The sequence below is a fragment of the Acanthopagrus latus genome, chromosome 14 (genome assembly GCF_904848185.1).
Source record: "Acanthopagrus latus isolate v.2019 chromosome 14, fAcaLat1.1, whole genome shotgun sequence".
In the NCBI taxonomy this organism is placed as follows: domain Eukaryota; kingdom Metazoa; phylum Chordata; class Actinopteri; order Spariformes; family Sparidae; genus Acanthopagrus; species Acanthopagrus latus.
Window position 1 is genome coordinate 11,999,126 of NC_051052.1, and position 288,358 is coordinate 12,287,483.

Consider the following 288,358-nt stretch of genomic DNA (forward strand, 5'->3'; position numbering starts at 1 on the left):
TATTTCCAAAGCTAGTTTGGAGGAATTGCAAAACTTTGACCGTTCCGGCGGCTTTTTCGACCCCCTCCGCTGGCAGCCATTATCAGTTCAGATTGGTAAATGAAAGTAATGCGGCCATTACAAAGTGTAACAGCGGCACGTTCTCCGCTCGGATGTAAACTGACACCTTTAACGAAATGGAATTCTTAAATACCTCGGCCAATCCTCGGCGGACTAATAACGCCTCCTTCCCCGGAGACGCAGCGGAACCTAAATTATAGGAAGCAGCCCAGACAGACAGAAGTGACGCGGGACGGCATGCAAAATGAGCTTATTATCCCTGTTACTGTCAGTGCAGCACGGCCAAGCTGTCAGTGATCACAACAGACATGTTATATGCGACAGCGGTATTACAGGCGCCGCGCCTGATAAGAGGAATGATCCACGGCAGTGATGAAAGCAGACAGGTGGGATGGAGAGAGAAGAAGAAGAAGTAGGGGGGGTGAACGAATGAATGGATGGAGGGGTTTGGAGGGGCAGTGGGGTGAAGGGAGGATATGAGGATGGACAAAGAAAATAAACAGGGAAAGCTGGAAGAAAAAAAGGAGAATGAGCGGATGTAAAAACAGCAAAGACGACGGGAGGGGAAGGGGGTGGATGGATGGAGGGAGGGAGAGTGGGATGGAGGAGGGAGAGATGGAGTGATGGAGGGGCGAGGGCGCTTGGCTATTATCCTGCATCGATTTACTCCAGTCAGGGATGGCTGGACGCGTAATGAAGTGTGGGATCTAGGGGTGTCCGTGTGCGCTTGTCTGCGCCTTATAGCTTTTTGGATGTATTATGGGTTGACGTGCCACCTGCGTGTATGTGTGTGTGTGTGTGTGTTACATGCAGATAATAAGGTTTTATCTGCTGTGGTGAAACACAAAAATCAGGTCGTTGTCTCCGGGACGCTTTGCTTTAATGCATAATTGATTGACTGTAAGGAAAACATTCACACCCCTTCCTACAGATGCATTACAGCATTTACTCCCCCTGTAACCTGGGGATGATGTTGAAGAAGATGTTCACAACACTTAGTGATAATTGCAACCTGGTTTTGTATCTAAACTTCAAAGCGTGAAAGTTAAAAAAAAAAAAAAAAAAAAATCTATTTTAAGTCCTGTTTGAAACTCAGATCAAACACTTCGGCATTAGGGTGCGTATTAGCCCCAAAAATCCCTCAAGGTCAACATTAAAAGGAATCCCTGAATATTTAATGACCATCTATCTGTTCACAACTGAATTACATCAGTTTTTTTAGTCAGGGAAAGAGTTGGATAAGCTCAAGCAGCTTAACAGGAAATGAATCACCACATATTTTGGTAATCAATTAATCATTATACCTTTTTTAAAGCCAAAATTCACTGGCTACACCATGTGTTTTTGTTCTAAATGTGAAAATTTGTGAGATTTCTTAATTTTCTGTAATTACAAACTGATTATTTTCAGGTGTTGGACCTAAACAAGACCCCATCTTTGGTTTTTAAGGGTGCATTTAGTGCAAATGCCAAACCTTCCATTCTTGTTCCAAAAGTAAATATTTGTTGGTTTTGCAGCATTTTCTTGGATAAGATAAATAGCTTTGGTTCTTTTCTTTTTTTTTTTTGGATCAAACAATTGTTTGAATAACAGTGAAAATAATTAGTTGCAGCCCTAAATGTGAAGTTGGGAAGCACCTTTTAGAAAACTACAGTAAAATATTCTTGTTTCTGTTGAATATTTTGGTATAATGAGCCCGAAAACAAGACCCGAGCAGACATTCCAGGCGAGAACAGAGAAACCATCCAAATGCCGCTTGACAAAAGGTGAGAAAGTTTCCCTCAAACCTGCTTTTGTGCAGTTCAGAACATCTTCTTCCTTCGCACAATGTCAAAAAGAGCCATCCTCTTGTGGTGCACAAATCAAAACAAGCGGCGTCCACTGCAGACGACTGCGTTTGAAAGAAGAACACCACTTTTCCTCCTGGGGGTTTTGTATGTAACATGTACAGGTTTAGTAAAAAAAAAAAGTGTACAAAGAACACTATAGTTGTCTCTGTGTCCCCCTCCTTTAACTCCCTTGTTAGATTCTTACATCTCCCACGTTCCCTTTCCTCCCGCATCCCCTTCCCTCCCCCCCCGAAGCCCCGCACTTCCTCTCCCGGTCTAATCCGCTCCTCGACATGCTCTCCTCTTTGTTCTGCGACCCTGACAAGTCGTCTCGTTCTCCCGCTCCGAAGGACAGCCCCGGTGTGTTCTGGGATAATGGAATGAATGCTGGAATGATAAACCCCCGAGGATGCCGGGAGAAAACACAGGAGTGTGTCAAGCAGGGTGATAACACTCTATTCTCCCGCGCATCTGTCGGAGGAGCAGGGATTATGGTTTTTACAGGCGGGCTTTGCCGATTTGCAGCCCCTTTTTTCTGTGGGCTGGGCTGTTTACACTGGAGGGTGTCATGGGTGTCGGGCAGGATGGGGGGGGGGACACCGGAGGAATATTCTCACATCCGTCTCGCACAAAGGTCTTCATTAGTTTGGAGCATTGCTCCTGGTTGTGCAATCATGTCTTAGCGGACAGGTAATTTTAAAGCTATCAAAAGGTTACTGCAGTCCTTGGATACTTAAACTCCTGGAGAAATGCCACCGGATTCAAACGTGGAGCACTAACTTGTTTGTCCGTGGACTCAGAGATGTTGTACAGCTACTACAGCCGTAATTAGACACACTTTAATCTGCAAATCCAATACCGCGACTCCGGCGTGCGTCAGTGATGTCTGTGCCGTGACATTTAAAGGATAAGACTGGCACTGTATTTTTCTTATTGGCCACTAATCTCATGAAAAGACACCAACAATGAGGGTTATCCAGCTAGTATTGATGTAGCTTGCTGCTCTCTGCCATAGAGCGCCATCGGTGTCCGAAAAACAAATTAAACAAATTAATGAGCCTCACTGTCGTGGCTCCATGCAGTAAAAAAGTCGAAAACCAACAATGTGTAAGTCCGTTTCATGTTTCTCTGACTCAGGCCCAAGCATATTAATTCTTATTGAGAGTATTTACAGCTTTTGATACACAGGAAATAGTTGTTAGAAGCATAAAATCACTGTTGGTTGCTTATGTAACCAGATATATCCTTTGTCAGACAAGCATTGACTACATGAACAATTAAATGCATCAGTGAGCTGCACAGCTGTGGCTCTGAGCTGTAAAAACTCATTGTAGTGCCAAATCTGTATTCATCCGCGGTTGAAAATAGTCCCAGACAAATTCACTCTTCACACCTTTTTGAGAAACGTTTAATGAAGACTACAGTGCCCAGCTGTTTTCAGAAATGGTTTGGCCTTTTTTTTTAAACTTGAAATTATACATTCATGACACGTTTTTTTAAAGATCTCCAGTAGCAACACATGATTGGGCCTTAGTGCCGCCGGGTTTTTTGCCAAAATGTACATGACAACTAGGGTATGAAAAAGGTTAGGAGAGATTGTCATGATGGCTCACAAACTACGATTACACTATGATTAGGGTTAGGCAATTAAAATACATGGTTGATGTCAGGGAAAGGTCGCTGATTTCATTAATAAAGAGACAAGTGTTAATTGCAGTGTCCAATTGCGACACACCCAGTCCCGTACTTTCTGCCTCGCTGCATATGGGGCACTTTGGATGTAAATTGTGAGGTGCAAAGTTTTTATATAGCCTTTATTTAATCAGGTAAAACCTCTTAGAGATCAATGATCTCTCTTCAAAGGGCAACATCCAAATGCTCAGACAACCTGGAGTCAATGGATTTCGCCATTCACTTTAATATCGTTCGGTGGTATAACATTTTGAAGAGCTGTCTGGAGTTTGTTCCGTGCTGAAACCTTAAAGCTTTCTTGCCCATTTCCGTCTGGACTTTGGGGACAACAAATCATAAAATATCCAGAGACATAAAGAATTATAATTTGTATATTACCCAAACAGAAGGCACATAGGCAGAGGCTTAAATAACAAAGATGAAGAACAAAATCCAAACAACAAAAAGGCAGGGGAGAGAAAAAAAAAAAAGCTGGCAACAACAAGGCAACAAAATCCAAAAACCGAGGACAAACCATAAAGCCATGGGGAAAAAATCAGGAACACAGGGAACATATGAGAACCAGGAACAGACACAGGAACATAAGAGACACAAAGAGTAAAGGAAAAGCACAGACTTGAACACACAAGGGCTAATGAACAAATGAAACACAGGTGTACACAGAAAAGAGGTGGGAAAAAGACAAAGACAGGATGTGGAAAGTAACAACTGATACATGAGGATCGACCAAAATAAAGCAAACAACAACAATCAAAAAACAAAACCTGATGAGGTGGCATGCATTTACAGCAGACCAACTCACTTTTGAATATAATTCACAATGTGACACAGCCTATCCAGCATGTGAAGACAATGAGCAGAGGCGTTTGTCTGATGTAGACATAATTCTAAGGGACAGTAGGCTGGTAACACCGAGCTGCAGTTAAGCTGAAATACTGTCTTTGTTGTTGAAGCTTGTGCATGTAAAAAGCACCTTTTTTCAAATGAGATTTTGAATGGTATATAATCAAGTCAATCTAGCCTGGTCGAATGTTCAATGTTCAGTATGGAGTTACAGCAGGGATTTCATGTTTTTTGATGATTTTATTCTAATACCGCTATTGCCTCAGATTGACTTCCACTTCAGTTAGCACTTTCAGCTCCTCACTTTTTAATAGTTAAACATATTCACGCCTCAGATCTGCCCGCTGCAGCCGCTTTTCGCTTGCCTCTGGTCAACTCCTCTGTCCCGATTACCCTGACAGTAATTGTTGGTGAAGAGTAGAGCAGTTAAAATACTCGCTCTCCGTGCTGCAAATTCTGATTGGGATGAAGTATATTTTATGTCATATCTCAGCCCCTGCAGAGAGATTATTGGCACTGTGGCAGACACTCTCGTCTGGTCGACCTGGTCATTATCAGACATGAAATAGGATTCAGAGGATGTCCAGGCTTTGAGTTTTTTTTTTCTTTTCTTTTTTTTGATGCAGTGAGACAGTGAGGCGAGGAATCAATAAAAACTGATTGGTAAGCCTGTTTTGTCGCTGCAAAACAATTATCAGACTTTGTGGCTCTTACAAAGTTCAAGAGATGAAACTTGGCCATTTGCTACCAAACACTCTGTCTTGTGCTATTACACTGCAGTCCACCTACTCTTGACCCCAATCTCCCAGATATCCACACAGGAAAGGAAGGTGGACAGTTCTCTCCCTCCTCGATCTAACCCGCCGAGATCAACCTTGGCCCATCTGACAATCGAACAATCTTTAAACTGACCTTGACCACGCATAAAAAGGAAAAAAGAAAAATCGAAGGCGTGGGGGGAGGGGGTAGGAGGAGGAAGGCTCATAAGAAAACCTCCCACCCTAAAAATAGAAAAGGTGGCAATTAAGTGCCAATCTAATCATCCCTCTGGTAAACGAGCCCTGAAGATTCCGCCCTCGTATCCCCAAGGCTTTCTTTTTTCTTTTTTTTTTTTTTTCCACACCACTTCCTCATCATCGCTGGCTATCGGCTTAATTACGCCCCCGCCATCCCCAGATAAGAGAGTGATAGCCTTATCACCACGGCTCATTTCCAAATCCATGAAATTAATAAAGTCTACCTCCCGTCTCGCGTTCTGGGGCCAAACTTATATGAGCTGTCACGTACGAGAACTCGGTGAAGTAATACTTTGCCCGGTCTTAGAGTTGGCAGAGAAAACACTACAGGAAATCATCCTCGAGGAGATTAAAGACAACGAGGGGAAGGCTATTTTGTGTTTCACGCAAATTATCAGCTGCTGTTTTCTTTTTTTTTTCTTTACCCTGATGAGGGTTATGTCTGCGTGTGAGTTTTTATGATTCCTGCAGCTTCATTTATCATTCACACAGTCGCAGGATTGGCACAGTTAACCACTTCATTTTCTTAATCTCCACCTTGGGAGCACGGCTAAATTGCACAGTTTTGTTCCCTGCTGCAGTGGACTTTGCAAGACTTTGCATGTCTGCGTGAAATATCAATTAGTGGGGAGCATGTTGGAGTAAAAAACGCTACCTGCAGGCAGTCCATAAAACTCCCAGCTTGTTATAAGTGATAGTTTCTTTATCCGGAGATCATCAATAAACCTCTAATCAAATAAAGTGGAGCTGCTTTCCAGTCGGATCCACCTCGAGTCTATGAGTTCTCCAGCTCCCCCGTGTTGGCTGCTGTAATCAGTGGGGAGACAGCTGGTTTCACCACGCTGTTCCACCTGCCCGCTCCCCTGAGTAAAGGGCTGTGCTTCACCGACCAAATCCACTCCAAGTCTCTCTCCGAGGCACACTCCAGCATGACTGGCAGGGGTCTCACACATAGATTTCAGGGAAAAAGGGAAGGTTGGGCGGACCCGTCACCGCACCGACGCTGGCAGTGGAATGAGACGGGCTCCCACTAGGTTTGGGCCTGTCATTTATTTCTAAACGACGGCAGATGGTGGGTTTGGCGCTTGCACCATCCTCTCAATCTCCCAAGGTGCACTTCTGTGATGGATGTGGCGAATGGGAGCGCCGCGGAGAGGGCTGAGGCACATCTGCGCGGGCCGATAACGGGGGGCAAAGTATGTCTGGGCTTTCTTGCCGCCGACTCGCTTTCACGTATTACTCATTCCCTCACAGACCTCTTGAGGACTCGCATCTTTCAGGGTTTATTTGCCTCTCACTTTCATAGCTTTGCTTTTTGCTGCGCTTATCAGCAGGACACCTTTCTGTTTACCATGCGGGTGCACCTTTAAGTTTGACATTGCTACCTGCCTGGAAAAATCTATGGAAACTTTCCCTCCAGGCTGCGATATGTACCCCATTTGGAAAAAAAAAGAAAAAAGACTGCTGGCACAATAGTTAATCATCACAGAATTATATTAACTGTAGCTATCATGAGGCCTTTAAGCAGCTCTTCACTCACGGAGAAACTTTCTCAGTTATCAAGGACTGGCCTATAACTTTTAACAAAGTGACATTACAGCCAAGGAATATAACTGTACTTAATTGGCTTTCATTTCTTTTGTTATCCTTATTAGTGCCTGTCGTTTTGAATGCCTGTTGGGTCTTTCATAGCAGTGCTGAAGTCAGTAAAAATACTGTCGTTAAACCGCTCTGATTAAGCTTTTGTCAAAGTTTCATTCATTTGTGTGGACAACTGTGGCTTTTTACAGAGGCGGGGAGAACTGTAAGTAATTGCTATTGTGTTATAGCTATTTTTACGTGTACTTGAGCTCTCTGTGTTGGTCAGAAATGTGCTTTTTAACACATCACAACTACTCACATCCTAAACCCATGGCACACAAGAAAAGAGAAAATAAGGAGCATGCTAGCAGCCAGGAAGAAGACACACTTAGCTAGCAACTACTGACAAAGGAGAAAAAAAATACTTAAATCAAATACATTTTGATTTAAGTGATTGAATGTCATCTGTAAGAACCCAGACATAGCGTACTTTTTAAAAGCCATTACATCGCTGCCAGTTTAGCTACCTAGCAAGCAGCCTAGGCTAGCTTGCAAAACGGACAATTCAGCTATTGACACGTAGGTACACCTAACTTGTCTGCAATAATATTAACTTCTTTATTTGAGTCAACAATGTATGTTGCAAATGTTACGTTGATGTTAGCACATGTTAACTAAGTGAGGCTTCATATATAGCCCAATATAACTTTGTCATGTTTGCATTTAATCAGAAAATCTTTTACCAACATCCATCCCCATCACAGTTTAATAAGTGGCCTAGCTGTAACTTAACTGTAGGATATAGTGCTTTCAAATATTAATGTAGCTATTTCTAGACCCACTTTTTTTTTAGCAAAAAAAGAATCCAGCTACATGGAGTATCATGAAAGTAGGCCTGGGATCCTCATTCGGATACAAATAAATAGGCTCCCCAAAGAAAACTACTCAGGTTAGGTTCAGGAAAACATCATGGTTTGGGTTAAAATGCCTACGTTACTTCTATAATTACTTTTCCAACCAGCCTACGTTTCCTAAGTGACTTGCTTTATGCTGTTACTTCACTACATTAGTGAGTCAAAAGAGCTCAGTATTTACTTCTGGTTTCACACTGGTTATACACAGTTTGTACAGCTGCATTTTCTTGATTTTGTGATATCGTTATGTTCATGTATCCTTTGTGGTTAAAGAATGACAAATATATAGTACGTTTAAATTAGGAAAAACATAGTATCCTGGCTTGGCTAAATGCCCTAACCCCTAACATAAAATATAATGTTTCTTAACAAATGTAAATAGCCAGAAAACCATGTGAGAAATAAGCTATAAAGGACACGAGGGGCCGCTCTCATAGTGAGAGAGGAGCTGCATGGTATCTGTATCCACAGGCCCATTTGTGCAGAATTTACACCGTGTAGTTACACCGCCCGTTTACCGCTGGGGTGAAAAATGTTGGTCCTCTTTCTGCCCTCTTTTTCAAGATCCTCGGAGTCCAGCTTTCACCGGAGCAGTTGACAAACACACATCCACGCCCTACATGCCGCCTGACACAGCCGATCCAAACACACATTAAAGTGAGCAATCACCGCCTAACAACACCCTTGCAAAGGTCACGTCAGCTTCATCACCCTAATCATGGAGCCCCATCGCCTTCCATGATTTAGGGGTTGCAGTAAAAGCATCATAACCCGCCCAACAGCATCCCTGCCCATAAACATCTCCATGGCAACAGGGACGTCGGGCTGCCCTCCGACGATGCTTCTTTGGGATTCTCGGCGCGTCGCTGTGGGGTGACAAGTCAGGCGTAAAGAGTCGATTTAGCTGCGGCATTGGGGAGGCTCGCACATTAGCGGAAAGGAAATAGGAGCCAGCAAATACTTAGTGGGTGATTGGCTCCGCAATAACAGAACACCCCCTTTGGCAGCTCGTCAAGCAGTGCTATACGGATGCCATTACAAACAGGGGGCCATTAGCAGGCAAGGAGGCTTTGTGAGGCATGTCGCTGCTGCACGTCCTTAACCTCCGAGGGCATGTTTGAAGACGTGTATGATCATGGATAGATAGATAGATAGATAGATAGATAGATAGATAGATAGATAGATAGATAGATAGATAGATAGATAGATAGATGTCGAGGATCGCTGGCATTCAGGAAACATGAGGTTTTTCCTGCAACATCCAGCACTTTAAGAAAATACCGTGTAACAGGGTAAAACATCTAGTACACATCCCTCCAAAGGCCTAGTTACATCAATCCCCTTTTGCAAAAAAAAGAAGCAATTTGGGTCAAAACATGGCACACTGTGTATACACAGCGCCCCAGAGGATCAGACCCAGATCTGACTCAGAAACAAAACCTTTTTCTGTCAGCCTGAGCATTTCCTGCCTGCTCCCCTCTTTCAATTCCATACAGAGGCCGTGTTGTTCATATTATACTTTTATAACACTTAATAGCAGCTATTTAGTGCGTTTTTTTCCCCGCGCCGGCTACGATTTTTAAACAGACACAAACACACACACGCGCTCGCACACACACACACACACACACAACTTAAAAGCTTCAGTTTGCTGTAGGCAGCACGGGAGACCAGAGCTGCATTATAATGACTTCCTCACTGTAGGAAAATGTGCTTTGTGATTTTCATGCCTCATGCAGCGATGAGGAACGGTACACACTGAATGTGAGTAGCAAGATCTGCACAGAAGCGCTATTAATATGCAGTTAAAAAAAAAAAAAAAAAAAAGGCTAACTTAACCAGTGGCGGGATGAATATTTTATCAGCGCGGCGCGCACTGATGTTTCCTCCATATCTCTTTTTATTGTGGCTGTCAAAGGCAATCCGGATTGTGAGGATTTTTCTTAAAGTGGACGGAGAAAGCCTGTTGATGCCGCCAACAAATAATTTCATTTTTCTCACAGTTGTACTTATCACCTCTGCTCCACTTGTATTTAATTATAAAAGACTAAAATCGCTCTTGATAACTGAAATAATGAGCAGCATCCGTTCACAGATAGCTTGGCTGCGAATGAAATGACTAATCGGACAATAAGTAGAAGCACCCGCCTGGACTAATGCTGAGACTTTTTTTTTTTTTTTAGCTGAATACAGTGTGCAGCAGAAACAGGATCTGATTGTGAATTCAAATCAGGAAGAGGAGGGCACTGAAACACATTTCTTTCCTGCTGCTCAGCTCTGGTTTTGCGCTTCACTGCATCATCAAATTGAAGGAGAGAGAAATCCCTCTCAGCTTCGGTTTTCATCTGCACACATTTGAAACACTATATTTAACATGCTGAGTCCGTGCCTTTGTGGAGGCAAGTGAATATACGAAAGACCCCCCTGAAGCTTCTCGCCACAGCCGGTCCACACTGACGCTCCTCTACACTGATATTATACGAAAAACTAAAAAAAGGTTGCACGTTTTTTTTATTTTAGTGCACTATGACTATAATAAAGACGTGATATGATGTACTTTGTATCAAATTCGATAAAAATTTGAAAATGTACGTTCTTTATTAGCATATAAACAAACATTGTAATACCCTGAGTAACCAAATTTTAAGACTGAGATTAAACAGTTTGACCTAAAGTTGGAGAACTTGGTATTAAACTCTGCATGAACGAGTGCAGTATAGTTTTTTGGTTGAAAACTTTCAAAACGTCGCAAAAAATGTCAACAGAATGTGAAGTAATAGCAGTTTTGACGGTATGACATCCATGTATTGTGTTACAAGGCACGACGGAGAAGTTAACTACAACTCCCAAAGTGCTTTTCAGCAAGAACCATCCAATCCCAAAGCTTAAAAACGGGTCTCTCTGCCACTAATGGTGGATGGAAGCTAGCTGTTGTGAAAAGATATTGTACTATTTTACTTTTGGAGTTTGTCCACAAATTCAATAACAAAGTTATCTGAATTGAGCTCTTGCTCGTGGTTACGACATGAAATTGCCTGAAAAGTATGAGGCCGTTTGGGAATGTCAACATTTACCTAAGAGAAAAAATGTCGTTGAAAAACTCTACGCAGCTAAAATTACAGTTTATTAACTCACCTTCTCATTAACACTGTTAAGCCCAACCCTATTTGAAGGCAGCGTCTAGCTAGCTTCTTCTGCGTAACAACAGTAGCAGAGCCTCATGGGTATTGGAGTATTAGGAGTCGTCCCACGTGCTGAGCCGATGCAAAAAACACAATTTCTGGGGGAAAACCCAGCAGTAACTCTATTGGATGTTTTCTCTGAGTACACCTGCTGCATCTACTCTTATTCTGACCATTCAGTGGATACCTGAGTCCCCCCCTCCATCCTGTGTAGCTGAAGAGAGTGCTGGCAGTACATTACCTTCTGTGGCTGCCCATGCTAAAAATGCATGCATTCACGGTAGAGTGCCACAATTTAGATGAAAACGTCCGTTAAATAGAGTGTGTTATGTAGAATTAGCCGCCCGCCCTGCCCGGCCCGGCTGTGTGCACTTCAATGGTCTCCTCTACCACCCATGATCTGGTGCGCGGACACCCCCGGAGTGTTTTTTTTTTTTTTTTTTTTTTCACTTTCACAGTCCCGCAGGCACCCTCACTGACTGGCATCTCATTAGGAGAGCGGGGCGCCGCGCTTGTGTGTTCGCCGCCAGACAGGCCACACCACAGGCTGCATGCTAATTGCGGAGGCGTAGCCAGCATGAGACGACCTTGTATGGTAAAAGAGGAAGGAGGCAGAGAAGTGGTTTTTTTTTTTTTTTTGTTTAGCGTCTGGTGGGCAGGGGGGGGCTCTCGTCCGCAAAAAAAGAAAAAAAAAAAAACGCTTTTTGTCCTGACCTTGGGCGGGGAAAGTCAGCCAAGTCTGACCGCTCATTAAAAAAATGTAAAGCAACACGGCGTTTTTAATATACTGTAGGTGGTAAGCACTTTACTTATCCCACAGTGTTCTACAACAGCATGTAATGAGTAAAGCATCTTAGTGAGTGACATTAATTTGCTGCTTTTCATAACTTTACTACAGTTTTCACAGCCTGTTCTATTGCTTGACAACTCATTAGGTTCAAGGCTTCAATTGAAAGTCACATTCAAAAAACACATTCTGACAGTAATTTAGCACATCTTGGCAGTTTTATTTATATATATATATATATATATATATATATATATATATATATATATATATATATATATATATATATATATATATATATATATATATATATATATATATATATACATATATACATATATATATATATATATATATATATATATATATATATATATACATATATACATATACTTTCACCTCTTATGACATTAATTTACAACATGTCTGAGCTGTGTTGTAGTCTCCAGAGTCAGGTCATCCTTACAATGGGCGTGCAATTTTTCTTGAGTATGAAGCAGCGTTATAAACTTCAGAATATCAATAGAGACGACACAGGACGCTCTGTTTCTCATCTCGTGGACTCCTCATGACTTGTGTATTTCAAAAAAACGCTGTGAACCCTGCCTGACTCTATCTGTAATTTCATCATAACCTCTCCAGTCCAATAACACAACCTTTTGGCAGCCCACTCCATCCCCGGCGCTCACTTCTGACAGGTTTTTTTTCTCAAGCCGCAAAAGCGAAAAAGTCCTCAGATTAAATTCCAATCAATGACAAAACGCGTAAACACTTTGAACTGAGAGGACGGACTGAATGGAGTCTGGAGTGTGTGTCCCAAAAGAGGTCAAATGCAGCTAGGTTTCTTAGTGATAGGTGGTCTGTCAAGGGGAGTAATGGTTTTATGTCTTTCTTACGCTCGAGTCTTGGCAAAACTTCAGTTAAAACTAAGTGTTGTGTGCGAGAGAGAGACATAGAGACGCACTGAGAGAGAGAGAGAGAGAGAGAGAGAGAGAGAGAGAGACCACAGCAGCCTGTCTGTTTTAGTGCCATTAGTTCCTCCCTGCCACTCATTGATAAAGAGGCGCTGCCATCAGCCAAACCAGCCATCTCCTTCAGTCCTCATTAAAATGTCGTCATATTAAAAAATAATTTCAGGCCTTTGCTGATGAGCGTTTTATTGCCTTCATGAAAATGTTCGCTCTTTGGAGTCGACAGGAGAGAGAAAACCCTCAATGAGTGATGAAAGCGGGGCTGGAGGGGGGGAGCGAGGACGGGGCAGATAAGGGTGATTTGTTGCATACTTGGGAGGACGGTTTCGATATTTAGACAATTAATAATTTCTTTCTTTAGCTGCCCTACGTAAACAGCCTCTCTTTACTGTACAAGTACGTACGTCGGCAAAGCAGAAGTGAGAGTTCATCTCGCTCAGTGACCCGAACGGTTTGTGTCATACAGTACTGAGAAACTAGTTACTGAGTGCAGCCATGAACACACTGTTAGGCTAAAATTAGGTCACGACTAGTTTGTCGGTCTATCAGTACCACATGCTTTTTTAAATGTACTTATTCAGTGGCGAAGAAGTACTAGTAACGCTGTGATCCTACCCTCTCAATGAAGTGACGGGGGGTGGGGTTGCATAATGTTGCTTTAAATGTGAGCAGCGATAACAAAATGGAGAAAGACTCTGTCACAGACACCTGCGTTCAAATGACTAACTTGCAACTGCAGGTTATCAAATGAATGTGGAGGAGTGAAAGAAGTCTTAAATTTCCTTCTGAGATGTAAAAGAGTGGCAGAAAATGAGAGTACAAGTACCTCGAAATGGTACTCAGGTACAGCACTTGAGTGTACTCGGTCACTGAGGGAGGCTCATTTTCGACAGCGATAGCAGCTCAATCCAACACCTTCATTCTCAATCGAGCGAATCTTGATGAACAAACCATCTGGCCTCGTTAACGACACCTTTCCACCTTCTTCAGGCCGGTCAGATGTTTTGCACCTGAGCAGGGGGAGTGTGGACTTAATCATCCGCTCGCCCCCTGCAAAAAAAAAAAAAAAAATGCCTCCACCAGCACTTTTCTACTGCGGAGACGCGCGAAATGGAAAAAGCAATCTGCTCACAGCCCTGTAGTGGAACGACGGCGGCGGCAGGAACTTTAGAAAGCACTAAACAATAAACCTATTGAGGGGCCCCTCTTCTGTTAATGGCACTCACACCTTCAGCTGCTGCCGTACAGTGTGTTGAGCAGCTCAGTCAAGCCTGAGGAAGCAGGTCGTCTGATCAAAGTCTTTGTGGCTGAAACATCAAATGCACAGTAACGGTTTAGGGTTTAAATGGGCAACAGTCTCACACTTATTCATCCCTCCTGAGGTAGCACTCCTGCTCTCGTTGTGTGCACTCGTTTCCAGTCTCGTCTTCAACTCCTCAGCACTTCCATTCTGCTGATTTGTCGCTCAGATAATGGAGGAAAAAAAACAAATCCTGGAAACATCTGAGCTGCTGGGTTGAAGTGGAGACGCTCCCCGCTGCACATCACTCCCTGATGTAAATTTAATGCCACCATATGCTGATGTTTCCAGGCACCAGTCTTGATTAAATGATTCAGCTGTATCTGATGAAGACGTAAAAAAAAAGTTCTCTCATCATTTGTTATTGTGCGGCCGCGCCGTCTCTCTCCCCCCCCGTCCTGATAATCACATTTCTATTCAAAGTGGAGCAAAAAATAAATAAAAAATAACGGCATTAGCCGAGCGGCGCGTCGGTATTCTTTTCCCTGAGCTGTGTGTTTTCTTTATGAGATATTTTTTAATTGTAAATAGAAAAACACGAGCGCACCAGAATCACATCTATTAATGTGGGAAAACCATGAATTATGGGAGGAAATTAAACCACTTCCACACAAACAACAAAACACACCGAGGCGCACAAACGCACGCGTCGCAGGAGTACATTAACGTCCCAGCAGAATAAACGCATAACTACTTGATTGGCCCCAAGGGATGTAATATCTACGCTTTAATTTCAGATAGCAAGCGAGCATATCCTGTTACAAGCCATTACAAGAGTTTAATGCCAGGCGCTGTGTTTGTTATGCTCCCATTTTATATCCCTGCTTCTCAGGATTTAGCCGTGTTGGAGATGAGATGAAAAGATTTTTCTTCTATGTGGGTTACAGTTGGAGTTTCCCCTTGACTTGCAAAATGTACTCACATAATTAAAAATATTCCATTAAAAAAAAAACAACCAAACAAACAAAATAATCACTTCCCTTCTTATTTCTCCTCCGTTCCAGAGACGTAAAGTAGATGTAACTAATTGCCCTTCCTCCTCTGGGTCTGGAGCGTAACACACTTTATTCGAGGGTGTGATTGTCTTTAGGATGCACACGCCGCCGTGGCTGCCGGACAGAAACATTTCATTTCTTGCCCTGGCACCGGGGCCCGTGTTCCTGCTCTCGCCAGTCAGAGACTTGCTTGTGGCTCCGGTTTTCTGGTTGTAATACAGACAGAAGATGCCAAACCAGCGTTAGGTCATTACTCATCCCACAGCCTGCTGAGAATAAATAGCAACCGAAGCCGAAATGTGCCAATGGAGGAGAAGCCAGAGGTGGAAGAAGTACTCAGACCCCCTGCTTCAGCAGAAGCACCAAAATATATGGACTAAGTTGGTCTTGTTTTAGACTCCCTGCCTGTGTTGAGTTGATAATTCTGAGGTCACTGGTTTGCAGACTTTTTTAAAGTCAACTTTTAAAATTCACAGAGTATGACTACATGTATGAGCCTTGTCAAATAAGTTCATATAAATACTAAATAAAACATACTGGACGTTCTTTTTAGATATATCTCCAATCTTTGCTTTTTTCATGTCATTTAATCCTGACTTTCACCTCTTTTTTCACCTCAAACTGTTTAATGAAGTGGAAACATCTGTGAGGTTTAGCGGTGGCATCACCCAATAAGGATATAATCTGATGCTGCAGTAAAAGTCCCAAAATTACATAAGCTTGGTTTTAATCGATGAAGCCCTCAAACCTGAAGTAATTCTGATGAAGGGAAAAGGAGGAAGTTGAGCTATGTTATCACGGAGCGACAAAATCAGAGTAAAACACCGTAGAGGGCCACGATCAAGTGTTTGTTATAGTGACCTGGTCGTTTTCACCCAAACCATGATGTTTTCTCGAAAACCAAACCAAACTAACCAGATAGTGTCAAAGTGTTTTATGTCATTTAACCGTAAAATGATAATTAGACCAACTGGATTCAAACTAATACCAGAAAGTACTTTACGTCCCTTTAATTGCAGTGAAGTAGAAGTGTAAAATAGCATAAGATGGAGATAGTGTGTGTGTTTTTGAGAAGCACTAGTATTTCAGAAGGACAAAAAAAGGGGCGAACATGGCCTGTCACCTGCTCGAAAACGTGTTTTTGGGCGTAATATCGGCTGATAAATACTGCGTTCCGGTGGGATGCTGTTCATTTGTGACATCCTCGTTTCATGTTCTCGCCAGTTGGGCATGCCTCAGTTTTGAGGTGTAATATAGGCCCTGCCAAATCAGCAGTAGCCCCATTACTCATCCCCCTCTGTGCTGTCTCCTGGCTTGTGCTCCGGCGCTAATGCAGATTACAGGGATATATGAGGGCTATTTTGTTCGCTGCAGGGTGGAAACGATCACAGGCAACCCCATCCCTCTCTGATGCACGACTCTACATCTGTTCCCCCCCCACCCGCCCGCCCCACCGAAAGCCTATCTGGAGGATCCATCAGAGCCAAACCTCTTATCAGATCGGAGGCTGCGACATCCATTGCACATCAATTATAGATGCTATGTGTAAAAAAAAATTGGGTCACTATATCAACACGCGCTCGCGATCCTCTGAGACGTTGTTTGGTTAAGTGATTAGTGGCTTAACTTTAGATACAGTTTGTGTGCGTTATATGTGTTAAATGGTCCATTTATGATACATGAGCGTGCGGAAACAAGGGCCTCCACTGAGGGGGAATAATGGGGAACTAATAATGGTTTTCGCCATAATGATAATGTGGCTCAACTTTTTTTTTTCCCCTGCACACAAAGAAATCGCTTCTAAGCAGAGGGGATTAATCACAAGTCGCCACACTTTTGTTCGAGATCTTTGAGGAGAACTGGCGGCTGGTGTAGAAATCCACACAGGTGTGAAGCCTCGCAATCGATAAACCCATCCCCCACCCCCCCGCTGCAAGACAATCAGGGGTGATAAACGCGCCGCGCCGCATTATTCGCGGTCGAAAATCACTCGCAACTTGAATTCATTTCCAGCTTGCTCCCCGACGGAGAACACAGACGTATTATTCAAATTTCCAATCTATTCCCGTGACCAGGACACGTCCCAAAAAGGAAAAAAAAAAAACCTGCACGTTTAATCTCTATGCAAGTCTCTCCTCATCTGTTGGGTAAATAGACCATTCATCATATTATTGGGCTTTTTACAGCTTGACTGTTTGAGTGATCTGTCTCTCAAACAGCCCCTCTCCCTGGCAGCCAAATCAATCATTTTTCAATGAAGATGTCACAGCTCATTGTGCGGGAGCGCCGTCCCCAAACAGTTCCTAGAGCCTCTTAGATGATAAATTAAAAGCTAAACTTTTTATTTTTGTTGATGAGGACGGTCGGGTCCTCACTCCAAAAATATGTAGGTTCGATATTTTTAACAGGCGGCATACGGAGAATCCACCGACTGTCAACAGTTTTTACCTCAGCGGAGACGTTCGCAGGTGCAGGAATGAGCTCGCTATTAACTTTTCATTAGGCATTGTAAACTGCACCAGTCATCAAGAAGTACTGCTCGATAAGGGACATAATTGGTTTGCGGTTCAGGACTAAGTTGTGGCTGTTTCTGTAAAAGCCCCAGCGTGAGTTCTCGCATAACGGAGGGGGAAAGTTTTTCAGACTGACAGCTCGAACTATACCCCGACATCTCTTCGAGGATGTTCTTGGTATTGGGAGTGCTCGGCAAACACAAGATAAAGACCCTTAATTCAATAGCGAAGCCCTCAGATTGACTCATTAAATAACCAAACAGCCGCAGTGGAGTAATAAGGTTTTCAGTCTTCGGGTTGAATTATTATTCTTCTGTGAACACACCTCACGTCTCCTCTCTCCCCTCTTTTTTTTTTTTTTTTTTCTCTGTTTGCCGCAGGATCCTTCTCCGGGGGTCGATGCAGAGACACCGGGAGCCTGAACGCCTCGCCGCCTGACACGAGGACGTGTTTCAGATAACACAGTGTGCAGACATCGAGAGTCACACATGATCCCTCACAAAGGCTAACACCAACCCTGGCTCATCGTACTTCTTTCTTTTTCGAGCAAACTTGCAAAAGTCCATCCATCTTCAAGTAGACGGAAGAACTTCCGAGTCTAGTTGTTTGAGTTTTAGTTTGAAACTTAACCAAAATCATCATCACAATGTGAAGAAATGCTAAGATAAGGAGATATCTACTGACATTAGCTACCAATGTGCTAGCCCCAAGCTCTCGTGCTAGTGGTGTAAGCGCCAACGCTCCTCCCGGTGCTCCATGCTTAGCCCGCGGATGGCTAGCTGAGCTAACTAGCCAACGACAGCTACAGTTAGCAGCGATTAGCGGTTACCCCGGTGATATGCTGCTGTCTATTTGTGATGAGTCTGAAATCAGCAGGGGCACAATGCTTACATTGTGTGTTTTAAAGTGCTTTACAGGAGCAACACGAAATTAAAAGAACATTGAATTTGCATTAAAAACAGTCAGAAGAAGACAAAAACAGGAAAATGAACAGTTAGAGATTACAAAGACATTATGTATCTCATTTATTTGAAAGCCACAGTAAGGAGTGATGTATTAGCAGACCTGCAGGCCGCTCCAAGTAGAAGTACTCATTATGCAGGATTACTCCTCTCTGCATTATGTATTACTGGATTACGAGCAGTGATGCATTAACATTAAGCGGCATTTTAATGCTAGAGGTTAATTTGCACTTCTTTATATTCTGAGTAGCTCAATCTGTAGTAATTCTTCATGATTCAACATACTGCAGTGGTGAAGTCTTTTACTTAAAGGTCCACATGAAAAAAGTTGATTTATGAGCCTCATTCCCAACTCTTCAAATACTGACGCGTTAGAGCGGGCGACCGACCCGACCTACAATCCCAGAGTATATGATGAGCTGGGTATAAAACTTAAAAATCGACTTTCTCCTTCAGTCCATCTTCAGCTGAAAGTAGCAATACTAGAAATACTCAAGAAAAAGCGTGTATTGTCAGCAAAATGTACTTGAAGTACAAAATGATGTGCTTGCTGATGCATACGTGTGTGCAGCATTATAATGTTGCACCTGGTTAAAGTGAGCGACTACTACTAAACTCTTATATAAGAAAGCATTATATTTTATTATGAAAAAGTACAGCACAGTGCTCAAATAAAATGTACTTAGTGACTCTCCATTACTGATTTTTTACACTCTTTTGGCTCTAATCTGTTCCTGTGGTTAATTTTAGCTTCGTTTTCCCGCTAAAATCCAGCAACCATACATGAATAATGCATGAAATACCCATTTCCTGTGTTCGAATACACAACAAAATGGCTGATTTTATTAATAGCAACAGCAACCTTCACGCTCACGAAACTGAGCGCACAGAAATCAGACTCCTTCCAGCCTAATTAGCAAGATTAAATGTAATCTGTTACCTCATTTCTCACACCTCGTCTCATGAGGCCTAACAGAGGATTTGTGAGGATGTGCGGGTCCATTCTTCAGCCCCACCACCTCCACCTCCGACTCCACCTCCACCTCCACCTCCCCTACCCACAGTGCACCACAGTTGCGTTATTAAACTTGTATAAGATCATTAGCATACAAAGCAAGAAACCCACACCGCGGTGGAGTCATACATATTTATCTGGACGTGCCTGACTTGTGCGTGCCAGCACTCGTACTGTAACCCCTCTACACGCAGGTGCGACTGGCTTTCTACTGCTGCGAACGGGGGAACATGAAGGGGACGTTACCAGGAGCACGACACATTTTAAGAGGGGAGAGATATTTATTTGCGCAGCATCTGAAGGGAAAACGAGTGTTTGCATGCGCCTGTAAAAAAAAAAAAATGTGAAGACAGAGCAGATGGAGTTTGGTTAGGTTCATCAGAGCAGTTTGCTCCGAGCATATCAAATATAGTTTACACACACAGAGGAATTTCACAGAGGGAGCAATGCCCGCAATACATATTCATCCGCTGCACACAGAAGCACATGATCAAACAGAAGGGAAACAAACACAGAGCGTGGTCTTGTAAATATCACCTGTGGGTTACCTCTGCCTTTTGAATGACTGTGAAATCAGCTCCCTTTTCTCTCTCCTTCCCCTGTTCCCTCCCTCTTCAAATCCACTTTTTCCTCCTCAACCATTCCATCCCCGGCTCCCTGCCCCCCTTCTTCTGAGACCACTTTCCACACTTCTTTCCTCCTTCCAGAGCACGACCTCCCCCCGTCCCCCTTTCCTTTCTTTTGGCGGCGCGGAGTTAATATTTCCTTCCTCCTTCCTTCTCTTTCCTCCCTCCTGTGAGATTGCTGTTGTGTCTTATGGCTTTTTATTCCTACGTGATTGGTAGATGGGTTCATGTAGGAGTAGAAGCCACTAAACACGCGGTGAGTGCTCAACGCGCTGGCCAACACACACAGCGAGCTTCCTGTGGATATGACAGCTGCCATGTTCACATCAGTGTCCTGCCCATTATCCAGAGTGCGCACGCAGTAAAAAATAGAATCGGGTAATAACTGCAGAGAGGGGCTAATCTTTTCAGACCAGGTCTGGAATGTGAAGAAATCTTTTGAAATGACTTGATTAAACTGTTATTATAGTTAACTGAACAATTGGCCTAAGGACAATGGACCTAAATGTTCTGTAAGTTCAGGCTGACGAATCAATCTGAGAAAAGTTGTGTGAACAGACCTACTTTTCATGAAGATTTCCCACCTGCACGCCGGCTGCACATGCACTGAATTTTTAAACCCCTTCTTGTGTTCCTCTGCCGCCGAGTCGGCGTACAAAACTGGAGCTGCTGTTCAGAGTCGGGGCTCAGTGTTCAGAGTCGGGGCTCAGTGTTCAGAGGTAGGTCATCGATGTTGTTTATCAATGTGAAGGATCTCTACCAAAGACGCACGCTCACATGTTACAGGACGCTGTATTACACGTGAGTGCAAGTGGTTCAAACATCAGTTTCACCTGCTGTCACGAGCTAAGAAATACCTTTCAGCTTCAACACGTAATGTTTTATAAAATCCATGGATTTTATTGGGGTTTAATTGTCATGAAGCTGAAAAACAACTCTGGCATAATACAATATAATCATCATTATATGTTTATACTTGTTGTTGCAGTTATGGGGCGACACTGGCATTAATTGAAATGTTTCTGTCGACAGTAGCATTGCAAGTTTGAGATGATGTCACCTTTTATCTCTGTTTTTGGTCTCCACCAACTCTTTCTTTAGCTGCTTAATGCTCCTTTATGTTCAATATGATTGGGTGCTGGCCAGGTACAGGTAGTAGTTTTGTAGCACTTGAGATTGTTGGTCTCAAGAACACTTTTATTGAGGTCTTGTCTCGGTCTCAGACAAAGAGAACTGTAGGAAGTCAAGACCATGACTTCAGCAATATTGCGTTACTTCATACTTAGAAATGGTTTCTATGGGAAGACAAGAGTGTATTTTTGCGAGACATTCCTAACAGTACACTTAGAAGTACAGATAATAAATGAATGAGGAGGAATTTCCATTTCTGTCCTCTGTGGGTGTTTTTACGCCCCGCCGTGGTCTTGGTCTTGACTTGGTATCAACCCTTTGTCTCAGTCTCAATTCACTTAGCTCATGCTCTTTGTAGGGGCGCTCCGCTCTGAAGCCCACGATCCCTAAGGGGTCTCCAAAGTTACTACAGCGGGCCACCAAATAAATGTTAGATACGAGTTTAAAATACACATTAACATGAATTCAAACATATCACGAGCACACATATCACGACACATTACAACTTTAACACAACATTGGCAACCGTCTACAAGTGATCAGGCGAGCAAGCAAACCTAGACGCACTTTAACATCGAACAATTCAGATAACTTGATACTATTGAAACATTTCTGAGAAGCCACCAGAGACATTGCAGCGGTTGATGCGAACACGTCTAATTAGCCGCGCTACAACTCCTGCCGGCTTGTTTATACAACTGATGGTTTTTATGCTGTATACTCTTTCCATCAGCTGAGGGGTCCTTTGGCCTGAAAAGCACTGAGCACTCCTACTCTAAAGCTTTTAGCACCAGTCTCGAAACTTCAGCTTAGTGAAAAGCCCTTAAATTCCCGTCCACTCACAAATTGGGTCCAGGACATTTTGGCCGGCTCAAAAACGGCTAATAATGGTAACTTTCCGCCTGAAGTGAACTCAGTGTCAACCAATTAAGCGAGAAATTCAAATTATCCCGTTCCTGTTGGGTCCAGTTGGGCGCCGTTGGGGGTTTGGGTTAAATGTCAACCTTCTGTTTGTATTTTCTGTAAAATGAGCTGCCCGCCCCGCCCGCCCTCACGCCCGGAACAGAATCTGAATGAAGCCTAAATGGGTTGTTGTCTGAAAAACCCAAAAAACTGAATTATAAACCCCTAGGATGTTACGATAATTTGACACATGCTCGCAATTGTGTGACATTGCTTCTGCGCCCTGATAGGAAGTGGATAATGAATCAAGATGAAATTGCAAGAGATATGGTCCGCTGAGGTTTAATGATTTATTCAAGGCTGTAAGTTGTTGTGATCTAATATTCAGTGGGCGGGATGGGAAGTTTCTTTAGCTTGCATTATCGGTTTAATTTATTTTTCAGGTTCCCACTCCTACGTAGAGTTTTTTTTTTTTTTTCTCCTTCTCCTCTCCATCTTTATAGAGACATGAAAAGGTCTGAGAGAATAGCAGAGCAGCAGCGGAGGCTGAGGGAGGATTCGATCCTCGGCCAGCGGGGGTCCATGGGAATCCAAAGGTGGGAATCAACCACCCTGGCATCTATGGGAAAGTGCTTGCATTATTTAAAAAACAGCCCTGGCGTAGGAAGGGGGGGGCCGGCTGTGTTTGAATGGATCGCTGCCATCCTGCGTTTTCGCCAGAGGGGCGTGAACGCGCTTTTTGTCGATGTTCCTCGGTTACGACTGAGCTGTGCACCTCACATTTTTTTCAAAATGTCAAGATATTCGGCTCAAATAACGCAGCCTCATTTCCTCTTTTTTAAAATTTTTAATCAAGCACAAGTTCTCAGGTTGGGAAACTTCCCCCGTTCAAGGTCACATAATCCCCCCCAAGGTCAGGTAAAAACACGAAAATCATCACAGTCGGGGTAATGGGATTTTTTTCCCCGTCTGACAGCAGCAGCGATAACGGCGGCCTGTTTGTGTACAGTAACGTATGAGTGTTGTGCTACTGTATCCGCCCTCCCTCGGGCTACACTTTTTTATTTTTCCCCCTGTAATAAATAATGCTCTTTTGTGTTCTGTGCTTCATTTGTTCCCTGTTGTAACGTCAGCGCTGCTCAATAAATTATGGATCACGCCTGTTCAACCTGCCGCATATCTCTTGTTTCATTTGTCTGTCAAACTCCTTCTTTTCTTTCGTGTGTGTTTGTTTTTGTGCCACACACGAGCTCAACCCACACACACACACACACACACACACACCTGAGGTTTCCAGTTTTACAAGGGGGGGATCTTTTCTTGTAAGTTAGGATGTTTCACTCAGATCTCTCGCTGGGTTTTTTATGAAATTAAGTCGACACAACAGCGCGAGAGCAGCAGGCTAACATGTAAAATCATTAGGAGGAGCAACAGTAAAAAGCTTCGGTGGATGGTAATTAGACACGAGGTATTTAAAGGACTGATCTGATAAGTGTAATTCAAACTGCCAATCACTGACACAAGTGCTCATGTTAAATCGGCCAAGTAAGCCACAAAAAAATTGCCATACATAACGCCACAATTGCATCGGCTTCATTAATGAATAAAGACGTCGTCCTCCAGCCGCGCTCCGTGTTATCCCGCAAAATAGCCTAGCAGCAGGCGAGCTGGGGGATTGTTTAGGGGTGAGTCTGATGCAGAGGATGAATTGCAGAGGCACAGCATGATTCTTTCACTTTCTTTTCTCAGAGATTTTTTTTTTTTCTTTTTCTTTTTTTTTTTTGGGCAGCGAGGCTCGCCTACACACGCCAGCTGGCTGTTGTCTGGGGGAATCGCCTCAGCCATCTTTTTTCTGATGAAATCAGAGGAAATCCACAAGCAGCCCAAAGGCAGACCACATATCCTTCTCTCTATCTCTCTCTCTCTCTCCCTCTCTTTTTTTTTTAACTCTTCTTCTCTATTCAATAATTCTCAGTGATAGGCCTCTCCTTTGAGCGCTGGCACTACTCCTCATTCCAATTAGTGAAAGGCAAAGAGGCCCCCTTGTTTGTCGGCACGCAGGCAGTAATTGGATAATCCCTGAAATTTCAGCGAGCGCACAAAAGGGAATCTGTAATTAAACCAGAGAGCCTGTCAAATATTGACACAGATGAGTCCTGCAAAGTATAGATACAGAGGATGAGTCAACAAAACAGGGCTTTTTTTTTTTTCGAATTTTCCAAAAAGTTTGATGCACAAGGGGGAAATCACGATGTTTACGCCCTAAAGTTGAGCTTCTGTGATGAGAAAAAAATCGAATCCACACTAATATTAATATGAATTTGCATAACTCCTCCGGTTTAATTAGCTTTAAATCCACCTTTGACTTGTCTCCTCGTGTTCATTTCATCTCCCTGTGTGATGAGAGTGGATTTACCAGGTGACCTCGGCGAGGGAGGCTCAGCTTTCACACAGGCTCACCAGGTCGATGTGTTTCATGAAAAAAGCAGTTGTTTCGGTGTGTGTCACTGTCTGCGACATCTGCAGACGACGAACTTTATAACAAAGGTGGACAGCTGCTCCTAGAAAACAGACATCAGCCTCAAAGTAAACGATCTAATGAGAGTCTACAGCCATGCTAGTAATATTGCAGTGGCGTGTAAAGCTCAATGCCAACATCAGCACGACAACTGTGATGCTTCACTGGTAGTTTAACACAGTCACCATTTTAGTTTAAAGCGTTACCTTTGCAAAAATGGGCTAATAAGCAACAAATATACAAAATAAAGCAGAGGCTTTGGTCACAAACAAAAGTGCTGATAAAATGATTTATCTGATGATGAGACGTGTTGTTCAGATGTTAAGTTCAAATCCACAAATGTCAATTTCATGGCAATCCACTGAATGTTTAACAAGACACAAGACATTAAAACCAAACATGTTAGCCCTCTCTGTTAGTGGTAATAGAGCACTGAGGGGTATTTCTGTACGCATCAACCTGGTGCCCTCGCAGAAAAGCCTGCTGGTTTTTACATTGGATTCTGGATCTTTGCAGGGAATACGCTCCAGTGGTTACAGTTCTTACACATTTTGTTCAGCATGATGATCACAGACCATGTTGTGACTTTTGAAGCGTGAATGAAAGTAAAGCACTAACGTTAAGCTATATACCACAACGTCACCGTCACTTACCTTCCTTGTACACTTCTACACACAATTTACTATAACTTGATAAATCTGCAGGTTGGAAAGTTTGAATTTGAATAGCTTGTGACTACAGTCGGCCTGTAAAGACGGACTAGCGATAAAATGAGTCTCCATGTTCGGCGAGATGGCAGGTTATGTCCCCGACAACTTGTTTACTCTTATTTAGCCACTCGATAGCAACTGCTTTCTTTAAGACTTCAAACTTCAGGACGGGGTGCTGGTGATCAAAACATGAAAATCTCTTATGCACAAATACTGATCCTAATAAATGATCACAGCTAATGTTGCTAACCACTGATATGAACACACGTGTACCTGTCATACGTACCATGCTGACGTTTCTGCAGGACTTATATCACGGTCACATCACATGTTAATGACCTAGCTGCGTTATCAGGAGGGTGAAGGGATGGTGATAATGCCGTGACCACAGATGGAGCCTGTGTTTCAGCATTTCTTAGCGTGAAACCAGCAGATATTTTTGAGACCTTAGGACAAATTCAGCCATTTTTGGTGGCAGCAAAACAGGTTGTTAAGGGATCATCAGGGACAGTAGGGTTCCTCCTCCCAGCATCACAAATGTACGTTCATGTTTGCCGTCCTCGGAGCTACGCCGCTTGCGAGGCTAAAAAAACCTGTTAACCTGAGTCCTTGTTTTTGCAACCTCTGAGTGATGAAATTCAGCTCCAACGCGAGCCTGCCTGGCAGTTTTTTGGAACCGATCTCCGCTCACAGTGTGACCTGTGGACGTCCCGTTGTGACGGCAGAGTGCTGAGTTACACAAATTTTTTCCTCAACATCTCACTAAAACCCATCACAACGAGACGTCTCCCCTCTCCGAGTCCACTTAATGAGAGTGTAGCGTCAGCGTTCTGGCTGCAATTACGGTGCTCAGGACTCTTTAATGATATGTTAATGGCTTGGCTGTATTACCTCTCAGCTGCCCAAACAACATTAAATACCCCGCGGCTGATTAATCCGGCATCCACAAAAACACCCAATTAGAGGGAAAATGTTTGAATCGAGTTCTGCCAACAACTTAAGAGCAGAATAGACACGCAATGAAAAAAAGAGACGCCCACAGATATTTTCCACAAAAATGAGGTAAATATAGAGATGATAGCCGGAGCCTGTGGATCAATTTGCTCATGTTCAACACTGGAAAAACAGAAGACTATTTGTGATATTCCACACGGTGCTCTGCCGCAGCATGACTTCGGAGAACTTGGGGTTACTTTGCTCAAGGGCACAGTGCCAAAACACACAGCTGTTGGGGAGTCACGAGGGTCAAGCCGGTGACCTCCCGGTTACATAACACTCTGTCTAAGCAGCAGGCCGCCCTGCCTACTCACTGCTGCATCAAAGTGAGAAACAAACTCACTGAAGCTGTTCAGACCGTCTCGCTCGCACTCATTAAACCACTTTTTTGTTCCGCTCAGAGTCACGAAAAAGGGCCGCAACATGATCAAATCGTCAAGCCGAGGAAAACTTAAAAAGAAAACATCATCAAAGCAGCGACGTCCTCCACGTTTTTCTGAAAAGGAATGACCCGAAATTCAAGGCATCGATTTAAAAAAAAAAACACACACACATCCTTCACTCCTCGCCATCGTGTCAGACGCGATTAATCGCCGACACGTTTTCCGACAACTCCCAGCGCAGCATCACTCCCGTCGACGCGTGATTTGACGTCGACGCAGAAGTCGCAGGGAAATGGCGATTATTAATGAGCAGCAGCTGAAGTCGAGCTCACGAGGCGGCTGGGTGGGGGGCGGGGAGGGGGGGGTCGTTCATTTTGGTACGCCGAGCTGTGACAAAGCACCGTCGAGTCGGCAGAGGAGAGGACATCCCATCCCGTCTAGAAAACACACAGGGTACGAAGCGAGCGAGCGGAGCAGGGAGATGAAGGGGAGAAACAATCGTCAGGTGGTGATAAGCACATTTCGTCCTGTGCTCGGCTCAATCACAGCTCTGAGCCGCTCACACTTGGGTACGCCGCTCGGGTATTTTATGTTCCAGTAAGTACAGATGGGCGATAAATGAAAGGGGGGAAAAAAACCATCATAAAGTGTCTCTGCGAGGGCTTCAAAGTCTCTCAAAATTTGGTGGTGGAAAGACATTCAGTGCTGGAGAACCGTGTGGGCCCGAAATCTCCATCTCACCGCGGTCGAGATCCGGTAACTACAAAGGCCGTGAGTCACACGGGGCCGGATCACAGCGTTTATTTGCACAGCTGCTTCTAGTCGACTCTTTCAGAAACTTCCGTGCTATCTTCAGTAACCACCTCATCTTCTACCGGCTTTATTCTGGACAACTCTATTGTCCACTGGTGTTTTTTCCTACTCAGAAAAACCTTCAACAAATCAGGGCCTTTTTATCCCTCAACTTATAAACAATAATTAATGCTTTCATTTGAGACCAGGGCGACTGTGGTAGATTGATCGGCTACCAATCAGAGACTTACCCGTGGCCCCTGCAGACTATATTAGTGGTTATAATGCTGCATCTAACTAATTACGTGCACCAGTGATGATTAAGCTGTCCTATTAAAGAGGGAGAATCGTTTGTATCAAATTCTTGTAAATAATTTAGATCCTGTGGGAGAGATATCAGTGTTCTTTGTTTCAAAAAAGCCACACTTCATCTACTTTGACTCAACATTGCATAACAGTAAAACATGAACACTTTAAAGGGGGGGTTTCATACACTGCCTCTAAAACGCAGCACACTGTGGAGCGTTCAAGACCCAAAACTAAACGGTGTTTCTGTCCTGGAATACGACTCGGCCCTGGGAAAGTCAGTGTGCCGTAATATTATGAAACACACATTTAATCAGGAAACCACTCATTAAAATAACAGTGGCACAACTACATTTTGACTAGAGATCCCTTTAACAACATCACAAGTCAGTAAATGGGTCATATTTTACTTTAACGATGCAAATTCCCCAACAAAAAGTAACAAAGATCAAATTAGTGGAAGTGGCAGACACACAGTGAAACCTGTGGCTTTTAAGGGAAGTTGCCAGCCTTGTTCATCCGACCTCAGATTCACACCATTTTCATGATCATTTAACCATTCAGTGACCCACAAAATCCTCGGAATAGGAACACGGTCACCTTGACAGAGACTGTGTCACTCACCTCACCTGTATACATACAGTATGTGTGTACTCCACACATGAGTCCTGAGGCTGCAGTTGGCAGCGATTTTTGTAGAATCAAGTAAAAACATACAATAAACTCAGAAGATAGTACTAATTATGCTTCTTAATTACAGGACGTTACTCTTAATTTGCCTGTGTTTGGTCTCTGTGGCGGAGCTGTCAATCACATCTAATGATCATCATCAGCGGCGTTCGCCCAGTTTTTCCTGGGACTGCTGGTTTTCAACTGTGAAAACACTTCCAACACCATCAACATCTCCGCATCTGCGACAGATGTGGCAGCCCAGAACATCCTCAATTGTTGGTCTCGCTGCATTTTTGTCAATGAGAGACTTGAGTGAAGGCAGACGTTGTAGTGTATTATTGGTAGTTGTGGCAGAGGTACCGGCGGTAATAGTCCTAGCTCTGATAAAAGTGACAATTTAAATGCAATCACGTCTTGGACTAATAATATTACAACCTGCATGGCTCTCGCGACTTGTAATAACGCTAACAATCATCATTTTCTCCACCATGAAAGCCTCTTTCACAGTGTCAGGCGGGTCTGCGCTTTTAGCTCCATCTCGCTTGTCTGTTATCACCTCTCATCAGCAGGGGAGGAGGACGAGGTTGGAGGATGGGGGATGGGGGGCGGGGGCTGCTCATCCGAGGCAAAGAGGAGAGCAAAAAGGAGGCAGCATCCTTATCAAAGGCCTGGGTGCTGAGCCTCGGATAAAAATAGAAACCGAGGGAGATTGGCATCGATTTCTGCAGGCGTTGACGGCCCGATTGACAGCAGCACCGCGGCGTCGGGCTGTTGAGCCATCGAGGGAATCCGCCAGACTGCCTATGATGAGATGAGATGGGAAGATAACTTCTGACAAGCCCTCCACCCGCCACCCAGCTCTAATCACCCCCGTCTGCACACACACACACACACACACACACACACACACACAAACATGCACACACACAGAGAAAAAGTAATTACCACATGCAAGCACGCGCACACACTCCGAGACACACACACACACACACACATTGCCTGCCCCCTGAGCAAGTAATGGGACTTTGGCTGGCTGAGCATCCACCTGTCCGGTGTCTCCTGCCAAGCCAAAGCTCATGTGCTTGCACACATACAAAATACCTCTGGATGTCCCTCCGCAGCCACCAGCCGCCGTCCTGAAGGGTTAGCTCACTGAATCATCCTCCATCAGTAAATAGAGCCTAATATCCATGAGACGTCCCGCGCGGGGGGTGTCAGTGACCTTTATTTTACTGCTGTAAATGAACTCCACTAAGTGATTACTGTTATTACACTGCCTGCTTTACTGCACTTGGATGTTATTCATCTCCAGGAGGTTTTGGCAGTAATTCAGTCGAGCACGCCGGACAGGCTGATATCAGTGTGTCGGAGGTGTCTGCGTGAAAACAAGCCGTCTATAGGCGATCTTACTCCCGGCATCTTTGAGGGTATTTGTCAAGACTTTCTCTACAGAGAGATGGTTCACTTAGATTGGCATTAAAATACCGCAGAGATTTAGCTGAGCATCACCTCTAAAGCTCAATCAACATGTTGCATTTCCATTGTTTCATATAAGAAAAAGTGCGGGATCTGTTTCCCCACCGCTTCCCTCGTTTGTGCTAAGCTAAGCTAACCGCCCAGCTTCTGGAACAGACAAAAATGACAGTGGAATAAACTTTGAGCAAAAGGTAACACGCACGCTCTCTGTTTTATCTGTTGTTTTTTTTGTTTTTTTGTGGTGCAGGGAATCAAATCCCCTTAAAGAGTGCACTCTAATCACAACAGTACATTCCCGTGTGCATGTCTCACCTCCGCATCGACAGATTTATTTAAAAAGGTCGACGTCTCTGTCACAAAGATGCATCTTGTGAGAGTGTGTGCAAGATTGTACAGTTTTTGCTGGAATGGTATCAATCTCATCTAACTCTAGGCAAGTGAGCGGATGAGCCTTATTCCCAAAATGTCAAACTTCTTCCTCTAACGTGAGATGCATACTCAGATGTGAAGCATTTTACAGTCGACTCAGGGAGTCAGCAACTTCCCAGCTAAGTCAGCTAACTACAGCAGCCATCTAAAGGTCCAGTGGGTACGATTAAGGGGGGATTTAGGGGGATCTATAGGCAGGAATTACATTTTATATAAATATATATATCTTTGTGTTTTCATCACCTTAGAGTGAGCCTTTTATATCTGCAGAAAAGGCAGGTCCTCTTTAGCTGGAGTCGGCCATGTTGAACTGGCGTGTTCCAACATTATCCCACAGCGGAGACGCCAAACACTGACTCTAGAGAGGGGCCTTTCACATTTTTCACATTTTTTTGTGGCCACTCTAAAAGCTGTAAAAACCCCAGATCGCCAGAAGAAACGCAGAGGACATGGCCTCAGTGTCCTCGGTGTCGGCTGCACACGGCCTTGTTTGCACTTTCCAAGAGACTGCAACCTCTGAGGAATGCAAGTCTTTCTCTTGCACTGCTTTATTTTGGACATGTGTATTTACTCATTGCACATTAATTTCACAAAATGACTCTATAATGTAGTATATCTAGGAATAGTAGTATATCCAAGCCATCAATTATACTTTAAAGGTGCAATATCTAAATATTTAGATGTTATACCGAAGACGTCTGTGCCTCGTGTTGCAGATCTCCATTAAACTGAGCATGCTAACCAGCTAGCCTCGACCCGCCCTGTCTCATAATGCCACTCAGAATGAGATAGCCAGTCACTACTGAATCCACTAGCTACACTGCTAACAGAGCTTACAGCGGCTATAAGGTGTTAGCAGTCACTCTGGTGATACGCTGCCCCCCAATTGTTTGGAGTATGAGATCAACAGATGGCAAATTCTTGCATATGGCACCTTCAACCAGACATTTTACAGGCGACAGATCTTTTTATAGACTTCGCAAGAGGGCAGAGCTGCAAACCTGATGTGTCAAAAAAAAGAAAAAAACTGAAGGATAGAGATCAAGCACAGATGAAAATGTCATATTCATGAGTGGGACATTTGTCACGCATCGTCCTCGCTCACCCTCCTTTCTCCGTCGATCGTGAAATTATCCAATAAAGCCAAAATAATCATCATTAAAAGCCCCAAAGTTTGACTTTTGCTCATAATTAGGTGATTTGCAGCAATCTGCCACAAGGACTCTGTCAATCTGTCAGCGTGATCCTCCTCCTGTTAGAACCGCCTCAGAGACAATTACTCCGGGCTCCTCCTAATTAGAAACTCATTGAAATTTATGAGTGCCTGTTATGAATTATTGAGCTCTGTTTCCTGGGAGGGATGCCATCAGGGAAGTTCAAGCAAGTGGTTTTCTTGCAGGTCCCTTCACCGGCGCGTTTTTGTCCGTGTTCGGCGGGAATATGACAAAGGTGTGTGTCTCCCTCTGGTGGTGGACAGGAGACATCTGGGACGTTTGAAGCAGAAGATGTAGTTAAAGGGTGACATCTGTCAGGATGTGTGACAAAATACAAACACCCAAAAAATAAAAGAGAGAGGCTGTTTTCATAGCCTGTTGTGATTTTTAAGTGGCCGGGATGGATGTCACGTACAACAGGAGCGACGCTCTCCGCTCTCACCTGCCACCGCGACTTCTTCAGAGCGGAGGCATTAAGTGAGCGGTGACAGCACCCTCTCCTGCAGCCGAGAAACGGATGGTGCAGTTTTATTGGAGGTGTCGTCACTCTCTCCATCATCGTCCTCGCAGCTGTCTTCTACAGTGCGGCTGTTTCCTCCCTTCAGAGTCCACTGTTCTTTATTTCTCTGCAGTTTTTTTTCTCTCCTGGGTTTGCTCTTAGCTTTCATACCGTTCATTTCATCTTGACAATCTGCTGAGGGTTCGCTTACATGCAAGTGTGGGCATGATGGTGTCAGACATGGACAATCGCACTGGTGTAGCAAAGAACAAATCAGTAAAGTCGATTTCTTCGATAAGCCTGGGAGGAATCTCAGAAAGCAGAAAAGATATAATTATTCTAGAATCATAACTCAAATGTTGAGTGTTTAATAATGGTTAATAATGGTTGTAGGCGGGAGGAAAGAAAACAGTCATGTTATAGTCATTTATACAGACATTCACATTTATAAAGTCCGCAGACACCACAGAAGCAATTTCACAGATCTATAAACTTTGTCAGAACAGGTACTTCTCACGCAGCTTTTCCTCAGAATGTCAGTTGATGGATATTTGCGTCCCCAAAAGATAAAATGCTCAAGCCACATCTCAAAATTCACCTTCTGACATGTTTTATTGTCACACAGTGCCTGTGCACCAAAGAAATAGAGGAATCCAAAGTCATCCATGCTACATAATACACACACACACACACACACACACACACACACACATTATACTTAATCCTCTTCCTTTATCTTAACTTTATTTATGACACTAAGGGGCATCATAAGGCCTTAAACGGAATTTGACTCAAAAAATGGACAGCCAATGTAAGCAGTGAGACAGCAGCTGAATACAGGGATTTCTTCCTTACCCATTATTGTGCGACTCTATAAACCACATGTTAAAATCCAGCGCTCTGGTCGTATTGCTGCTGCAGCTATCTCAAAAAAGGTTTCATTTTTGGGACTTGATGAGTCCTGCAATTTGTGGCACAAAAAGAAATGCTAATGATAATCCAAAACTCAAGGTGTTAATCATAGGTAGTTATGTGTACAGACCTCAAAATGTATAAATCAGTTTGGCCTTTTAAAATAAAGGGTATTGAGAAAATATTCAATTTAGGCGTTGACTGAGAAGAAAGTACGATAACAGTGGAGATGATCAGTGTCCAATCATCACTCTGTGGATGTTTTCGCTGCTCTAGTCTTTGCGTGAATACGCATATGTGACTTTACGTGATGAATTCAACCAGTTTGCCGTACTGGTCCACATTTCGCTCCTGGACCACCTGCCACATACAGGCTGACATCAGCCACAGTGGAGAGACCATGAGGTGTACGGATGACATGGGGAGGTAAGGATCTGACAGGTGATGCAAGCAAGGAAAAGTTTTAAAAAAAAAACTTAAGTCACGACAGCACATTTTTAATCTAATGTCTTCTATACATAGCTTTTACTGACATTTCAACAATGTATTGATTATGAACAACTAGCAACACGACAATACACAATATCAAGCACTATATAACCTGTACGTAGCCTTTGAATGGCCAACAGGACAGGCTGTTTGGTTGGGAACAGCCTACTGAGGTGTTAGCTAACATCTTGAGGGCTAACACCTCAGCAGGCCTGTAGCAGAAGTAGTGAAAATACCGGCTGTTTAATAAGTAACGTGATAAAGCTGTTTACATTAATGTCACATTAGAGAAAGCACAGAGAGTCAAATACAGACCTCGATATCTGGCCATGCTAGCAGCGCTGATAGTTAGCATTGACAAGCTAATTTAACTACTGCAGCTGTATGTAGCTACCGCAATTTGCAGGGTTTGAAGTTCCCTCCTAATAGTTTTATTGTGGGTGCTAATGTGTTGGTAGAATATGTGTTATACTTTTCCTAGTGCAGACATTGTTGGAGGAAAGTGTAGCCTAGCTAACTGATCCAAAACAACCATGGTCAGCAACCACGGTGACACTTCCGAACACCGGTCTTCAAAATAAAAGTGCCCTCTTAACAAAATTTGAATTAGGCATGAAAAATCACCTGTCAAAATTCTCCTCCTGGTCTGTACCAGCCCTCTATAGCATAGAGTTGTTCTGTGATTTCATATGTGACCACTACATTACTGTTGTTTTTTTTTAAAAAAAAACATTAGTCGAATTGCCCTCTTTTTATTCTGAAGGCGGGAGAGGTTTAACGGAAGTCCTGGTTTCCAGTTCCAAAACTTCAGCTCAAAAAGCTCAAATCAAAGTGTAAACATGCATTAATTCAGTCTTTCTGCAAGACAGTAACATTTATAAGGTGTGTTGGACTCACAGTAGCCCCACTTCAACATATGGGACATAAAGAACATGAATAATAGCCTATTTGTGTTGCATGAGAGTACAAATAATTTACTGCCACTGTTATAAGGTAAAACAAATAAGAAGTCTTCTAATCACCATCTTAATATTTCAATACAATCACTGATATTTACCCCCTGAACTATGGCCTGACCAATACACTGAGCAGGCCAAGGGACAGAGGGGTTGTTAGGTTTAATGTTACTCCACAAGACTCTGAAAACAATAGATCCAAAAAAGACACCGCGTGCATGTCAGCCAATAAATTGATGCACATTCAACAGTTTGTCCACCAGAGAGCAGAGGCGGGTTTATCTCCACTGTTACAGGTCCTGCCCAGTACATGTCATGGTCACAATTACCAACAAAAACAAATTAAATGACCTCATCCTTAAATTTAAGGAACCATAACAAAATATTCACGTTCATACTTTTCATATTGCGCAATTTATCATGATAGATTTATTTTAACTCACACAGAGAACATCACAGTACACATGCCTATGAACCTGTCTTTAAAAAACAGTATGTTAGACACGTTTGTGGACTCAGAGATGTATCTTCATGTTGGATTTCTGAGAAAAGGTCTTGTGACATGTCAAACACTTGTGAGGTTTCTCACCTGTGTGTGTCCTCATGTGTTTATTAAGTCCTGAGCCACAGTGGAACGATTTGGCACATTCAGAGCACGAGTACGGCCTCTCTCCTGTGTGGAATCTACGATGTACGGTCAACTGTACGGCGGTGGTGAAACCCTTATCACAGGAATCACAGTAATAAGGCCGCTCCCCCGTGTGAGCCCGTGAGTGCACCAGCAGGGCCCCGGAGCTACTAAAGGACATTCCACATGTGCTGCACAGGTAAGGTTTCTCTTTCATGTGCATCCTGAGGTGCACAGTGCGTGAGTGTATAACTGTGTGAATGTCTTGTCGCAAAAAGTACAGGCATATGGGCGCTCGCTGGTGTGAATGCATACATGGGACTTCAAGACTGCATGTGTCAGGACACTCAGAACAAGCAGGCATACGGCCTCTCCCCACTGATGTCTCAGATGAACTGCAAGCAAAGCCTGAGAACTAAATCTGTTGTCACAAAGGTTGCACGCAAAAGACAGGACTTTGGGTTTAGAGTGAATAAGGAAATGTTGATTCAGGTCTTTTTGACTTTTGTAGGACTTGACGCACTGATTTTTTTCAGGGAGGAGCAAGATGCGAAAGCCTTGATGCACTCCAGGCAGATGTTTTCATGGGGTCTTTTGGGGTTTTTCACTTAATTGAAGAGAGCTGGTTCTGTTTTCTGAAGCCTCTTTGTTTCTACCAAGATCCAGATGTTCCTTCATTCCTTCCAATGAGCTTTGCGAGCATCTGGGTGGCTGGAAGGTGGATCCAACAGCTGTTTCTGCCAACAGGAGATAGAAGAGAATAAGTGAAGAATTCACTCAACAGAATCAACGTGCCGAGTGAAGATATTGTTCCAGTTTGAAGATATTGTTCTTGAGTGAATTAGAAGCCAAGTAACCAAGCTTTAAACACAGAACAATTTTAAGTTATTCATACACAATAAATAATCAATCTTTCCCACATAACATGGACACTGGGAGAAATAAGATGCCAAATGCTAACAGAATTTTACTTTTGTTATCTTATGTCACTCCCGCTGGTGCAGGAAAAGAACCTGGAAAAGAAGAGTGGGTGGATTTTAAACATACATCACCTTGAAATAATTCCAAAGCCAGTATTTGGGGCTCAAGTGAAGAGGGGCTGAGATGGTGTTGGGTTGTTTCCACCAATAACCACTTTTTAGTAAAATACATAAAAGAAATAGAGAAAGGAAAAGACTAGTACTTTGCTACAACATAGTATGCATATTTAACTTTAACATTTTAATTTACATAATTTTAGTTTGAAATTGGGCCATTCTGTATAACAACTACTTGCTATTTTGAGTGATTGGCTGTTTATGTAATTTTACTTTAATCCAGAACCATTGCTCACTTGTCATAGAGTATTAAATTACAGTATTCTTAATTTACTTGCTTTAAGTAAAATGTCTGAATTGTACTTTCACCACAGTATAGATGTCTGTACACACAAACCAGTGCTTGAACTGGTCACACCTTTACAACATAGATGACCAACTGTGCCATCTAGTGTTGTAAAATCTGAATTGCTGCGTTGTTTCAGTCTCCATCAGCCAACCAGGAAAAAGTGTTTACTGTGATCTGGACTGAGGATAAAAAATGAAACATAGTTTACTGCTAGATGCTGGCAAGCCCTGTTCATGAAATGTACTTGCAGTTATTGTCTGAGTTGCGTCAGACATGGACCTACTGAGAATACAGTGGCGCCCAAGTTAGAAGTCTTGTCGATTTTTTTTATTTAATACAAGGGGCAGGAATACAATCTACTATGTGGGCATTACCAAACAAGAGTAGTGTGTTCGCCATAAGCATTTCAAATGAAATACTTACTCCAAGTGTTCATGATTCTGTCTTTCATATTTGTGGATTATGAAATCAGCTGAACATTATCTGCAGATATAACAAGCACTCAAGTCTGTTAATAATAATAATAATAATAATAACAATAATAATTAGACACACAATTAAGAAAACCCCACATGTTTAATGGACCGTCCCTCCCTTCCCAATAAAGCCAATAAACACAGGATGGAAGACAGTCATTCATGACAACTAACAATGATTATTATGTTAATACATTGTATATCACACTATACGTAGTCCTTTAACTCACGCTGAAAAATTACAACAAAACTATTAGAAAAGAATGTGTTAATGCAGTAAGTATTTATACAGAATTTTTTATCAAACAGTTTACCACTAGAGTTTGTCAAAACAGGCGAGTTTTATTGGAGACCTGAAGAGATGAACAATGCTAATCACTATCCAAAATGTGGACTTGTCAATACTGTGGCTGATCTGTGAATACATGTCTGTGATTCATCATTTACGTGCCAAACCAAGAGGAGCAACCATTACTTTTTGTGGACTCTGAGATGTATTTTCATATTGGATTTCTCAGCAAACGTCTTGTGGCATGTTAAACACTTGAAGGGTTTCTCCCCCGTGTGTGTCCGAATGTGTTTCTTCAGCCCTGAGCCACAGTGGAACGATTTGGCACACTCAGAGCAAGAGTACGGCCTCTCTCCAGTGTGGAATCTCCGGTGTCTTCTCATTCTTTCGCATGTGGTGAAACGATTCCCACAGACGTCGCACTGATAAGGCCGCTCCCCAGTGTGAGTCCTTGAATGCACCAGCAAGGCCCCTGAGCTTGGATAGGACATACCACATGTGCTGCACAGGTATGGTTTCTCTTTCTTATGCACCCTGAGGTGCACAGTGTATGTATATGACTGTATGAATGTCCTGTTGCAAAAAGAACACACATATGGGCGCTCACCGGTGTGAATGCGCTCGTGGGACCTCAGGACAGAACTCGTCATGAACCTCTTGTCGCAGTACGTGCAGGCATACGGCCTCTCTCCGCTGTGACTTCGCATGTGATTTTTGACTATAGTCCGAGAACTGAATTTCTTATCACAAACTTTGCAAGTGAAGGGCATGATTTTAACGCTAGAGTGAACACGGTAATGCCGCTTCAGGTCATTTCGCCTTTTAAATGGCCTCTGGCACTGAGTGCACTTGAACAGCCGCACAGGGGAGTGAGCATCGTGATGGTTTTTCAGGAGGGAGGAACGAGATGCAGAAGTCTTTTCACTTTCCAGCGCCGTCTTTACGGTGACATCAGCTCTGCCTCCTGACTGGTTCACGCTCTTTTCCGATGCCTCCTCGTTTCGACTCAGATCCAGATGCTCCTTCGCTCCTTCAACTGAGCTTCGTGAGCGCCTGTGGGGCTGGAAGGCGGCCTCACCAGCTGTTTCTGCAAACAGCAAACAACAGAAATAAGTGAATGCACTCAACAGAACCTTTGTGACAAGCGAATATTTGGTCCCAGCACGACTTCACAGACAAGTGCATGCCTGAATCCAGCTCGAGTGAATCGGATGCAGAGTAAGTGAGCTCACCTCCAGGTTATATTCAGACCAAATCCTACAGTGCTGCATAAAACGCAGGTCTTCACATTCATTTTGTTTGGTCTGAATGTACCCCTCACATCTACACACTTGATTAAACACTTGCATTAGATTGAGAACATTGGATTTTTTCCAGCTGACTCAGATATTGTGTGAAATATAAGGGACACTCACCATCATCACCTGCAGCATCGGCATCAGCATCATCGTAACATGACGAGGACGTGAGAGGCGACAGCCCGTACTCGTTCAGCCGAGAGTTTGGATTGGCTTCAGTCGAGCTGTCGTCGGTCTCTTCGTCATCCTCACAAGTGTTTTCACCGCTACAGCTGTCTTCTTGCTTCACAGTCTTCTGTCCCAACTTAATCTGGATGATTTTTTGATCAGCAAAATCTTCAGATATCACCGAAGTCTGTTTAGATGCAAGCGCGGAAAGGATGGTGTCCGACATTAAGGTGAATTCACCTGAGGAAACAGAGAAGATTCATGTTAGAGGTGATATGCTATGTTAAATGCAGTAAAGTGGGGCTGGTTGTCAAGCAGGAATACAGTTTATTACAAGTTGGTAATAAGATGGTGAGCAGAGATTGTATTAGTGAACAACATGTGTTTCAGTGGAAGGTTACTGCAAGAAATACATCTGAAAATAATCTCACTTTTAGCCAGCTTATGCCGCTCCTGTTGGTGCTGGAAGATCCTCTTCAGGTCTTCAGGGTCGTAGGCGAACTGCTCAAACTCTTGTTCAATGGATGAAATGTCAAACATGGAGGAGACCTGGAAAAGCAGGCAGAATTTAAACACAAGACGTCTCACGAATTTGCAAAGACTCTAAACTCTGCCTTCTTCTTTCATTTTAGTGCCGGTTCTGTGATAGCAGCCATTACAATACATAGGAAAAAACAGCAATAGCTAATTACCTAGAGATAATTCATCAGCCAGCATTTGGGGATCAAGTGGATGCTGTATACCTGTGAAAAGCTCGGTACTGGGAGGAACTCTTCCAGTCGGCTGAAGAATTCCCACACCAGGATCTGCAGCGATGTATCGAAGCGGGCTCCATACTGCACTGAGAAGACCTCCTTTGACAAGAAAAATGATAAATATATAAATCAGTTCACGGACAGACATACAAGGTAAATGCGTACATAAATGGCAACCCTTGCGTTGGGGTATAATTCACCTTGAAATATTTGTTTTTCTCAGATTCGTTCGTCAGCAACGTCTGAACCAGCTCCATAAAGGCTGACTTTGAAAACTCCACTTCTCCATCTCGATCCTGTCATGAAGGCCGGGAGAAGTTTGTTTACATGCACTAATCTTCAGTTTTCCATACAAATGTCTCTCATACTTGGGGGGGAAAAAAACAGTTTAAGAATTTCTGCAACTGCATCTGGTGGTAATGTAAAAGTGACAGCATTTAATATGGACATCAAAATGATCTCTTCCTCTGGCAGACAGCAGATAGATAGAAGACACCCTGACATTACCATTGCTCACCTCCTCATTTATGTCTTTTGTTGTCCACTCTTGGAAACTATCAAAGTGATCCTGGATGGTCTTATAATCCACCTTGTCATTCCTCTTTAAGTCTTCAAGAATGAGCTGAAGAACACAAAGTGGACCCTTTATGCTGTCTCTCCATGGACGAAACATCGGAAAAACATAAAAAAAACAAATGGCTGAGAAGTGCCCACATTCACTTACCCGAGCTCTGAGTCCCAGGATCAGCTGAATCTTCTGTTTGTAGTTCAGAAGCTCTGGGACGCTGTCCGTCACCATCACGACAAACTCTGCCAGTCTGCCATAGTGGTCCACATTTCGCTCCTTGGCCACCTGCCACATACAGGCCGACATCAGCCGCAGCGGAGGAACCACGAGGTGTAGGGATGACCGAGGGACACGAACCTCTAACGGGAGAGCAGTGAGACGAATGAGAATGAAGTTATGGATTGCACAACAGACAAATAGTCTGAAAACGTAGAATCAAGAGTGCACAACAATATCTTCATCAGGCAGGAGCTACTTAACAGTCACGTTGAATGTTGTCAACACTTGAGCTACACCCTGCTCGAGAGCAAGGGCCATGGGTTATAACAACTATATGTTGGGCAGCAATTAGTAATAAGGAGCTTGCTGAGCAGTGCCTGCTGTATAACTGTATTTAATTAGATTATACAGGACTAACTGACAGTGTTTGGTTTCTGGTTGACTCTCAGAAGCCTCAGCTGGTAGTTATGACACAATTATGAATCTTTCCAGGCCAACAGGAGGCGCTGTACGCAAGAAGAACAACTACTAACCATCCATCATCACTAAATGTACAATATAACCTCTCTACAAACCTTGTGAGGACTTTGGTTCGTCCTGGTTGGAGATTTCCTGTGATGCCCTGTGGACTTTAGTGCGCACCACTCCGTCATCCTTGAATCGGATAAAGAAAACTGTTGTTACAAATAGACTCTGCTGTGTAGTGATAAAGTAACTGCTGTGGATCCAAGACAAACACACCGACCAAATACAAACGGAAATCATGTCGTAATGCATCTTTGTTACCACTTCCGGTCATTCTTGTTTACTTCGTTTTGCACGTCAGGACGTGGAGAGAGTTGTCACCTAGTTACTTTGCAGTTTGGTTGCTGACTATGATACGTCAATGAGTAAAAGACAGCACGTGTGCTCCAGTATAGAAGTAAACACCGCATCTGTGTACTTTAATGACTGTCGGGCACCTCGTAGTCGAAACGGTCCGTCTCTCGATGCCTGGTGAACTGGGCCAGCCACCCCAGCTCCAGCAGGATCGGAGGGGCCACACCACCCAGGACGCTGCACTTCATGTGGCTCCTTTTTTTCGCTTTCACGTAGCGATCCCGGATGTTTTTCCACAGCCTCCGACAAAACGCCTCCTCCTCTCCCAGGTTGTCGGCTATCTCCCTCCACGAGTTCGCGATCGTCTCGCTGTCCTTGTGCTCTCTCATCGATGAGTCGTACAGATGTTTGTGCAGGCGGACCTGCGCGGCGACTTTTCTCTGCACCGAGTCCATGTTGAAACTCCGCTGCGCGTGCTAGAGAGCCAGGAGTGCGTCGCGGCAGCTCGCGGAGCCCTCGCGCCGGACGCGTGATTGGACGCAGAAGACGTGAAAGACTTTTTGGTATGCTCACTCTCGCGGGTCACAGCATACAGGTATCACTCACACAGGAGTGCATATATGACGTACATATGTGTATGAACAAATTAACTCAGTAGTACCGAGTGCGGCCCGCGTGCAGGCGGATCTGTGCGCTCTGACCACGCCCCCGTCCAGCACGCTATCCAAGCTGCGTTCAGGGCAAGTGGGAACTTGTCATGCTTAGCAGTACCAGTGTACGAGTAGTACCGGTGTAGTATCGAGCTCTGTTTCCTCGTCGAGATGTGTTTCCCCTGGTCCCGCACCCATCCGAAATGGTCCGAAGGGCGAAGGAAGCGCGCGTTCACAAAAAGCTCGCCCTGTTGTGCTCGGCGGCTGTGTTTATCTCTTCCAGTGTAACCCAAGTCTCTGAGATCCCAAAATAATCTGAGACATAGATTGATTGACACTTTTTAAAAATATAAAATCTTCACTGTATAGTTGCTTAGATATGAGCATTTGGACAAGTGTAATAATACCATCCTTTTATATTTTAAAACAAGTCCCTCTCTACTTAAATTGTCGGTGAATCCCGCTGCGCTGTTTCGCTGTGCAGCTCTAGAAAAGTTTTACATAAAGTCCAAACTTTCCATCAGCGTGAGGCAGAGGACATTTTCATAATTTCTTTTTAAAAACAACAGCAATATAAAACAGTTGAAGGCTCGATCTCCTCCAGCAACAACATGAATGAATCAGCAACCATAAAACCGATCATATTACCTTTTTTTTTTTTTTTTTTTTTTTACTTTATTGACAAATTAAGAAGTGCTTTAACTGCTTATGTAGTTGCACTTGAGTTGGATTAATGTAATGCAGCAAAAGATTTTAATGTCCTTCACCACAGTGTAGAAATCCACAGGCAGCCTGGTAAGTGAAGGCACAGTGGCGCCACCTGGTGTCGTGAAACCGGAACTGTCCGGTTGATCCGGTCTTCGTCAGCCAACCAGGAAAGAGGGCTTGACGTGATCTGGACTGAGGCGGATGGGACCAGAAACCTTTGTTCTGTCCCTGCTCCCGATGCGAGAATTTTAAAATAAAGGGGGCAAAAAAAGAAAACAGGAGCCGGTTCATGCCTCCTTCAGCACCGCGCTTGCATCGTGAGGGCAGGCGATCGCCGATGGACGCTTTATTAATCAGAAAATAGCGGTATTTATTTATTCGGCTCTCTCGATCGGTTCCCTGGTCGCTACAGCCCGAGGGGGGGAGACATCTGGACGGTGCTTTTTTTTCCCCCCTCTCTCTCTGTCAGCTGCTAAATGGAAATAAAATACGGGATTGAAAGCGGAAGCAGTCGAGGTGCGTGTGCTCTAATGAAAAGAAAAAAAGAGAGAAATCAGTATCGATCAGGATTATTATATGTTTTCACCTGCAAGCTTTTGCTGTGTAGCCACACTGTCACATCATTCAATAGGCTGCTCGGTTGTAAAGGCGAGTTTGTTGTGAGTTTGATGGATGCTGCTGGCTGTCAGTGCACCTGAGAGCAGCAGCAGCAGCACCGTCGTTGTTCATCTCAGCCCGGCACTTTGTCTCCACTAATCAAGTTGAGCCGGTGCCGTGTCAGGTTGATGTTGTTGGGTCGCGGGGCAAGCTCTGATAAATCATGTAGGTAAAGTGTTCCGGTTAAGTGCCCGCTGAAGTGAGCCAATTTGGGAGCGTTTGTTCCAAACTACAAACCACCCTGTCTCCTCCTCATGTCAGTACTGAGGTGGAGAAGCCTTTCAGATTGAGCCCACACACACACACACACACACACACACACAGCAGAACATCTAGAGATTAATAGTGGGAATAATGGTAATCTGGGCTAATTGCTGCACAATGAATGAAAAAAAAAAGGATAAACAAGACACGTTTTAAACCAGATCCACCTGGCAACTTCCCTCAACTCATCGTCTCATGTTAGCCTGGTTAAACTCATCTGTCAGACTTTTATTTTGCTCTATGATTATATATTGTGATTTGGACACATTTCATTGGTTTGTGGAAGACTTATTTTAAAACATACTGCCGTTTGATATCATTTTGGACCAGTGATATTACCGTGTGTGCGTGCAAAAAGTTGGAAAAGCAGATGAGAAACACCCCAAAAGCTTCATGGTAACACATGCTAAGTAAGTCCACGGAGGACTTTGGTGCTCTCCGTGCTGACTTTACATCATTCCAGTCCCAAAATAGCTCAGCTGCAGCGCCTAACCCTTCGAACTGACTGGAAAACCACACTGGATTGTTAAACTGGTTGCACTAGTGCATCTTAACTTTTTCATGTACGTGCCCCAGCACACAGTTTAGGTGCCCACTATGATACATTTTGATTAAACTTCTTATTACGTTATTTCAGTGATTGTAAATTGGACTAAAGGTTCAAATCAATGTTGTTCTTTGCTTTATGTTAGAATTAGCCACCTGCCAAATGATTGTACTCCAAACAACATGGCTGTGAACTGTAGCTGCTGGTAGTTGGTGAGCTGAGTTGACCGTGCAGCTGGCGAGCGATCCTTTTGGCTAACTTTGCTCTGACAGGGAGCTCAGAACACCAGGGGACTGTTGGTGATGTTTACTTTTGGACTGTCATAGCTGTGGCTGGCTGGTTAGCGTGCACATTTCAGTAGATATCTCTGCAACCAAATACATTCATGTCTTTGACATCACGTCAGAATTCACTTCTTCACATTCTGTTCATGATTTTAGTTTATTTTCTAAAATGTTTTTAATGCAAATTCTTACATGTTGCGTCTTTAAGATGACAGCACATGCAACGACAAATTGAAATGATCTCATCTGTTAAGAAATGAATGATAGAAGACCAGTCAAATCAACCTCAAATCTTAATGGGTGGTTGTAAAAAGCATTCCTTAATGTTAAAGGTTACAATTTAATCTACAGAAAATATGTCAATAGGCTGACATTAGTTTAAAGGTTACTGTACACACATACAAACTCAATTGGAATATGTTAAAAAAAACATTACTACATTTTGTAATCGGGGCTGCTGAACATCAGGCGCAGCGGTGCGACCAATGCAAATGTTGAGTCACACTTTAGAGAGTTTTGGTTGCATGTGTGACCAAAATAGTCACAGCCTGGAGCCCTGGAAAAACCCTGGTATGTTTCTGTAAAACTGAATGAGAAACTGTCTGACGTTTGAGCTTATCACGCAGTCTTCCTCAGCAGATGGAGTTTAATGGATGAGCAGTGTGAAAAATGCTTTATGCAGACTTTAAATGAACCAGGGGCTCATGTCTGGTTTTTGTTTGCCTGCCTTTTCCCTGACAAAAGCTTGCCATCACACTCAAACTACACTGAAATCCAATATTTGCGGTCCTGCGTACTGATTTGCATTAATTGTCTTCAAAGGTCAAAGTCAACCAGAGATATTGAAAGGATTGCTATAAATTGTGCTGCCTAATCAATAGCAAATATGTAAATATATCATCATATTCTCAGACTCTAAAGGGAAAAGACTTCCCGATGCAATGATACATGAAGATGTGTGCAGGTGTTTTGTGTTACCTGCCTTCAGTTGTTAACTCCTGCCTTTGTTATTTCTATCAGATTGTTTGTGACTTGAAATAAAGTTGCCTGCTGGTCATCAGTAATTCTCTCCAGGATGAATAAGAAAACATTTAGAAAAACCTATTTAACTGTCACGTACATGAAATAATAAAACATTTTTTTTTGTCTTCAGGTAATGATCTTCCAGTCCGCTATCTGCGCCTCCTGGCCCCGCCCTTGCAGCTCTTATCAGCTGCAGTGTGGCAAGTAGTGCAGCAGGGACTCGTGGACCACTATGGGATGCTGGAGGAGTTTGTTACCATGGTGACAGAGCTGGTCCCAGAGCTGATGAGCTACAGTCAGAGGGCTCAGCTCATCCTGGGACTCAGGGCCCGGGTGAGTAATAAACGCTGCTCGAGGTCGCGCCTCTGCTTATTTTCTGGGTTTAAGTTAAAGAGGCAATCAATAAGCAATCTTTTGTAGCTTACGAGTTGACGATAACCACTGTGAATTCAGTGTTACCTTTGCAGTGCTGTTTTTAGGTTCATGATCTGAGTGTTTTCTGAGTGTAAATCAGGTGTGCAGAGTAACAACAGATCGTTTAATTTACAATCCAGCGCTGGACAGAAAGGTTCGTCTACCAGGGCTCTTGTGTTTTACATTTGCCGTGATATGATTGATTGCACGTGTGTTCACATTCAGCTGGTTCTGGAGATGTGTCGAGGCGAGCACCCAGCGGACATGCAGACCATTCAGCCACATCTGGACAGAATTAAAGCCCCTGTCAGCACTGCCAAGGATCACCACGTGAGTAACCTCGTCTCCGTGTTTCTCTCTGGAGGGAAAGTTTGCTATTTCATCTAATAATGATTGATTGAGTCACAGTACGGTTGGGTTCTTTACAGTTGTTTACAGTGCATGCAGTCAGGAATGTTGTCATTTTGTGTTCACATTGTGTATGTGTGTGACAGGTGACCATCGACCAGGTGGAGGAATCTGAGGTGAACTTTGTGGAGTTGGTGCATTCTTTGCTGGAGGATCCGTCTGAAAGAAAATACTTCTTCCAGGTGAGATGGCTCTCTCTCTTTAATGTGTTGATTTACTTGTCTCTGAGCTCAGTTGGGTCCAACAGATATTTCCTAATGCAACAAAAACAAGTTGTTTTGGATGAATATGGTCTAAATATGGTGAATACTACCAAAGGCACTCTTTATACTTGGTATTAACACAAGTACTGAGGGATCCAATGAGGAGTGGACGGCTCTAAGCGCACGTATGAATGAACCCTAGACACAGTGAGGGCACAATCACACATTCAGAGTTTGTCCAGGACGCATGTGACAAAGTTCTCTTAGCAGTGTGTACATGATTGTGTCATGGGCCACATTGAAGCACCGCCTACTCGAGTGCCTCCCTCCACAAAACCACAAATAGAGACGGAACTGATTTCACACTGTCTGATGTCCATGTGGTTCACTGTAATGCAAATACTGTGTTTGGCCTCTCTTGCCTGCCTAGATAAGCAGCAGATGTTTGTGAGCGCACCGTCTGTTTTAACTCATTTCACATCTGAACTAGTGACTGCAATATCCCCAGACTCCCTCAGAAAAATCCAGCAATCTTGTGGAGCAGTCGAAAGAGGAGAAACTTGAATCACTTTGCAAAACAGCCACGGTATATTCAGAATCATTTGAGCCTTTTTGTAAACTCTGCAGTGAGTGCAACACTTTAAGTTGTTTCTTTCCATGTCTGACGAAGCATCGCTATGTCCTACCAGCCCGCCGGCCGCTTCGTGTCTAAAGTGCATCTAACCTGCATAACCTTCATAGCAGTTGTTTGAATCCACTGTTTCAACTGATTGGAGAAATTACACAACATCCTTGAATGAAGACAACATTTTATTGACGGTGTATATCAAATTTTACACCAGACCAGGCTCCCATTAAAAATCAAGCATTTTTGTAAGTTGTTGAGTTTGGAGAAACTTGACAAACTTTGTGAAATGCTTTACAAATTCATAATTACTTGTGCCTTCTTGTGTTTTCGGCAATAAATCTTATACTTTAAGTTACTTCTTTGTTTGTGTAAAAAGCCCCATTTGTCTGAGCGATGTACGTGTTTATTTATTTATAAAGCAGGAAAGTGAGATCGGTTCACAAGCGGTAGCTCCAGCAGCATGTGGAGGTACTCTAATGCCAGTACATTTTTATATCTGTTTAAATCCATCAGTGCTCAGACTGAACTGACTGCAACATAAACTCTATCATATATTGTACCATCAGTATAAAACGGCGCAGGACATTTCAGTATTCGGCCAAAAAGATTTCCCTTGTCTGACTATCTCCCTAGGTGAAGCCAGTTTTCATGATCTGACTTTGGTCGGGTGTTCTCCGTCTGACACAGAGGGGCTGATGTTCGATTAGAGGACAAAGTGCAAAAACATTGTTCTGAGTAATTGGTGTAGTTACAATTCTAACGGGGATGATTGCAACTGAACAGGCCTGTCGCTCTTAACCATTGTACCTTTTGCAAGAGATGGCGGTTTAATGGAATGCAGGTGTGACAGAATTACAGCCGCAGTAACAAACATCCTCAGGCGGTTGGACCATTTCCGAAGTTCAATGTTCTTGAAGCGTTTGTGCCAAACACAACATCTGAGACACATACTGGTACATCTCTTAATCTGTCTGTCTGTCTCTCCCTCTCTCTCCCATTTGCAGGAAATCTTCCCTGTGTACTTTGGCTCAAAGTACGATGCAGCGCTTGAGATGCTGGTGTGGGAGTTCATATCAAGGCTGGAGGAGCTGCTGCCAGTTCCAGACTTCACACAGGTGCCATGTTTCTTTGAACTCTAGCCTTGGTAGTGATTGGATTTCTGGCACGGCATCACCTGCTCCCAAGGTGCACAGAGAAAAGGAAGAAGTCTGAAGAGGTCGAAACTTCAGCAACGCTGACAGTGTAGAGAACAACTCTGGCTTGTGGCTCACGGAGGCCGGAACGCGTTGGTCTGACAATAGATGTGTTTCCATCAACGCATTTATCGGAAGTATCGCTTGAGAAAAGATTGATTGAAATTTCACAACGTTTTTTTATGCTCGACTGAGGTGTTTAACATTTAACTTGCATGAGTGATCAGCTATTTCCACTCAGAGATAAGTAGAGGAAAGGAATGTTCCAGCTGTCTTCTTTTTCTTCTTCTGTCTTCCTCCTCCTCCTCCTCCTCTTTGTCTTCTTATTCTTCCTCCTCATCTTCATCTTATTCTTGATCATATTGGTCTTCTTCGTCTTTGTCTCACCCCTCTTTGTCTTCTTCTTCTTCTTCCTCTTCTTCCTCCCCCTCTTCCTTGTCTCTTCTTCTTCTACTTATTGTTCCTCCTCTTCTTCCTCCTCTTCTTTTCTTCATCTTCTTACATAATACCTGTTTATGTGTTTTAAATGTCATCAACATCTCTGATAAGCTGTCGGCTGAATGGGCCCGAATTAAGTTGTGTATATTTTAACCCACAACTCATATCAGTGACCCTGTGAGCTTTCTCTGCTGCTGCTGCTGCTGCTGCTGCTGCTCTCAAGGCATTCTCAAATGACAGCCACACTGCTTCTCTCTGCCATGCTTATGTAACAGGTCATACTCCGACCACTGTTCCTTCCTTATTTTGTTACCTACCCACTGCAGTGTTGATGTGAACTGAAACTGCCTCCTGGGGAGGTTAACAGGCCCTGTGGGAGGTCTGAACTACTTGTTTTGCCTCTGCCTTGTGTCTCACCATCAGCGTAGACCAAATGCAACACAGACAAGCGTATCGCCGGGAGATAGCCGTGGCGTTATTCCAGAGTGATTCACTTTTTCCTGGCTGACTTTGGACCGTAGGCTCAGTGCAGGGGCTCATCTGTCTGTGCTACTGACCCAGGGGCAGATATGGAGGAGGGTTAACTGGGCACAGGTGCAACACAGTGTCCCAGTGGGCTGCCTCCTCATCCCCCTCCTTTCTGGACCAAGCTGTGGCAGAAAAACAAAATCAGATTATCATGTAGTATAAAAATGACAAATGTTCAGTAGGACGGAAAGATTTCATTTTCATACGCAGCTGTAGTTTTACACTTGGGGGTCAGCGAGCCTGACCACTCGCCACTCATATTTAATGGCAGTAACAAAGAGTAACGAGCATGACCCCTCATCGAATTGACTTACTTGTCATTTGAATTCACTCACTAAAGCCAGTAACCTGATCTCTCTTCACAGTTGGCAGCTTTGCTCGGAGACGCTCCGTCATTCCTGGACGACTGTTTACAATCATTTTTCCCCCCAGAGGACATGAAGGCTGTACTTGAACACCACAGAAACCTCGGACACTTTGAGGAGAAAGGTACACTAGCACACGGGCAAATATTTTGGTATTTATAATGTTTTTATTTTGTCTTTTCCCCTTGAATTCCCATTTTTTTCAAATGAAAGATTGATTAATTGTTTGAAATCTTTGTTTCTTTTTTTTTCATAAACAAACAAAACAAACGAAAAGGAGTGGGAACTTATCTAATCCCACCTCCTCTCCATTAATCTTATGAATCTTATGAACAAACAAACAAACAAACAAATAAATAAATAAATAAATAAATAGGTAGGTAATATAGGTAATATATTTACACATATATATAAATATGTATAATTATTAGGACCTATATAATTAATTAGAGGAATAGTATATGTTTATAGAAGTGAAAAGAAATCAACATGTAAAATGTAACACATAAAAGATTTATTATATTTTTTATGACATATATATATAATTTAAAACCAGATATGTCCTAAAAAATATAATGTATCTTTTGAACTATTATCTTATTTGCTATATGTAGGTTATTTCATCACACAGAACAGGTGAATAAAAAGGCTTTTTTCTCGTATAACGTTTCAAAGAGAGAGACATATTTTCGTCTTTACAGTTCACTTAATTTAAGTACTAAATTACTAGATAATCCAGTGTGTAATTAAGCATCTTTTTTCTCATCTGTAGATCCTCGATTATTACCAATGGATGACTGCATCCTCTCCTCCCTGTCTCTACCTCCTGGCACCAAACCCGTCATGAATGCCACCTCCTGCTCACCTGCAGGCGAACGCGTCGATGCTTCCTTCAACACGAGTAGGAGGAGCTCAGAGGCAGCGGGACAAAGACTGAAGGAGACGAGAGACTCCTGGCAGCTGCAGGTTAGAGGTGGGAACATTTCTCAGGAGAGGAAAGCACCAAGCGCTATTAGTGCACGGCCATGTGATGAAACCATAGACCTCACTGCATCTAATGAGACTGCGGACACAGATTCAACAGCTGATGACAACAGCCAAAGTGTGACTGGAGTGCGGGTTCTCAGGAAGAGGAAGCTGAGCGGCGGTGTGGAGGTTCCCTCTAAACAGCCTGCGGAGGCCGCACCTTTCTTGTAAGATCTCAAAAACATCTATCACTAATGGTCCGTTTGCTTTTTATCCATATTAGCAGCGTGGTCTTTGAGATATTACTGTCAGTCTTTTGATTCACCACCTCAGTCTTGATGGATTTGCACAAACTTTTGTACAGACGTTCATTGTTCCTGGGCAATTAAACCTGATGTACTCTAGAGCTACCATGAGGCTAACATTTCTGGTTCTGATTGAAATGTCTTGATAGCTGTTTGATGGATTGTCATGACATTTGTACCCACATTCACATTTCTTAAAGATGAACTGCTGATTGATGACATTAGTGCTCCCTTAACTTGTTATTTGGCCCATCAGCAGGTTAAAATAAAAGGGCAGGTGCGTAGGATTTAATAGTTAGTACAAATTAAATACCCGTCATCTCACCTTCCCCATATGGTGGCTACTAAAAACTTGAAAAATGCAGAATACCCTCTCTGGAGTCAGTCGTTTATGTGTCTATTCTGGGCTGCAGTGGAAACAGTTGACAGTAACAAACAGTAATACAAAACTTTTGATTTGGCTCCGTAAAAGGTGTGTGAGCATATCTGTTTTATTCATCGTGAGTTTTTCCACCTTTGTAGGGATTCATCAGTGGACGGTGAGAATTCAGGTGAATCTCCTCTAATCTCGATATGGGGAGAATATACAGGTCTGTACAGTTCACTTACAGATCAGCTGATACTTGAGTGTATCAGTCAAAGCTCTGAATAACTCTGATAACTCTTCGGTTTATTTCAGACTCTCAGGAACGCTCTTTCCCAGCTGTAACGGACACAAAAGTTCCCTGGTCGGACGAGGAGACGCTCAATCTGCTCGACATATGGGGGAAGGACTCGGTGCAGCGGGCTTTGAAGGGCTGCTTGAAGAACCGTCACATATTCACGCAGATTGCACAGAAGATGGCAGAGAGAGGCTACATGAGAACAGTGGAACAGTGCCAGACCAGGATCAAACGACTGAAGAAGTGCTTCCGCCAGAACATCAGGTGGGTATCAAATGATGTCCTTTCTGCTTGTCTTTCTGTCTAAATCTGCAATCTGTCTGAGAACTAGTATCTCCCTCAGACCGATGATGTCATAGCTGTAGAGGAAAAAAGGAACTGAAACAGAATACCTGTTGCCTTTTCCCTGTCTGACGCCAGAGGGAACTCCAGGATGGAGTGTAAATTCTACGAGCAGCTGCAGCGAGTACTCGGCTCCTCGGCTTCCTCAGTCCTTCCTGAGATCACCTATGATGTTGAAGAGATCATCGATGAGGACGAGTCCCAAGACGGAGACGAGGACTTGCAGTTTGTCGGCCAAACGAGCCGACTGGAAATCGGTACAGTGTCTTGTGGTGTTCTGTATCGGAGGTGTTTTAGAAATTGGTGTTGTATCTCCAAATAAACCAAACGATGTGTTTGTATTTTCACTTAAGGAACTAAAAGTGTTCCATGGACAGACTTTGAGACGTTGGCCCTCATCAACACGTGGGGAGAAGACAAGATGCAGCATGAGGTACGAGGCGTGCACAGAACCGGACACGTTTTCTCCACCATATCCAGCAAGATGGCCGCCCAGGGCTTCTCCCGAACACCAGAGCAGTGCCAAACAAGGCTGAAAAGGGTGAAATCGAGTTTCAGGCAATGCTACGAGAACAAGTACGTGTGCTTACAGCGAGAAAAAGGTTAATGGGAGAGTTCAGGACGGTGTGTGTTTACAGTGTTTGTCTGCTGTCTTCTTACTAGCATGAAGGGACTGGAGCAAGTTGAGTGCAAGTTTTACAATGAACTGGGAAGAATTCTGGTGAAGGACTTCCCTTCAGTGTCGCAGCTGGATGAACCACCAGGAGATCCTGAAGACAGCGACTTCACTTCCTTCTCCCATCAGGATATGGGTACCCTGACACCTAATCATCGTCTAAACATCAAATGGAAATACGTAGAACAAACAAAAGATATAGTCTTAATGAAATAGCTGGATTTAAACAGGGATAGGAGGCATAGGAGCCCTAGATGCAGCTGATAAGGAAATGTCAATTTAACACAAACAACACAGCTTTAGATTACCCAGAATGCACTCCCTTGGACCTGTACTTTAAGCTTTTACTCTCATGGAGGCACTATAGCACCCCAAAATGTGCCCGTCAAAAGCAGTTGCATGTAAAGTCTTCTTACACCAGATGAAATAGTCAAACGTAACATCATCCACAGTAAAATTAACATATGTCAACTATACTGTGCTGATTCCGGCATCATCTATTTATTGGCGTTTTTCTCTTTTCTATTTGTATCTCTTCAGAGTCTGCTGCGGGCGTTCAGGAGGAGAGGAAGAAAGTTCCCTGGTCGGACAAAGAGACCATCATCCTCCTGGAGATCTGGGGAGACCCGCAGGTAAAGACCTTTAAAAATATGATGTGTAACATTTCTGCATTAAAATGTACAAAAACTATCTATAATTTTGTTTATTTACATGATCCTAAATGTCAGTCCAAGAGGCTTCTTCAATTCTAACTAACTAGACGACCCTTCAGTTTGTCAGAACTGAAGAATCCTCTTGGATGAGAGGTGAAACACGTCCAGCTGCCTACAACACAGCACTTAGAATTACCATGATGGATGACTGAGAACCTTCACCGACATGTACAGATCAGTTAAAGAGGAAAATCTCATGTGCAGGAATGATGCCATCGTTAGTCTGATTGTTTAAAGAAATTTCAAATATATACACTGTTTATTTTTACTAAGAATTTCTGCTGCGTTTAGGTCCAGCATGGTATGAGGCGTTACCCACACAACGGTCACATTTTCACAGAAATATCAGAAAAGCTCAGTGCCAACGGCTTCTCCCGCAGCCCCGATCAGTGCCACACCAGGATCAAACGGCTGAAAGCCAGCTATCGGCAGTGTCAGGAAAACATGAGGTAGGAGCCTCTCATGAATATTCAGTTTGTATACTGTGCTGTTGGCAGGGTGTGTGTGTGTGTGTGTGTGTGTGTGAGATAAGACAGATGCCTTTACTGTCTGTAGCTCCTCTGGGACTGACAGAGTGGACTTTAAATTCTACGACCTGCTGGAACAAATCCTGGACAAGCAGCCGTCAACGTCCTCCACCGTGGTGACGGACTCCATCGAGATATCAGAAGACTCCAATGGTGAATCAGTGCCTGAAACAGGTAAACCTCACCTCAATTCACCGATTGTAGTTACAGTCATGCGGTTTTGCATTGTTGAAATTGACATGTGCAGTGTTTGAAATTTGTTTAATGAGCAGCCAAAACTATGAAAGCATTCCCTGTCAAGATGGAACCAGTAGTGGATAATATGGACAGTGACAGGTGTTGTGTTTCTGCTGCTAGATGGAGAAGTCGGCATGACGACAGAAAAAACGGGGCCGAGCTCATGGTCAGATGAGGAGACCTTCGCGCTCATCGAGATTTGGGGCGACGAAGACGTCCAGAGGGCGCTGAGGGGTTTCGTCCACAACGGACACGTTTACGCAGAGATTTCGGAGAGAATGCAAGACCTCGGCTACTCGAAAACCTCGGAGCAGTGCCGCTGGAAGGTCAAGTCGCTGAGGAACAACTTTCGACAGTGCTACGACAAGAAGAAGTGAGATCAGGCTTAGTATCAGTCTGCCTGTTGTTTGTTTGGGTGATGGTGATGTTTTAATCTGCGTCTTTTTGCGCCTTCTAGATGTGGAAGAAGAGTAGATTATAGATTCTACAAGCAGCTGGAACAAATACTTGGACATGAGGCAGTTTCTGTTGATGAGTATGATGAAAAAGATGAACAGGCAGACCCAGATCCAGGTACGGTGATTTATTTATTTTTTTTTTATCCATTCACACAGCGGTAAAAGAAATACACTCAGCAGTCTTTACAGCGTCTTCATCCGTCTGAAATAGGTGCAGAGGGTGTGAACGCAGCATGGACGGAGCAGGAGACGGTGGCTCTCGTTGAGGTGTGGGCGGCAGACGACATGCAGCACAGCCTGAAAACCTGCATCCGCAACAGCCACATATTCGCCGAGATATCGGAGAAGATGGCCTCCATTGGATACCTGAGGACGGCGGAGCAGTGCCACAACCGGATCAAAAGGCTGAAGAAGACTTACAGGCGTTACTGCAACAACCGGAGGTGACTAACGTGGCTGAGCAATGAATTTGCAAATGCTGAAATTTTTCCACCCCCAGCAGACACATTTCCCAGCATGCCTTTGATTTATGTTTTCCAGAAGCGGAGGGCGGACCGCGGTGTACAGATACTTCGACCTCCTGGCTCCGGTGCTCGGTGACAATTCCGCGTACCCTGATGTGGACATTAGTGCTGCAGAGGCCACCGTGCAACCTCTCATGGGCAATGATCCTGACATGTGTAGGTTTGAATGTATTGATATGATTGCATACAGTTGTTGTTGTTGTGCTGCTATCAAGTAAATCCCTCAGATTTAAAACCCAGCAATATATTTGTTGTTCCTCCACTCAGACGAGCAGCCCTCAGCCAGCCACCTCCTGGCTGAAATGAGCAGAAAGATGCCCTGGTCAGACCAGGAGACTCGCACCCTGCTGGAGGTCTGGGGGGAGGACAGCGTCCAGCTCAGCCTGAGGGGCTGCCTGAAGAACCGCCACGTGTTTGAGTACATCTCTGAGAAGATGAATGACCGAGGGTTCATAAGGACCACGGAGCAGTGCTACTCCCGCATCAAGCGCCTTAAATACGGCTTCCTCCACGAAAAGTCAGTGATGACAAAACTGTGACTCTTCTTTTCTTCTAAACACATTTATTATTTATCATCACAAAGACATTTTGGTTTGTCAGCTGTCAAAAAAGACTTTCAGTAAATTCAGCAGTGTTGACCTTTTATTACTGTGAAAAGGTATTTAAGTGGGATTAGCATTTCCAGCTAATTACAGGCTACACGTCCGTAAGTGTGGCTGTATGTCTGGAGGTAACTTGTCATTTCTTCTCCTTTGAATTCAGGGAGGATTTTAAATTTTACAGCGAGATGGATGAAATCTTCAGGAAGGAGCTGAAAGCTGACAAACCCACCCCGGACACGTCGGTTACCGATGAGCCTGATGACTACACACTAGTGCCTGCTCAAAACAAAGGTGAAACTGAAAACTGAACTGACTATTGGAATTATATCACAATATGACCTTCATTATGTAATCTAAGATGTCCACTCTTTTAGTTGCTTCAGGTACGCAGTGGGCGGCTGACAGCACTAAGCAGACCTGGGGCGACGGGGAGACAGAGGCCCTCTTGGCCATATGGGGGAGCGAGGAGATCCAGGAGAACTTAAAGAGCTGCACCAAGAACAGACACATCTACATCCAGATCTCTGAGGTCATGGCCAACCAGGGCTACCTGCGCACTCCTGAACAGTGTCAGACCAGGATAAAGAGGCTGAGGGCCAACTTCCGACACTTCCTCGAGGGCAGAAAGTAAATACCTCTGTTTAAGTTGAGGGAATGATCGGGCTGTAGGTCCTAACATTCACAGCTTTATTATCACAGCGTGTTATCTCTCTGAAAACAAGATCTGATATTCTGTTTCCCATTTCCAGAGGAGACAAACAGGAATGCAAGTTCTTCGACCAGTTGGTGCAAGTATTTGGCAGCAAGTATGTGATAAACTCGGACCCCCTGGCTGACGATGTAGCCGATGGCCTAGGTAAGAAGTCGCACTGTGGTCAATCATATCAGCTTCATCAACTGGATAATGACTGATTTATGACTGATGATGATGATGATTTACTTTTCTGCTTTTAGTTTCTTACAAGATGTATCCATTATCTCCAATCTGATTCCAGCTTCACAAGTGGCAAGTTAGAAGTCGTATCAAAGCTGCATTGAAGAGGGAAATTCTGTCTTGTAAATCTTTACATACATCGGCGTTAGCAGAGCAACAAGGTTGACATTCTGGGGAATAAGACAGAATCGATACTACTCTTTTTTTCTGTAAGATATGAAGCAACTCATAAGCTGATCTTAGTTTAGCATAAAGACTATAAACTGTGGGAAACAGCGAGCTGGCACAGATTAAACAACGATATATATTTTGTGAGTTAGTGCGCTTTAGAGATGCTGTTCGGTGGATTTCGTTACTTTTGATAGAGCTAACCAGCTGCCAAACCAACTCATTTCAATTCAATTTCAATCATATTTGTGTGTTATTTTCACAGTTTCATATAAAAAAAAATATCCTTTTTCTGATTCAGAGACCTGAAACTGTCCATCATCTCCAGAGTGAAGTCACGAGGACACAGCAGCTGCAGACCGATGGAGGAACGTCCACAAGTCGATGTAACTGTTACATTAGCAGCGGTGGAGCGCAGTAACTTACAGCTGACAGAAGAGGACCTCTCCAGGCTCGCTCAAATCTTTGCCTCTGTACATACTTCAAATACTTCTACATTCTTCATATACGCAGACCGAATTGGCGGCTGTAGTGGTGTGTGTGTGGGTGTGTGTATGTGTGTGTTTCATCCCTCCACCAGAGTGTCTTTGTGATTATTTACAATAGAGCCATGAGACTAAAAACCAGGACGCTCAGGGCCCGAAGGACAAACATGGATCTCTGATCTTGACCTGGTGGGAGTCGCACAAAACACTGTTCTCCTCCAGGAAACATGGGTTTTTTTAACGTGTATTTAATTATTTTCTACTTGAACTAAAACAGCGATTCAAAGCACATGCAAAAAAAAAAAAAAAAAAGAGAAATACACGCAAGGCCTCTATTACTGTAACCACAGCACACGTTTGCTTTTTTCGTCTTAACTCTCGCTTGTTAAAGCTTTCTGGTTGTATGCTCGTTTGAGACGTATGAAATCTGAGTTGTGAACATTCTACTGAAAAGGATTATTCTTATTTTTTACACTGAATGATTGGATCTCTTCCGGAATTCTATTTATTTAAGTTATTGTTTACACATGTATTTAACAATTTGCTTTAAAAGCACATTTTTTTTCCCCCACAAAGATGTTGAGGACTTGTCACACCCATTAAAAGAAACTTGATATGTGCGATTCATAATTAATTTGGTTTTCTGTGTTTATTTATTTGTGTACTTGCCTGAGTAGTGTTCAAGCCTGTGAAGTGTGCACTAAAGCCACAATAAAATCAAAACACCAGTAAAAGTTAATAACACGTTCGGCGTGTTCACTACAAAGATCAGTACATTCAGTTATGTATGAGACCACAGAAGCAGAGAAATGTGCCATATGAACATCCCGGCAAGACATCCTTACAAAGATCCAAAAAATAAAAATATTGAATATCTATGAGATAATATTGATTATACATTGATTCTAGAAACTATCATTTATAACTTCTACTAAATAGAAGCAACTGATGCCAAAATAGTAGGATAATACAGTGTAAAGCCATGAAAACAGCAAATTGACTCTATAATATCTAATATCGTCCTCAACTTTGCCAACATTAGCTAACATTAGCAACTTGAAGCTACAGATGCCATCGGACCAAGTGTGGCTGTAGCAGCAAATGACCGAATGACTGCAATGACTGAATTCTCATTCTTGGGAGAACCGTTCCTTTAAAACAATATTCACTTCATTTTAGCTGCGTTTTTGGTCTCCACCAACTCCTGAGCTGCGAAACGCTTCACTGTGTGTAGTAGTTAATCTCTGTTTCTTCGAATCTGCTATTTGGGACTGAGCAGGTAGTGTGGTACAATATAATAAGAGTACAGCTTACATTTCGTTGATGCACGAGGCCCCATCATCATTCTGATACTGTATTAGGCACTGAAGGGGCGAGGTACAATTTATGGCTTCACGGTCTCGGTGCAGGGATGGCGGAGCTGCGCTGGAAAAAGAAAAGAAATGTCCCGTCTGCGCAGAGAGTCTCGACGGGACTGTCTCTTTGTCTTCCCAACTACTTTGAAATTTGATAGTACAGACAGAGGATGAAGGCTTGTGGTCGTGCACTGGTCCGCCTACCTGAGCGAGCAAATCAGAGGGATTTCTACACACTCAGTCAGACAAAAAGCCACCGACAAAAACTGTCTGGTCCAGCAATGACGATTTGAATAGAACACGCAAAATGCAAATTATAAGGCGCAAGAAAAGCAAGCAGGCAAAATGATCTGCCTTATTATAATGATTTGATCTGATCTGATCCAGTTGGAGTCAGTAGGAGGCATCATTTCACTGCTTACTTATTTTCTTGGATTGACTTGAAGATTACATTTTTTTTTCTTTCGAGCACACTGGGTCTTCCATACAATCAGGGACATGTGACTCTTTATGTGCGTCCTCATATGGTCAAATATTGCTTTCTAGGCCACCACTACCAAGACAAAAGGGAACTGTCGCCATCGTTTTATACTGTAACGTACAGAATGCATAATGTCATGATCCTTAAATATGCATGCAACAAATTTGGCAGCTGAAATTACAATCAGTGAAAAGCCTGTAAAGTTCTACCTCCTTGCTGCTCATGCATCCAAGTCTCTGACTGTTCAGAAAGTGTCCTGATGCTGTTAAGCTGAGCAACAGCAAACACCAGACCTGAAAATGCAACAGAGAATATGGAAACTTGAGTCTTTATTAAGATCAAACGTGGTGCAAAGTAACAAAAGGGCATTATATTACAAGTGCAGGACTACTTTGGGATGTTTGCGCTCATATGCGTGCTATACGTGAGAGTTGAATTCTGGAGGAAGTGTCCGGGGAGAGGGAAGTCTGGGTGTCCCTGCTCAGGCAGCTGCCCCAGCGACCCGGTCGGATAAGCGGATGAAAATGGATGGATGGACATTTATTTCTCTGAGATGGACATCGTTTGTTACTTTTAACCACACAGAAGTAGCATTATTAGAAAGTGGGCACATTGAATTCATAATCACTAGACTGATAAAGATGCTAAAATGCAAAGCAAATATAAATACCTACATATGAACACTGGTAATGTTCTAGTCCATGGGAACTTGGCCTTATAAACATGTGGCACCACCACTTCCTCACAGCTCCACTTCTCCATCTTCTTTGTTGGGGAAAAGGACCAGAGACTGACCCTCGACAGACATTGAAATACTTGTTTAAAAAAATGTTTTCATTGAAAATGTCATTCAAGTTTAATACTGTAGTCAGCTAAATGAATGACCGTAGACCATATTCACATGGTGGTCATTTTCCCCATGACAACACTCTCAGGGTGGGAAGCTCAACTGTTACACTGCTGTGTTTCAGGTTGCAATAATAAATGCAGGAAATATGAAAAAATGTTATCATTTTACTGCTTGCTGATTGATAGACTGACTGCTAGATAGTGAAAATCTGGGGCATACTTTAAGGTACAGCTGTATATTTAATAACAGGCCATATTCCGTTAGACAACAGCTAGCATTAGCAGCTTCCTCGCAAACGTTGCCATCTGGTACATGTGGTGGTTGAACGCTAACATCAGCTAGTGGGTTGTAAAAGATGTTGCCGTTCACAGTGATGTTTGGTGCTGATGTGGCAAAGTTCAAAGGCAAAGATGATATGAGCAAGTTTGATGTCATAAATGCTCAAATCATTCCTTGTGCTTCATGTCGAGTTCGGGGATCGTCAGGAAATTCGTGGCATCCCGCTGGAGCTGCTGGAGCTGGACCGGGTCACGCTCTAAGCCGGGGGCAGACGTGCGGACCCTCCTCAGAGCCGTGCCCGGAGGCTGAGGCTCAGCTTCTCCACATGCTGCTTGCCAGCGCCTTTCATGGGTGTTGCGTGGAGGTGGGTTGAGGCCATTTCGCTGCGACTTGGACACTGATGTGTTATACAGTATACAACTCTTCAACTCTTCAATTATGGATTTGTTTTCGCAGGCTCACCGTTATGCTGCCTGCTTTCTGGTTTCATCAGCCGGGCCAGAGTCTGGCAGGGTGCATCCGTTTGCCTCAGGCTTGGACATGTGTGATGTCAGGAGGTCGTGGACGTCTCCTGTTTGAACCAGGTTTAAATCAGTTCCCTCCCCCGCTTTCCTCCAGTCTGAGGCAGCTGCCCGGTGAGGGAGTTCAGAAAAGCTCACGTGTGTTACTGTCATAATGGAGGATTGTTAAGACCTTGTGCATTAGTCACTGAATTTCTTACCTTTGTTTTCAGTCTGACTTTACTTAGCAATCACACTTTCCCTGCACATGGTGGAGGCTGTTGCCTATCTATGGTGTAAGGTCTTGTGTTTAATTTGCTCGTATTTAATTTGCAAAATCAGCAGCAAAGAATTCTTTTTTCCGAATTTTTAATGTGAACATTTCTTGGTGCAAGCTATATTTTAGGACATTCAAGTTTGCATTGGAACTTGCAAATGATGCCCACTTGGTGGCGCCAGTGGATAATCAGTCACTCCACAGTGACTATGATGGTCTGCTGCTGAAGTCCTAATTTTAGAAAGAGGCACTCTTGAATGAATGTGTGTTGAATGATTGAATACTTTTAAAAACTGCTCCTGTGTAGTCTAAAGTGTTGTCTCTCTGGAGGTCGTGAACTGTCTCTTCAGGCTGTGCATCAGATCCTGTTGTCCATTTGCTATAATGCGTCAATGTGCAAGCAGGGAAACTGCAGCAGTGTCACTGACATAAACACACTCCATGTAAAACACACACATATAGAGCGCCCAAATAGACGGACACAGAGTCACACACATACACAGCTCTCACAAGCTAGGACAGTAATTATGTGTCTAAATCTGACAGAGCGTCCAACCGCCAATGTCTGGCTGCCTGCCAGTGTGTGTGTGTGTGTGTGTGTGTGTGTGTGTGTGTGTGTGTGTGTGTGTGTGTGTGTGTGTGTGTGTGACATTGGTGAAGACAGAGACAGGCTGGCTGGAATCTGTTGAGGGAAGGGTTAGCAAGGGTGTTGCTGCACTCAAGAAGTCACACACAGGAAGGCCGAGCAGTGCCACATCACCCACCTCACCACTCAGTCCACTTTAGACACGCACACACTCTATATCATATCACGCCATGATAAGGCTGAGCTTCTCTGATACAGTAACTCCAGTTATGTCGACTCTTTTGCTTGTATGTTTTGCTTACATTGTGAAATGAAGGGCTGTCTAAAGAAATAACTAAAAAATCAAGAAAGAAGATACATGATGTAACAAACATTACTGAATAAGGTTGGTTAGAAAATTTACACACACATATATTATGAATATTTACACACCTACAATTTATAAGATATTTGTATGTTATTGCGTATAGTTCAACTTCAGTACATACATCTCATGACAAAAATGTCTCAGTTCAACACTGATGCGTCTCTATGTCTATATATATATCTATATCTATATTCATAAGTGAGAAGACTGCCTGTTTCTATATAGTTATCATAGCCATTCTTAAGGCCTGTCACCGTATCAGATCCAGACTTATCCGGTTTGACAAAGTCATAAAATTTAAACTGTTTTTTTTTTTTTTTTTATGGTGAGGTACTGAGAAAGAGTTTGAGGAGTCTGATGGCCTGAGGGGAGGAAAGAAGCTGCTCTTCAGTCTGGTGGTATGCTGCAGGGCTCAAACATAGTTTGCTCTGTTCAGCTTTTGACCACAGGGGGCGCCAGAATCAACACAACTGAAAGTTCCTTGTAGCGGCTTTAAGTAAGAGACCAATACCCTGTGGTGCATTTATATTTTGATGTGTGTACAAAAGTAGACATAGTTATACAAATCAGCACATTTCAGAATAATGCATATTCAATTATTCAACTATGGTTAACAATGCATTAATGTTTTCGTCACTTTCAGGTTGCAGCTGGTGGTTTGAATGCTTTATAGTTTATATGCTGGCTTAGCTTTTGGTTTTGCCCCCCTGGGATCAATAATGTTTTATCTTAATCTGAATTATTACATTTTCATTATTTGTTGATGCCATTTTCTATTACTCATCTTAATCTTCAAAAGGAGTAGTTTAAAGTTGCAGAAAATGGAAATATGCCTTAAAACTGCACTCAACACCAACTTTACACATTAAAGTGTATTTGCAGGTCTCTGGGAGTACGATCGCATATGTGAAAAACGTATAGTCGTACAAAGCCTTTTGTGACTCCGGAGGAAGCTGCAGGTATCTGATAAATTGCCTCCAGGGATGTCACTCGGTGGCTGGATGGCATTGTGGGTATTGTACTGTAGTTGCCAGGTTTTGAAAAGGAAGGGTTAGGGATAGGATGTGTCGAATAAAAAAGGCTATATCTCTGAACCAGCAGTGTCAGAGGAGTGGACCGCTTTTCAGAACCTGGCACCTACATTACTGACAGTGCAACTTAGCCACTGAAGAACATCGCTGGAGGCAGTTTATCAGAGCTGCAGCCTTCTCTGGAGCCACAGGAGGCTTTTGTACCAATGTTTACTTTAAGTTACCCTTTAAGTTGCAGGGCTTTGGTAATTGTACTCAGTTGCTTTCCACCACCTGAGTTGACGTCGACACTTTTTGAGCTCCAGACTGAAACATTGCCTGGTGATATTTCTCATCGAGTTCGAGATACACATAGTGCAGGTGACACATTAAAGGAACAAGCTGCACAAATTGTCGTAAGAGGACACAGCAGTAGTTCGCCAAGCCTGCTGGAGGGGGGAACACCATTCTTTCTGAAGACGTTCCCTTAGTAGGTGTTGTGAAGGTGGCCGTGGAAGACTCATCTGACCCAACAGGGTCTCGCAAATCTCCCACAGGAGTCCAATTAGCTCAATATCTGATCAATGACCCTTTAATGGCCTGAAGATGGGGGCCGTCACATGATGGGACGCTAATGTCACATGTTCTGGTTAGACGACTCCTTTATTCTCCTCCTCTTCCTCTGAGATAATGACTGAATTCTGAAGCTTATAACACATGGAGGCATGGCAGGGTTGTGTAACATACCACTTAGTCATTCCTCTAGCTCGAGGGCAGACATTTTCACCCTGCTTCATTACTGCAACAGGCAGGCTCATGTTCTATCTCTGTGTGTGTGTGTGTGTGTGTGTGTGTGTGTGTGTGTGTGTGTGTGTGTGTGTGTGTGTGTGGACTCATCCTGCTATGTTCTCAAACATGCAGCTTCATGCTCTTCCCTCCACTGCAGGCGCACACGTGTGAGAGTCAGAACATGAAGGAGAGGAAGGAGGGAGTTTAGCAGTGAGGAGGAAATTCGGCAAACAACGTCATGGAGGAGAATGATGGTGTATGTGTGCCTCATGTGTGTGTGTGTGTGTGTGTGTGTGTGTGTGTGTGTGTGTGTGTGTGTGTGTGTGTGTAGGGAGCCTCCCTCCCTTGGGGTTGTGTATGGGCTTGTTACAGCAACATTCCTCCACTCAGCTGCTTCTGAGCAGCACATTCCAGAAAGAGAGGGACAGAAAGAGAAAAGAGAGCGAGCTGGAGGTTGGAGAGAAGAAGAGAGCGAGATAAAAGGGGGGGAGAGAAAAGCGAGGGAGTCATGGAGGGAGACAGAGCCCACGCGAGGCAGGAGAGGAGGCAAAAAGGACAATAAGGGGGGACAGTAGAGGACGGGTTGTTATGGTGAAAAGGGGAATATTAATAAGATGTGTAATTGATCCCTGTGGTGTTCAGTGGACCTCCCTGTCTTCTCCACAGAGAGGTCAAAGGTCAGGGTCAGATACAGTGCAGAGAAACCAGAACCAGCGCTGAGAAAAGGAAGTGACGGAGAGATGGGGGTGGAAAGGCCGTTCTCAAAATATTATTCCCCATACAGCCATAACACACACACACACACACACACACACACACACACACACACACACACACACACAGACTGAAGTGGACTACTCTTTGGTGTGTGTTCATCTCTTCAGTCTGCTTGACCTGTTTCCACTGAACTGTGGAAGAAAAGAAACAAACCTCCACCACAAACACAGACACACATAATGATTCAGCCACGATTACACCCTGCACTGGCACGGCCGCCGCACAGTGAACCCGGTAATCACTTCATTAAAGGGGAAAATATTAACATCATGTCCCTGATCTGTCTGCACTGACTTAAGTATTTTAATAACATGTTGAATTTCAGCTAATTCTCTTATGTAACACCAACGTAAACAGTCACGTTAAATGCAGTTTTCAGCCGTGTGAATAAATGAACTAACTAGATGTGTGTTTTATCACAGCAGACAGAACAAGCAACTGAAAATGCATAACTTCTGTGTATCAAACTTGAATAATTAACATTTCAACCTCACATGATCTCCATGTAGAAGTTCGTAACACTTCATTTTATAGGTCTGGAAATGTTCTCAATAAGTTAGTGGCAATAACCAAGAAAATATTTGACATTTGTACGAAATTACACCTTAATTACCAGGATTATTCCCTCAACATGGTCCAACAACCCACTTGCTAGTTTCATGGAAATGTATTTAAGCTTAAATGCTTTTTGGAAACAGAAAAAAAAGGCAGAATATCATAATTAAATAGTGCTGGGGTCATTTTCGATACATTTTTAGATATGTATGTATATATATGGATAGAGGCAATAAAACAAGCAATGAAAACACAAATATTAAGCGCTGTAAAAAACAACTTAACAATAGAGATAAATGATAAAGGAAACAAGACATGTTGGCAATAAGAGGATGTGCTGGATGTCAACTTGGACTGAAATTGTGGCGGACATTTTAAAGACGTTTGATAGTCCAAATAATGTATCTGTTAGTTGAAAAAAAAAAAGAATAAACAAACAGAAGAATGGATGAAATGAACATTGTGGTTAAAGGGAGTTGCTGCCCTAATGTACTGCACACAAGCCTGCATCCCATTCAGGACACAGTTAAAGGGAGGAGAGGAGAGGAGAGGAGAGGAGAGGAGAGGAGAGGAGAGGAGAGGAGGGGAGAGGAGAGGAGAGGAGGGGAGAGGAGAGGAGAGGAGAGGAGAGGAGAGGAGAGGAGAGGAGAGGAGAGGAGAGGAGGGGAGAGGAGAGGAGAAAAACAGTGACATATGTAGGGCTCCGTTATCTGACATGAAAATCAACTGTGTCTCTCATGTCTACTAAATAAAGGTGAAGACCAATGCAGAGAGAGAATGTGGGGGGGGGGGGCATGGAAAGCAGAGATAACATTGAATATTTACTGAGGATAACAAGCAAATAAGTTTAAAGACTGGAGCAACAAAAAGCTCTGTGTGTGTGTGTGTGTGTGTGTGTGTGTGTGTGTGTGTGTGTGTGTGTGTGTGTGTGTGTGTGTGTGTGTGTGTGTGTGTGAGAGCTCTTGTTGGCCCGTTGACAGCATCCCTGCTCCTTCTCCCTCTGCCTGACGCTGAATGGACGGGCTTATTTGTTGTCTCTGGTAGAACGAAAGGAAAACAAAGTCACTCGATTCCCCCTTCTCTCCGTGTCTGTGTGTGTGCTTATCGGAAGACAGTTAATCATGCATAAGTGTCTATTGAGTCCCCCGCCAACTCACTCCAGCATACCAATTTACCATTTGTTCTTTCCCTCCATTTCCTTTACCCCTCTATCTCCATCTCACCAGATCGTCTGCTACATTAAAATTAAATGAACTGGGTGCTGGAGAAAGAGCATTATTTAACAAAAATGGTGTAACACTCATTTATTCTAGCCAGTCCTGCTACAAAGCACTGATGCTGTTTCTAGCGTGGAAGCAGAATGTGTGAAGTGGGGACGTTTCATGGTAAATTTGTTTGTTTCTATTCCTGGTTGCGTCCTAATCCAGATTATGTATATGACCCATTAATCTGTTGGCTGTTAGATGCTTCTTCACTCTGGGTTTTACAGCTCTTCTCTCTCTCTCTCTCTCTCTCTCTCTCTCTCTCTCTCTCTCTCTCTCTCTCTCTCTCTCTCTATCTATCTATCTATCTATCTATCTATCTATCTATCTATCTAGATTAAATTATGGCGTTATGACCGCATGATGGGATTATTACAGCTATACTGATTTGGATTCATGGAGCAGATTACTGTAACCTGTTCTCTCCTGTATACCCTCATATGTGTACACAGTGGACACACATGTTGGTATATAGTAGAGAAGGTCAGCGGCCTCCTTAAGGGATTGTATATATGCGAGAGCCACGACCAGGAGAACAGTTGGAGGAATTAGTCAAGCGCGCCACCTGGACCTCTTACATAACAGAAATATGAGTGCATCAGTGATTTAGCTGAAAGGGACCACCATTATTAAGCCCGCTCAGCCCAAGCGTATCTCAAACTCGCAGGCATTTATTTTGAACTACTGTCCATGTGCTATGCTAAAAGATTGGTACATTTGAATGAATGGTGCAAAAATATCTAGAATCTTAGCCATATACATGTATCATATTTCACTAAAATATTTGAGGGAATATAGCTGTATTTCGCACACTGAAGTATATATGCAACATTTCAAACTCATTTCCTGACAAACAAAGCAACAAGATGCAGTTCAGTCCAGTGAGAGGCAGGCGGACCCCGCCATTTGTGAAACCATGCACATTCACAAAAGACAACAGAAGTGACACTTTTATTATTAAAGCCTACCACTTGTGTCGTTAAGTGGTCATGTTAGCTTAATGTTGATACACTGGCACAATGTGGCGCTTACTGGAGGTTACATGCACATTTTATTCATAAATCTAAATCAGTTAATTGGATTAGTAAAGATGTGCAGTTGATTATGTAAAAAACATAAAATATACATATAAACACAACAAATAACAACAAGGCTGAAGATATATATGCTCAAGCTATACACTTAAAATCACAAAATGTAAGAAAAACACCTGTAGAAAGAAATTACTGTTATTATGTTAGTATTAGTGTACCAAAATATCTAATTAAGCAGTAATATACTTTTTGTAATAATATGGTGTGATAAAAAATGTACACTTAAATCACGGCTCTAAATGGGAAAGAATCATAAAGTACATTTTATTTATTTATTTATTTATTTTTAAGTTGGTCATTCATGATGATACCAGCGATGACTGACCGCGTCAAAACGACGGACACACATTCAATCCAATCAGAGCTGGCTCTTTGGCAGAGCGACATGCGCGTTATCCAATAAGATTCCAGCATCTTGTCTGAGCTATCCAATCATAGGCAGCTGTGTCGTGGAAGGGGAGGGCCGTGCTGTCCCTTGGCTTAGCCCAGTCCGGATGTTCCCCAGTAGCGTATAACGAGCAGCAGTGTGTGAATGTGGCAACCGAGGTAGACAGGGAGGGGTAGATAGACTGACCAGACTAGGCTTTTTTTTGTTGTCTTTTGTCTTTATTTTTATTTTCTTACAGAACCAAGTGTTTACAGTCTATGTTCCGCCCCGGTGGTGAACTTGTTCGTAGCGCAGTAAAACCCGGCCGCCGCTGCTTTTCTTTGGGACTAACCGTTATCGTTGTGAAAACAGCCCAGAAGAAAGAAGGAAAGGGAGAAACAACATGGGGCGATAATAAAAAAAAGAAGGTGCTGTGAACCGACGATGACTCTCTGGGAGGATCCGTGAAGCTTATTTATTTTTTATTTATTCCCCCCTCCCTTTCCCGTGTGTCCCTTTTTGGGGGGGTTTTATTTCTACATTTTTCTACCCTCCTTGCTACTTTGGGAGGTTGTTGGGTTTTTTTTTTTTTCAATAAGGAAAAGGCAACGGGATACGTTACAAGAGGACTGGAAGATGGACCAAGCCGGCATCCTGAGAAAGTTTATCCAGGGGGTGAAGGCCATGAGCGAGGGGGACGAGGAGAGGGGAGAGGACAACTTCGGCAGCGACTTTATGGTGGGTCAGACATTTACCTAGCCTCCTTTGCCTCACATCTGTCTCTTCCCCTTCGCAATGTCCACCTTTCTCTCCGTACTGACCCTCCATATTCCCACCCCCCCTTCTTCCCTCCTTCCCTCCCCGTCTCCTGCTTCCCTGTATCCCCCAGGAGGTGAGGCAGGGGCGGCCACACTGCCCTCTTCCTTTTCCTCCCATTTCCAGGCTTTACATGGCGGCCTAGCATTGTCTCCCAAACCAGCAGAAGCACCACCGTGCTCCTGCTTCTTTAAAATTAAGATGAGACAACAATAAAACAAGGCACATTCACGTCACTTTTCCAGCCTTGGGCTTTTTTTTTCTTACACGGCGCTGCTGGGATAGCTTAGCTTGTAGGTAAAGGCTGGGCTAAAGTGCAGTGTTATGGTGGCTCCATGCCTGATTGTGAGGATACAGTGCTATGATTCATTGTCCTCTCTGTTACTCAGCAAGCAGTGGAGACCCACCAAGGGGAAGTAGCTTAATTGTGTGTAATATTTCATGTGATTTGCATAGTGTCGTTATAGTCTATTGTTAGAAATCTCTTTGAAATATTTATAGGATGACTGTAGTTACTTATTTACTAGAAGTCCACGGGAGGATGTATTCTGTAGTGGATGTTAAATCCACCTAAAGACAGTTAAACCAGTACCTTTATTTGCAAATAACAGTTTTCTAACAAAATTCAGGATTGTTCACCCTTATTGATATAAATAAGGTGGACAAAATTATACAGATAAAGCCTAACCCATACTGATCGATATTAGAGAGGAAGAAATTCAGACCGATATCTCAAACGTTACACACTGTGATCAGTCGTGACCAGAGGTAGGATATTCAACAATTTAACAATAAACTTTACTGTCCAAAATTATGGCAGGTAACAGCAACGCCTCAAGCTCCTGCATAATAAACTCTAAAAGATAAAGCTATCATTAACGTTGATAATGGGACAACATATACGTTGATACCAATATATGTGGGATCGGCCAAGTTATTTAATTAGAGTGACAGTATAATGCAGTGGCATTCAACAAGACCACAAACTACAGCATTCATAGTTACCACGAAGTGGAATCAAAACAGTTTAAACTATGTTACGTGTACCTAATAAACGGGCAACTGAGTGTAGATCTTGACCAGTTTTACAGTATTTTGATTCTTTCATGTGGAAAGGGTGCTCTGAGTTGTAAAAATGAAAATAAAAAAAGAAGACACATTTTAATAACATATTTTGTTTGCCGTATGATTACTGCCGCCCTGTAGTCTTAGGTTTGCCCACACTGCATCACTGGATGTTATTGTGTTGCAACTGTGGACTCAAAATAGGACATGTCCCAGGCTTGTGAAATAGCTGAAATAGCCACAGCAGGAATGGCACTTCTTTAATAACGCTTGTGTCATTACGTGGTCATTTTAGTTTAATAGCTGTGATTAAGATGCATTGAGAAATGTAGCACCAACTGGGAGTATGCATACACATTTCATTTCTAAGTTTAATTTAATGTAATGTATGAGCGAAGCCACTTAAATGATCCAGAGGAAACACGCCTCCGTTAGGGTTTGACTTGTTGTAGCAGCAGAAGCTTGGTTCGGGTTTCCTTTATGATTCACATTATGTTTCAGGGAAGTTAAGTGTTTTGTCTAATTGTACAGAGGTTAATCGGCATCAGAGCGGTTAACTTTTTCTCCTTTTGCCCACAGTTACAAACACACAAACACACAGACACACACACACACTTCTGTCTCCTTACTTCCCTACTTCATGCAAGCTGCTTGCTGGAGCTTGCAACATTCTTTCTGGCCCATTTCATAACACTTTGTCCTGGCTTTAAAGCTGCAGCTTTATCAACTCCTGGGTGTACTTTGGATAAAAGCTACACAATTTGAAAGGCCTCCCTCGACGGAATAACAAATTCTCAATTAAGGACAACTCTGTGTATGTGTCCACTTGTGTGTTGACGACCTGGCCTGTCCTGTCCTTCGAGCGTGTGTTTCACAAAACAAGGAGGTGGCGGATATTGCGCAAAATCCAGTCTACAAGGGGCGTTGGGCTGTGTTAGAGGCATTTAGGAAGTGCTTTTTGGATGAGAGAGCCAAAGGAGCCAGGACTACTCTGTTTTTGTCTTATTAAGAGGCCATTCATTTCATAATGCATGTGATCAGAAAAAAAAGTGTCGGACTTACTGTCAAGTATTATCTCTGCATTTTAAAAAAATATATATTTAAGAGCTTCTGTTCCTCCTAACCTTAGATTCTCTATGTAGAGTAGACTAAATATAGGTTCTTCTTTTAGCACCACCACACTTCTCATTCATAACTTTACACACGTCCACGCCTTGTTAAACTGCCTACTACAACCACTGTCCGCTGCTGCTTCACATTGGGAGGATCTGTGGGCGAGCTGGTCTCAAAGTGTGTTGTTGAGGTAAAAGAGTGTTCCTTTTACTGATTTTCTTGAAGAACCATCCCTCCATAAATGCAGAAATCCCCTCTTCAGACTTTCATGACTCTACTTCTTGCTCGTTGTGCATAAATTCTTGATTCTTCATGTGTCAGATTAACCTAATTGGCATGAAAGACCAGCTTGTCTCTACTGTGGAATACATTTCCTGTTAGCCTTTTGGCTATCATGCCTCTCTCCAGACAGTAACTTGACTATTAACCAGCTCACATAAGCGTCAGAGTTCTTGTGTTTGATTTCTTAAACCCGGTTACTCACAATAATCACGCAGACTTGCTGAATATCTGCTTTGTGGCATTTGTGTAAATGAGGCATCAAGCTAAATTTGCTGGCAACATCCAGACAGTGAATTAAGAGTTTCATCTAAATTATTCAGCAGACACACCAGCTTGCAGACCAGAAAACTTGCTCAGATTGAGCACAGGTGGGCTGCGTGCCAGTGTACCAACCAAGCACAATTAAGACTCATCAGCCACAGCTAACATAAGTAAATGCTTCAGCTGGTTGCTGCTGGTCTTCAGTCACACCGGTTCCGAGCCTCTCATGAAGCTTTCAATTGCTAGAGTCAAACCACAAACGCATGGGGTGTGCTCCTTTGCACTCTGAGTCACCAGGACACCCTGACATAACCCCCACTTTAACTGCCTATTGTTGTTTATATATAGAATGTGTTTCATAAGCGTAATTACAGTGCTCTGGCAGGACAACGAGTCAGCGATTATATGCCTTGTTTAGTTCTCCTTTTCAGCTTTTTGATGGAGTGGGAGCATCTGAAATATTCCCACATGTGAGAAATGTCTTGTTCTTGTCAGGTCTGAACCCATGAGAAACATTCTGTGACCCTTTTAGCTATCAGAATAAGTAAAAGGCACTGATAATTTAATTTAGTGCCACTCGTATGGAAACACAGCAACAACTGATCCAATTACATGGCACAAGCTGGTGCATGTGGTGTGAGTACATCAAGGTCTTCCATGAACTGCAAGGAGACAGACCAAACATTTCCCAGTCTGGAGTTAAACGTGTAAATTGGGAGAATTTTTATTATAATCTCAGTGCTATAGTAATCTGAGAGCTAGATTTTATATATATTATATATATATATATATATATATATATATATATATATATATATATATATATATATATATATATATATATATATATATATATATATATATATATATATATATATATACTCCTACAACACACAGAGTTGTAGCCAGTATATGCCTATAATTTGTGTCTTGACTCTCTGCTTTCTTATAAGAAAGAGTATGTTTAAGAGTTGAATTTAACAGCTTTGTGTGTTGGTGGATCAAAACAGCAGTGGGAACTTTGAAGATCATCAGTAAAAATGTGCACAGTATGATCACTTTAACCAATCTGGTGTGTTGATAGCTTAATTCAGATGGATACAATTGGGATGAAAGGTAAAATATGTCCTGTTGGATCCTTGGGTCTGCCATATGATGCAGGATCTGCAAAATTGGGTCGTCTGTGCCGTCACTGGTTCCACAAAAAACAAACAATGGCAATCTTACTTTTTTCACAAGGGTGGTTATCAACTGGCTCTGTCAACCCACGACTTTCCAAACCAACTATTAGAGTGCTTATGTAAGAGAGTCAGGGTTATTTAACAAATAGCCAGTTACAGGGGCGACAATATGGACACATCCAGAGAAGATTTTAGAGAAGACAAAACTAGAATATGAAGACCAGAAATGCTGGATTCTCAACTAAATTTGGTGTTTGATCTACACACTCATTAATGTACACCAAAAACATTGGAATATATCGACTACAACAATCCTGTCTCCATATTGGTTTGTTTTCTCAAAATGAGCAAGAATTAAATCATCAAAATCAAAACATACAATCAAACTTAGAGAAGGACAGCTTGTAAAATAAAGTGACAATTAACTTTGATTGTTTTGGGAATCAAAGAACTCTGGTAACTAACAATATACATTTCAAGATCAGGAAATTGTTGGTATAGGTACAATGAAAGTGATGACATTTTTTCTTTTGAAAAGCTGTGTGAACACTGCGATATGGATTGGCATATTGACCAAAAAAAGCACATATAACAACCCACAGTGACATCTGTAGAGTCCTGCATCATGACTGACTACAAACCACCCAGCAAGCCACTGGCTGCTGTTAGAAAAGAAATCAGCTGAAGGGATCGCTTCTTTCATATTAGATTCTACAGTGTGACAGTGTGAATTTGCTCGTGTGAAGTTTGTCAAGTTGAGCTAGAGGTAGAAGCTCAGCGTGGGCGGCATTTCCTGCCATAATTGAATTGTCTGATCTTGACAATTATATTAAAAATAACTGGACGAGGTGCAAATACGTACCTTTTTTGGGGATTGGGGGGGTTGATCAGACCTATCCAAAGTTAATCTGCTGACTCACAAATCTGGCATTGCATTTTATGGGCGGAGCACTGACTGCCTGCTGTCTCGGACCGTGACAGCATTTGGCACTTCAGATGTGATGTGTCACTTCCTGTGGGCAGAGACAGGGTCTGTGTTCGACAAAGACTTTCATTTGGGCAAAGAGAGAGAAGAGTGCAGAGTTTGTAGGGAGACGCTTCGTCTTTGGGCTGACTCACCTTCTCGATTTGTTTAGGACTTTTAGCGAATTTTACATGCAAAGCTTATATGGTAGTATTTGGGTGACAGTTGTACTCGGCGTAAATTGAGGAAGGTGTTGAGTTTAGCTCAAGGTCAGGTTGATTGAATACACAGCTGTTGATAGACACACAAGCTTCAGGGATTGATCTTATGACCTCTGCGTAACGAGAAACCTTCTGTAACTACTGTGCTGCACAGCTCGGTAGAAACAAGCTATTACAGAAGACCTAAACCCAAAATGCCTCATCGTGTTACACACATGTGAATTTAACTTATGCACAATATAATTTGTTGGAACTGGGAACAGATTTCTTAAAGCACATTGCAATTTTGGCGTCTGTTAACATGCCAGGTGCCCCAATATGGCGAATGAACAGACGTCTGTATATGAACAGATGCCTGGATATATTTCGGACCATGTATGAGATGGGATGAGACGCTTAAGGTGTGTTTTATAGAGGTGTAAAAATCATTTCACAGGTTCAGCAAAATTTAGCTACAAAGTATTTTGAGCTAGAAATTAGGGGAGGTGTAGAAGAAGCACGGTGTGAAGACAGGAAAAATACCACACGGCTGGAAACAAGAAGAACGATGTGTGTGATCAGTTACATTACCTGTGTCATCACACCAACCTTCAAACTGTTTCCCTATCTGCTTTTGGGAACACCGGACTCAGCATTGTAGTCTAGACAGGGTTTTAGACATGGGAGATCAGCTTCTGTGTGTGTGATGTGTGTGTCTGTGTGAGCGAGCTCTTGCCCCACCTTTGCAAGCAGATTACTCCCGAACTACACATCAAAGAAAGCGAAAAAGTGCAAACACACACGCTTCTCTAAACACGTGTCCTGTCAGGCAGACATAAAACACTCATGGGGAGGCAAGAAAATGAGATGTGACAATGGCCAACATGCTAGTGTGTGTGTGTGTGTGCATATTTATGTTCTTGTGAGTTTGTGTTTGTTTGCGGTAACAGTTTCCACTGACACCAGGGGGCTTCCCCTTCTCCTTTTTGAGTTTTTTGTGTGTCTATGTGTGCATATTGTAAGTGCCTGCACACACACATCCGAGCCTGCAGCGCATGATCTGGAAGCCTTTATGCCCCATGTATTACAAGCCCACACACACACACACACACACACACACACACACTAACACACACTAACACCTCACTGGTCACCGATGCAAGGACCCCATTTGTGCCTAACAGCATGACAGGCTGGTGCCGGCACATAGTGTGTTTTCAAGAGGAGGTTGGACTTGTCAGAAATTGTTCTGAGCTGTCTCAGATTAACTCGGCTGAGACAGTCATGATGACTGAAGGGCGGGGAAATTGTGACCAGATAAATTGTGTGCATAATTGTAAAAATGATGAAAGGACAGTCCAGGTTTTAAGACAGTATACTGATGTACACAGAGTGATGTGTATTTTCTGAACAGCCAGTGAAGCCACATTGTTAAAATGTGTTTTTAAAAAAAGATTAAAGATTCCCTCTCTGGTGATCAGTGTGGAAGTGAGCACTTTATGGTGTCTCTTGTTACATATTTTTTTTTACAACTCACCATCCGTCAGTCAGTGTTTTGGAGAATAGCTTGAGGGGCTCGGAGAAGCTCAGCCCAGACCATTTATTTGGCAGACTCTGAAGTCTGGGGCTTTAGGTTTCAGGAAATGTATCTAAGAAAATGATGCGCTTAATCATTTGAGCATCAACAGAGGGGAGTGATTCGTACAGTCTGTCCTTTTTTGTGTTGTCATTTGACCATACTACTGACACATACTGGCTGTAAGGCTTGCTGTTGTAGTTACTATTACTGATGTTATCCCACGGTGTTGGGCAACCATGATTACATTACCTGCCCCAACTGCCATTTTGCCCTTTTTTTCTTTCAAAAATCAAAACCTTGTTGGACGACAGAGGCTTTGAAGGACGCTTTATTTTCCTATAAAGAAGAGCTGACTGACAAGACGATGGATTTGTGGTCAAAGCAAAAAGAAAAAAAGGGCAACATTTCGGATTTAATCCAAATGCGATGTTAACCAATATTATTCCAGTAATCCAGTAATTGCTGATATGAAAACTGCTTTTTACAAAACCTAATGAAGAAAAACAGGCTAAATGTAATTCATAATTATTGAATTCCAAGTTCAATGTTTTGTTTTGCTGAACTGATGTCATTTTGGACAATAAAGTTTATTGTTTAACTGTGAAATATCATGCCTTCCTTCCTGATATGTCAACATCTGAATTTATTTACTAAAAAGTGTCACTATCAGCCCCAAAATCTGGTGTCACCCACCTGATAAAGAATGTGTTAATGTTAATGAAGGGGAGTAGCGGTGGACACTTTAGCGGAGAAGTTGGAGGTGGTCAGCCTGTCGCCTGTTGCTGCTCATATAACAGCTTAACAGAGGTTGCTCCTACTGGCTGCATTACTCTCCTGAACCCTGTGCCGCTGTATTAAGGACAAGGCCTCTGTACATGGGAAGCGCCCTAATTTTCTGTCGACAAACTTTTAAGGAATAATTTTGGCAAGCGCTCACTCACAAACACGGTACTTCCGATGACTATTTTGTGATAACTGCCAGCATGTGTTTCAGAGGCTGAATGCTTTTGATTTGAACATGCAGCAGTAGGTACCGGCAGTACCACTCATTGAGTTGATAGATGGTAAGATCTGCCTCGATGGTTTCCTTCTCCGCCATCTTCCATCCCTGGCCAAAAAAACCCCCAAGAAGCCTGATGTGTGTTTGTGTGGCTGTGTGTTTTTATTAGCTTGTTTGTGTTCGTGGGTGCGGGGGGGGACATGGCAGGGGTCGGCTGCTGTTTTTGCGAGTGTGTGTGTGGCAACCACTGTGCGCCCGTCTCATGTTACTGTAACAAGACTTCCCAATTTCTTTTGGTGTCACAGGCCTCCTTCTTTCTCACCCGCCCCCCACAGCTTAACCCAGAAAGCAGCCTCCTGCCCCTAAGCTGGGTATTTCTCAGAAGAGAAGCAACATAATATTTCCGCTCGAAGTTTATGTGTGGGTGTGGGTGTGTGTGTGTATAGACTTGAAATGATGAAAGCTAGTTGACATACCAACAAGGCTGAATAACTTTATCGATCAAGATAAGGAGACCACACGTTCAAACACTCAGGAAATTATGCAGTAATGCCCCTGTGTGTGTAATACACGACTTACACACGACTTGAGAGGAAATGGCTACATGGAGGAGTCATTTTGGCCTTGGCAGCTCACACACACACACATCAACATAAACACACACACACACACACACACACACACACACACACACACACACACACACACACACACACAGAGCATCCACCTGGCTGAAGTGTCCTTGAGGTGGACAGGACACCTGTAGTGTATTCAATTATTATATCAGTAAACAAACACAAAAATGTCATACTGGGGATCGAGTTAGAGTGTATAACACCACAAAGGTCACCGGTTTGACCCTACATACGAGCTGTGAATATCTGAGCAGGGAAGTTATTAGTTTCCAGGCACACACTACTGCTAAACACACACTGAGCTCCTGTCCCCCAGTGATTGGAATTATATGCCGTTATTGTCCACATCTGCTTCCTGCAGCAGGCCTCCATCCAGAGCGGGAAATTACCACCAGGCAAATACCGGTAAATGTTAACTATGTTTGCTTAGTACAACAAGTCAACAATTTTAAAAAAACATTCAAACAAGTCAAAGCTCTTCATCCGTGTGTCTGGGCTCCAGAAGTGCGCCCAACTCTCAGTGCTTTCGGTAAAGATGTCCCTATTGATGACGAACGTAGAGTTTTTGAACTTATGCAGTAAATTCAAGAGGTTGTTTGTTATTTGAAGCTTATTTCAATGATGCAAATGATAAACATGAAAAAGGGGAAGTCATGCTGTGAAAAATGATGTCATTTCAGACTTCACAGGGAGAGTCACATTGTGGTCAGCTGCAGAATAGCACTACTGAGGTTCAGTGCCTCAAGGAAACCTTAGCTACGCAGCTGTCAAACCCTGAGTGAAAATAAAACAACTAATGGCTTAATATACTGTAATTGCGTCTTCGTACCTATTTTTGTATCATCAACTAATCAATTGTCAGTTTCTCATCTAAAAATGTGGCGTGAGGGTCAGAAGTTTCAACTCAGATTTATATTGGATAAATGCGGATATAAGGCTTAACGCGGTCCTCTGGTTATGGTCTATTTTTGGCCAAATCTCAGAGTTCGACTCAATGCTCATCTGTTTTCTCTTACTATCCCTCAATCTCTTTCCCCACTACATCCTCTCTCCTGCTTTTATTTGTCTCTGTCCGCTTTGTTTTGTCTGCTGAGAAAGGGCAATCACTGACTCACTGTTAAAGGAAGCTGCATGAGTAGCTTCTCCTGTGTGTGTCAGCATACGGTATGGCTCTGCTTACTGTACATGCAAGGCTGAGTTTTTTTTTTTTTTTGGGGGTGACAAAGGAAGTGGGAACCCAGAATTGACGGTGGTTTAAAAAAGTTGGTTGAAGCGGGTGCTCTCAGCCCAGGCCAGGTGTTTCCTGGGGTCAGTGTGACCGCATCAGCCACCACATACACGAATAGATGCGTGTGTCGCCACAAAGACAAAGACGCAGATTTTTTTTTAACACATTTCTGCAGTTGTAGTTGAATTTAAAAAAAAAGTCTTTCTAGGATTCTAGTGCGTCATTGTTCATCATTAGGTCGTTTTAGTTTCTTTCGGGGATTCCTATTTTAAACATCACGTTCTGCTTTGAACTGCTTGCATGTGTGACTTGCGTAACAGAATAAGTGTTTCAGATGGTTAGAGGATCGACAATGAAAGAGTGACAGACAAAGAGAAGCCTGATGGCTAATAACAGGAAAGCACATTCTGCTTAGTGCCAGTGAATGATGTGCTGTTACACCCCTACATGTGTGTAGTGAGTGAGCCTTCATGCCACTCATGCTATCAGTGCTCCACTGACCTATATTAGCCAGTAGCCATAAAGTGGAAATGACTGCACAATGTGTGTACATGTTTGCATGAACGTATACAGCCTGGCGAATGATCGTCGGACGTTATCTTCGTCAGGATCTTGGGCTAATGAGGAGGTGACACACACATGCACACACACACACACCAGTCCGGACCCCTGACTCATGCTAGCAGTCAGGGTGGGGTTTCACATAATTTCCTTAGCGACCAGGCTTCATTAGCTAGCTCTTATAAACTAAACAGGATACACCTGACAGGCTGATGCATTCCCCTAAAAACGCTGATATTTTTTCTCAACGAAACAATCAATGGAAAAGTGTGACATTTTGAGAATTATGCTTATTTGTGCTCTTGTAGAGGGTTGGATGGGGAGATAGTGTCTGTACAGGTTTTGCATCGCTAAAAAAAATGGCCCCAGTATTGATGCTTTGACTTTGATAACAGTTGCTGAACAATACTTATTTCGTTACCAGTATTATGAAAAGTGTTTTAACATTAAAGCCCCCCTCTCTGGGTGTAATCCAGTGTTTTTTTCCATGTGTGCCTCAAGACAGCCAATCATCAGCACTATTAGAACTTGGCACAGCGAACATGCTGCATGCTTATTGGATCACTGACACTGATGAGATTTAGTCCTTAAGTATTGAAACTTGGTAGTACTGAGACATTTTTAGATACTAAATGGTATCGAGGCAATTCGGTGGGTGCAATAAATGTCACAGTTGGACAGCCAGCCCTACATTTCTGTACATTAAATATGAAGCTAATGCCAGAAGCTGCTGAGCAAATCTCGTTTATTTGATTTTTACAAAAGGAAGTATAAAAACGTCAGTCCTAGTTGTCCTGTTGGTCAACTGCCAGACTATCTCCTGCCAACTTCCTGTAGTCTCTGTTGGTTTAATCTTTATTCTAAACTAAGCCGATCGGCAAGTTGGCTTCACCAAAATATTATGGGCGTAGACGTGAAAGAGGTATCAATATTCACATTTAACTCTTTGGAAAAGGCAAATAAGTGCATTAAACAATCTTTAAATTATTAATTTTATTCTGCTGTTTATATCATAACCCCTTCCACTCACAACTTCACAGTTCTTCATTCAGTGAATCAATGATGCATTCAAAACGCTTGGTGCTGGAACAAAACATGACTTTGCAGCTTTTTTTTTTTGCTGATTTGGGACTCGAATGGCCCACAGAGAGAAATGAAGGCGGAGAGAACATCAATCAGCCTTATTGAATCGAGAATCAGAGGCAAAGCGACACACTCCCACAGACCCTTTTAGTCGCTGTGCTGTAGCAGCGCATCTTTTCTCCCCGCGTGCTCGCAGCGCGGGACATGGATTTTTTTTTTGAGAGCATTGTACGAGGTGACCTATTTTAGCTTGTGTGTGTCTGCATGGAAGGTGACCGTCAGTACAGCCTCTCTGCCACTAGCTCTCGACACCCATCACACTTCCTGGCCACATACACGTTAACCTTTTTTCGCCCACCGCTTCTGCAGGAAGAGCATATTTTTTTCCAATCACTTCTCACTGCTGAGTTCAAGAAAGAGAATGTGTTTCTGTGTGTGTGTGTGTGTGTGTGTGTGTGTGTGTGTGTGTGTGTGTGTTTGTGTGTGTGAATTATTTAGCGGGCCAGGGAAGTACAGCGATGCTGACTTATTCAGCCAGGAGACAGAAAGTAGGTTAGACCCACTAACAAATACATCCCTCTCTACCCACATCTACCTCTCCGGTGCTTTTTCTACCTCCGCTGGCATTTTTAATCTCTTTTCTTCTCCCTTTCTAATCTTTTTCATTGTCTCTCCATCTGTCTCTCTCTCCCCCTGCCCAGTAACTGCCCTGGCATCCTCGAGTCATTTTAGGCCAAGTCAAGTCATTGTGAAGAAATGTGTCTGGGAGCGCACATGACTTGGTTGCACCCTGAAGGGGGTCTGTGAAGTCGGCACTGGGCTTTTTGGGGGCAACGCCCTGTGTGTGTGTGTGTGTGTGTGGCAGTGGAAGTCGAGCGTTCACAGGAAACTGGCCAGCTCAGTCATGCTGTTTTACTCTTCTGACTGATAGGAAGTCAGAAACCGAAGGGAATAGAGAGGTAGAAAGAGAATGGAAGGAGTGGGAGCAGTAATTATTTGTGTATGCAATTCTGAGGGCAAAAGAGTTTAAAGCTCTGGAGTGTGGTACTGTAAACTGGCATTTGTAATACATCAACAATAGATAAAACCGAGTGAAATCAATAAAACCAGTGTGGGTCGATGTCTGAGCTTGGTGTATGAAAACGCTACAACTAAATCTGTCCGCAAAGTTGAAACTAGTTGACCCTTTGACAGAAGTTCAAGTGAGCATCATGAGTATCAAATACATGGCATTCCTGAAATGTTAGCCCATGTTCTGGAGACAGATGTTTCAGCATACTGCTGGTGTTTGCACCCGTACTTAAAATGATCATTTTAGAACCATCACAACTATCGCTGTTGTCATCTTTTTCATAAAATTAAGCTCTGGACTGTTTTTTCCTCTCTGCCATGACTGGTTCTTATCATAAGAACATTCTAGTTTAATGTGACGCACTACTGACAGAAAAATATGTTGCCATTGATAAAATGTATTGGTAAGCTCAGAGGCACGCGATTCTGAAGGATTGGACCGCTTGGAACCGGTTCTCTTCTCGATTCCCATCCTGTGCTTGACACGTTTTGCAGACGTGACCACAACAGTGCTGCGTAGGTGGTTTCAGTGAGTTCTTGTCTTCAAATGTGTGAAAACCCAAAGAAAACCTTCTGAGAGTTTTCTAGTGTTCATATAGTCACTTCCCTTTCCTGTGAAGAGGAGTGTTTCCTGTGGTGTTCTGTACCTGAACTTCTTCGTGTAACATACTTCGAAAGGTATAAATGAAAGAGATGAAAAATCAGATGACCTGATTAGAAACAACTTTTTTCATTGTAATGGAATTTGATTGGATGAAAGTATTTATAAAAAATCCCTGTCAATCTTTCAGTGCTTAAGGTTATGTATTTAGATAGCTTGTTATATGCGACTATCTCAGGCAGTTTATTGTCACACATGATGAAGGAAAAATATCAAAACCACATATCAATATATCACCAAATGTTATCAGTTTTGCTTGGAAAATGTGACTTAAATGTTGAATTAGCATGAAAATGATTCATCCACTTAAATATTGATACACCACTGACTGTTGTGTACCAAATAAGAATTGAATAGAGGAATATACACTCGAGCGGTGATAGAAACAAGCATGTTTGCTTTTCTTTGCCCTCTTTCCTCCTCCATTAAGGACAGAAGCTAGTGCGAAGCGACAGAGTGTGTAAAAGGAGCGTGTGAATGAACGACAGAAACAAGGAATAAAAGAACCCATTAGCTTAGTTACCAAGAGCCTCTTAAAAGCCTTGGCTCTCCCTCTTTCCTGAACTCCCCCTTTCTCTCTCCCTCTCCCCCGAGTTCACCTCCCCTTTTGCTTTTTTCCCCTCTTTCTCCAAACACCCACATCTCCTGTCTTCCTCCTCTTTTTTCCTTGTTTTCTCTTTACACTGCACCTCTCCTGATGTTTTGTTTAGGAGAGCAGGCGAGGACTCTCTCCCTCTGCTTTCTTGCTTTTGCATCCTCCAGGCTCAACCCGGCGTTTGTGAGAGTGCAGACACATGCTTGTATGCGTCTTTGTGCGTGTGTGTCTTTGTGTGTTTTACGTAACAGGGGAAGTAAGAGTAATTAGAAACAGGGTCTGTCTCTGGAACAATGGAAAGTAAAGAGAAAAGGGGGTGACGCAGACAGTAGCTCGGTCTCCATCCAAGATTTTTTTGTATTTGTAACGAGGTGTCAAACTATAAAAACTACAAATTTTGAATACAATAACAGCTTGTATTGTATTTTTATCAGCCTGCTGAGTGATTGAATTTGACTATAAATGGTAGTTCAGGAGTGTTTATGGACATTTTAAACTGCTGTCTGTAAAACATCTGTTCGCTACAGCCTCTCAGAAGTGTTACATCCACATTTCTACTATTACAGTGTATGACAGACCTCCCGACCTAAATTCAGCCTCACTGAGGGAAACATACACCCAATCCACATTTAAGTATCCAGTGCCTTAAATGGAAAGCTTAAAATGTTTGCACACAGCTCACTTGGATGGAAATTGATCATTTGGAAAATAGTACGACAGCGTCGCTTTTAAACTTTACTCGAGGGTTGTACTGCTGCATTTATTGACACTAAACTGTTGTCAGCTGAAATAATATGCATTTTTGCACGAGTACAAATGTAAGTATAAAACACACCAAGATTTTCACAATTTTTGTTTTTTTGATTAGTCATTGTATTCCACATCTATTGTTCATTTTGACCGTTAGGCACCTTATATGAGCATAATGGTTTTGTTTAAAGTGTCAATGTCACACTAAAAAGAAAAATACAACCAGAAATCAAGATTGTCTTTTTTTACCAAACCATGGCAAGCTTAATTCCATTGTAACTTCTTTAATGTTGAATTAAAACATACCAAAACAGTCTTAGTTTGTCTTTCCATGATCCCCAGTGGTCTCTGCTCTCTCCTGCTCCTCTGCCGCATACTTCCTGTCTGCTGTAAATCACCTCTGTACTGTATCTCCTTGTCTTAAACACAGTCTCAGTCCTAGCTTGGCCGTTAGCTGAATTACTTGCTAACAGCAGTTAATCACTACAGCAAAGATTATAGTTAGCAGAAGGTCTTTATTTATGTATTTATTTATTTTTTACCTTTACCTCTGCAAATGTTTTAATTGAGACAGAGTGGAATAAACTTGGAATTAAAAGTGCTTAAATGTCTTTTAGCAAGACTTATTTTTTTACATTTTTTTTCTTCAGCTAATCTCTTGCAACTTGACCTGATAATTATACAAGCTGTGCTCTTGTAAAAATGTTAAATCTTTCCCTAACCGGCAGCTGACATAGTCACTTGTGTAGATTAAAACCAGTGATGGAGGGACGAAACAAATAATTGATTAAGTGCTACAAAATCCATAGGCTTTATTGGAAGAATCTGAAAGTCTTTACTTCCCCACTTTGCTGTAAATGAGCTGAAACGGGATACGAAGAGACAAAACGTATCCTCATTACAGTGTTAGAGGGCACAGTTGTGTGCATGTTTGTCTCCACATAATGTGTTTTGTGGGTTGGGGGAATCGCAAACCATCACAAATCACTATTCCCTGCCTCCTCTGCTCATTGTGTGTCTAAGTGTGTGTATATGTGTTTGTGTTTGTGTGCGTGTGTGTTTGTCTTCCTGGGCTCGGGCCCAGCACAGAAGCAGACCTCTGTTGGAAATGTAATTCACATGAGGCCAGAGGAGCTCTAATGCTATTACCACACGCACACACAGACAGACACAAATGAACACACACAAGCACAGCTGTGTTGCCGCCCACAGTCTCTGCATGTACCTCCTTTTTTTCTCCCTTGTTTCCTCTCCCCCGGTTTCTGTCTCGTTGTGGTTTACAAAGATCAGTGATGCAAAATGAAAGGTGAAAAACCCCATTATGTCTTTTAGGGTGCATCTGTGAGCTAGTCTAAACTGTTTATGTGTGCGTGTCCGTTGTCTATTCAGCGTGTACAGCTGGCAGCTCATCGGTTTGTTAAACTACCGGAGGCCTGCATCAAATAGACACCTTTCGGTCGTTGTAAATGTCGCCACCGTAGCACAGAAGTGATGTTATGACAAGAGTGAAAAGAGGAACAGGTACAGGAAGAAAAGTCTGGAGGTTTGAGTGTCTCAGGAAATCAGGATGTACAGTATGTGTCCTTGTCACAGCAGCATGAGGAAAGCCTGCAGTCAGTGCCAGAGAGAAGAGGTGGGACCATTTTTCACACGAGGCTCCAGCAGCCTGAACGCCCACGCTGACTTTCTCAGAGTCAGTGAGAGAGAGAGAGTGTAAGGGGGGAGTGAGTGAGGAGAGGCAGAAAAAGTGGAGTGATGCCTAATTTCCTCACAGTCTCGGAAAGAGAGAGGAAAGTGATTGAACCAATTGAGAGAATAAAAAAAAAAAGAGGCACTCGAGAGCGATATCATGTGAGTGCTATCAGAGTCGAGCAGCAGGAGTTTTTTATGGTACAAAAGTCTGGCTGTGCTTTTGAAGTTTCCTCAAAAGTTTCACTGTGAATCTCAAGGCCACAGTGAAGTCGAGAACGAAAAGGATGAAATTCACAGGAAGTTTCAGAAAGCCCCTGAATTTTTTTTTTTTTTTTTTGTAGTTGCCCGCCTACTCTCACACCAATCAGTGTCTTTTAGTTGTTGAAACTTACCTTTTATTTTGGTAGAAAGTCAACACACTTTTGTTTTTAAAACCAAACACACAAGAAGCCTATAGGAGTGTGTAGCAGAGAACCAGGGGTTCTTACTGATGCTCGTTTACTTGAAATCTGGTTTATATGAGTGGATAAACTCAGTCATACTTTCCAACATTTATCTATTTTGTCTGACACTAGTCTCAAAGCAAAAGTATGTTTTTCCATCACAAAAAATGTCATGGCCAGGGTCCTGCGATTTAGAAGAAGCAGGTATCCTGCTGCACAACTTTTTTTTAAAAAGCTGTGATCAGTGGCTGTTTCTGATGAATGCTTGTGAAGTTGAAATGAAACCAATGACTTTCATTGAATAATTTGAACCCAATTGAGAGTAAATACAACATAAATCTGAAGCACACAAACAACTGCTCAATTTTTTTTATAAACACAAAATGAACACAAACAAAATCTAAAAGAAAAGGAGTTGCTGATCTCTAGAAACTACTCCTTTAACTCTCACATTAGAATAACAGTCATTGAGTCCTGTAACTGATGTCAGAGATCCCTCGAACATTTGACGGGAATGTTTGTGTTTCCTGGTACATTTTTTAGCCTGTGTGGAAAAGTACTTCCTTTCTGGGCCAAAGTGTCTGAGATAACGTTAGCCTGCTATCAAACAAGACGAGATGAAATCGTTCCCTTCCCATTAACTGAATGTGTGTTCATCAGTGTCAGCTGCTATTAGATTTAGCCACTCTTAACTTCTAGCACTGTCACACACAGAGGAACAGTCAGCGGACAGGGCGTAGTGGTGTGAATTTCTAAGGATGGGTAATGTGCGCCCAGACACAAGAGTTTACATCACTGTTATCTGTGTGTATGCAAGTCCCTTTTGAAAAATTAGACGATAAAAAGGCTGATTATCATCATCTGTCCTGTGTCCAGCTGCTGAAAGTTAAAAAAAACTTAATGAATGTTACCCATGTTGCTTTTACTCTGATAGTAGTTCCTTTTATATTCACAAAACCTCCTGCTGTCTTGTTGTTTATTCCAGAGGTTACGGCGGTTATCAACGAAATACCGGACAGAGAAGATCTACCCCACCAACGTAGGAGAGAGGGAGGAGAATGTCAAGAAGAACAGATATAAAGATATACTGCCGTGTAAGTCCTCCTGGCACGCAAGTGACATCTACGGTCCCATTGTACAGGTGCACTGTTTCCTCATAGCAGACATTTTGATCTGCCAAACACAGGTATATCCAGTATCTTTAATGAGGGCTGCACCGTCATCAGCGTTGCACATGCTCAGTTATACCCAGAATTTCTTTAGACAGCATGGTTATATGAAGGAAAATGGAAAAAGAAGAGCTTAAAAAAGGGAGGATGTTGGGTAGAGATGGACATAAAGTATGCACACACATGCTTAGAACAAATACAGATATCCAGTATGTTGTAAAAGGACATATAATGGTTTCTGTCTCACATACACACACACTGATGCTGCACTTAATGATCTCCAGGGGAGCTCCCATGACCCAACATCTGTCCTACTTTTTTTTTATACCTTTATCCTCTTTTTCTCTTCCGTCCACCCATGCATTCATTCATTCATTAAGGCTTTTAGTGAATGAGCTGCTGATAAGGCAAAGGAGGGACCTTTTCATCCGTAACAGATGTGCACTCACACACACATGTACTACAGGAGGAGGATACAGCTGTGTGTCCATTAACCTCTTTACATGCCATTTCCCCGTAGTTTGTCCCCACTTGCCCTCTCATTGTCTTTCCATCCACTGTTTTAATTTTGTCTTTCTCCGTCTCTTTTATTTATATTTGTGAAACAATACAATACAATCCCTTATTTTTTTCTCCCCAGTTGATCACACCAGGGTGAAGCTGGCGTTAAAAACGACCAATCAGGACACAGACTACGTCAATGCTAACTTCATTAAGGTAAAAAGCCGCTGAAATTCCCTTGCTTTGTTCTCTGACATTATGTGGTTTGATTACATTTACTTTGATAAGTGAACTTCATACAACATCTTTATGTATTTGCAACATTTATTAAATTTGGAATGTTAGATTTCGTTAAGAGAAACCTCATCTCAAAAGTAAATGACACTCTTTGTGTTGGTGCTCGACGAAAGTCTAATGTTGCTTCGAGTACTTTGCCAGTATTTGTTTTACAGACGTCTTAAACCTAAAAATGGTTAAAAAGTCTTAAATTGAATTTGTTGAAACCTCGAGAACCTTGAGATTACCTGTTTTAGTGAAAACTTAACATGGTAAAAACTGTTGTATGAATCACAGTGACATCCATTGTGGGGACTGTGGAAGTGCCTTTGCAGAGCACATATTTGGATGTGGATTTGTAATATTGCTTATTCTCTCTTTCTACCCAATCTCTTTTTTCAGGGTATGGATGGCCCAGAGGCCTATATTGCAACTCAGGGCCCACTGCCGAACACTGTCATCGACTTCTGGAGGATGAACTGGGAGTACAACGTAGCTGTGAGTACCAACAGCTCGTTGGATGTTGTAAAATAAGGAGAGATTGATAGATAGAGGGAGAGGAGTAAAAGAGACAGACTGCAGCTTCCCTTTATGTCAACTTGGATGTTTTCTGAATATTAACAGAGAGCTGGTACTTACTGCATGTTTTTTTTTTTTCTTAACGAAAGTGGATGCAATAATTAACGTAATTGTAATAAATATTTAATATGGTTTTGATGAATTACGAGGCAGATGGGGAGTGCTTATGCTTGAACCAGATGGACAGATATGAAGGGAGGGGGAGAGTCGGAGCTGCGATTAGGTTTAACTAGCACTCTGAAAAGCTGGGGGTTGCAGATTTGATTATTACTCCTGTAGGATCTCATAGAATGATGTGAGGTATCAATGCAAGACTGAAATGTGTTAGCACAAATTATCTTAGCCATTTTCAACTCAGGTTTTTGGTAGTCTGCTGTGTCTCCAGACCTCACTTTGTTAACTGAAGTGTTACAAAAATAGAGCATAATATAGGAATTAATCTATTTACAATTTCAGATTTAGCTATGAGTAAATATTGCAATGTAAATATTGATTATAATCCTTCCTGTTTGTGTCTCTGCAGGTTATTGTAATGGCTTGTCGAGAGTTTGAGATGGGAAGGGTAAGGCCGAGATATTTAATCCCCTCTTATAAATGTGTGTGTCTGTTGCAGTGAATGCGTGCCACAGTGTACATATGTGTATGTTCACACATCTGTGTTGTATTATCCCCGCCAAGGCTACAGCATGTTCTCAGGACCATCAGCCTGCTTGTGTGGCTTTATCTCTTTAGTTCTGTCAACTAAAAGAGTAGAAGTAAATAATTTGTTTCCAATGTTATGTTAACATAATGTTTTCGAGGTTTTTAGATGTAGTCCACACAAAACTAAATGATAATTTACTATCTATTTAACAAACTTCACCTATCTTGACTTGACAAATAAAAAAAATTTAATTGATAAATGTCGTATGTGTAGTTCATGGACAGCCATGCTAGCAGCTTCATGAGGCTTTTCAACATAATCTGGGGTTCCACATACACAAGAAATTATTTAAACCAGAAATCTTTTGCTATTTGAAACTAAAGGATCCTGTTGTCAAAATTTCAAGCCAGAAAGTGTGTGTGTGTGCAGGAAGCTGTGGTATTTGTCTGGTATTTTGTTCTCAGCCAAAGCTAACTCCTCTTCTTCTCCACGTAGAAAAAGTGTGAGCGGTATTTCCCGCTACTTGGGGAGGATCCCATGAGTTTTGGCCCTTTCAGAATCTCCTGTGTAAGTAGACAAATCTGTAATACCACAGCTGTGTGTGTAAGGAGTATGTCGGGGGGGGTCTTGTTTTTCGGACTCCTGCGTTTCTCACATTCTGTTCTAATGACCGTTTTAGTCAAGGATAGTGTAAATGTTCTGCCTGTGTGTTTTCTAGGAATCCGAGCAGGCCAGAACAGACTACTTTATCAGGGCTTTGACGGTGGAGTACGAGAATGTAAGTCCTCCGATTTATTTTGACAAGAAAGGCAGTGTTCATATGTTTGTCTTAATATATCAAAGCATCAAAAATCAACAGTGCAAAATTAGTAGTGGTATTTTTCTGACATCGATAAATCTCATGCAATGGCTTTTCCACCATGTGTCTCCCTGCAGGAAACTCGGAGGATAACACAGTTCCATTATATGAACTGGCCGGATCACGACGTGCCCTCATCGTTTGACTCCATACTGGATATGATCGGACTAATGAGAGAGTACCAAGAGAATGACGACGTGCCCATATGCGTGCACTGCAGGTAGGTACAGTATAGAGACTTTGCACAGATACCATTACAAAACTGCCTGCGTATACACATACAGTAACCAAGGCAACACTTGAAAAAAAGGTTGAAGAGAAGAAGATTAGGTCATGAAAGCGTATAGACAGTTCATGCATATGAATCAGATCTTTTTTAGTTAGGTCTCGAAGGAGACATGCAAGTGCCAGCGGTTTTCTGTGAGGAGGCAGTAAGAATGTGCAACAGGTGGCCAGCATGGGTTTGTGTGTTTTGAAATCAAGTTTCAACAGCACAGTGAAATGTTGCAGCAGTAGCTAAACATACCCATACATAACTATTCTTGGTATAAGCTCGATTTTTTTGCTTTAGATCCATCTTCTATAAACTGTAGGTGTGTTTTATTTGACATTTCCTCATTTCACTTGACAAGAAAAAACAGGTTAATTAACTGCCTAAGACATGGCCATGTGAGCCGGCCACATCTGTTGTATGAACATTTTTTTAAACCACCGCCACCAATCAGACAAACAGACTAAGACAGAGCCGCTGTATAACAGAGCACTGCAGAAGTGAAGTCATTTTTGAAGGTCAAACCAGAAGCGAGCATCGCCACAAAAAGTAAATGGTATTTTTCTATTGAATTTGGATTCTTACTGAAAATAATCTCTGCAGCAAGCTAAAGTTTATGACAGTGTGGAGAAATGAACAACAATGTCATGATTTTTTTAAGTGTAAATGCGATCACCAGAAGATAAAGCTGATGGTTGGCTACAAAAGAACTACACTATGGTCGGATGACTTCATTGTCAACTACACAATACTGTAAACTTGGGATGGTGCAATGAAAGATTTTAAAGCAGATTGCAATGACAAACAAACAAACAATGTGTGTAAATCCTACAGATTCCAAACTAAAAACTAGCAGTGAGACAAGGTTACCAGCATTTATTCATCCTTTAATTGTGCAGCAAGACCTAATGATTTATGATTATTTATTTAAGATTTCTTGGTTGATTCATTTTGTCCTCGCTGTGGTGCAATAAAAATATTTGTTTCCTCACAAAATGTACAGTTAAATTAATTGTCATACAGTTTTAAGAATGATTGTATGTATATTGAGATAACTGTGACATGAACTCTTCATATTGCCTACCATACACACTTAACTCTAAACTGATAGATCTGCAATTCAAAAGGGTTGAGTTACAATAGTTGCAAGTAAAGTGAGTAGATGAGTTTCTGCATCGTAATGATGTAGTTTGACTTCCCATACAACCTCTGTATTCTGTGTTAACCACACACCTTATTTCAGACTTCTAATTGAAAGCGTTTTAAAAAAAACAACTGACTTGAAAAACACAGAACCAGAAGTGCAGAAATTGTACTCAATTCTTGGTTTTAGGATTCCTGTAGCACTCTGTATACATAACACACGTTATTACAGCTGTAGTGATTAGATAAGATTGCCACAGACTGACAGTCTAAAACGCATTTGTCTCAGAGATGAGTGCACCTTTCCTCCAAGAAATAAGGCTTAAAATTCAGAAGTAGTTAACCAAAAAGCAAACAACGTACTGATTGACGAGGCTCTAGATTCAGTTCCTCTGCTGTACACATGCGTGGGTATACAAACAACACACACACACACACACACACACACACACACACACATACACACACACGCACGCTGTCTCCATGTGTGTGTAATCAAGTATAATGAGCAGCCGGAGGACATTTCCTGGTTCCTCTGTTACACAGCAGGACTTAAAGCTGCGTCTCTGCATCTGTAAGGATGCCTTGTGTGGGTTGTGAGCACTGTGCTCTATGTGTGTGGAGGAACTGTGCTTGTTAGAGCAGCAGAGGCTCTGAGACAGCATGAGACAAAGTTTTATGATTTGATGCATCAGACGTGATGCCACATAATCTCAGCGTATGCGCAGCTACTGTCTCCATCCTGTCTGGAGGAGGCGAACAAATGTTTGCCCTCTCAGGAATTGTTACTCGCGAGGTGTGTGTTTTTGTTTGTGATGAAATGTGCTTTTTTCAACATGCGTGCTCCTGTTGAATCGAATATGTATGACTGTGACTGTACAGTGCAGGCTGTGGGAGGACGGGTGCTATCTGTGCTATCGACTACACATGGAACCTCCTCAAAGCTGGGGTATGTGAACACACACACTCCCACACATGCCTGAAACGTACCTGTGCTAATACACACACTTTTTATACACTGAATGTTAAGATTTGACTGAGAGTTAACACCTTTGTTGTGTTTTGTTGCTTTTAAAGAAAATACCAGAAGATTTTAATGTTTTTCGGTTGATCCAAGAGATGAGGACGCAACGACACTCTGCCGTTCAGACCAAGGTTTGTTTTCAGTTTTAATTTTAACATCCGTACTGCCCACTACTCTTAGGCCTGTTTAAGCTAAATGAAATAGAATATTTAATGCGAAGCTTCTGGACTAATATACAGATGATGGGAAAATTGCTAATCAATCATCATAAGGAGCCTCAGAGCTGAGGTCAGCATAGATATATTTGTCTGGTTGTCGGATGAAAAGACTTCCACAAGCTGGAAGTTTCTCAACTGTTTGTTTTTTTCAAAATGGTAAAAAAAAGAGCAGTACATTCCTCCCCCAGAGGTTGCAGATCTGGTTATGGAAATTAAGTAAGTAGGTTTAAGCAATACCATAGCTGGAGGGACGTTTCATGCAAACGCATGGAAGGCATTTTTGCAAGTAGCTGCATTGTGCAGAACAAGTCATCTATTATTTCAGTCATTCACAGCTTTTAAAAACATTCATAGTGTTTTGGATTATGCTGTGTAGCATTGTGACACCTGTAGTTCAGGTTGATTTGGTCCAAATGATGTAGTGTAACCAAACCAATCAGGTCAGGTGTGAAAGCGCCCTACTGATTTACTTGCTTTTTGGGTGTAAATTAGCAGGTGAGGTTGCTTGGAAAAAAGGTAACCCAGTAAGGTTTTAATTCAGAATTTGTTGAAAGTCATTCTGCTGTAGCAGCGTTTTGTCTCTCACGCAGCCTCTTCATTCTTTTCTTTGTTTCTTTCCACACACCTGGTTTGAAAATGGATCGCAACCTGTTAAGCAGAGGTTGACACATTCCCGCTGTTATTTGTAAGTGGTTGAGGTTGTTTTGCCACAGTTTTGTGATGGGTGTGTGCTTGCATGTTTCTTGCGGAGTTCCCCGTAGTAGGCAGAAGATTCGCAGCGGGATACGACAACAAAATATGTTTCTTTAAGTGGCATAGATTCAATATAACGAAAGCTTTCTGAGGCGCCCGGCGTGCTGTGTCATTTTGCACCTTATTCACGGTGTTCTTTCCCTTACACGTCTTGGCATTCAGGGTGAAAATGAGCCTCGTTATATAAACTATAACATAGCCTTGATCCAAATGGACACAGGTTAGAATTTAACGTCTCACACCAGATTTCTGCTGGAAGTGAGTAACTGTAATGTCATTCCTGAAAATGTGGTGCATTACATTTGCTGCCTTACTGGGAAGGTAAAGAGTTTAAATTAGTGTGCGTTGGTCAAGGTCCTTTTATTTTCTTCCAACAGGTTGTAAATGGATGTTTTTGAGAGAAGAAATTGGAGTATTTTGTTTTTCTCACCTCCCTGTCTTTGTGTCCCTCTCCTTAGGAGCAGTATGAGTTGGTTCATAAAGCAATCGCTCAGCTCTTTGAGAAACAACTACAGCTACTGGAGAGCCCCACCAACACGCAGATACACGATGGCATGGTTTGTCGCTCACACACACACACATTGCGCATGCAGTCTGGTGTTAAAGAAAGACAGGATGTCGCTGAGTAACACAGTGGGGGAAAAAAATAACACAAATAATTAGTCACAGGGGAGGGAGTTGGTAAGAGTGGAGGAGAGGGGAAGAGAGGCCTTCAGAGAGCCCTGCTCTTTACACCGACAGCTACAGAGATTGAGCCAAAAAAAGAGAGATCTCTTGTCTACAGGGTCGTCTCAGAGGACTGCACACAGTTAGACCTATTTAAGAGGGCTAGAGAAAAAGCTTTACTCTGTCAGTCACCACTGTCCTCATTCTTATTTACTCCACACTGTCCTCCATTGCCCCCAAACACTCACACACCAACAAACACACCATTAGGCGTCCTTAATTGTCCCCGTTCCTCCCTCCATTGAACTAGAAGTTCAACAAAACCAAAAAGTTTCCTAATGACAGATATCACATATTAAGAAAAGAAAAGTGAGTGCTGTGCTTCCCTGGGTGAACACATCCAATGTCTGACGTTGGAACATCACAGTGTGAGCTCTAATCACTAATCCATACCTTCCATGCAGCATCCCACATCATTATTCTTGTGTCAGGATTAAGACATAGTTGGAGAATCAATCAATTATGTAGCAGTCTTAGTGAAGCTACTCTGAGCAAAATGTCAGTAAAATCATCGCTTTTTAATCCTAAAGAAAAAATGAAATAGCACAGTGAAGCATTTGGTTCCAATACCTGGTTATTTAGGAAACAAATAAATCAGTTTATACTGGGAGGGTTACATGATTTAAAAAAGGAGCTTTCATAATGCGCTCCAACTGGAAAATATAGTTTCAGAAAGTTACCAGGACTGTGCTGAATGTCTGCAAATGTCAAACCATTATGGTTTCAGTGGGAAAAGAAAATCATGATGCAAAAAGGATGAAAAAAAAAGGAGAACAATGTTTTCACAGTAATCATAGGAATCATATCGAAATCACAGTATCCTCAACATAACCACAATAAGATTTTTTTTTTTTTTTTTTACCATATCATGCAACCCTACCCAGCCACAACTGGAATCTAATTCTACAGATTGTATACTAATAACACCAGTGTAGCCTAATCTGAATCTGTAACTCTGAAGAAATACCAGGTTTGAACAGAAACAGCTGTGCAGCATTTGATTTGAATGTTGATTTACATTTCGGATGTCAACGTTATTAATGAAGCTTCAAACTATTCAGTACAGACCTTGAACTTACTCCCCACAGCTGTTATGTGGATATGTGAAGACAAAAAGAAATAATGTTAGAAGAAATGGGGATCAGTGAGACAGTGTGCAACACTGGCAAGACCTCAAGACACAGAGGACACAGAGAGACGATGAGAGAGTGCTTTGGCAGCGATCCAGGAGTCGACTTCCTGCTTAGGAAGCTCTGGTGACATCACCCCCTCTCCCATAATGTACTTTGAGGCTCAGAATAGACATCCGTTGGGAAAGGGAGACCCTTGCGAGAGACGGTCACTTGAACACATGCAACCATGTTTATATTGGAAAAGACTGACACATTTTCTAAACTGTTAACACAAATCCTAATCTCCAGTATCTGAGTGGGAACACTCTAGTCAACTGTGCATTACTTTACTTTACTACACTTCAAGAAACTTTGAGCCATTTATCATTTATTAAGTGTAGGCGTGGCGTTCACGGAGGAAGACGACAACTCCAGCACAAGTTTGTTGCTACTGAATATCTGCTAAAGTTACAAGTCCAAGAGTGCACTGCACTCACACTGACACACTTGTCAGCGAAACATTATCAGTGTGCTGTACTGACTCAGTCCATACACATTGACTCATGTCCAGTCAGCCATTGTTAGTGACTAAAACACCCACATAGGTGCTTTCAATGGCATTACGAACAATAAGCCTACACATGCACACATCCCACACACGTTTTTCTGCTTGCACGCTGGCGCCACACTGAGCAGGAAGTTTTTCTACTCAGCTGATTCTCGCAGCACATATGAACACATATGCAGCCCAAAAGAGATGAAATTAGAAAACCCTTTGGCTTCACTGTATGAACATCTAATGCGCTCAAGTTCAGGGCTGAAGTGACCTGATTTGTCCCCCGTCACTGAGTTTATGGCGGCTGAATTCGTCCCGTCATCTTCTCGTTATCAGAGTTGAGAGGGAGTCAAATTAGTGAGTCACGGGGGAAGAGAGGAGAGGAGCGGGAAGACGAGAGCTGAGAGGAAGACGGAGACAGTAGTCGGGAGGAGGAGAGCTCCTTTCAGAAATGGTTTTGATCCTTCAGTGAGGCAATTTTGTAGCAACTGTCTACGTCTGTTACAAAAACATGTAGGAGAGAAAAGAGTAAGTGGAGGGTAGTTAGAGGGAGCAAGGTGCTTTACATTTCTACTGTTTTTATAAAAGTGCTGAAATTGGCTTGAGGGTAATGCAGTCTCATGAAACAATCTAACTCAACTAAATATGTACAGTGAAGTGATTTAGATAGAGACACATAAAGTATGATTTCTGTGCAGGCTGTATATGGGAAAAAAAAATCACATTTAAAAAGCTGTTAGACTGAATGTACTCCAGCAGAAGTGTCTTTGTTTAAGATATCTGTGCTTAATGGACGTGGTTCTGAGGCTGAGTAGGAGCTGGCTAAATAAAACATCCTTAAAACAACAACAAATAAACATCAAATTAAGTAGTAAGTATTGTTTTATGCAATACTAGTACCTCTCTTCTGTGTCCCATCTGCTGACAGTGAGCAACAGAAGCTAATATGGAGTCCGCTAACATACTTCCAGCACAACGCAGAAGTTCCACGGAGCCCTGTGGAATTCCTATTTCTCAGCAGATGAAACTTAACAAAGATAGTGATTTAAAACTATTTTTTTTTAATTTATTTTAAACTATACTAAATTATAAATTGGCAAAGCCTGTTATATTTATTATTTAGGCATTTCAAATTCACTCTTGTTTCTAGTTGTTTCCCTGCATTGTGTGATTTGTTGTACGGTATCATTTATTTTACTGGGAATTATATTAAATGTAACTTTATGATGGGGAAACCTTCTGGAATATGTAAAATCGAGTTTTAAAATAGAACTTTTCTCACTAAATAATAAAACAACAACTTGTTTTTCTTGTGTGCGTGTGTGTGTTAACTGTGCAGGATGAAAGAAGTCCAGATAAAGCAGGCCACCAGTCAGATGATGAGAGATGGGACACACCACCTCCAAAACCTCCCCGCATACGCAGGTAAGACATGTTTTGTGTTTGGATACTTTGATCTTTTTCAGATTTTTTTTATTATTTTTTTTTTTTTAGCTCATCTGCGAATACGGTCATCTGTTCTCGGCCGCTTTAATTAAGGTTCGCCAAATGCTCGCAATGTGAATGTGGCTGAAGAAGAAGGGAGAAAAAAAAAAACCCAACCTCCACATGGATGAATGAACATGCTCACGCAGAAGTGAGCAGTAGGTGTGAAGTGGCCCATCACTGAACACAGTGGGTGTTGTGTTTTGTAGGAGGGACGCCAGAATTATTATTCTTTTTTTTAAATCCCAGCACAACAGTTTGTGTGAAGCGCACAATGAAAACATATTAAACTGACCAAACAGGAGCAGCAGGCGTCGCTTTCACCTCGAACAAACTGCAGCGTTCTGACACATTAGCTCCCCGTCGGCCCACAGATGCGCCCGGCCTCCGCTTTGCTGAAGTTAACTTCTGTTTGGCTGTTAACAACTGCCGTGGCCTGAGGAGGAGCTGTATTTATAGATCATTTTGCAACACTTACCAATACTCTGCAACACTGCGCCACGTTGCATGTGCCGCAACCCTTGGGCGAGTTTAAGTAGAACAGCTATATCTTTCATCTCCCCCTTCTTTGAGAACAAATACCAGCTTTTTCACACTTGCAGGCATTTGGTTTCAAACGCACACACTGCGTCATGTGCAATACTGTAAGTACACCCTCTCTTTACCTTTTCTTGGGCAATTTTTCATTCCGTTCTCAACCCTCATCTTCTTCCCTCTGCTCCCTCTCCTCTCATTTTGGAGTTTGCTGCCCAGCAGGGATTGTGTTCCACTTTGTCTCAGCCAGTTTATCTTCAGTCCCTCGTCTTCTGATTTATCCACAGAAGGCTGTTAGCGCGGCGATACATACAACCTTTTAAACAAGCCAACAACATAGAGGCGCAGAGAGTTTCCTCAGCGCTGTTGCTTTAATGTCAGAGGACGCCTTGTTGCCAGGAGACTGTTTCACTTAATTACCTGTTGCTAGAAGCATTGTCTAATAACATCCCGTTTAACAGCATTCTGTGCGTCTGTGTGAATCATTTGCTCTGTGCTAATCCATGTGATTTAATTCAAACATTTTAATTCTTCGCTCTGAACCCATCTTCAAATTCTTGCCACTGGAAAGAAAATCCAGCGTGACCTTTGTTTAGTTCTCTCCCTGCTCAAATTATCATGCTCTTCTTGCTGTGCTTAAATTGTCGACTGCACCAGCTGGTTTGATGGGAAAGCAAACATTTTTTCAGAGTGCCTAATTTTGGGATGTAGCTGCAAATGATCTGTTTACTGAAAAGTTTCTTTCCTCTTAAGTAAAACATCCAAATTTGATTAAATGCCAAAATAGGAAGCTTTCCTGGAAGTAGCACAGAGCGCGGCTGTCAGGAATACGTGTGCTTCTCTCTCTGCTTGACTCCTAAATCTTACACTCAGTATGTGTCTCTCTCTCTCTCTTTGTGTCATCCCTCGGTTTCCTAATGATAAAAATGTCGAGGTCTAGTTTAAGCTTGAGAGTATTCTAGCAATGGTGGAAGCTATTTTTACCAACATAGTCCACATTCTGCCGGCCACACTCCCCCTGGGTCACTTCAGGAGTGTCAGTGTGCATATGGGAAATTTTTGTCATGTGTGTATGTGTTAGAAAGAGAAAAACACTGCAGGAACTCTGAGGCTGTCATCAAGGTCCCACATACTGAGTCATGGCTTTTAAATACCTTACATACACCGGTATTCACAGCCACGCCCTGAAAGACTCATATGCATCAGTAGCACCAAAAGGTGGCATTTGATTATTAGATTTTAAGTCTTGTGTAGTTATTTGTTTATCGAATCATTCCTTTTTAAATAATGACGGTACTGATTTTCACCTTTACTTCTTTTATTTTACCTTGAATTAAACACTTTGTATTCATTACTGTTGATATTCAGGCCCACTAAGATGAATTTTGGGTTAAAGGTGCTGTTAAATTCATACCTCAAACAAATAGGAGGCAGAAAATCACCTGGGTAATCTCTAACTGTTGATCTGTATCTGCCAAGTTAGTCAGCTCAGAGCTCAGAGCATCGTGGGGATGTTGGCATTGTTTGCTATTGCCTCTTGAAGTACAAGGTGTTATTATGAGACAAGATGGGCTGCGGCTAGCTGGTTAGCTCATATAAACTGATATTTCTTCACTCTTTGGTTTAGACACACCTATCTCTACCCTCCAACATATACTAATCAAGGATATCAAGGTCTGTCTTCATCTATGGCACCAATTCAGGCAAATCCGTCCTGATTTTTCCGTCCAGAAAACCCAAGGTTGATTTTATTTATCTAAAACAAAAAATCATGGAAGTTACAGCGCTCCCATCTTAATCAACCAACATGTATTATAGAACATGAATGAAATAAATACACGCAAAAAAGAAAACCACACTTGACAACAAGAAAATTAACAATAAAATCATGTTGGAAACATCACAATGAAAACTACTAAAATTACAGTATCCTTACAAATGTCTGTGACTGGATTTGCTTACAGTAAGTCAATCTATACTAGCCCAATGCAGTAACCTCTGTAATCCTACAAAATGTCTTAGAGCTCAGAAGTACTTTTTTTGAGGAATTCTGTGCTGAGGAGATTAAACACTCCAAAAGAGCCACCTCAGGACTTGGAACTGGCACATGTCTCCTCCTGCTTGTTAGCATTTCAGGTCGCTAGTTCTTATCACTTGCAAACAGTCAAATTGATGATCATCTAATCTGGAATGCTGACACACACATTTGTTTTTTAATCGGTGATCTAAATGTGTGTGGTCTGAGTGTGTGTCTCTGTGTGTGTGTGTGTGTGTGTGTGGTTAGCGACTTTTCCTGATCGACTGTATGCGTCTCTCCTCTGAACAACCTGAAACAGGAAGTGCCTCTTCAAGCTTTATCACTTTCTGGCACATCCCGCCGCTGTGAGCCAACACTCTGATTAAAAATGCAGCATCTTCCCTCTGGAGTACAGACGTGTGGAGGGCACAGTGCGCTCGCTGTGCGTCTGTGTTTGTGCATGCATTTGAGTGTGGGTGGTGTTAGCGCATAAATCTCAAGTTCTTGTGAGGAGCGTGCATCTGTGTGCATTCGTGTGTGTGTACATGATGTTTGTGTGGCCAAGGTTAGCATTGTACGCTGTCCCCAGAATGCTAAAGCAGTATGGATGATTATGGTGTTTTTATGCTTCAGGGCAAACGTGGAAGAATTCGCAGCGCATGGTTAGTTGTGCATGATGCCTTTTGAAGCTTGTTTAAAAGTCTCAAAGTAGTTGCAGAGATTCTGCAGAAGCTTTTCACAAATTTCAGAATAAATCAGACTCAAACCGCAGAAATATTGGGTAACTTTGTTTATACACCCATCTATCTTTATTTACAGTAGAGCTGCAGTGATTCGCTGATGAATCTGTTCGGGATTGAAAAACAGTTAGTTATAACCATTTTCGTTTTTCAAGCAAAAATGTGCAACTTTTGCTGCTTCCATCCTCTTAAATGTAAGAATTTGTTGCTTGGTGTGATTGTTTGGTTTTTGGACTTACTGATGAATCCGCAGCTTAATCAGTACTGTCAATAACTGTTAGTTGCATCCCTATGAATGATATATTCATAGACAGGTAATAATAATAATAATGACATCGTTATTATTATTTCCACTGTTGTTCACTATATTGATATTCCTTTACTGTTTATACAGCAGCCTCCACTATTGGCGCCCACAGGACTTGTTAAAGTTGTTTACAAATACATTAATAAACACAAACATCTGCTTACAATTACAGCAGAAAGTGCAGAAAGAAAAAGTTCACCTCCGGCGAAGCAATACATACAAACATTGTACAGCTGTAAAATAGAAGTGACTAACACATTTATTTATTTTTTTAGAACATCTGTTCACGCATAAAAGTCGAGGGAATCCGTTCCAAAATGTCAACATGATTCTAATGAGGCGGGTTACCTTGTTGAAGAGGTAGAGGGTGTTTTGGTGAAAGCCACACTAGCACTATTCAACTAGATGGAAAATAAAGAAAAGTTAGCTATAAAAGAAGATCAACTATGAACATCCAGTTCTTGGTTCAGTGGTTGTGTTGCAGGCTTGCTGACGTTTTGTAGTAAAATTAAAAGAAAGTTGAACGCAAAATGGTGTTTGTCAGTTGGGGCCACTGATGCACATATGTAGACAAAATGATTTTACAGATTATCTGCACAACATTCACTGAAGTGTCATATTTTTTCTGCAGATAAACAGATTTATTTTGATGTAAACTAAAGCTCTACTGCTTCTTTTATCCATTTGATGTAAACCCACATAATATTTCGATTCATACTCCCATTTTTCACGGATATCCTCGATTTCATTCATCCCGTTGCTTCTGCTTATTTGTTTTCCTGTAATAGCTCTGCTCCCCCTCAGGGATCATTTATCTCATCTTAGAGGGAGACAGTCGCCACCGGTGGGAATCGTCATCCGTGTAATTATTAAAAACAGTATTTTTTATGCTCGCTCAGGCAACAAAGATAATATAGAAGGAGAAAAATCTCAAAGATAATTTATGTTTTCATTAAAGGAAGCTCCAAAGGAATAATGGTGTTCATGGAGGCAAATATGACCATTATCTGACCCAGAAGAGACAATTTTACATCGTCAGCCGATGATCGCGACGCTGAGGCTTTACGAGGAGGCCTTTAACCGTTCGACTGCAGCTCAGAAGTTGATGAAGGAAAGGAAATCCCCCTGTTCCTCTAGCCTGCAGCTTCTCTTTGTGTCCTCACAGCATCATGTGCGGTCCTATGTCAGCTCTTGCTTCAGTCATGTGCTCTTCATTTAGCATGTCACCACATCCTCTCACTGTTCTCGCTGTGTATATATTTGTATGCATATGTAAATTATATGTTCTGTAGAGTGGAACAAAATCATAATAGTATACTTTCCGTTGCTGTGTGGCCTCGCTTTACCACAACCTCAGCACCCTGTATATTATTCACACACCTACGCTGTTTTTTATCTATGTGTCTTAATAAGACGCACACGACCACACTGCTCTCTACATTGGGGCACAATAGTAACGATACAATAGAAGACAGTGGCAGTTAGATGACGTCTTGTACGCTTTTAGAGAGCAGAATTGAGAATTGAATACGTCTTTTATATATAAACACTTCCTTTTTGCTATGGACCATGTTGATAAGCTGCTGCACAGGAAATAATGGATACAGTGGAAGTGAAATGAGTATAATACTTAAATATCACCTTGGGAAATTCGTTATGTACTCAGTGGTGATTCATTCTGTTTTCAGTTTAACACCAACACATCATGTCCACCTTAAAATCTGCAAACTATGGGCCACAGCTGTCAGACAGTTACTTCTGAGGACATGTAATTTGTCTCACACATACGATCAGCGTATCATTAGATCTCTTTAAAATTCTGCCACCTAGTGGTAAAATTCTGAGCTACACAACATGAACCCAGGCTCCCTTTTAGTTTTGCCCAAGAGCGGTACAAATTTAGTATAAGTCAGTTTCATCATCTCACTCTCATCAGTTCTTCTAAGACAGAGAATAATTTAAACATGGATGTCCTAATGTCTGGAAGTAGTCTGCCCGATATGATGCAATTCTTGCCTTTTCATCGTTTAAACCAAACTTTAAGGGTACGTCTTTTTTAATCTAAAGTGAATAGTTTTGTGCTTCAAGCAACTCGTATTATAGCGTAGAAGATAGCCAGATATGTTGGCGTGTGAATGAGAGGTTTCCCTAACAGTCTGTCTCTCACTGTATGTCTCTGGCTTTGAGTTTGGTGTTTTAATTATAGCATCTCTGTAACATTTTGGTCTCTCCGGGACAGAAATGTCTTATTAAAGAACATTAAAGATTCCGTCTCTCAACGTGTGATATCAAGATGGCTCTTTCTTGCTGTTAGCTGACCTCACTTTCTCTCCCTGTCTCTGTCTGTCTTTAGTTCCCAGGCAGAAGGTGATGTAAAGGAGGAGATACTTCAGCCCCCGGAGCCTCACCCTGTACCTCCTATTCTGACCCCGTCTCCCCCTTCAGCCTTCCCCACTGTCACCAACGTACGGCAGGACAACGACCGCTACCACCCCAGACCTGTCATACATGTAATGGCAACCACACAGGCGCAGGTGAGTAACATAAATCTTCTGTCAGGGACGCCATTAAAATATTTTTTTTCGCATTATTTGTGAACAAAGAGTGAAAATATTGTGTGAAAATGTTTTGTATGAGGCTAAATTCTGTGAATTTTAGCATTTATATGTTTTGAAGAAACAGATGGATGATATCTCCTGTTTTTTTATGATGACTCTTCATATTTTCTTTCCCTTTTTCCTGTCAGAATAAAGACGCGGACAAGCATCAGAACAAGTCAGAACCCAGTCCAAACAAGCAAAGGAGTCCCTCAGAGCATAAAGACCAAGATCTACAAACTCAGAAGCAGCAGACTCAGGTGTCAAATCTGGATCTCAACGAGAACTACAACAACAAATTGTCTTCAACGTCGACAAAGACAGAATCAGGCCAAGGCCAGACTCCATCGTCGCCCCTCTCCCCTTCTGTTGAATGTTCTGGTGTTCCTCGGATCGAGAGGAAGCTGAGCATTGAGATAAAAAAGGTGCCGCTACAGGAAGGACCTCGTAGTTTTGACACTTCCTCCTCCATGGGAGTAGCCGGCACAGTCAGCAGCGGTTCAGCCAATAGCGCGGGAGTGCTGCAAAGAAGCCACGCCTTCAAAGCCAGAGCTGGCCAATCCCTGCTGACATCTAGCTCCTCGCTGTCAGAGGACTCAGGCACTGAAGGAGGAGGAGGAGCAGGCGGATGTGGGGAGAGTCCAGCAGATGGAGGTGGAGTTCTCACCCGACCGAACCACCTCCCTGTGAAGAGCGAGAAGGGGGAGACGCTGGGAGGGGAGAGAGCGGAGATGAAGGCTGGTCACGCAGCGTGGGCTCAGGCCTGCAACAGCCCAGATAAACAGTTCCCCAAAACCTCTTCCTCCTCTTCCTCCTCAGAGCGTGTCGCACCTTCCTCCTCATCCTCCTCCCACCTCTCCTCTTCCTCGTCCTCCTCGTCCTCCACTCCCGTTAGGACTGCCCTGAGTTTCACCAACCCCCTGCACTCCGACAACTCGGACGAGGAGGGGGACGGAGAGATGTCCGGAGGAAGGGAGGGTTGTCGTACTAATGTTTCCACGGCGACGGCCATGGTAACTGCATCCCCTCAGCACGGAGACCAGCAGCCGGTCCGGAAGGTGTTGCCCATGTCGATCGCAGGGCGAAGCTCTCCGTCACCCTCTGCAAACACAGCAAGTATGTCAATCAGCTGCTTTTAGTGAGTGAATCTAATTCCTTTTAACTAACTGGCTGCTCTCTTGACACAAGCAATTAACAACAATTAAGGAAGTCAGATAAATGGACATCTGGATGAGATAAGGAGTCAGGCCAGACATTACTTAATTAACTCAATTAAACACTCAGGGTCCATTCAGTTCATGTCTGAGGAGTTAAAGTTCCCATGAAATCAAAACAGATTTTTAAGCTTTTTTTCCACACATGATTGCTTGCCATATTCCAGTATCTGGATTAACAATGACAGAAGGTTGTTTTGTAAGTATTTTACAGTTTGTTATGTCCTGGAAAAAATGCGGATAATTGATTTGGACAAAAATGCTTTTGCATCCAATAAAACACTTTTTATGATGGCAGTGGAGTGAAATGTTTTCTTGTACAAAGGAAACTAACTTTATTCACTGATTTGGTTGAAACTGGATTAAATCTGCAAGGATTAATTGATAAATTGAATAATTGGTTAGTTGTCAACCACTTAAATAATTGCCAACTGTTTTGAGAATTGACTAAGCAGTTGGAGAATTTTTTTTTTTTGTTTTTAATGAAATAAAAAAAAATTCTGACATTTTATAACACAAACAACTAATCAACTAATCCACAAATATAATCAATAGTTGTTGCCCTAACTTTCATTTTAGGGCTTTCCTTTTAAATGTCCTCTGCCTCAACTCTTGAAAGATTGTTTTACTTGTTGCTCACACCTGCTAATTGTAATTGCCATTTGCTAGTTAGATCCTTAGCCGTGCAGCTAACAGTCATTGTAGCTTATTCTGCCCCATGTTGGCAAGAGCCAACCCTGGCAAGAAAGTCACGTTGGTGTATTCCCCCGTCATTAAGCAGGCAATCAATATGTGCAGCATTCCCTCCCTAGCTTCCTGTTTTTATAGGAATAACATAAACAGACAGAATCAAACAGCAGTCTGCCAGCAGTTTTCATGGGAAATTTAATTTCTTCTCACTGAAATGCATGGAAACGCAGAGAGTAACTCTGACAATCTGCTGTAAAAACAGTGGCAGAGAGAGAAAAACAGAAGACACAAAGAAAGAAAGGAAGAACAAGAAGAAACCAGACAGAGTGAGATAGCTCCAGTCTCATATGAAGCATGGCTGTATGACTAATTGGTTGGTTTGCAAGGAATGCTGCAAATGTTAACAGGCAAACATCTGTCAAAACAACTCCACTCTTTTTTCTTGCAGCTTGTGTGTGTTTGTATAAGTGAGTGAATTCAGGAACGGGTGGGAGAGCAAAATAAGTTTTTGTGTGTTTTTATGTGTGTGTGTGTGTGCAGAGAGCTCTGTGTGCATGATGGATGGTGAAGGATCCACACTGCATGTTGCTGATAAATACACATTCGCCAACTCTGTGTGCACGTTGGGTTGAAGAGAGCAGTGTCACACTGTCTGTGCATCGGTATGGCCTCACTGTCCTGACTGCAGCAATTTAGATGTGGTTTGATTCTCCTGGGGACCGAGATCGCTCCTTTCTCCGTGTTGATTTCAAAATCATTTAGATTCTGAAATCTGATTCTTGCTCTGGTTGGCGCTGACATGGAATGTGGAATGGTTTGGCGTGGACTTTGATTTGGAATGGTTTGATCTTGAATGGGCTCAAAGCTTGATTAAAATAAGAGTGAACTGCATTTTTATTGAATATTTGGAATTACCTGTGAGGAGGCATGACATCAATCAAAAGAGACAGGAGCTAAACCAGAGCATTTCAGACAGAGGAGTACAGTGCTGAAGGCACTGAACAGTAGAGATAACTGATATGTTGTTTTACATTAAAACATGTAAACCTGTTCTCGTAGTAACACAGAATAAAATCATGAACCTGATAATGAGCACAATACAGTTTACAGTTGAAAAACTGTGTTTTACATTAACAAAACATGCCTTTGCTAACCCAGATATATTCATATGTTATGTCAGGTATCATGCATCATGCACTCCTCATGTATTTCCAATATTTTAAACTAAATGCAGAGATATTTGCCTCACAGTCCTGAAGTGGACTGTTTATGGTCTGCTTGGCTTTCTGGCTCATTGTTATAAATTTGGGCTGCGGTAGCGCTTTGTGATCGGATATAAAACGCTGATGGCTGCTGTTTGATTGGTTGCAAGAATCTAACGACTGCTTGTTGATAACTTTCACTCAGCAAATTGCTGCTTTTTTGGTTGGTTACGAGGAAGCTGGTGGCTGCTTTGTTTCCCCCTTCCCGACAAATTAGTCAAATTTTATATTTATTGTACATTTCATATAGGTCCAAGCAATAAAAACAGTTGGGATGGGTAACCAATGCATGGAAAGGTTTAATCAAATATGTAAAACATTATAAATATACAAAGATTGCAAGTCAAATTTGAAGCTGAACACTGAAAATGTAATAACGAGAAGGTAAGAATACAAATTAAACACAACAATGAAATAGACACTGAAAATTTCAATTAAAGGATAGAGTTAGCCATCAGTCTAATTCATATTTTGATAGTCAGTATTCAGTAAAATTATAACAAAAGCAGGTGAACTCCATTTCAACAGTTACTGACTCCCTCTGTTGGGAGCAGCAGCACTAAGTGATGATCTTATTCTGCTATCTTTGCCTTTGAAGCTAGAGTTTGTAATTGCACTGTTAACAGCACTCAAGTTAAATGAGGAAAGGCAGTCAAGTCGTCCTCACTGGCTCCTGCTCTCATCGCTTACAGTGACATTAACCTCCCGTACAATCACCTAATGTCCTCCTAAAAATGGTGCAAAGCTAGATGAGCCATGGTCTAACTCTGGCCTTCATTAGGACTAATTTTACACTAATCTGGGCTGATTTATGGGCTTTTCCTTGGGCAGTCTTAAATGCAGCAGGAAGTACTCTCAGCTTCAAATGATTAATTCCCAGCAGTCTTCTTTAGTCATGGAGTTAAAAATGGTCTTATTAAAAAGGGGGCAGACAGTGCAGTAGAAAATGGCTAAATCTTTAGAAATATGAGTTGGTAGTTCAGTTAAAACCATAAAACATGTTCAAGTTCTTTATTTGTCACTCTTATAAGACACAACTGGCGACATACGTACACTGGCAAACAAGACGCCATAAATTAAAGTCACTAAAAGAAAATGTAAATAGTCTCTAGTCTTGTATTAAAAAAATGACATGTTAAAACAATTATGAGTAATACAAAATAATCAACAGTAATAAGCTAGACACAGTGATGGAAGGATGAAGCCGAGTCAAACATTGATGATATACAAGCTGTTGCCAGTTTATTAGGTACACTTCACCAAGCTAATGGATTTTAATACAACAGTCCTGCAATAAATTGTACACGAAGACCATAATGTTCTGTTTTTATTGAAACCTTTTAAGAGGTATTCATTCAACATTAATTATCACTTTAGGCTGCTGTTTGTGGTGCTGTGTAACCTCATTTATATCACTGAATGGCGGTTACATAACACAAACACATCTCTGTGTAAAGCACCATAAACTGACCATTACAACCCTGTGAATGGTGGGATTAGTTGTAGCTAGGTGTAGCTAATAAACAGTTAGCTGAATTGAAGTATTCTGCAGTATTTTTATCACTGAATATGATGCAGCCATCACAGCTAGAACGACTGACAGGAGATCATAAAATCAGCCAGTCAGGGTCCATCAGCAGCGTATCTCTGTCAAACAAGGCTAATAGTTTGGAGAAAAGACATTTGCAAAACAACAAACCAAAACAAAAATCCAAAGAGACTGCTCTATAATAAGGTTATTCATACAGAACGACTTTTTTGATACTGTCCTAGAATTAAAAAGACCCATATTTATTTTATTTGGACGATAAGTAACTTTTCATCAGGGAGATCAGGCACCTGCAAGATTCTGGTGTCAGTGCTGTGTTGGGCAGCGACAAATAAAAGCAGTCATTGAATCCTTTCAGGTGAATTAGTCAATTTCCTCATATTCCCGTTGCATAATTATAGTCTGAGGTTGTTTAAATAACACTCAATTTGAAGAGAGTAAGATCAAGAGAACCCAAGGAAATATAATCACAACTCCAGAGCATGTCACTGATTTTAAGCTGCAACTTAACTGTACTGACAGCCTGCGCATTTATCTCCAAACTCCAGAAAACAAAGCCAAAGTTGTATTGGCACTGCTTGGGGAGCGTGTGAGGCACTGCTGCCCAAAGTGAATGACTAGCGATTTCCTCTCACAGCGGTAACATGTCAGATATAGTCCTGAAACCAACCCGACGTAAACCACTGCGATTTGTGGCATCAGCATTAGCGTCGGTTACAGACACCATGCCTGATATTTTAAGTGCATGTGGTTACGAGGGTGTAATGAACTTTTTTCCACTGCGAAAGACGTACTGCATCTGCGACTCCACGCACAATCACTTAAAGCATGCCTTGTAGACGAGTGCTTGTAAAATTCGGACTCAAAGGGCTGCCATAGCAATGAATACTGACCTTAGCTTGGAATTTATTCAAAACTTTGTTAATGGATAAAAAGAGGCTAAATATCAGTGTATGAATGTCATATTTAACAAGTCCTAAAACTGAAGAAGACTTAACTGCGTCGCATTGAGTTTTGTGCCTGTGACTCACCAGAAATAACAACAAAAGTAGTAATAAGAAGAAGGCAACAAGGAAATAAGTAAATAGATAATATATTTTCAGCAAGAAGACATAAGAATGCAACATACTCTTTAATTATTTAATACTAACAGATTTATTTATAAAGTAAGTACTCCAATTAGTACCACCATGCATTGGCTAATCCAGTTAATGATGTGCTCTTCACCTGGATGCATCCTAATATAAAGTCATCGTAGGTGACAGAATACAGTCAGATGTCTCTCCAGTTGTTAACGTTGCTTCTCATTTGACCTCTGACCTTTTTAACCCAGACTGCTGGGACAGCGATGACTCCCCTCCCCCCCTCCCTGCGAGAACCCCCGAGTCCTTCATACTGGCCACAGGTGCGTTTGCATTGGTCAAGATTCACAGGTGTGTTTCCAGTTGCTGGATCACCTCCGGGATACATCCTCTGGTGTGTTTTTTTATGGCTGGTCAAGAAGGTGGATGGAACAGTGAATATGAGCGATGGTGATGGGTAGCTGTGTGACTGAGACCAGCAGCTGTTTGCTACACTCACAGTCTCTGATACGAAAAGGGAGGAACTGGATTTTCTACCCCTATTTTACCTGGTACCTTACATTGTATGAACAGGTAGGGCCTCAGTCTCTCACCCTCACTTCAAACAGACAGATGGAGTCACATATTGCAGGTATCAGGCCCCCTTTTCACTGGATGGTCTCTGAAACAACTTGGCCACCCTGCCGCCTTCTGCCGCTTCCCTTTCTTCCTGTGCAGCGCCCTGATATAAGAGGAGGAGTGCTTTAAAATAGACTAAATTAGAGCACAGGCTATGAAGAGGAAAAGCACATTTGGTGTTCTGTCAGGAGAGGTTTTATCAGTGCTACAACACTAGGGGGCATCGTTGATAGTATATCAGACATGCAGTGCTCTTTGAAAGAGAGGAGGGTCAGTCACAAGCTGTCTCCTGCACCATACTGCACACATAGAATCCACAGAATGAAATAAAACAACCATTATGCATGCCCAGAGCAAAAGCTCCAGTTCAGAGTTTCATTGATGGATACTACTCTCCCACAATGCACAGAAAACACCAGTCACATCAGCTTTATTTATACAGCACAAAATCACAAATCACATTGCCACAGCGGGTCATTAAATGACATCCTCTGTCCTATGACCTTCTGTTTGGGCAAGGAAAAAAAGAAAGAAACCTCAGAAAAAGAGCCACAGAGGATGGATCCCACACCCAGGGAACTGAGCTGCTCACAGCAAACAAAAAGAAGAAAAAACCCTCAGAAACACATTTTTAGAGCTACAACAATGTTAACATTTGCTGTTTCAACCTTGTAAAGAGGATTTACTGCCTTTCTTTGTTTTATACGCTAGTAAATAAAGAGTTGTGAGTTTTGGACTGTTGTTTGGAGAGAACAAGCAGTTGGAAGACGTCACTTGGATTTGTTGCCATTCTTTGACATTATTGGTATTACATGAAGAGGCTTTGCACCTCAGGCTCTTCAGGCATTTTTCAAAATGTTATGACATCTTACACAGATTAAGAAATTAATTGATTAATTGTGAAACTATTCAACAGATTACTCGACAATGAAAACAGCTGTTAGTTGCAGCTCTAGTTTTTTTCCTGCATTGTCAGTGAAAGTGAGAGTCCAGAGTCGTCGTTGCACGAATTGCATCATTTCGTAGTTTCACAGTTGTTGTGTAGTGTGGAATTGGGACACAGCATTGGTTTTTGCTCTTGTAGTGGTTTAAAAACTGATGCACACAGATCATGAAATATATTAAGGGCACGGCGACACAGCAGGAGGTGAGAGTGGTGTCTTGAGGTTTTTCATTGTCAGCATCTGCTGCTCATGATCAAAGAAGGATCTAGCTCTCACTCGTGAGGTGAGCAGAAGGCCTCAGTGCACCTTTTGTCCTGAGTGTCTCCACTGTGAGGCTGAAGTATGGAAGGAAAGGGTGGTTTAATGAAGGCGAGTGCCTGAGGAAGAAAAATGGAGGGATATTGTGAAGGATAATGAGTTTGTAAGGGTGTGAATGTGAGTGGATTTATGCTGAATGTCTGAAGGATTTTCTTGATTTACAATCAGTCGTCGCTTCTTTCGTCAACTCACTTTTGCCCACTCTCTCTCTCTCTGTCAGACCCTCTGGAGGTGAAATCGCCGGCCTCAGCTGAGTGGAGTGGTTCACATAAAGGTATGAACACACACATCCTTATGGCCTGTTTCTGTTTATCAGCCTGCAGAGGACTCTCTGTCCGTCCCCCCCCCCCGTGTCTGTGTTTATGGCTCCTCGCAGTCGTTAGTCAGCAGAGCAGAGCAGGAAACAGACCTTCAGTGTTTTACAAATTAGCCCGTGCACGATAAGACTGACAGCATTTGTCAAAAGGGCAGCTTGGAGAGCGAGTAATAACGAGAAAGTAAGATACAGAAAGAGAGAGAAAGGGGGGAAAAACAGATAAAAATGTGTCTGTAGAGAGGTGAAATGAAAAATGTGAGCGTGTGCTGATCCGTGCTGAGTGATGATGGTTACTGCCAATTTAATGCTTCAGCAGTTTCAGTGCGAGAGTGTGTGTGCGTGTGTGTGTGTGTGAGAGAATCGAAAGGGAATAGCTGTTTAGCCTGAATTCTTTAATGATTTTTTGCTTGCTATGAATATAACTCAACAGGAGCTTTACAAGGAGTGAAAAGGCTGGGGTTGTATTTAAGTTCCTGCTGATAGACAGCCTTTAAATGTCATGAACGATGAACATGCAAGTGAAAGTTCAGTGGCAGGAGTTCACACATATTAATGTGTATATTCCTCTTACATGTGGGTGTCACGTGGCTGGTATAGCCTGAGGGCTACATGCGTTATAGTTTTTCTCAGTTGCCTTCATGAAAAAACTGAAACTGTGCACACAAGTCTGACAACTAGAAGCTCACGCATCATAAACAATACTCCAGAACTTTAAAGTATTTCGGCTGTTTTCACACAAAGAGACAAACGGTCAGAGTATAAAAAAGGCCTTCAGGCGCAGAAGTTTACAGTCTTACTAATGGAAGTTCAGTTGTGAGTTTAGCCCAATTTAAGCTCAAGATAGACAAATGTGCACTGTATCTGTTCTAATACAATTATTGTGTCAATGCAATATTTATATTATATATTCACAGTGTTGTACGACAGAACTGTACTGTACAATATGGCAACCATCTTTATACTGTATGTGTCTTTAAATTGCAGCATATGGGACAAAATAAGAAACTAAATCTTCCCATAAAAAGGAGAAAAAGTAAAAGATTTATTCTACATAGTTTTCTACAGCTAAATATGTGGTTTGGCCTCATGAAGCCAAAAGTATTTTGATGCAAGTCTTTTTGATCTATCACCACGTGATTATTAATGGATTTGTGTGTGGAAAAATATTTGATCTTGCATTTAGTAGACACAATATATATATGTCTGTGTTTTAAATCTCAATTTAAGAGGCAATTCATAATTGCTAGGACTGGTTCGTTCAGAAAATGACATCACTTTACTGCAGTGCAGCCTTTAAAACCAGGAAAAGACAACACTTAAGCCATAACATGATGTAAAGATCATACAGTCTAATATCATGATAACGATACATTAATCATATATTGCCCAGCCTCAATATTTAGTATTATTAGTACAAACTAGATTGAAGTCAAATACTAATTATACATTTCTTGGTAATAATTGCAATTTTTAACTTACTTTAGTAAACCTACCGCAGTTTAAAAAGGTCTTACATCACTGAAACCATTATACAACACCACTGATATCCACACAACGCTTCCACCCCATAATCTTTGTGTGTGTGTTTGCCTGTGTGTAGATGTGTCAGAGTGCGTTAAGAAGACATCTCCAGCTGACCCTGCATCTGCTGGCACCACGGCAACAGACAGCAAGGCAGACCTGGGTGGGTAAGTCTGCTGCCGTCCTCACTCTCAAACATGTTTCTGTGGCCAGAGGCTGTCTGTCCGTCTTCAACCAGACAACAAATACCATTCACATGAGTAATGATTTTTCTTTCTTTCTCTCTCTCTTTTTTTTTTTTTGGTGTTTGTGCAAAAAAACTTTGCTGACAAACACAGATTCTATTCATGTCATCATTTTTGGGAAGTGTGTGGCAGTGTTTTCGCTGATTGGAAAGCTAGCTTTGGGCTACATGAGCAGAAAATGTTGGATGGTTTCAAAATGGGCAGGTGGAAGACGTTGCCTGCTGTGTTTTAAACCAAAGCAGCTAAGAACTTCTTTTTCCTCCTCTTCTGCCAGGGTTCGGTAACCGCTGCATTCAGCCCAAAGGCCCCCGGGAACCCCCCCTGGAGTGGACATGATGGAACGGTCCATATGCCATTCCACCAACAGTGATGCCAGGAGATGGACTCTAACGATTTCACCAGACTGGTCCAGAAAAAAACACAAACAAACAAAAGAAAACAACACAAGTTGACAGATGCTACACAGACTGACAACAGCACAATTTTACACAGAAACACTTTCTGTGTAAAATTGTGCCAACACCCTCTCCAGACTGAGCCCCTCCTCCTCATCCTCCTCCTCCTGCTCCTCAGTCCTTCCTTCAAAGTGCCACTGTGCAAAAGCAGACGAACACTCGCCCGTCAAGTGGCTTGTCCATTTTAGAACAAAGCCCGCATTTTTCCTGCTCAGCTTGCTGATGTTGGAGGTTTTGACTTCTCTAGACGCTGACCTGGGATCAGTCTGGTTATTTCCTGTTCATGGTTAAAGGATAATTCCTGTTTTTCTTCCTCTTGTTAGTGACTTGAGAGTTTTTTCTCTCTGAGCTGTAGACACATCATGGATATATTTATCCATTCTAAGACTAAACAAAGAGGGATGTAGGTGTACATGTTCATTAAAAAGTGTTAAATTAACAGGAAGTTTTCTTTCAAACCAAATGAGAAAGTTTTTCGTCACAAATCAGGAATTATCTTTAATCAAAAAAAAGCTACTGTGGGAAGCCACTTCCTGAGGTTTAACTCAACTCCCAGAAGGTGTCCGCTTCCTCCTACTGAATGAACAACAATCTTCAAAGCTAGATAATCTGTTACCCATGATGCAACCTTTTCTGTTGGGTATGTACAGGTTGCCAGGGTGCTCTCTCTCTCTCTCTCTCTCTCTCTCTCTCTCTCTCTCTCTCTCTCTCTCTTTTCCTCTCTCTATGTGCTGGTGCTACATTACAAAGGATCAATGTAGAAACAGAAGGACTCGAGCTGACTGTTAGCTGCACTATCGTCCGCTCTAGTGCTCCATGTTTCTACACTGACCTCCCTGTTTACCAGAGTCATAGGTTTGTATAGTTTGGTCATTGCAGTGGTCAGGGAGAGTCCTGCTCTGTGGACGATACAGAGCGTATTGTTTGACACTTTTGGAGATGAGCTTATCCACTTTCCTGCTGACAGTTAAATGAGAAGTTTAATATCACTTCAACGTCTGCGCCATAAGTATGTAGCTAGAGCCAGAAGCTGCTAATGCCGAGTTCATACTACAAGATTGTAGTGCTGAGGCAAATTGGCTCTCTGTCGCTGTGTTTTAACTGTTCAAAGATGTGATCCCAGGGCTTGCCGATGCCTTGCATGCGTCCTAAAGAATATCAGTCTGGCTAAATATCTTGTTGTGTCGGGACCAGTGACAGCACACATGAGAAGGACAGACAAAGGAGTCCATATTCTTTTCTTTTTCCTATTTGTATTTTACCAGCAAAACATCCTCAAACAACCACTCGTTTCTGTTGACATATGTTATGGAAGAAAAAAAAACATCATATCGCATCATTTCCATGTCACCTCTCGGGCGTGTTTTTAAGGCAAAGTGTAGTTGCGAGACCAGATCAGACTCGTGAGTTATTCTGAAGTGATCTGACAACTTTGAAAGTCTTGCAGTGTGACCAAGGCGGCTTTATCTTAGCTCAGCGTAAGGAAATGTAACAGAATTGCTCCAGAGCATATGTAATGCTAGTTTCATTGTATTTATTTAAACTGCACAACTACTGAAAGAGTATGGCAAGTTTTGGTTTGACGTCGGACTGCTGGACTATTTCTTGAGAGGGTGCAGTTACTACCTCCAGAAATTAGATTGGAACATAACTCCACTCAGATTTTTTATTTTTTTACACTTCTGTTTATGGACCGATCAAACAAATGAGATGTAAATTGCTAATTAGCCAGTTGTAGAGAAGAGGGAAGGGGGACTTTATTAGCTTATAACACAGCTGGCCTAGCTGTTTCCCTCTGGTTCCAGTCTTTATGCTAAGCTAAGCTAAATGCACTGCTTGCAGTACCATCACATCTACTGTACATACTTGAGAGTGGTATTGAATTTTCCGACAAAACTCTCAGCAAGAAATTAAACAAGACTATTTTCTGAAATGTCAGAGCATTCCTGTAAATATCGGGTCATTCTGTGGCACTGGACATTAAATAGCCATTCTGACATCTTAGTGTGGCAATTGAAAGTAAAGCTGAATGCATAGATAATTAAAATCACTCACTTTTTTTTGGGGGGGGGGGGCGTTCAGACACAAAGCCGCTTAAAACACAATCCCAAAAGGTAAGTCATTGTGACATTGCACAGTTTGCATATGTCTTATTGGCCCAAAGAGCGATGTTACCTTCTCAAGTGTTTCGCAATAAAAGCAAAGAGAAAAAAAAGCAGACAATTTGTCTGACACCTGTTTAAAGCCAGATGGGTTAAATGACCTGAAAACACATCAGTCTGTCAGTAATGACCAAACTGATCATCTCTGTGACTCTGGTGGCTCTCACTGCTGGGACCATGAGTCTGCCTTAGTCTGCCTCTCAGAGAAGACAGCCAATGACAGTCCTCCATAATCTGGCTTCTCTCTTCAGTAAATCTCTCTCTCTCTCTCTCTCTCTCTCTCTCTCTCTCTCTCTCTCTCTCTCTCTCCATCTCTCTGTGTATTTGGCTTCTCTTGATTTTTACTTGGGACTCAAATCCACAGTTTATTTCTGATTTCTTTTTGTATTTTTTCTGTTGTTGTTGTTTCTGTAGTCATTCTCCTCCTTCTGAGGCCCTGAGATGTCCGACCACGCAAGTCAGTTTACTCACAATGAACCTCAGTGTTACGCATCACCTGAAACTCTTACAGGATGTCACAGACTACAACACCCCCTCTCTCTGCAATTCAGACTTGCGTGGTTTCTCATCTGACGGCCGTGTTTAACAGTCACCTGCTTCTGTCTGTGTGAGACAAAGATCCAGTAAGACCACAGCAGCTAGGGACCCAGGACTACTGTTTTTCTCCTGATTTGTATTGTTCTCTGCTAACTCCTCCTCCATTAGCTACCATAACTATACAGTATATGCATTGTTTTATAAAGATAAAGAACTGTACAGGGCAGTTTAGGTATATAGTATTTCAGATTTTTTCTTTTTGTTATCTCTTAAATATTCTTATTAACAGAAGATGTAAGAAAGTCAGTGCATGATGATGATGATGACGACGATGATTCCTCCCCCTCCACCATGTTTCCCCTACAAACTGTAAATTATTCTGCTGCCCTTTTGTTTTTGCTTCGGGCAAATATTTCAGGGTTTTTATTTTTATGTTGGAATTATATGCTTAAAAAGATTTTTCTCTTTTTGTTTTGTTTTAATTGATCAGCAGAGGAAACGGATCGATCGAACCAAGCCCCCCACCCCTCCCCCCACCCCTTTGCAGATAGCTACAACGGGCTTCGAAATAAGATTGTAATAATAATATTAATGATGATGATGATGATGATAATAATAATAATGGTCGTTTTTTTTGTAAATGGTATTTTAAAGTTATTTTTGTATACGCGGTTGTTTGTTGCGTCACAAGTCCACTGCTCCCCCCACTTCTCTCTCCTCTTTTCATCCATTCTTCTTTACACTTTTAGATTTCTTCCTGTCTCTCAGCTCGCTCCTTGTAATGTAAAACATGCAGCTGAGATGGATCTCCTGCTCTGGACAAGGAGCATCTCATTATTTTTCTCTTCTCTTGCTTCCTCCGTACTTCCCCTGCTGTTTTTCTCTCTTTTATCCCCCTCCCTCCCTCCCTCCTTCCCTGCCACCCTCCTTCCCTCGCCTCTGCCTTTTTTTTTTAAAAAAACCCTGTCCTTCTCAACACGTCTGTCTGACAGCAGAGCGGACCACTTTAGCGAAGCATCTTGAACTTGTCAGTGGTTCAGAGCAGCAAAATTCGGACTCTTGGACGTGTTCAGAAGCAGTCTTTTAAACTTTCTTATCAATTTTCTTTCTGTTTCTCCAGCACATCTACTTGCCTATCCCCCCTTCACGTGCACACAAGCCTCGATCTCAGAAAACGAGCCCACCTGTGCCTTTAAGTGAGAGCCCGCCCTCCCCCTGCCTCCCTCCCCCCTCTTTCTCCTCCAATCATCATTAGCGGCGTGAGCGTAAGCGATGTGATTCGCTGCTGCTTGCTCATTGCCTCCTGTGGGCCTCTCGTTCAGCGCCTCCCCCTCATCACAGACCGTAAACACACACACAGACACACACACACCCCAAAATGTTTGTATGTTGCAGAAATCAATCAGTAAAAATGAACATTACGTAAAGACACGACTTGTTGTTTTTATTCCTTTAAGATGATGTCATGAGAAAGTGTGCGCGTTGGTTGTGTTTGATGCTTTAACTTGCACTACGGAGCAGTTAAGTGGTTAATAAATCACTTTGACTTGTCTCAAAAAATACAGTAATTTAATTGGGTCTCCTACCAGCTCTGCACATATAATCCAATCATGTCAGTCATCCTGTGTGTGTGTGTGTGTGTGTGTGTGTGTGTGTGTGTGTGTGTGTGTGTGTGTGTGTGTGTGTGTCAGTCACAGCAGGAGATCCCCTCTCACACCTGGAAGATCTGCCTGAGACGAATGTACACACACACACGAACTAATATAGCAATTAATTAATCACGGCAGGTGGCATAAACACAGGCGCTTGCCGCCTTACACGGAGACCTTGAGGGTTTCACATTTGTATTCACCTTACACACACACACACACGTGCGCAGCAGGTGGGAAGACATACTGTGATTATTTGCTTCTGCTCACATGTATCCAAAGCTCATTTCAGATTAATTATACAGCTCATCACAGTATGATATATCTGTAAAAGTAACTAATATAAGCACCTGTTGCAGGAAATGGCATCTTCTGACCTGGGGGGGGGGGTCACTTGGAGCCTTGATGGAATAGCACATTTAAATTTCCATGGATTTCATTTTGGAAAATGTTAAATCATTTCAGGGTTGCAGGACTAAACATTGTTACAAGAAGTTGTGAAGGAGGCAAGAGGATCAGTCGACTTTTATATCGGTCAAAAAAACAGGAAGAGGTTTCATCCTCTCAATCAGGCCCTGTGCTGCAGTGAGGCCTAAAAACAGAAGAACCAAAATACTCTGTAAGTCTGCTTTATAATACTCGTATAAATAAATCAATGAATATAAATAACTGTCACTAAAAATACATATATTGCATCATAAGGCAGGATCCAGTACATTCATTACGCAGGCCGTCAGCACCACCTCGTCTTTATGTTACTCCTTGCCTTTTCTGAATTTCCCACCTGATAATTTCACACACTCTCTGTTGTATAAATTAAGCCAGGTTGCTATCTTAACTGGGTCATCTCAGTTTTCCCATGGAGCAGTTTAACATGTTATGTAATGGCTTATAAATACAGCCAATCAGTGTTCAGTGTATGTGAGCAGTAGCAGCAGGCAGCGCTGCCGTCTGAAGAAAGTGAAAACTGTGTCGGGGCTGTTTTTAAAGGCCCGGAGTACGTACGGCATAATGTATTCGACCTGATTATTTTTAGGCACGTTAGTCACATACAGTAGCAGCAAGAAGAACCTGGCTGGCTCACACTCTCCTCATGGTGGGCTGTTTGTATGGAGCATCGAAAGTGCCAAAAGCAAAAAATAAATACATCAATGAATCGTTAAAATCGCATTATTTTTTAATGTAATATAAATTGATGTTTTAATTTTCTTTTGTATTTATTTACATTTGTATCAATTCCTTTATTTTACTGTTTAATTTTACTTCCATTTTACTTATTAAATTTTAAGCATATTTATTTATGTATTTTTTTCTTGTAGACTTGAGGCTCTCTTCGATGCCACAGGTGTGGGAGCAATAGTTGGTCTACACATATTAATGCCGATCAACCAACAGGAGAAAAAGTTGACCCATACCACGCTTTTAATAACGGCCTGTTCAACTGCATGATGAAGCAGAGATAGACATGAATTTACAAGGAACAAGAATGAAAAAAAGAGGAAATAAATTAATTTAGGGAAGATGCAAAGGGGTAAATAAATAAATGTATGTATGTATTTTTTTGTTTTGGCAGTTTCGATCTTCCACAGTAAGGCCACATGCAGACTTCAGATTTGTGCTTCTGCCTTGCATCATACGATAATCTTGTCGCAATGTTTATGGCCAGTTGTAACTTTACAACCCGCCTCGTGCAGCCACTAATCATGTTTAGTATTCACGCTTGGCTGTCACAGGCTGACAGGTCTCGTACTGAGAGCCCCGCCAATCAGCCTGAGTGAAGAAAATGTTTTCATCTCAATAAATCAAAGTGTAAACAGCGCCGGAGGATCCACGGCACTCTGTAATGATGTGTTCTGTGAGTGATAAACTCATCTAGTTGTGGAGATTAGACGAGAGAGGGCAAGTTTATTCCCTTTGATGAGAACATTTACATTTGAACAAACACTCTTACACACATCACTTCCTTTCTTTGCACGCTCTGTCAATCAGTTGAGGGCAGCGTGCTGTTGCTTAGGTGTCGTGTTCTGGAGAGAGAAATGCCAGAGCAGATTAAAGAAACAGGTGAAAGTGGAAGTCCCGTTAGACTGGACACCCTGGAGGAAAACAACAGTGGGGAGGACAAGAACTCATGTGTGATGTCCACCCCTGTACACCACCTCTCACCATGTGAGGTTAATGCACTTCAAGACCATTTGCAGCCTCATCTGAGGCCCTGCAGGCACTCTTTGGACTGCACAGCACGGGTGTCAAGTCTCAGATGTAAAACTGCATAATTTCTTCAGTATTTTGCAACAGGATAGAAATCACTATTACTGTGGGTGTCATCAGCTCAAATTTGATAGATGATATTGGCAAATCACAAAGATTTGTCATACATAACTAAAAAAAGAAATCAATGATGTGCTTTTTTACAGGTTTTTATCTTAAGTTTTATGTTTTTAATTCAGCCCCAGAGTCTGTGAGTGTCTACACTTACAGATGACTATGATTGATTGACATGCCTAGGTAATAACTCAATAGACACAAAGTCATAATCTCAATTAATCTGTTTCGTATGTTGAGTTTGAGAATGTTATCACACATTCATAGATATTAAAAATGATATTTAGTTGCATTACTAAAGAGAGACCATTGTGTATGAATATAGTGGCATCTAGCGGTGAAGATGCAGATTCTAACCAACTGAACACCCCTCGTCTCAGAAAGAATTACTCCGCCGTTTTAAAGTTGCGTCTTTCACAATGTCTTTTAGATGGTTATACACCAAGGGAAACATGTTTATCTTACATTTCTGCCTCTAAATCCTGCACACTAGATCTTCAAGGCAGCATTTGTACTGGCTGGTATTAGTAAGTGACGAGTGGATGGTTTGTCAGTGACTTCGCTCTTTATTATTATTTTTACATAATGATACATAAACAGTACAGTCACAGCAGCTAAGCCCCGCCTCTAGCTTGTCCCTCGCTGCCTGTCAATCAAGCACTGCGCCCGCCCCCTCCGGCCTGCCTGTCAATCACATCACTGCCCCGCCCCTTCACTGCCTGCCTGCACGTCGCGCAAAAAAACAGCAGCGGCGGCCGTTGGGGAAAGAGAGTAAATAGAGGGAGAAGCCTCAAGATGGCTGACTCGCTGGGCTCCGCTCACCTCACCGGAGCTGCCGCCGCCGCCGCTGCTGCTGCTACTACGGTAGCCCCGGCGGTCGCCTCCGTCAAAAGCCCGCTCGTCAAGCCGAGCGAGGGGAAGGGAGCTCCAGACAACCGCTCTCAGTCTTCCCGGGATTTCAACCCGCCGCCGCCGCCCAAGAAGGTCCGAGTCGAGGAGAGGAGCGTTAAACCCAAGAAACTCAGCAGGGAAGGGGGAGTGGGAGGCAACATTAGCGGCAAAGAGAAACTCCAGCAGCCGACGAAGCAGCAGAGTTATGGCAGCAGCGCGGCTCTGTGGAGCCTCAGCCCGGCCAAGACGAGCGGCAGCAACCCTCCGGTGCCTGCTACCGGTGGAGCCCAACCACCGACAAACACACACAAAGTCTTCAAACAGAGCGACTTCTTCCTCCACAAAGCGCCTTCCTGCTCCAGACCCAAGAAACCGAATAAAGATAAACAGCGGGAGAAGGAGAAGGAAAAGGGGAAAGGAGGCGGAGAGGAGAAAAAGAAACATAAACTGTCGGTGACCTCGTCCGGACCCGGGAGTGCTGTTAGCAACAGTAACAACAACGATATCAGCAGGTTTAATAACTCTTCTGCGGCGAAGAGAGAAAACGGGGAGGTCATGTTGCTGCCCAAAGGTAGGCCATCAGAATGTGCATTTTGTTTTTCATATGGTTAAATTCTACATGGAGCGATTTAATGAAGTTTTACTTGTGTTTATTAGAAGTAGGCTGGAGTTCTGTCCTTTTTATAGTGACTTGGTTCAGCCACTCGGGACGTGTAACGTTACATGTGGCCCAGGGTGTGCAGTTGTCCGCCTCCTAATTTGTCTGGACGGTCCCGTTTTCGGACCGAGCGGCGCCGCTGAAAGTCGCACAGGAGCCCGCAGAACACTCGACTGTTACCCATATTTACAACTGAACGTTGTGAAAAATGTGTTTACATCCGAGTTGAGTGGCCGTGAAGCCCGCGGTCGGCTGATGATCCTGCGGGCTATGGCTGCCAGCTCTCGTCGCTCGTGTTGTTCACCAGCTCGTGAACCCTCGAGCTCCACAGCGGCGTTCCGGGGCAGCAGTCGCGCGACCTGGTCGTTACATCGTAACCAGCTGCTCTCGTGCTGCTGCGGTGGAATTGTTACGCACTTACGTCGTATTTACAGAATAAACGTGTTTTATTTACGTTAAACAGTCGCACAGTGGAGTCGGTTTGAGACGTTATTTAAACGCGCTGTAATCTCCTTCTCATCAGCGTGAAGATTAAGATGAATTGTTAGATCTTCTGTAACAACAACTCGCGTTAAATATTATTTATTTGTTTGATTGGAAGGATTCGTGTATATAAAACTACACGCTGCTGTCATAACAATATGACAGCCGCCCGCCATTATAGGGTAAGTGTTGTTTTGGTGGAGCACCACGCCCCCCTCTGTAACCTCGGGCTGTATGGGAAACAGACTCGCAGCTCCACAGCTTGTTGTTACTCCATATTCTACAGTTGTATAAGCAGAGCACGATGCATTCATTCCACCACTCCATTCACCTGTTTTGCGACGGAAACCTTTATTATTGCACTATATATATATATATATATATATATATATATATATATATATATATATATATATATATATATATATATATATATATATATGTATGTATGTATGTATGTATGTATGTATGTATGTATGTATGTATGTATGTATGTATGTATGTATGTATGTATGTATGTATATATATATATATATATATATATATATATGTATATATATATATATATATATATGTATGTATATATATGTGTATGTATGTATATATTTATATATATGTATGTATATGTATGTATATGTATGTATATGTATATATGTATATATATATATATGTATGTATATATATGTATGTGTCTAGAAAAGGGACAATGCACATTCATTAACAGCAGCACCCAAGTCTATCATATAAATGTGCCAGATTTAGCCATAAAGGCTACTTTTGAACTGCAGTTCCTGGCAGGATGGTAGTATTATATACCATATCTGACATCAAATACAACACATGAGCACAATCAAGTAAAATAGGACAACCACTACTCCAGACTACGACAGCTGTCCCTGGAAGGCAAATGAAAATATAAAACACATATGAGGGCAATTCATCACATAACATATAAGCACAAACAAAGCGCATCAGAACTTCACGTTAAAACACATACGCAATTGAACACAGACAAAAGCACCAAGCACATTAGCACAGACAGAACAGTGTAAGTGCAGACAAAAGCATGTGGACACAGGACATTAGTCAAGACAAAGGCATAACCACATTATCCCCTTTATGACAGCATATTTAATTTTCTAATAACCACTGTTTTATAGATTTGGAGAAAGAGTTAAGAGATGTGATATTCCTTAGTTCTGTAGGTATGGTATTCCAGGCACTTGCTACTTTATGGGAAAAGGCTTACTGCCCATAATTATGTTTTCTACATGATGTTTTACAATATGTAATATATCTGCAAATATTATCACATTTTTCCCAGATTAAAAAAAACAAACATATTTAGTTAATATATTTAGCTTTGAGTGTGACTGCAGGTGTTGCATGTTGGAGGGGGAAATCCAGAGTAATTTTACTGGAGAAGGCGAGTCGGTTAAATAAATGATGAGCAGTTGATGTCAGGTTGCTGTAATGTACCCTTTAATGCCAGAATAAATAACAATAGACAAATAGATAAATGACATTTATCAGTGGTTTGATTAAAAATCACTTTTACAGTATAACAATAACACCATCATGGGTTGAGATGTTCACAGTTGGTATATGGTATAATACAATAAATATAATTGTTGTTATCCATGATAATGACTCTTAACAGAATGATGAAAACGGTATTTTGGTTGAAAAAATGCTATGTTCTATTTTCTCAAACTATTTGTTTGATGAACTTGATATATACTTGAAATAGAATATTGTTTGCTGTTTATTATCAACATATATGTTGCAGTATTTTTCCTCATAGACAAAATTGATATTAGCTAATTGATTAATAAAACTACAAATATGTTCTAAGAATTCATATTATTTAGAAAAAAAAAGATTGATTTGTACCGTGGCAGAGACTGATACGGTTACAGTGTAGAATCCACCAAATTCTTTTTGTCCTTGTCTCATTAGTGAACATTGTTTTTCTTGGTGTTTTGTCATTGTCACATCAGAGCATCTCAAAATCCCCTCATGCCTGCATTTGTGTGTTCTAGTGCATGTAAATGTTATTTGAGTGCGAGTGTTTAGACACCAGTGCGAGGGCTGAGTGGACACATGCAAGTGTGCATGTCAGTGCATGATGTCACCCCTTTCCAGTTGGGTAGTTTAAGAGGTCATGACATGCTCTGAACAGCCACTGCAGTCAGTGTGAATACCAGGACGAGACGTGGTGTCGGCCTGTAGCCCTCACAGAAACACAGTCTTGTAAACAAGCTGTGGTGAATGTTTTCGCATGCTTTATTCCAGAAGAGATAGAAGCTGGTGTTACTGATTACATGGATCAGAACACAAAAGAGGGATTACTCCATAATTAACATTGAGCAATCATTAAGTCAGTGTAGTTTAATAAGTAGTTTAAGAGGTACACTTTTATATGTTAATCTTAATGCTGGATGCAGCCATGCAAACACTGCAGCGCTTCTTATTCTGGCTACAACGTTTTCATTTCTGGACGTGAGAGGGAACATTTAAATGCAGCCATAAATAATAATACTCCTTCAACAATCTCACTGAGGTACTCTTGAGCAAAGTATTTTATTCTTCTTGCTGTAGTGAGCTGGTCAGTGGCCAGCTGTAGGGGACTGTAATTATTTTGAGTAGCTTCAAACTTAAAGATGAGGAAGGGTATGAAAGCTGAGCAGAGTGTTGCTGGAAAACATTAATCCTGAGCAAAACGTTTCAGGGATTAAAATGCTCCGTTCTGAGCTGCACCTTCCTGTAAAAACTGGTAATAGTGTGTCAGCCTTCTCCCCCGACTCCATGACACAGCTGCAGTTGGCACAGTCTTAAGATGGCACTGAAATAACAGATTTTGAACCATGTTTTGTGAGTATCTGCTTAGTGTAGTGCCTGTTCAATGGTTTGACTGTGTATTGGTCAAAGTGAGGATGGGAGATTGATGTACACTGGTATTTCATAAAAGATACCTGGTCAGATGAGCATATTTTTACCGTTTCATCTCACACCCGAAAACGCATATCACATGACCATTGACATACACTGAGCATGTGTGTAGCAGTGTGAATAGTAGGCAGTACTGTGGTTGGTTACTTAGTTGTGAAAAATATTATGAATGTTATTACTTTTACGTACTCTTACTACTTACTTAATTTTACTTGTAGTTTCTGTCATATCTGTCACAGGTATCAGGGCTGGTTATGGGCTTCAGCGATATCCAAAATTCACTTTTGAATAAATAAGCGACATCAATATCATCTATCATGATATTTGTGTGGGACAGTATGTTTGTCCCACACAAATGTCATGATAGATGATGTTGATGATTTTGTGTCGTTTGCTTGCCCACTCCAGCCAATATAACTGTTCCGCGTGATGGACCCTGATGTGAGACAGCAAACTTGCGGCCCTGTTTAGTCAACACCTGCCCACAACAGAGACAAAATATAGCCTAATTCAATTTGCTAGGCTCACCACGTTCTCAAGCTAGTGTTTTTCTTAGTCGTCCATGTATGCATGTTGAAGCGCTGTGTTCATGCGAATTTGATTATAGGAACAGCACCACTTGCATTTTCTTTTCAAAATATAATCCCTAAGATGTAATTACAGCTGTTCAATATGCAATTTTGTGAAAAATCTCGCACAATATAATCGGCCCAAGTATAGCTGCTACTGAGCCAACAGGTAATTTTTCTTGAAAACGGGACAAACATGATAAGACAGGAAAAATGGGACTGCTCTTCACAGAATCCTCCCAGATAACACTATTTCCATTCTTATATCTTTCCAAATATAGACTGTATTACATCCATTCTGGCAATGTACAAACTCAAATACTCTACAGCATCATATCACATACACTGGGTTCGCATTTTCCAATGATGCTACAATCACTGATAAGACCTGGGTGAACCTGAGTGTTGGTGTCATCATTTCCCAAAAACTTCTGCCTGTCAAGATATAAACACTGAAAACAGAGTATTTTAATATCTTCAGCCTGGAAAGCATTGACCTACAATGCTGTTTACGTGGGGAGGAAAAAAAATAAGGAAAAAGATTTGTTTTAAGAAATTTGTGTGAGCATGAAGACAGGGCCTGAGTCCTCAAGCCATAGAGTGAGTCTTGCCAGCTTCAGGAGCACCGCTCTGAGGCTGACTGCACCCTGACCTTCCTGGAAGGGAAGAATCTTCTTACAGGGATCAAAAGACTATCACATCATCACAGTAATGTTATTAGTGGTGGGTTTGCAGTTGGAGAGAGAACTGAAGACAAGTGCCAGGGAGCAGTGACTCCTGGTTACATGTGGTATTTAAATAAGAGACATGATTCTGACTAAAAGCAGTAAACGGAAGGAAACCATGCTGCAACGGGCAGGCTGATCTAGTGCAAACAAAATCGTTGTTTAACTCAAAGGTCAGTTAATCCTCATGGAGACCAGCTGTAGTATTCAGCAGTGTGACCCGATGTTGACACCCAGTGCGTTTACACACAGTCTGATATGATAATTCTAACCAGATGCAGTTTGGCTGAAGATTATTCTCACATTTGGGTTAAGTCAGACAAATCATAATTGTGTAAAATGATGAAATACAGTCACAGATTAATGCTGAGGCGAAAAAACTTGTTTTTGAAAAAGAGTAATAAGGTTAGTGGTGGATTTTCTGATTTCTGCTTTCAAATCTTCTGTGTTTATAACTCAAATGACAAGTTATTGGATCTTTCTTGAAGGCAAACCAGCGAGCACCAATGAAATCCATCTTTTCCTGATTATTCAGTCATGTAAACCTGTGTTATTGGGGAGTCTGCTTGTTGTGAATCATGTAAATGTCTGATTTTGTGCGTGTGTGTGTGTAAATGCACCGTGCTGACTGAATCTCTAACTATGCCTGGGACGACTCGTGTGTGGCCACGTACAGCGAGGGCGAGACAAAATGAAGCTTAACTGCAATCAGCACCCAATTAAGTTACTGTCGGCTGGGTCATTTGTTCAGTCCCCAAAATTACAAGACACTAAACTCTGCACGTTCAATAGCAATTAAATATAATGAATGGCTGTCTGAAGATTATTGCTAAATTATTTTGAGACGTGCTTGAATGGTGACGCATGGATTTGCCACAGTGGCAGGGGTGGACTGACCATCTGGAGGAGCAGGATTTTCCTGGAGGGCAGGTTTACCTGTACTTTTACAGTCCAACACCGCTGACCCAGAAACTATCATGTGCTCATGTTTGGCCAGCTTCAGTTTAGTGTTGATTAATGTTCTCAGTCATCCAGGTCATGTTAATTCCAAGTGCTATATCGTAGGCAACTGGACGTTTCAGTTTCTTTAGTTCAAAGAAATCATAATAGAAAGATGTCCAGATACAGGAAGAAAAAAATATCAGATTCTCTTAATGCAAAAATGAACATTAAATGGAAGTAAACAAGACCTTGACATAAACATGACCTTGGACTTTGGGAAACTGGGACAGACATTTTCCACTATTTTATGACAATTTATTGACCATACGTTTAATCGACTCATCTAGAAAATAAATCGATTATGAAGCTGATCAATGGTTGGAGCCCGATCCTGGTCCAGCTGCAAATCTAAAAGCAGTGCTAACACACATTCATACCTGGCCGAGCTACAATGTTGAACAATGTGCTGCAGGTTAATGCAAGTTAGAAGTTGTACGTTAAAGTTCATTTTAAGGACAGGTCATTGAAGAACCTTGTAATTTACATTTAACAAAAAAAGTAGATAACCCATTGACTCTCTGAATTCATGTTTCTGCTCTCCAACTCCATAGAGTTAGATCGTGGGTATCAGTGTAGCAATAGTTACAAACAGCTGCTTCTGGCTTTCTATCTTTCAAAGCGCTGTCTCTCCTGTGATCATCCAAACAGTGAAAACCACCTGCTGTGTTCGCCTTCAAAACTGTCCGCTGCAAGACAGTCCGAAACAAAATGAGAGGGAAAAAAAAGCAGATAGGAAGTTTCAGTCTGATGGATCTAATGAATTTCTTATTCATTTACACCTAAGGTTTTGTGCTGTGTTCCTGATAAACATTGTTCAACATTTAAGTTATGAGCCTGCTTGAACTTGATGACCCTCTCTGTGTTTTAAGAGGAAGCCCCTTCTTTCAAACTTTCCAGTATGTTAAAGGTCCCGTCAGCCACCCGAGCCAATTTATCTCCCGTTGCCTGTAAACTTGAAGTTTGTAAATGTTACTGCTCTGGCATGGTCTGACTTGTTTCTATACATCTGGCAGTAGGTATGAGTGAGACCTCCCTTTGTAGGCAGCTTCCTGTGGAGCTCAATTGATGTTTTGAAACGTGCTGGGGTTTTCTTACAGTGTCAGATAATTTCACAGCATTTATTGTCTTAAAATGGTTTGTTAACATTCTTGGCATTCCTCCTATTAACCACAGGGTATAAGGGGGACGACTACCTGCATGTTGAGTAACAAAGAACAACAACCAACTGAACTTGAAAGATGCCATGGTATTTATTTAAAACAATCATTAAAAAGGAGTGTATCAATGTACCTCTAATTCTCCTCCTGCGCCTTTAAGCCTTTTTTACTTTCAAAGCATTTTTATTCTTTGATCCCACAAACAGTGAGTCAGACCCCACTGTGTTCACTTTCCCACTCCCCACGTCCACAGGAGAGTGAACAGTTTGAAAACACTGCTTCCTTTTAAAGACGGATCTGACTGAGTTCAAAGAAAAAAGTTCCTTGCGAAGGAAAAGAAAGAATCAGCAAACGAAAAGTGAAAAAAATAAAGGAGGGCATGTGTTTTTTTTTTCTTATTATTTCATTATGAAAGGAAGTAAAGAATCAAAGGAGGAGTGGTATAAAAGATTTGGTAAAACAAAATAATTTCAAGAAAGGTGAGGTTTTGTTGGCTGTTACGGAGGACGGAAACTACCAAAATCAGAAAGAAAGAAAGAATCTAATAAATAGCTCTATATATATATATATCAATATATCCTTACGTGCAAGAAATGTAGCCATTAATTGATTTTTAAAAAGTGACATTTCTTTTTAAATTTGTTTCTTTTTTATGTACCTTTTGTAGTAATTCCTGAATTTGTGTATTTTTTGATCATTTTATGTATGTATTTCTGTATTATCTCACAAAATCTGAAGGAAAAACATCTTGAAAATGAATAAATTAAATAGAAAATTAAATTGGGAAAGTAATTACATTTTGGGAATATATACAAAGGTTAAAACAGTTCAAGTGAAAAACTCAATCTGTGTCACATTTTATGAATTGATTAATGCCCACATTTATTTTAAGCTATATTTTCCGTGCAGTATATCAACAGTATATAATGTATTTATCTTGCCATAGATTTTTTATTTCATTTTTTAATTTTGGCAGTTCCAGTCCTACATAAGCTCATCTGAAGGTGAGGGATGCTAAGTTACACCCATCTGCACTTAGACATGCTTTGCCTTTCTGCCTTTGCCTTTGCCACTCCTCACAACTAAAGAGGTGTGTGTAATGGTTGCAGTATTTACATTTTAAACTGTTCCTCTCATCCAGAGCCGTTTCAATGAGTGTGCTCCAATTCCTCGATCTGTAATATTACTTGAAAACTTATGTGATTCTGTCAGAAGAAGAAGCGCTGGAAGAGGAAATAAAATCCTAACGCAGTGGAGGATTTTAGGAGTTTTGAGATCATGTTGAAGCTAGTAGATGCTGGGTTTGGGGGAAGAAATGTGAGTTATATCATGATGAGATGTAGCTTTCGGGTTATGATCGAAGTTGCAGAGCGGCTGGTGCAGCCTAAGGAATCGAAGGTAATTACTTTGCTGAGGAAACATGAGCGATAAGGGTAGAGGTTTGGTAGAGAGATGAAACTGCTGCAGCAGAGAAGTAGAAACCCTACATTTTGTGGGAGGAAGACGAAAAAGATAAAAGAAAAGTTAAGCGTGACTGTTAGGGTGAAGCACTTGCAAGAGTTCAGTTAAGGCGTTGGGAAAAAAATCGAAGTGTGTGTGTGTGTGTGTGTGTGTGTGTGTGTGTGTGTGTGTGTGTGAGAGAGTAAATCCGAGTGCTCATAATAATGTGTTCTGTACCATCAAGACTGAAAACCTTCCTCTCTGCTTCCATAGAGCACTCCAACAAGGACAAGGCAAAAGAGAGAGACAGAGAGGAGAGGGAGAAGAAGGTCAAAGACAGAGAGAGGGAAAAGGAGAAGAAAAAGCACAAAGTGGTGAATGAGATTAAGAGAGAGAACGGCGACGTCAAGCTGCCAATTAAAGGTTGGTGGAAACACACACTCATACATGCAGACTAAGTGATTCATTAAAGTGTGAATGTATTTATTGAGTCACTTTTTCGTATAACAAAACAGCCCAAAGCAGTCTCCATTAAGATGAAACTTACATTTATAAAATGCACATTCTTAAATGTGAAAAGCTAAAATGAGTGAATATTGAGTTTTTTTGCCACCAGACAGACATGAACTTTTATTTTGATTATTCAGTCTTGATCTTAACAAAAGAATCCCAAGTTCACTGACTTGATTATATGTCATTGTCTTCCTCTATGGAATTGCTTATGTGTTGCATATCTTATTAGATTTGGTATGGTCCAATTTGAATGAAATTTCAGTTAGATCAAGAGGAGTGTTGTAAATGTTTATTAGAGCCCAAGCAAAATATGAGGGCCTAACAACCATGTAACGCTTAAGCCACTATTTTCTCTCTTAGGTGACATTGCTTCCAGGGGAGGGACAGAGACATGGCAGTAGCTAAACAGAACTAGTCTATGGCCAATATAGCTCAAGACTCAAAACAAGTTGCTCAAACAAGTGTTCCACCAACAGTCATGAGAAGCAGTGAAGCAAAACAAATTCCTGACTGTCTTAAGTCTTGAGTTTCATTCACAAAAATCTTGAGTATTTTCCCTTTTCTGCCATTAGAAACTATCAGCTGTATAATGTTTTTATATGCGGTTTCACATCTATAAACTAAAAGTGGAATTGTGACAGTTGGTTGTATGTGCAGAGGGGTGTTCAGTCCTTTCCTTCAGCTCCCTGTAATGCACTGTTACAACTACAAGGTACAGTGACAAGGAAACTCAACTCATGAAAGGCAAATCTGCTTTTTGTTTTGTTTCATGACAGTAAAAGAAACAAAACAATGCCATGATTACAGTACTAAATAATAAAATGTGTTCAGTGGAATGTAAGTGAGTCAGATCTCTCAGAAACCAGACATTACTGGAACTTCCCCAGCATTTGGCACCACTTTCAGCGGTGCAGTACAGAATGTCATCATTATGTTTGTAACATATAAGCAGGAGATGCACTCAGCTGCACCCAGTAGGTGGTGAATAAATGCTAATACTGTGGGGTCATCACACAAGGCTCTGTATTGCACCGTGCCACAGTGGTTGTAGCTGCTCCCTGGCATTAGGTTGACCTTTGCACTTAGTTGCTCCTCACATGGACATTTTGTTCTTAGGGTTTTTTTAGTCTGACCTGAGGTAGCTTGGATTGTAATGGGAGAAGCTGGGAGACAAGCCAGGGCAAAGTAGCTTTGCCATGTGTCTAGTTTCTCTCTGACTTTCTCTATGACATCACCTTTGGGTCTGAGAAATTACAACAGGCTTTTTCTCACATTTTTCTGGAATTAGATATAATGAATGGATAAATATTTATAATCATCAAGAAAATAAACAACACATTCTGTAAACAACTGTTACTCGCAGCCTTAAGAATGGTAGTCTTATACATTTCTGCTGTATGACTAACATGTGATTTTTGAGATCAATATCAGCTTAAAAAGAGGTTGATATGAGGCTTTACATGGATATTTTTGGCAATGAACCTCTTCAACTGTATTAAAGGATTGTGACAAACATGCAGGATGTAGAGGCAGGATATTTACAATTTAACTTAACAGCATTGTAAAACATAATGGTACATTTAGAATAGTAAACCCCATTGTAAGTTAAATCATGGATAAGTACAAGATTTTTAAACCCTGACTTACGTCACAAACATACAAAAAAAAGACAAAGCATTACACTTTACCTTCGAGAACTGCCAACTTTTACACCAACGCAAATAAATACACAAAAAACTGCCCCGAAACTGTATCAGTCTGTGTTCACTTCATGAATGCAGGAGCGAGTTTCATTGTTGACCTTTTGACTGAATTATCTGCAGAGTGCAGTGACGTAATGTCCGTCTCTTTCAGTGCTCTTGACGCGACCTTTTTTAGACAGACTTTTATTCTGATTGATTTGCCCAAAAGCTGTGGTCAGACGCGCAGTGTCTCCGTGCTGGTATGCCACGACCACACTGTGACATTTGAAGGTCTCACCGAGGCTTTGGCCACATACCATAGCCAGCGGCTGCAGCTGAAAATCACAGATGGATAATTTAGCTCAACCTTTTAATCTTTTTGCTGTGTGTGGAATGGACAGATGCCTTCGTCATGTTGGTTCATCTTCTTAGCATGAGTGTAGCGTTAGCAAGAGTTGTAAAGGTGAAAACAGAGAGAGAGAGCGAGGGACAGGCTGATAAAGAGTCTCCAGTCTGCCGTGCTAGGAGAGCCTGGTATTTACTCATGTGTGTTTACGATAATAGAGACACACCGGGACACAGGGTGCAATACTGAATCTGAGCAGAGAGAGAAATGAGGAGGAGGCTCAACCCACCAGAGAGTAGGTTGTCGGTAGTAGTATTTAATCAGTGAGTGTTAAGTTTGCAAATGTTGGGAGTGACAGAGGGGGAAGTTAGAAATTTAATCAATGAGAGAGTGATATGTTTACAATTGAAAAGGGCGACAGAGAGAGAGGGGGCCAGCCAGAGGAAGCATTTATAGGAAATCAATAAGCAGCAAACAGCTAGTCTGACAGTAAGGCTGCTTTACTACCACTGATGGTGTGTGTGCGTGTGCACGCGTGTGTGCGTGTGTGTGTTTATTATTTAAACGGAAAACTTATCTGACCTTAAACTGATCGTGATCATCGAACCTGTCTCTTCCTTTATGAATGTATGTGTTTGTGTGTAAAGCAAAGAGGCTGAGGTCTTAAGACGTCATAGGAATAACATCTATATTTTTGGACAGTTTTTGAATAAGCAGAAACGTAATGGTGCAAATCTTTGTGTTTAAAAAAATCTTCTTTTTTTTGTTTTAGAGGAGCTGACAGTGAGTGATCTGGTATGGATTTACTGCAAGGGGTCCTACAGCAGGTCATATGGCTCCTGATCAGAGCAGAAATAATGAGTCAATTAGTCAGTTAGGGGCAGCAGTAGGGAACTTGGCTTGGAAACCAAAGGGTAGAGTTCATATGTTGCGCTGCATGATAATTGAAGTAGTACTATTTTGTGCTGATACCCCTACAATTTTCATTAAAGAGCGCTAAAAGGAGCATCATTTTCATCAAGTATAGTTTTTGAATACTTGTCAAGTTGAAAGTTCTGGTATCATCTTGACAACCTAATTTATTTCTCCAAGCAAGATGGATAAATTGCAAATTTAAATTTTAATTAATTAATCAATCGACCAAACATTTTGATAATCTATTAGTCATTTAAATCAATTTTAAAGTAAGAATGCCAAAAAAAGCTGGTTTACAACTGTCAGGATTTGTCTCTTTCCCTCCAAAATATGAATAAAGAAAATATAAAGAGTGAAAGAAAGAATTTTTATTAAAAGACACATGCTTTTTTGATTTTTTTTCTTTCTTTTTTTTCATCACAACTATATTCCAACCATACCAACCAACCTTCCAACCAGCCTCATAAATAATACGCAGAGTGCACCTGAAATTTAAAGGCGTGCCTATCTTTTTTTTTAATCCTTGGGGGAATTTTGTCCTGTAGTCAAATGGAGCACATGAATAGATAATAAAATGTGTGGTTTTGACAGCAAACTTGAGTCTGGACACAATAAACCATGGTGGAAATGATTATGAAGCTGCAGGCACACCAAACACCTACAAATATTTGAAATACACACTAAGTGATTAGTTGTATTTCATCTGAATCTCTATTTGCACATTAGTGGTGCTTTTTAATCCAGAACAGAATATTTAAAGTTTGAAATTATCTTTTGATATTAATAAAGAAACTAACATTAAACCAACATTAATGTTGAATATTTCTATTTGCAGTTCGCACAAGCATAACACAGTGAAATTACCTCCTTAGGTCTGTTTATTGCATTTCGTATCACCATTACAATATCGGACAGAGAAATATGTCACACTTGACATATTTTCTCTGCATCGCTGCTCTTCCATGGATTGATGAAGGTTAGGGGTTGTGAGTAAACATGTGTGTCTGTGTACAGAGAGAATTAGGGGAGGGGTGGCTTGTGGGTTAAAGAGCTTTTGGATTAGTAGCTTGGGTATTGTACTGCAAATACCTTCTTGCTGTTGCTCTCACACACATTATGTTACGCTCTCTCTCACTCCGCTGTTTGTCATTCTGTCTCATTCCCGCCTTATCTCTTGTTGAATGTGTGGGGTACAAACTGGACTGAGAGTTTGTTGGTTTATGTGTTTGTGAATGTGATGGCAGCTGATATTTAAATTATGCTGAGATGGCAGCACTCTATCGGAGTAACTCACACATGCACAGTGAGCGTACATACACGTCCAGTTTCACGCACATCCACGGGGAGGGAATGAAGCGTCCAGCAGCACATTTGCAGATAGATGTGAACAGCTCAGACACACACACACGAACAAACACACAGGCCCACACTCAGACACAAATACATACAGTACCACTGTGCATAAATTTGCATGTGCCACTTTGTCTTGCCTCAGGCTCTCAAGAGAAAGTCTACCATGTACAGTATTATCTCTGTTCAGATATGCTACTCGAGAGCTTGTTTCCTGGCTTAGTCATATCTGCTTCTCTCAAGGGATTCCAATTCAGGCCCCTTCAATTTATTTTATGTTTGCGCCCCGGGAGATGCGCACCATCTGGGAAACGCAATGAGTCATCTGTCTACACTTGCTTAGATTAGTTAGCACTGATTAGTTTTCTGTTTTATTGTTTTTTAAATAGGGAATTAATCAGGTATCAGATTGTTTTGATGATTAGAATAAACAATCTGGGTGAAAAACTTACTGAATATATGCTGCTATCTTTTTAACTCATTTGACAGACTGTCAAGTGTTTTTCCCTGCATTTTTCTCGTCACCGTACATCACTAGGGGGTTTTTCTGAGCTTTTGTTATTGCGAGAGTAGCTGATTCACTGTAAAGTGAAAAGTGTCTTCTTACAGCAGGGGAATGAAAAAGGGCAGAGGATTGGTTTGTTGATCCATCACACATCAGACAGCAGACTTGAATAGATTTTTTTTTCTTCCAAAGCCCACATGAATGATGTGTCTCCCTGCTAGCTTCAAACATCAAAATGCGATTTTTTTCCTCATACTTTGGCGGGGCTCTTTTATGCACGTCTTGTCCCATGAAACATGTCTTCCTTCTAAGTAATAAGACGCTTCCCCCTCTTGCTCTCTCTCGTTCTCCCTCTTTCTCTGTCACTCTGTCCAGATGAAAAAGAGAAAGCTAAGATCAGCTTGGAGGAGCTGCAAATCAAAAAAGTGAAGAAGAAAAAGAAGAAGAAACACAAAGAGGGCGAGAAGCACAAACGAGTGAAGATGTACCACCGCTCCTGCCAAACTATATGTGCTGGCCTCCTTCTCCTCCCTCCATCTTCTCCACCCTCCAACCCCCCTCACAACTCCTCCCTGTCTCCATTTAAGTCCCCTCTACCAGTTTTCCCACCGCCTAACAACAAAACTGCACACCTCATGCCTTCCTCCCTTCCCGTTGCCTCCAAGCCTCTCTTTAACTCCTCAATCCACAACTCCATCAAGATGCCACAATCCCCTTCGATCAGACACCAGCAATGCAGCTACCCTGGCATGGCGGGCCTAGAGTTTGCCCCGTACATCCACATAGAGAACCAGCCGAACGGAGGGGCCCTGGTGGCCCATGCCTACGCGTCCCAGCTTTCGTCTCTCTCCGCGGGCCAGAGGCAGAGATTCGCCCAGGAGTTTGTCACCTTGGCTTTCAGGGAAGACTCATCGCAGGTACAACATAGATTTTGATCAGATTCTATAATTGCTTTTTTTGAATTCTAAAGAAACTAGTTAAAGAAATAGAACAACAGGTAAGCAGAAAAATTGTACATTATGTATTTTGAGGTGAACTGTCGCTTTTTAATTCCGATATTTGATTTTTATTTCAATTGTCTTCTAGGCAGCACACTACGTCATGGGGATTATCCACGGGGAAGCCGGCTACCTACCTGACTTCTTGGACTACTTCTCAACCAAGTTCCCCTCAGCTCCTGTCAAAATGGAAATACTGGGAAAGAAAGACATCGAAACAACCACTATGACTAATTTCTACTCTCAGGTCAGTCGGATCACAATCACACACACGCACGCATACACACACACACACACACACAAAGGAGGATAAGTGTCATGCTGCAGTTAAAGTCATGCATCTAAGAAAATGGATTTACAGTTTTTGTCTATTCAGATTTGGAGCTGTGGATGCAGAGAGCACAGAGCAGATGGTGAGCTTTCAGACATTAAAAGTAATAATAAAAAAAAAGTGGTCTGAAGGGCCAACTGCTTCCAAGCCTCTTATTTTCGGTCCTCTGTGTATTATCTAGTTGACTGATTATAAGGCTGAGTGTCGTAAGAGTCTGTGAAACCGAACCCGTTGATCTGTTGTGACTAGTAGGGATTGATGTAATAGAGTTCTTCTGATGAGAAAGTGATAAAGGCGTGTCTGGTTCTGACACTGTAGGTGGAGTGTGTAGCAGGAAAAGGTGACAGCACAGTACATTTATAAGTGTCCACACAACAGTTTTCAAACTGTCAAACATACCTGAGCACAGACGTACATAGGAAGTGATGACTTACCAAAAACCATTACGTCTTAAGTCATCTTCATTTGAACAGACAGGTATACACACACAGTTTCTGTTTCAAAAATGTGTCATGCTCTTGGCTCCGGTTTGGTGCCAGGAAAAAATATTTGGCTGGAAGCTCTGTAATTCTGCATCTGTTGTGTGCTTTGATGGGTTTTACTTGTTCTGTGTGGTAATTGAGCATCTGTGTCTGTCTGTGACTTTTGTGCAAATACTGTGTGTTCACAAAGATTTATAACAAGATGGTTTGTGATTTCTCTATTGTTCATCATGTGAAAAGACAGATTGTTAAGTTAAAGAGTGGCTTGATGTGAGCAAAGTTCAAGAAAACATTAGACGAGTACAGGAAGTGTATGGTACCTAGTTGAATCTTTGGATGACACAGTTTACAATTTCTGCCGCTACAGTCTCTCAATCAAAACAAACTAAATGTGTAACCGGCATGTTTGTCTTCATTGTCGAACAACCACTGTTATGAGTGAAAATCTAAAACAAATCTAATCTGAATCTACATGACTCATTTAATTTCTTAATGAGGCTTTTATTGTGAAGCAGCCGCAGAAACGTTTTGTTGAAAAGTTATTGACTTGCGAGATTCATGTACTTGACTACTTGAACTGTCGCTTCTGTAATCTGTTCTCCAGTTTCACTCAGCTGAAGTCTTATATTAATTATCATTTTGATGTTAAACTTGAGCAGAAGAAGACAGCTAGTGGCAAATTTAGTATTACTGGTCCGATCTGGTATTAGACCTTCATTGATCTAACCCTACATTATATTTAGTCTTGTTCGCTATTGTCCTTCCTCACTCTCTGCTTCCTTCCTGGAAGTTATGGTGACAGGAGACCAAATTAAACACACCATTACCTTGAACAAAATTACAGATTTCTCAGGGTTTCAACACAGTTAGGAACATTTGGGAGAATGCAAATACAAACCCATCAAAATATATAACAGACACCTAGTCATTGGTCTACATTTTAAGGGAGAAATGTTACATTTTATATCTTCTTGAAGCATTCTTGTGAACTACTTTGTGTATGTCTGCATACATATATAGCAGAGAGTGAGAATATGTGTATGTAAAAAGCTTGCTAGTGGCCATCAGCACATATATATCGTTACATCTTCTGCCCTAGTAACCAGCACTTAACAAGCTAAGATTCATGGAGAAGGAAGGCTGCTGGAAAGGCTATGATAAGGAAAAAAGAGGAGAGAAGAAACACAGGAGATGAAAGGAGAGAGATGTAGAGATGGACGGCAGGGAGCATTTAGTAACAGTAATAGAGACACATCGATTGAAGGAAAAAGAGCAGACGACTGCTGTGTGTGGAAGGTGTATTGTTCAGAATTTAACCATCTGGTTGAAGCATCTGGCTGTAGCGTAAAACAGCTTTTGGTATTTATAATGATGTCTGATTTCTCAGACTAGATAGTAACATTAACATGTTGGGGATAGCTGTCTTTAGTGAGAATGGAAAGCAAGAAGATGTCGTATGTAGAGATTGAAAAGAGACAGGGGTACAAGGGGTGATGGCAAAGAGTGAAAGGTGGAGGGTGAAAGATGAAAAAAGAAGGTGGATATATGAATAGAAAAGTGACAGAAAAGGAAGCAGGAAGTCAAATTATAGACTGTTAGAGATGACTGCTGTCAGAAAGGCTCGAAAAGTTTTTATCTTCGTTTTCCTTTTCAAAAAGAACAAGTATAGCTGGACACAACCTTTTGAGGACAAGTGGAAAAACAAGAAGCGTGTGTTTGTCAGTGTGTGGTGCTGATAGTGTCTGTCTGGATTGTCTCCTGTGAGCTCTGCGGCACAGCTAGACCTCTTCATTTCCAGTTGTCCCATGTCTATAGTTCACTAATGAAAAGCCTTTTGTTGCCTCAAACCTCCTGAGTGGCTTTGTATAGAGATACTGCCTGCTCTTTTTCAATGTGAGTGCAGGCAGGACCAGCTACCACACTGTGTGTGTGTGTGTGTGTGTGTGTGTGTGTGTGTGTGTGTGTGTGTGTGTGTGTGTGTGTGTGTGTGTGTGTGTGTGTGTGTGTGTGGTACTACAGGGGGTAGAGCAGTTTATGTTCTCTATCGCTCTCCTTCTGGCTATTTCTTCCTCTTATGAAATATTCATAATGTTATTCCGTGTGTTTGTTTCAGTTTCGGCCAGTTCTGCTTCGACAAACAAATCCTTGATCTCAGCACGTCTCTGAATAAATTCAATCCAGATTAGGAATTAATTAAACATCTAAATTGTCCATTGTCTAAATTGAGTTTTCCCTGCAATAACCCGTGTCCCGAGCTGTCCCTTTAAGAGTACTGTTCCTTGCAGAGCTAACGTCATTGTCCACTGGTCTTGTTAATTTTTTTCCCTCTCTAGCTCTCAGCAGTGACCTTGGGAAGTAGACATACAGTCCACACACACAGATGTGAGCATGCACACTGATATATACGCAGCACAGGTACACACACACACACACACACACACACACACACACACACACACACACACACACAGATTAATGATTTCTCTTTACACATTTTCTCTCTCTTCAGCTCTCCCTCTGCCTCCCTTTTTCATGTCCCCCTCCCTCTGTGTTAGTCTGTCATTCTCCCTCTTTCATCCCTCCACTCTTTATGTTTCTGCTCTGTTGTTTGGTTCCAGTTACAAATGACTGGATGGCTGCTTCTTTAGTTTGTGTGTGTGTGTTTGTGTGTGTGTGTGTGTGTGTGTGTGTGTGTGTGCGTGCGTGTGAGAGAGAGAGGGGGGAAGAGAAGGCGAGAATTTGCAACAGCTTGCAATGATTTTGGTGTTTGTTTGACCTGCATGTAAATTTGTTTCTCAGCACTGGCGTATGAGACACAATCACCCATGCACTTCTCCATGTCCAACTTGCATATCTTATAATTGAGAGTCGTGTGAGTTGTTCAGACTGCAGGTATCAAAGTTGCTTTGCTGCTGCACAGGCTGCTGCCTGTGAGTGTTTGGTATTCAGTACCTGACTGAAGGCATTTTCAGCGGTGCTGAGGATTATAGAAGATTACAGCACTCCATTTTCTCAGGGCAAGTACAGCCTGACAGTCAATACACGAGGTGCTTCGACAGTGAGGTAATTTGGACTTTCCTGTTGAGTCACAGAGTATGATGATGTCAGAAAATTAATACAAAGCAAAGCTGCTTTTTAATGATATATTAATCTGAGCTCACATTGTGCTCACATGCTCATAGCTGTGAGAGCATTCACAACACATGATAAACCAGCCAATAGCTTGCATGTTGAATTGTATGACTGGACAAAGGCATATGACTCGTTTTATGGATATATTTTTACGATATGGAAAATTTGGTGGAAAATTTAATGTTGTTTGTTCTGTTCGATGTGTCAGTAAAGTCATCTCTATTGCACTTATAACACTGATTGGACATATTTAAAATTTAATCAGATCTAAGACCAGTCAGTGGTAGAGATATTAAGGCACTGATACATTTCCGATTCGTACAGAGTCTTGAAACTTTACATATTTAAAATGAAACAACCCTGTTGTCACAATAGTTTGTTTTATAGCCCGACCAATATTCGATTATTTAAGTCGATCCCAATGTGAATATTAGGAATTAAAAAATGGCAATATCGATATATTGGCCAATGTACACAGTTTTCGCAATGTCCCTTGAAATGCGGTTATCAAATACGCATCCAATTCCTGCATAATAACACCAATGGAGTCAAGATAATGAGGCTGTACACACATTTCTTTAGTATGTAGTATGTAAGTAAAAAGGTGCCTGATACAGTGGTAGAATTTATGAAGAAGAAAACTGTGGACTTTGATGAGTGAACGTCTTCATAGATGTAACAGCTATACTCAAAATTAACAAATGGAAGAATAAACTAGATCTACTAGCTGATTTCATCAAGCGTGGCCATGTCAGGCTATACAAAGAATGAAACATGACTAAATCTAGCACCATTACTGGCTCTATATCTGTGGGGAAATCCCTTTTGAATTTCCAGTACTGGCCGTTTGACAACACATAAGTTTCGTTCGTATATTGGCTGACGGTTCACAGTTTCAGGGTTAAACATCAGCACAGCTTCCTTCAGCTTATCTGACATCATCACTGCAGGCATCCTGCTCTTACACTTCTCATATACTCTGACCTTGAAGTAACACTGTAGCTCTCCAAACTGTGTCAAACACATTGTTAACAGAACAGGTAAAGACGTTGGTGCTACATTATCTCACTGCAGTGTTTAAAAAGGTAAGCTTTGAAAAGTCCTGTTGTCAGCTTGGACTTAAATCAAGGTGGACAGCAACCATTTTATTTATTCAAAGCGTGTGAATAAGCGGAGGGAGAGATTATGTACAAAAAGTTTTGAAGAGCGATTGTGCATGAGGCACCGGTCAGCAGCCAGAAGCTCTGTTGTGACGCAGGCACAGTAATGAACTAATAGACTTAGTACTCTACAGACCGACTGGACAGAATGGTTTCAAAAGAGTGACATGGATAGCTGGTGAGAGAGAGGAAGGCAGGCTTACAAAGGTCGGGAAGAGGGCAGATAGAGTCGTGCCATGACATGAACTCAGCCAGAATGAAAGGATGTGTTGAGGAGAGGAAGGAAAGTTGTTACAGAATTAACAAGTGGTTACAGCGACTGAACCAAAAACCAGGAAGAAGAGAGAGGCTTGATTTAATAGACTTCCCACCGGGGACGTGGGTATTATGAGAGGAAGAGATAGAGGAGGAGATGGAGAGGCTGACAGAGACGAGAGAAAAATAGATAATTTGAGTAAAACGGCATGAGGAGGAAAGTAGAGAGGGAGTGATCTATTAGACTTAAAGATGCCCTGCTTTTAGCCAAAGAAAGTGATGGCAGTGGGGGCTTGGCAGTGATGATAATTATATATAATAACACTTTTTAATGTTGTGAAATGCGGATCTTGAATACCAAATGAGATGCAGTAAATGTAGATAATGTTCTAGGAGGGAGTGAAAAAAATCAGTTTTATTCTTTTGTGCCCAGAATTCTTTCAAATTACTTTATTAGTGCCCAGAGGTAGATTTTGTTTGCAGTAATAGAGTCCTCATACACACATATGTCACAGAAGTAACTGCGATAAGCAATATTATTGTCATTCTAAAGAAGTTCTATGTAATAATTTTAGTTTAAAACATTAAAAAAATAAATAAAATTATCAGCAAAATGAAAAGAATGGATGAACAGTTTTCAGCCTCATGTTGGAGAAGCTAACATTGCCAAAGCAACAGCAATCCAAATCAATGGATCATTACACTCCTAATCATAATGCAAGTACATCCCTTCAAAGAGCTATGTAGTTTTAAGTTTTAATATTCAAACATTAGAATAGGAATATTGAAAAAAAAAATGTTCTAAATAAATGTATTTATTGTGCAGGTTTTGTGGTTTTCTTTTATTTATCAATGTTTAAAAATGCTACAGTGCTGCACCCAAGACTTTTGATAATTGGAAGATACCTGCTTGTTATGCTCTCATGTAAACACAATGGGCAACATCGAGGTTATGTACATACATCCATAAGTCGATAACATGATTATTGTGACAGGCCTATCTGCTGGTAATTATTATTGTCTTGTGTTTTAGTGCAGCTGTATCTCCCCTTTTGAATAGGCTTATTAAGTTCAGCAGTTAAAGAAACACATTTTTATTTACTAATTTTAGTTAACGAAACACATATGATATTGGTAATTTTCAGCCATCGAGTGTGTCAGTGTGCACGTACACTTGAACCACTTGGAGGAAGTCTGTCACATTTCCTGTTTCCTTCTGTTTGCCTTCACTTATTATAGGCAAGTTGTTTGTGTTTGAGTGAATCACTGACTGTTAAATTTATTCGTGGCAGAGGAAGTGTTTCCTAATACTCCTCCTGTGATAGTGAGGAGCTGTTCTCTTTGTTGACAACGTGGGGGTTATTCTGCTGTTAAATTATGCATTGTGTAAACACACACACACACACACACACACACACACACACACACACACACACACACACACACACACACACACACACAGTAGACACTTATAAGCTCCCACAATTATAAGTATGCAGGAGGATGAATGCATGCACAAACACACTGGCTGAGAGAATCAAATGCCTTCATGCTTACAAGCGTTTGTGTGCCTCCACAAACACACTTCAGTCCCTCTCAGTATCTAGGTCATTGACTCAGTGAGACTATTTAAAGTTGCGATCTGTTTGTGTGTGTGTTTGTGAGTATGTGTGTGTGGACGAGTATTTCAATCTTGTAGTCATCATCATCTTATGAGGATTTCACACAGTGTCGGGCTACAGATGCAGTGAAATGAAATGAACAAACACCACCACGTGGCTCGGCCCATCCACGCATGATTAACTGATTTATTTTGTTAATTCATTATAGATTAAGTGAACTCCAGTAGGCAGTTATTTCAAGCATGTAATTAGACCAATTTGCTAGTGAACGTGCAGTGCAGCTTCCAGAAAGGGGGATTATGTGTCGAAACAAAACATATTACTGATAAGAACAGCAGCACACTGAATGACCAGAATTTAGTCAATAACAATTTTGATAGTCTGTCAGTCTTTTAAGTCATGTGCTTATTTCTCTGTTTTTTGTCATTTATGTCTATTTTCATTGTTATTCATTGTTGATTGCATTTTAGTTGTTTGGTCTATAAAATGTCTGAAAAAGGTGAAAAATGTAAATCGTTGTATCCCAAAGTTGGAGATAACATTTCGCCCACAACCCAAAGATATTCGGTTTACCGTCATAGAGGAGTTAAAAAAAACACACACAAAAATTTTTTTTAAATTGTTTTACAAAACAATTAGTTTTTTTATGCTCTAAAATGTCTCATCGAATCTGTGTCAAACTTTTTAAAATTACATTATGGTAATTTATTGTTAAAAAAGCAACATACATTGGCCTTAGATATCCAGTATTGGTCGAGTTATAGATTCAACAAATCTTTAAATATTTAAATGATTGCTAAACATTACAAAGACTAAAGCTGATTGTGAAGACCGGTAATAAGCTGCAGGTTTTATGGCCAATCATAATCTCACTAATTATCCAGCCTGCACAAATTACCTGGATCAACAACTTTTCCTTATTCAGAGCAACACCCTGCAGGGAACTGCTAACACACACACAAACACCTGAGCTGCCCTAATCTACATATCTTGCTCAATTGGCCTCTGAGCAGCTGTTTTAGGGATTTAGTGCCTTGCTCAAGGACACAACTGGGAGCTGCCAAACACCTTCCTCCTCAGTCTTTTTCCAATTCATTGTTTCCATCTTCATTACCTCACCTCCCTCTTCCAGTTCTCTCTAACCTGCAATCACCTTCTCCGTCTTTCCACCTCTCTCCGTTTTTTAATGTCTTTATCATCTTTTACTTAATCTTATCTGCTATTTCTTACCCCATTGTCCCCCTTCTCCTTCACCTTTTTCCTGTCCTTTCTGTCTTTTACCATCATCTTATCTTCATTTTCACTTACCTACCCTCCGCCTTCATGACTCCCCTCGAAGTTACTTCCATCCTCCCCACCATTCCTTTCTCTATTCTTTGTCTCTACCACATTTGTTTTGTCTCTTTGACAGCTTGTCTTCCTAAACTTTCTCTCACTCTCCTTCCTCTCACCACTTCTCTCCATCTGTCTCTCTTCCCTTCATTCTTTCTCTCCAGTGAATCCTCGCTCACCCCTCCCTCTGGTCCTTCTCTCCTCGCCTCTCTCTCTTTATCTCTGCCTTGTTGTCAAGTGGTGACTCACTGGAGGCGAGCAGCCAAGGATCTGGTCCACACACGCACACACACACACACACACACACCCTGATCAGCCAAGAGTACAGCATGCAGGCCACATGCTGCACGTACTGCACACACAGTGCACGCACACGCTCACACACACACGCACACATACAAAGACACTGTTGAGGGCCAAGGGTATGGGAGTTGGGTTAGAAACATGACACACACAGACACAGACACACACACACACACCATGCTCTGTCAGCCAAGTGAAGAGCAGCAAACAGTCTGTTGAGTCACACCGGTGGAGCAGAAACATCAAGTGAAACCGCCAACACACAGACGCACACACACACACACACACACAGTTCAGTGTCTGTTTTGACACCCGGTAGTGATTAACTGCTTCCATGTCAGTCTCTAGTTTAGTGTTCTCCTCTTGTATTGTAGTCAAACGATATTAAACGCTGACATACTGTATAAACATTTACGCTTCAACCTGTTAGTCGAGTCTGTAAAGGTTAAATGTGTAATGTAAGCAGGTGTTTGTTTGTATGTTAAAGGTTTATTGACAAAATATTAGATGTAATGTTTGTATGGTATGGAAATCCAACTGCATGTGTTAATCCTGGAAGAAATTGTTATGCATTATTGATAACCCTCATTAACATTGTCATGTAGATTAAATGAGTCCTCCTTACAGAAATTTTAAGGGATTAAAAGGAAGGAGTAGCATGCCAATAAATTGAATTTAGAGAAATGTCATGCATTGTGGATTATACATATTATTTATATGGCATTAAATGCACCCAAATAATTGTTTTTCTACAAATAATTCAATCTTCATTGATAGATAAAAATCACAAAATAAATAGATATGACATTAAATGCATTAAGCTAAAAAAATGATATGAAGATTCAAGGTATATTTCTTTATTAAAAAGAATGGACAACCATAACTCAAAATGTTTTTAAAATCTCTGAGTGATGGTATATATTTTCAACTATAATTGGTGTTTAGGAAAGGAACATGGGTTCCTATCACAATGTCTACATTGTTGTGTAATAGTAACTTGATCCTTTATAAGGCAAGGTTGACAATTGATTGACAAACCTGTATTCAAGTATTTTGTGTTGTCATTTAGGGCGTGAGCTTCTCATTTAAGAAAGTCTGTGTTTGTATTCTCTCAACTCTTGTATGCTCTCTTGTGAATGATTATATCTGTGTTTTATTCACCTGCACCCTATATTTTTGCTAAGAACTGGGCATAGTAACTGATCTCACCCAGCTGCTGTAGCGTTAAGATGTCTATTTAATGTGATTATCTAATGTTGTGTACCATCTGTTCTTGCTGCAGGTGAAGAAGACGTACAGTAACGGTACATACAGAGCCGGGGCCATGAGACAGATCAGCCTGGTTGGTGCCGTTGATGAGGAGGTCGGGGATTATTTCCCAGAATTCCTTGGCATGCTGGAAGAGTCGCCCTTCCTGAAGGTGAGTGTGGACGGGATGAATGGCAGTAATGCTAATCAGCAACAGAATGGATATATGGGATAGGATAGTGAATGGAATAGTGACCGGATTTTGCATTGCATGGAAGAACAAGTGGCAATAAATGAGCATGTTCAAGCTCATTTATGCCTCCTTTACGTACGTTCTGCAGCAGAGCCTTTAAGTTGTTGCACTCAACCTATAAATAAACTGTTTTTGTTTATTGTTAACAAATCCAGTGAAAAGTCCAAAATCAACATTTTGATTTCTTGTCTGTATCTGTCAGACGCAAGTCCATTTGTTTCTACTGACGATGTCCTCAGCGCTAGTTTTATCATACAGGAGTAAATAGTTAATTTGGTAAGAGCTATTTTCAGCCCCGGATTTATACCCATTCTGTGGCCTAGTGAGTATTGAAGGCAGCAGGATGGTCCATGTGGGACTGCCTAAAAAAACAAATAGAGTAATCATGTTCATGGTAATGAAGAAACAAAGCATCCAGGTCAACATTGTGGGTCATTGTTTTGTTTTTAATGGTTATTGGAGAGTGAGGAGCTATATACAATACTTTGGTAGTTATTTATACTTTGGTATACTAATGGGATGAAACTGTGTGACTGTTCTTTTTGGAGGATTAGTCTCAAAAAGTCTGCCATTTTAATTGCTGTGTTTTCAAGGTTAGGACTATGCTTGACTTCAAATATACTCCTTGAAAAATGATGTACATTTCAACATAATCTGTTGTTTCATCTTCACAATCACTCTTGCAAGCCAAAAATCGTTTAATGTAAAAAATGGATCAGTCCTGGGGTCGTATTTGTTTGTGGACTCCTGAAATTAGCAAGAATTACATAATCGCGACCAAAACATACAGTCAGAGCATATACGGACAGCTGATTAAAATAAACAAAGTGACAATATGCATTGGTCACTGTCGGTATTAACATTTTTTTTATATACAGAACAGTTTTTGGAATTGCATTTATTATAACAATTTAGGTGTGATGATAGGCTTTGAGACTCTTAAGATTATTGGTTTAGGTACCTTGAAAGTGCTTGAATTTTGCCATCTAAAATCTGTTCCACCCCATATTTATTATGTCATTGTCCTTCATGTGTGAGGCAAATTAATGTTTTTACATCTCCTCAGTGCTGTGAGGAAGACGTACTGACCACCTCCTGCTTCTCTGTTCATTCTTTCAACAGTTAGACACACAGTTCCTCTTAATTCAAAACATTCAGCTTCATCGTGTTCCAATATTCTACTCAAGGAATCTAAACAACTCAGCTGCGTTTCTTCTCTGATTGTTAAAGTCACGGATTAGTCTAGAGTAGAGAGTGTTCATACACTGTCACACAACACACAACACTGAAATAGAAAGAAGTCGTTAGTTACTTTGGTCACAGTTTACTTGGTTGTACCTCATAAAATGTCAATTTATTCTAAATGTCTGCTAATGCAGCTATAAAGTAGGTGTGCACCAACATTTTGATGCACTGATTATTTGGAAACGCCACAAGGATGGAAAAGACACCGCGAGACACAAACAACACACCTAATATTCTCAGTGGTGGCTGGCGAAGAAAAGCTGTTAAGCAGTGTGTCAAAGTGATTAGTCGCAGCTTCCGGCTTCAATTCATACCGGCTTTCTTTTTAAAATGTCAGCACGGGAACAGACCACCAAATGCAGTGTTTACTGCTGCCCCTGAAATGCACAAGTGATGAGCTTTTCTTCTGTTTGCCATTCTGCGTCGACACTTCAAATCTCCTGCATGCCAGCGTGGAGGAGTGCTGTCGTACACTGAATATGAAAAGACGCACATCCTCCGGCGCTTCCTATCTGTCGAGGGCTCTGATTCTGCACCCTCTGAGGCAGCCAGTGACAAGTTGTGCGACGGGGTGGCAATTTCTCATGCATGAGCATTTTTAGGGGGGAATCTCTAAAAAAGATGAACTACTTGACGAATTGTTTAGCAGCTGAAAAAGTGAAAGGGGATGTGCTAACACACTGCTTTGATTATTTTCCCTAAAGCTCTCTCTTTTGTCTGTCTGGCTGCAGCGGACTCTTCCTTGGGGAACGTTCTCCAGTCTGAGGCTGATGAATCCCACAGAGAGCGACGATGGTCCTATTATGTGGGTCAGACCAGGAGAACAGATGATACCTGTAGCTGATATACCAAAGTCCCCTTTCAAAAGGAAACGGTGAGTCAAACAGCACAGTACATAAATACACACAGGAATGACATCAGCCAATATTTTGGATCTTCTTTGAGCACTGCGATGAGACAGAGACAGAATTAGCAGGGATTTTTGTCTCATGAATGTTGTTTGCACGGACTACAAGTCTCAGTACTGTGTGTCTATTTGTGTGTGAACCACATCGACCCAGCTGTACAGCCCACGAGGGCCGATTATGGGGGAAAAACAGCATCAAAACACACTTCCATTTGAAGCAGCAGCCGTGGTAGCAGCAGGACGCTTTGTTGTAGCCGAGCAGTGCCGGATGAGGCAATTACACCCTCTCTGTTTGTCTCTGTCACAGTGTCATTGCTGCTTACACATAAGCTCTGTCTCACACTCACACACATGATATCAGTGAAGGGAGACTATGAGTGAGAACTGTGTTTGTGTGTGGTATGTGGCTCACCACTCAGATGAGATCATCGTTATGTTAATGGAGTCGACATCAGACGCTACTTCACATGGCAGCCGGCCAAGCACACACACACCGCACACATTCCGCCCCTGCATTAGTTAGCTCTCTCTTCTTGTTAATTTTTATTTTTCAAATCTATTGTCTGATTTTGGAGCTGAAACTGTTATTAGATCAACAGACAAATATCCTGCAACTATTTTGTTAATCAAAGTAAGTCATTTTTCAAGTAAAAATACTAAAGAATTGTACTCGGTTTTGCTGATTTTCTCTGTTATGTACCAATATAACCTGAGTATCTTCAGGGGGTTGGACTGTTTATTGAGAAAAGAGGTGTTTTGAAATGACAAGTTCAGGTTACTTTATTTGTATGTACCATACCCATGGCTAGATTTGGTTTGCAGTAGAAGAAGAGGGCATCTGCCTTGACACACATTTTACAACAACTCTAACAATAGTCAAACATAATAAAACATGATCATGAGTTAATTCTCACTTTATCATTGGCGTCCACGCCAGACTTCAGTATGTAAATATGTATGTTTTGTTGTACATGTAACGCATCAGCTGGTGCAGGTGGTCTTTGAAGGCAATGGTTCTCATGAAACTGTGTGAACGTTTGTGTGTGTGCTGTCAGTAACACTCGTGTAACAGCTGGGGCTGAGAGAATCTGTTTTATAGAGACACAGATGGATGGATAGATGGAGGATAGAGGGTGGTTAAACTGTTCCCTTCGTTCGTGTCCTGTCTCATCCCATCACTTGATACTAACAAATGAGGAGTGACATCTACTTTTCTCATGCTTTCCCCCTTTTGGCTTCCACTTCTCGCCTCAATCTCTCATTCCTCTCCTCCCCCAAACTCTTCATCCCCTTTCTTCCCTCAGCTCTCCCCACTTCTGCCTCAGTTCTCTGTCCTTGTTCTCCTGCCACCTCGTAATATCCGCCCTGTCTTTCCTCCTACATTTCTCTTCTTCTGTTTCCTCCTCCTGACCTTTCTTTCCTGCTTTAAATTGATTTATTGTAGAGTTTGTGTGCTGTTATTTCTGGAGCTGTAAGAAAGCACATATATTAAATGTGCCACAGCAGTGTGAGTGTTTTTGTTTATGTCTGTCTGTGTGTATAAAGAAACAGACATAAAAACAGTGAGAGAGAAGAGAGACAGATGTGATCTTATTTGCAGAGAGACCTTGTCTGCAGTTTAGGGGAGGAAGTGTGCTCATGCACAGGGAACATCTCTTTGCTGAGTCCAGCTTCTCGTTCTTGGTGGTTTCAATGAAAAGGTCAAGCTGTAACACATTTCTGACAGCAATGAGACTGTCTGTCTGAGAATTCAGCGTGATTATAGTGGTGAAAATAAACCAAAATATTTCAGCTTTTAGTCAAAGAGCACCATGCTTGCAGAGATTTACAATAATTGCATAGTAACAGCAGCAACATCAGCCTGCAGCAGTCGCCAACAGGACAGTGGTCTGACGCAGAACATGCTGTTCCTGTTTAGATACAAATTGCAAGACGGATGACAGCCGAGCGTGTCTGCTCAGTCTCAAGTACAGTGGAAAGGATTAACCAACAGAAATTGATAAGGAGCTATTTTGTTAGGCATTTAATCATTTCTGTTGCTTTTTGAACAAACACTCCACAGGCATTTTTTGGTTCCAGCAAAGGCCGCAACTAAAGACTACTTGTATGTATTATTTATTGATAAATCTGCCAGATATTTTCTTGATCAATAGATCAATTATTTGGTCCATAGAATTTCAGTAAATTGTGAAAAATTGTCCATCCCAGCTGCTTAAAGTCTGACGTGATTTCTTTAAATGTCTTGTTTGGTCAGTCCAAAAGATTGGAAAGACAGGGATAGGCACAATTATGGCAGTTTATCTTGTTTGACGTACAGCCAACAGCTTCTTATTTTGTTGTTTCTTTTAGTGGCCTTCTTTCTGTGGGTTTTGTCTGCTGAATGTTGTTGCTGAGGTGAATAATATTTCACTCACATGTCTGCCAAGTGTGTCATATAAGAGTGACAACTGACAAGAACTTGAACTTTGTCTTCGGTTTAATATGTTGTGAAAAAAATAGACAGAAAGCAGAAATTCACCTTATTTAGGAGGATAAAAAGTGCATTTTCTGCCATTACTAATGAAAAATTACTTCATCAGCTTTGACTAATTGTTGCCGCTTTGGCTGCAGCTTCTCCACTGGGAGGGTCTTCAGCATTACTATATATTAAATAACTGCAATTAAGTATATTTGGGGTTTTGGATTGTTGGTCTGACAGAATAAGATATGTGACCCCCCCTTTAGTCTAGAATGCATTTTGATTAACATTCATCCACTGACGAGTGAACATTAACCTGTGCTCACTGAGTTTAAGATGAAAGGAACATTACAGATGTGAGTTTGTTGTCGCACAAATGCCGGTTTTGTTGATGTGTAAACTTGAATCGACTCCAGTGAGCTTTAAATTAGATAGTTCAACCTTATTGTGAAAAACCTATGACAAATGGAAATTCTTAGTTGAAGCAGAGTATTTGTCCACAGGCGGATGTTTTAAATGCAGAGAATGTAATGTTTGCCACTAGGGGTCTTGCAATCAAAACAACTGCCCTCGTCATAAATGCATTATCTTAACATGTGAAAGGTAAACACGATGTACCACCTGCAGCTTAAATATTATCAGTGTTTATCATCAGAGACCGTCTCTCTCTCTCTCTCTCTCTGTCTCTCTCTCTCCTTTTTGTTACCACCTCACCCCTCTCTTCCTGTGTCCTTCCTTTATCTCCTCTCTTCTTCTCCCTCCCTCTTTATTTGCCCATAAATGCACAGGAATCTGTCCTGGTGACTTGGTGCAGCATACACACTCGCACGCTGCATACTGGCATACATGGGAGTCACATATGGAGGGTAGTTGAAGATGGTCGACTTCAAACATCACAGATGTGCACGTTCAGCACTCCTCCCTCTACACTCTCTTCTTTTCAGTGTTTCACTTACCAGCTTTCCTGGTTTTACATTCATTACTGTCAGCCTGCAGTCAGCTCAGACATGCTGAGCTGTGTGTGTGTGTGTGTGTGTGTGTGTGTGTGTGTGTGTGTGTGTGTGTGTGTGTGTGTGTGTGTGTGTGTGTGTGTGTGTGTGTGTGTGTGTGTGTGTTTGTTTTCAATTCCCCCTGTACTATTCTCCTCTGCTACTTTCTTCCTCTTCCACCAGCTCCTGCCTCCCTCCTCTTATCTCCAAATGAATGAATGCACAATTAAGTGTTGAGCACGGGTAGTCTCGCTGTTGTGCTGCCAGTGTGGGTGGGTGGGTGTGTGGGAGGGTGTGTGTGTGTGTGTGTGTGTGTGTGTGTGTGTGTGTGTGTGACACTCTCAAAGGAATCTCTCGCAGACTCTGTATCTGTGTGTTTATACTTTTTTTGAATCCGACTGCAGCTCCAGTGTGAGTCACTGATCCAGTAGTGAGCTGACTGCAGTACTTCTATTGTTTGGCAACACGGCTTCATGCACACAGACTGAGAAGCTGACGAGTAAAAAACATAGAAATAAGCCACTTGTGTGCTTGCACATATCTGTTTACTCCATTTTTACATTTTATTATTTATGCAATTTAGCTTCTTTTACACAAAGCAGGGAAATGTATAAAACAGGATATTACTGATTTTATATTTCTCATTTTTATTTTCCTGCCATCAGTATTTTGTGCTTTGAATTTAAATAGAGGCTATATTCATCATGTCAAGAATGTCATTTTTGCCACCAGCAAACATGGAAACCCAAAATAATTTGCAGCGGGTTGGAATGAAAATGTCTAAAGTAGGGCTGAACGATTTGGGGAAAAAAGTGTGATTTGTCTGTTTCCTGATTTTTGTAGTTTAAAAAAATATATAATTTAAGTGTATGTCTTTTGGTTTTGGGATGTAAATCAGACAGAAACAGTTATTTGAAATGTTAACTTGGGCCAACACCATCAATACCAGACCACTGATAATCTGAATTATAGTCAGTAGTAGCCGCCAGGGATCAAAATTAGCCCCAGCCACTTGCTAAATATTTGTAAAATATGCATGTGGCAGGTAGATTTTCTTCACTCACCTGCCACAAAACAAAAACAATAGTAGTCTGAGTGGCTGGTGAAATTTGAACATTCACTTTCCATTTGTCCGGCAGAAAAAAAGTCAGTTTTGCTCCCTAGTTGCAGCCCAACTGAAACCACTACCTGAATACACAAGAAGAATATGTTATTATCTCCGCTGTAATGCAGGGTTTCATCCTCTCTAACATCCTCTCTGCTCCTCATGTAGCACTTGGGTGTCTGGATCACATCAATGTTAGCCAAGATGACAACAATACCACCAGATAATGCCCATGTGGTGCTTTTATTTTGTCACAGCAGTCAGGAAACAAAGCAACAAACAAAGCTGAGAAGTGAGCTGCCCACTCACCTTTTGTTATTTCTTCTTCATTTAGACACCAGGCAAGCAGATACAGAGCACAGGTCTTTTAGTGGATACATGTTGTGTGTCTCCTCTTTCACTATACTGTTTTTCTGAAGTCACATCATTCATATCTGTCCTGTCGTAGCTCCACCAACGAGGTTAAGAACCTACTGCAGTCGCTGCCCAGGACCAGCGAGCCCAGAGAGATGCTGTTTGAGGATCGGACACGGGCCCACGCCGATCATATCGGTCAGGGCTTTGAACGTCAGACCACAGCGGCAGTGGGGGTGCTGAAAGCTGTACGGGCAGGAGAAAGGTGGGCAGCACAGCAACATGTGATATTCAGTGTTTAGACACACACTTGCCATCAGATAACATGTAATCCGTCTTACTCTGTCTGTCCGTCCTCCCTCACTTTCAGCTCGGATCCTCCTCGTGTAACCAAAGATGTCGTGTGTTTCCATGCTGGCGATTTCCCTCATGTAGTTCAGAGGCTGCAGTTGGACCTTCACGAACCTCCTCTGTCTCAGGTTTTATATTACTCACATGCACACCTCAGTAAAGTTGTCTTTATTATGTCCAAAATTAGAGTTATTCCCAATTTAACACTTGTGTAGAGTTAATGAGATCTAGTGTCGGCTGCTGCCACCTGGTGGAGAATTGTGGCCAGTTGCAGAATTTGTCTGGTGCAAAGACCTCTGCTGCATCCACCGCAATTGGGAAGTCGATAGTTTAGAATTGCCATTCCTCACTTTCATTCTAAATCCCAGTGCATTTGCTCAGACGAAGAACCTGCCCAGACAAAATGATGTGTGTATGGCAAGTGTCTGAACTACTGACGACCTTGAGTAGCATACTTTAAAGAGACAGGCAGAGCAGGCAACTACTGTATGCTTGCAGAGACTATCAAGCACAAATCAACTGAATAGTGCCACGCGTGTTACAACACAAACACCACATACTTTTTAGATTAGACTACAGATAGTGAGGTTCTGGAATCACTGTTTTCCACATGACTGGCCATGACAATAAGAGTCCTGGATGTACCAGCATGCACTGCATTTATGCTTATAAGACAGAGCTAAAATTCCCTTAGACATTAGTCTGCAGCAAATCTGTGAATTTACTAGATTTAATAGAATACATGTTTCATTGTTTACTTTATTTGATATGAAGCAGAAACAGATAACTTTTCAGATCCACCTCTTTCCACGTTTCTCTGTGCTATTATTCTTTACTCACGGCTGTCACAATGACAGCGTTAGCAACATGGCTACTGTCCAAACCAGTGAACAACCGTAAGAATCCGATTTTGACCTAGAAACCCCGATCTCAGTGCTATGAAAAGCCAGAGTAAAATACCCAGTTGTATTAATAAGTGGGCAGGTTTTGTTACTTACTGATCTTGCAGAAATAATGCCAGTTTTGAAACACCTTAACTCCTGCTGGTAAGGGGAACCACAAATCAGCGGTGGAACAGATTTTGACCCCCGATACACATCTAACGCTGGCATTTAATCGAGTGAATGCTTTTGTTGTACCTCGGTTTCTATTACTCTCCCTCTTTGACTTCTTTGCCTCCTTCATCAGCAGAGTTCTTATTCTTTAGAGTCTCCCCAGTTATTCCAGTTGTTTCACTATTACCTGTGGGTAGCAACCAGGGAAAACAGCTTCCTGACAACAAACAGATCAGTTCATGAAACACTCGATTAACTTGGTTGATCAAGTGCACTGCTGATCCCAGCAGTCATTATAATACTGCATATGGCTTTTGAACACTGCAAGACGTCCAGTAGATGTGGGTTCAACCTCTTCAAAGTAAAGTACTACATGGATTAAAATGTTGTCAAATATTTAGTGTGCACTCTCCTCTAAATTAATGCTTAAGGCATTCACCCCAGTTGATCACTGGTAATAAAGACAAATGTAGAAATGAAGTGACACAAATCCAGACGGTTCACCGTTTTTATCATCTTGATGTGATTTGTTTAAGCTGTGGAGCTCTTCTCTGTTCAGTTAAAAGAGATGTTTAGTGAACAGAAATTACCACAGAGTAGCTCCGCCTGCCCTGGAACAAATCTAAAGGAATTTCCTTCATATTCCAAACATTATGTTTTACAAAAAATGTTCTCAGCAATAAATAGATAAATGCAAAGTAAGTGATAGTAGAAAGTGTTTGTATGGCAAAATTGTGATTTTTGCATATATGTCATTTTACATTAAGCCAAAAGTTTGAAGAGATACGATTAATTGCATGTTACAATACGTTTTTCTTCTAGTTATATTTTCTTCTAGTCTATATATTTCAAAAGGTGGAGGTTTTATTTAAGAGTTCGCCTCCTCATTTCCACCCCTCCTCTGTCTTCACAGTGTGTGCAGTGGGTGGATGATGCCAAACTAAACCAGCTGCGTCGGGAGGGCATCCGCTACGCTCGCATCCGTCTCTGCCATGACGACATCTACTTCATCCCCCGCAACGTGGTCCATCAGTTCAAGACCGTGTCGTCCGTCTGCAGCCTGGCCTGGCATGTCCGCTTAAAACAGTATCATCAAGGAGAGGGAGGAGAGGAGGAGGAGGAGGAGGAGGAGGAGGAGGAGGTGAAGGAAGAAGAAGAAGAAGAAGAGGTGAAGGAAGAAGAAGAAGAGGTGAAGGAAGAAGAAGAGGAGGAGGTTGAGTTGCAGGAAAAAGAGATGGAAGAAGTGGAGGAAAAAGGGGAGGAGAGGAGAGAAAAGAAGGGTGAGAAAGAAGTGAAGGAGAGGATAAAGGAGGAGGAGGAGGTGGCAGGAAACAGGACGTTGTCGGTTGTTAAAAAGGAGGAGCAGCATCCACCTCTCTCCTCTCAGCCTGTGCACTCAGCGGACTTGAACGTGAGCAGCGCTGGAGACAAAGAGGAAGAGGTGGAGAGGGTTAAAGCTGGGGAGAAACCTAAGCAGCAGGTTTCACCTCCTGCAAAGGTGAAAGCAGAATTTCCTGCTCCTCCTCCTTGTAGGAATAAATCCTCTTCACCTCGCCCTCCCCATCAGAACACAAAACCCAAATCATCAAAGCACCATCATCACCACCACCACCACCATCACTCAGACAGCAGGATGACGTCTTCCAGTACAACTTCCTCCTCCTCCTCTTCTTCTTCTTCAGTTCCTAAGTCTTCCTCTTCTTTATCGCCTTCTCGACGCTCCTCTCTAGCTGCCTCCACTCCTCCATCCTCTACCTCTACCCCAACCTCCACTGTATATTCCCTGATGAGTTCCAAGCCTGCAGTGGAGTCTTCCTCCACAGTCCCTCCTCCAGCCGTGTCTTCAACGTCTAAGCTGCCTTCCTCCTCTAAGTCAGACAAGCAGAAGGACAAAGACTTTATTCGCGTCCCTTCAGCACAGGCGGAGGTTCGGGCGCCACACGGGTCATCTTCTGTTGACATACAAGCCGACACGCGGACACACATGGTAGCTCGAACGCCGCCAGACTCGTGGACGCTCCAAGAGAAATGGACTCGCGGCACAGACTCCAGAACGTCTGCGAATCAGATACATCCGCTACCTGACTCCGGGAGACAAGGAATTTACATGCAGCAATACACCCCCCAGCATCTCCCCCCTCCTCACCTCCCTCACATGCTTCCCCCCTCTTTCCCCCCTCTCCTGCCACACTCTCATCTCCCTCACCAGCCTCCGCTTCTCCCCCCGACTACCTCTCTCCCTTCACAAACTATGAACTCTTTCCTCAGTCAGAAACCGCCGCCCCATTCACTTCACCTGCACCAACCGAGCATCACCACACAGTCTCAGTCGTACTACCAGCCTCCCCCCAGCACCTCCCAGTCTCTCCCTTCTCACCTGTCTCACCATCACCCCTACATCTTCCCCCCTCAGCATCCCCACTTCCCCTCTCACCATCCCTTCCTCCCTCCCCAGTCTTTCCTCTCACAGCCGCCACCCAGCTCGTACCCAATGCCATACCAAACGTCAGCGCCGCCTTTCCCTCACCCGCCGCCTCCCCCTTCCTCCTCGCCACCTCCCCCTCCTCCTTCTCTACCACCGCCTCCTCCCCCTCAGCCTTCCCCTTCTGTCCTCTCGCCTCCCCCGAAGCATGAAGAGGAGCAGATTTTATAGTAGTTTTTGTACATAGGATGCTGTTTTTAAACGACTGTACATGTACAAGGTTTTATTTTGGTTGTGTTGTTGTGAAATAAGGAGGATGGTGGGGGAGTGTTTGAAGACAGTAGTTTATAAAGCAGAGTTTATTTACTCCAGACCTCTTGACCGGACTGGTTTAGATTGTACTGGTTGTGCTTGGGTTAAAAAATATTGAGAACTAATTGCATTTATTGGTAGTTTGAGGAAAACTGCTGGCTGGTTCTGTTGTTTGAAGTGAGCATAACCCTCAAATATCAGAATATCTGTGAGCCGTCACAGTAAAGAAGGAAAAAACAGTTTCTTCAGACTTTGTGTCACGTATTTATATAAAAAAGGTCTTGATGACGACCTTTTTGTGAAACTTGCAGCTAATGCTTCCATTTTTGTGGCTTTTTTCTAGCGTATTCTTTGTGCCCAAGACTGTTTCTGAAATAATGATGGGTCAATTCAGATTTTACACAGTACACTGATGTATTGACGTGATGTCGCTACATTTCCTCCATTATATTGTATCGATACATCTTTATCAATACAATATATCGTGGTACCTTTCCCTTATATTGTATTTTGAGCAATAATGCTCTGCAATAATCTGCTGAGTTTAAATATAATTGTTTTTCCCCATTATTAATATGGTGACGAGAAGTATCAGTATTTTTACTCTGATTTCAAAGCTTTTAAAAAGCCGCTAATGTCCGATTAATTCATTGAGGAATGCTCAAATGTAATTAACAAGTGACTTTTCTAAAGAGTTCCAGTGTTATGTTGTCCAAGAAGAATATTAGTGCCACTAAACAAAAGGAAACCCCCATGTCAATTATAAATCAGTATGATAAGCTACACTACAATGTAAAATTAAAGAGAGTCACAATTTAAAGCAATAGTTTGACATTTTGGGAAAAGCAGTTTATTTGCAGTCTGCCCTAGAGGTAGACATGAAGATTGATGTCACATACATCTCTGTATAGTAAATGTAAAGCTCCAGCTAGCAGCTGCTGTGCTTAGCTTAGCTTAGCATAAAAAACTGGAAACACTGATGTCCACTGTAAATTCACAAAACAAATGTTTGACAATAATTCAATAACTCCTTCTCTAATTACAGTGTAATAACACATAGGATATGATAAACCTACATTTTATATCCAAAAGAGCAAAACTCAACTTTGCTATGATATCATATAAAACACCTTTCTGGCCAATATTTAATGCCAGATTGTGATGAAATTTCACATTTGGTCAGATCCTGAATTATTGACTCTAATCTGGCCTTGAAACTGTGGAGACTGTATAGACTGTCTGTGCTCCGTAGTTGAAGATGTTTGTAAAGCATCTACAATTTGCAATTTGCAGCTTTTTCACGTTCTGTTGGAATCAGCTTTATTGGCCAAGCATGTGAACACATACAACAAATTTGACATTAATAGACATACAGCAGTAGTCCAACACAAGCTCATTACTTTCGCTGACATATATTACATGACTCTGGACAGACATGGATTCTTGCAATTCTTGTTGTTTTTGTTTTTGCTAAGCTAGGCTAGCCTGAAAGGTAACAATATGTTCCCCAAGTGTCGAACTACTCCTTTAAAGCTTTGCGAATATTTTGCACCCGTAGCCCTCAACCCCTGTGGCAGAGCTCTAATTGTAATTCAGCTGTGATTTTCCAGTGTCTGGTTGATGTGTACCGGGGGTCTCCTAATGTTGGAAACCGAGCACTTGCTGGTCAGCCAAGGAAGAACTTGATCCAGCCAAGGCTGCTACACATGCAGGCCTTCAGAGTCTCAGGAAAAAAAAACACATTCAGGACACATCCACTAAAATATTGGTCTCATTATAACAAGAAAATCCTAAATTTTAGTTACCTTGTCGACTTTTAGGTAACGATTCAGGTTCACTGAAATATTCTTCATCCAGTAGCTTTGCAGCTACATTAAGAGCTTGCCATGAGTTAGGTCTCACAGCGTCTGGCTAAGAATGACAGAGCAATATCAGACAGATGCAGGTGCATAGACTTCCCAAATGTGACTCATTACAGCACTTTGTGACATGGATACAGTCAATACTGTTGAAGATACTTAATGAATCCCAGATTATGTTATTTTGTTAACAATTTCAGGTTCTTCCAGTTCTATTCCATTCATCATTCAGGCCTCAGCACTTCAATGATACACTTTTTTTTAAAAATTATTATTATTCTTATTGTGCTTCGAGACAAACAGAAGGTACACTGTTGAGAGTTCATTCCCAAAGCACTATTTATCTATTTACCTGAAGTCCAGTTTCTCTACAGTGTGGAGCATCATGTTTTATTAAATGTTTTATTTATCGACCAGGGACTGGAGTGAGCTCTTGTGTTTTAAAAGTACAATAAATTATTAACTATGAAGAGTATATGTTTCTCTAAAACGGTGAATATCTGATTTTAGAGTTGACCCACAGTTGTGGGGCTTTGATGTTGACAAGAAAATTGATGTCTTTGGTTTTAATATCAATATTGGAGAACAAGCCCACTTGCTAATGTAGCCCACAACGTTTCCCCAGTGCCTGTCTTTAACTGTGAACTACTAAATGGTCCCGAGCCATGTAGATGAAGAGTTCTGTCCTTTTTTATGGGTGGTTTAGGAGTCCCATTTTAAATTTTTACTGGAAAATTAAAGCAAATATCTGCGGTGAGATTTAGAATTCCAGTCCAGCCTGGAATAGCTTTGAAAAAATGAAACGTGAAAAGCCTTCAGCTCTCTTCAGGACTTCATTTCAGAGATGGAACTCTTCACTTCATGGCTTTGGGGAGAGCGATGTGATAATGAAGCACTTGATGCCGGTTGCAAGGCGCTCTGCAGCTCTTTTTATGCTTTTGGGTTTCAGATGTTACAAAAAGAAAACTGACAGGAACTTATATATTTTTTGTACAAATGTGACAGAATTATGGTCGAAAACAAAATGAGTCTTCAGGGGCTGCTGTTGTTTTCACAGAGTTTATTTATCTCAAGGTTTTTGGTTTGTTTTGTTTTGATGGTTTTTTTTTTCTATTTTGTTTCTGTTTTTAACTGTCAGCACTGTAGTGTACATAAGAAGTTTTGTAAAGAGGAAAAAAACTTGTAGTGTGGTTTCTACTTTAAATATGAGCCTAGCTAATAAAAGGTTCAATGTATGAAAAGTATTGAATCAGAAGTTGTTGGGTTTTTTTTCCTGGTCAGGTGGCAAAAAAAAAAAAAGGGAAAAAAAGAAGATGAAAATACTCGCAATCCCATGGTCACCAAGCTCCCAGTCCGAACTGTTAGCTCCATGGCTAACTAAGCTAACTAGCTACAGTAGTTACAGCTACAGCGGTTACTCCTGTGCAGTTTACTAATGAGTTTATGGTATCAAACTGTAGTACTGTCGAGCTCGAGGCCTCCGAACGGTAGTCCACAAATCAATGGGTGACTTCACGGTGGGTTTACACGTGATGTAAACATAAGTTTTGTTTGTTAGAGGAAAACTCCACAGGGCAAACAGATGTGGGCAGCTGAAACAAACTGTGAACACAACACTGACATATTTATACATACATAGAGACTGTGGACTGAAAAACAGCAGCCTGGTGCGGCTGAAAAAAACTACCCAGCATTCACCAACTTTCTGCCAACCTTACGAGGACCTTTGAAACTTTGAAAGATGTCCCTCTGTGTTTGGAAACTATACCTCCACCTTCATCTAACACATGCCTTTGCGTTCTCTCTGTGTATTGCCCTTATGCAAGCCACCCACTCACTGCAGTCTGCAGCACTGAGCGTGGCAGCTACCAGGCCAGATTGGAGCAGACAGCTCATACACACCACAGTGCAGTAGCCTCATAATTCAGGCCTGTAGTTTGTCAGGTCAAACGCTCTGTTTTCATCCGTTTGTGCACGCACACACGCACACACACACACACACACACACACACACAGCAGGAATGCCAGAGAAGCTCAGCTGACCTTTTACAGTGAGTGGGTGTGAGGCAGGAAGTTGGAGCCGAGACAGAGAAAGGGTTTTTGGAGGGAATACTCGGAAAAACCTCATTGAGGGCGTGTGAGTGCGTTCCCACAGACTGCACTGTCTTTCAGTCAAAGGTCGAAGAGCCATCACACTAAATAACAGCACTTGTGATTTGGTAACTTTTTAATTTAATGTGAGCTACTACTCTACTAAACTTAATACTTTTTATCCTTCTTAAACAAATGTTTTAATTGATGTCATATAGAGCACTGTTTGTGGCTAGAAAGGTGGCAGGGTCCGCCAAGGGTTTACTTAAAAAAATTCATCTGCCAAGTGGCCATTGAACTGTCAAAGTCCAAGTATAAATCTACTCAAATCAAGTAAAGTAAACCACAAATTCCAGATAAAGGATGGGTTCATCCAAAAATGAAAATTCAATTACGATACTCTCACGGCCAGTAGTTTCCTAGTCCACAAAACGTTTGTAGAGCTTCACATCAAAACAGCGTTCTCCTAAACAACTGACTCAGATGGGGACTTGAAAATGGCTCCAGCCAGCTGGTCTGCTGTATTTCAAGCAAACAAGTCCCCATCTGCTTCAGTTAAGAGGTGCTGTTCTTTTGTGAGGTGCCAGAAATGTTTTGTGGACAACAAACTTTCACCAGACTTTCCATCAGTGTGAGGCTCAGTATGACTGATACTTCATTTTTGGGTTTGCGTCTCCTTTGAGATGAGTACTGCCTAACCTGATTTTACAATAGCACTTAGCATGCTGGCATGTTAAGGAATAATGCGTAATAAGCTCTCCCGTTCCACCCATCCTCTGTCGGTCCCTCCTCTTCCTGCACATCCATGTAAGCTTACTCACCTCAATCTCTGATGATGGCCAGTGTTAAAGGTGTGGTGTCTGACGCAAGTGTTTCCACTGTGGAAACTGCCTTCAGGCTACATTAACCTCCTGGAAGAGTGTCCACTGCCGCACTTTTGTAAATCATTTCTGTCCATACTTTCAGTTCCTCTCGGTGAGGAAACTGTCGGGACAGCTGGACCCGTGTTGACAGGAAGTTTGCAAACTGGAAACGTTGATCTCACGCGGTTATATGTCTGAATATTAAGAATTAGTCATACAAATATACCACAATATTTTAAGACAAATGAGAGTGACAGACAAAGACTTCAGTGTCTGAGAGGGCACGCACACACACGCACACACACACACACTGCTGCTGCTGCTGCTGGCTCTGTGGTTTCACAGTTCATTCCAGGTCATGTCCCCGCAGGATTTTTCCCCCTGACCACAGTACTTTGTTTTGCAGAGTCTGTAACTAAAGCACTCAAGCTTGATTTTGCGTTATGATGGCTATTTGAGACAAAGATGTACAGCGGATATTTTATTTTTTAACAAGACATGCATCAATTATCAAATACTTTTTCCATCTCAAAACACTCATACCGTCTCATTTCTACATGGTGCAAAATAACGCAAAAAGTGTCTTTTATAATACTTATAAACAATCACATGGCACAAAACATGCACAGTGTCAGCCGTACCGTAGAGTTGGAATATAAAGTAAGCTGATGAGCTGCGAGGCATCAATTTAGATTTCACATATTCATAGTCATAATCATTTTGGTCATGCCGAGTTCTTTCTCTTAATGGACTTTGTACCTATTAACGGTGCACTGTTTTTCATGGGCCACATGATGACAAAAGAGACCTTGTACAAAGCAGAGGAGGTAGCCTGGGGTGGGAGGGGGCACACAAAGTTCTCCAAAGATGTTTTCTATGTCCCAAATGATTTCTGTATCTATCGCCTCCCTATGTGCTTGCAGCCAAAACAAAGCCATTTGTCGTGAATACCTCTGAAGTTAATGTATAACTTATGAAGTAATACTTGGCTGCCTCCTCGCCGCAGCTCAGGAATGAGAAGAAAAAGTGTCGCACAATATCTAAAATACATTTAAGAAAATGTACACTTACACTCATAATTCTGGTACCAGGTGTATGGAAGCCCACTTCTGCCAGTTAAATACACAAAAAAAAGAGCAAACTTAAATTAATGAAACTATACGCCTATTGTGAATCAGAATTATGATTAAAAAAAAACTTTTGTATCTCTTAATTAAATCTTAACATGGGAAGATATATATAATTGTTAATCAAGGCTAAGTTCTTGTCATTTTCTTTCTTAAACAGGCAAAAAATTGACTTCCATACAAAAGTCAAAATTCACCAAATATCATTCGGATCATCCAGTTTTTTTTTTGTTTTGTTTTGTTTTTAGAAAAGCAGCTTTGCTATCTTATATACACTAGAAAACAATCCTCAACATCTTGAGTTCAAAACAAAAGCAAACATTAAAGGACGTTAATGTTTCCAGTGTCAGCTTCACAGTAGTCTCATACATGTATAGTTGTTCCCCTTATGGCATTTTCTGTCTTTATAAAGAAAATGGAGCCGCTTCCAAGCTAAATTGATTAAGTAAATTAATGGATTGTGATGGATTTAATAGCAGCTGCCCTGTTGAAGCCCTTACAGCAGACTCCAGTGAGGTCTGACTACACAATGATTCAATTCTATGTCTGAGATTTGATTCAATCTGGAGCCTCCGTCAGACCAAAACAAAAGCTCCAGTTTCACAAAGTCATGGTCATAAAAGCATCTTTCCTCAACAGTTAAAGTGTAATGATTCATGTTGAAGTCAATAAACCAAGTGTTCAGGCTTCTCTCCTCTCAGGGAAGATATTCAGCCCCAGCTCCACCAGCGCCCCCAGTAACATTGTCCACAGCGGTATGCACACAAATGTCAGCTTTACATCCGCCAGCTTCTCCAGCTTGGCGCACAGCGTCAGGCAGAAGCCCAGCTTAAGCAGCATGGCCGTCAGGTACCAGGCACGCAGACGCAGGTCCGGGGAGCCGTTGCGTGGGTCGTAACCAGGCTTGCAACGGCCTGCCATCTTGATGGCGAGCATGAGGATGAGGATGCCATCAAAGACCCAGACCGGGAGGAAGATGAGGAACCAGTTCCACTGCACCTGGAGGAAGAAGATTATAGTTACATAATCAAGACTTTACCCATGGTTTCTGTCCTCTTTCAGGGTTATGGGTCATTATTTTAGCTCGGGTGAGAAGAGGATGAGCTGTATGAATCCTGATAGTAAAATCGAAATAATCACACCCTCATGCTTTGCAGTAAATTGACTACTAGGCTGTCTTAATTGACCTGGATTTACCAAAGTTAACTGTGAACAATACTTCTTACTGACAGCATGACATATTTTCAGGGTGCAGGAGCTAAGAGAAAGGGGTGACTCAAAAGATGAGAATGACAAGTATTATGAGGAAAAAACCGCTACCTTCCCATCCAGTTTGAGTACTAGCATGATGAGGAAGACCAGGGTGAAGACCCAGGTCAACAAAACCCTCTGAGCCAGAGACATCTTACTGTCTGGAGACAGATCAGAGGAGGAAACAGAGCCTGGACAGAAGAGAGAGGAGAGGTCAGAAACAATCAGACTCTCGTGTTTACGTTTAGTTAGCTATAGAGTAACGTTTCACTGACAAGAAACTCAACATGTAAGCTAGACAGCGACGTTAAAATAGCTGCTAATGACTATTAAACATGTTATCATTAACTACATCGAACAACATGTCACTTACACTGGCTGGAGTAATTAGCTAATATCACAGTGACAGCTAGCTAGCTATCTTTTACAGACCAATAGCATTAAAGCTAGCTGAGGCTAACAGGTTTTATTGAAGGCAAAGTCCGACTTACTGACTCTCACTGTATTTCTAGACCGGGTGCCAGCAGCATGTTCTTGTCCCCTTATGACTTACACCAAAACCTTTAATATCTCTTATAATAAGTCACATTATTATCTACAGACGCGTCCGTTAATGATAACTGGGGATTTTGGGTCCCGTTATCTCTGTCCCGACCCGCCCGTCTTGGAAGCTGATTGGTCCTGGTCCTGCTACGTCACGTTCCTTTAACGTCTATCATTCTGGTCCAACCGTAAAGCTTAGTAAAAAAGCGAACATTGGCTGTAAACGTTTCCTGTAGCGAGTTTGAACGTCCACTAGAGGTAAGTAACGCTCTTTCTATTTGTATCTGTGCTCGTGTTTATATGCAATTCAACACGCCACTGCATAATACAGCGATATTTTCCGTGTAGTTTGTCGCTTTTCGGTTAATTCGATCGTTTAAGTGATTAGTGAGTGCAGTCAGCTCTCCTTTCCTCTTCACTGGCCGTCAGCGACGTTTCTTGGCTTAAAATAAAGGCACGGCGCGTTCATACGTCACTTTACGGTAGAAGGCTGAAGTTGTATTTTCACAGCGAGAGACAGAGAAGAGAGAGCCACTGCTTCAAACAGCGCCGTGCAGACACTCAGCATCTCCTTCAGACAAGCGACGAGGTCGGCTTGCTCGGGACAGCGTAAAAAATAAAAAATAAAAAAAATTGGAAAGCACAGCTCAGGTCTGCGTGGGGACTCGGAGCAGCCGTCGCTGTCAGGGAGGTAAGCTCCGTATTGCATGGCATGTTTGGCCAGCAGTAATCAGGGTCAGCTGTGCGGGCTCTTCTTTGTGCCTGCTGCCGGTGGTAGCCTAGCTAACCATGTAGCATGATAGGAGCTAGCAGGAGGAAGGAGGTGGAGGAAGGCAGAATGTGTGGAGTGAACCCCGAGGACTGTCTGAAAACACGCCGTGGCTGCATCTACATGGAGGCTAGCTACAGGATTAGCTGCTTTTTTGGGGACTGATTTATGGCGCTTAACGGGTCGCGTCCTTTTATGGAGTGAAAACACAGTAACGTTTCGGCTGTAGTGTAATAGCGTCTGTAACGTTACTACGTTACTTCAAACCACTGTGTGTGTGTTACCTTGTCGTCCCCCCAACTGTTCTTTGTCATTCTCTTCAAAACAGTTGAATGCCTCCACTTAAATTGCTGCATCTGGCCATAATTTCAATCACAGGTGTTATACAGACTAGAGTCATCAGGAGAATAACAATTTTAATACCCAAACCCCGAATTAAAGGTGCAGAGAAGCTATTGCAGACAGCAAATGCAGTCTTGATAGAGCTGAAACAGTTTCCAACTGCTGTTTATCAACTTATCAGTTGTTTCAATGCTCGATTAATCTGATTGAGTCATTTTTTAAAGATAAAAAGTCAAAATCTTAATATTCCAGCTCTTTAAATGTGAATATTTTCAGTCTTTACTCCTCTATGACAGTGAACTGTATATCTTTGGGTTGTGCACAAAGCAAGACATTTGCGGACATCACAACACAGATCAACGTTTTCTAAGACTGAACAGTTAGTTGACCGATCAACAACATAATCAGCAGGTTAACTGATGATGATGATGGTGATGGTTGTTTATCAGTTGCAAAACAAGTACACCTCCTTTTAGCTTTTCTTAGTAATGGTCTGAGGTGGCTGTCCAGAAATGATTGGAAACATTGCGTGTCTGGAAGATGTCTTCCACCCATCAAAGTGCTTGTCCTCCCTCAGACCTACATCTGGATCCAGCTGGCTTACTACCATGGCTAAACAATTTCCTGGGTGAGAGCCTGCATCACCGATTAACCTGCGGGTCGATTATTTACTTGAGTATTCCCTGGATCTGTAAAATGTGAGAAACAAGTGTAAAATTCAGAATGGTCAAGTCTTTAAATTGGTTACTATGTGTAACTTTTCTACACAATCCAAAGCTGGAATCATAAAAGACCAAGAAATACAATTTAGACCTATCAGTTTAGAGGATGGGAGCCAAACTTGCCTCTCTTTCCAATTCATTTTCCTCACTTCTTCTGAACTCTACTCTCTGCTCTTCATGCCATTAATCCCTTGTTGTGTTGTATTCTATAACCAGCGTTGTTTCTCTCTACCGATCTTGTGACCTCGGCATAGAAAGCTTGGCAGGCCGTCTGATTATCCAACACGGCTCGCTGTCCAGCCGGCCTTGTCTGTTCCAATGTCTGACTATCGCTGTCATCACTCACCCAGATTTTCCACTGCAATCATAATGCATGACCCCTACATTAACCTTCCTCACCACTGTGGCGGAGACCACCACAAATCCATAACACATAGTGAGGAGAGTCAAATAAACCTTTTAAAGCTTCACATCTTCATACGTTTCTTAATGTCAACATGTAGTTTGTACGTGAAATATGGATTCATTGTAAATCATGGCTGCACAGGCTGAAGAAACAGAACAGTCATACAATGTTTGAGTAATAAATCATGTTATAAAACTGTGACTCTGGCAGAAATGACCCACTGCAGTATCGTGTACCGGTCTAGTTGTTAGACATGAGTATGTTTGGACTGTAGCCAATAATTTACCATGTTTCTTTCACCTGCAATTAGTAAGCTATGCTGTCAGACATGTGCAGCAGCATTATGTAAAGTGGGTTCTGTATTTTACTTTTCTAAATATCTACTACTTAGATTTAGGACTTAGTCTTTTGATTATTTTCTTGACATATAGATCAGTTGTTTGGTAAATAAAATGTAAGACAATGGTCAAACAGTGTTTCCTCAAATGTCTTGATAAGTCCACAATGGAAAGCTATTGAGTTTTCTGTCATATAGGATAAAGAAATGAAAGAAGTAAAATAAGTTGTGATTAATTGAACAGTTGAAAAGTAATGGCTCGATCATTACAACTCTACTTAAAATATTACTGATGTATAGTGATGAAGCAAACCTTTTCTCTTCTCTCTTGAATTCATTCAAAAACCACACACAAAACCCATCTTTTGAATATACAATGTCAGGTAGAAGAAGCCTCTGGGTGCCCTTGAGCAAGGCACTTTAATGCAGTGCAGGTGCAAATGGCAGGAAGCGGTGGTTGTGAGAGCACCCAGCAAGAGTTTGCAAACAAGTCTTGTTATTTGTTGACAGACGGGAGATGAGCAATGCAAATCCCTGTTGCTCGTCTTTTGTGTTGACAAGACTGGCATTATGTTACACCGCGGGACGCTCTGAGCACACACCTGCACATACACATAAACATACATCATGGACGGGACTACACTGTGTGTGTGTGTGACATTCCAGACATTGATTGATTGGTCGTCAGTCAGGCTGGTAGTACTTGTCTGTCAAGGCGGTCATGCAGCAGTTCTGCAGTGTTCGTGAACGTGTTTTTATTTCCATATACATTTTGCACAAAGTGAATTGTAATGGTTGACTGACTGCCTGATTGAGTGTGTCATTGTGTGTAATTGTAGCATCCACACACTCAGACTGCTGTCTATTGTCTGACCAGCGTGCTGTTTTCTATTTTCTTTCTTTTTTGTTCTCCCTCTCTCTTTCTCTCTGTCTGTCCCTGTCTCTTTGAGGAGCTCTCAGACGATGCTGTGTGCTTTGTGCAGCTCGATTCTGCCTGCAGAGCTGGTTACATCATCAGCTGCAATGTAGTTACATCACACACACTAGACTGCCATATCATCTTATGTTAGAGCTGCAGAATGGCCTGTGATGCTGTGACATATTTCATAGCATTATAACTGTTGCAGTATCGAGCGCGGGCAGAAAGGTCACAGAGAAAGGTCAAGTGGCTTCGAGTGAAGTTGCCGATACAAGCTCGGCGACACTGCAGGTTGTGTTAATGATAATGTTGAGGGCGTTTTCCTAGGATGAGCCATTGCTGATCAAGTCTGTGAAACCAGTGGTAGAGGCAGGATGGAGAGTTTATAACAGGTGCACTTGACTCTGGAGCTGCTCAGAGTTTTTGTTGAATGAAGAAACACAACACCAATAGTTATTTCAACATTTTGTCACTGTAGGGCCTTATTAGCAGTTTTTAACAGGACAAGACCACATCATGTGTATCTATTAATAAAAGAATGGATCCATATTATCCAAGCATATACTCATCTGCTGCACTTGTAAACTTTTCATTTCTCTTCATGGGGACTTCTCCAACTAGACATGTAGCCTTGAGCCTTTCTGAGGTTCAGTGAATCACAAACATAGTACTTATTGGTATTTTAGTCCATCTCTGTTGCTGTAGTTTTTATCAAAATCTTCCACAAACTCGCATCTGGGCCTGATTACTTTTGTGGTTTTGTCTTCGTTCAACTTAACCATGTCTTGGCATGAATTTTTGTTATACTAGACAGGACAGTTCACCTGAAAATGGAAAAAAAAACAAAAAAACCCCCATGATTATTCTCATTTTTATTTAGAGATTTCTGCCCTCTCATTAATATATTCGAACCAGATGACGCTATGCTTGTGTTGCTCAAAGTACGATATCTACATGTCAGATAAATCATAGGCTACAGTTCAGGTTCCACTTCAGTTTCAGGAAGCTAAAATAATGGCAGAATGGTCCAAGATAATTCAGATTGGGCTGCTGGTTACTCAAATTCCACACACCTTGGTGTAATCAGTTTTATGTAGTAATTATTTTCTTTCTATAACACTAAACCTGCCAACCGTATCCCTTCATGGAAGAGAGACTTGTGGCACTGCTGGATGTAAACACTAATACCACCATTCCCAGTTGGGCTGTCACATTAGCAAGCTTAGTTAGTTTAGTTAGCAAGCATCTCGTCCAAGGGTAGATGCACTCATGAAACACAAAGTATGATCTTGAGTAACTGGGTAATTATTTCTGGAAAGAGACATCACTGTTGAGGTATTCAGATGTTTTCTTGGTACTTTGAGCACCGCAAGCCGAGTGCCATTTAGTTATTATATTCGAGTTAAGGCTATATCTCCAAAATTTGGCAACTCTCACCAAAACAAACTTGATGGATAAACGGCACCATGTGTAAGAGGAAATACTGTTTTTTGATGTTGGGGTGAACTGTCCCTTTAACCTGGCTAACAGCTGCTGTTTCGAAATATAATCATTGATCTATAGAAGTGTAACTTGCTCCCCTGTCTCCCACTAAAGCCTTATTTTAACTGCCTGAGTGAAGATGCACTTACATGGGACTGCTTCTTTTTTTTGTTTGTTAATTCAGTTAAATCCTCCAAGTGCGTCATCTCGATGTCGATCACAGTGTGAGTTTGAGTTTCAGGGTTATGTGCATTTGTTGACCTGTCATGATGAGAAACATCATTCTGTAAGATAGTTATTGCTGACAAAGACATGTTGGGGATGATTATGATGATGAAAGAGGCAGATGATGACGATAGTAGTGGTGGTGGTGATGGTGGCTGGTCTCCTGACTTTGCACAAGAGCTACATTGTTAGAGGAAAGTTGCCTGTTGGGTTCCTTTTCTTGCTGATGTTAGTCATTATTGTTTCTGAGAATTCATTCTATGTCTAGAGGGGACCTGAGTGAGTGTGTGTGTGTGTGTTTTGAAGCTCGGCAAGAGAGCTGCTTTTAAGTGTCTTTATGCAGCCTCATCATGTGGACACGAGCCAAAGCACAAATCACACACTGCTCAGAATGCACACACACCCTGGAAACCCCACTTCAAACATGAAATTAGATATAGTTATCAGAGTTGAGAGTCTGAGATACACACTGTCACACACACACACACACACACACACACACTTCTGTCATTGCTTTGAATCTCAAATGTGATCATCACAGGACACTCAGTCTTGACCTCCCCCTCTCTCTTTGTTTTCCAAATGTCCAGCTCCTGTCCCAATTTGGCTGTGAGCACAAAACACCAGTCAGCTACACGGCCTGACTAGAGGTGAGTCCAGACGGTGTGTGACTGTGTATGTGTGTGTGCTCATTGTGTGTTTACTGCAGCCCCCCCCCCCCAACTTCACATAGTCTGTTTTTGTTTGAGCGCTGCATGCTCCAACAACCCCTGTTCTGTTGCTGTGAGGGTGTCAGCTGTCCACACACACACACACACACACACACACACACACACACACACACACACACACACACACACACACACACACACACACACACACACACACACACACACACACACACACACACACACCAGTTAGCCTGCTCAGACAGCACACATAGCTCATGAGTACTGTTCACTATGTCTGAAAGAGAAAGACAGATGGAAAAATAGGAGAATGTGAATAAAAGAACATACTTCCTCTCTGAGGAGAGCATGCATGGCTTTTTTTAGTGTGTGTGTGTGTTCAATCAGCAGAAGCGTGTGTGTGTTTATACGACTCAGTCCTTTCAGTTCGTCTGTGGTTACTGGTTTGCTATCCAACAAATGCCTACACTGACACAGGGGTTCTCCGTTTTCCTACTACATGTAACCACCAGTTTGTGCAGAAATGGGCTGTATTGTATTTTCACACATTTGACAAAACCGCCTAATGTTAGACACACAAATATAACCATTGTGTTAAATGCCTCTTAATTTTAGAAGAAGGTATGTTTAATGGTCTCCCTGAAGAGAAAAGCCTGTGTTTGTTCTGTGATGTAGGTGATATTAAAGACAAAGCTCATTTCAGGTCATCATTTAATGATTTAAAAACCTACTGTTTTTAGTCAAACGTTTGTCATGAGCCTCTCTAGATGTATTATTATTCAACGTCTGAGTTGTGTTTTAACAAGGGAAGTTAAAACACATTCAGCACGATTTTTAACCCTGAATTACTCACACCAGACTAATTTCAGAATCTGTGAGTCACAAGGCTTTGTTGTTATTTGATGTTTAGTTCTCGGGGAGTTGCAACAGTTGATTGTTTGCCTGAACAATCAGTGATCTGGCTGATAGGTTGTATTTCTGGCATCTCGAACATTTTGGTCAGCTGTGTTGCCGTTTGAGGAGCTCCACAGTCTGATTTCCCTCATAAATGCTGTGAAAAGATTTTTTAGAAACTGCACCGAGTTTGTTTGAATTACAAAGCAATGTTTTCACCTTGTGAGTCTTAAGGGTTGAAATGTAAACCTGTTGATGGGCATCGCTGCTGGTGTGATCCCATCACAACTTGATCCCTACTATTATTTTTATAGTGGTAGTAGTCTGAACTAAAAAAAACTAGACTTCACTGCAGATCAGACACCATATTGTCAGAATCCTCCAGCCATCTGCAGCTCCAGATTTTTCATTTTCTTTCATTCACTGAAGAACTGGTCAAAATATTATTGCCTCTCTTTTTTTCTTACCCTTGTAAAGGATGCTACATCTTGTTTGGATGAACTTTATTGGAATTGCCAACGGGCAGACTCAACTGGGGTTCAGTGTGTGTCTGTTTATGGCTGGTCGGTGGATCCTTATAACGTGATAAGTACAGCTGTAACAATTCATCTATTAATAGATTAAATTAAATTACCAATAATTCAAAATGAATTATAGCCCCAGTGAGAAGAAAGTCTGCTCTCCTCAAGACAATGTTTTACCATTACAACTGTATTGTTGGTGTCTTACAAGTTCATGGGGGCTTGGCACTTGTATGTGCATGACAGAGTAAATAACTAATGAGCCAACTTGTGTGTGTGTGTGTTGCATTAAAGCCCTGTATAGGTCAAGCGTAGTGTTGTTTGTTGTTACTTGAGAATGTCAGGGATTCACCCTACATGATGGAACACATGATCCCCGTCTCCCCACCACCCCTCAGTGTCACACACTCACTCTGAGAATCCCCCTGACACCTTCGACCCTTCATCATCAATTGAGCCGCGTTATGTTTCCTGTGGGCATGCAAACACACACACACGTGCCCCCTCGGCCCAGCTCAGAGATGTAATCTGCACCCATCATGAAATATAGAGCACCCAGAGAGAGGGGGAGCGGCTAGTGTTTCACATCACGAGTTAATGGACTCATGAAGGAGGTCTCCTCTTGTGCACAGAGAAACATTACACTCATAGAAAACCAGCAGTCCTAAAACAACTTTTTCCACTGTAATCTTCACTACTCTGACATCTCTTCTACTCTCCTCAGTTCCTGTTCTTCTCTGCAATTTGCTCATCTAAAAACCAGCTTTGTGGTCAACTCGGATACAGATCAGTGCAGAGGCAGTTTACAGCAGTGTTGCTTCATGCTCAGTATCATTCTAAACTTGTCTGACTGCCTTTCCTCCACTTCTTCAGGCCATAATTAGCAGCTTGGTTTTCAGATACAGTGGATGAAGTGAATTTGTGTGTAAAGCCTTCTATGAATGCCTTACTCTGTCGGACAGTGTTGATTTTGTCTCATATTTGAGTATCATTCCCTTTTTTGACAGTTTTTAGTTTGTTTATCCAATCATGGCAATCAAACATTGTTAATGTCAAACCAAAGGTCTGACTTAAGCACGCCTCCCTTCCTCCCACCACACAAAGGAATTGTTGTGGTTGGATCTCTTCGCAACTTGTCTCACCCTAATATTTCTGTCTGGGTTTTAATTGCTAAAGAACTGTAAATAGATTTGATTATAGTTTACAAAGTAGTAATCGTGTGAAGTATTCATCAACGAGTAGTTTGTTTTCATTGAGTTATGGCTTTTCCAGTAGCCCTACAAGATGACCGACTGTGAACTGTGAGTGGAAGCCTTCAGATTATCGTAGCTTCCATACAGGACACAAATGAAGCCTGTCACATGAACCGTCCCATCGTCCTAAATTTAAAACCTAACATGACTCATTTCAAAGTTTATCCAGCTTGTAAAACCTCTGATGCTGCTGCGGCGTATACAGTTACACCTCACAAGGTTTAGGAAACATACACTGCACTGACTGACCTTACTTTTTGTCTCATGTGCTCCACTGAACTTGGATTACTTCTACAGAAATGGTGTCACAGTTTTAAGATATAATTGGGGAAGCAAGACCAAAATATATATTGATTGATTTGCCATTAAGCCTCAAGAGGTTGTGAAAATCATTTGAGATCTGAAGCATTCTGGTTTGATAGCTTTTCTGAAATCAAATCCGAATCTATCTAATCTTAATTTGCCCTCCCCTTGTGTATGATTCTGGTCAGATCTGCAGCTTTATCAACGTGGGCTTTGTCATTGGTATTATTAGTTAGATTATCTTGGTGACCGTCTGAATATTTAGTAAATTGTGCTTTCCTAATAAAGAAGAGAGGAAATAAAACAATCAGCAAGAGAATCATTTGAGTCAGCACTTCACAAATGAGGTACTTTTAACGACTTTGTACTGAGTGCAAAAGGTAGCCAGGTATTGGAAACCAGCACTAGTCATTTGCAATAATGTGATACATTAAGCATGGAAAGAGAAAGCGAGCGTGTGCGTGGTTCATTTCAGAGAGCTGACTGTAGCTATAAAGTGTCAGATTAAAAAGTCAGAGTGCTGGCAGGTTGCATAACCAATTCAATTAAATGTTATGAAAACCATCCATAAAGTAATTCTCATAACACACACACAGCTTCCACACACCACACAGTTTCCATCAAACGTCACTCTCAACACTCCATTCAGCTGTCATGATTTTGAGCAATTTCCTTACTAGACTGTTTGATAATCTGTGCTGCTGTTGTCTAGGAAGAATGGTCCCAAATCAGTCCATTCACTAAACATTTCTGGGTGAATTTGTTTGTTTTTTTAGATTATTGTGTCAGAGTGACTGTGGGGGAAAAACATCAAACACCATGTCAAATTCTGAATCACAGTGATGCATGATTTTTACTTTTAGTGGCACAACTTAACATTGTACTTGTCCTTTAGCAAAGGACACACACACACAGGCACACACACCCAAAGACTGCCACTTCTTCCTTCTGCCACTGATGTTCATTCACAACAATATTCGCACAGTAACTGCAGAAGACATATGGCTAATTACTGAACCATTTCCTGCTCCCCCAAACACTCACACACAGTCACTGGCACAAAAAAGGCTCTCTTATAAACTGTGGCCTACATAATACACACTGTCTTACTTGACCACGCTCTCTCTCTGTCTGTAAATGGGTCAGTTCAGACAGACTACTGGTCAGAAAGACTTGCCAAGGGTCTGTGAGTGAGTGTGCGTTTGTGTGGTTGTAAAAGTTGCTGAATTCTTTGAGAGCTTTGTAATGGGGAGTGTTTGTGAACCAAGTGTCTTGTTGACATGAGTTTGTAGCCAGAGTTGCTGGTATGAAAAATTACCTGTGGAAAGATGAATAAATACAACTGGGTTCAAATGCATCGCAACCTTTGAAATAGAATGTAAGATATCTAGTTACAGATTTAGGCTCAACCCTGGGACGTTCACAGAAAACACTCTGCCTCGGCTGTTTTCTCTTCGACATCTTTGAATCCTGTAACCAAAATATACATACTGTGTGTGTGTGTGTGTGTGTGTGTGTGTGTGTGTGTGTGTCTGTTGTCTGGGTTCTGTTCCCTAAATACCCTTTTAGTAAACCACAAACTATTATGAGAACACTGTGCATGTGTGGTTTTGGAAAAAGTATGTTAGGAAAGAAGTCTAAGCCTGTTTCTATTTGTTATGTTTTCCAGCATAAATAATAACCCTGCAGTTAGAAGTTTATCCTGTCTGTGAAGCCATATTGGGCAACAGTATGTGTCTGTATGTGTGTTTTTGTCTAATTATGTCTGTGAATCACGGGTGGCATCACACTGGGCTATGACAGAGAGATTTTAAGGCTTTGAAGAGGGAGGATCCTCGTGTGTTTCGTATCTCTGGACAGGGGAGGATTTGAAGTATTAACGCTGTTGAGAGTTAAAAACAGAAAGTGCTGATGTTTATGGTCCAGGCCCACTAATGATTGGGTGTTATTCCCATAGGTCTGTTTTCATTCTCTCCTCGTCATGATTACCATTGTTTGTGTGGTTGTGCAGCCTGACAGTTTCTTCACAGCAGGAGTTGTTAGCTGTTGTTGTTCTGCAATAATTGGACACCACCAGGACATTTTTATTGTCGACTTAACAGTGTTGTTGTCTGGTCTTAAAATACCATGTTATGTAACAGAAACCCCCACAATGAAAATGTATAACAGTAGTTTGTGTGTGTCTGATCACCTGTGTAACTTCTCATGTTCATATAAAAAATGTAATTTATGGAAAATTACCAGCTAACAAAGTCGTTCTCAAAGCAGTGATGTTCTATCAAGTAAAACACCAACCTTTCTCTGGTTCAGGCTCACTAAATGTGGGGATTTACAGCCTTTTTGTATGTTTAATGTTAATAAAATTATTAATTGGATTAAACAAGCAACATGTGATCTGAAGAAGGCATCAGTTCATTCTAATATTCACCAAAATGATCAAAACATGAGGTGATTCTTTTACTTCTTTCAACAACTGGACTGCTAGCTTTAGTATTTTAGTGGAAATGTATACAGTGCTGTTCTTTGTGTAGTGAGTACAAGCTGCTTTCCATCTCTGGTATGTCTCCTTGTTCTTCTCATTGCAGAAGGGAATAGTTTGAATCTTTGTTACAGCAGCAAAATAAGTGAATGCAAGTCTAGGACAGGTGTGTTACTCTGTTCTTGTATGAATAAGATATAAACTAAGACAAACTGTATCTGTGTTTATGTTAACAGGAAGAAGGGGATACTTTTCTGCCTTTCTCGCACTCCATGTGGTGTTTGCTCTTTATATACACCTGCTCCATTATTCCTGTCTGCCACTTAAGTTTTAACATGAAGTTTACATTGTAAACTCATTAACCCATTGTAACCACTCCACCTTAGAAGGGACAAACCAGCATTGTGCACGCTGTTATGTTTAATTTATGCAAGTTGTGACACCTCTTACAATGTCTGGGAGACTGTTTTAGCCAACTTCAGTACATGTTCATTCGGTCTCTCCCCCACTAGCTGGCATCCACTCTTTATCATTGTCTTATGGTTTGTATTGACTGTTTTGAATTTAGTTTATGAATTGATAAATTGCTCGGAAAGTGGATCTTTTGTGTGGACTCCCTCTTTGTCACATTCTCTGAGCCGGTTTGTGACAAAGTATGTGATAAAGGCCACTGCATGTCAGGAATAGTGTGGCTCAGCAGTGAACGATATGGGGGAGTGATGATCGTAATCGTAGACAGCAGCGAGCAAGAGACTTTCTTCCTGTTGCTAAAAATGTCTCTTGCCTTCTGGGGCAAAAGTGCGTGCTTGCACACGCACATGTGTGCACGCAAAAAAACGCAGTCATGCAGAAATGCATATACAACCACGCCTCTGCAACTTTGTGATCAGTGTTCATGCAGCAGTTGTGGTTATGGTCAGTGGGTTCTTTGCAGTTTTGTACATCAGTCAGCTTGTGTGTGTATGTGTGTGAGTGTGTGAGTTGATACTACTAGCAGACGTCTGAGCTTGACGTAGAAACCTTTCACACTTGGCTCGGACGAGAAACATTTTCTCTCCTTCCTGCTTTTGAACTTCACACATTCTTGACACTCTGAGCTTGGACTCGCTCCAACACGGCTTTGAACATGAGTGCTTTTAAAAACGTGCACGCGCGCACAGACACGCGCTTACACTAATACTCCTGTATTTGATTGAGGTGATGACTTTATCACACGCATAACATTATAGGGTTTTGCAAAACTTCCTTGGAAGGATGACGCAGATTTTGCTGTAAATGCAATCATCAGGAATAGATTACCCTGCAGATCGGCTGCACAGACAAGCCTTCACATGCAAGGTAGGATAACTCATCTCTGCCATCTCAAATTAAAGGTTGAAACCTAGAAGAAAAAGCGTAAGAAAAGAGAGACAAAATATTAAGTTTGAGCTAAGAGCTAAGGGGAAATTGCACAGTTCGTTAGTCATAAAATGCATTTGTGCAATATTTAATCAGATTGAGTAATACTTCCTGATGAATCCAAAGTGAAAACAGAAAGCCTTCCCTGCCCCCTGAGTCAGCCTGGCCTGCAGCCGCTGCCCTCCATCACTCTCCATCCATCAGCTCCTCCATCCCTCCCACTCACACTCCTCACACAGCAGGACAACGCTGCACTTATGTAACAGAGAAATAGAAAAGAGACAGAAAGACAGAGGGGGAAGGAAGAGAGGCAGAGACAGATGGAGAGAAGAAGGAAGGAGAGCGGCTAACCGCAGAGTCTCCATCTTTTCCACTTTACAGCTTCTTATTAACCACATCTTCTTGTCTTCCTCTTAAACCCCAACCAATAGAGGTGTCTTCTTTTAATATTACAACCTACAACAGCAATCACAGTAGTTCCAACTTTCATATAAATGCTGACTATGAACACGGTTCTATTCAGACATGCATGTACAGCTGATGTGGATGAGGAAATAATAATTCCTTGGTGGTGTTCTCAGTGTCAACTATGAAGCTCAGGTTAGTTTGAAGTGGAGTCTGCTCTGGTCTGTATTTAACCACAACAGACACACTCGCATCACCTCCATCAGCAGGAGATCCTGTTTCAAAGACAACATCACTGTAATAACACACTGACTGTAACACTGCAGGATACACTCTGAACATGGTCACAGATGTATGCATTCTTTTGTGACGTGTTTTATGAAAGATTCCTCCATTTTTGGTTTGTTGCTCACAAAAATCCAGTTTATAAAGTCTGTTTGTCCTTATTAAGTTTGACATTTTGGGAAATATGCTTATTTGCTTAATCTTTGTAGAAGGTGCTGCATCACATAAACTAAATACATTCACCCCATCATGTAATGAATGCATTCATTCACTTGTTTGTGTTTGTCATTAGCATTTGTCAATCTGTGTGTGTGTGGGTTTGTGCATGCATGTGTGTTTATGATCCTGTCTTTCCATGCCAATCACTCACACACCCAAACCACTGCAAGGCATCCAGCAGCCGTTCCCAAAATTATTCCCGGAAAGTGCGCGTGGCAGTTTATGTGTGCCAAAATGTGATTCAGTGGATAAAACCAGCTCTAGCGATCATTATTCGAGTAATAACTGTCTCCAGATTGGCTTATAGAAGATTAGTGTTTTGTTTTTGTTGTAAGATGGGTGTCAAGGGAGATGAAATGACTGATCTTATAACTAGGAAGAGACTTAAATTGTGTGACTTATGTAGGAGAAGGCAGACGCCTATGCACAAATCTGCATGATTGAACAAATGCGTGTTTGTCATAGTCTTCCCCTCCCTCTCTCCTTCGTCAGCGGTCAAGACACACCTTCCTCTCAGGTATATAGCCTTCAGTCCTCCTCTCGCTCTCATCAGTCCTCAGTCACTCATACTGCTCTCTCTCTGTCTCCTGCTGTGTTTTCAGTCTAAGATGCCCTAGGCCGGGAGAAGGGAAATGTAAATGGCTTCCAAAGTAAAAGATGCTGTGGTGTGGTACCAGAAAAAGGTAAGATGCTGTACATTTCTTGAATTTTCACACTGGATTGTGTTTTATATGTCACATAATCAGAAAACGCTATTTGAAAATGTCTGTGCTGGTTGGTTTTTTGCAGCGTATTTTCTGCTAAAAAATTAAAACTTCATGAGAAATTTAAGAGGATGACAGGAGGTTGAATTATATTGCTACATTTGTTCTTAAATATTTTAACTCAGCCTAGCAACCACTCTAGGCTTTGGGAATAAAAAACAACTCTCGGCAGCATTGCTTCACATTGGAGGGTGCAGTCTACTGTTTCAGAATTTAATAAGCAAGTTTGTTCCTGCTGAAAACCTATTAAGGCTTCTGTTTGGCCTAACTGAGTCTAATTGTGTTAACACATTTTCAGCAGCATTTAACAGTTTTCGACAGCTGATGTTTTGCTTAGTTGTCATTACTGAATATGCCACTTATGTAAGTAATACGTGCTTTCATTTCTCTAGTATTCAAATCATGAACTGGCAAAAATGTGTTCAGTCCTCACCATTATGCAGCCACTCTGTCATTAAATTAAGGAGAAGGCTTTTAAGAAGATGAATGACGAAAGCTGCATACGTGATAAATAACACAACACGTTTGAAAAGAGTTTGCATAATCAAGACTGTTTTCTTTCAATTTCACCAGTTCCTGTTATTGTACACTAGCACCTTTACATTAACACAACAAAAACAGTTATTGAGATGAGGTTTTTCATTTTTGCAGTTGGACTCATCGTTCTTAATTTTAGATGTGATGATAAAGGCTCAATAGCCTGGAGATTTGGTTCAGATACCTTTTTTTGTTTTTGAAAAGTACTTAAATTTTACCCTTTAAAAAGCTGTTCAAACCCAGTTTTCTACAATTTGCTCTGAGCAGGTCCTTTTACAGGTAAACAACATAGTTGTAAGTACTCTGTTGTAAACAAACTTATACTATCACAATGCTGTTTCTAAATGACCTCAAAGATATGTGGATCATTATCCTTATTTATTACATGAGATGAATCGTTATGGATTTATTGGTGTCTCTCTGAAACAATTGTTAATTTTCCTCCTTTTAAAACAAAAAAAGTAGTTTTTTTTTGTGATGCGCAGTATTTTGGCAGCGACCTCCTCGGTGCTGTCAGCAGCAGCAGCAGCAGCAGCAGCAGCAGCAGAGTTCGGGCCATTCGGCACAGTGTGAACCGGCCCGGTGTTGTGTGTCTTCTTGTTCCATGGTCTCAGATATCAGATCCTCTGCTGGACTCTACGCTGCTCCCCCTGCAGCTCTCAGCTTACACACCCGTCTGCCTCTCGGGGCTGTCTGTCCTTCCAAACCTGTCTGTCTGTCATCATGACCTCGTCTATCTCTTCTCAGGCCAAATCTGCTCATCTCTTGTTATTTCTGTACAGCCTCTCTGTCTCCACATCTGTCTGACAGTTTTTATTTCTTTTCTTTTTTGTCTTTCATCTCTATATCGCCTGTCTGTCTGCCTCTTTCTGATCTTCTGCTTGCACCTGGCAGATGAAGACGTCAACATGAGCTTTCACTAAAGATGACTCATTTGACAAGTTTCAAACTTTAATTAAAGGACTAAGCTTTAAACACTGCTGTCTGTGTGAGACAAACAATTATTGTCAATTGAAACTCTCAGGTTTTCATTGTATTTTTATTTTGGTACAGAAATAAGCTCTAAATGAATTGCTGTTAACATGAAAAACATTTTGAAATGTAAACTGGATTTAAAAACAGGAAGTGAATGGTTTCTTTGAATAATTCACACTTAAGCTTGATGGCCGTGTGTGTGTGTGTGTGTGTGTGTGTGTGTGTGTGTGTGTGTGTGTGTGTGTGTGTGTGTGTGTGTGTGTGTGTGTGTGTGTGTGTGTGTGTGTGTGTGTGTCTCTAGCTAAGCTTGTCTGGGCAGAGGCACACCAGTGATGACAGCCGCTGAGTCATAAATGAATAAAGCCCTTTTTTAAGGAGCAGATCACACCTGTCTGAGTGTCATAAGGGCTTCTTTAACTCTGACATCTTTCTGGATACATTAATAGTTTACTTTTTTCTTCCTCTGACTTCCTAAGTAAAAGAGATAAAACACAACACAGATTGTGATTCTCAGCCACACGTCATAACAAGGCTTTCTTGTCTTTGTTGTTTGAGTCACCAGGGCAGGATGATGTTATATATTATCTCCAGTGATTCAAATATCTCCTATCGTCCAGACTGACCAGTGTCGCAGCAGATAGTCGAGCCTTGAAGGTCAAAGATGGGTTCATTGCAGCTATTATATTCTGTCTAGTCCAGCACTGGCTTTGCTAAAAATACAAGAGGCAGCAGGTGATAGTCTGTGATTTGGTGTTAAGCAAACACCTGAAATACTGCCAAGCAATCAAACACTGACCTCAGGAGAGAATTTAGGTGTGAGTATTTTTAAAGAACTGGCTCCTGACAAACGTCACAAGATGGAAAGTACCTGTCATGTTTGTAGCCCAGGTATGATGTGTTACTATAGATACTCTCCCAGGTAAAGTTGTTTATTGTTAAAGGGACATTTGATCCTTAGTTTATCTAAAAATCACCGAATTTGGACCTTTCTTTTTTATATCTGACAGTGATAATAACCATGTTTCCTTTAACATGTTTATGTGCACATCTTCAAGTATTGCTTTGACGCTCTGTGTGAGATGGTTTTTGCCTCTTCCAAGAGAGTTAATGAACTTGATGAAAGTTTGAATCTCAATTTTGAATAAGTTCTGATGTAGCAAACGTGTAACTTGCATGACTGATCATATATTTAGAGGAAGAAGATGTCAGAAAATGTAAAGTCTCCTCATTGCTTCACTATATTCTGATGTAACTTTCCTCCCATTAATTCATGAAACACACAGAAATGTCATATTTCCATCATGTTTCATCATAATTGTTTTAGATTCTTTTGCAATGCTAAAATGGTTTCACCACTGTAGGATCAGCACCACACACTGCTCATCTTGATGAATGAGCTCCTTTATAAATGCACAACAGCCAGACAAGCATTCACTGAGTTTCTCAAAATTTGGTTACAATTTGTGGCACATTTTAATGGCAGCAGAGCTCAGATCTTGTCACTTTGCTCTGGTTGTATCTAAATGTATTAGCCAGTAATGTTGATACTGTTATCATTTTTATTTACACTGAATGAGGCGGCATGAATGAAATGAGATAAGCAGATAAAACCAGAAATGCCTGTATGACTAGCATGAGAATTGAGTGAGAAACCATGTTTTTATATGTAATTTGGATGAACTGACCCTTTTAAATAAGCCACTTCGTAAATGGACATAAATGCCAGCTAACCGTTTTGTTCACTTCTCATGTGTTCTCTATTGATACATGAAACTTCAAGAACAGTGAAAAATGAATTGGACAGCACTGGTTTTGAAAGATTTTATTCTGCGTTGTCAGCCAGAAAGGTTAGAAATATGAAGGAAAAGTCCTGGTAACTAGAAGAAATGACAGGTTTCTGGTCTGGGAGAGGTCCAGACTGATCCTACCCCCCTCCTCTCTCCAGTGTCTGCATACATCAGGCTGCCGCTCACATGACACTCTATATTTCTGTCTGTCATGTGTCTGCCTGCAAAAAGACTCAGCGTATGTTTTGTGTTTGTTTTCTAATGTCTGACACGCCGTGTCTGCTATTGACTATTAGGAGCCTAATTGGCAGCCTCCTGTAGCATGTCTGTGAAATATTTGAGGTTAAACTCTTCACAGTAATAAATCAGATTATAGCTAATTTGTGTGGTGGCTTTAAGGTCTATTTTGAGACAGAAGTGACACAGTTCACATGCTCGGTATGTGGCTGAGATCCCTGGATGTTATTGACTTTGCAAGATCAGCAAGTCTCTGTGGGAAGAGTCTGTGTATATTTATAAATAATCCACTAGCTTCATGTGTTATTTATGTTTCATCTATCGATTTATACAGTTCATAGTTTGACCAGTAGTTCAGTTGTAGGACTTAAAGAAGTTGCACAGTTGGCTGCTTGGTGTGTGTTTTACCTTCAATCACCATGAGAGATCACACTCTGCAAACAACAAAAACCCAAAACCTCAGCAGCAGCTGCTACTCAATGAAAACAAAAACACTACCAAATATAAGTCACTCTTCTCTCAAAGCTTTCACTTTAATCTCACCAAAAGATGCATATACATCTTCTCTAGTTTTTTATTAAAGCTGATATTAGAGAACAGTTCATTTCAATAACCATGTAAAAGGTAAGGTAAAACTACAAATAAGCTTGTTCCTCCTCCTAAAATAAAACAATATACTGCTTTTCAGTACGGTATTTGAACTAAAAATTTGAAGACGCCATCTGGAGTTGTGATTGTCATTTTTGTTTTATGTGAATATCTTTGGGTTTTGGGCAGCTGGTCAGAATATATTTGAATATGTCACTTTGGGTCCTCAGGAAGAAGGATTATTACTATTTTCTAACACTTTATAAACTAAAATATACTAAACTAAATTGATCATCTTATGTTTTTTCTTTGCTGAATGACTGTCAATAAGTGAACCTTGACAAATATTCACCTTTAGCTGTTGTGTAAAGTTCAGCAGGCCAGCAGTAAAAAAAATCTGTCCACTCACTTAGACAGTCCTGTTTGTCTTTCTTGCTGTTGAAAGGAGTCCGTCTCAAACACACACGCGCACACACACACCTGTCAGACCTGAAAATAGACATTACGCACTCAACAGCAACACGCTTCCTTGTGTCGTGTTGTCATGGTCACATCTGAAAACACAGTAGAGGGGTTAACCTGCCACAACCAGCTGTCTGACCCTGATTAATTTTAAATTGTTCTGTCACTCATCCAGTCACTCAGTCTTTTTTAGGCATTTTGTCTCGTAGCACCTTAACTTAAACATTTGGTGATTTATCTGAAGATTCGTGCTTAGTTGAGCTCTTTTTTTTAGAACAGTTATCATTTGTGTTTTTGGGATTGGTGGATCATATTTGTATAGATTAAGTGTTAACCACTCTAAACTGAAAGTATGCCTGTGAACACGCCAGCAGTTACTGTGTGGACCACACCTAGACAGAAGCATGTAAATAGGTGATTCACACAGACAGGTGAGGCATTTTCCATCACAGCGTGGTTCTCAGTGGAGAGCACTAGAACAAAGTAGAACATGGTCGAAAAACAAGTCATAGAGAAACAATGAATTCATTTAGGGGAATATTTGGTTTATTTGGCTGTTGGCTTATTTGTACAACCTTTCCACTGTCAGACAGAAGGGAATGGCTTGACGGTGATATCCAGCACGTAGCTTCACATAATGTAGAGCTACAGAAAGCATTATTTTCTTATTTAACAAATAAGAATAAACAAGCTAAGCAATGAGAAACGCTTGAGGAAATAAAGAGGCAAAGAGAGCTGCCTTGGAAAAAGAAAGTCATGTGAGTGTGACTTGGGATCGCCAACGGCAAAGCAGGCAGGAAGTTAGCTAAAACTAAGACAACACTTACAGCTGATACACATTTAATTCTAAAGACTGACAGACTGTAGGGCTGTTAGAATGTTGTATAAATCTGTTATTTTTTCCATTAATCAATATTTTTTTAGCCTATGAGATGATTTTAATATTTTGAAAAAATACTCAAGAAACTAAACAGAGAAAATAAGCAAATTCATCCAAATTTTGTGATGCCTGAAAAAGTAATTACTTGGTATTTTTGCTTGATAGTCTGCAAAGGTCAGGATCTCAACATTAATAAATTAATGAATTGACTGATCATTTCAGCGTTTAGACTCTCTCTCAACACTGGTATTAATTTTGAGTCCTGTTTAGGTACAAGATTTGCTCTGCTTTCAGTTCTGTTTTTGGATTAAGTCACTAGAAATGCCACCATATGGTCACCAGCGTGTCACAAACTTTGTAAGTCTTTTGGTGCTTGGTGTATGGCAGGTTTTTGTTGCTTTTCCTCCAAAAACTTCCAGCGGTGACTTGAACAAACACTGGGACAGCCAGAAATTGATTAAAAACAAAACAAAAAAACAGTGCAGTTGTGAGTGCTGAAACCAAAAGAATCAGCTGAATGACACTAAAACGCTGTGTGGAGCTGCAGAACTGTGTGATGATTTGGTTTATCCCTACATCCAACATGCTCGTCCTGAATCTGACGATATGATTGTTGCAACTTTTATCCACTAATTTGAACCCCAGCTTGTCTTTTAGAATAAGAGACAGCAGATGAATGGCAATGAGTAACACAGCTGAACAATGCATGTGATGCACAGCTGAGTGTTAGTGTGTTAAACCTCATGAATGTGTGTCTACTGTATGCACATACATAAATATAAACCTGAACCCCAAATGCCTCTCAAAGCAGCATCTATTTGTGTGTCTGTGTAACACCCCCTCCACTGCAGAGGCAGTTGTTATATAACTCTGTTGCTTCGCCGAAATAATCCCCCCACTCTCTCTCTGTCTCTCTCTCTCTCTCTTTTCCTCTCCTGGATCATTCCTCCATCCGTCGTCATGGTGACCCCGGCACTGCCGCAGCGGCACACTTGGCCTCGTCATCCTCCCTTCTGGTGCACTCTCAGCACTTGATTTGGTTGTCAAATTGATGAAGTCTGTATCGTCTCTCCTTGAAATCAGAGCAGATTCATGTGCAATTTGACTTAGAATCCCAACCTCTGGGAAATGATACAGCAACATATAATTCCATATGAATTTGAGCATTAAAAGACAGGATAACGATGCCCGAATTAGTACGGAGATAAACTGTCATTTAAGTGTTTTGTTGCCTGAGAACTAATTTGTTTTGAGAGGCGGTGATTATGCATACAGATAGTGATGTAAGGGTGAGTGTATATGTGGATAAGAGGATTTCCACTAGAGTTAATCCTCCCCTGTCAGATCTCAGTTACCTCATTAATCCATGATATAACAAGGGATGTGTGTATGTGTGAATATTACTCTTCTTTCCATACCTGCTTCCTCTCTCCTTATCTCCACCCTCTCTGCTTCTTTATCTTTATTTTCTGCCGCTGAGTAGTCTGGTCATGTTTGCCCTCTGGCTGTCCTCCACATCCACTCCAACGTCCTCTCCAATCTCTGAGTGTGTGTATTTTTAATAGGTGGAGTGATGTGGAAAATTAGCTGTCAGACCAAATGTCACACAGTCGATCAGTCAGTCATACGTCACATTAAATGCTGTCTGGTGGCTGAGAAAGGGTGATTTGTTTCAAACTGGTGGAGCCCCAGGATCCACATTTATCAGTAACTCAGTGCCCAGTCATAATGTCAGATGTTAGGAGTTGCAGTTTATTTTTCTAAATCGAGGAGTAATCGATACTGCCTTACTGCAGCATAAAAATGACAAAAGAAGTAGATGGGATGCCAATTAACGAGAACATAGAAACTACAGTTACAGAAATATGACTTGTAATAACAGAGATCTTTTGGCTGGACAACTAGTGACCTCTGTAATTTCAGATAAGTGGATTTTTTTGCATTGTACTTTGGTATTTTCTTGATTGTTCTTACTACATTGCCAGTTTTACTTTTTTTTCTTTTTTTCTTTCAGCTTTTGAGATTATTATCACGTAAAATATGTAGCTGGTTTGCTAAAAAAGGGAGGGAAATAAGAGATGCTTTCTTTGGATCATTATAGTTAATCAGGGTTTTATGTTTGACCAAATCTATACATAATCCAGTAGTTGATAAAATGGCCGTGTCCCAAATTTTATTTAGATCTTCCTCTGACCAATTGGCATGGAATTGCTTAAGTTTAGTCAGAGTAGTGTAACCTGTGATGTGATCTGTTGTTGAAAGAATACTTCAGAATGAATACACGAAAGAAAAGCTAAAATTTTTCTCGGAAAATCCAATCTTGAGATCACTGGGTTGTACATGAGCGTGTAATGTAGGGCGAGCACATGGTGACGCACTGCCTGACCCACATCTCCTGCTGGTATCTGGTGGAAAACACGAGGATATCACAAGTTATTCAAGCTGGTCTGTGCCGTGTGTTAAAGCACAAACACTGATCATTTTCTTTTTATAACTATCCTGAAGACAGAACTCAAATTACTGTTACGTAGTCTTATTATCATTGTAGAGATACAGTGTTATGTAGACTAATTACAGACATTTGGAATAGAAAACATGTTGTGTATCACTTTCTATTTTTTTAACATGATATAAATGATTTGCAGCTGAAAAAACATGGCTTGAGAGAAAGAGGGGAAACATAAGAGAACTATAACTCTCTAAATGATCATCTTTGCTGTCTCTCTTCATGTTTGTCTTTGCTCGTCTTTGACCCCTCTCTTCCCATCTTTCTATTCATGTTTAATGAAGTCCTATTAAAGATGCAGAGTTTCCACTGGCGAGCTCACGGGGTTGACCCAGACTCACATGAACACCCTGATCTGCTGAGGTCAGACCATCAGCTGATCCTCTTAAAAGTCTCTGAAACAGACATGCACGCTTAATGAAAAGCAGCCAAATTGGCGACTCAAGTCTCTTGGCGTCTTTCTTTCCCCTTCGCTTTAAACAATCCAAGATCGTCTGCTATTTGTGTCTGTGTGAAGAAGAGTTGGGCTTGAGAAAGTGGCAGCTCTGCTAGTACAGTTTGACCTCGGGATGTGTTTGTTTTGTGCGTTTGGATGTGTGTTCCCAGGTCAGATGCCTGGACAGGGTACAAATCTATCTTGTTCCCACGTATCACTGTCTGTTCTTCCTTCTGTCCGTCCAACATTTCTCTGACACACATCTTTATCGCTCTACATAAGTATAAACTTCTTCACTGTCCCCATACACACTCTTTATCTTCTACACACACTCTGCAGGTCTATTGATCTTGTGACAGTGATTGGTTGTGTTGCAGTCACACCCTCCCCCTTTCCCAGCATATGTGTGTGTGTGTGACATTGATGAACACTGGCTGCAGTACAAGATCATTTTGCCAGAGTGGACTCTTGTGAACTGCACTCCAGTTGAACCTGACCTTCTCAGGTTTTTAACTCCTCTATTGGGAGGTCCTAAGTAAATAAAAGGGAAAAGAAGGCACATACTGTAGTGTCTTGTTTGCAGTCTACTCACCATGTTGGGTTTGGTGCGCAAACTCATGCTGTGCAGATAAAAACACTTTATTTTGAATTCCAGAGTGTCCCAAAGGGTTCAAAGATGCCATATATGCTGTTAATAACAAGTGCATTCTGTTTGAAAAATAATCAGTACCAAAGAAAAACAAGAAATATAAGCAATGCATTTAAGATAATCCTCAAAATGTCTAGGATATATTTCATTTTTAAGCAACAGTGATGTCATGAAAACATGGAGTCTTGTGTTAAATAATCAACAAAATGTAAACATCATATATAGCTTCTATGATGATGTTTACAAAATGTGTAATGTTGTCAAAAGGTTTGGCATGAGATGATTTTTCTGAAAGATGCTCAGGAAAAAAAAAAGATTCAGACTTTTAAAATCCTAATTTATGGTGACAACTTTATCACCACACATTTAACGATGCAGATTTATAAAGATCTCGGTAGTAAAAACTTGTTTTATGACACTGTGACGCTCCGATTGTGAAGTAAGAGCCATAAAGCTCAAGACAAAACATTAACCATCATAATGCAATTTTGCAGACTATTCATGGGGATGTTATCTGGATTTAAATGTTGATAATGATGCAGATAAGAAAATGAAGACGTTCACTTGGATTCAGCAATCAAATTATGTTTATTTGTGTGTATTTTTACGTAAAAATGAAAGAGCCTTTCAGGGGAAAATGGTCTGTCTACTGTAGTCTATGCTTAGCGTAATGGCTGTGATGAAGAGGAACTGAAGCTTTCTAGTGCGTCTAAGAAAACTTTAGTGTGGTTAATTTTTTTTCTCTTCCTTCTTCTTAAGAAGATGACGTGTTCAGGAAAACAAGGAACTTGTGCCCACACTCTGTCTGCTGTAGCTCTTTTCTCCACATTTCATTTTCATCGTTTGTTTGTTTTTTCAGATTGGCGCCTATGACCAACAGATATGGGAGAAATCAGTGGAGCAGCGAGAAATAAAGGTGTGTTGGTTCACTGTTTGTTTGCCCCAAACCCCCATGTTTCTCTTTTCTTGTTTTAACTGTGCTCTTGCATTTGAATGTCTCTTGTTATCTTCTGTTTCTTTTGTTTCCACGTCTCTTTATGTCTTCCATCTTCCTGTCTTTCTTCTTTTTATTCAGTTTTGTCAGTTCTGTCTCTCACCATGCTGCCAGTTCTTTTCCAGTGTTTTCTGTTAACTCTTTCCTCTCTGCCCTCCTGCCGGGGTGTTACCTGTCCATCTCCCCTCTCTCCATCTCCATCCCATCCCCTCTTCTCCATCCGTCTTCTTTTCCTCCTCCTCTCTTCAGTTTATTTCTCTGGTGAGTACACAGCGGGGAGGACGTCCCTCCTGTTGTCCCACAGTGCACGTCTGCTCACCCACTCTGTAGACTGCTAGACTGTGATTGGTTGGTTTGACGGCTCAGTTCAGCTGCCATGTTGATTCCCGGTGTGTTTATTAACCCCACTCTGTGTTCACACTGCTTCATGACTGGCTGCAGGAAAGAAGTTGTTTCCCAACATTTCCACAGAGACAAATGAGGGAGCTGAGCAGCTGCGGTGTGAACACACAGCTGGATTAGCATGAGTCATGTGACCAGGGTGGCACCATGCTGGGTGTGGTGGAAACATTGGTTGTCCTTAATTCCTAACAGCCAAGACTTTTTTTTTTTTTTTTTTTTTTTTAAGTTCTTCTTGTTGAAGAAAAGACAGAACTGATTCTCAAACTCAAAATATGTCAGGGTTGCAGCTGGATATCTCTCAGCAGACCGACATCGCAACAAATTCTGCATTTAGTTCACAGCAGAAATCACGAAAAACTCTGTAAGACTGACTTGCAACAACACAACAGCGTACAGTATATATTGTGCTCAAACTCTTATTACTGTATTTAAATTTATGAAAGTTACCCCTTTACCTCTTCAGTGAACATGCATCTTTTTTCTCTCTCATTTCCAAAGTGGTGTTGACTATTTCTTCATGGAAATTTAGAAACAATTGCAGCGTGTACTGTGTTGTTGGTTGGTCTAATAATTCTTGGATACAAAACGCCAAAAGAAAGACAATAGATAAAAAAATTAAAATAAATAATTGCTCTGACATTAATTCTTGTGTAAACTGTACGTGCAGAATGTCAGTTGCTGTCATTGCATCCTTTTTGTATGAGTTAGTGCGCAATGATATTTCAAACTGATGTATGTAGACCACAAACAAGGAAGTAGTAGGAAGTGGAGACACTGCAGGAAGACATCGTCATAGAATTAGATAAACAAGTTTCATTTGTTTTCACAATCATCATGGAAAGGAAACAACATTTAGTGTAGTCACACATTTCCCAGAAGGGTTATAGCAGACTGTTTTCTTTTATAGCCACTAGTTTCCTTAGAGTATTTAATCTTTTAATCATTGTGCTTCGACTTTTGAGGGACAGTTTGAAAAAGCCAGACATATAGACTTGATATTGGATGCAGTCCCTCTTGTCAAAACTTGGCCCCTACATTTCCCACAGTGCAACACAGACTGGGGTGATAGTCATTTGACTCTTTAGTATGCAGATTGTTTAGTAGGAGACATTAGTCAGAAGAGTTATAGGCCCATTTTGTACGGCTTCATGATATTAATAAGTTCAAACCAGGGGTTAATTGGACATAATTTTGTGTGAGCGCATGCCTTGAAGTGACTCCCTCTCAGTCCAGAGCTGTGGTCATTACAGCCTCTTCAGCTGTCTGCTCCGACCTCTCATCTTTGACCCTTTTAGAGGAGAACTTCATCCCTCCCTTTTCAGATATAATAAGAGATTTTTTGATATCCTATGTGCCCAAGGTGCGATTAAGGTACAAGGTCCCATTAAGACTACGGGCTTTTATAGCACGAGTACATGTTAGTTTTTAATTTACTTTATTTCTTTTGAGTCGGTGGTATCGCCCTTCTTCCCTCCTACTGTACTTCTTGTCCTGTAAACAGAAAGGTGAGAGTCACTCTCTTTAATGAGCTCAAAGTCCACACTCTCTCTCTCTCTCTCTCTCTCTCTCTCTCTCTCTCTCTCTCTCTCTCTCTCTCACTCACACACTCACACACACACACACACACACACACACACACAAACAAACACAGAGCTGCGACCTTGGTTCTTCGTCAGTCAAGTAATTGGTTTCCCAGAGTTTGTGGCTGCAGTAGACCGTGCAGAGTTGATCTTTGCTTTGTCTGAGTACGTGTCACCCTGTCATCTCTGTAAGACTTCATTGTATTGTTTGTAGCCTCATAAAGTTAAGATAAGCAATAACACTATCAGAAAACTAAAGGATCCATCTGTTAAATGTGTAGAAATTGTCTGAAACAAAGCACAGCTGGCAAAATATTCAAAGAAGACACAGCTGCTACTTTATGTCCTTATCACACACATACATGATATCTAATAACAGTATGACTTAATAGATCTTGCCTATTAAAAATATTTCTGTTGGTTTCCCATCTTATGTCTGACCAAGCTAAACAACCTGTTTTACACAGTTATGTGAGTTTTTAGTGAGGAAAACACTGTAAACCTCTGCAGAGCGAACGTAGTTGCCACCTGCTGGTTCAAACAGCAAACTGCAGTATCTCATGATGAGGTTTTGGTTTAAAGTTCACTATTAAAATACAATTAAATATGTGTTTTATGTTCGTAGCAAACAGTGCAACAGAATAATAGGTAAACATGACAAGCAGCTTTTAATTAGGAAGTTAAATGTCAAATAGCAGCTGCTTCAAACACTTTCTTCTCAGAAGAATCGATCCAGTCGGTCAAATGAATGTCCTGAATGCATACAAAATAGACCAATCAGTCAGAGAGGCAACATCATAACTTGTAACTGGCGGATAAACTAGTTTATAAAGATAAGAGGCTATGAATAGCTCAGAGATAAGAGAGCAGCGGTCAGACAAGATGGTAGTGAAGGACTGTTATGCTGCAGTAAATCTACTGCTAAGAGGAAGCTATTGATCCGCTTCTTCTAGTCCAACACACACACTGTCTACTCTCTCTCTCACTCTCTCTCACACACACACACACACTGTCTACTCTCTCTCTCACTCTCTCTCACACACACACACACACGCGCCCACGCACGCACACACACAGTGTAATAGGTCGTTGGCAGTGCTATTTAGAGATAAGGGCTGCTATCGAGCCTCTGTATCAGTCCATTTACTGATAACACTGAACTTGATTGGTCTGTATGTAAATATTAACATGAGCCAATCAGATTCAACACAACAGATTTTACAACACTGTTGAATGATGTGACTCACATTCTTAAAATGCTGTCTTGTGAAGAATTCCTCCTCCTAGCAAGCTGATAAGGAAAACCTTTTGATTAGTGTCTTACTGGGTTGGAAAAGTTTTCATACTAGTGCTGATACAGTACAGGCTATTACGAGTTGATACTAAAATCATACATTTTAGATACTTTGACTTTGTATCAAACTCAAAGTAATTAATAAATAGACCATGTAAGGAAACTCAAAATAAATGTAATACATATGCAATGTATTATGCAATGATATGCAATATCTGTTTAGGTATTTTTATACCTCAAAGTTAGTCATCCACTTGAGAAGCTGAAGGAAACAGAGCCTGGTCTGTGCTCTTGCTTGTCATATAACAGTCCCCACCTCGCTAGACATTTTCTCAGTTGAGACGGAGCCGTAAGCCACTATCACTTCCACCGTTGCAGATCGTTTATATTTGTAGTAGAGGTCTACCAACTGATCGGCACCAGAAGGACTTTTACAAATATTTCTAGGTAACATACCATTTAATAAACTCTTTAAGTTCTTACACATACAGTGGAGCCTCTTGTTTTGGATTGGAAAGAGTGAGTGAGTGAGTTTAGTTGCTCACATGTACACACAGTAATGTGGTCATGTCTGTTTACCCAGAGTCATTGATATTAAACCCCATTAAAACCAAGCTATTGTCGAGGTGTTCGCTATGGTAACACTGGCATTGTTGTACCTAACCACACACATGCGCGCACACACACACAGACACACACACCACACTTCACCTCTAAATGTTCACTCGTATGTATGTCCCTACTGTCACTCACACAGAAAACCTGTCAATCTTGACATTCATGTGAGTCATACTTGACAGTCTCTTGCACTTTTACAGAGCAGTCACACACACACACACACACACACACACACACACACACACACACACACACACACACTCACACAGAAGGAGTGTATGCATCATACAGTAGGAGGAAGTGACTGGCTGCCACAGGAAGCGAGCGTGCCACAGGGGAACGTTATTCCCAGAGTCATAAACTGCACGAGTCACTAACTTTAGAGCTTCTACAGTAAACCTCACAGGGATAGATGATGACTGTAACATGCTGTTATGAAATGACACAGCTGGTTTAAAGGACTAAAAGGTCTTTGGGGATGTTTTGCTGTTATTCTTCTACCCTCTGAATTCATTAAAGTAGCTAGAGAGACTGAACATTTTGACCATTTTTTCCAGATCAGGCTTAAAATGTGGAATTAAACCTAGTAGCTGTGAGTAGATGCACATGCAGTGAAATAGAGACGTAGCTGTGTGAGCAGTGTGCCTCCTCAAACACTGAATGTGTGTGTGTGTTTATGAAGGCATAAAGTGCACGAGAAGCCTCCTGTAGTTGAGCTGCTGTAGACCCATGTGTTCATACTAATCATCTCTTTCATTGTTTGGTTCATGTGTCTGACGCTGTGTCTCTCTGTCTCCCCCTGCAGGGCTTGAGAAACAAGCCAAAGAAGACCGGACATGTCAAACCAGACCTGATTGACGTGGACTTGGTTAGAGGTGAGAAAAGTGTGTGTGTGTGTGTGTGTGTGTTCAGACTTCTTTTCCATCAAGATAATTAGATTAGATACACAGACAGCCTCCCGCTAAAGCTAAAACCATCAGATACACATTGTGCGCTCAGTGGCGTCGACATAAAACGCACACACACATGAACCCGAGATGCCAGCGTCGCTGTGCCAACCTCCTGTCACTGCTGGTCCTCGCTCGTTCTGTATCTCTGCTCTCATCGCTTCTTATCTGTCTCATATTCATCACATTTTCAATTATTCATCAGATCAGTCAAATGTTATCCTCGCTGTTGTGTCACAGCGCAGGAAGGAGGAGAGATAATCAAGACAGAAACAGAGCAGGGTAGATGATCAGGAAGAGGGGGTGGAAGGAAGTAGAGACATATCTGAAGAGATAATAGGGGAGGAAGAGGAGTCGATGAGCACGCTGCTCTAATGTGACTCCAGGATGTTTTAAGTGATGAGCATTTGTGCACGCTGTAAAGTCATTTGGCTTAATTAGCCTTCCTTGTGTATTAACTCTCTTCCGTTCCCAGGTTCAGCGTTTGCCAAGGCCAAACCTGAGAGTCCGTGGACGTCGCTGACCAGGAAGGGCATCGTCAGAGTCGTCTTCTTCCCATTCTTTTATCGATGGTGGATCCAGGTCACCTCCAGGGCCATTTTCCTCTTACTGCTGGCTCTCTATTTGCTGCAAGGTGGGACATATTAGATTTCTCTTAAACACGTTAATTCATTCATGAAATATTAGTAATAAGGCATACAGTTGCAAAATCCTGCTTTATTTAAATCCCTATAAAGAGCTATCATGCGTCTGATCTTCTGTTTTTCTTAAAATACATCTTGCGAGTATGGAGTACTCCCAGGTTACACCCACGGATCTGCACACACTCCCTGCACAAACACTTTAAAGGCTCCTGAAAACTGTTTTCCACCACCTACATCATGGTGCCCTTTTCAACCCAGACGAAAACAGACTGTTTTCATCGCTCTCTCTCCACCCTCCACCATTCCTGCTCACTTCCCTTACACACTGCAACAAAACACACACACACACACACACACACACACACACACACACACACACACACACACACACACACACCATTATCGATTAATCTGCTGATTATTTTCACAATCAATTGGTTAATCATTTACTCTATAAAACGTGAGAAATGCTCAGCATTCAGTTCAACCAGCAGTCCAAAATCCAGCAACTCATTTGCTGTCATGACAAAAGAGGCATGAACCAGCAAATATTTTGACATTTTTCTCTTGATAGAACTGAATTGATTGTCTGGCCATTAATTTTCTTTCAACAGTTACAGCTCTGTCCTCATTGTTTCATTGTTTAAACCTGCACAGTTGTAATGATTACTCAATTCTCTCTCTCCTGCAGTGGCAGCAGCAGTGCTGTATGTTTCCATCCCTCAGTCTCATGGGATACCAACCACCGAGGTGTTTGGAGCCATCTGGCTCATGTTGCTGCTGGGCACCGTCCACTGTCAGATCGTCTCCACCAGGACACCGAAACCTGCCTCCAGCAGCGGGGGGAAGAGACGCAGGTAACAACAGGGGAATACTGTGCATGAGAGGAAATTAATCAAAGAAAGAAAGCAGTGCAGAATATACAGAGGGAATGAAAGGAGGGAGAGATTCAGCTAAGCACAGAAGAAGAGAATAGATAATAGATGTTAGAGGACACTGCGTCCAGAAAGTCCCTGTGGACAAAGGGAGATTCTGTGGGCGATAAAGAGAGAAATTAAGATAACAAGCACGAGACAGAACGAGGAGAGGAAAACTTGTGGAAATAAATGAATGAATACATCTTTTGTTGCTGGATTGCATCCATCCCTGTTGTTTGCCCTCAGTCAGTCAGCTTCTTTCACAGAAATCAAATTGAACAGAAGCATGTTTATCATGGAGATCACCACAATACTGATACCTTTCTAAATGTATGTAATTTACACAGTTATGTGTTCAAATATTTCTTCTTTAAAAGATCATTTAAAGGCAACAAAGCCTTCTCTGTATCTAGATTCACTCTTGCCAGACACAAATGAGCCATTCTCTTAAACTGGCAAATTAAAGCACTCACTTGATTGATGATAAGTTTCTGGGTGTTTGTGTAAATCTCTCCATGATAAATCCAAGTCACTGGTTAAAGACAAATGGGATTCACTGTGTGTGACAGTAGAAATTAGTTTGCTTCACTTGGTGTGTTTTTTTGTAGTTTTTAGACTTGCGGTTTGTGGTTTTCTCTCTGTTGCTTTAAAATTTCTCAGTGTTTGGCTTTTCAAAATGAAGTAAAGACAATTTTCAGACTCATGCGAAGAAAATTGGACCATGCCACAGTTTTGGAAAGGATTTGGGGAGGTTTCTGCGCTCCGGGCGATAATAGCGTTTGCACCGTCACTAAATTTATCTGGATTCTTTTTCACTTTAAGGATAAAAGGGGGGGAAATCATGAAAATGGGTATTTTCTTACATAAAGTTGGTTCTGTTCCTTTGCACACTTCTCTCCACCTGTCTCTCTTTCTTATAGACGTTTCATGTCATAGAAAAAAAGACAAATTAATCTTGTCACAGGGCAATTTTAGGGGAATGTTACTGATATTTGGTTTACTTGATTTACATGCCTTAAGGACTCAAATCAAATTTAACTGTAAAACTAGCAGTAAAATGAGTCACGATGGAACAAGTTTTTTCTAACCAGTAACAGACGATAGATTTTTAATCAAAGGCAGAAACCAAATCTTTCAGGAGAAATTCTGCAAAATCAGACTTTTTATGCTAATATCCTGCAAAAGTAGGAGTCTTCAGATACCAGTTTCTCTTTAAATTGGAAAGCAATTTGAATTTTTTGTTAAAAATACTTTTACAGAATAACTACTACAGTTGATTTTGTAGAATTTGCCTTTTTTACTGTATCAGCCTGTGTCCAGCAGGTGCCACAGTTTTGGATACCAGTGCTGCACTAGCTTTGCTGTTTGAAACTCTAGTTTCTGTAAAATTTAAAATCTTTTTTTATTGTCCCCACCTGATTTTAAAAAAAGTATTATCTTAATGACAAAATGCAGCCAGGCTCCCTGTGGACACACTGCTGTATTTTAAGTCTTCGTAGTCTCCTGTGGTCCGCTCTAAGTCTCTCTCCACCCCTCTATTCTTTCCAAACTGAAGGAAGTTGAGGAAGGCATCTCAGATGGAGGTGCATAGGGAAGGCGACGGGTCTAGCACTACCGATAACACACAGGAGGGGGCGCCACACTCCCACTCAGCCAGCACCACATACAGCCTGGGCGCTCTCTTCCAAGATTTCTGGCATGATATCTGTAAAGCTGGGTGTGTATTTTTGTTTCCCATCTTCCTAAAATAAATCGATGTACAAAAACGAGGCCGGGGTTCAGTTCACAAAATAATCCATGGTCAAGTTACAGTTTTAAATTTTTGTTACGGTTAGTCATATTTTATGGTAAATTCCCATTGTGGAATTTTATCAGGTTACAAAGTTATTTGTCCATCAGGAAATTAATATTCTAAACATCATTAAACCTACATTTGGAGCTGAATCCCAGCCTCTCCTCAGACCTAACCTGGCTTCTTCAGCTGCAACATCACTTCCTCTCCTGTTGTTAATCTTCCCACAACAAAATGGCGTTAACCCGTTTGTTACTGGTTGACTGATTATGTAACACTTGGTATTGAATGACAGTTCTAATTGGAAAACATTGTCATGAGCTGCTTGTTCATTTATTAAACCTCTACTGTCAACATGTAGTTCAGTTGGTGCACTGCCGGCTGCACAACCATTGATTCCTGTGTTACCTAAACAACAACAGCAATCTGCTGGAGGGATTTTGCAGCTGATTTTAATGCGCATTAATTAATGACCGAGCTGTGTTCAGAAGAAAGATGGGGAGAGAAAAATCCATTAATAAATCAACGTAAAGCAAATTTGGTACCTTTTTTAAAAAAAACAATTTTATATCTGTATTTTAATGTTATCGTAGGTCAAGCAGCTCCTTCTCCCCAAGCTTCTTCTTTGCAAGCTCTCAGACTGCAACAGTGTGGAACGTTTCTGAGCCCTAATGAACTCTTGATTTGCTCACTTCATCTATTGATTATCTGCCACACTCACTTCAACACTCAGTGGAAGACACTTCCACCTCCGTCAGTTCATTTTTCTCAGTGAATCAATCAGTAATCCTCTGCGTTGAACACTAAGACTTGGTTCACCAGCCACACTGTTTCAGTTGTTATAGTTGCATTCTTCATGTTTATTTTAACCCTAATCCACTTTTATTACCACAATTATTCAGTGTTTTATGCAACACTTTCTCTCAATATTTGGCGTTCATTCTGTATGAATGTTCCAGTGTTGTTCTGAATGCATCCTGTGGGTGTTTTATCTCACCGCATGTCTGCCTCATTAGTCTTCAACTCACTGACCTGCTGCGTTTATCTGAATATCTGTCCATCGATCTCTTTCCACCGATCTTTCCTTCTCGCCTTTTCTTCCTTCCCTTTCTACCTCCTTCAGATCTAAGAAGTCCAAGCTGTCAATCGACAAGTCAACAGAGACCGACAACGGCTACGTGTCGCTGGACGGCCGGGTGACCAATCGCAGCAGCGAGGAGGGGCTCCAGCTCCACGAGCAGCGATGTGATTCGTTGAACCGGGCTGACGAAGTGTGCTGGAACTCTCACGTGAAGCCAGCGCACGCTCACACACCCCGCAGCACTGGACTGATGCTGGCCAGTGGCAATAAGGTGAGTTATCAACACAGACAGAAATTTCACTCTGGCGCTGATACGCCTCTGGAGTTTGGTGAACCGTACCTGTAGCCCCTTCACACAGCAGTTCATCTTTACGCCGGAGATGCTTCACTGTGTGTGTGAAACACCAACAGCAGAGAATTGACTGCTGTGGCGATAATGCAGCTTCTATGTGTGAAAAGGGCTGGTGGTTTCAGATGATCTTGTCAGGATTTAGCAGACGTGTGTTTTGTGTCTTTTAGGAGCCAGCATCAGATGAGGCGTCCAGCGAGGAGGACCCTGAAGTATCCTACAGCGCCCTCCGCAGGGGAGTGGAGAGAATGAACAGTGAATGTACTCTCAGAAACCGCAAGAGTTCACACCACTACAAGAAACACTACGCTGTGGAGGTAAACATGTTTAATCAGTTTAGGTCAGAGAAATTAAAATAGGACTTTGTCACAAATAATAATCCTCCCTCTCTGTCTGTCAGGATGTCCCAAAGTCCGGCACCAGCTGCAGCTCCAGATGTTCCAGTCTGAGGACTCAGGACTCTGAGAGCACTCGGCACGAGTCTGAGACGGAGGACCTGATGTGGGAAGACTTCCTGCACTGTGCTGAGTGCAGGTCATCCTGCACCTCCGAGACAGGTCAGAAGGACAGATTAGTTGAGAAGAGAACCAAAGTATCTGTGACAAGTTTGTTTAAATGCTTCTGTAGTTCTGACCTACCTGCTGAATTCACTGAAACTAATACTGTGGCTCCTTTTCTTTACAGAGGGAGAGGGAGGTGGGACGCCCGTCTGTCCTCCTGCTAAAAAGGAATACAGAGACGACCCTTTCCATCAGGTCTGCGAACCCTCTTTCATAAAGACACATGGCTTTTAAAGATTAGTTAAATTAGAGGAATGGTAAATTTAAAATAAACTGAACTCTCCTGAGAATGAAAGTGAGGGTTTTCTTGGAAGTCTACCAAATCCAGACGTCTTCTGACTCACAAGTCACAAACTCATCACGATATCTGCGTGCTTACTGTGTTTCTGGGATTGTTTCCTCACAGGGTCACGTTCCCTGGCTGCACAGCTCCAACCCCGGTCTGGAGAGGGTGAGCGCCATCGTGTGGGAGGGAAACGAGTGCAAGAAGGCCGACATGTCCGTCCTGGAGATCAGCGGCATGATCATGAACAGAGTGAGTTTTCCAAACGAATACACACCTTAAATGTTGCATGTCAGAGATGAGCATTAATAACCTGACCATGTCTCTCTGCACAGGTGAACCTCTACACTCCTGGTATTGGTTACCAGGTGTTTGGGAACCTGGTTTCAGTGACACTCGGCCTCACACCTTTCGCATACAGGTACTGCTGCTGCTATAATTTAACTCCTCAGTATGTGAATTTAATATCTAAAAAGGTACAAAAACTTGATTGTTGTCTGTGTTTTACCTTCTTCAGGCTGGCTCAGTACCGCGACCTGGATCAGCTGACAACACTTTCAGCCAATGAGCTCCTCTCTGTTGCGCTGGGTGGCGGGTCTGGATCAGACGCCTTGGTCATCACCATGGTGACACTGAGCTTCCTGGTGCGTGTTTGCCTTATATGGCTCTTCTTCTTCCTGCTCAGTGTAGCAGAGAGGACCTACAAACAGGTGAGACAAAGAGATTCTGATTTACTGCTTTTAATGAAGTCGCTCAGTTTTCTGCTCTGATTAAATTAGACAGATGTATTTATTAATGTTAAATAAATGTACGTGTGTGTGTGTGTTTCAGAGGCTGCTGTTTGCCAAGCTGTTCGGTCACCTGACTTCAGCCCGCAGAGCCAGGAAGTCTGAAGTCCCTCATTTTAGACTGAAGAAAGTTCAGAACATCAAGATGTGGCTGTCGCTACGCTCCTACCTCAAGGTACCTCACTCAGGAAGTGTGAATGTGCTGGAAAAACTAGTATCCATGTTAAAAATACTTTCTCAATATTTGTATTCAGAGTGTATTTTGGAGTGTGAGTGATTGACAGCAAATGAAATGAAGTGGTTACCTGTTGTGTTTGCAGAGACGGGGTCCTCAGCGTTCAGTGGATGTGATCGTGTCTTCTGCCTTCCTGCTCACTCTGTCTGTCGTCTTCATCTGCTGTGCACAGGTAACGTCAGCGTGCCATCATCATAATGATCAAATTCTTAACATAGTGACTGAGTTAAAGACAGCTGATACTGAAATAAAAATTAGATTACAGGCTGATTAATTTGTGCGTGTTTTCTTCCTCCAGTTGCTGCACATCCACGAAACGTTCCTGGAGTGTCACTACAACTGGGAGCTGGTGATCTGGTGCTCCAGTCTGTCTCTGTTCCTGCTCAGGTTCGTCACTCTGGGCTCCGAGACCAGCAAGAAGTACAGCAACACCTCCATACTGCTCACTGAACAGGTACACACAGAAAATACACACATAAGCACACACTGCAGACAGGTGATCATGACGCTGATCCATCCTGTGTTTCACAGATCAACCTGTATCTCAAGATGGAGAAGAAGCCAAACAAGAAAGAAGAGCTGACACTGGTCAACAACGTCTTAAAACTGGCTACCAAACTACTCAAAGTAAAAACTCACTTGTTCTTTCAGATTCTTCTCACTGTTTTAAACAAGCCTTGTTATCTGAACTCGTGTCTCCCTCACCTCTCGCTCTCTCTCTCTCCAGGAGTTGGACACTCCTTTCAGGCTGTATGGGTTGACGATGAACCCTCTGCTCTACAACATCACCCAGGTAGTCATCCTGTCCGCCGTGTCTGGAGTCATATCTGACCTGCTAGGATTTAACCTGAAGGTGAGTGTGTGTGTGTGACAGACGGCATGTTAACACTGAAGACTGATTGTTTACTGAGTCAAAATTATTGTTTGTGTAAAGTAGTTTTGATGAGAGAGACATGAAGGCTGTTTCTCTGTTGAGATCTTCTCCATAATGTGAACGTAGAATAATAATCTGAGCCTGCAAGAACAAGAACTGTTACGTGCTTTGAAAGAGTTTTACTTTTGAAACCAACCAACGAGCACTTCTTTTACATGTAATGGACAATATTTTTACACTTTCCTTATTACCGCAGCACAAACTTTAACATTATGTTGTTGTTGTTGTTGTTATTGTTCAAGAGTTCAAAAAAGAAGATTTAATCCTGTTTCCTGTCTCTCTTCCTGTTCACAGCTATGGAAGATCAAATCGTGACAGTGAACAGAGAAGCGGCGTCGACCTTCACTCTCACTGACTGATTTAACGCCTGACTGAAAGACTGAACGTCGGTCTCCACATATCCGAGTGCTTTGACCTTCAACGTTCCCACTTTGTGCAATTCACACATTTATTTATTTACCCACTCAGTGTTTTTACTTAGGTTTTATTTGAATTGTAGTTTGTTTCATTTTTGTGTTCTTTGACACAAAACAATGCTATATTTTACCTGTCAACAACAAGTGTTAGTATTATTATTATTATTATTATTATTATTATTATTATTATTATTATTATTATTATTATTATTATAGGCATAAATTATTATGGTTTAGGTTCTCAGCTGCATCTGCGACAGTTTTCAATCAAATATTTGAAGGCAAAGTATTGAGATGCCGATGGGTCAAAAATGATTTTGTCATTTTTTTGTGTTTTGTTTGCTGAAACTGAAAGTTATATTATTTATATGTTGAGTCAATTTCAAAACAAAATTCTGTTACGACCTTAAAACTCGTTTTTAAAAAAACACAAACATTAGTCCAGCTGTTTTTCTTTCTTTTTTTCCCCCCCGAGAACAAATAAACTTGTTTAGAGAATACATTATCATTTTAAATCTGGCTGGTTTGGTGCAAAAAACAAACAAAAAACAACTAAAATTAGAGACGTTTGTTGTTATTTCCTTGTGTTTGACGAATAAGAATGTAAAGATCATCTGTTTTTAGAGTTCTCAGCATCTTAGTTCCTCAAAATTCCCCGTTCATACCAGCTCCCAGATGTAATAACTACATTTACATATCTGTTTGTGAATGTTAACAGTAACGTTCTGTTGGTAAATTGTGGGGAGAGGTGAAGCATCAGATGACATCAGCCCTGCAGAAAAACAATCACACTGTTAGAAAACAGAACATGTGTGTAAAAAAAGCTCAATGTGGATCATAATCGATACAGGCGTGAACTCGTGTGTAGAAATAGAAGTCTCATTAGAGCAGCATTAAACACATTTATTTTATTTCTTCTCCCCACATCAGTGGGTTCGACAGTATTTCCAGCAATACTTGTGTGCAGGTAGTAACATGTTGTCATGTTGTCACTGGTTCAGGACGTTTTCATACAACATCCATTAAATGTGCAGAAAATGATGACATCGCTTCTGTTCAGAGCTGTTTTAAAGGGCAACCCCACCAATTTTACACACTGAAGTGTGTTAACAGGTCTTGGGGAGTTCTACAGCATATGTGAATAAAGTAGTATAAAGCCTTTTCCATGTAATTTGGTTGCATTGTGGGTAATGTACGCGACACATTTTTGAAAATCAGTCCGCTGGTATAGCTCTCCTGTAACACTGTTTGGCTTGTTTTAAAAAAACAAAAAACAAACAGCAGATGTAATCGCCTTTTTAATTCCATACATTTTTCTTCTGTTTCAAAATCTGCGGCTACATTATCCACAAAGCAACTTAGCCACTGTGTGAAATTGGTGGCGTTACCTTCAAGTGTAGATTAGGACCTTCTTCTACTCCCAGCATTTGAAACATCACACTTCGTTTTTGCTGAAAGTTTCAACATCATGTTTTATTTAAGGTTCAGAAGTGTTGGAAATATAAATTTACTTGATCATTAAGGAGCAAATTTGTGCCTAATATGAAGAAATGTGACTGAATCTGGTCAAAAGGTGGTCTCTGTTTTTTGGGAATTAAAATTGTTCGATTGAAAATGTATCAAAAGGACAAAAACTTTTTAAATTGAAGATTTCTAGTATCTTCAGCTGTTCTTCAGTCAGTGGACACCCTTTACTGTAATTTCTTACACTGCATGTCATAATTCTGTTTCTGATTGATTGGTCAGGTTGTCATTCAACATCAAACTCAACCAGTAAAGAAATTCAGTGGATTTTATATAACATTTGATATCAGACTACCAGAACTAAACCTGACAAAATTCCCTGCAGTTAAACGACCACTGAACATGAAGACTTGCACTTTAACAACAGATTCAAAATGGAGGAAAAGAAGTCGCATCTTGTTCCAGCATCACAAGATTCTCTTTAGTACCTCACCTTGCTCTCGATCCGAATAAAAAAAAATACTACATCAGCAGTTCCCATCAGTCTGAAGTAACTCCTACGTGGTACGCAAAGTTATCATGCCCCACAGAAAACATCCTAAATGTTCCCCTCAGTTCACCACTTAACAGAAACTAACTTCATTGCTCGCATAATCATCTTCAGTGTGTTTGAGGAGGAAGACCAAAGTGCTTATTTTACTGTTTGTGTTTTTGTCCGTCTCTGCTGGAAAAAGAATGTATTTGCAGCATTATGCTTTAAGATCTATTTTTAAGTTGTATTTTTGTTTCTCTTTTTTGCTCTTTTCATTGTTCATTTGTAAAGGGTTGTTTGTCGCGCTCTCGCCGGAAAAGGCGGGACGTCATTTTACTGTGTTTTTAAAAAGGAATGAAAATGAAGATTGAAATGTATGTATGTGTGTATGAATCTAGGTTGAAGGACTCGACGTTGTGATCTTGTTTTCAAAGAGTCTGAACATTTAGATTAAGGGTTTTTTTGTGAACTGGTCTGTCCACAAGGTCTCCATTTTTATAAGAAAAATAAAAAGAAATGGATGTTGATGCATCGATTCTTTTGTTGTCTTTCAGTATTAAAGGAAAGTAAGTAGAAACATGTCAGATTCATTGATTTTCTCACTTACCTCGTTGAGGTCTCTGCTGTAGTCAAGCAGATAGTTTATTTTTCTTCAGGACTTTTAGGAGATCCAGGGCTGAAACTTCTGAGGAGAAACGGACAGAATAATTGTAATTTAAATTGTTGTGCTCATCACTACGGAGGACCACAGGAATAAAACACGTGTGGGAAAACCAAAAATCAAAATGGTATTGTGGAAGTCCTCTTTGAGCTTCCATACCAACACTGAATAATAACATTTTAAAAAGTTTTTCTCCAAAAAAATGAGTAATTCAGTTTGACTCTGAAGCTCTTTTTTTACCAAATATGACACGAGTGGTCCGACGCCGTTCATACACATTTACTGAACTATAAGAACAAATTAGAGGTACATATTAGTTAACAGCTTCAGTTAATAATTCAGACTCTTAAACAAAACCAATCAAGCTTGATTTGATATTTTGCTTGAAATTAAACTATTACTATACAGAACATTAGTCATTTAATGTCTTTCCTCCGATTCCTTACAAGTTGAAGTCAAAGACGTTAGACGTTGTTTATCCAAACAGAAAAATCATTTCTCTGAGATTTTGAGCAAAAATGTGTTAAAATCGGTGAGCGAGACGAAGCCGCCCGCCTGACAGCTGTGGCAAACCAAGATGTTATACAACGTCATCAGTGCTCAGGTGCAACTTGAAGACCAATCACTGAGCTCAGTACAAGTCAGGAACATCCAATCAGAGCTGTTCACAGAGACCAGGAATAGATCCTGAATTCCACTGTTTAGATTTGTTTTCTGGTTATACTTACATACTTTTACTTAAGAAACATTACAATGCATTGACTTTCATTTGTAACAGATTATTTTTTACAGTGTGGTAGTGGTGCTTTCGCTGACTTCATAATAAGAAATAATGTGAATGTGATGTATGTCATGTATGTCATGGTTCAGTGTTAACCAATAACAAGACGCAGTGACACATTCAAAAAAAATTTTTTTTTATTAGAACAATACAGCAGATATAAAGGTCTATTGCAATCAAACACTCCCATCAGAACGGAACGTGTGCTTCAACAGACAGTATGCTCCCCAAGAGAATAAATTAATATGAGCTAGATCAAATAAAAACTGAAAATGCAGAAAAGAAAAGAAAAAAAACTGAGAGAAGAGGAAACACTGATCACTCTGATAGCAATTCAACTTCCTCTTCAGAAAAAAAGAAACTTGCAAATCAATCACAGACGCACAGCTCATGATCAATTCTGAATTTTTCATCGTGCAGGTGAGATTTTGGTATCGCCAGAACACATTTTGTTTTGAAAGGAGACTTGACTCAAAGCAAAAACACCACATGATCTCTGGCCGAACGAGAGAAATAATAAAATATAGAAAAGAAAAATTAAAGCTTGCAATAATAACAATAATAATAATAGAATAATAACATCCCAAAGAAAACAACAAACAGCAGTGGATAAATTAAAATACAATCCAATCAGAAAAAGAAAAAACATGTTTTGTTGTTCTGTGAGGAGGTGAATCTTATCAAGTGTCACAGAGGTGGAAGACGATGAACTGCGCCTGCACTGTGACAATAACACTGCAGTTTTACCAAAACAAAACTTACATGTTTAGACACATTATCGAAGGGCAGGGAAGAAAATAAACATATTGCGTTGACAGGGAATTTCAAAATAAAACGGCGACAAATGTTTACTATAAATTTGGTTTTCGAGCACAAAAGAAAGAAACTACATAGACAGTCGCTGCTGCCTCCTCGTTTATAATCGTAAGATCGGGAAAGTGACTCTGAGTCTTGGAGACGCTGCTCGTTTGATAAGATTCAGGTGTTGTGCCCTGTGTTTCCTCCTCGCCTCTACCGCTCGTCCTCGCGTACACACACTACATGAAGCTGTTTTCAAGCGCTTCCCTCCGACCGTAGTATTATTCTCTCCACCGCCGCTGAAGCAGGTGTAGCTCTAACACTTCTCCATCCACAAAACCTCGCCTGTAATTGATTTATCATCTAACATATTTTATTTATTCTTGCCATACATTTTTTCTTTTTTTTGGTCTTTTTTTCATATATATTTCATACAAATCTATAACCCAAAAAATTTAGAAATCTTATTTACATGGAAAAGTTTTTTTTTCTTTTAAACTTTTAAAAGTGACTATTAACCCCTCGGCCCACCCTGATCCCAACATGTCCCCCTGCTACCTTCACAATTATGGAAGAAATCTAAAGACAGTTCCACTCAACTTTTTTTTTTTTTTTTCATATTCGAATGCTTTAAAGTTGTGAAAACAGCATTCACCAAAAAAAAAAAAAAACACACTCCAAAATGTTTTTTTCTTTAAAGCCACAATGACGCCTCCTTTACATATCAAACCATTAAACTCTTAGAACTCAACACAGAAGAAAAATGTGGGATTTTTTTTTTCTTTTTAAAAGTTGGATTTGAATGTAGCGCTTCCAAAAAACAAACTTCCTGGAAAGAGTCTCAGAAGCTGGTTTGTAAAACAAGCCGCGTCTCGGAAGTGGTTTTCATAGAGGAGGTGGGGGTCTGACAGATGGACAAGAGGGACAGAAAGAGAACAAAAACCCTCGCCGGTCGTTTTAATAGCGCCCCCTGGGAGGACTTCCTGTGTACCACACACACCAGACAAGCCACTTCTCTGGTCTTCAGTCTGGAGGTGGGGGTGGGGGCAGACGTGTGTGTGTGTGCATGTCTTAGGCTTTTTTTTATGTGTGTGTGTAATTCTGTGCATATCATTAGAACCAGTGCCTCCCCGAAAAATGCATGTGAGTGACTGAGTGGGTCAGTGTGTGCGTTAGAGAGCGCCCTCCTCGGCGCAGCCCGCCCCCGCCGTGTAGCGAAACTCCTGCAGGTTGGAGACGCCGTGGAAGTGAACGAAAGCCCCCGCGACCACCAAGATGTGGAACAGCTGGTGGGAGTGGAACTAGGGGAGAGACAGACGGAGAGAGAAAAGAGTAAATCAGAATGTCGTGTCAGGGAGAAACAGAGGGTTGTATGGAAGGAGAAAGAAGAGAGTCTTCGCCACTTACCCAGATGTCACACTTGCCGGGGAAGAACCTCTCAGGGATGCGAGCGGCGTACAAACAGGCGCCGGTGATGTAGAGCGTCGCCATGAGCAGCAGCCAGCCCATCTGACCCATGGTGGTGGCTTTGATGAGACCCTCGCTGATGACAAAGTGCAGTGTGGGAACGACGCCGCTCAGACCGAGACCTACAAACACTCCTGAACACAGATACAGAGAGAGAGAGAGCATGAGTACACAATCTAACACAACAAAGATAGCAATCATGTTGGGCTAAAGTTGCCCATTAACACATCCAGCATCATTAGCATCTACCTGGACTCACATGCGTAATTCGGCACTTAAGGTAAATATTGAACTCTACCTGCTCGGACTCCTCTGTACTGCGGCGTGGCGAAGAAATCGCACTGGGAGACGGTGATGGCAGACAACCCCAGTATACACACCACTATCAGGTAGATGAAGCAGGGCTGAGGGGAGCAGTAGAAGGAGTAGTACAACCAGGGGACAAAGGAGCCCATGATCAGGAAGGCGATCCCACTGTAGTCCAACCTGGACACAGAAACATGGAGTGGAGTTAAAGACAGTTCAGCAGCTTTGAAAGGGACATTTTTCTACCAGATCCCTGTTCAGTGTCTGACTCTTACTTGGAGAAGACTCTGGAGACGCCCTCCGAATGGCAGTAGACTGTGTGGAAGAGCCAGGAGAAGGAGAGGCAGAGGATGGCTCCCAGGAAAAACATCCCGATGGCCACCTTCTCCTGGAGCGGAGCCACAAACGACATGTTGGGCCGGAACATGTACATCAGCCCCAGACACAGGAAAAACAAGCAGCCTGCGGAGACACGCAGTGACAATCAAACATTAATCCAGCCCCCACAATACCGCTGCACTCACTGAGCTCATCAGAAGCACTTAGGTCACTTGTTGTCGCAACTGAACATCAACCAAATAGACCAAATCAGGATAAATAGCATCAATAATATTCACTACAACCACAATCCCACTCATGTCAGAGAGCCAGCTAGGTGCAGTATGTCTATGTAACCACCAGGTGGCGGCAGAGTCTCACTAAGTTGAGACATTTAATTGGCTTTTAATCAGTAAAAGAAGAAAGAAAAAAAGATGCTTTGGTGGAAAAACAACAAACAGCTTCCAAACACAAATCCATCTAATTCTAAGGCGCTCACCCAAAAGTTGCCAGTAAGTAATGCCCTGGAATTTAATGGATTTGGATTTGAGGGCTTTTTTTTGTTTTCTTAGACAAAGCCACAGCTCAGCTTCTGACATATTGCTGCTTAGAAAAGCTAATAAGTCTGGTTGTGCTGCTTGCTGGTGGTTAAATAAAGATGATCCAAAGAACTAATATGTAACATCTTTATTTACTTTGTTTTGTGTGTGTGTGTGTGTTATTAACGTTATCCTAAAAAACATGAAACTACATACTAAACCAACGAAAACAACATTTATTGGAACCAAGATTCAACTTAATAAAAAATCTTCATAAAGTTTATGATCATTACAACAGTACTTTTGCTGGGTGCATGCAATCTTAAAGCAAATTATGGTAAAAAAAGAAAGTTTTGAAAAGTACCAATAACAGGTATATTGATCAGTGTCACATCAGATTAACAGGGACATCTCTAAGCTTAGGATTCAGGGTTAGAATTAATGGGTTGAGTTGAGAAGTTCACAGATGTTTGGTTTATTAGAGCCTCAGCAGGTGTGTGTGTTACCTAGCAGATGTGTCCAGATGTTTCCCGTCTCCGTGTGGATTCTGAAGATGCTCTTGAAGCAGGCGCGGAACGAAGGCATGGGCGGTCTGTGGCCGTGGAGCAGGAAGTCGTTGTCCTTCAGCCAATCGGGGAGCACGTCGTGAGGTATGACACGCCACCGGCCCTCCCACACCTGAGTGGACACGGATAGAAAAATAATATATAAGCTCTGTTGTGGATGGAAGATTTTAGTGAAAAAATGACTCCTTATCACATTAAACTGTTTTTAATGGAAGCAGCAGGTTGTTTACAGAATTCAGAATGCGTGTGTGCGTGAGGAGTACAGTGTGTGTAGTGTAGGTGTCAAATGAACAGTATCGAGGTCAAGTGATGTAAATAAATAAAACTGAAGCCTGATCTGGCAGAGAACGGAAAGAAAGAATCCTTTGACAGTTTCTCTTCAGTCATTCATTTAATTTACAAGCTGCTGGTTGCAATTTCAGCACACTGTCAGTGTGTGTGTGTGTGTGTTTGTGTGTATTAGTCCAAGCTGGTGTGCTCAGCTCATTCTAGCAGTGTCACTTTACACGCAGACAGATTAACTCTTAATGTTGACCTACTTCTTCTTTTTTAACCGCAGAATAATAAATAATCACGATGACACATAGTTGGGTAAGAAAACCCTGACAGGACATAAACCAGCTTCTCAGAACTTGCTGTTGAATCCATTATGTCTGAGGGTTTCTGGCAGAAAACAAATCAATCATGTGTTTTGTCTTGTTTTTTTATAAACTTTGAACTCTCTAACTACACTTTCAAACACTTTCATGCCTAAGTAACAGCTTGATTTCTGCAGGCGTTGACTCGCCGAATCTTTGGATATTTTCCAGTTTATCTCTTATACGGAACATTTCGTGAGTTAGAAAAGAACATAAAGCACTGGAAGCTTACTCAGGACACTAAACTCTGTTTTTATTGAGTTTTCATGGTTTTATTGGTTTCTTTTACTGAGTGTTGTTGTTAAACTTCCTCTGTAAAACAAACATCACTCCTGGGATGATTCACAACTTTAGTGGGCCGTGGAATTAAACATGCAGCGCTCCAAAAACATCCGTACAGACAAGTTAAGAGGCAGGAAGCAGAGGAGATATCTATCTAAGTGTGTGTACACCTGTGTGTTAATGGGGTCCTTACCTTGTGTACGAACTCCTCCATCCTCTCCATGGCGTGGTGCGCCTGCAGCAGCGGAGTCATTCCCATGAAACCTTCATCGCTGCCCTTCTCTTCCACTTCCTCTTCCTCCTTCTCCTCGCTTCTTCTCCCTTCATCTTCATCTACTCTTCTGTCCTCGTCGCACTCTGGGATGGTCTGCCAAGACAAGAAACAGATGTATCGTTAGGATGGACAGGATGGAGACATTTTCTCATTTTTTGGACAAAGAGCACCAACGGTTTTCTTTTTCGAGCATTTAAATTTTTGATGGTTAAAAGAAGAGAAATGTGACTTAAAGACAGAGACGGCCACCTTTATTTTTATACCTTATTATACATGATGCTCACGTCGTACACACAATTGTTATTGATCCCAGTTGGTATAATCCTGCTCTCAACATGCAGATGAGATTCAACATGACCACAGAAGTTCCCTGAAGGTTCATCATCCATCACCTGCTGACCAGCGAAGTCCAACAAACTACGAGCACACATCGTGTTGCCGTTGCGTCCTGTGATGCACCATGTGGTCGTAATGAATCTGCAGTTGCTTGTTGCTAAGCCTAAGTGCCAGCGAGCAATGAGCAGGAGCAGCTAATCAGCGTTGTCACTTTTTGCAATCACAGCTAAGACATTGTGTAGCTGTGATGGCGTGCGTGCTGCAAGGTGTTAGATTATTGAACTAAGATGCCTAGAAAGTGCTCATACTTTCTAGATTAAAATAATTACAGAAAGTATATAAAAGTGTCAGGAAGCAGTGGTGAATGGGCTAAACTTTTTGGACTTCTCTTGTAATTAGAGCTGTCAGGATCATAAAATTGAAGCTGATTAACGACTTAATTGCCCCTTTTCTGTTCATTTTATGCCACTATAAAGCAAAATATACCGTCTCATATGAGGCGAAACAAAAGAACCTGCCCAACGGCGGTGAGGTCTAGACAGCCAAGCTCTTTTTATTATTTTTTTAACATGTTTTTCCTGCCGACACTGGAGCCCACGTGCAGTTCATTTGCCTCAATCAACTGACACAAATGTCCTTAATTCGCCTAATTCACCATTTGCTGGTGAATTAAACTAGTCAGGTTTGACTCTGCTGATTAAAACACTGCTGGTTCATCATCTAACTGTATCAGACTCATTATGGGCAAAAATAGAGTATATTTCAAGAAAAACAAAAGCCAATTTTTAAAAGAACAGATGTCGACACAGTCCATCTAATCTTTCGTTTACAAATGGAAGATTAGAGAGACAGTGTGAATTCAATTCACCACAATAGCTGTCACAGCTGGGGAGTCGGGCGAGGAGTTAATATGGCTACTGCTTTGTGATAAACACACAGTCATTCATCATAACTGACACACAAACAGACCCACATGCAGAGCTGAACGCACAAAGTGAAATAAAAAAAAGCAGCCAGTAGATTCAGGTGGACTAAATTGATAACACACAACAAAGAGGTGTCGAAGCATGTAAACACAAATATAAACTTCTTGAACACGCACACGCCACATTCTGTGAAAAGAATTGATTAGAAAAGATGTGCTTTCTCTTCTGAGGAAGAGGAAGAGGAGGTGGAGGAGGAGGAAGGGGTGAGGAACAAAAGAGAGACAAGAGTCAGAAAATGAGGAAAATGCAGCGAGACAGACATAGACCAGAGAGCGGCACAGAGAGAGAAGACAAGTCCTGTTGTATATATAATGCATGACTAACCCATTTTTAAAGACCCACCAGCAAAATACACTACAACCGCATGGTCCCTGTTTTGTGAGTGTGTGTGTGTGTGTGTGTGTGTGTGTGTGTGTGTGTGTGTGTGTGTGTGTGTGTGTGTGTGATGTCTCTCATGTGGACATTTACGTGTCACACAGTCAAATTCTGTGGGCACTTTCTGGTACCTAAAGTTTTGTTAGTCTGACATCTGTCTGCCTGCTTACGGCTGTGTAGACTGCGCTTAATCATGCATGACAGCGAATCTCAGTCCGCTGCTGCTGCTGTGGCTGTGTGTGGTAAAACACACACACACACACACACACACACACACACACACACACAGTTCCAATCAGACCTGAAGGCGAGAACAAAAATTCTCATAACTCCTCAGTTTCAAAAGCCAAATAACGGAGACACCTGACATTGATTGTGTGCGTGTGTGTATGTGTACTCTTTGTGAGCAGAGGGTATCTGGGTGACTGCCAAGTAGTCACGTGTACTCTGCGGTCTTTGGGTGTGTGTCGGTAATAGCCACTCATGTGTGTCCATGCATGCATGTAATGTAGGTGGGACCTTAAATCCAGATGCTGACGGTCGCGCTGTGGCTTGTGAGGTTGTTCTTGAAGGGTGTGAATACCTCTGTGTGTGTGTGTGTGTGTGAGTGTGTGCATGCAGGGGGATAACGGGTTGTCCTCTAAGAGTACTCAATATACTGTATATCATTGAATGGGTGCACACACACACATACACACACACACACACACATTTCACACCTGCACAGATGATACAGGAATAAATGAAGCATGGTGATACACTCCGATACACACCACACATGTAACATATGCACTGGGATATCACACAGTCGGATGGCAGTGAACACAGTAAATTCTTTAAGGCCAGACTCATACACACAGCACTCTACAGTACAGTATGAAAATAAAGTGACACAGATATGGAGAGAGAGGCAGAGATGAATGGGAAGGATTTAACCTACAACCTGGATGCTCAAGTGATTTATGATCAGCCACCGTCTCACTGCAAACCGCCTTCTTGTGAACGTGCACGATAAACACATTACAAAAAGGCTGCCTGAAATGCGGTGAATAATGCGAAACATCATTTGACTTAATGCAAGTGTCTTACTCAGCAGGCAAACATTTGACCTTTCAGGTGGAGTCCTGGATACACTACTCCTGCATTCAAAGCATTTGGCCAATCAGATGAAGCCCCAGCTAGCTGTCAGCTCCTCTCAGATTAATTTGGTGGTGACTACAAGGTTAGCAAGCATGGAGGAGCAAATATGGACACTTCAAATACGTTATGGTGGGGGGGCAGAGGTGGTTAATGATAACCTTAGGGTAGTCCATGAAAACAATAATAAAAACTGGTCAGGAGTGAATTAAACCAGCACCTTGGGGGCAAAACGTCATCATTATTATTGAATTTCATCAGACATGCAGGCCTACCGCAACGTTGCATCAATGTTACTATTCTGTTTTTGTTTTGTCTTGTTTGTGACAAAAAAGAACAGAAAGAACATGAGTTAATCTCTGAACTAGTCTGGATTAGTGATAATGTTATCACATGACTTTACTCCACACCCCTAGATTTTCAGCATTTCTTTTCAAACTTCTTTGTTTTTAAAACCATTTTCATACCCAAACAATGCCACTTGAGGCCATTTGTCCGTGTTTGCATATCTCCCTCTGAAGCTACAAAATGCTTTCTATGACATTTGTTCTTTATGGTTTGAGAAAACTCTCACAGGCAAAATAAGATCTATGCTTGAGAGAACCATGGTTCTCACTAGACAGCAACCACATGTAGTTATTCAAAACAGTTGGTAAATTCTGCCACAGGCTGTTTTCCTGCCTTGATCTCGATAATATTTGTGCTTAGTATTGCTGTTGCACTGTGAAGAGGAAGCTGGGGAGTTTGCAGACATTTAGAGGAAAGAGCATTGAAAATAATCAGCTGCCAGCCTGAGAGACAGAGAATAAACTTCCTTTCTCGTGAGAAACATCTGTTTGCCGGCACTAAAGTCAATCCAGACTGTGAAAGCCACAGTGTTGAGGTTTAGCAGCAGGTGATACAGAGGGTTTGGCTGCAAACTGCTCAGCTGAGGTTGTTGTAATCAAATCTAATAACAACTAAAGACCGAAGGACTGTAGTGAAGTTGTTTAAGGTTCTTGGAAACATGGGCTATCACTGACACACTAATGCACTTACATTCAGGCACACACACCCATTGTATGAATGCACTGTCAGCCACACGTGACTCGACCTTCCCAGTCTCCAAAAAGTCATTACAGCAGGGGTTAAGGAGTCAAATTACGCTCTGTGTGAAAGTGTGCACGCGGGTGGTTAAGGATATGATCCCATCCCCCTGGGAAATGTCCATCCTTAGCTCTGAGAGCTCATCATGTATGGCTAAAAACAGTCTGGAGGTCCGCGCAGCTCAGACTGGCCTCATAGCCACAGTCACATGTGTTGAGCAATCATGATCTCAGTTGTTGTCATACTTCAGCAGAGCGCTGTTTCCATTTTTCTAGGAACAGATTTTCCTGGGAGTCGCCGAAAGAAACTCCGGAAATGTATTCAAATGGATTTGTTGACATGTTAAAGACGACAACGGCCACCAAGCTATCTCAAAGTAAATATTTGGTCTTTGGGGTCTGCTGTAGGCTTGTAAACTCCGCCTGCAATTATGATGTTAACAGCCACACTCCATATTAAAATATAGAACTGACTGCTGCTAAATAAGGAGGAGAAACATGCAGAGAAATTATATACAAGGTCTCTGCCTAATGATTCTTTTCTTCAATTAATCAATTGTATAGTCAGAAATTAAAAACAGTTGATCACCATTCCACCATTAACTGTCAGAATTATTTCAGAATTATTTTCTGTTCAACAACTATTTCATTAAATGAATGAAAATAAAAATTGGATGTTTTTATGTGTGTACATGCCTGCATGAGTGTGTATGATCTTAATAGAGTGCATGTCTGATAGAGGGTTGCTAACTTTATCAGTGAGATACAGGCAAGTTGTGACAGCTCGATGAGAGAAGTCTACATGAATTTGGGGGGCTGTTTTTCATTTAAAAAAAACAAAAAGGTTAATCTGCACTCGTCTGTAAATGGACATGTGAAGGAAGAGGTAGAGCGAATGTTGTTTTTCTTTTGTGGAACAAGAAGGTCATACACATACAAAATTTAAATCAATCAATTCAAAGTAAAAAGGCTTGACTAAACCTGCAAAAACAAAACTGGGAATAACTGTGTGATTGTGATGCGCATGTTTTTTGTTTTTTTTTTTGTGGAATGTGGACAAGATTAAATAAATATTTCATCAATATGTTTAACCAGTATTTAATGAAGTATTATACATACATATTTTGTGTTTGTTCTCTTTGTTTTTATGATTTTGTAGTTCTGTTAGAAAATGTGTGTACTGCGTTCTGGGTCTAATATCAGAAGAAATTATTCTAACTTCAATGCAAGTACACTCACGTTGGAATTTGAATGAGAAACAAAATAAATAAAACCACACAACAAAAAGAAAAACTACAGTAAAGAGTTAGCACTGAATTAAAACAGCAACAGCAGGTCAGCTACAGCTGGAAAACCAAATGATGTGCAAATTACCCAGGAAAAACTTACAGAAGTGTGCTTGCAGGACAAAGTAAAAACTAACAACAACAGCATGGAAACTTCCAACACTTCTCACACGCTCCCGAGGTAAGCAACGAGTCTTGGATGACAGACAGACACGAGAACAAGAGAAGAACGAGGAAAAAATCCCTCGAGACACTGATCTGCTTAAGAATAAACAAGGCAGTTTTTCTTAAAAGCCCCTCAAGACCAATCGCTCCCCGTCTCACACACTGACACAGAAAAAAACATAGATCCAGCTCCCCTCAGACTCATTAACCATTCTGTATGTAGACCTGGCTAATGGCTTTCACCAGGCTAATGACTATTCACATACACACCTGAAACCCTGTATGTGTGTGTGTGTGTGCGTGTGTGTGTGTAAAGAGGAATCCTCAGCTCTCGTTAGTTATCTTTAGTCAGTGAATGGAAGATAAGTTTGTGTAGGAAGTGAAGAAATAGGGGAGACATTCGAGGAAAAATCTCCGGCCAACATGGAACTTCAGCCTCAATATGAACAAGGTCACATGCTGGCAGTTTGTTGGAGGGCGGGATCCAGGAAACGGCTGCCAGCCAACAAGAACAGAGCTGAAACTGTGCTGACCAATGACAGCCAGACAACTTACGATGGACCAAAGAGGGAAGAGCTCACCCTTGTACACTGTAACCCCTGCACAGCATGGATGGAGAGAGATTCGACATGTGACTCACACATGCACAGTGCTCTCTCGGGACCAAAACAATTTGGAAAACACGCCAAGACCCTAACAAAAAAAAAAAAAAGAACAGACAGTGTGTTCCAAACACATGACACAACATGCCGGACACTGAAGAACAGACACTCTGCTCAGGCTGCCATGAGACGAAGTGTTCTCTCTGTTCTTGGCTGTAGCCACGAGGAGGGCATGAAAAATCTGCATTAGCATGGCAACAAAGTAACACAGATTTTTTTCACACTGCACACAGCTGGAGGGCTTCAATCAAGGCTCTTCATTGGTTGAAGCCACCTCAGAGTCGCTTTTTGTCTTGCGTCAACGGCTGTGAGAATGGATGTCAAACTGTGGACAGGTATCACCTGCAGTGCTAGGAGATTTTAAAAGCCTAAAGTGGCATGTTGATCTTGGCAGCTACCTGAGGGATTTAAAATTCTGCTGGCATTTGTAGGATGTTACCTGGAATCAACAACTATCAGCTATCCTTTATAGATTTCCTTTCCTTTCCCTGCTCTCAGGAGTAAGGTGACAAGATTAATACCACTTACCTGTCTGTAAATATCTGGCAACAGCCAGCAGCCTTTTAGTTTAGCTTAGCTTAGCTTGGCATATAAAGTCTACACAGGGGGAAATGGGTAGCTTGGCTCTGATCAAGGGTAGAAAATTAATATAATAATATATCAAGTTTTTTAAATCTGGACAAAAAGTTGTGTCGGACTACATCTTGGCCAATCTGAATAGTTGCCAGGCAACCTACGGAGACTTCAGGACATGACCAGCCCCAGCCAAGACACCAGCAAGACTCCAGCATACAACCCGCCCAAAAAACAAAAGGTTGGTTTTAAAATTCAGCATTTGTGCACCTTAACGCAAAAGTTAGGCACACCACTGCAACCAGTGTGAGATATTAGTTTGGAGGACTTTTACACTATAAATCTTTTTTCAGTTTATTCCTCAAATACAATGGCATTATTTGTCTTCCATTCTTCCTTTATTAGAAACGTAATCAACGGCATACTCCTATAATGTCAGAGGGATAAATGCATAACCAAAGGACTGTGATGGTAGATGACAGGTACAATAAGAGGAAGTGAAACTGGATATCAGATCCACCTGAGGCTGGAGGTCAATGCAAAATTCTAGCACAAACAGAGGATGTGCAGAGGCCAAAAATCTCAAAGCATTGTTCAGCGTTTATTGGTATTTCCCTTGTTATGTTGTTCAGCGGCTGTAATAAAATTCCACATCTGGTGTTTTTGGCTGACATTCTCCTCTTCTGATTCATCTCAGTTTGTTTCAGATTAAGGTGCATGTGTACAGCAAAGTATCTTTTGTCTGATTACCGAGTAAAGAACACAGGAGTATATTCATTCTCTGGTTAAACTCCTCTGAAAAGATGGGATAACATTATTCTCTGAGGGATCTTTTCTCCACTCTCCAGAAAGTCTCATTTTCATTAGTTGCATTAGCACAAAGTTTCAATTGAAACTGACTTAGCTTCAGCTAATGCTGTCCTCAATTCCTCTAAGACTTAATCACCCAAATTGAATTAAACAATCTGTATAAGACACTGAATTGGACTGGAAGTCTGGTACTTGGATGGATTACCAATGCAAAACCATAGCGTTCGTTACAGAGGTTTCATTGTGACACGTTTTAACTGTGATGCTCTGTTGTCAGGTTTCTTAAAATAATACTTCAAACGGTCCATATCTTGTGAAATTAACTTTTAGAGGTCAATCTAACTCATAATAATAATAATAATAATGTTTTAATAAAGGATGTTGTGAAACTGTGATATTTTCAAAGATGGTTATCGCTTTAAGAAAATTTACTGTCACAACCTTTCTCTGTAAAGGTCTCTAACTAAGGGTGACTGTGTAAACAGCTACTTTAATCTGATTTCACATAAAGAAAAAAAAAATGGCAAAAAATCTTTTTTGCAAGTGTGTGGTTTGATCAGAGAGACATGGAAAGATCTCATAGGGACAAGTTCCAAAAGGTCTAAAAAGAAAGAAACTTGAAAAGAATGAGTAGTTGTGTTTTTAAAAAAAAACAAAAGAAAAAAAGAAATAATCCCTGTCCTTAGTCATGTAAAATTCAAACAGAAACCCAAAAGATCAAACTGCCAGAGAGTCTCAGAGGCAACCCGTCCAATCTGATTGCAAACAGGATGTGTGACACAAACCCCAAAGCTTCACCGCACACTCAGACATATTTCGAGACTCACACCAGCACCTACCATTAATGCTGAAACATTCAGCAGCCCAAAGGGAGGCCTGTGGGGTGTTAAAGACAGCCTGGCACTGCTGTTAGGGCCGGGGGCCCCCCGCGTGCTCTCAGGTATCAGCGTTGTGTTTCAGCAGGTAAAAAGGATGCACACACAAGCAGATACAATACACACACGCCAACACTATCGTGTTACAGCTCAACGGCTCTATGCCAGTTGCCTTTCACACTGAACAACAGCCCGACAGCTTTGTCTGCACACACACGCACACACACGCTCACACCCAGACAATCTAAACAGGAACACAAGTGTTGCCTTTGAGGGAGAGTGTCTGGCACATTTGTTTGATCAGTTCGATTGGCTGCCTTCATGGGATCCTAATCACATAGATTTTTTTTTGGTAAACATGTTTGCTTTCTTCCAGGAAGACGTCTGTGTGTATAGACACAACACGCCTATTTTTAGGAGCCGTGAATTTCACACAAGTTCAATATCCACATCAGTTTGGAGTGGAACTAAAACTGAACATCAGGCAAAGCTGAGCCAGCCGTACCATAATGCACTGCTAATTACTACAGCACAGAGTGACTCATTGCAGAGTTTGAGAAGCCTTGAAGGTGGTGAGGCTGTCGATAATAAGCGGAGGCCGAAAAGCTTTGGAAACAGGCTCATGATCAAACCATGCAAAAACAAATTCCAGGAACCTGCTGCAAGCAAAACCTGAGCAACTGATTACATATTCTCCTTTCTGCACCTGAGCAAGGCACTAAACATATGACTGCTCTGGTTATGATGCATCTAGAGTGTAATGTGTCACTGTTTTCACTTATTTTTTAATTTATTATTTATTTGTGTTTCTGTGTTTTATCCTCAAGGCTTTAAGGATAACTCACCCATCAAGGACATTAAAGTAGAACTAAACGCCACCATGAAGTGCTTTTAAAAGGCACACAACAAGCAAACTCTCACATGCTGTCCCAGTAAACCAACTTTGAATTGAAATCTGTTGAGATCAAGTTATCTGTCTCCCTTAATGTTTAATTAACTTTGGTACTTAATCTACTTTCTGATCTGCAATGCTAAAAAGCTGTATACACACAAGCAAAGGCAACAGACTCTGGATGTGTGATTGAACTGCGATGCTAATTACTGTTTCTAATGATCTACATTTACACAGCCTTGCGCTTTCCTAAATTACTGAAAAAGCTAAATCAACTCCCTTTCACATCATGCACTGATCCAGATTTTGAATTCTGAAGTATATGGTTTATGTTTATCTGTGCGTTATTACACAGACAGCTGGTCAGCATCAGTTACAGAACATTATGCTTCCCCACTAACACCACCTTTTTAATTATTAATGTGAGGGTGTGGGTGCCTTGGTGGGATAGTTTTACTGTGTGACCCGTCGAGCCACACCGCGCCACATGGCTCTGAACCAACCAGATGTCAGCATGTGTGTTGGGTACTCACCCCATTCTGTGAGGGGCACCCTGAGGTGCTGAGGTGACTGGTTGAGGGACCTGAGGTGAGCGTGTCTACTTTCTCCCGGGGACTCATGGGATCTGTAGGCTGACTAGCTGTTGTGTGTTCGACGAGGTTTGATGTTCTGTGTCGCAGAACGAAGGCCGGGCCCTCGGCCCCACTCTTCTCTCCTCCGTCCAGCTTGACACGCTGGACCAGCCTCCACAGACAGAAAACTTGATGGATGGGGTTGGTTGAATCTGGATGAAACCAAACCTGGTCAGACTTAACAGAAAAAGGTGGATGTTAGATGGTTAGAAATGTTAGGACTTGTTTGTTTGTTGATACATTTTGTATTTCTTGTATTTTTTGTGTGCATTTTCTGATTAAATAAAGGTTTTTTTCTTTTAAATGAACACACATGACTAGAATAGGGCTGAACATATATATATATATATATATATACATATATATATATATATACATATATATATATATATATATATATATATATATATATACATATATATATATATATATATATATATATATATATATATATATATATACATATATATATATATATATATATATATATATATACATATATATATATATATATATATATATATATATATACACATATACATATATATATATATATATATATATATATATATATATATATATATATATATATATATATATATATATATATATATATATATATATATAAAAAATATTATATTATATTATATTATATTATATGATAGGCGACCAACCTGGACTCTACTGAAGAGGCTGAAGTCTTTGCACTGGGCTAGTCTCTTCTCTCAGGAACTTATAGGGCAAAGCTAGCGAAGGACAGAAGTAGAGAAAACAAAAAGAGGGAAAAAGGTTAGCCTCCATGATTTTGTTTATCCTCAAATGTAAAATTACAGTAATAAAATCTATACAGAGCAAAACTGAAACAAAAACAGAAGAATGAAGCAGGACATTATAACTTTTAAAGACAATATTCTTACAGCACTAAAGTAATGAGATAATCCTGTGGGGCAATTTCCCAGTACAAAAAATACAATCCTGCGAAAACACAACTGCTTTGATTCGGAGCGATTAAGCGTAATATATACAGTACATCATAGCCAAAGCAATGGGAAGTCTTCTATTTGTGCCTGACTGCCCAGACTAAATGTATGATAGTGGGGGGATTATCTTGTAGTTAAAGGTCGTAAGATCAATCCCCATACAAGACAATCAGTCCTGCAGACAAAGCTGTCACTACAGCAATCCGTTCATTCAAAGCTGTTCTGACTCATGGCTTTATCTCTATCGCTGTTCAAAAAGTTCTCTGTGGTATCAAGGTCTCTACTACAGTCTCTAATAACACCGGCAGCCAATTAGGAGCTGCCGACTTGCTGTCATGGTAAGTTGCTTAGCGACGAGCAAAGTGTCAAGGACAAGAAAAAGAGATGCATGCACAGGAAGTAAATGTGTTCCCTGTTGAATGCCCTTTTTTCCATCTTACCACTTCACTTTCTATGCGCAGTTTACAGGAAAATATATCACCATACCACCTCATTAAAAATGTGCCAGGAAGTGTTAAAATGCAGAGCAAGGTGGGAAAGTTCCACATGACTGGGAGGTCGTACTAAACTAAAGTCTCACATTAAGTTGCATTTACATTTAGTTCTCGCTGCATTTTAAAAAAGCCTTTCCAGGACCGCAACCTAAACTTGGCGCAAGCATGGTGACTGAATGCGTCCTTGGTTTACTTTTCTATCCTTGGCAGACATTTGGCCTTCATAAGGATAAACAAGCTCATGTGTACCTGACCCCGGCCCCATTCATATCGGCATGTTTTTACAGCGGCTTGTTTCCAAACACTCACGCGACCACAGCTCTAATTTTGCGCAAATGACGAGAACTGCAGCTGCACATTCATATCAGCATATCTTTCGCTGCTGAGATCAGTTTTCTGTGTGTCTCAGCCTCTAGTAATACACACACAAGCACAAACACAAATAGAGAGCTCTCCTGAGGGGCTGAATCCGTGTGAACATGCCCTCGAGCACTGGACCACTTCATTTAAACCATTCCCCTGTGCTTCAACAAACATACATTAGTGCGTTACACACTCAAGGGGAAAGACAATACAAAGGCATGTGCATACACACCTGAGCATGCTCTTACTGTGAACATACACACAACCTGCTAAAGACATTTATAACAGGCTGATGTAAGCACGTAATGAGCAAAAGAGCTGCAATGTAAAAGACAATGTAACACCTTCCATACTCATACATATACACTAAGTTTCATGAAATGAAAGCAAATGTTTTTGACATAGGATGGGAAGTCAGTGGTGGTCACGAGTGATCGCTTGCACACGTACTCTACTGTAAGATCAGTGGGATCAAACTAAATAGAGTTCAGAGAGTTCGCAGCAATGGAAAGTTGGCCTCTTCACTGCTGCTCAGCACCTGACTGCATCTGAGCATGATGGGCTTTCATATTTGGACATTTACTTTGCAAGACAACCTAGCCTATGTACATAAAATACCCATGAATCTGTATAACGCCAATATAAAAAGAGCTAAACCAATATTACCCCCACTACAACTACTTACAACTATTCTATAACAATAAATGGCCCTACAACCAAAAGTACAACCTGAAAGTATGAAAAACTAGATGTTAATAGGAAAAATGTTCTAGGATTTGGCAGTATGACCTTAAAATAATAGTATGATATTTTTAGGCTTCATCACATTCACAATATATCTCTCAATATTTTGAAAGCTGATACTGAGGACATTCACTTGCTTTAGTCACACTTGCATACTTCAGTGAGTTGTTTACAGACATGAACTGTTTTTATCTAATAGGCAGAATAAAAGGTTATACTAATGTTCATATCAAAGGCCAATTACACGTATTACGACAATGGGAGCAGCTTTCTAGAGAATATCTTGTGTCTAACTGAGTGTATACATGTGGTTTTTCCAGTAAATGACGACTATTAGAGAGAAGAACCATCAAACCACAACTGGTGGTTTCGTCATACTGAGGTAGAGGACGATAAAGAGACTGAGAGAGTAGAAAGCAAAGACCACACAAAAGAACATTAGAGAGAATCATTAGAGGAGCTATAGGACAAATACAGAGGGTCTCATAACCCAGTGACATCGACCAACCGACAGTACAGCTATTCTAAGCTGCCAAGATGACAAAGAATACCGTTTGAGCTGAAATGACTGGCCTGTGGGCAGGTCCCCTAATCGAAATCAAACACTTCTGGCACTCAGAGATCGACCAATCAATCCCTCCACTTTTCCTCCCCCCTCTTTCTCCCTGATCGACCATTTCTGAAAATGACGTTGATGGTCTTTTTGAGCAACTGCTCCCTCATTTTCTGTCATGATGGAAAGTGAGATTTCATGCTGGGTCCTTATTAGCCGGGGAAATAAGAGGAATAAACTACTTTTGAAGAGGTGTTTTTTTTTTTTTTTTTGCAGCTGTAGTCGATTCCCAAGATAACAGTCTTGTGGCCTGATTGCCACACAAGAACAAACAGCTCTCCTGACAATTGAAACAGCAGAGACATTTTGTTCTGTTTGGGTCTGATAAGAGTCTGGAAGTGGAGGAAGGAGAAAAAAAACAAAAAACATTTAGAGACGTGTGTGGACGACCACTTACATTCAGAACCTGTACACCCATATGCAGAGAGGGTATGGTCAGCCTCCTACGGTTTTCTATCTTACCATGTTTGTGTTTTTGACTTTTTACACACTCATTGGCCCAGCCTTCAAGAGCCAAATGGACTACCACAGTAGCAGAACAGAACAGACTGACCCCATATTGAGATAAACCACTTGCTTCTGTATGATGGAGCAGAAAAGAAAAAACTGATTCAAACACCCAAATCAAATGGGGTTTGCCGGCTCCATATGTAGAAGTTTCAGTTCTGAGCGAACAGCTGACACATTGTGTCTGTCGACAACAGGATGCAAGATGACGCATCAAGATGTTTTGAGTCAGCTAACTGTATGATTGCGATTTTCTTGGCTCGGGAATGTTGTAAACGCCCTTACTTTCCCCCCCATTAAAGTCCCTGAACCAGGTTCAATTTCCTAAAATCAAGCTCCATGAAACAAAACAATAACACAGACAAGTTTCCCATCTGTTCGTTTTTTCGAACTTGGAAAAAACATCAAACTGTCTCAGAGTGACACCCTAACCCCAGGAAGAGACAGATGGACACAGAGGAAAAAACAGTACAGAAGCCTGAAGGAACCAGACTGTGGGTCTAGGAGGGAATTGACCAATACTCACTCTTCACCCACAAAATCTCCTTGTGTGCACAGTACCCTTTACCAACACTTCCCTTTCTTGGCTAATGAAACTGCTCAGTGGACACATCTTTTCAAATGCTCAGCAACCTAGAAAGTCTTTTAGTATGGACCTCTTTTAATTGTTATTTTTTAATCTCCTGACATTATGAAGCAGCCCAGGGCTGAGACTTAAACAGCGACGCCATCAATAACGTTATTGCCTTTTAACCATTGTTGCTATTGTGCTTTTATATTTGATGCTATTGATTTGACCCAGAGGTCAATACCAGCTATAGTGTGAGTTTGTATCCACTACAGCTGATAATAGCGGTGTGTATAAATGTCTTGCAGGCTGTGATGGCATGTTGTGAGTTGGCAATTCAGCTCCGATTTTGTACTTTGAGATGTGTTTTTAGTTTGTTGACATACAGCATCTTATCTGCACTTAATGTCGAGGCATGTTCTGTCTGACACACTGAAGGTATCCCAACTTCAAATAGCTTTAAGTAACAGTAGATAGCGGGTTGCTTGAGTTACTACATCACAGTCTCATGTGAAGGCTGCTGGTATCCAGAGGACCATTAATTGTCTTCTGAAGAGATCAAACCTGTGACTTATCACAACAATCTCCCTAAACGTCAAGTCACTCTGTTGTCGAAGCCACTGACACATCTGAAGAGCCTTGTTGTTCCCTGTTATGTTTATATTAATGTTAATCATTGATCTGCACTGAAATTAAAAAATACTCAGAGGATCAACACTTTTTTTCTTGTATTTCTTAAATCAAAACCTAAATATTACTTTCTCCTCCAGAGTTGGATGAGAGGACTAGAACCACTTGTATATCTAATTATATATGAGGCAGCAGCCAGTTAGTTTAGCATAAACAGGTATCAGAATCAGTTTTCCTTTATTGTCCCAGAAACTGGGAAATTTGTTTACCACAACAGCCAAAGGACAGTAGCATTTTAAAAAACAATAACAATAGTATAACATTATAAAACACTATAATCAAAAGGTAAGAACTAGAATAGAATAGAATAGAATAAACTCCTATATACATATGAAGATAATATTGTACAAAATTAACATGTAATTATAAACAGTGTGGCAGTGAATTTTATTAACAAATAATAATAAATATAGGTAGTTATAAAAATTGACCAGGTGCACCAGGGCATACTAAAAATGAGAACACCACAGCTAGCTGTTTCCCCCTGTTTCCAGCAATTTATGCTAAGATATGCTAACCAGCTTCTGGCTGTAGCTTTACATTTACAAGAAAAAACAAGACGGTGTTCTCACCCATCTCTCAGCAGACCATCTTCACGGGTCTAGATTTCATCTCATATTGCCCTTATTAGTCTACATGGTAAATAGATCTGTAAATAATGATCACATTTTTTTTCTAGTGCTCCTGTACTGAGAGATCAATGGGAACAATAAACATGCTAAGGTTAGCATGCTAACACTCTAGAGACAAGGTCATTTATCTATGTGCACTTTCACACACATGCATGAGCATGTGCCTAGCATTCCCTCATGCTCATCGTCACCATCTTTCTCTCACTCTCTCCCTCACACACTCACAAGCAGAAGACAGCTGATTTCACTCCAAAGTCATTGTAGAGCAGTGAGGACGTCGCTCAGAATAATCAATCCTGGCAAGCGACAGACAAACCACACAGGAACTCAGGTGAAAAGAAAAACAAAAGACTGGGGGAAGGAAGACAATAACAACGACTGAAACCCGAAAAGAAATGTCAATGGGAATTGATTTGTTCTCTACTTTTCTCTCCTCAAGGGGAAAGAGTGATTGGTGAAACTGGGCAGGAGCAGCAGCTGTAAAAAGTGGAACTGAAATGAAAAAGAAGCAGAAGTACCTACTTCTGGTTCTTTAACTGTAGACTAGGGACCTACTTCAGGCTAAGGGCCCATCTGTCATGGCTGTGAATGAACTAAAAAATCCCTTGTATATCACTTTGTGTATAAATTATGTGTTATAGAAGAGGAGGTCTTCGGTTGAATGTGAATGCTGCCTGAATATGAGGCGTGAACACGCTGGGTTTAGGGCACCAAGGGAGAGAAAATGTGTTTTTATGACAAAGTTCACTGTACACAATGGGAGTGGGTGAACACATTACATCTGCTAACCTAAGGAGAACGAGAAGGGTACAAGATTTAAATGTTACAGATGGACAGAAGATACGACTAAGTAAACCTGCTTAGCAGCATCGTCTGGTGGTGTGACATGTGTGACTCAGTGTATCGATGTTTGTGTAGTGACACATGGAGCACTGGGTGAAATTCTACTCTAGAGATCAGCAGGTTTCTTTACAAATGTAGGACAAAGGTTCAACAGTTTAAAGTGTTGTGTAAGCTGTCGATAAACTGAAAAACTTTAGGGCCATTTTCACACAAATTCAAAACCTAACTTAGAGGAATCAAAATATGGAGATCAGAGGGAGATAACTTGAAAAGCAGAGGAGGAAAAGTAAGAGGATTTAAAGGTCATCCACACCAAGAATAATAACTAGAACAATATCTATTAGTAGGGCGACTGTAGCTCAGTGGGTAGAGCAGGTCGACTAGTGATCGAAAAGTCGCTAGTTCAAATCCCGGCACCGGGCAAGGCTGCATGTCGAAGTGTCCTTGAGCAAGATACTGAACCCCACATTGCTCACTAGTGAGGGCCCTGCGATGAGCTGGCAACTTATCCAGGGAGTACCCTGCCCTCGCCCTGAGACAAGGCTGGGATTGGCTCCAGCAGCAACACCCCGTGACCCCATGGAAAGGGATAAGCGGTTACGGACAATGACATGACATGACAATATCTATTAATGGATGATTTTTAAACTCATTCCAACTAAAGACGATGGATGAATCCAAACCCCAACTATGCAATGACTGAACACTGACAGTCAATCAAAATTCTTTTGAATTCAAAGGGCAGATGGATGCTCCCATTGCTATCATTATAGTTGGTTAATACATATGTTTTAGCACTTGCGTAACAATGTTACAGGTGCGAACACCTTACTCTCATTTAGCTGTCTTATTGTTTGGAAGAAGGAGTCTTTTATGCAAGCTAGAGGTCAAGCTAGCTATTTCTTTGCAAAAATAATCTTGAAATAAATTGCATATTCTTATATTGGCTGATATTTGCCTCCCATGAGGTCTGCCGAGTGTTTCACATAAATTTCTGTGTTGGTAGCTCTTCGATTCTAAGGAGACTCGTGATTAAAGCTTTATTCAAGACAGGTGTGCTGGAAAGTTAAAACACACTACTGGCTGCAACACTAATCTCATTAGGGAGATTTAGCATGTTAAGTGTAACCTATTCCTCTTACATTTTTTAATTCTAAGGCTATTTACTGCACATTATAATGAACATCCTGCTTGAGATTCAACTAAAACACAGGATTTTTACACACTGCACAGAGTGTTTATCCATGACTTCCTCAGCATTGTTACAGTATTCCTATTCTACTTCTAGTTCTTGTATAGTGAAAGTCAGTGGCTGTCAAGCAACTTGCCTTTTTCAATGCAATGTGTGCTCACCGCTTGAGTCACTTTGTCAGAAACGGCCTGTGGCCTGTGGCCTGCTAGTCATTACTCTCTCTCTCTCTCTCTAACAGAGTCACACAAACAAACACTGACTGTACCACATAGGGAAGCAGGGCATTTATTTCGGTCTATTTTCCTGTTGACACAAACAACATTAGTACTATATAAAAAGAGTTTTGTTTTTTTTTCCATAGTGATTGTGGCAATGACATAAATAGAATGAACCATAACAGCAATGATAACATTGAATTAACAACAGACATCAAGCAAAACCTGAAGACTGAAATACCTTTTTGGACATGAGATCTACTTTCTTTTAGTTGTTATGGTGAACTTGTTAACAGTTTCTTATTTACACATCCAACCAACTCCCAAGGGAAATGTCTGCCTCTGTAACTGTTCACCAGCTCTGAGAATGGGATGCAATGAAAGCAGGGAAAGTGAACCAAAACGGTAAAAAGTTGCAGGCCATACAGATGAATAATGAGGCGAAACTTCTATAAAGCTCATTAAAGTGCTGTATATTGAGGTGACAGTTCTTTGTACACTATGCAAGAGCCATTTCACACTCTCACATGATTCACTGGTACATAAAACAGCAATTATAGCCACATAAAAGTAGGTCAGTGTATCTTAAACCAGCGTTTCAGCACGCGCAATGTTGATCTTTTGGGCTACATAAGATGCTGTGTGTGATTCAGTTGATCAAACTCAGTGTGTGCCCGGTGTCACAATGAGGTGATGCCATCTAAAAACAGAACTCCACTCTGAGCATGACTTTCAGCTTTTCCATGACCTCAAATCAGGTTTACCAGGTTAGACAGGCACCAGCAACAGCCAGCAAGAGACACTGTGTTTAAAACAGGTTCCACAGGTCTGTCAGTTTGAAATCATTCAGAACATGTTTACACTGATCTCTATCTGTCGTTTACTCGTCGAGGCTGTTTTTCCTAGCAATAGTTTTCACAACCTTATAAGCCTCCTTCACACATAATTACCAGTAAATTACTGGGGTTGCCTAAGTTAAGGAACAGTTCCAGCCTTTTCACACATACCATCGCAATGCTGGAATAGATTGGGCAAGGGACTGTGTAGCAGATGGGGGTGATGCAGCACTAATGGAAACCAACTGGCATAAAACCCAACTGAAGAAGCTGGGTCATGTACACAGTGGAAGACGTCTATTCCCATTTTCAGGAACATGCCGTGCAGGTAGCTGTTTCCATCCAAGGCTCTTATAGTGTATAAAATATTCAACAAGTAAGGCCTCAACAATTAATCTATTAATTATCATCTATTAATTTAATTGCCATTCTGAAATGTAGTTTAAAACACTTGAGGACATCTGCATGGTAATTCTTCACCATCTTAAGACACCTTGTTGACCAAACTACTAATGGAGAATTAACTTATAAACACTGACAATAATTTCCATAAATTGTCTGGGATTCAAATATGTCATCAGTGGAGTCTTGTGATCCTTTTGCTTTATCATCTTTGGTCAGATAGACGTGACATGTTACTGCTTGCAGGGAAATTTGGTGAACAGATCTCTCTCAATATTGATCCCTGCTTCCATTCACGCGACCCAAAGCAGCAAACATTTCACAGACTGACTGAATGTGTAAAGAGGGCTATAGTCAGCTAAAGCACAACAGCTAGGTTTATTTAAAATCTAACAGATGTATTTATATTTTAAAAGACCACAGACCACGGATATATGAGACAATGCTTAAACAAAAAGAGAATTCACAAATCTTAATGAATTCTTCTTGTACAAAGACATTTTGATGAAATTTCCTTTCCAATTAGCTTTTCTTCTAGAATTACTTTCACTCTTACTATAAAGCCAAGTTGTGGTGACTTTAACAACCAACGCACAGGCAACACCACAGACACTTCAACCTTCAACAGAATCTTTTTTGTACTAACATCCATCCAAAAGCCACAAAGACAATATATAATGACTTCCTGTGGCAACTGATTGTGCACATTGCCCTTTAAACGACGTGTTAAAGTCAACTTGCTCCTGACATGTCATGTCTGTCTCCCCTTCCACTATTTGCTAACATCAGTACAAGTCAAACAAAGATCTATACCTTGAAAGGTCAAGGTGAGTGTGAATGGTAGTTGGTAAAGACGCTTGTTAAATCGCCTATACCATGAGTCCCTGATCTTGCTTACTCCGGTAGAAAGAAAAGCAGTATTGACGTCAACATCTTACTTCAATTTTCCTCTTTTCGTCCCAGTGGTTTTGTCTCTAAAAAGCAATTAATCCTGTAGATCATCAGCCCTTGAACCAAAATCACTTCAAACCTTTTCATTGTGCGGAAACAGATGAATTACAATTGTGGATTCAATAATGTACTGAATGCAATAAATGAAAAAGGAGACTTTCTGGCTGGTAAATTTGTTACTGTTTTGTTATGCATCATCAAATTTTCTTTCTAAAAAGTTGTTTTAGTGACTCTGAGGTCAAAGTACTCATTTGGTGGTGTGGTGTGCTTTATGCTGTGTGTGTTCCCGTGGCAGGAGGTTGGTGAATAGGGCCCCCTTTGTGTTTAGGACAGCTTTACAATGATGTAAACCTGCTGTTGGAGACCACATGACTGCTTTTACTGTTCGCTGGGAGCATGCATTCGTACTTAGACCTGCACTTAAACATGACCACACATAAACACACCCACCCCAACGTGATATTCCTGAACACACCTCTGATTCTCCGTCCACATGCAGCTACACCTAAAAGCTAGTCAGTGCAAGTAACTAAGTAAAAAAAGCAGATTGATATGGATGGGGTTTGCTTCAGGAGAAAATTAATGGTAGAGACAGACTATTTGCAAGATAGTTTTGCATGTTTTCGACATCAAAAGTTGCCTTTTAACTCACATCGACCAACTGGCAGCAACAACAAACCTACTTCATCTCAAAATTTACATAATTGAATTGTATAACTATCACACGTCATATCTAGGTTGTCTGTGTTAGTACGGTGACCACTCAGTCCTGGTACAGCTATGAGTTACTGATGCTGCTGCCAGCAGTCTTATGATGGAGAGAAAAACAAAGAGGGCCAGTGTGATGTGAACCACACACACTTGTTCTCTCATTCAAATATACACACAGGCGGCCACATTAACATCAAGTAACACACACTCACACACACACACACACACACACACACACACACACGCTATGTTCATAAGAATTTCTTAATTCCATCAGAAGACGAGAGGAACAAACCATGACAGATAGCACATGCTCAACTTATGTTAGGTGACATTCAGGTGTCCTTCTCAAGAGGAGACGGGCTGATTTCTTATTTGTTAATTCACAACGGAAACAATCTGTTGAGTACATGTTAAACAGCGCTAGTCCCTCAGTCAAATGCTCTACCCGTCTCCAACCAAACATTCACGCTAGAAATAAACCAACTGGCTGTTTTTTTTAATCAGTGCCAATCAGACTTTTTTTTCAAATTACAGTGTCCAGTGGTTGTACAGCCTCCATCGGTGTCAAGGTGAGCGAGTGTTCAGACGAGCCATACTCCATCTATTGTTATTATACTGGATTCAATGAATCCACTATCAATCCACCTATAAAACAAACATCAGTAGGCCACAGGTTAAAACTTTTTAAACTTGAGAGGTGGTTCATCCGACAGAAGGTATTACTTTAACATTTCAGTGAAATTCATTGAGAATATAAGAAGCAAAACCATGTCCACTGACAGTCAACAGTTTGCCTCCAGAAAAGAGAAGTGCTCCGACAATCACAACTGTCCACTCAGATACAATGCAACAGATCCATGAGCAGAAAAATCCACATAAATCATTGGTATGACAGGCTGACCAGCAACTTTGGCCAAGTTATTAACTCTTATAACTTCAGTCTGTGGGTGGTGAAGGCTGAAAAATAAATCTGATACAGATGCTGAACTAACTTACCAACTTAACTACAGCAGAGAATTCTTGCAGATGTGAAATATTCCTGGAAAATGTGTAAATGTCCCTGGACCTATAAATAGTGCCAAGGTTAACATGTAAACAGGTTAAATCCTGCCCAAATTACCACCCTGAGATATTTAAAGACACTGCTCCTTGTCTGTAAATGGTACTGACTGAACCAACAACCATCTGAACACAACAGACCACAGCAAGGTCAGTGCACTTTTGGCTGTCCTGCTGGTGAATGCAGTGGAACTAAATGCAGTGGTTTTCAAGCACTGGGTGGTAATCCAAAGGCGGGTCACGGGCGGATAAAAATAGGTCCCCTTAATGTTCTGATGAAAAGCGAACATGAGGCCTCTAACTATAAAGATATCAGCGCCGACTGACTCTGCAACATGAGAACATTTTGGTCACCAACAATTTTTTGACTGTCAGATTACTGTCAATTTGCCAATATCTAAGATTTCTCTGAGATTTTCTTTCTCAAGCTGTTAAATTGGGTTGGTTCCACTTATTAAGAGACAGACTCAGGTTATATCTAAATCTTTTTGAGTGCCTTCGCTTGTGTGCTTTCCTACTGAGAATTCGTGTTGTTGGGATCTGGGTAAAGACATGTGCTGTGGATGAACTTGATAATAGAAATAAATCCACATGTACACTCTCCAAAAAATCCCCTTTTTGATGCATAAAATTGCACCTCTTGGAATTTGGATAATACACTTGGCCATATAGTGATTTCAATTATATTTTTCCCCAACATCTACATATTTACGAACTAACAGCCATGCATATATACTCTGACACACTGAAACAAAAATAATCTTTCTCTTGATGACGTTTACACTCAGTGTTTGGGGTGGACGATGCCTCCTGTGTCTATAGATAAGCAATTACGGTAACTAGTGACAGTCTTATTTAGCAGGGTGTATTGCGAATGTTGTGATGTGTGTGCATATTCACTTAGGCAACAACATAACAACATAATCCGTTGAAGAATAAGGCACATTTTATACACAACACGCACGCAAACACAGGTTTGTTTTGAGCAAAGGAAAGAAAGCACAGACAGAGGCAAGAAAAGGAATATAAAAGAAAGAATGAGGAGGCTACTCTGTCTTATGATCAATCAATTTTTGCACTGACAGTCCTCTACTATTATTAGAAGCTATGTTTAGCTGGTCTCCTGCCTGGCACACTGTCAAAGACTGACTTCATTATACATTAAATTCTCTAGAGAGTTGAACTTCCAGTGAAATAAAATATGACGTATTGCTCAAAAGCTACCGTGGGAGACTTGGTGCACACATTAGCCCAAGCGATGGAACTGAACTCATTCTTTGTTTAATTGCAATCAATATCACCCAACAGGAAATTACCGCAAATTTCCTGGTTAGATTAGCCTCAGATAAATGAACTCCACATAGTACTGTGGGAACAGTTGCTATACATAAAAATGACACACAGGTCTGCTTTGTTTCCCTGCATGAGCTTTGACACAGACAGACACTGACACATGAGACCAACAGCAGGGATGTGTAATTATATTTACAGGTCACAGTTTAAAGTTGCTTTCCAATGTGCGCTGTTAAGCAAACTTGCACTTTGAGATCAGGATACTGTCAAGCCCCAAAGGGTCAAACTGCACATGGCGGTGCGGATTAAAAATGCAGAGTGGGTTTCAACACAAATACCAGCTAAGACTCTGCTCCATGAAATATCCATGGGTTAATCTCAAGCTAGAGGGGTGACTGGGAGTGTTTCTGTACATTTAAAGTTTGGGTTCAAGACAAATAGGCTATCAGCTACCAAGCCCATGAAATATTTATGAGATGACCTCATGCTTTGTGGCAAACTGAACAGTCAGAGGAACACCGAAATGGGATGGGCACGCATGCAAGCGCTGTATGTGCGTGGAGTACAACTAAAATAAATGCTGACTCGCAGTAAAAAAAGACTAATTAAACACAACATAATATCCAGTCTAGAAGATTTGGAATATTGAACTGGGCCGATAATATTTGATGACTACAAACATCTATCAGCTGCCTTTTTTTGCAGAAAGCATCTTTTTTTAAAAACACTAATAAAAATGTTGTTTTTTTCTCAGAGAAACTGCCGAAATAAACCTCATGAATAAATTACAGCGTAAATTTGTGTAAACTGTGTGTTCAATCCCCGCAGACTAGAATAAAGCAGATGGACTGGGTTTAGATCAGGTCTTTTGAGTCTTTGAGGTTCAACGTCATAAAATCAACTACGATCATATTTTTTTAAAATACCTACTGTATAATGCTATGGCTATATTACACATAAAAATCAGTGTTTTCTCAATCTAAAAAGTCAAGAGAGAGCCAGATGCCAGAACAGATGTTAAGATACAAGATCAACCAAGCTGAGCCTAAAAAAACAAAACAAAAACAAAGAAAACAGGACTGTCAAGTGTTTTAGTAAAGCCTTTACACCAGCTACTTGCATCTTGTTGTTAATAACAAAAGATTTTAGTGCGCATAGATAGCAGCACATTGAGCCAACTAAGCGATGATGTAAACTCAGACAGAGTAGAGAGGAGTCAACAAAACACTGGCGAGCAAGCGAGACAAAGAAACCCAAAACTCCAGCCAGACTCCCCTCTTGTTGACAGCCACGAAGGACCATTTTTATCAGTCTCACCTCAAACTGTTGCAAAAATATCCCACCTTACGTTTGACCCAGGAGGTGTTGTCAATGTTAAAACAAGAAGCAGACTGCAGCCCATCGACAGCCTACGATGATGTGTTTGTTTACACCGAGCTAGCGAAGCTGGCTAGTCCGCTAACTAACAGCTGCTAAAGCCAAAAGAAGCTAGATAACTCTTTAATGACGCTTGTGTTCGTCTTGACAGCTTAACGCGTCCACCTATCTGCCTTTTAGCAAGCCAAATACTTCCTCCAGATGAGTGCAACGCCACGCAGAGAGAGAACAGCGCTATGCTTTTCCCGCTGGCTACTAGCAGATTATGCTTCTCTCTGTTGTTTTGACAGCCAGAATTAGCCGGATAGCAAAGCTGCTAGCTGGCAGGTTACATTCACAGAGGCGCTAACGTTACGCTAGGAAAGTCCTGGGTGGATTCAACAGTCCGAAACAAGGTAGAACAACCATAATAACAACACATAGTGGTCAGTGTCAGTCGTGTTGCTCACCTGGTCCTGCTGTCTGTACAGGAATCCGTCCTCTAGGTAGTGTAAGACAGTTGACACAGAGTTGTAGTCGCGGCTGTGCTCCTGTCTACTCTGAACGGGGATTCTGACTGTCGCTAGACCAGACTGGACCCAGCGACGTCGGAGAGAGGCAATCACTGCGTGACGCCGCTCGCATGACGGCCGACAGCCAATCAGAGCACGGAACGGAGGAAAAAAACACACTCTGACGAGCAGGAACAGGAAGTAGCTTTCTAAACTGATCAACGTTGTAGTTTTTCACTCCTTTGGCAGACAAGTGTTTGAAATGAGTCGACATAGCAACATTTATTCGCTGAAACAATTACATGTGATAGGTTATAACATATTATGCCGCTCTGTGTTTAATATAAATGGTGTTTTAGCTGTTCAGCCAGCTCTTTCATGCAGAAACTTGTTGAGCAAGCAGCTGCCATGTGGACATTGAGCAACTTTCAGTTGTATTTGGTCAAGTTCCACCCAGTCTATATATTATCTCTTAAGCCACAAAACAAAGAAACATTATATTGCACAGCACAACAGCCACGTGTTCATGCTGCAACTAAAGTCCATTTTTATGATCAATTAATCTATTGTAAGTATTTTTGTGATTAAAAAGGCAAATGACTTCTTCAGATTGCTTGTTTCATAGGATAGTTTAAAAGCCCAAAGATGGTCAGTAATTGATGACAATACAGGGAAAACAAGGAAAACAACAAATGTTTAAATAATTCAAATGTTTTTAAAGGTTTTTTTTTGTACTTATACATGGCAGTTGTTCCAAAATAGTGTATATGTCCAGGTGTGCCTTCAGATTGTGTTACAACCATTGATTATTATTACAGCATCATTCATTTCCCCCTACAGAAGCAAATTCTATTCCCTAAAAAAATTTCTGGATGCTTCTTTACACCGAAATGAATGCAGGTGTGCCTTGAGATTGGCCTTGGCTTTTCCTTTGGTTTTGGGGGTTTTGAAAACCATTTAGATACAGTGAGGCTGAATGATTAATTCATTAGAAAATTGCTGATAGGCTTAGAATAAGTTATGCTCTAGCTGTAATAACACAATTGCTGGTAATTTGCATTAGTTATTCTAAGAAAGGTCATAAATCCTTAACAAGCGATGAGCAACTACAGCATAAATAAAACATGTGCAGATGTGACGACTCCACCTCAATATCCGAGAGGCGAGGATGCAGTGAGTCAGAAATTACTTCATCCTGAGAATCACACCACCACTGGATCACCTGCCCTGACTGCTGCCCGGACCCTGGGAAGTCTCACTGGTCTGGTTGATCAGGTTCACGATCTCGCCTCTCAACAAATTCAACAGCACTTTCAACAGATATCTGACGGGTTTCAGGGGAAGAGATGGCCTGTTTGGGAGAGGTGGCACTTAAAATGCTGCTGCCATTGGTGTGCTAAAACAGGCGTTTGTATCTGTATGACATTATGTCAGCACTTTGACCTGATAATTATTGTGTGCGAGCAACAAATTTATCTTATCACCTCGTAACTGACTGATAAGAATCATTGACTGTAAAGTTTCATCATCTTCACACTAAAAGGGCAGCGTGTACTTTAGGTCAGCTCTATGTGGGTTATAGAGAGTGTACGGAAAAACAGTTAAACAAATATGAAAAATATAGTTATTATTACATTTGTAGTAGTTCTTAGGAAGCTGGTTGTGGCTACAAACTCAAACATCACATTCATGAAAGAACGAGGTTCACAGTATTCATTGGATTCCAGACAGCATCTAAACATAACTCATAATACCTCCAAATGATTTTATATAATTTACACAACACAGGGTTTTATTGACTGAGCCAGAGGTTTTTCAGCTAATCAGCTGAACCAGCTGGCTGGTTTCCATCCCCGTCTGTCTGTCTTCCTGACCAAACTGAACTCATGCTTCAAATTACATTTTTTTCTTTTACAGTAGAACAGCTGTGTTCTTTGCCAAGTGTACTCAAGCACATGATGTGAAACGATTTCAGTCTCGTCTGGTTGGGGTATTGTGGTTTCGACATAACGTTTCTCTGTAGAAAGAGGATGAAGCCCTTCAAAATAAGGCATGAATGGTTCCTTGAAAATGGTCTGGTTCATCCATTTTTCTCCGTTGCCTGTCCTTGTCCTGGGAAATGTAGATGATACTCAATGACTAAGAGTTCTAGCCTAACTCCATGTCATTCTTTATTATCTGAAACAGCATCTCTCAGCATCATGGTCATTTCCATTCGTCAGTATGTTTTCAAGTAATCAAATTGCATCATCTCAGTCATTTACTGTTTTCCAGACAGCCTTATTCAGCAAACAAACTGATATGCTTCGAGAGATTAGGAGCAGTGAACCCACGGTGGTGGCGACACACTCGTCACATGGCAGCAGGGTATTGCATTATGTTTGCATAACCTTGATTTCTGATTGCACCATGTTCTCATTGCTGGTGCAGCATTTAAATATTCTTTTGTTGCTCCATCCGTGCAAGTGTATGTGGGGATATGTGTGCCAGCAAGCCTTTCCTTGGGTAATGTGGCTGTTTAGATAACCTGTTGCTTCTGCTGCTGCTGCTTATGCTCCCAACTGGAGCAACAAAGCCAGCTTGGCTGCTTTAAAACTATGGTGATTATTTAGGGGCTTGGCTGGACTTTAAAGAAATAAATCACTGAACAGTGCATTTACAGTATGTGTGTTTCTCTCTGTGCTGTTGCAGAAGATACAAACCAAAGGAATAATACTGAATCCAATCTGTATTGGCACCTTGTTGCATAGTGCACACACAATATCTGACGTCTAGTTCAGACATGCGCGGCAGTGGTTCCCAAATGTCGTGCCAAGGAAAATCCAGGTGTGCAGTGGGATTTTGTTACAACCCTACATCATTATTCCAATATCCAATAGTTATGAATGCATTTTGGATTTACTACAATAGTATATTGCACACATTTATTTCCCAGTGCAGACAGCAATTCTGTGCCATGAAAAATCCCTTAAACATCTCCAAGGGAACACCAGTATTCCCACAATTGTCAGAGGAATTATTGGAGTGTGACAAATTGTCAGATCATGGGAATTATTGGAGTGTGACAAATTAAATGCCCTGATTTATATACAGTGTGAAGAGTGATAACAAGGCAGTGCAGTTGACTTCATTTCAAGCTTTGAGACCTCTGTGTTGCTGCTTTTATGTACTAAATATATTACATATCAAATTTAGATTGATCCTGTGTGTAATTTCATTTTTTAAATATTTCCATTTTTCCCATTGATAAATATGCCTCAAACACACAGGTAAAGAGCATATTTCCTGTGTGTGTGGACTGAATGTGGTGTGTCAGTTTATTTATTAATCCATTTGCCTCCCTTTCTCAGGAGCTAGAGTGGGTCATCTAGTAATCAGAAGGTCACTGGTTTGAATCCTGACTCCTCCTAGCTGCATGTCGACGTGTCCATGAGCAAGATTCTGAATCCCATATTGCTCCTGATGAGCAGCTGTTGCATGCACCTTACGTGGCAGCCTCTGCCATCAGCGTATGAATGTGTGTGTGAATCGGTGAATCTGACCTGATCTGATCTGAAAGTGATCATAAAGTTGTTTGTCAAATTTTATAACAAACAATTCAGAGAGCGTTTGAAAAATACTGACGTAGAGGACTGAAAAAGACTTGTCTGGTCTCATTTATATACATAATCTACTTTAAATTGGAAATAACTTTCCATTAGCTAGTCTGGCAGCGATATGTGTTGTGTGTGTTTTAGAGATTGTTTGTGTTGCTAAGGCACCATCTGGCTGATGCAAGTCTCAACAGGTTGACCACACCTGTCATCGGGTGTATAATTTAAATCGAGTGTTTATTCATTCAATTCACTTTTAGGGTAACAGTGTCAGCTCAAGGTTTAGATTGATCACTACATTATACATTTGGGACTACAACATGTCTTCACATACTTAAAACAAATGAACAACTAAAGCTAAGACCTTCACCGTTCCATAAATGTGTGACAGATACAGTGATGGCATCCATGGGGAAAACAAGTCTTATTGCTGGAGGCATGATCCCACAATTGATCTGATGCACACACACACACACACACGCAGGGTGTGATGGGAGAGAAAAGCTCCAACCATGTTAACAGCCACACCTCATTCTCTGGATAACACATGTCATGGAAAGTTTCATGATGGCTGTATTTAGCGTTCACTGAGGAAGAGTTGTTAAAGAGAGGAGCAGCTTGTAGGTTGCTTATCATGTTGTTTGGTATAAGAATGTATTGTTTTCATCCATTCGTATTCAGTGATGGCTCCTCTGATGACTGACACTTTTGGCACGGTACAAGTTCAAAAAGAACTGTAGCAACTGTCTGTGTTGCACCACTGTTCAGCAACAGAAACCGGTAATGAAGTTAAAGGGTAACTCCACCATATTTCCACATCAAAGAGTGTTTATAGGTCTTGGGGACTACTATTTTATATGTGGAAAAAAGTAGTCTAAAGCCTTTTGTGGCTCCAGAGGAAGCTGCATGTAGTTTTTGTGTTACAAATAAGAACTATCACTCCCAGTTTTTAAAACACATCAGTTAGGATAAACAAATTGGCACTGATGTGGGAAATAAACCTCCTGCTCTTATTGAATCTACAGGAGCATCCCGAGCAGATCAGATATTGTGATTCAGCAGGACTGAGCGGCCCATTTTGCTCCAGCCAAAGCTTGTAGAACGCATATGGATGAATGAGCTTACAGATAAGTGGCTGAGCATTTGTGTTGACTTGGTCTTTGAGCTCTATGTGTGTGTGTGTGTGTGTGTGCTTGACAAAGACAGAGGAGGAGAAAAAAACAAGAGACCCAGCAGCACAATATGAATGCATCCACTGTTTTTTTGGTGTGTGTGTGTGTGTGTGTGTGTGTCCGTCCGTCCGTGTGTGTGTGTGTGTGAGGGAGAGCGAGAGAGAGAGAGAGAGAGAGAGAGAGAGAGAGAGAGAGAGAGAGAAAGAGTGCGTCTTCTTCACTTCAGCTAATCCAGATCAGAGCATTCGCCTACGGCTGTCTTAACTACAACAGCTGCCGGCTAATCTACACACAAACATACCATGTGCAAGATGCCATTGTACAGTTTGCTTCTGGCTTCACACACAAGAGTAAAATGATCAAAAGTAGCTTTGTCTCAGGGAGACAGCATTGTGAAATACAGCGAGTAGTATCGCCTGTATCCCACTGACATCCTTACAGATTTTTACACTAGAAAATGTCACCAAGCCCTGTACAACTGAAGGCTTCATTTTATCTGCGGTGATGTACCTTTTTTAAAGGTTGTTTTCATCCAGATGCTCTCCAGAATTTGTGCTTTCTGTCTTGTTGCGCAAAGGATGAGCAAGAAACCAGAGCTTCCAAGGATGTAGAGGGGCCATCTCAAAGCTCAATGCCAAAAACAGCACAGAAATAAGAAAACATGCTGTGATAAATTGTATCTACAGGACTAATTCATGCTACTCTTTACTATCAATGAGCAAGATCTTTTTTCGCCCCTGCCCCTCAAACATCCTCCGGTCACCACTGTTTGCCTTCACATTTTGACAGCTGGCAGTCAAACGCTACAAGGTCCCGCAGCTAAGAACCAGCTGGGTATCATTACAGCCCTCCATGAGCACTGCGCTGCTGTTCCAGGCCCGTTCGCCATGCAGATGTGCAGAGACACTTTTTGGCCTTTTTAAAGAGCCGAGCTGCTGCATGTTTTGCGCCGCTTGGCTGCTTCGCTGCATCTCCAGGAGGAGCGGAGTCGAAGCTGTACAGAAGAAGATAAGGGAAATGTTTATAATGGAGTCTGGGCTGCAGGACAGCTCGAGCTCACCAAACACCTGAGGAGATGGAAGTCGAAATGCAAAGACAATGTAGTGGAGGAAACATAATTAACTTTTTTTTTTTAGGGAGTAAAACAGTTAAAGCACAATACTACGAACTGTATTTAGGAAGAAATAGAGTTCGTAGTATTGTGCTTTAACTGTAGCTTGTAGTTTGATGCAAAGCTGTAGACAGATTGATAAAGGGTGACTCCACATATTTTCCAAAAACAAGCAAAAAAGCAGTATAAATGCTTTCGTGGCACCAGTCGAAGCCAAATGTAATCTGAAAGATTGGCTCGTGTGATGTCACTCAGTGACAGAATTGCATTGTGTGTAATGTAGGTGCCAGGTTTTGAAGAACATCCGGTGGTTGGGCCTTGCACATCCTATAACATTGTTTGACAAATCATGTGCAGCACGTGCAGCTGATGCCTCTATTTTTTTTCCGCCCCTGCCTCTCAAACATCCTGAGTCCATCAGAGAGTGGAGTTAGCCTTAAAGTCAGCAAAACACACTGATGCCAGAACCAACTTTCCTGCTACACAACATTCACACTGCTAATCCATCTGCAGGATCTGTAGATAAAATACTATAAACGTAAAACAAACTTAAAAAATATACTGTTATGATAATAAATACATCTTACCTGAAACATTCTCATAAGAGAAAGAAAGTGCCATAGGAAAGACAGATGACTTGACTTTTTGTTTGCTTGTTTTTAGAGATGAACAGAATCAAATTAGCAGCATCGGAGCAGCAGATGGCTGTCAGGTGAAAAGGATTAGAAAGGTTACACTTTCACTCATCTAATCCTACAATACACACATGTACACACAAACACAAACACACACACTTCACAACACCCTCAGCCACACACAGTAAAACATCAGTGCACAATTGTTACACAAATACTAGTCTTTGTGGCAGCAGCAGTTTTGCCGGCGATGAGAACATTAAACACACAGAGCATTGTATCAGGTGAGGGAGATTACACAACGACCGTACAGTAGGTCGCCATGCTGCTACGGTCAGCGGTCTAATTGAATTAGCAGTGAGCAGCTAAAAGTAATGGGATTGCTCATCGTTAGTTGGGTCACTGTTCAGACCTGCTCAGCCATGACATTTAAGTGCTAAAAGTTGTTCGAGATGTTTGGCTGCTGGAGCTTTTAAAGAGAGGAGCTGAAGTCACATTGCTGGTACCGGAAAGTAACACACACAAACACACACACAAAGTGCAGGTTAAATGATGTAGGGAGTTAAAACGCAGCAGCGTCAGTGGAGCAGATGAGGAGTCAAGCTGTGCGTCCATCTGATGGGATCAAAAGTCTTGAGGAGGCGTGAGAAGATGAGCAATGGCAAGAGCAAACAATCACAACAACTAATAAATGAACTGTAAATCAACTTACATAATGTTTTACTTTTTCATGCTGGAAAACAACACAGTTATAAACACAGTGTGATTTAATATCAAAACATGAGAACATTTGGCTCATGTCAGTGCGATATAAGTCATTTTTTGCAGTTATGATCCTTAATAAGGTTTTTAAGGATTGTCTGCTGAAATATTTAAAGATCCAGTGTGCGGGATTTGGGGACAGAGGTGGAATTTGATATTCATAATTATGTTTTCATTGGTGTGTGATCGCTTGAAACTTAGAATCACTGTGTTTTCATGACATTAAATTGAGCGTTTTACATCTACAGAGGGAAAGGCAGGGTTCCTACAGTAGCCCAGAGCAGACAAACTAAACACTGGCTCTAGAGAGGGTGAGACGGGGTGTGTTCAGTTGGTCACAATTTGCATGCCACTAAAGCATACATCCTGGACCTTTTAATGTACATGTAACAGTTGGAATGCTCAGATTTGTGTCTGGGGATTGTTCTTTACTGCATTTATATTTGCAAAGTGCACATGTTGTTCTTATTGTTGCAAAATGTGAAGATGCTAATTGTGAGATGGTTCAAGGAAATTCCATGAAATGTAAGAATCTGTAGAAGGCTGAACAAATCCCACATTTTAGAGGATTTGATTATAGTTAAATAGCTACATTAACTTTCACCGTGTATCTTGCAAAAGGTGTTTTTTTAGAATGTAAAAACAGTATTAAAACCTTTCTTTCGATTTCTTTCAATTACATACCAGCTTTCAATCAATATAAAAGTATTCTGATAACATGAAAATGTTCAGAGGATTACACCACAAAAGTGAATTTTATGAATTTCAGTTATTATCTTTTCTTCCTCCAACGGAAAGTCGGTTGAAGTGACGTAGTCCACAAAACATATCATGAACTTACAGTGTTGCGGTATTCGCCAAAACTGAAGTAGATAGGGACTGGTATATAAATGTACAAAAACAATTGATGATGAATTTCAAGTGGCTCCATACAGCTTATCTGGCATAATCCAAGTCTTTGAATGGTCAGAGATCGCAATGATTTGAAAAGATGTTGTTTACACACTTGACAACATACTGGAGCCCGTGTACCCTCAGAAGGGATGCACAGTGAAAATAATGTCTAAAATCAATTTGGGATCTATTCCTGTGACTGACAGGCTGTACTTCAGTAGTTTTGAGCATGCTGCAGTGAAGCTCCAGAAATGTTTTGTGGACTACGGATCTTCAGCTTTGACTTCCCGTCAGCATGAGGGTGAGAAGATAATGACTGAAATTTCATTTATGGGTGAACTAATCCTTTAATTCCATAATGGGCTTAAATCTTACAAAAATACTGCACATTTAATCAAAAAGTGTCGACAAACAAAATTATCTGTCATTCAGCAAGTGCTGCTACAGACTACAGTAGAATGACTTGCTATATTAGTCCATTTCCTTCATTCATGTTGTGAATGTCACTACTGTAAGTCTGTCCGTTGTGCTGCATTGCTTCCCGATTTAGCAATCGCAGCATCATTTTCCAAAACGGCCCCTGAAATGACAAAGACTTGTTTGTAGACTTCCGAGCACAGAGCCAAGCTGTTGTTTCGTGATCAGACTTTTCTGAAAGAACCGCAGGAGACTCAAAAACAGACCAACGCCTCGTTGTCGAAAGGAGACTACTTTATCAAAAGAATACACAATAATACTCATGTATAAAACATAGAAAACAGAAGATGAAAAACAATAATAAAATATACCTTCTTCTTTTAAAGTAGCACATAATAAATTGCAGTCCTCTCTGTTTTTCCCACACGTCATGTTCAGTCCTCCTACTTGTCCTCTTCGTGTTCGCGTCTATCGATCGGAATACATTGTGCAATTACAACAATCTCAACCAATACAAACTGCAAAGATTCACCGGTATAGCTATTACAAAAATGTTAAATTGGCAGCAAAACTGCCAGCGTTGACACCACAGGGCTTCTTGTTGACTTAACAAGTTGCATAACAGCGTGAGATGAAGAGGTCCACTCACAGTGAACGTGTCTCTTAGTGCGGGGTTCATTAAGGCAGATACGGCACATTAATCTCACTAATGGAGGTTTTGCTCGCTTCACTGTCAGATGAAGGTCGCCGAGCCGGGGCTCGCTCGCTTTTAACGGCTGCGCTTGTCAAGATGGCCGCGGCCTCATTAACCTGCTCGGACACACTTGTCAGCTCACAGGTGCTGGAAATCTGCTCTTACAGGAGCAGTAACAGGGAGGCAAATGGATGAAGTGTGTCCTGTCAGTAAGTGTTTTTAACAGTACGTCTGGGCAGAAATCGACGGCGAGGGGAATTCCAATTGCCGGAAAAGAATCGAGCAAACTTTCTCGAACTTTTTTCCCATTTTTTTTTTTTCTCCATGCTCTCCATTCACCGCAGACATGTGATTCACATTCCATTCGCTCTCATCCATCTGTTTGAGTTCCAGCTGTCCTCCCCTCGCGTTGCAAGTGTGTCTGAGCAACTCGAGTATGCTGGAATTACTCTTGCGAGGTCAAAGTTTGACCGTTCAAATGGCTTCAAACTCCAAAAGGACTCAGTTTTTTAAGAGTCCAAACTGTGCCTCGGGTTCGTTCGAGCCTCCTTAAATAACAATCAGAGTTGTACATTTATTTATTACTTAATTATATATTTATTTCATCTCATATTTTCTGTCACACTGGTCGTATGAGTCCCTCTTTTCAGGATCCAGTTGTTCCATTTTTCTAGGTCCGTTTATCCTTGGTGTCCGTTTTTTGATCATCTTTCCATTCCTCCTGCTCTCTCAGGGTTGTGATCAGGATGTTACACCGGACAGGAAGTGAATAAATTGTTGTCCAAAGAGCACGATCGAATTCTTCCTTTCTCCCACATCTGTTTCTTCTTCCCTGCCAGTCTATCGCTACATTACTGTGCTTAAAAAATGGCCACGCAGGTGTTGATAAAAGAGAGAAGGCAAAATCAAACCTGTGTATCTTTACTTATCCTGAACAAAACCCTGAAAATTCCCCCTCCTGTCTTCTTATCCTTCACCCTCCCCCTTTATCTCTGCTCCCTCTCCTCCTTTCCAGTGCTATTTACACACAAACTGGTCCACGAGCGTCGTGCAGCGCTTGCACTTGACGTAGCAGCACCAGTGGAACTTGCAGTGGCAGCGCTCGTGCTTGTAGGTCTTGAACTGGTCGTATCCCCGGCCGCAGCACATGAGCTCGCAGCCGTCCATGCCCTCCGAGGTTTTGTTGCACAGGCGGCCCTGCGTGCCCAGGGAGCCCGTGGTCTCGTTGCGGAGGCAGTAGTCGGGGCTCGGGTCGATGTAAACCAGATCCTCCGGGGTCGGGGTGTTGAAGCGCTTGTCGACCAGCTCCAGCTTGCCCTGTTGGAGAGAGTCAGTCAGTGTAAGATTTCAGATTTGTTTTTCAGGGTAATCTCTTTTTAGCGTTTTGTTCATGACAGTATGAGCTCAGTACCTTGCGTCCAATGCGCATGGCGGCCGCGCTGTCGTACTTCTCCTTCAGGAACTCCCCAACACGCCTGAAGTCGGCCAGCTGGAGCCAACACGTCTTCAGGCTGCAGGAACCCGAGACGCCGTGACACTTGCAGGCCACGTTTGCGAGGTTGTAGACCGCCTGGTAGAGACAGAAGAAAAAGATACATGTGATTGGTTTACTTATAGCTGATGTCATTGCTGTCAGAGACCAGACAAACACATGAGTGCTTCTTTCCCACAATAAATAGACACCATAAACAATCCCTCTTAGGGGCTCAGAAAATAGAATTACTTTTGCCAGAAAATAGACACTGTTGGTAAAATGTAGAATTAAAAGCCACTTTTTCGCTTTAAACTTCATTCCCATAGGAACCATATGATTGTTGCAATTTAGAAAGAAGATAATGAAATGGGCAATGAAAAGGTATTTGTATCCTGGCCCTTAAAATACATTCTCATGAAATGACCTTGCAGACTGAAGCTGACCTGGAACAGTATGATGGAGAGTTGATCGGCTCTATGTGCTGCTGTGCTGCTACCATCTAGTGGTGACCATGTGTTACCACGCCCCTTCTACTATTTTGTGTTAATTGTACACAACAAATTGCCCCTGGAAAAGGCAAATCAAGATAACAGATATGATCAATGACAGTAAAGTGGTCTCACTGATGCCTCCTTACAAAGTCAAAATGCATTAAAACGCCTTGATATTTTGTCAAAACTGGCAAGAATCTGACTTTTTGGTGTCGTTTTTACCAACTTAATAAATATTACACCTTAGAAATATTTAAATTTTGTGAAAACAGCAGGTAAAAATGCATTCATTATCAAAAAAACCTAAAAAAAAACCCCCACATCTCTGCTACGGAGAGTTAGCTTAAATAAGAGAGCTATATCAGACGAAACCCTAACCCTGAGAAACACAACTTTTACTTTGTTATGAGCTCTTTTTCCTGGATGAAAAATATATTGAAAAAAAAAATTGAATTCAGTCAACTAGTTTGTCTAAAAGAGTCATGTCACATCAGAATTCAACCTTTCTGTCTGTCGCTCAGCTCAAATCCTCAAATACGCTGCTGACAAATTCAACGGGAGGAAAAAAGAAAAAAGAATAATGATGGTAGTGAAACCACACGTATCATCCTCATGTGCCAGCTGTGCGCTTACGCAGCGTACGCACGGCCGCACCTCTCTAAAACTGTCTTTAAACGGCAATAAATCCAGAAAGATGTTTTTCCGGTTGTCTGTCTGCATTGTGCGCTGGTGTGAAACCGCCCCCCTGTTAAAACGTGAGGTTAAACAGACAACCAGAAGGAAAAATGCAAAAGAAGAAAAAAAAAACACCACGAAGAAAAGATTTGTGCTCCATATGTGAGGCTCTCCTCGGCTGTTCCACCAGACTAAAACAAACAGCCGACTGAGAATAGAAGGCGAGAGGAAGTGCGGCTCTACTGTAAATCAGGTTTCCCACACGATTATATACAGAGCAGTTATTTTCAAAGAACACATGCAGGAAAACTATAGGATGACTTTTTATTAGTTTGCCTTTCAGCCGATTATAGCGTCCTATAATAGAAAGAGACACCAATCTGCCATTTTATTACTTTTTCATGACACTCCACACGCCCCCGACGTCTCTTCTTGGAATCATTTTAAACAGGAGCAAAGACCAAATGTCTGAAAACATAAATACAGACATGACTCCCATTCTGAGCCCACGTTCCCGACTAAATATTTGATTTTAAATCAAAAAAATGTGTATCAGTGTCCAGACTTTCATAATTTTCTTCACATGATGACTGTGAAATCAATTGGCAACTCATCTCAAGCTTTTTTTTTTTCACGTTTGGGTGAGTTCAAATAAACTCAACAGGAAGAACAAGATTTATGGCTCTAGCAGCAGTGAACTTTAGGGGGAGCCATCCGCTCACACAGCTTCACCCTACATTCAACAAACAAGTCACACACACACCCCTCCTTCTTGACACACACACACACACACACACACACACACACACACACACACACACACACACACACACACACACACACACACACCCACACACACAGGAATGATACTGTGAAACATTCTTTGTTTCAAGTTTGCACCAACGGCCACTGTGACATATTTGCTGAATCAACTATTTTGAATTCTCCCACCGCTCCGTCTCCTCACATCGTGTGATCCCAATTACCTTCTCACCTCTGTTAACCCCTGCATCCCGAAACACCCCCCGACCCCCAACCTCCTGCTCTCCCCCCCGTCCTCTACTTTACTACCCAGCAGGCATAGCACTCGGCACCCTCCAATCCCGTGATCCGACCCCCGTGACCCTCAGAGCCGAGGACAATGACATTTTGTGAGGTTAGAAGCCTGTGGCTCTGTTTTTTCTGAGAGTTTCTCAAATTTTTCCTTTTGCAACAGTTTTGGACTTAAACGGAAAATTACAAAAAAGCTGCTTTCTTTTTGTTTCTCTTTATTGTTCACAGCAAGAGAGGAGTTAATGGGAGGTTAAGGATTAGTTTCATCCAACACCAGGAGGAAATTCTTATATTTTATGGCTCCTAGTTGTTTTACGAGCCTTCGTGTTTCCTCAGATCCCCCGTTGTGGGGTTTATTAGAGGTTCAGAGCCACGGCAGTAAGAAAATTAGGGCTGCATCTCTTTATTTCACGTAATGGCCCCAAACTATGTTAACATTTTGAAAGAGGCAAAATCGCTGGAAGTTTACGAGCAACAGCCTCAAACAAATCTTACAGCTCTAAGTAGTCTTCTATTTTATTACTCACTTGTGTTTCCTGTACTTTTTTTTGCAGATGTATCTTATCTGAGCTGCATCCCTTAAATGTTACTACCGAAACCAGCTCATTATTATTATCATCAATATTACGAGTGCCAGTAACCTCACGCTGTCAAATCAAACCATGTGTCTACTGTATGAGTCTGTGTGTGTCCAGCATCACACTGGGCTGTTTGGTGGGCCGTGCCTGCTGGGCGCTGTGACACTGGACCTGCTGAAAACACACTGAAACACACACAAACACACACACACACCACACACACACACACACACACACACGGGCAGCCATCCGTGGTAGAGACACAGTCTCTGTGTCAGGCACAATAGCTTCAACTCAGACAGGGGTTAGGGGTTAGGAGCCGTGTGTGTGTGTGTGTGTGTGTGTGTGTGTGTGTGTGTGTGTGTGTGTGTGTGTGTGTGTGTGTGTGTGTGTGTGTGTGTGTGTGTGTGTGTTTGTGGTGTTAGTGCTAGAATGGGGCAGAAATAGAGAAAATAGCCTGTCCTTTGTGAAGGGATCAGTGAAGAATGAGGAGTAAAGACAGCCAAAAAGAAGCGTACACATATCTGCCTTATCTTTTTGTTTAAAAAAAAAAAATCAAAATATAGTTGTGACATTAAATCTTTGCTTTTGTTTTGTCTTCCTGCTGGCCTGATTGGCTCAGATTGTGCTCTCTACTTTTGCTCAGGGCAGCTATAATGTGGGTGCTAAATTTTGCAGTAGTAGAGAAACCGACTTTAACAGTGATTGTTGGTTTGGTGGCACAAATCCACAATTTTCAACAAAACGAAGACACAAATCAGGGATTAAAACACTGAGATCTAGATCGACTACAGAATGTGTTGCAAAATCTTGTCAAAAACTTCGGTTTTTCGTAAAGAACAGCTTCACCCTGTGAATTGAAGACTGTTCTAACAAGATCATTTTTTGAAAATTGCTTTGTTTTGGGCTGAGGATCAGGTTCTTCGGCAACAGGCCTGCTGGTGAGAGACATCACTATGACTGGCTGTTTACTTGAGCAAATCTGTGCACAAGAAGAAGAAACGAAAGAAGGGAAAGCCCGTTAAGTCTGTAAGACTGTCTCTTCCTCTTTGCCAGTGACATTTACAACTTTTTTATCAGACACACTGGTGCTGAAAGTGCCCTCGCTGATGCCCCTGTGGTAGATAAGATAAGATAAAGTGCCTTCTAAGGTGCCTTTTGAGTGGACAGATAGTGAAAATTTGTTTTTAATTAACCAGGGTTTGTAACTGGTTCACTGTAAATGTATGGTAGCTTTCTGTTTGCTGGTGCCCTGTTTATTTTTTTCCGCCCCTGATCGCCTCAAACATCCTTTAATCTGCTGCTGATCAGACATATTCTCGATTACAAGCGGCCATATTAGCGAGATTGTTGTCAGAAAACACTTTTTCATTTTTCTTTTGAGCAATATATTGACGCTAAAGACGATAATTTTTCAAAGCAATACTGTCAATCCAAACAGAAAATGCATGTTCTGCATTAATCTAAAGCTATTTAGATGTAATTCATTATGTCACATTTGGTATCTTTGGAAACCAAGTGTTATTGATTAGACTTGTGCGTGATTGCATGATGCGACGTTTAAGCTAGTCCTGATTTGTTCTATTACCAATTAAAACAATTAAATTTTCAATATTGCATTAAGCAACCCATGATCCACAGGCTGGCCTGTGACTGAAAGTTTACTTCTGTGTTCAGAGCAGAGGCGGCACCAAGGTGGCCTGTTAGTGGCCGCAACGTTGTTTTGGTCTCTAAGTGACGAGCCCTGCCTCATTTGATTTGTGTGAAACGGAGACAGTGGACCTAGGTGACTGTGCACATGTGTGTACATTTGTGTGTGTGTGTGTGTGGGGGTCTTTTGAGAGTCGGGGGAGTGTGACGGAGGTCCATCCCTCACCCTGCGTCTCTGTCTCCAGACGCTTGTACACACAGACACACACAGACGACCACGTTGTCTTTTCTGCACACAAATCAAATGAAGCTGACCGTGCACACACACGCACACACGTGCGCACGCACACACACAAACACACACCACACACACACACACACACACACACACACACACACACACACACACAGCAAGCGGCACACCCCTGTCACCTCCACAAAAGCCCTGCGGTTTGCCTTGTTCAACCAAGCAAGACAAATCCCGCTTAGGACAAACCAGCGTGTCCACGAAAGAAAAAGAGAGAGAGGGGAAAAAGAGTGAAGAAGGGATGAAGAGGAGGAGAGGGGCTGCCTTCCTCTCCTCCTTTTCATCTCTCTCTTCTCCTCTCTTCCATTTCGATGGACAGACAACAATGAAAACCAGGGATCAAACAAGAGAGAGAAGGAAAACACATTCAAAAGGAGTGTGTATGTTACAGAAAAGCTGAGGAACCCTGTGTGTGTGTGTGTGCACGCGTGCACGTGTGTGCGTGCGTGTGTGTTCATACTAAGGCTGCAGCAGTAGATCTGTCTCCCTCATACTCTCTCCTACAGCCCCAATGGGACCCTCAGCAGAAACACAAGCTCTCCAGACCCTCACCTTCGACCCCTGATACACACACGCAAAACCAGGCTCACTGTCTCTCACACAAATCAAACGGAGCGAACACACACACACACACACACACACACACACACACACACACACACAGCGTCTCTGTCTTGCAAACAGCTTAAACAAAGCCCCTCTAACTGAAGATAAACACATTCTCCTGGTCCAGTGTGTACCTCAACGGGCAAATGGACCTTTTACGAGGGAGGTGTGTGTGTGTGTGTGTGTGTGTGTGTGTGTGTGTGTGTGTGTGTGTGTGTACAGCTCATTTAAAGGTGAACATTTCTTTAAGTGCATTTCTTGTAACCTGAAAGCATTTCCAAAGAACTTTAGTTCAGATATCTAGTTTGAAACTTCTATTTGTTGCTGTACGGGTACCAAAGTGGGCCAAAAAGCCCCACAAACCATCTGTCTCATCCAGTGTCATCATACTTGTTATTAATTAGTCATCATTAGTCATAATTAGCCATGTTATTGTCCATTGTGTTCCTGCAATTATATGTGTGTGTGTGTGTGTGTGTGTGTGTCTGCATGTGTGTGTTAATTCACTGGAATGTGCACTGACCTAGCGACCTAGCCAGACTCCAAGGGCGTTAGCAGTTATACCATTTGGACCCTCACAATAAATAACTTACACACACTCACTCACAAATACTGCCAGGTCAGGCAATCGGGAGGCCACCTTGACACACACACATTCCTTTAAGATATGCAGAAAAAGTGTGGAGACCTCTAAATTTAAAGCGGCTGCAAAGACGTTTGAATTTTTTTTTTTATTCGGGCGGCCCCTGTGGACAAAATGGTACGCGCCTCTAGAGATCTTGATATGTCCAGCATGTGCATCCACCAGACTACAGAGCAGCTTCAGCTTTTTCGCTCAGGTGGTGAGACCTCTGCACATAGTTTGAATTTTATAAACACATATTCTTTAAGAGCAACATTATGAATAAATTGGCATTTTGTGCAATTTGGCACCCCCCCACAGTTTCTGAGTGCAACGCCACAGTCATAAATACAAATCCCAGGTCTGTAACAATTTCTTAGACGTAACGTAAGTGCTAGACTCATTACGCTAAACAATATTATGTGTTGAAAACTTGATTCTTGAAGTAAACATATGTAACGGCGTGATCCCACCCTCTCACGGAGGTTACGTAGAGCAGAAACATGTGATGGAGGGGCGGAGTGGCCGAGACAGACATAATGTTGCTTTAATCTCAAATTCTTCTGTACTGCACCCCTAAATTCATGCTGAATCTTACCTGTCTCCCTGCTTCATTATTCTGCAGGTTCATGAGTGTCTGGGCGTGCTCGATGGAACCCCGCGGGTAATTCTTCTCCCTCTCCCTGGCGTCCACGAACTCCCGGGCGAATCTGTAGCCGTAGTGCACGTTGTCGCCGCAGCCGCCCCACAGCCAGTCGCGCGGCAGGTCGCGGGGTCGGGCGGAACGGCTGCAGCCGCAGGTGGAGAGCTCGCCCTCGCGGCACGCCCTGCTGATGGCGTTGACCACGCCGGCCGCGCTGATGGAGTAGGTGAAGGCTGTTTCCCTGGAGCCTGATGGGGGGAGGAAATAGGTTACTTTAAAGTCTTAAGTGAATCACAGTAAGCTCTATTTTGACATCATGTTTTTTTAATTAGGGCTGTAGTTGAGGTGTGTGTTCGCTGACAGGAAACACTGCACAGGTTAACCCCCCTCTCCCAACACACACACACACACACACACACACACACACACACACACACACACTGCAAACAGCCCCACACCCACCTGACCCAACAATAGACAATTGATGTGATTTGAGGCTCTAACTCTGGACCTGGTTAACCTCAACAACTTTAAATACCAGCTCAGTCATCCATAGGACACGAGCAGCATTTAATGAAGTAAACATATCAGTTTTCCCATGAGGTATTTGGGTATACCTGTCCTAATTGTGGCTGGTCAACCCTTATTTACAGCCAATAATACCACATGGAAACATGAACACTATAAGCACAAAGGCCAGAAACTCTGTACAAACACCCACATTCAGATTCAGATTCAGATTCATTCACACTTACTTACATACTTAACTACATAAACAGACAACAGGAAAACATCTCTACTCAATATTTCGACCCACCCTCCGTTGTTTGCTTTGATGCTTTAAATCCAGCAGACGGGTCCATGTTAATGATTTCTGCTCGTTCTCCGCACTAACACCATCTAACACCACGTTACACTGAGGAATACACATCACAGTCCCCGCATGTCTATTCTCTGCGCTAACACACAAAGCTTTTAGAGGAATAAGACGGCGATGACCCGACAGGGAGGAGGTTAAGTGCTCTGAGGGGTGAACAATTTACATGAGAAACGGCACAGAAACACCACCAATACCACCATTTACAGAGAGCGCAGTGAGGTTTCATCACATTCAAATTCAGTTGTATCTGTTTTATGTTCATTTTATTTGACTTCTTACAGGGTGGATTTTCTCCCTTAAATGTCCTTGTTCTATATGGATATATGCCCCTCTCAGTGGTGAGTTTAATGTTCTAATGAATAATGGTACTTTTCAGTTTCACTATGACAGTCCTCTCATTTTGCTGCAGAAAATTTCTGTCTTCAAATGCAGACTTTATCCTCATACTTCTGGCCTCTGTTGCTGTTATATTCCTGTGATTGCACCTTTTTGCCTTCTTCTGATTGGTGATGCTTTGCTGGAGCTTCAAATATCCTTTTAGACTTCTTTTATACTATATACTATTTATTCTGATTGAATGTTTGGCCAGGCCGACCCCTTGTATACAGTATAAACATGGACATATACCATGAATTTACTTTTAAATGTATTATTGACACTGAAGTTGCAAGAAAGTTACTTTTTTGATACTTATAAGTACATTTAATATCAGAGACTTTTGAGACTTTTTCCTCAAGTACCTACTGCGACTTTCACATTTAACAAAGTTACATTTCAACACAATACCTTTACACTAACACTAACACTTAACACTAACACTAATCTTAACACTAAACTCATCATACAGTAGGAGAATAGTGGGAGAATTTTTTCAACCTTAATAATTCAGTTTATCAGAAAAAACACAAAATCAAACTTGGAGATATTTGGAGTAATCTGAAAAGTAACTTAAGCTGTCAGACATATGCAATAAAGTTGGAAATTTATATTGAATTTACTTTTACTTATGTTCTTGTCATTGCAAGAAAGTAACTTTTTGATACTTATAAGTACATTTAATATCGGATAATCTAAGACTACTCAAATGGCTGACATTCACTTTCACCACAGTAACTTTTTAACACAACATCTGTACTTCTGAAGTCTGACTTTTGGGCACATTTTACAATACTAAAATCATCGTATAGTAGGAGAATAGTGGGAGAATATCAACCTGTAAAGGAGCGCTTAATACATCAGTTTATGAGAAAGATGCTAAATCAAATTTGGAGTTATGTGGAGTAATCCGAAAAGTGACTAAAGGTGTCGGAGAGATTTAGCGGAGCAAAAAGTATAAAGTTGCCTCCTCACAGTACAAAAACCTATAAAAATCTGCTAGAAACACTAAAATCAATAGTCAAAGAGCTGCACTGTGTCCTCTGGTGTCGCTCTATAATACATCATATAATGGCTGCAGTCTTGAATCAACACCCAGCAGACAGACAGGCAGGCAGGCAGGCAGGCAGGCAGGCAGGTATGCATACAGAGCTGAGGCCTGAGAGCTCTTCATTCAGCTCTCAGCAGTCAGGATGCTCGTCCATATTATGCAGCGGGATAAAGAGACAGAGACAGCTATAGGGAGACAGGGAGAGGGGCCGAGTGGTTTATGAGGCTGCGGGGCCCAGACTTCAAATAGCAGGTCCGGATCTGCCGGCTCGGTGTCAGCTCATCAGCGCATTTCAAAAGAGCAGCCGCGGGACAATGGACCGACTCACACCTCCGTATAAACGCGCAGAGTGGCCGACTGTCAATAGAGAGACAGGCGGCCAGAGAGCGACGGAGACGGACAGAGCAGCAGCAAACACCTCGTCTGACTGCCCGCAGCGGATCTGACACGTACGTGTTGATGAGAGCTTTCCCACACCGCCCGCTGGGAATTAGACGGACATGATACTGATCCATGTCTGAGCTCCTGCTACTGGATGTTTACTAAACCGACTGCCGATACCTTACAGGTTTCTGGCTCCTAAAGTTTCTGGTTTCACGTGTTTTCGTGTTGATTCGACTGAAAAAGTTGCCCGTCGCGTTGCGCATGCGTAAACGACATGTAGCCTAAACTAGTGCAAAAACTTTCTCGCGCTAACAAAATAAATGTCGCGTATAACAATGAGAAGTCCATCTTAGGCAATGTTGTAGAAGCACAATGTGATGTGTTAAAGGTGCAATATATACTTTTTAAACTCATATGTTTAATATTTAGATTTAGATTATTATTGTTTTTTTTTTATCTATAACTGAATAAACAAGTTGTTCTTAGAGGAATATAAAGTCTCAGAACAGTGTTTGAAGCTAGAAAGGTGGCAGGGTCCGCCACATATAAACAATTAAAAACAGTATTAAACTGTGTTGTTAAACTCTGCTGTCCTACAAACTAATGGTTGTTATGAAGAACGTCATGTATCCATCAGTGAGAAGATCTGACTACACTTATTACAGTTTAGGACGTCAGAGGTTTAGACCACATATTGTTGGTCCACCTTCCGAATTCTCCGCACAAAATAGCTATTAATGTCACTCCTTAGTTAACATTTCTTGGTGTGAGCTATTTTCTTAATAGTGATGGTGATGTGCACAAAATGTGTAATTTCAAAAAAGTTTTGGCAGCATGTCTCCAGTGTCCAAAGTCTACATGACACCTATTGTCGCACTAACTTAGATTTTGTATCACTTTATTTTTTAATGACCTTGTCAAAAACCAAATCTGTTTCCCAAAGCTTTATGATCTGTCTTTTCATTGGACAAGTGGTGTCTCTACTAACCCCCTCAACTCTGCTATAGATCAGATTTCAGGCTACTGTTCAACTCATATTCCTGTCTAAACAGTGACATGTGGTACTATTATTTCAGCCTGCCATGTGGCTGACCTCTGTTCTGTCAAACATTCAGTGCTGTGATGCTCATGACCTGTCGGGACACAGTTCTGTGACAAAGATGACTCTGTTTTCATGACAGATCTTTATATTTCAGTACAGATCTGTATGACAGATCTGTATATTTCAGTATAGTCAACAACACAATGCAGCTTCCACCACTTACATTTCTGTCTCATTGGATCAAGGGTCATAAATGCTTCCAGCCAAACAAAGATAACAGTAGCTTCTGGTTTTGCATGATTGATGAAATCACCAGTCTGTCACTTGTGTGCAGTTGTCTCAGAACGAAATACAATCAAAATGTCAGAGTGGAACCTGAAGGGGTCTTTACACAGCAGCACTTCCTTATCCTCTTCCTGATTTTCTCAAAAACTCACCAATCTGCATGACCCGTCCGAACACAGACGTGTTGTCCACGGTGCTGCAGTTCCACCTCCTCTGCCTGAACTGGTACTGGCACTCCTTGATGCCCGTCTTGGCTCCGTCTCCGATGTAGATCATGTGGTCCTGGTACAGCTGGCACAGCTTCCTCTGGCCCTGCAGAGCGCACAGCAGCACAGAGGAGAGATTAGCAGAGATTAGCGCGCTAATGGTTTGATACTTTAACGCTCCCTGTGGGGAACTTCTCCCCTTTATTTGACCATCGACACAAAACGGCAAAATAAGCTCCCGTTCTTAGACCTGAGGGTGGATCTTACCTGAGAGAGACCGGACAGCTGACTGCAGAGAGGCTGAGCTCCAATGATGTACATCTCTGGCCGCTGGATGGGGGTCAGAGCGAGTGACCTGAGAGACAGAGGTCATGTTAAGTCTAAATTCAACGCAGTAAACGCTGTCTGTTCAGCTTAAAGAGAAGAGGCAGGATTTCTGTGATCTACGACTCTCTGTCTGCGCTGTGGAGGACAAAGTTCAGACACGAGTTTATTAGTACAACCGCCCTATAAGGTGCAGATAAATAGACTCTTCTGGTGTTCATCACCACAAACGCTCCTCTCAGGTTTCCCCTCTCTGTCCTGTTTTTCCTGTCCAGCTCCAAAAATTGTACCATAATCATACATTTTGAATCTCTTTTGCTTTAATAAAAGTGTCAATCCGTGGCCACACGTTGAAAATACGACTGTCTGTGACAGTTTCGTGGCCATAAATGCTCTCCGACCAGATGGAAATTAGATTGTGTTACGATGAATCCCATCTAATCAGCTACACAGAGATCAGTTCTTTGTTTCCAAGTTATAACATGTGTCCTAACAAGTGCATTTATGGAATAAAGGCACAATTTGGCTGGTTGTTCATGCAAATAAAGGGAAAATAAATATCCCATGCATATGATTACCATATAAACAAGGACTGGGTCATATGGCCTTGGTGATTAAAACAAATATTAAAGGAGCACTAAGTGTTTTGGAGAAGAAATTCAGACTCAGAATTTACAATATCAATGAGGTAATAATACTTAGAAATATTTTTCCAAAACTGAATAAAAAAGCTGTTCGCAGAGGAAAATAAGATCCCAGAACACTGTTTGAAAGGTGGCAGGGTCCGCCACATATAAACAAAGTAAAACAGTATGAAAATGTTTTGACTTTTAAGGTCAGTTTGTTTAATCAGTCATGAAAATAAAGTTTTGTTTATTTTGTCTATTTCAGCATGAAGTAATCAGTCAGCGAAGATCTTTTTTCTTCTGATTACAATATATTCTCTAAAACTACATGTTGCACCTTTAACATGATGAGAGTTTTGTTAAATAATTATTATACATGTGGATTAAATGACTTAGTGGGCAGAAATGTATAAAGAGCCCACTGGTTAAAATTGATGATATGTTGAGATATTACTTTGATAAAAGAGAAAGTCTGTCATATGAATATTGAGTAAAAGTCTTCAAGTATCTGTTATTAATGTTCTTAAGTATTAAAAGTAAATTAAACATATATTTGCACGAATGTATCCGAGTTAACTGATTGACGATAAATTGACCAAATGTTTTTACACAAATTTTTCATCAGTATCAGTGTTTCTTTTTTTAAAAATCTGCTTTTAAATCCACTACAGTGTCAAATTTGACCATTACTTTACTTGAAAAAAGTTACTTTACTTTTTAAAAAATCCAGCAAACCCATTCAGTTATGAAACTTTTTAGCTCTGCTCTGCTTTACTTGGTAATTCAGAGGTAACCGCTTTCCTGATTTTCTTCTTTTAAGTAAAGAGTAGAGTTTACATAGTAAATTTATTTGACAACTTTACAATGTGGAGTGGAAGTATAAAGTAACAGGAAAAGAATGTACTCACATAAAGTACAGCAATACATTAGATAAAATAAGTAATTATGTATTTAGTTAAATTCCACCACTGTAAATAGGTAAAGGCTATCACCATGTGCACTGTAAAGTCTTAAAAAACAAAACAAAACGATGGAACGATAACCTCAAAATTACCATGTAAAGCAGACTAATCGTTTTAAGTTGTTCAAACTTTCATCTTGTACAAATTCAATGATTCAATACTTCTACTTCTACTCCACTAAAAGAGAAAATGGAAATAGTGAATTAAAGTATAAAAAAAACTTAAAATGTTGCTTAAGAAAAGCACTAAATTAAATGTATTCAATTACATCTTATCACTGGAGGTGGGTGAAGGGAAGTATTAAAACAAGTAGAGTCTGGGGAGTTCAGAAGGTTTCATAACTTTGCTGGAATGCAGCTTTTAAAAGCGCTAAAGTCATATCGCGCTATAATGACAAATCTGATACGATATATCGTCTCATATCACGATACCGATGCAATTTTGGTTAGTGAATTCTGCATCCTCTAACCTGTGCACACCCTCCTCCACATTACCACAAAAGGGAACTGAGCAGCATTGTTGCATCTTGTAAGTCAAGAACAAGTGTGGCTAATTGATGCTCCTATAGGCAGCAGCAGCAACAGGCTCCATGCAGTGCCATTTGGGGCTCAGCCAGGGTAAATATTGTGACAGAGCCTTCACATTTGTTCCATTCACTGTTAGTGCTCCACCACACGACTGGAACATCACCCCCAAAACACACACAACAGGCAACACAAAGACTATAGTTCACGTTTCCCCCCATTTGTCATGTTGTCAGTGCATTCAGGTACAGATACATGGAGGAGACGATGCGAGAGCGAACTTCTGTAAGCACGTTTTTAAGCTGGTATCAAACGAAACAAACCCTTTAAACCGAGTGATCATTCAGGCACTCACCACCATGAGTTGGCATCCACCACCAGCAGCTGGGAGCTGCAGGCGAGGAAGGCGGCCGCCAGCAGCAGATGTCGCACGGCTCCGGGTCGCCTCCTCTGGACAGGCCTGTTGTCCATGGTCCGCCGCGTCAGCGCCGCACAGCCGGTGCTGCTGGGGAAAGTGCTCCGCTGTTGAGACATGGGAAGAGTCCTGCTCAGTCCTGACGTGAGACCAACTCACGTATGTGTCCTGAGTTTTGCCCCAATTTTCTCAAAGTCCTCCCGTCTCTCACACTGTCCTCTTGTTTCCTTCCAGTCGCTAATACTTAAAACGTTACAACAAAGCTGCCATTAAAAAAGGGGGGCAGAGTTGTAGTCCCGCAGGTAGATTCACCAAACTGCCAAAAGAGGCTGCCTGTGAATCCAGTTTTCTGCTCAAAACTCCAAATCAGACTCGTGCGTAAAATGGTTTGGTATCACTTTGGATTTTACGCAAAGTGCGCCGCGATTCCGTCCACTCCCCTGAACCTATAAAAGACACGAATAAACCAAAGCTACGACGTGAAAAGTGCGATCCCGCTGTTGTCTCGGGGAAACATTAACAAGCAGATTAAAACGCTAATTGAGCAGCAACGCGACTGTTCCTTTCCCTTCCTGTCCCCTCACGGCCACTCCACATCTCCCTCTCCCTCTCCCTCTCTCTCTCTGGTCTACACTCTTCCTCCTCCCCCTACTCCTCTCCTCCTCTCACCCCCACTTCACCTCAGAAACCCCCTCGGCCTTCTCCCTTTCCTGGCCATACATTGCGCGCGCATGCATGTGCGTAAAGTTCACCAAAAATGGGTATTGCTGGGCGCATCAAGGAGAGAGGAGACACCTGTGATGTGTGTGTGTGTGTGTGTGTGTGTGTGTGTGTGTTTTAATTCACAGTGTTCTGTCCTAACAATGACCAAAACATCCAAAGTTACGGGGATTAATCGACTAGTTGTCAACCATTTTACTCATCTGTTAACTATCTTTATGATCAGTTCATTGGTTTGAGTAATTTTTTTGAAAGAAAAATAAGCAACATTGTTGTGGCTTCTTTCCTCCTCTATGACAACTAATCTGAACAAGACGCCTGAGGATGTCGCTTTTCCATTTGTGCCATCATACAGACTAAAAGAACTAATCGATTAATCAAGAAAATGACCAATTTCTGTGTCACATTGATGCTTGTTGACACTAAAATCGTTGTTTTAAAGCAGAAACGAATGGCTGAGCCTGAGCCAGTCGTACTTTCTATGGAAGGGAGAGAAAGAAGAGGGAGTTACAAGAACGGAGCGATGGGGGTTGAACGTTTTTTTTTTTGCAAAACCTGAATCAACCTCAAAGGGGTTCACGTGCGTCAAATTCCTTTTATTAGCTGAAGTGAATAATTTGTTTGAATAAAAGGTGAGTGCCTCGGAATCGTCTAATCCCCCGTCTTTGGTCTGCGAAAATAAAAGGTTAACACGCCACACACATTTACGCACGAACACACACACACACACACACACACACACACACACACACACACACACACACACACACACACACACACACACACACACACACGGGCGGTCAGGATTCTGTGGAGTAAAAAGAAAAGGCGTGTTGAAGCGAGCTCTCCCCGATTCATAACCCGGTCAAAGACAAGTTGCGGCTGGGTCGGTGGGCGGTGAACCTGCAGAGGAACAGGCGCTTTGATCTGAGCCAGTGCCTCCGCAAAGAGAAGGTCCGCAACCAGAGGTGGACGCAGGGCGAGAGATTAGACTGAGGCCTCTGAGAACCACTGGAGGAGTGGGTCTAAAAACACCCCTCAATAGAAATCTACTAGTTTTAGTCCGGCTTTTGTAAGACCACCAAGAAAGAGAGAAATCACCGAGGAGGTCGACAATTTACGCACAGCTCTAGTTCTGGATCGCTCCTAAAATATTCTACGTCTTTAGTTTTTTGGGTTGCGCGACAATGTGCGTAAAACAAATCAATAAATAAGCGCAAGATGTCGTAAAGGCCTAAATAGTTTTGCTATAGTTTATATCCTATTATATTTTTAATCTCCTCATTAATATTCCGTTTTTCTGTGGGTGTTTCTCAACGCTGAGAGTCGGATGTCCCTCGTCTCTGCATGATAATAGGCCCGCAGCACACCTTTCATCTCCAGAGGGGCCCCTAACCCCCCCCCCACACACACACACACAGTCAGCTCTGTGAAGTGATCTAACTGGCTGCCTTGAATATACATCTGATTGATATTCGGCCGAGGGGCGGGTGTTGGGTCAAAGTCAGGTTGAGCGAGTGAATAAATAATGACACAAAGAGACGGAGACATGTTGGGAAACAGAGAGGCGATTACAATGAAACTGGTCCAACCGATCGGTCAGTAACTGAGCCTCGGGCTGGATTTAATTATTTGATTCCTGCCTGAGATGTTGTCTTCTTCTTGTTTTTCCACTTGTCACTGTGCTCAAGTATTCTCCGTCCACAGGAGCTGATGCACCTTGTTTGGCCTGAAGGGCTGCTGAGGAGGATACAAGTACGACAACAGCGCCCTCTTCCGGTGAACACACACACCGAGTCCTCCCAACATCAGTCCCTCACAGTTTGGAGGTATTTGTATTTTAATTGAATATTTCAGTTTTCTGCAACTTCCTGTTCTCTCCAGAGGCAGATTATGTAGTTTATGGCCCATTACAATAATTTGACAGCTGTAGTTTCTTTGCAGATTTAGATTATTACTACAAAATAAATAAACAAATCCATTATTATATATAAGTGTAGCCTAAACTAACAGTAGTGTATAAACATATAGTATATAGTGAGTGATTACAGTCAGCCCTGTCTTCATTCGCTGCAACATTGTGCTGTGTTACATGATTATAACCAGTAATTTAATATACATGATACAATGCTGACATGAAAAATAGAAATATTCCAGTTGTTATAGCTTGTGGCCTCTTCTAAAAAGAGACCTGAGTTGCAGGTCCTGCAAAAAGACCCTCGCCCTCTAAACTTCTCAAAAGGTTTCATGTCCCAAAGTGATTAAGATGATGACAAATGAAATGAGATAAAAGAGGATACGTTCCAAAAATGAATTGAAATTTGTGTAGCAGAATGATGAGAGTTTGGAGGGCCTGAACCACCGGACTGAACTGTGCATATAGCTGTGAAAGTGGCTCCACCTCAGCCAAGAGTAATGCTGCTTTAGCACTGATACATCCATCACAAGCTAATAATGCCATATATAAAAAAATATATCAGTCACAGGTGCCACAGCTCAGCAGAACAAGTGTTGTTACTCTGATACTTTAGGTACAGTTCGCTAAACTTGAATGACAGAATTTTTTAAATCTTTTACTTTTACTAAATCTTTTACTAAAATGTAAAACAGAAACAAAAACATGAGAGACTTTGTGCAACAGATGAAGCTCCAACACACTCGCGTCCTAAAACAACAGATGAAGACAATCAGAATCAGAGTGTTTGAATGTTAAAGAACCTGTGAAAAAGGTTTTTTTTTTAGTTTAGTTTAATTACAATGTCTGTGATTCTGTTATCATTTTTCTTTTCTTTAATTGTTATTATGTAACTGTGCCCTGTATATGGCTTAATACACGTCTTTCTTCATGTTTCTTTGCACAGTTGTGATCAAAAATGCCTATTCTTGTATCACAGCAGTATATACAGGTGTGTTTAACCTCCCTGGTCATTGTTCTGTTTTAAAGCAGCTGAAATATTGAGCATAATGAAAGCCAGTTATTATAATGACAGATCAATCAACAGCAGGCCTGATGTTAAATATTCTGACACTGCAGCGCCCCCTAGTATCAATTGCATGAATTCAGATTTTAGACAAACTTTTACAATGATTCTCCTTTTCATGCTTGTGTCCTGTAACCTTGTAAGGTTTTTATTTATTTATTTATTTATTTTTACTTCAAACATCAAACTTATTCTGTTGGTGTTTTAATATTCCCAGATGATCTGTATTTTGGTTGACATGTGTGAGAATAAATAAATTTAATGAGGTAAATAAATAGGTTTCTCCCCTCGAGGTTTCGGCTAATTAAAAAACACTGATTGTCTCGTCATTTGGGAACCAAAGAGAAACAGGCCAGCAGTTTATTCTGGGACATGACCCAGAGATTCAGAGATACTGGACGGAGGCAGCCACGCTGCTCTGATTGGTTTTTCCACTGGTTAGTTGTGATGCGCCTGCTGAAACACAAGGAGGAGCAGTTCAGCCACAGAACACCCCACAGCCAAAAAGAAGAAAAGGGGGTAAAGACTGAGGCAGGGAGGGGTGACAGCACCGAGACAAAACTTGGACCAAGTGAGATGAAGGAAAAGAAAGAAGTAGGAGGGAAAACAGGGAGGCTGAAAGAGAGAGGGAGTGTCCAAGTAATGGATACACAGAGACAGAGAGAGAAACAGAGGGAGCGAGAGAGGACTTGTCCCCAGAGGATATGAGCAATAGCCATGCAACAGGGAGCAATGCCTGAGAAAGTCGGCAGCTCCTCTCCGGATTTACAGCAGCTTCACTTTTTATTGCCTCCAGTGCCAGACTACAGCGAGCGAGGCAGCCAGCTCCGTCCTGCAGGGAAAGCAGCTGCGCTCGGCTGATGAGCTCTGAGCTGATCCCTGGGAAGACGCCGCTGCCAAAATGCTAAATATCAATTTTTGGAAAACGGTCGTCACTAGAATATTGATCACCCTCTAGTTAGAAAAGACTAAAGTATGGAGAAGAAGGGGCAGGATAGAAAAGAAAGCTGAAGGAAACATCCGGATATCCCTTTTGCTAAGATATTGACATTTTTAGGTAGAATTGGCATCAGCACATTTGTACTTCAATGAACCTGCAGGTTTTATGGGTAAAGGATCCGACAGGCAGTAGTTGAACCTGAGCCTCCATCAGCTGAGATCTTCAGACGATCAGGCAGCCTGTTGGGACTTTTAAGCAGAAATCACCTAGTTTACCTGCCACGTTTATAAAGAAATGTATTCTTTAAAGACATAATATGTAACTTTTCTGCATTAATGTCTTAAAGGAAAATGTTCACCCAAAAAATAAGAATTCACTGTTTTGTTTCCATCAGCACGGGGGTGAGTAGGTAATCAAATTTTCCTTTTTGGGTGAACCTTTGTTGAGTTGTATACTTAACATTATCCCAGACGAGGGGTCGCCAACGTGACACCCACAGGCTCCTGGTCGCCCACATTGAGCACACAAGTCGCCCGCAGGTCACCTTAAACCACAACTGTCTTTCTTATACATGTCATCTATTAAATATATTACAGTGTTTCCCACACATATACTCCACTGGGGCAGCCCATTGTAGCATTTGATACTTTGATTTGATACTTTTTTCTTATATACTCTCTAAAAGGATGGTGAGCCCTGTCATCCATCGTGGTGGTTGGTTGTTTAACTCCCATGATCCAACATTTCTAACATTTTTTGTGTTGCTGCAATTTCAGATACCCCTAGTGGCAGTAATGACATAATGTGCCTTTTTAGATCTATTGTTTGGTTTATGTTCTCTTTCTGTTGTTTCAGCGACGGCAATGCATACATTCTCAAATCAACCGTTTTTTTTTTTTTTAATCCCAAACTGTACCTTCCTTTAAACCCCCCCACAGCGGATCAGACGTGGGAATACATGCCAGCTTTACGCAGGCGTGTGGACACATTTGTAAGAATCATAGAACTCAAAAACAGCCACAGAAAGCCCATGGGATGATGCAACTACCGGCTCCTCTCACCATAGATATGTCGCTTTCTCTATCTCCATCTCTTTCTTCTTTTGTCTCTCGCTTCTCCGAAACCACACATATGTACACACATACACACACACACGTGCAACAACCAACTGCCAAGTGCAGCTGGCTGCGGGGGGGAAATTCACTGCTTGTATTGCCCTCACATATACCCGGTGGGGGGAAATGCAGTGGGACTTGGAAGCAGCTGAGAGGGGCTCTGGAGAGGCCTCGGGCTTCGTATGTGTCTCTTTGTGTTTGCAGTTTACGTGTGCGGTTGCATGTACGACGGCTTGTGGAAACCCATCTTCCTCCTTCTGTTCTTCCTCCCACACCCCCCCCCACTTCTCCCTCTTGTGTCCCCTGTCTTCGTCACGCTCGTGCTCCCCCCTCTTCTCTTTCACCCCTCCTGACTCTGTCCATCTCCTCCCTTCTTCCCTCCATCCATCCTTCTGTCAGCTGGCAGAAGATGAGTCATGCCTCTAGCTGGGAGGCTCAAACTCTCCCCCTCTTCCTCTAAATATATCTTCTCTATACCTCTCCTCCCCGGTCTTTTCTACGTCTCTTTCTCCCTCTTCTCTCACACTTCTCTCCGCTCGGCGTCGCCATCTGTTTCCCGACATCTCTCGGCTTTGTTCTGTCGCTCCAGTCGGAGCTCTTCCCCGATTCTTCTGTTTCTCTCCGTCAGTCTGAAAGTCGGATTCATCGGCTGTTTATGTTTCTATCATCCTCTCCTTCTCTCCTTCCCTCTCTCCGACGGTGCACCCAGCTGTTCTCACACTCCCTTGTCTCTTAGCTGTGATGTTGTGAACACACATACTCTTTACTCTCCCCATTTATTGTGTATACACTCTGTTGTAGTATGTCTATTTGCTCATACAGTCCACAGTTTGTCTTGATGTCTGATGTCCTTTTGCACTATGTCACCAAAGGTATTTGGTGAGGTGCCCCCTTGCCCCTTAGGACAGAGTTACAAGGAGCAGTGGTTGAAATGATACATACATCATCAGTAGTCATTGATGGTGATTATGCAAACAGGCACGAGCGACAACATGTCCAATATGACGTCTTCAGCCACGGTGGTTTCTCCTGTGTATTAATCATTGAGCTGAGTTGTGTTCGTCACACGGCTGTATTCATCTCAAGTTTAACACTAGCTAGCCATGATACACTACTGGTCATACCAGTTTCGTTACTAATTGCAAGATTGTGTTGTTTCACCTCAGCACTGTGACATATATTTACAACTCTTAACCAAAAAACCTTGAAAATATATGAAGTGGAACTTCCGGGTGATTTGTATTTGCTGTTTTCATGAAAAGAGTCCTTAAGTACTCAGGTGAGAAATGGCAAATTTGTTCTCTTGAGGAAGCTCAAGTAGTAGAAAAGCGACGGAACAGCTACTAAATGGGACCTTGTGGCTAGATAATGATTATTTAGTTTTCATGGCTCAATGTCACTACCTCTTTAATGTGCTACATCCAGCTGTGGCAGTAAATATCTGCTTGTGGTTGTTGTTCCTGACTTATCACATGTTGTAATTTCATTTCAGTAATCCGTTTTTATCGAATTGCTGCAGGTTATTCGCAGTGCAACTGCTGAAATACACTGGAACACAACCGCGGTGCATGCACAACGCCTGGCTAAAGTTCTGGAAATGCTGACACATTACTATGTTTGGTTATAACTGTCAACCTAAAGTGCTGAGGGGTGTTTTAGTGAGATGATGCCCAACAACAGTGCTCAGAGCCATCTCATCTGGTTGAAGAATCTAGAGGGAGTCTAAACTAATAAATCAGCCCAGACCAGCCATGTTTGGCACCTCGGTAGAGACGCAGCAACTGAGGGAGATCTGGCTTGCCACATCTGGCACTGGACTGGAACCCTGGGAGGGGCCGAATCCCTGATCAGGAGAACCCAGGGAGAAGCCACTGAGGCTGGGCTAGATGCCCTGATTTCCCCCTGGTGCCCTGGAGCTTCGGTGGTCAAACTACAACAGTCTCCCGATCCCTTCCCTGGAGAAATTAACACACACACACACACACACACACACACACACACACACACACACACACGCACACACATTGCAGGCATACAGAGAGATGACTATAGTCACAAACACTTGCAACATACCAATACACATATTTTCTTACTGCCTCACTCACCATTTATACACATGCTCTCACACACACATGATTCCGTTACGCAAATGAATTTCACAATCAACCGCTCTGGCTTCTGGGGATATTAAACTTCTTTCGTAAACACATACACACACAAATACATACCTGCATACCACTCATTCAACGAGCAAAGAGATACAGCTATTTATTTGTTGACATTATTTCATTTTTTAATGATTTTTTTCTGTCAAAGGATTTAAAAACTGAGAAATCCGACATCAGTAGCACAGGGCCGCTTTTGGACTTAGCTGTATGTGATGTGAAAGTGCGGCTGGCGAGTAAAAAAATAATCTCAATAGCACATGTGACCACTGATGAGTAATCTTTCCCTTCATGGTTGCTGCTGTTTATGTAGTTCATTAAGCATTGTCAATATTTCATTGGTTTTCTGAGAAATGTCTAAAAGGAGTTATGACTCAGACTTGTCTTGGTCATGGGCACTGGCCTCACTCAGTTTCATTTGAAACTGCGTTATCAGACTGTTGAATGTTGAGTGTGGGTCTGAAGGCGATTAAAAATGCTAATATGTCTCTGACGATGAATCATAGCCTCAGCATATGGATTAGAAGGAGTTGGGAGTTATGTTCCAGCCTACACTGCATAAAGTGGCAGCAGGCCAGTTTTCTGCTCTAACATGTCATTATGAAGTATCCTAAATGTTAATTGCACGATGCGATGGCTATAGAATAACAACATCGTTTTGGCGTTTGGATTTGTTCTCTTTCTGCAAAACTGGCACAAAATCCTGGAAGATGAAGGCTGACTGGAGATGCTGGCGCGATTTCTATCTGCTTTCACGTCTCCATGATGCTACGTCGCACTCAGAAGACATTTCATGTTTTATGTCCAAAACCCGACTCGAAACTTATGAAAGCTGTAGCACTGATTTTGTCACGTGAAGTCCCACATGAATTGTTTGCCATGCGAGGAGTCAGTAAGTAACAGCCTCTGTGTCTATTGTCTGTGCATTATGGACATACCGTCCCAACCAAAACAGTAGGTCCATGTATTATTTTCAGTTATCATTATTTAATTGACAGGCCCAGAATTAGTTTCAAAGCTTTTCTCCAAAACTGACCTGGCCAGTCCTGATAGATTTGGGTCAGGTATCCATGCTCTCTATTATACCAAATGAACAACTGAACTCACGGTTTGTTGTTCCTCCAAGGAAAGTGATCCAGTAGCACGATAATAACTTGATAACACTTTGGGGGGTAAAAGTTTCCCCGAACTATCACAAAAAACAAGAGAAACAAGAAATGAAATGTGACTCAGGCGCTTGTTTAGAGCAGTGTTCTTCCATCCTGGCCCCCTGCCCTGCATGTTTTAGATGTTTCCCATCCCCGAATCAAATGATCTGCTCACCATCAAGCTGCTGCTGAAGCCTGATGGCAAACACAATGTTTCCGTCTCTCATTTAGCGCAAGAACTATGTCACCTCAACTTTTTTCTTTTTGCCATACTGATGTTGTTGTTTTTTTTGTTTTTTTGTTTTTTTGTTTTTCCCCCAATTTTGCTGTTTCCAATAACTTCAACTTCAAACCGTTCTCGGTCACTTTGAACTCGATTTGAGAGATCTTGCCAACAACTCTGGTAACGACACGTGTATGTCCAAGATTAAAAAGAGCTGTTTTTCCACCTTCATGGTCGCCCGCACAAACACTGTCAAACCAGCCAGATACACACACACACACACACACACACACACACACACACACACACACACACACACACACACATGCACACATACACACACAACAATATGCAGCCCATTCATGCCAGCAGATGACAGAGCGCATTGAGAAAATGCCAAAATGCTGACTACTGAGGGGGAGAGAGAGAGAGAGGGAGAGAGAGAGGGAGAGAGAGAGAGTGTCGGCTGAAAAATCTCCTATGTCAGACTGCAGAGCTGGCAGAAAAGAAAAGCATTGTTGAGGACACCCACCCACACACACACACACACACACACACACACACGCACACACACACACACTCACACACACCTAGGCAGCCTGTGTGGTGCAAAAACTGGAGCAGGGCAGCAGCGCATAACACACACACACACACACACACACACACACACACAGCCTGTGAGGCATATTGGCGAGACGGGAGCACAGGAGAGCTGTCAGAGAGAGGGAAGAGAAAGTGAACAAAAAGGAGGAGAGAAGGAAAAACAGAGGTGGAGATAGATGGAGGGAGTGATCTGCGGAGAAAAGGAGGCTCGCATCCCCTGGCAGTGACCTCCTGTTGTCTCCCCTCTGTGCACATCTGCTCTCCTCCCTCTTTCTTCTACCTCCATCATCTACATTTTTCTTTTCTTTTTTATCTTTTTTTCTTTTGTCCTCCTCACTTTCACACCAGCTGGACGAGGAGATGAAGAGAGAACATCGTGCATCACGTCTTCCAGATAAAATGACAGGCACAACAACTGTCTCTTTTTTTTCGACAAGGTCGATGGTTTGGGTTGAAATCAGTACTTAGTGAAACATCGTTAGGAGACCATAATGGCCGAACCACATGGTTTAACATTCTCCTGCAATGGTTTGATGGTTTTCTGGCTAGAGAATTGGCGCCACCTAATAATCACATAATAGTGATGGATGGACACAAGCATTCATTTGCTTTTTTTTTTTTGTTTGTTGCTGTTTTTCTCAGGATGCGGTTAAAATTTGCAGTACTTTTGGAAGGAAACCCAGCATGACTGTCAGAAAGCAAACGTTTGGAGTTATATAACTGTGGGACTTCATCTGCTGACCTTTGACACCAGCTGGCCCAGTCTTAAAATAGATTTGTAGGTTAGTAATGACGATTAAACATACATAAAACTGGCTGTATAAATGTAATGTGTGTTCTACCTAAAGGTGGCACTGGTAGCTTAGTGACATAGTGTGACGTTTATGTTTATTGTAAAAATTCGAATGGCCAGGACAACATATATCTAATAGCTTTTTAAAAAAAATAATTTGAAAATGTATTGCATTGCAGCAGACAGTAAGCGTGAACACCGACTGTAGGTCAAAGCAGATGAAGACGGAGAATAAATTCCCCAGACTCCCTTATAAACACTGCCTATGACAAATTCTTAATGATTTTGACCTTCTTATAGGTTGTTTTACATAAAGTTATCTTCTTCCTGTGTAAAAAATATTGTGTCCAAGACAGGTGAGGAGCATATACAACACGGATCTGCCTGTTTGTGAGTCCAGTCTGCAGTGTAGTTCATTAACTTTGTCAATTGGCTTGTTTGAGGAGATGCTGCAACTGCCCCAGCGCCCTGTAGGTCTCGTGTCCATTGACTACATGCAGAGCTGAATGGTGACAGCTAGGTAGCCTGGTCAATAACTAAACAGCAGAGAACTGCACAACAGAGAATTCATGCTCTTGTACCTTAAGTTGCTGAAAACCCTGTGATCCTTGTGGGGCATTTCATACGACCGCAGAGCAAGGTTGAATAAAACACGATATATGTTATATGTCAGCTCCTTCTGGTTTGGACTCCCCTTCAAAGGTCAGTATTGTCAAAAAGAATATGCAGCTTGTCAGCTGAACTCGACGTAAAAGCTCACGATGGCTTTACGTTGCATCGCTGATCCAACTCGCTAATCGTGCCGGATCCACTCAGGTGAACCGACTCCAGTCCGAAATGTTGCTGTATAATTTCTGACGTAACCAGGCCCTAGAGGGGGACAGTATTCTTCTACTGAAACGTGTAAACACAACACACAATTTATGATGCGGTGCCTCAATACACCGCACAATCCATTCTGAATGAGCCTCGCTTGACCCTGACACAGATGATACGAGGCACGAAAGGGCTGAAAAACAATGAGAGAGAGCGGAGAGAGAGAGTGTAGACAGAGGAGCTTTGAAGGCAGGCACACACACACACACACACACACACACACACACACACACACACACACACAGAGGCCATGTTTCACTACAGTACAGGAGAAGCTCGGGTGAAGCAAGGAAACACCTGAAGGAACATAAAAGATTCATCCCTTACAGTCTACACACACGAACGCACAAAACAGAAAGCTCAGTGTGTCCGAGGGCATTGTTACTGTCTGCCTTCTCCCCCGCACGGTCGTGTGTGTGCGTGGATGCCTTGTGTCGGTGTGCGTATGGGAGAAAGAGAATCTACAGAGTCATGGTAATATCCATCCAGGAAGGTGTCGGCTTTCGGGGAGGGGGGGGGGGACGTGTTGACACACGCCCACGTAACCCTGGCAACCAGCAATCGCTGCGGGTGCAGATGAAGCACGTTGTGGAGGCGAGCAATTATCCAGTTAGAGCCCTCCCCTGAATCATCAAGTGAAGACAACACAAAGTGCACGCACACACATCGGCACATGGTGGGTCACATGACAGGATGAGTAGGGGGAGATCACACATACACACACACACACACACACACACACACCTGAGTGCCAAATCTCACCCCTGTCTCCACATCTCTCCTCCTCTTTTTGCCCATTTTCCCAACCTCCATTTTAATATTCAAAAAACCAGCATGTGGCTCTCCCCTCTGTTTGCCTCTCCCTCCGTCTCTCCACTCTAAAAATACTCTTCCTCCCTCTTCTCTGACCCATTCCTTATTTCACCCCTCTCACTTCCCTCATCCGTCCATCCCTCTATTCCTCCTCTCTCTCTCTCCAGCTCAGTGTGAGCGCTAGCTAGGGCCCAGCGGGTTTTCTGAGAGGGGGTATGACACACCACGGCAGCATGCACGCACATAGGTAGACGTGCGTGCGCTCACACACACACACACACACACACACACACACACACAGCTGCAATTGTGAGGCAGACAGAGGGAGGCAGAAAAACAGGGTAAAAAAAAGCATGCTGAGCAACTCACACACACACACACACACACACAAACACACACACACAGAGGCAGGCAGGTCATGCAGAGAGACTCTGCCTCTGCTGCTGAAGAGAAAGCCTGTGGCATATAGACCCGCCTCTCTCTGCTTTTACATTCTCCATCTCTCTCCTATGCATTTTCTTCTTCTATTTCACCTTCTCCTTCCTGTTTTCCTCTCGCTGCGTGGACAGAAAAAAAAAAACTGCAAGTGGTGGAGTCAGCTGGCAAACACACACACTTTTGGTATTAAGAAAAGTTTGCTAATAACCTCCCACACAACGCAGTCTGGCTGGCAGTTTGGAAAGCCACGTTTTTGGCCAGTTTTTTTTTCTTTTTTTTTCTGTTTCGAACATAGCAAACATACATTTTGTGAAGTCTCCCACAGCCAGCAAGGATCAGTGAACAGTTTAGATTCAACAGGACATTTGGGTGAGGCAAATCACATCATGACTCGTGGCCGAGATGGTTTTTTTGTCCCAAGACGTTCATCCAGCAAACCACAATTTAGCCACATTTAGGCGGGAGCTGCAGTTAATCTCCCACTCTGTTTAGAACTCAAGGTGTTTGCAGTATCATTATACAGCTTGGTATTCATGTCAGGAGCTCTATTTTGAAAATTCATGACACACTCCGCGCCCGAGCACCAAGGACGTAGGTGCTGGCAGCCACAGGGGACAGTGCCGTTAACTGCTTTGTTTTTGCCCTTGATGAAGTTACGGGATATAAGTTAAAAGCACAGTGGGACATTAAAAATAGTCACCAGACATTTTTAGTCGATTTAGATGCTTTGCATTTATGAGTCCAGCATTTAAGCAGGCTTAAAATATTCATAGACCGGCAAAGATTTTTGACTGTAGCTTACTCTTGTCAGGATATGCTTTTATGGTGATGTGAAATAGGTATCCTCCAATATCACTGGTCTATAAATAGGTCTTATTAAGTACTAATTAAATGAGACATAGCTTTAATTGATTGTACTAAGACCTTGTGATATTTTGGGTTAAGACAAAAACGTGTTCAGTTCTCATCGACACTTTGATTCCCCTGATTGGACCAGATGTAGAAAGCTGTGAACCACGCCTCCAAGTGTGAACGTGTCTGTGCATTTATACTGGAAATCTGTGATTTTTAAGATGTGGTCTGGTGAGGAAACAGCTTTCTGAGGGGGAGATAGTAGCAAAAAGAGGGAATTTGAAGACTAACTTTGAGATGTTTTGTTAACCAGAGCATAAGCACAGCGTTGTGGGCGAACTTTGAATTCTAACCTAAAGAAACCGGAGAGGTTGCAACACGAATGTAAAGTTGCAACACATCCTCGGTTCGCAGAAATGTACGTTGCCAACATTGTTGTCTGGCGACTGGTCTTGTGAGGGGCAGACAGTAGCAAAAAGAGGGACGTTTGCGCAGCTTTGGACGATTCCAACTTGACGATTCCTAACTCAGATTGCTAAACTTGGGAACACGTTGGGAGGGGATCTTATAATGGCCAGTGTGAACAGGAGGGACGGTTACAGCAAGCGATCATCAGACTGTTGTTTTTGGACAGACTATGAAGATCCAAACCTATCTGTGAGGAGGAGAACAGAGAGGAAGAGAGAGGAGGGTTCCTGTCAGTTGTGCTCGGCTGCTTCCTCCCATGTAAAAACGCCTGTTTTCTGCAGATCCTCTCTCTCTCTCTCTCTCTCTCTCTCTCTCTCTCTCTCTCTCTCTCTCTGTTATCCTCACCTGATCACTGTTGCCTTCCTCCTCCTATCGCTCTCTCTCTCTGCCAGCCAGTATGTTTCTCATCAGCTCCTCCTCCCTCTCTCTTTCTTTCCTTCTTTCTTTCTTTCTTTCTCTCTCCTTCACTCTTTCTCCTTCACTCTGACACACTCCACTGGCTACAGCAAACGGCTCCCCTGTCATATTCTCTCTCTCTCTGTCTCTGTCTCTCTCTCTCACACACACACACACACACACACACACACACACACACACACACACACACACACAAACACACACACAAATAAAAGCCAGCGAACAGTGAGAGGGCGAGATGCAAGCATATAGAAAATATACTGTTTACATTAAAAAAAACACATACAGCATCCAGGTTTGTGCACACTCATATAGATAAACACTGACACACACACACACACGCGCGCGCACACACACACACACACACCAAACTACAAACTTAGACCAAGGCTACTCCGAGGTTGCGAGAGGCCCACCAGCAGGGGATGAAAGTTACAAAAACAAGATATTTGCTGCTCAATTTGATGTCATATAAGCAATTTAGAAAAAAAAAATATGTCGGCTATATATAGCAAGCTGTCACTGATACTCACAGGACGGACTCAAGAGCACAATCAGCTGGGACTAAAATGAGTCTTCGAGTATCAGGACATAAGCAACGCCAGATGTGAGATGTGAGACAACCGCTTCAAGAGCTTCAAAGTGATTATTTTGGTGACACATGAGAGAGACGGTGCAGATCATCTTACCAAAGTCATTTAAGGGCGACCACAGTAAAATAAAACAAATTAATATGTAGTAAATGCCAAATATGAGACTAGTAAAGCATGTTGAAAATTAGATTATCACTTATTTGTTGTTCATAGTTTCCCACATCACTGAGGGCACTGGGTGATCTGTGTTCTGATTTATTGAAGTTAACAGTTCATCCTCTGAAGCTCTGACTGATGAAATGTTGATTTATTGTCTCTGGAATATGTAAATGTCTTTGTTGGTCTTGCAATAACAAAATAAAAAATAAAAAAGTGAGTGAAAGAGGGAAGAGGGGCTGTTTACAGGAGACAAAGACCGCTGTTTTCTGTCCTGTGGCCAGTCTGGAGACGCTCTACTAGTATTTCCACAACAACACAAACGCAGTCAAAGAAATATTAAATGTTCGTGCCAAGGAAGCGGACTGGAAAGGGCTTCTCCAGTTGGCTTCCCTGTGTTTCCTGTGTGGTCCGCTCAAAGGGTTAAAGCCCAAAGTGAACTGAATTGTAAGAAGTTGGTTTCCAAGGGAAACTGTTCGCACCGTTCCAGCTGAGGCGGGACAAACCAACTGCCCGACACAGAGGGGGTGGGGGTGACTCGCTGCAAATGCAAACTCATTTCGCACCGCGCCGCTTATTAAATATTAGCACACATCCTTCCAAGTCTAAACCGTCTAAAACATCGCCGGCTATAACTGCGTTTGTTTTAAAATCCGTTTGCGGCACATGAGATTCGTGACGTGACGTGCCGCCACCCCTCCCGTGCAGCCGGAGTGCTGGGGTCCCTGCCAAGTCGGTTTGAAAAGAGCAGACAAAGGCTTTGAGCTCCGGACGCCCCTCTCTCTCTCTCTCACTCTGCCTACAAAGCCAACCTAGCTCTATCTTTTTCTGCCCCCTTATATCATGGAAATGTTTTTTAATAGGCGGCGTTAACGGGGAGCTGGCGTTATTTTCACTTTCTTATTTTGAAATGTACGACCGTCTGGATCCCCGCTCGGCCGAGAGAGGACGGCTTTTTGTAGGTATAATACAAGGAAGCGTCGTCTGAGAGAGGGAGAGAGAGGGGGAAGGATTGACGCTTTTTCCTCCTCTCCTCCTCCTTCTTCCTTTCGCCCCCCTCTCCTCCTCTTTTTGGCGGAGAGAGGGGTTGAGGCAGGAATAAACGCTTTTTATTTTTTGTTTTTTTTTCTTGTTCTTTCTTTCCTTTTTTAAATTTTTTATTTTCTAAATGCATTTGAATCCTACTGCGCAACTAGACCGGATCACGTGGGGTTCGGAGAGAGTTGGATCGATTTTGCACAGTTCAATGTGAGAAAAAAGAGAGAAACAAACAACTCCTGTTTCTTTTTTTGTGTGTGTGTGTGTTACTTCTGTGGATAACCGGGACTGTTGATACTTCTGCATAATTGCAAGAGAAGGGGTGTGTGTGAGTGGGTTCTTTTTCTTCAGCCTTGGAGGTGTGGAGTATTAATTCTTATATGCCTGGGGTTTGAAAAACAATGGAGACGCACATTTCGTGCCTCTTCCCGGAAATTTTGGCCATGATTTTCAGCTATCTGGACGTGAGGGACAAAGGCAGGGTGGCCCAAGTGTGCATCGCTTGGAGGGATGCATCCTACCACAAGTCAGTGTGGAGGGGGGTGGAGGCCAAGTTGCACCTCCGCCGGGCCAATCCCTCCCTGTTCCCCAGCCTCCAGGCCAGGGGCATCCGGAGGGTCCAGATACTGTCCCTGCGCCGCAGCCTGAGCTATGTGATCCAGGGAATGCCTAACATCGAGTCCCTCAACCTGTCCGGCTGCTACAACCTCACAGATAACGGGCTGGGTCACGCGTTTGTGCAGGAGATCCCATCGCTGAGGGTTTTGAACCTGAGTCTGTGCAAGCAGATCACAGACTCCAGTCTCGGCAGGATAGCTCAGTACCTGAAGAACCTGGAGGTGCTGGAGCTCGGTGGCTGCAGCAACATCACCAACACCGGGCTTCTCTTGATAGCCTGGGGCCTCCACCGGCTCAAGAGCCTTAACCTGAGGTCCTGCAGGCATGTCTCGGACGTGGGGATTGGACATTTGGCGGGCATGACCCGCAGCGCGGCGGAGGGCTGCTTGAACCTGGAGTACCTGACTCTCCAGGACTGTCAGAAACTGACGGACCTGTCACTCAAACATATTTCCAAGGGGCTCACCAAGCTCCGGGTACTGAACCTGAGCTTCTGCGGGGGGATCTCAGACGCAGGGATGATCCACCTCTCCCACATGACCTCCCTGTGGAGCCTCAACCTACGCTCCTGTGACAACATCAGTGACACGGGGACCATGCACCTCGCCATGGGCACCCTGAGGCTCTCTGGGCTTGACGTCTCCTTCTGCGATAAGATCGGGGACCAGACCCTGGCGTACATCGCCCAGGGGCTGTACCAGCTCAAGTCCCTGTCCCTGTGCTCGTGTCACATCTCCGACGACGGGATAAACCGGATGGTGAGGCAGATGCATGAACTGAGGACCCTGAACATTGGACAGTGTGTGCGCATCACGGACAAAGGGCTGGAGCTCATAGCTGACCACCTGACCCAGCTGGCAGGCATCGACCTGTATGGATGTACCAAGATCACCAAGAGGGGACTGGAGAGGATCACACAGCTCCCCTGCCTTAAAGTGTTGAACCTGGGACTCTGGCAGATGACAGAGAGTGAGAAAGTGAGGTGATTGGAAGTGTTTTTTTTTTTGTTTCTGTTCTTTTTTTTTTTTTTTTTTTGTTCTTTGGATGGGGACAGAGGGGGGATGAGGATGGCGAGGGGGGGGGGGGATAGATGGGTGGGTAAATTTCTTTTCTTATTTAAAAAAAAGAGAGAGAAAACCTCCCTTTACCCCTCCTGTGTGCTTGTGTAAGGCTTCTCCCAATGTGACCAGATTTTTGTGTTCAAATGTTTTTATTTTTCATTTTTTAAATGTTCCTTTCTGTTGGCCTTGCAGGATTTCAATTAGTGTTTTTGATATGACTTAATATTCTGCCTGGTAGGAAGCAATTAAAAACTTACTTTTGTTACGAGCTCATGAAAACCCCCTGTTAACAATTTGTTTTGATCTCATACTGAGCTTTAATATCTCTTAAAATTCTGACTTTGGACTAGAGTAACGTCAGTGAAAAACAGCTTGTTTCACACATTATTAAAAGAAAAAAATAGCAAGTGTCATATGAGTAATCTGCCTTATTTGCTGACACTTGGCTTCAAAGTTAAACTCGCATCCATTTAAAAAGCAAAATGAGGTGTTAAAACTTGAGTATGGGACTTTTTTTTTCTCTATTTCAGTTTCTTTCTGATTTTTTTTTTTTTTTTTTTTTTTTACAGTGTGTCTGGATTTGAGACATTTTACGACTAATCTCCGCTACAGCCATCACGCCTAAAAACATTTGGCTACCTCGTATGTGGTTGTTTTCAAAGGGTGTATACTGTTAAGACAAAAAAAAAAAAAAACAAACAGAAGGAAAGCAAGAATGAGAGACTGGGAGAAAATGTGCCTAAAGGGACTGTGTCTGCCCCCTCCCCCCATCCCCTCCCTCCTTCCCTCCCTCCCTCCATGAGCAGAGCTGGAGAAAAGAGACCAGGACACAATCTAACTACCTTTTGTTAATTTACCCCCATAAACAGCAACAATTTCCCCCATCGAGGGGAAGAAGGAGACAGGGAGAGCAGAGCGAGCTGCGAAATCGGCTCAGATTCCAAGGGTGACGCTTTATGCAAAAAATATAAAAAATGATCGTGAATCCGCTTGTGTGCAAGAGCTTATTCAGTTTTATGTTTTTCCACATTTTTATAATTTTTTTTAAAGGGATAAAGTCCAACTTTGACGCCCTGTAGAGACGTGTTGTGTTCAGAGCCTTGACGCATGTAGAGGAGGCGAGACTGTCAGCTTACCCTGAGAGGAAATACCTATAATCAACAATTAATAATGCTATAGAGATATGGGGTTATTATTGACACAAATCATGTCCGTTTAAGTCTTGTTTATGGGAGTACGTGGTGTTTTTTTTTTTTTTCTGAGGGGATGCTGATGGATGCGAATGTCAGTGGATGTTGTTCAGAGTGTCGTACTTCAAATTGAAGTGATTTCTGTATCTTTATGCCCTTTATTGCTCAAAAAGAATCAGGGTTTGTCTCATGGCTTTATTATTATTTTTTTTCCCACGTTAATGCCAACACAGGTCGCATTCATATTCATGTTGCTCTCACCCGGTAAGAGAGAGAGCGAGGGAGAGAGCGAGGGAGAGAGAGAGGGGAGGGTAGGGATATCTTTTTTTCCTCCTCTTTTTCTCCATCTCTCCCTGAATAAAAATACCCTGAATCCATTTTGAGACATGCTTAGAATAAGGAGCAATCGATTGTTTTCTTTTTTTTCTTTTTTCTTTTTTCTCTCCCTCTCTCCCTCTCTCTCTCAGTCTCGGGTTACAAGCGGAATGCGTCTCTCCCTCTCCCCATCCCTCCCTCCCTCTCTCTCTCCCTCTCTCTTTCTCTCACACATTAACACACATGCACACATGCACACGCAAGCGCACGGAGGCCGGCGGGCGCGCGCGTGTCTTTAATGTAATGCAATGACCTGCTAGAAAAATTAATATACGGATGTGCGTCCTGCTGAAAAAGCTGTGTGTGTTTGAAAAAATAAAAAAAGGTGTACTGTATATTATGTGTTTGTAAAGAAGAAAAAAAATGCAGAATCCCAAAATTAAATTGTTTTATATTCTTACGGTTAAAACAATTAAAGATATTTATATAATGAATGAAACAAGAGCGGTGTGGACTACTTTTGTGTAGGTGTAGCGCTTCATTGTCTGGTTTTTTTTTTGTTTGTTTTTTTCCCCTGTTAGAGAAAATATCACTTTCCCGCAAAGGTAATCTGACAGCCAGCAACTGCTATGTTCTTGTCCTACAATTATTTTGTCCATTTAATACAATAAGGGCTTTTATTTTAATGCATGTGCTCACAATAACCACCCACGCACTTCTGAGCATTGTCCCTGATCAGGCCAGCCTTGCCTCTCAAAAGGGCTGAAAGAAATCTGTTGTGTTGTTTTATTATTTACGAGGAGATTCAAAATGGATGCTTGCCGTCTTGATTTGGCTGCAGTGCCTGTGTAATTAATTATCACCAGGGCGTTTATTATAGGAAGCTGTTCTACCCTGCTGATTTTTTTAATCGCCGACGTCTGTTTTTCATCCCGAAATGCAGCAAAAAACAAAGAGGTGTTCAACTGGTTTTGAGTTTCACGTTTAAGTCTCAAGGTTTCGTGGCGCAAAAAAAAAGGGGGGGGGGTTATTAAGTCTTGTGTTTAGTGGATTTCATGGTTGGAAATGGAAGGTTTTGGGTATTAGCTTTGGTTCTTTTTTGCAGTGTTGTATTCCACATGTGGCAGGACTGCGTCTGTGCGGCTGCATGTGCGGAGTAATGAGATCTAAAGTTGGTTAGGGCAGATTTCCCTTCTTTCTGCTTTCCATCAGGACGTGTCCTGTGTGCGAAGTGACACTGCGCGCGCGCACACACACACACACACACACACACACACACACACACACACACACACACACAGAGGGTTGCCAGACCAGTCAGTAGCCATTGTCTGTCTTTAGAAGTTAGGAAGGCAGGTTTTGGTGGGGGATTTTTTTTTTCCTTCTTTTCCTCTCTTTCTCCTCCTCTTGTTCAGTCACGCATACCAGATCCTAGACCAGGCAGGAGACCCCCCCCTCCTCCCTACAAACACTCCTCTTTGCTCCCCCATACAACCACACACACACACACACACACACACACACACACACTTTTTAGCATTCCACACCATCATTCAAAGCATTTAAGCATTCTCTCTCCCCTGACTCTCTGTCCATGGGGATTTGAGGATAAAGGCCAGCATAGGGATTGTTGACCACAGGGACAGAGAGAGGCAGAAAGAAAGAGGACAGAGAAAGAGAGAATGTCAGTATTTGCTGTTTCTTAAATTTGCTTTAGCTGGCCTTTGGTCTTGCGCAATAACGCTGCATTGAGTGCACACGGAGATGTGAAGCATTTGCCTGTAACATTTTGTGTCGTTTTCTCCCCGGAAACATTTGAATATCTGCATGAAAACCAAAGACAGAATAATATGTGGACTTGACAGTCGCTTATATATATGTTTTGCCAGGGCAGCGTTGTTGTAACACCACCAACAAACATGGTAAAGAAGTCGAAGTAAACTGGAACGGAGGTGTGACATTGTAATGAACTGGCGCTTGAATGCTGATAAACGAACAGAGAGGTAGGAGGCGTACGACGTGGACGGCTGTTCCTTTATCATTTGACATTTGGGCCTGCAGACCTTTTCCCCGACAGATACAGCAGACCTACCGTGACAAGGTCATATCACGCGTTTCGACCGAGGGCTGAAATGAAGGCTGACAAAGATACAATCAGCTGCATTCAAATGATAATGTGGTACTTTATTAATCCCCATCGGGAGAATCTCTTTTTGTCTGCCCCCCTCCACAGGGAGGTCAGTGGTCAGGCTCGGCTCCGGGAGCCCACTGCCTGAGCTGCAGGGGGATTTTGGTGTCTTGCTCAAGGACACATCAGCAGGGTGGAGGCTTGTCATGTTTTAGGGTCACCTTGCCTCCCTGTCTCTCTGCGAGTCACTGGAGGTGGTGCGGGCCACCTGTGAAGTGCCGCTCCTAAAATACTGAAGCTCTTTTTCCGATGAAACAATCTGTGAGGGGAATGCAAACGCGTCCCTTATTGTATAAGTTGCGGTCTCAATTTGCATTTTGAATAGAGAGAGCTGTGTGTGAATTAAGCTCTGGAGTTTCCCTGCTGGCTGTTCAGCATGATGTAGTTACAGAGCATGATATATCACTCCATTGTATACAGGGCAAGTTAATGTTGCATTGTGGGAAATGAACTAAATGGACTAAACTCCGAACACAAGTGTTACCAGTATTCCTATTTAGAAATATATCACTGCAGAGGGCCACAACCTAATGTGTAGAAGCCACTCTGAGCATGCTACTACAGAACACCATTCTCTCCTACATGCTTCTGTTTTAGCACCGTTTTGTTCCTCTTTTGTACACATCTAGTAAAACCACTCAGCCTCACCCTGCAGATGTAGTTCAGTTTCTGGGTCCATCATTTCCATCTGAAGTGCAACAATTTAACCCATTTGAATCCTCTCAAAGCAACAGAATGTAACTTCCTGGAAAATCGGGAGGACCGGGAGGAACCGGGGCTAGCTGGTTAGCATGCAAATTTCAGTAGATTTCGCTGCAACGCAATACGTCGTAATGCCAGAACTGTAACTAAACTTCAGCTAATTTTGAATGTTATCAACTAAATTTTGTCGTATTGCACTCAACTGTTTGGCAATTTGGGAAAACTGGCTTTTTGAATATTGACGTCACCTTCAAATCCATCGATTTAATATTCATTGGGAGCCATGAGATATCTTAGTCTAAAGATCAAATGCAGGCGAAAAACAGCTAGCCTAGCATGTCATATCTCATTTGTTTAATCCGTATAAAAGCTGTGTTCACAACAAGTTTTTGTACAGAAAGAACTAACAATATATTACATATCAGTTAGTGAGCTTTAAAGCTAGCTGCTTCTACCTGACTCCAAGCTTTATTCTAAAATGAGCAAAACTTTCAGACGTGATCCATCCACATGGCTCACAGAGAGAAATCAAGAACTTGAGGACGTCACTGAAAGCGACCCTGCCCGGCTTCACTTCCCCGTGTGGATGAATTCCCCCACAGATTGAGCAAGGCACATTTTTCCAGTGTAAAGGTCTCACCGTGGCAGCCTTGCATAAATGTGTGCGCTCGCTGCACTGTAAGGCAGCTGTGATCAAAGCGCTCACCAAATGGCTTTATGTTAGGAGTATATCTTGCTCTCAGTGTGATTTTCTCTCTCTTCAAACCCACACACCCTGCCTGTCTGCGGGATTGACAGCTCCTTGACGAGTTAATTCAAAAGCTAACAGGCACCGAAATTAGACAAAGGCCCACATTTGTGCCCCATGTAGGTCACTGACGAACTCTTTCTTGCTATAAACGCTGCTTTTTTCATTTGAACTTTGGCGTGCGAGCGAGGGTGCGTCAGGACCGTAAGTTGTAAAAGTTGAACTGTGGCTCGTCACGTCGTGCTCTGAACCACATTTCCTGTCAGGCAGAGGGGAACAGCAGTGTGTGTGTGTGTGTGTGGGTGTGTGTGTGTGCGTGTGTGGGTGTGTGTGTTTGCGTGAGTGTATTTTACTGCTATCATTAAAGGAATAGTTCACCATTTAAAGGGGAACTGGGGTTCTTCACAACAAAGCAGCAGTGGTATTAGCAGCAGAGTGTTACTGCCCTCCCCCACATCTCTCTGTCTTTGGCTGCAACTCCTTGTCTGCTGTGTTGTCTGTCTGTCTGTCTTGTCTGTCTGTCTGGTCTGTTTTAGGTCTCTGCTGCCTGTCTGTTGCTCAGCTTTCATCCCTGCCTTCATTTCATCTCAACTTATTCCCACCTAATTTTTGAAGCCTTTTCTCTTTTCCTGTCTCTTCATCTCCACCTGCCTACGTCCCCCCCCCCCCACGTACCCCCCATTCAGTACTCGACTCACCCCTTCCTTCCACCTCCAGCTTCACTTCTGTCTCCCTTTCATGCCCACGGTCTCCCTCTTTCTCTGCCCCCCCCCAACCATTTCCATTTCTACCCCTCCACTCCACCCCTCCTTCCTCCTCTCTGCGGCACCTGGTGTTGAGGTGTCGCTGAGGTACAGTAGACGGCTCTTTGAAGTCCCAGGGGCCCTCGGGGGCTGTGTGTGTGTGTGTGTGTGTGTGTGTGTGTGTGTCAGGAAACTTTTTTATCAGCAGCTCCAGTCAAGAACATTTGGCACAGCTCTTGATTTTTGGGCGTCTCTCATGTTGAAACGACCTTCCCTGTTTAAGCCCTCGTACATATGTGTGTGTACTGTATTTCCCGATTATGCAGACCAGCAGCATTTAAATCTCTTTTACTGTTCCCCCTTTTTTAACTTTTCAAAGGTGGACAATTAAAGGGATAGTTCAGTTCCCAAGTATTGGGAATGCAATTTGGACTAAACTATACATCTTTGTCTATAGAAAATGAGTTTGGTTACATTCTATGAGGCCTTTTTGGGATTTAAAAAACACAAAAACATCCAAATAAGACAATAAAAACACATTTCTAATCATGCTAGGAGTAAGGAGTGTGAGCCTGGTATGGTCATATTGTAACTTACTGGGATAAGGGCTGGCACAGTTGGAGAAAAGGGGGGGGGGGGGAGTAGAGGAAAAACCACCTCTGTCCTAAAAGTCTGCTTTAGTCAGCACCCAACCTGCAGAGAGAGAAAAAAGTGGAGGTAGAAATGCAGAGAAAGGAGAAAAGGGGGAATGTGGTAAAAAAAAAAAGAAGAAGAAGAAGAAGAGAAGGGAAAAAGAATCGAGGGAGAAACAGATGAGAAAGAAGTGAGGTTGGTGAGAAAGAGAGGGAGAAGGGAGGGAGAGAGAAAAAGAGAGAGAGAGAGAGGAATCTGTGAGTCACTGTTTAACTGTGGGCTGCTAGAAGTCAGCTAGCCATGTTAAAATACCGTCTGGGCACACATGCACACACCCACACACACACACACACACACACACACACACACACACACACACACACACACACACACACCGAACTCGTCCAAAATACAGAAATCTGCCTGAAATTCAACAATGGTTGGCACAACACACACACACACACACACAGACACACACACAGACACGCATTAAAAGTTTAAGCAGAAATCCTGCGTCTGCCTCGCTCAGACTTCGCTGCCCAACAGACCAGCTAATTATTTTCAATCGGACATCAGGCACGCACACACCTCTGCCGCACATTCCTCAGAAAGTAATGAGCTGCTTTTCTACAAAGGTAAGAATTTAGGCGAAGGTCAGAAATAATTCTTTCCTTCTCAGAAAGTCCAACTTTGCAGCAAAGGAGGAACAGTGACATCATCCAACCCCTGAGTGATTAATTATTGATGGTTTCTCTCTGAAAAAAAAGGAAGAAAAAAAAAAAAAGAAGAAGTGGGTGGATTACAATTAGTTCTTGTTCTATGCTGAACAATCCTGGCCAGGGGACTGAACTTCTCTTAAAGCACGCAGCGATGGCTATTAGCTTCATAAATACATTTTGAACACTGTCAACTGATGATTATTATTTATTTGATTACTTGATTAATAGTCCATTAAATGTCAGAACAATAATATAAGACTAAAAGTCTACAGCCATGCTAGCAGCTATTATGGGCCAAAGGCACAGCTCTGATTTGAGCTAAATGCTGACATCATGCTAACATGAGCACAATGATGCTTAGAATAATAAAAAAAATGCTGACAAGCTGATGTCATATTGAACTATTGAATGTTAAGCAATTTTAGGCCCAAATCGTACAGGACTGAAACAATTCATCTCTAATCAAAATGTGATTATTTCAGCACTTATGCAGTGTATTTTTTTCAGCATGTAGACTTGAGCACCCATACCTCATTAGCTCCTCTGGGCGTTCAACTGTTTATTAATTTATCACATACAGTTATCAGGTCATTTACCGCCCCAGTCCCTTCGCTCAGCAGGCGACAAATCCATGTATTTATCCACTTGTCTCAGCTAGCACCATGGCTATCATAGTCCCAGAGATACATTTATGCGAGCCACGCTGCTCAAATCATGCTTGTTGTTCAATTTTACACACTTAGCACGAGCCATTTGGAGGAGTTTCGCTCAATCAACGTGAGATCCAGCAAATTGGATGAGAAGACAACAACCCAAATCTTTAATTTGAGACCATAAGACCCCGCGTCATTCACAATCAAACCATGGACGCTGTCGCTGAATTTTTCATAAAAAAGCCCCGGCAATTAGAATGGGAGACTGAGAATTATGCAGCATGTGATGTTGACTTGTGCTCCATATTCCTGCTTCACTCGACAATACCCAGCGGAGAAAGACCGGGGAGAGGACGGAGAGGGAGAGAGGGAGAGAAGGATGACATGTGGGTTCATTTTGGGTTTCTTTGTCTTGATGTGAAACCAACGTGAAGCTCTGACAGAAATGTGACAGATACCTGCAATGTCAAAAAACCAGCAGGCTCGCACACATTCTAATTTGTCAGGTGAGATAGTGTTTTGGTAGCGTGGGAGGTGTGGTGCGCTCATGTGTGCTTCCTGTCTGTGCATGCGTGATTGAAAGCGTGTGTGCATAATGCATGCGCGTCGACAAGTCGTGTTGGTCTCTGTATCTTCCTGTCAGTTCAGCCTGTCATTCAGGCATCAATGAGGGGAAACTTTTTCCTTCTCTTTTACTCTGTTTAAAAATGTGTCATGCTTCTCTCAAACAGTGGGAAATGGGCAGAAAGGGAGATGGAAACAGCGCAGCCGAGTGAGGTTTTAACACATGTTTGACAGGAACTGTGAGCATTAAGAGAAGAGAGATTTCAACATGTTAACATGGAAGTTTTTTTTAAAGAGTTTTTTGAGAGGGTGGTAGATGTTAGGATTGTTTGGAGTGCAACACTGAGGAGGAAAGACAAGGAAGGAAGGTGGAAGGAACATGTGAAAATAAGGGTTTATTCTCAACTCATCCTGCCATGTTGGACACCAACAAAAGACATCTTATTGTTCCAAGTTGCAGAAAAGAATGATGGAGACATCTTTTTTGAAAGGAAATAATCATCACCAATCACAACTCGAGATGAGTTATGGGCTACGAAACTAGCTTTAAAGACTAGCTTGACATTTTGAGATAAATCTCTCCTGCCTGTATGCTAAATTTGAGGCTACGGCCACAAGATGGTTAGCTTACCATAAAGACTGGAAGCAGGGGATAACATGAACATGAAAGATAGGCAGTTGACTTTAGCTAGTTAGTGACAATCTGTGATTGGATTACTAACTTAACAGCATGATGCAGGTTGTCCCTCAGCATTGCTTGTGGGCAATAAATAAGCCAAAATATACCTATGGAATGCCAAATCAGATTTAAAAAGTTATGTGGACTGTGTATTAACTTTCCAAGCTTGCAGCCTAGCAATATTTATTGAGCCTGCACCCTTTTGAAAATTCATTTTGAACAGCCCTTATATGATATATATGAATAAAGGCAGCATGAGGTGATTTAAGCTCATATGAATTGATAGAAATTAGAGCCCAAACAGGTCTGAGCTTGTCTGAGCCAAGAGTCGGGTCACTTCCCACTCAATCCAATTAACGGGGAAGTGGACATTCAAACTATAAGAAAATCCCTATTAAAAGGTTATTTAATATTCAATCTATAAAGACATTATTGAGGCAGAGTAGCGCTCTTATCGCGCAGTAAATGAATTAAAGTTTCAATTTGCATGTTGAGTGAATTGAACTGAAAGTGCTTTAGACCCAGAGCGCCCACCAGAGCTGTGGTGTGCCTGTCTGATAACCAGGCTGCCAATTCAGGATTTGGCAAAAGCAAAGATTTACACTGTGCAGTCGTGTAAGAGGGCCTGTGGCACAGGGTGACGGGGACAGATCTATAAACTGAGAGTCATGCCATTTTATTGTTGGAGCTATAAATAGTAAGGGGATCATGAAATTATTACAATCCATCCTAAGAGGGGAATTCATTTATGTACCAAACTTTATAGTGATCCAGCCAATAGATGACACATTTATAGTTTAAAAGAAGAGGTATATGTATGGAAGCAACAAAGGGCTGTAAGAACTGAGTAGTTTGAATTTGTGTTTTTGACATTTGAAGTAGTTAATCACAAGTTATGCAATGTCAAAACCTTAATTTTGTTTCATTAAATTTTCTAATGGCTCGCAAACTCAGACAAATAACTGTGTTCAGTATCTATTTATTTTTAATAGATTTCTATTTATTCATTTATTTGAAATGTATGGTATTTATTTATTTATTTATTTATTTATCTATTTATCTATTTACCTATTTACCAGACTTTTCAGAAAGGCCAAATGCAAAAGACCAAAAATGTCCTCACATGAAGCGACACTAAACCGGAAAAAAGTTAAAAAAAAAAGGGAATAGAAACAGTCAAATCATACATTTCAATTAGGGGAATTTCAGCCATGTAAACTTAAACAAGAACTGAAATCATCACGGCGTGTTTTTGCTTCCATACATATGTTTGAATTTCTGTCAAGCATTATGAGTGTGCAGTACACATGAAATGCAGCACATGTGCTGAATGCCTGCGCGCAGATGTGTGCCGGCAGCTGAACTTTCCTCACCGCAGAGTGGCACGGACCTCATCTTTCCACTGCTGCGTCGACAGATGTGAACGGACTCGGGGAAAAAAACAAAACAGCAGCACCAGGTTTGTTTGCTACTGGAACGCAGCGGGTCTCTAATGCTGAGTT

At 41.7% G+C, this 288,358-nt stretch overlaps 9 protein-coding genes and 4 long non-coding RNA genes across 29 annotated transcripts in view; 7 read left to right on the top strand and 6 right to left on the bottom strand.

The window, feature by feature from the left end:
* Positions 1-31,100: 31,100 nt before the first annotated feature.
* Positions 31,101-34,223, bottom strand: LOC119032454. The gene is made up of 3 exons (XR_005078909.1): positions 34,032-34,223; positions 33,171-33,276; positions 31,101-32,626 (listed from the first exon to the last, which is right to left on the bottom strand). It is a non-coding gene; the product is annotated as an uncharacterized LOC119032454 (long non-coding RNA).
* zgc:113263 (uncharacterized protein LOC503753 homolog) lies at positions 33,412-57,821 on the top strand. Of its 2 annotated transcripts, XM_037121643.1 has the most exons (25): positions 33,412-33,653; positions 35,290-35,499; positions 45,542-45,744; positions 46,051-46,155; positions 46,320-46,415; positions 48,069-48,179; positions 49,589-49,712; positions 50,361-50,781; positions 51,382-51,449; positions 51,539-51,785; positions 51,942-52,120; positions 52,217-52,439; positions 52,527-52,675; positions 53,080-53,171; positions 53,544-53,701; positions 53,808-53,953; positions 54,137-54,389; positions 54,474-54,589; positions 54,686-54,917; positions 55,015-55,154; positions 55,266-55,515; positions 55,761-55,891; positions 55,975-56,227; positions 56,350-56,456; positions 57,004-57,821. In XM_037121643.1, exons 2-25 carry the CDS (start codon positions 35,487-35,489, stop codon positions 57,009-57,011), a joined length of 3,825 nt encoding a protein of 1,274 aa, XP_036977538.1. In that variant the 5' UTR covers positions 33,412-33,653; positions 35,290-35,486; the 3' UTR covers positions 57,012-57,821. The 2 variants fall into 2 exon arrangements, with proteins under 2 accessions (XP_036977538.1, XP_036977537.1); XM_037121642.1 differs by lacking the exons at positions 33,412-33,653; positions 35,290-35,499 and adding an exon at positions 42,324-43,152.
* LOC119032452 (zinc finger protein 2-like) lies at positions 37,243-42,048 on the bottom strand. Of its 2 annotated transcripts, none has more exons than XM_037121644.1 (9): positions 41,422-42,048; positions 41,035-41,113; positions 40,397-40,599; positions 40,190-40,294; positions 39,873-39,968; positions 39,661-39,771; positions 39,349-39,466; positions 38,867-39,157; positions 37,243-38,538 (listed from the first exon to the last, which is right to left on the bottom strand). In XM_037121644.1, exons 1-9 carry the CDS (start codon positions 41,731-41,733, stop codon positions 37,634-37,636), a joined length of 2,220 nt encoding a protein of 739 aa, XP_036977539.1. In that variant the 5' UTR covers positions 41,734-42,048; the 3' UTR covers positions 37,243-37,633. The 2 variants fall into 2 exon arrangements, with proteins under 2 accessions (XP_036977539.1, XP_036977540.1); XM_037121645.1 differs by lacking the exon at positions 41,422-42,048 and adding an exon at positions 41,205-41,415.
* Positions 57,822-60,381: 2,560 nt separating the features above from the next.
* On the top strand, positions 60,382-62,579 carry LOC119032453. The gene is made up of 3 exons (XR_005078908.1): positions 60,382-60,516; positions 60,609-60,787; positions 62,213-62,579. It is a non-coding gene; the product is annotated as an uncharacterized LOC119032453 (long non-coding RNA).
* Positions 62,580-67,863: 5,284 nt separating this feature from the next.
* ptpn12 (protein tyrosine phosphatase non-receptor type 12) lies at positions 67,864-116,770 on the top strand. 3 transcript variants are annotated; one of them, XM_037121437.1, is made up of 18 exons: positions 67,864-68,474; positions 85,902-86,010; positions 86,726-86,802; positions 87,265-87,360; positions 87,965-88,003; positions 88,580-88,651; positions 88,803-88,862; positions 89,021-89,163; positions 91,240-91,306; positions 91,435-91,512; positions 92,811-92,909; positions 96,086-96,171; positions 102,183-102,363; positions 102,576-103,542; positions 108,475-108,546; positions 110,324-110,377; positions 112,020-112,107; positions 112,460-116,770. In XM_037121437.1, the coding sequence occupies exons 1-18, from the start codon at positions 68,373-68,375 to the stop codon at positions 112,467-112,469; spliced, it is 2,400 nt and encodes a 799-aa protein (XP_036977332.1). In that variant the 5' UTR covers positions 67,864-68,372; the 3' UTR covers positions 112,470-116,770. The 3 variants fall into 3 exon arrangements, with proteins under 3 accessions (XP_036977332.1, XP_036977331.1, XP_036977333.1); XM_037121436.1 differs by having other exon boundaries at positions 112,020-112,103; XM_037121438.1 differs by lacking the exon at positions 108,475-108,546 and having other exon boundaries at positions 112,020-112,103.
* Positions 116,771-119,967: 3,197 nt separating this feature from the next.
* Positions 119,968-159,915, top strand: LOC119032394 (lysine-specific demethylase RSBN1L-like). Its single transcript, XM_037121494.1, has 9 exons — positions 119,968-120,772; positions 129,461-129,610; positions 134,874-135,415; positions 135,585-135,743; positions 145,396-145,533; positions 147,591-147,733; positions 152,767-152,937; positions 153,043-153,151; positions 154,992-159,915. The coding sequence occupies exons 1-9, from the start codon at positions 120,106-120,108 to the stop codon at positions 156,729-156,731; spliced, it is 3,819 nt and encodes a 1,272-aa protein (XP_036977389.1). The 5' UTR covers positions 119,968-120,105; the 3' UTR covers positions 156,732-159,915.
* On the bottom strand, positions 145,444-146,724 carry LOC119032395. Its single transcript, XR_005078881.1, has 3 exons — positions 146,576-146,724; positions 145,694-145,976; positions 145,444-145,564 (listed from the first exon to the last, which is right to left on the bottom strand). It is a non-coding gene; the product is annotated as an uncharacterized LOC119032395 (long non-coding RNA).
* Positions 159,916-162,093: 2,178 nt separating the features above from the next.
* LOC119032409 (transmembrane protein 60-like) lies at positions 162,094-164,688 on the bottom strand. Its single transcript, XM_037121551.1, has 3 exons — positions 164,495-164,688; positions 164,073-164,194; positions 162,094-163,751 (listed from the first exon to the last, which is right to left on the bottom strand). Exons 2-3 carry the CDS (start codon positions 164,154-164,156, stop codon positions 163,434-163,436), a joined length of 402 nt encoding a protein of 133 aa, XP_036977446.1. The 5' UTR covers positions 164,157-164,194; positions 164,495-164,688; the 3' UTR covers positions 162,094-163,433.
* Positions 164,689-164,692: 4 nt separating this feature from the next.
* Positions 164,693-204,380, top strand: LOC119032408 (putative homeodomain transcription factor 2). 6 transcript variants are annotated; one of them, XM_037121546.1, is made up of 22 exons: positions 164,693-164,804; positions 170,339-170,398; positions 178,797-178,877; positions 188,875-188,931; positions 189,259-189,270; positions 193,709-193,778; positions 194,326-194,484; positions 195,186-195,351; positions 196,967-197,128; positions 198,327-198,555; positions 198,804-198,950; positions 199,034-199,190; positions 199,318-199,388; positions 199,600-199,728; positions 199,812-199,897; positions 199,994-200,186; positions 200,308-200,439; positions 200,585-200,671; positions 200,798-200,953; positions 201,031-201,126; positions 201,227-201,352; positions 201,728-204,380. In XM_037121546.1, the coding sequence occupies exons 3-22, from the start codon at positions 178,833-178,835 to the stop codon at positions 201,746-201,748; spliced, it is 2,301 nt and encodes a 766-aa protein (XP_036977441.1). In that variant the 5' UTR covers positions 164,693-164,804; positions 170,339-170,398; positions 178,797-178,832; the 3' UTR covers positions 201,749-204,380. The 6 variants fall into 6 exon arrangements, with proteins under 6 accessions (XP_036977441.1, XP_036977443.1, XP_036977445.1 ...); XM_037121545.1 differs by lacking the exon at positions 164,693-164,804 and adding an exon at positions 164,830-165,237; XM_037121548.1 differs by lacking the exon at positions 170,339-170,398 and having other exon boundaries at positions 164,713-164,804.
* A 1,022-nt stretch (positions 204,381-205,402) lies between these two features.
* adipor2 (adiponectin receptor 2) lies at positions 205,403-235,367 on the bottom strand. Of its 4 annotated transcripts, none has more exons than XM_037121554.1 (9): positions 235,212-235,367; positions 220,964-221,035; positions 220,191-220,441; positions 210,395-210,568; positions 209,222-209,393; positions 208,134-208,320; positions 207,851-208,038; positions 207,493-207,686; positions 205,403-207,386 (listed from the first exon to the last, which is right to left on the bottom strand). In XM_037121554.1, the coding sequence occupies exons 3-9, from the start codon at positions 220,275-220,277 to the stop codon at positions 207,258-207,260; spliced, it is 1,131 nt and encodes a 376-aa protein (XP_036977449.1). In that variant the 5' UTR covers positions 220,278-220,441; positions 220,964-221,035; positions 235,212-235,367; the 3' UTR covers positions 205,403-207,257. The 4 variants fall into 4 exon arrangements, with proteins under 4 accessions (XP_036977449.1, XP_036977448.1, XP_036977450.1 ...); XM_037121553.1 differs by having other exon boundaries at positions 220,191-220,466; XM_037121555.1 differs by lacking the exon at positions 220,964-221,035 and having other exon boundaries at positions 235,212-235,314.
* Positions 235,368-244,089: 8,722 nt separating this feature from the next.
* The window catches only part of wnt5b (wingless-type MMTV integration site family, member 5b), an 85,604-nt gene continuing 41,335 nt past the window's right edge, over positions 244,090-288,358 (bottom strand). For 2 of the 4 annotated variants that reach the window (XM_037122108.1, XM_037122109.1), the window contains 7 exons: positions 284,206-284,301; positions 259,645-259,811; positions 257,121-257,208; positions 256,800-256,959; positions 252,586-252,878; positions 245,943-246,101; positions 244,090-245,848 (listed from right to left, as the gene is read on the bottom strand). In XM_037122108.1, coding sequence (XP_036978003.1) covers positions 245,549-245,848; positions 245,943-246,101; positions 252,586-252,878; positions 256,800-256,959; positions 257,121-257,208; positions 259,645-259,760 — 1,116 coding nt within the window. In that variant the 5' untranslated portion in view covers positions 259,761-259,811; positions 284,206-284,301 and the 3' untranslated portion in view covers positions 244,090-245,548. Of the gene's footprint in view, positions 245,849-245,942; positions 246,102-252,585; positions 252,879-256,799; positions 256,960-257,120; positions 257,209-259,644; positions 259,812-274,184; positions 275,429-284,205; positions 284,302-288,358 lie in introns of those variants that run through there. The other 2 variants (XM_037122110.1, XM_037122107.1) reach the window with 2 other exon arrangements.
* Positions 261,831-267,375, top strand: LOC119032671. Of its 2 annotated transcripts, none has more exons than XR_005079000.1 (3): positions 261,831-262,022; positions 262,132-262,253; positions 266,980-267,375. It is a non-coding gene; the product is annotated as an uncharacterized LOC119032671 (long non-coding RNA). The 2 variants fall into 2 exon arrangements; XR_005079001.1 differs by lacking the exon at positions 266,980-267,375 and adding an exon at positions 262,754-262,846.
* On the top strand, positions 275,671-277,705 carry fbxl14b (F-box and leucine-rich repeat protein 14b). The gene has a single exon (XM_037122111.1). The coding sequence runs from the start codon at positions 276,445-276,447 to the stop codon at positions 277,645-277,647; it is 1,203 nt and encodes a 400-aa protein (XP_036978006.1). The 5' UTR covers positions 275,671-276,444; the 3' UTR covers positions 277,648-277,705.

What these genes read in the sequence shown, in the direction of transcription:
- LOC119032452 (XM_037121644.1), bottom strand. Translation starts at nt 41,733, where the DNA reads ATGGACTCGGTGCAGAGAAAAGTCGCCGCGCAGGTCCGCCTGCACAAA. An exon ending in CGAACCAAAGTCCTCACAAG is followed by an intron (nt 40,600 to 41,034) that starts GTTTGTAGAGAG and finishes CTCTCCCGTTAG; the next exon opens with AGGTTCGTGTCCCTCGGTCA. An exon ending in AGAAAAACAAATATTTCAAG is followed by an intron (nt 39,772 to 39,872) that starts GTGAATTATACC and finishes TTCTTGTCAAAG; the next exon opens with GAGGTCTTCTCAGTGCAGTA.
- zgc:113263 (XM_037121642.1), top strand. Translation starts at nt 43,113, where the DNA reads ATGGAAATAAAATACGGGATTGAAAGCGGAAGCAGTCGAG. An exon ending in CGGACACTTTGAGGAGAAAG is followed by an intron (nt 49,713 to 50,360) that starts GTACACTAGCAC and finishes TCTCATCTGTAG; the next exon opens with ATCCTCGATTATTACCAATG. An exon ending in AGATCTGGGGAGACCCGCAG is followed by an intron (nt 53,172 to 53,543) that starts GTAAAGACCTTT and finishes TGCTGCGTTTAG; the next exon opens with GTCCAGCATGGTATGAGGCG.
- ptpn12 (XM_037121436.1), top strand. Translation starts at nt 68,373, where the DNA reads ATGGACCAAGCCGGCATCCTGAGAAAGTTTATCCAGGGGGTGAAGGCC. An exon ending in GCCCTTTCAGAATCTCCTGT is followed by an intron (nt 88,652 to 88,802) that starts GTAAGTAGACAA and finishes TGTGTTTTCTAG; the next exon opens with GAATCCGAGCAGGCCAGAAC. An exon ending in GGAACCTCCTCAAAGCTGGG is followed by an intron (nt 91,307 to 91,434) that starts GTATGTGAACAC and finishes TTGCTTTTAAAG; the next exon opens with AAAATACCAGAAGATTTTAA.
- LOC119032394 (XM_037121494.1), top strand. Translation starts at nt 120,106, where the DNA reads ATGGCTGACTCGCTGGGCTCCGCTCACCTCACCGGAGCTGCCGCCGCC. An exon ending in TGACTAATTTCTACTCTCAG is followed by an intron (nt 135,744 to 145,395) that starts GTCAGTCGGATC and finishes TTCTTGCTGCAG; the next exon opens with GTGAAGAAGACGTACAGTAA. An exon ending in GCTGTACGGGCAGGAGAAAG is followed by an intron (nt 152,938 to 153,042) that starts GTGGGCAGCACA and finishes CCTCACTTTCAG; the next exon opens with CTCGGATCCTCCTCGTGTAA.
- LOC119032409 (XM_037121551.1), bottom strand. Translation starts at nt 164,156, where the DNA reads ATGTCTCTGGCTCAGAGGGTTTTGTTGACCTGGGTCTTCACCCTGGTC. An exon ending in TACTCAAACTGGATGGGAAG is followed by an intron (nt 163,752 to 164,072) that starts GTAGCGGTTTTT and finishes TTCTTCCTCCAG; the next exon opens with GTGCAGTGGAACTGGTTCCT.
- LOC119032408 (XM_037121546.1), top strand. Translation starts at nt 178,833, where the DNA reads ATGGCTTCCAAAGTAAAAGATGCTGTGGTGTGGTACCAGAAAAAG. An exon ending in GAGACGACCCTTTCCATCAG is followed by an intron (nt 199,389 to 199,599) that starts GTCTGCGAACCC and finishes GTTTCCTCACAG; the next exon opens with GGTCACGTTCCCTGGCTGCA. An exon ending in TGGCTACCAAACTACTCAAA is followed by an intron (nt 201,127 to 201,226) that starts GTAAAAACTCAC and finishes CTCTCTCTCCAG; the next exon opens with GAGTTGGACACTCCTTTCAG.
- adipor2 (XM_037121552.1), bottom strand. Translation starts at nt 210,906, where the DNA reads ATGTGTGCTCGTAGTTTGTTGGACTTCGCTGGTCAGCAGGTGATGGAT. An exon ending in TGGAGGAGTTCGTACACAAG is followed by an intron (nt 209,394 to 210,394) that starts GTAAGGACCCCA and finishes GTGTCCACTCAG; the next exon opens with GTGTGGGAGGGCCGGTGGCG. An exon ending in CCGGCAAGTGTGACATCTGG is followed by an intron (nt 207,387 to 207,492) that starts GTAAGTGGCGAA and finishes TCTCTCCCCTAG; the next exon opens with TTCCACTCCCACCAGCTGTT.
- fbxl14b (XM_037122111.1), top strand. Translation starts at nt 276,445, where the DNA reads ATGGAGACGCACATTTCGTGCCTCTTCCCGGAAATTTTGGCCATGATT.